This window comes from Myxine glutinosa, chromosome 2 (assembly GCF_964187855.1).
Source record: "Myxine glutinosa chromosome 2, kmMyxGlut1.1, whole genome shotgun sequence".
Classification (NCBI taxonomy): Eukaryota; Metazoa; Chordata; class Myxini; order Myxiniformes; family Myxinidae; genus Myxine; species Myxine glutinosa.
Window position 1 is genome coordinate 143,479,911 of NC_136262.1, and position 288,358 is coordinate 143,768,268.

Sequence of the window (288,358 nt, forward strand, 5' to 3'; positions counted from 1 at the left end):
CTGTGGAATTGGAATCAATCAACGCTAGATGAACACGATGTATTATAAGCAATAGCAATAGTTTGACTTCATTACATAACCTGAGTTGTTTTTTTCCGAGGCATCTAGCAATCAAACCAACGTTCTGCGCCTTTGCACTGTCTGCATTAAAAAATATATTTCGGAAGCAAAAGAGGCCTTGCTTGTACATTGGCCAAATTATTATTTTTAAACTATTTCGGAAGTGAACGAGGCTGTACTTAAAAATCACCCAGGTTATTTTTTATCATGATTTCCAAAGCAATCGAGGCTGTGCGTATAGACCATAGGTTTGTGCATTTGACATTTATGTCTGAAGCACACCAAAGCAATCCCGCCAAACATTTTGACCCGTTCATGTTTAGAATCCCATTTCAACCATTTCCCATTTCCCATTCCCATATTGCAAAGAATTAATCGGACACAATCCATAAATTTGTGTGTAATCCTCTGTTGTGTTGAGCTTTGTGCACCCGTCATTATACGTCGTGAAGATACCCAAGATACCCGTCGTTAATGGCAGCTGACAGGATGACCCCGAGGTACCCACTCTCTCCTCTAAGCTGTCTATCATGGGTTCGAATCCCGACCCAGTTATAAACTATTATCCCGGTTTTTCATAGACTGGGTAACTCATCAATGTGTGCTGTCCCATCAATGAACAATAAACTGCCATCCCGTCTTCCGACATTAGTTGGTGGACGCTAAAGATCTCCATGAAGATCTAAATGATCTAATGATCTAAATGATCTAATAATAATCTAAAGATGTAATGATCTCCATAAAGTCCTTCATGAAGAGTGGACGAGCTATCGTTGGCACCCTGAAGAAATGACAAATTCCTGCCCGAACTACTGCTGAGAAGGCAATGGCAAACCACCCAGTATAACCCTTGCTCAGGAAGCTGCTTTGGAGGCACAGACTCTGTAACGAGTTTGGTACATCAGATAAAAGTGACAACTGAATAGCGAAAATAAAAAAAATAACTGAAAAGGAATTAAAGCCGTTTAAAAAGGATAGATCCACACACATAGAGAGGGGGAGAGAGCGAGGGGAGTGGAGGAGGGAGGGAGGAGAGTGGGGGAGAGAGAGGGGAGTGGAGAGACAGTGGAGTGGTTTGATGGAGAGTGGGGGAATGAGGGGAATTGAAGAGGGAGAGGGCAGTGATGGAGGGAGATGAGAGTGGGGGGGTGGAGTGGGGGAGGGAGAGGAGAAATAGGAGAGGGGAGGGGTTGAGAGGGGAGTAGGAGAATGGAAAGGAGAAAGAGAGGGGATAGGGAGGATTTGGGGGGAAGGGGAAGAAGTTTCCTTCTGTATCCATCCTGTCTACCCCATTCCTCCCTACCCCATTGTTTGTGCAATTCTACCCTCTATTTTGTCTTTCACCTCCACTGTTGGTGTCCCACTCCCCCCTCTCACTGTTGTTTCTTTTGACGTGTTGCATCCTGATCCATTAAATGTCCTAGCTCTTCCACGGGCCTTGACTTTGTAAACAAAAAAACTTTCATGGTTTGCCAACCATTGTACATGTACAAGCTTGATGGGCCGAATGGCCTCTTTGCGTTGACGTTCCTGGGAAGGGAGGTCATCTTTTATGTATTGTGAACCATGGTGTCGGTCCGTGCGTTCGTCTGTCTCCCGTTTATGGCGGCCACTTACCGCGCTGTATTTGAAAAGCTAAACATTTACTTTTGAAATGACGTTGATGCCAAATTTTGTTTCGTAACCAGGATGTTTTGCTCTCTTTTTAGACAAATCCAACCTCCGGATCCCCATGTTGCACCACCATTTTCAGGTGGGCGGAATAAGCATCTGAGTTTTGGTTCTGAGTGAAACCAAGAGTGCAACACAATTGACCTTTTAAAAGTCCATTAAATATTATTTTATTTGATAGATTAACTTAAACTTATCCCGTCACTGGGAATGGATATTTTGCAAGGTTTTCCCTTCACTTGGGACGGGCATTCTTCCTAGTATCTTATATCTTTAATGGCGATCTCATAATCAATCCACATGCGTCATGACGACGTCATCACGCAAGCAAATAAGTGTGTGGTGCGAACCTGTAGAAGTACTTAAGTATAATAGTAATGTACGAGTAAAAGCACCAGGATTATACATTACTAGTAGAAAATCTGTCAAAATGACAGGTTGAACAGTTTATTTGACGGTGCAGTCTCGTGAGCATGCCAAAGGCTGAAGCCTCGGCCTAGTGTCAGGTGTGCTTCTATCTTCTTTATTTATTAGACATCCTACTTTATTAGTTCATTTAGTAAATGAACACTTATTTTAATCTGCGTGAATTTCACTTCCCTGTGTCTTGTATTTATTGTGATAAAAAAAAAACGCTTCTGTACACCGACCTTGAGGTTTGGTTTGCAAGCCAATGTCTGCAATTCCAATGGAAGATACATAATTACTGGTCTTTTGGGTCCTCGTGGTCTTTTGGGTTCTCAGGGTATTTTTGTGTCCTCTGTGTCTTTTGGTTTCTCGGCGTATTTTGGGTCCTTGGGGTATCTTGGGTCTTTAAGGGTCTTCTGAGTCTTTGGGTCCTTAGGGACTTTTGAATCCTTGGGGTCTTTTGGGTTCTTTGGATCCTTGGGATCCTCTGGGTGTTTTGGGTCTTTTGGGTGTTTTAGGTATTTTGGATCCTATGGGTCTTTTGGGTCCTCTGTTTCCTCAGGGTCTTTTTAGCCCTCTGCTTACTCTGCGTCTTTTGGTCTTTGGGGTCTTTTGGGTCCTCGGGTTTTTTTGGGGTCCTATGGGTATCTTTGGTCCTCGGTTTATTTTGGGTCCCCTGGGTCTTTTATGTATTCAGGGTCCTTGGGGTATTTTGGGTTGTTTTGGTCCTCTCAGTTTTTCAGGTCCCTGGAGTCTTTTGGGTCCTCTTGGTCTTTTACATCCTCTGGGTATTTGTGTCTTTGGGGTATTTTATATCTTCAGGGTATTTAAGGGTTTTCTGGGTATTCTTGGGTTCTTTTGGGTCCTTGGATACTTTTTGGTCTTTTGGGTCCTCAGGCTTTTTGGGTCGTTTGTGTCCTCACATATTTTGGGTCCCCTGGGTCTTCGGGGTATTTCGGGTCCTCATGGTCTTTTGGGTCATCTTGGCCTTTTGCGTCTTCGGGGTATTTTACGTCCACTGTGTCTTTTGCGTCCTCTTGTCTTTTGGGTCCTCACCGTCTTTTGACTCCTCAAGGTGTTTTGGGTTCTTGTGGTCTTTTGGGTCTTGGAGGTATCTTGAGTCTTTTCAGTGTTTTGGGTCTTTCTGGTCTTCAGGGTATTATGGGTCTTTATGGTCTTTTTGGGGTATTTTTTGGTATTTTGGGTCTTTTGTTGGGTCTTCGGGGTCATTTGAGTCCTCTGGTTCTTTTGGGTTCTCTGGGTCTTTTGGGTTGTCAGCGTCTTTTGGGTATTTTGGGTCCTCATGGTCTTTTGGGTCATCTTTGCCTTTTGCGTCTTCAGGGTCTTTTACGTCCGCTGTGTCTTTTGCGTCCTCTAGTCTTTTGGGTCCTCAGCATCTTTTGGCTCCTCAAGGTGTTTTGGGTTCTCGGGATATTTTGGTTCTTGGAGGTATTTTCAGTCTTTTCAGTGTTTTCGGGCTTTCTGGTTTTTAAGGGTCTTCGGGGTATTTTTTGTTTTCAGAGTCTTTTGGGTATGCAGGGTCTTTAAGGGTATTTGGGATCTTCGGCGTCTTTAAGGGTTCTTTGGGTATTTTGACTCTTTGGCATATTTTGGGTCCTTGGGGTCTTTTGGTCCTTGGGTTCTTTTTGTCCTTGGGATCTTTTGGATCCTCAGAGTCTTTTATGTCTCTTGACCGTGGTGGACACAGTCGTGTTCAAAATTTCCCATTACAACCCCACTCAAATCCCTCCTAAAACGCTACTCAAATCCTTTAAAACCTACCCTTATGAAGGGGTCAGACATCAGACATCTGTACAAACACACAAATCACTCATCGTGTTTTATATTGTAGATAATCAGGTTGGGAATCTAACCCAGAGAAAGACAAGTATGCAACATCTGAGCTATCTTGTCAGCATCAGCCCACCGTCTGCTATATTCAGGAAAAATAATATGAATGCCTCTTATATAATCCTTATTCTGAAACATGTAGGAGTGAGGAATAATACGATGCAGTGTGAGTCTGTTTTTGAGGCCGGTGTGGTTGTTTATGATCACAGGTACTCCTTCATAAGTCGTACCCTCACCCTCAACCCCACCTCCCACCTCGCCCTCCTCTCCCAGGTCTCTCTTACTGTGAGAAAACATGAAAAGCAAGCATCCAAGTTATTTTTGACAATCCAACAGAGACGTGGCAGTTATCCTGGAAATAGCTCCCTTTCAAGTCCTTCATAGTTCAGTTGATACTGGAAATAGCCCGGTGCAAACTGTGGCCTTGTCGGATTTGAATTCAAACCCTCTGGAATACCGGTCACGTATTTTGACTGTTTTGACAGCTTACCCAAGTCAGGCAAATATCAAGTGATAACAGCAACAATAATGATTATTACGATAATGAGATGCAGATTTCAAGTGTAGTTTTAGTAATAGCAATCTATTGTAGCTGTAAAATATGTTGGTGTAAATGCAATTGAGTTGATTTTTTCTTTCTTTGTATAGGCCTACGTTGTCGAGGCTCATGTTAGAAATAAAACACAGAGAACATATAAGAAAGGGAGTGGGAGAAAAGAGGGAGAGAGAGAGAGAGACGGAAGCACATCAACAGTAGGGAACAGGAACAGCGCAAGGAGATATGTGCAAAGGAGAGGGCTGGGGTGAATAAATGGGGGGGAGTATTAATGGGGGCGGGGGGCGGGGTGGACGGAGGAGGGGTTGAAAAGATCAAGGTTTTTGATGGCGGAACATAAGAGATGGTGGTGAACAGCTGCTTTAAAGACATGGAGAGTGCAGTGGGATTGATGAGAGTGAGGGAGTTTGATTCAGAGACGAAAAAAAGAGGAATGAAAGAGTGAAGGTGAGCAGAGAGTCTTGATTTGGGACGTTTAACCAGAAGAGGGTTGCTGATAGATCTTGAGTGCCCTGAAGGAATATTTGGGGGACAGAGCACAGACAGGGCTGGGGGTGCAAGACCAGAGAGGAGTCGGTAGAAGATAGAAAGACCACCTACTCTGCCTGCGGTGAGAGAGAGAAAGGCCCTCAGAATCAGCTTAATCGTGGGAGATTCCAATGATTCTGAAAGCTTTGCTTTTTACAGCGTGAAGCCGAGCTTGGTGTGAGGCAGGAGCACCAGCCCAGAGGGGAGAGCAGCACTCCATGAAGCTGCAGATGAAAGCCTTGTATGTGGTGAGGAGCTCAGGTGTGCCAACGAAGGACTTTTTTTTTTTTTTTTTTTGTTGGTATACAACATCGAGGCTCGTGAAAGAGCCAACATTAATCACACAAAAAGTCAAAACCGACACATAAAACACAAAATAAGGGGAGCGGTAGACAAGATGGGGAGAGAGGGGGAAGGACACAAACACAACATTTGAGAGCAGGGACATCGAGAGAACTGTGGGAGGGGGAGGTCTTGGGGGGAGGTGGGAGAGGTATAAAACATATGGTATATGGACACTGCAAGGACTTCCAGGAAAAAAGTTGGAATTTCAAAAAAGTGTATCTGGGGTGAATTAGCGGGGGTAGAAAAGATCAAGGTTTTGGATGGGGGAAGACAAGAGATGGTGGTGAACAGCTGTTTTAAAGACCTGGAGGGAGGAGTGAGATTGAAGAGTGAGGGAGTTTGTTCCAGAGGCGGGAGAAAAGAGGAATGAAAAGGTGAAGGTGAGCAGAGAGCCCAGATTTTGGGAGTTTAACCATAAGAGGGTTGCTAGCAGATCTTGTGCGACCTGTAGGAATATTTGGGGGACAGAGCACAGAGAGAGCTGGGGGAGACAGAGAGACTTCACACAACGGAGGATGCCCAGTCGGCGACTAACTTTGGAAGCCAGCTTGGAAATGTGGCTTTCCAAGGAAAGATCATTGCATATAGTGAGACCCAAAAGCTTGAGTGACAGAACTTTCTTCGAGATGATTGTTGAGAAAATACTTTTCCAGAGGTTTTCCAGACGATCTTTTTGGAGATACAAGGTGAGAGATTGAGATTAGTCTGCGAGCCATGAGTGGAGATTTCCATGTATACCATAGGAGGAGAGTTTGTTGAGCAGAGCTGGGTGCCAGACCGTATCGAAGGCACGTGATATGTCAAGGGAGACAGCTCTAATTTCCTGTTTGGCATTAAGGACCTCCATCCATTGTTGAGACAGCAGAAGCAGCATGTTCAGAGTACAGTGACCTGGTCTGAATCCAAATTGTTGATCCGAGATCAAGCCATTGGAGAAGAGGAAGGATTTGATGTCAGAAGTGATGATCGATTCCATGACCTTGCTGATGATTGGGAGCAGGCTGATTGGTCTGTAGTTTCAAGGATCTGTTTTTGCATCTTTTTTGTGTAAAGCAGTAATGTTGCCTGATTTCCAAGCTGATGGCAGATGACCTTGAGCAAAAGAGAGGGTGAAGAGAATAGAGAGAGGGTGAGATGAAGCGGCAGAGCAGGATTTTAGGATCCGTGGGCTGATGCCGTCTGGTCCAGTTGCAGAATCAGAGTCGAGGTTTAACAGAAACTTCTCCACCTTGTCAGGAGAGAAGGACACAGAGTCCAGGAGCAGCTTCGTACGACTGGGTAAGGTCGGAACAGAGAGAGATGGGTTTGGGACACAAGATTTAGAGGCAAACAGAGTTTAGTCATTCAGCTTTTTCACGTGCGGAGTCAGCTGTGCAGCTGTTTGAGTTAAATGAGGGAATGGAGGGGTAACAAACACCAGAAACAGATTTGACCAGATGCCACCAGGATTTGCAGGAAGGAGACAGGTTTGAGAGTTCAGTCTTGAGAGTAGAGAGATAGTGCTTCCTGGCACTCCTGAGGGTAGACACACACTTGTTCCGAGCTTGGTGGAAGGAACTGAGATTGCCTTCAGTTGGATTTGCCTTCCAAGAGGCAAAGGCAAGTTGTTTCAAGGCAACTGCCTCACCACAAGATTCAGTGTACCATGGACGGGAGGAAGGGCAAGACAACTGAAGACGAGATGGGATAAATCTGTGCATGAGAGAGAGCAGTTTACTTTGGAAGAATTCCCAGGAAGAATTGATGTCAGAGGCGGTAGAGATGGGAGACCAGTCCAGATGATTGATGGCTGCTTGCAGACCGTGCTAGTCAGCCTGAGTGAAATGCCAGACTCGTCGGCGCTGAGGAGGCTCTCTGAGAATGGCCAGAGAGATGTCCACTTTAACAAGGAAATGATCAGAAGAACCGATTGGAGTGGAAGAAGAAAAGCAGACATTTGCAGGGAAGTTTGTCATAATCAAGTCTAGAAGAGAAGATACACCATTGGCTGAGATCCGGGTTCGGGAAATTGACAGATTGTGTCAATCCCAGTGAATCGCAGAAGTCCTTTGCTGAGGTGCCATGGCTGGTGAGAGATGAACCCACACAGCCAGCTGGCATGATGATTTGGAGGGGGACAGGGGTACGTGTTAGGTAGAGATAGAATGGAGGTAGGATGGAGTAGTGGGAGGGGACATCGAGTGGGACGCAGGTAAGGATAGGGTTTGTCGGATACAGGAAGTGGAAGTGGAGGCAAACACAGAGAGGGTGAAGGGATTGACGCTGTAGATGGACAAAAGGAAAAATTAATGAAAATGTGTGGGTGCGCTGTAGTCCACAAAACAGTCGGTGGGGGAATTCCCCAAGCCGTTGCCGTCATGCTTTTATGTGTCCATGTTCACTCACCTCAAGCCCTACACCTGTCCTCACCTGTCGACAGGAGATTTTACATGACAACATCCCTACCCAATTTTGTTTATAATGAACGCTCACTGCTTTCCCAGTGTACATATTATGCACAACCCATCTCTGACATATTACAACCTACTTGAGCACACACAGACCGACCATGCTATCCTGACACATTCTGGTGTGTCACTCTAGAACTCGAGTCCCTGTATAGAGAGAGTTCCGACAACCCGGAATTAGAAGCCATTTTGTTTCCATTGTTTGCGCCACGCACTCGTGCACCGCCCACTCGTGTGTATACATTGTGCGTAACCTAGTACAAAATTTGAGTGCCGACATTGTGTAATTTGTGATTTGCACCGTGCCCCTCGCTTTTGATATGATTTTCTCTTAGTCCAATATAAGAATCGGATTTTGTTTATTGCAATAATCTTTGTTCAGAAATGTAGTTTTATGTGGGGAGGAGAGGGAGGAGAGGGGGAAAAGGAATAAAAGGGAAAGAAGGAACAGGAAGTGCCTATCATTTTCTGGACTACCTTGCTCTCTTGCGTCTTACTTTCTTGACTGGCATGCATGCACACAAAGCCGACAATGTGAACATTTTCAAATCTCTGTGAAAGACTCATTTATTTGAAAATGCCTACATCTGATTATATCTTAGGTTTTCTTCTTGTATAATTTGTATTTGTATATTCATCTCGTTGGCTTTCTTCTGTTTTCTAAGCGCTTAGAGGCTCCTGCAATTTACGCTCTATAAATTCCTATTATTATGACAAGATTGCTTTCAAACCATCTTGACAAATGACAGAAATGTTGATTTTAAATATGAAAATGAAAAAGTAATTTAACTTTTCATGTCGGCGCACCGGGAGAAATACACATGCACAATTAAATTGCAATTATATAAAAGGCCCAGAAATTGCAATCCAGACTTGCAATGGAAGAGTATGCATGTAAAACATACCCGTTTTTCACAGCAATGTACAATTAGTTGTATGGTGAACATCTAAACGATTCCAAATTACATACATGTACATAATAATAATAACAATAATAACTATTTATAAAGCGCCTTAGCATGAAATGAACAAAGCGCTTCACAACATATCTTGAAGACTACAACTTACATTACACAATCTTAGAAGAATACGACTTAAAGCTACTTTTCAAAAAATACAATTAAGTTACTTTGGAAATAAATGTGTTTTGAGTTTTGATTTGAAAGTTTTTATGTTGTGTGAGGTCCGAATAGTATAGGTAGTTTGTTCCAGAGGGCAGGTACTGAGTTGCAAAAGGCTTTGTCCCCATATGGCATATGAGTTCTATTACAGACAAGGAGAGTCTTAGTGTGTGATCTTAAGTATTTGGCGTCATTAGAATGAGTGTGAGTATTAAAGACAATACTCACATTATTAAGTACTAGGGCATGCCCGTACTATATATATGCCCGTACTATATATCTATCTAAAATTATATCCCCCCCCTCTATTTACATGAAATGGTTTGGTCCATTCGCAACGCCAAAGCGAACGGCGAACGGCTTGCGAGTACAGTGACAATCCCCCCCCCTCTATTTACATGAAATGGTTTCGTCCATTCGCAACGACCACAGAACCCCCCCCCCTCTATTTACATGGAATGGTTTGGTCCATTCGCAACGCCGGCACACGCGATCGTTCGCTGCTCTCTGATTGGTTGAATCGTTTTTTGGACATAGCTCGGTAAGTAATTGTCCGATTAATATGAAACCTTGAAAAGGCACATCCTCGGGTCCCCAGCAATATACCTGGCAAGTTAAAAGTATATCGGACCCGTGGTTGTCGAGAAACAGCGGTCACAGACAGACAAACGTACAAACGTACAAACGTACAGAGATTACTGGAATTATAGATAGATTATTAAAGACAACAAACAAAGCCAGACAATAAAATAGAGCGTTCCTCGTATGTATTCAATGCAAGGCCAGAAACACGCGAAGATCGGACAGGAAACAACATGGCGTCCACAGACCACGTGACCAATTTTTTTCGGACTCTTCATGTCGCAACCCTCTGTATACAGGGACTCTAACTAGAACATCACACACCCTCCACCCACTCCCCCCGGCCCCCATCACTCCATTTCCATGTTCCAATATCTTTGAACCCAGATATTTAATCTTGATAGCTTAGGGCTTGGAACCTTCTTTCAAACAGGAAATTTTTGAGATACCAGTCCAATGTCCTCACCACACGGACTCTGTATTCAGGTAGATTTTGAATCCAGCATGAAAATTCAGTTTCACTTCCCCTCCTATGTGCATTACATCATCTGGTGTGAACTTAGGTATTTTCAATTTAACACAGTACTCCTTGTGTTTGCTCATTGACAAGGACAGTGAATCGAGTCATCCGTGCAGTAAAATGAGTGTGAGTGAGTGTGAGTGTGAGTGCACTCAACATTTCTCCTGATACATGAACCATCAATGTGTAGTTTGGTTGCTTCAGTGCACCTGCACTACTTTTACATTGACACCAGGTGAAACAAGCTTGAGCAAGGTGTTGATGATGGGGGTACAGCTCAGCGTCACAGTGTTTGTCCACCTCAGTACAGGTGGCACCGCCTCCCATTTCACCTTTTTCTGATCTAGTAAATTAGTTCCGCATGTAGGGAAAGGTTCAACTGACTCTGCCTGCGCACAAATACATTGGCCTAACCTTGCACTTGTCGCAAGTCTCTGTACGTTGAAGTGCAACATGAAACACATACCTCGTTCATATGTTTTTGCAACGACCGACCTGTATTTATTTGAAGGTGTACCAGTCAGATTAGGTCACCTATGTGATTGTCCGCATTACAAGGCCAGACGGTAGAGACGATGCCCATTAGAATTGCAAGTGCATCTGTTTGATTGATTGTTCACTTTCTGCCTCCTCGGCTCAATCCATGTTTAGAATTCTGTCTCGAATACAAGAATGAATAAAACCAGACAAGGTAATTTCATACTTTGATGAGCAGGGAGCGGCCGGAGTGGGGTTCCGGGTTCCGACCTCCTCGACTCCGGCTGTTTTCCTGATTTATGGCTGCAAAATGTCACGGCAAAGATTTCACGACCAGACCTCCTTCCTTGTTGACCATGACTGAAGAGAAAGCAGTTATTTTCAATTACATTTCCCAAAGTGACCTTTCTTATTGAAAAAAAAGAAAAGAATATTTTCATCCTGAGAACAACGATGAGGCAATAAATTATAATGTTTTCAACTCCCAGGAAGTTTTTAGCTAAATGGTAAGTCGATATTGCTGTCCTGCATGGCCAATTCTGGGTGCAGGCCTCAAATATATGACAATCGAATTGGAATTCAATTAGCCGAGTCATTGAGGGACCACAGCAATTCCAGGAAGACAATTCATCTTGCTGCAATAGGGGCAGCATGTGTAGAACTAGTTTAGAACTATAGCTTATTGTGTCTGTGATAATTCAATCATTTTAAGCATTACAATCCCCTCTTTTTCTCAAAGTCCAAATCATCATCATCATTGCCATTCATGGGAATCACTTCACTCACTTCCAGAGCATCATCTCACTCACTACAAGTGGTGAACGTTTCCGTTTTTTTGTTTTTTTTGTATACAAGGTCGAGGCTCGTGTAACAGCTAACATCAATCACAAAAAAACACAATCGGACAAACAAAACATACAATAAAGGGAGCGGGAGACAAGATGGGGAGAGAGAGGGAAACACACAAGTACAACAGTAGAGAACAGGGACATCGGGAGATCTGTGGGAGGGAGAGGGCTTGGGGGGGGAGGCACGGGAAGGGGGAGGTGGGGTTATACCTCTGGGGTATAAAGTTGGTATTTCAAAAAGGTGGATCTGGGGTGAATTAGGGGAAGATAAGAGATGGTGGTCAACAGCTGTTTTAAAGACCTGGAGGGATAGGAGGAGTGGGATTGAAGAGAGTGAGGGAGTTTGTTCTAGAGGCGGAATAAAAGAGTTTTCTATTGTTTGAACAATTACTTAACTTTGATAGCGTGGAGAGCTTTGAGATCTTGGAAAAAACACAACCTCGCCGGCAAAACCAGAAGCGGAAGAGAACGACGCTGGACGGGAGACGAAACCGACCAACACCCCTCACTGGCTTTCCTCGTGGGAAGGGTGATGGTGACACCCTGCCAGGACTAAAAACAACACCTGGCAAAAGGTGGATGAGCTCCCTTCGGGAACCAATGGCCATCCAGTATGGAAATGGTGTCTCCTAAATAATCATCCAATCAAGGTAGGAAAATTTCTTTTTCTTCCTGGCCTAGTTACCCCCCTCCCGGAAAGTGGTCCTGTGAAGAGGTTTTCTTGTTTAAGGATGAGGCGAAGATTTTGACAGTTGTTCCTCTTCTTTTTCCTTCCAGCCCTTTCCACATATCTTTCCACCCTTTCCTTGTTTAGGCCTTTCAAACTTCAAAAAAACAAACAGCTCACCACTTTTTCATAGGGTGTTGTAGAGTAGGGCGCAAAGTTAAAATCTTGCCAGGGTATCACCACACAATGGGTTACTCTTATTGAGAGACCCTGAGAATTAAAACATATACAAGCAAATACAAGCAGACAGGACACCCAACCTTAAACATACGTTACATACCTCCAAAGAATGGCACACTCGCCCGGCCCAGCCTGCAAGGCCCGAGGATGAAAGGTTAGGGTCGGTTTGGAATCGGGCCCGGATGGGACATATCAAAGGTGAGTTTAACATCTCTGAGCTCTCCTGTCAACCCAGAGGTACCAATAATAAAAAATGAAAATATCAACTGAATTTGATCCAAGGCGCACAGTGAGGCCAATTTCTGGGATAATCTTTTGAATTTGATATGGAGAGACAAGACTTTGTCGAAAAAAAAAAGAAAAAAGTTTCAGCTGGAGCAAAGAATTTGCTTTTTATGGCAAAATGGGAGACGAGGCTTTTGGAAATGCTAAAAAAGCAAGTACCGTGAATTTGAACTTGGAGCACAAAGCCTTTGGTAAAGACAAATACACATGGCCCAAGGAAGTTTTTGTCCAGAATAGTCACCTGAAAGACCTTAAATAGATAGTTTATATGAATTATTTTAACGCATTAGTTTGAACTGACAATACAAAGCGTCTTAAGGGTGCTCCCCCTATTGCAGCAAGATGAATCGTCTTCCGACAATTGTTGTGGTCCCTCAATGACTCAGCTAATTGCATACCCAGGGACACCATTCACATAAGAATTAAAGCGTTAAAACAATTCATATTGTTGTTCTGGACAAAAACTTCCTTGGGGCCAAAGGCAGCGTTGGAAGCTAGAAAATTGGAAAATTGCCTTTTTTCAAAAAAAAAAAAAACAGCTCTTGGAAAATTGCCAACTGTGGAATAGAAAAAATATGTTTGACATCTGCTATTCAAACTATAAATGTACATTATGAGGAAGGAGAGCAGGGTCTTGCATTGCTTGGCAGGACACTCCACAACCGTCTTTCCACCGCAGAGGTAAGATATGGAGAAAGTGCAACATCATATTATAATTTAAGGAATATTATTTAAAGTGGATTGTCCTTCTGTGTTGAAGATCATTCTTTTCACACACTGCAGTGTTTTCCATCCCACAAAGTATGGATATGAAGATACTGCCTTATGGACTTGTTCTTTTGTCACTTCTGTTCTTCGAAGGTGGGACAATGTGCCAGGTTATTAAAGTTGTGATTTTGAGGATATATTTGTTTTACATGTGTGACACCTTTTACTTTAACCTGGATGAGGAATAGATCATTGTTCGCAGCTCCCCGGGCCCTTTCATGGCAAGTTCTGCTGGCTGATCAAGAAACCAGAGTGAGAATCACAGATTCTGGAAAATGTGCGGAATGGTATTCCTGCCCGAATTCCACTGAGAAATATTATGTTAGCTTACATCCACTTGTTCGTTTTGAAATCTTGAAAATGTTTTTTTCACTAAATGTTTATATTATTCACAAACCAGTGGTGCAGTGCTCTGCGATGGTGGACATCATGGTGCTCCTGGACGGTTCCTCCAGCATTGGAAAAGCCAATTTTGAGAGGTCAAAGCACTTCCTTTCAAGGCTCTGTGACATGCTGGACATCAATCCTGATCGTGTAAATGTACTTTTAACAATAATTATTTAATCGATATAGCCAAAATCCATGAATGCCTTTCGATTTCGAAAGTTCTATTATTTTGAACATAACATCCAACCTAAACTGTCCCTTTCAGGTTCAGCTTGGCGTTAAACAGTACAGTTCAAAAACAAAGTTGGAGTTTCCTCTGGATGCGTACCCTACCAGGGAAGAGTTGAAGCAAGCGATTGAAAATATAGCTCTATTGTAAGTAATCATCCTGAAATCATTGCTCTGAACTCCTGTACATACCATATTACTTGCTAGTAGGAGTACGTGGCATTGCCCGGTGATGTTATAATCCTGTTGGCATTTTGAAAAAATCAATTTGTTTGTTTTTACTAATTTTTGTGGGTGCCTAAAACACTTCCCTACCTACACCCAATAATGAAATTTATATTTAATATATGATATCTCACACACACACACACACACACACACACACACACACACACACACACACACACACACACACACACACACACACACACACACAATCTGCCATCTGCCACACACACTATCACTATCTACCATGATCTTTCCTGGGAAAACCACATTTCAAATCTGGCCTCCAAAGCCAGTCGCCGACTGGGCATCCTCCATCGTGCGAAGTCCTTCTTTGGCACACCTGAGCTCCTCACCACATACAATGCTTTCATCCGCAGCTCAATGGAATACTGCTCTCCCCTCTGGGCCGGTGCTCCTGCCTCACACCTAGCTCGTCTTCACGCTGTTGAAACCAAAGCGTTCAGAATCATTGGAATCTCCCGCGATGATGCTAACTCCAAGGGCCTCTCACTCACTCACCGCAGGCAGGTTGGTGGTCTTTCTGTCTTCTACCGACTCCACTCTGGCCTTGCCCCCCCCAGCTCTCTCTGGGCTCTGTCCCGCAAATATTCCTACAGGTCGCACAAGATCTCCCTGCAACCCTCTTATGGTTAAACTGCCAAAATCAAGACTCTCTGCTCACCTTCACTCCTTCATTCCTCTTTTCTCCCGCCTCTGGAACAAACTCCCTCACTCTCTTCAATCCCACTCCACCCTCCAGGTCTTTAAAACAGCTGTTCACCACCATCTCTTATCTTCCCCCATCCAAAACCGTGATCTTTTTTCTACCCCCGCTAATTTCACCCCAATTCCACTCTTTTGAAATACCAACTTCTGTCCTGGAAGTCCTTGGTGTCCTTGTGCTTCATACTTCTCCCGCCCCCCCCCCCCTTCCCACGCCTCCTCCCCCCAAGCCCTCTCCCTTCCACACATCTCCCTGCTCTTAAATGTTGTGTTTGTGTGCTTCCCCTTCTCTCCCCATCTTGTCTTCTGCTCCCTCTTTATATTTTTTGTTTGTCTGGTTGATTTGTTTGTGAAGTAAATGTTAGCTCTTTCACGAGCCTCGATTTAGTATACAAAAAAACAAAGAAACAAAAAAACACACACACACTAATCAGTGATAATTTCATATTACTTTTCATAGAGCAACAAAGGCTCAAGGACTACAAAGTGATTTAAAAAAAATCCAAGCCAAAATTTTTTTTTTTTGAGATGATGGATGAATTGTACATGTACACTACTTCTGAAATGGAATAGAAAACGAATATTATGTGTGGCATTTGAATTTTTTACAGAAAAATGGAGGACCACAAAGTGGTTCCCTTGAAACCAAGAGACTGTAACTGGATTGAAAATTGCTTCATGTAGCTGTATGAAACAAATTGGCACCCCTTTATGTGAACTTTTCTGGAGCATTACTTGGTTCCTCCTAAGAACACAAGGGTAGTCCAGCATGCACAAGAGATTTTTTGAATGTCCCTTATTTTCTGTTGTTTGGCATTTTCCACAAGCCATGGAATATCCCTTCTTTTCTCTGGTTTGCCACATGGCACATGCCCTACAAAGGGGCCTGGCATTTCCCCCAAAAATGTCTTGGCCATAGAAAGTGCTTAATTTAAATTAAATTAAAATTAAGTTAAATTAAATTAAATGAATTCAATTAATTAAGTTAATTAAATTAATTAAAAATTAAATTAAATTGAGAATTAAAATTAAAAATAAAAACTTTTCAATTAAAAAGATTTCTCCGACTCTGGAAAATCCTCTCTATCTCTTTGCTGATGACTCCACTCTCTGCCGCTCCATTCCTCATCCCTCAGATCGGCAGTCTGCAGCCTCCTCACTCTCTGCAGACCTGGACAAAATCACAGACTGGTCAAACAAGTGGAACATGTCTTTCAATCCTGACAAATCTCACACTCTCACTATGTCTCTCCGAAAAGACTGACTGGACAACCCTCCCATCTACTTTCTCAACAACTGTCTCAGCAGACCTACCACTGTAAGTGGCCATAGAAACTGGCCATCACAACAACGGATGAAAAAATACTTGGAGTGGATACATCACATACCTCAACCAGAACGGCACTCAGTAGAGAGCATACCTCCGCCTGGTTGGCCATATCACTCAATGGTGAAGAATCACTTTAAAAATTCTACTAGCTGGATCCGGATCCGAATCTTCACCAAAATTGAATCACTTCGTCCTTTGTCACACACCCAACCTGTCCAACAAGTTTCGTCCAAATCCGTCCATATCTTTTTGAGATATACACTATGTATCGTTTTTGGCCCTATCTCCCAATGGTGAAGAATCACCTTAAAAATTTTAGTAGCCGGATCCAAATCCGGATTTTCACCAAAATCTAATCATTTCGTCCTGGTCACATCCACTATATCTTTGCAAAATTTAGTCCTAATCCGTTCACAACTTTTTGAAATATTTTGGACATAAACAGACAGACAGACAGACAGACAGGGGTGGAAACATAACCTCCATATTTTTTAAGCATTTTAATTACACCCATTAAAAACCAACCTATTTCTCTATGGGGATCTCACCCAATACTGTAAACCATTTCCGCCATTGCTCGTCATGAAATACGGTATCAATCCAATCTTCAACAAAGAAAACATTCTATATTGATTATGACCGGAGTCGAAATTTTTCCATGTCCAACTTTTAGGAGTTCACCCCTATGAGCCAAGCAAAAACTATGGCACTTCGGTGGAATTTGTTTCGAAAGCCATTAACTAGACATATTGGCCGATGTGTATTCCAAGTTTTTTGTTTTTTTTGTATGCACGATCGAGGCTCGTGTGAGAGCTAACATTAATCACAAAAAGTCAAACTGACGCATAAACCATCAGATAAAGGGAGCAGGAGACAAGATGGGGAGAGAAAGGGAAGCACACAAGTACAACATTTGAGAGCAGGGACATCGGGAGATCTGTGGGAGGGAGAGGGCTTGGGGGGAGGAGGCATGGGAAGGGGGGTGGGGGGTGGGAAAGGTATAAAACACATGGACACTGCTACTTCCAGGAAAGATGTCGGTATTTCAAAAAAGTGGATCTGGGGTGAATTAACAGGGGTAGAAAAGATCAAGGTTTTGGATGGGGGAAGATAAGAGATGGTGGTGAACAGCTGTTTTAAAGACCTGGAGGGAGGAGTGGGATTGAAGAGAGTGAGGGAGTTTGTTCCAGAGGTGGGAGAAAAGAGGAATGAAAGAGTGAAAGTGGTTGTTGAGTGTTGATTTTGGGAGTTTAACCATAAGAGGGTTGCTGGCAGATCTTGTGCAACCTGTAGGAATATTTGGGGGACAGAGCACAGACAGGGCTGGGGGTGCCAGGCCAGAGAGGAGTCGGTAGAAGACAGAAAGTCCACCAACCTGCCTGCGGTGAGTTATTGAAAGGCCCTCGGAGTTAGCTTCATCGTGGGAGATTCCAATGATGCTGAAAGCTTTGGTTTCAACAGCGTGAAGCCAAGCTAGGTGTGAGGCAGGAGCACCAGCCCAGAGGGGAGAGCAGTATTCCATTGAGCTGCAGATGAAAGCCTTGTATGTAGTGAGGAGCTCAGGTCTGCCAAGGAAGGACTTCGCACGGTGGAGAATGCGCAGTCGGCGACTGGCTTTGGACACCAGCTTGGAAATGTGGTTTTCCCAGGAAAGATCATGGCAGATAGTGAGACCCAAAAGCTTGAGTGACAGAACTTTTTGGAGAAGATTGTTGAGAAAGTAGATGGGATGGTTGTCCAGTCAGTCTTTTCGGAGAGACACAGTGAGAGTGTGAGATTTGTCAGGATTGAAAGACATGTTCCACTTGTTTGACCAGTCTGTGATTTTGTCCAGGTCTGCAGAGAGTAAGGAGGCTGCAGACTGCTGATCTGAGGGATGAGGAATGGAGCGGCAGAGAGTGGAGTCATCATCAAAGAGATAGAGAGGATTTTCCAGAGTCAGAGAGATCTTTTTAATTCAAAAGTTTTTTTGTTTTTTTTAATTCTTAATTTTAATTTAATTTAATTTTAATCAATTCAATTAATTTAATCAATTTAATTAATTTAATTAATTTAATAGATTTAATTAATTTAATTTAACTTAATTATAATTTAATTTAATTCAATTTAATTTTAATTCAAAAGAAAGTTATTCAAAAGCAAAGTTTTAGCTAGTTTCAATGTATATCCCTTGAGATATGAGCGTCAACACATTTCGGGCGGATGGGCGGACAGACACCAACATGAATTTGAGAGTTTTCGTTAATAAAACTCAAGAATGCGGAAATGGACGTTGCTGAAATTTGGAACATATTACCTCGACGTACAAAGCATTTACTTCTGAAATTTACAGCCGATTTCATCCAGTAGAAGCCGAGAAACTAATTTTCAGTCCCTGGGTTAAAGTTGCATACAGAGAAACCGTTCCATATAAAGGAAGCGGTGCTTTGCACTTCCCTTGATATATATATATATATATATATATATATATATATATATATATATATATATATATATCTATATATATATATATATTGTTACTGATCGCGGTCTAGATGGTATGATGGGCCGAGCGGATGGTCCAACTGCGACCGAACAGTTACTCCCCGATTAGAATCCGATTCCACCCGACGTTGACCAGATCGCACCGCGGCTGCTCAATGAGGGAAAAGACTAAAACGACGAATGCAAAGAGGAAAACGAAGGCAAAGAAAGGTTTGGAAATACTACTGAATTTATTGACTATTTACACACATAAGCAAAAAGAAAGCAGTCACGTTTATTTACAAGCACATAAGACGCAGGTGACACAGTGAAAATACTAGCTTATACAGACTTAATTAACCCAGGACAGAACAAACAGAACAAACTCACGTACACAAGAAGGATGGAATGGCAGGAGGTGGATGGCTGGAGGGGGAGGAAGGTCCAAGGGGGTCCTGCAGCACAACCGGCGCGTTTAGCAGCCGCCGTTCCTTCACGGCCCTGCTCCAAACCGCCGTTCAGGCCCCCAAGCTGCTGTTGTGGCTGCTGTGGACGTCGCGTGCTTTGCCAGGCCTTGTCCGACTCGTCTGGTCCAACCCTCAACTCTTTCTTGGCCCACTCACTCTTTACCACCGACTCCTCACCGCAACCAACTGACCACCACCACCGACTCCTCACCGCAACCAACGCAACCAACTGACCACCGACTCCACTGACTGACTCTCTCTCTTGACGACCAACTCACGACCAACTCTTGCGCGCGCCTTTTATAACGCCTCCGGCGATTAAGCCGCCGGCCTTCAGGACACGCCCATCGGGGGTGCTCACCTCGGCCCTGGTTGGTCGCGCGACCCTCTGGCTCCGCCCTTGATGACGACGGGCGGGCACGCCTTTCTTCCCCGACTCGAGCACATGTTCAATGGCGGGTTTTGGAGGGGATGGTAATATGGTAATCGAGGGTTGGCAATGACGAAAGGGGATGTGAAGGAAATGGGGATTTTGGGGATGGGAATGAAAGGGGATCTATGCTCTTTCACTGGTGCAATGGAGTACTTCAATTAATGGGAGACACAGCCTTACTCTAAAACACAGAATAAGAGAGTAACTATCAAACAGGGGTGTTCTATTACTTGGCTGACGTGTATGCTTGTGGACTAATTATGGGATGCCCTTTCACCTTTACACAGCTCCGGAGGCAGGGGGCGCAGAATAAACAATAATAACAATAATACAGCACACAATAAAACAAATACAGTTCTCATCTCCGCAACAAATATATATATATATATATATATATTATATATATATATATATATATATATATATATATATATATATATACAGTAATCCCTCGCTATATCGCGCTTCACTTTTCGCGGCTTCGGTACATCGCGGGTTTTTCTCGCTAGTATATGTAAAATTATATATCGGATTTTTCATTACTAGGGCATGCCCGTACGTGGGTGCAATGCCCGTACGTGGGTACGTGGGTACGTGGGTGCGAGTACGGTGACAATCCCCCCCCCCCCTCTATTTACATGAAATGGTTTGGTCCATGAAATGTTTTGGTCCATTCGCAACGCCAAAGCGAACGGCGAACGGCTTGCGAGTACAGTGACAATCCCCCCCCTCTATTTACATGAAATGGTTTGGTCCATTCGCAATGACCACAGAACCCCCCCCCCCCTCTATTTACATGAAATGGTTTGGTCCATTCGCAACGCCAAAGCGAACGGCGAACGGCTAAATCGCCATAGCTCGGTAACTACTTGTCCGATTAATTTCAAACCTTGAAAAGGCACATCCTCGGGTCCCCAGCAATATACCTGGCAAGTTTCAAGTATATCGGACCCGTGGTTGTCGAGAAACAGCGGTCACAGACATACAAACATACAAACATACAAACATACAAACATACACACAGAGATTACTGGAATTATAGATAGATATCGCGGGATTCTGCGGCCTATAGGTATTTTTTATTTTTTTAGATTTTAATTATTTTTGCGGTAAAATAAGCATTTTCTAGCCTAAAAAATTAATAATAATATAAATAAAAATATAACACATTAATTAAAACCTATATTAAAAGAATATTACAGTAAATCGAAATAAAATACGCATTATAAATGAATAGACAAAGAATCGCGCATTTTGAAAGTCCCGTATTCTGGGGGTAATTAACTTGTCCATGATTCTGGGGGTAATTAACCCATCCGTAAGGAGGGTTCTTGGACGGTTCTTCGCTACTTTAAGTAATTTGCAAGGTTGATGCCAAACTGTGTCCTGCAGTTTAATGATCAATATGGTTTTAAGAGTCATCATACTTTGGGTAACCTCTAATTTACAATAACTTATGTTTACAACTTAGAGACACATGATCATGATGACGATTTCGATGATGTTGTCTAAAGCTGCAATTAAATTAAGTCGCTGAGTAACATGAATGACCGAGGTTGTGGAGGATGGGATTTTTCGGTCATTACCTTTTGATACAGATGAGATATCTGCTTCATCACTGCATCAGATCAGGAATAACCACCCTCACCTCCTCTCCACCCCCCTCTGCTTCCTACAAATTAACCATCAGGAAGCTGCTGCATATGTAAGAGGAAGCTAATGCATTTCTTATTAATTTTCAAAATTAATCATCATCTCTATTTTGAATAGCTCATGAAGACTTCTTTATGCTTAGGCCTCAGGTTTGATTAAAGGCACTTTTGTCAATTATTGCCTTTTGCTTTCAAAAACACAATTTGCATCAATGTAAATACTTTGTTGTACTGTACTTGTGTAGTTCCATGATCATATGTGTATGTTTGTTTGTTAATTAATTGCAATTATAAAAGAACTTGCATCAATGTACTGTACAGCTATATATACACGTACAAATATTTTTCTAATACGTAAGGACTAAGGATGGGTCTCAAAAGTGTGTTTAAGAGTGTAGAAAGGGTTTATAAGAGCGTGGGAAAGGTTTATAAGAGTATGGGGAGGGTTTTTAAAGGCTTAAAATATATAAAAATAATAAAATAAATATATGGTTTCTACTTCGCGGATTTTCACCTATCGCGGGGGGTTCTGGAACGTAACCCCCGCGATAAACGAGGGATGACTGTATATATATATATAGAGGGTGGGCTTCAAAAAGGCAAAATGCAGATTTTCTCCGGGACATGGTCTATTTTTGTTCCCTTTGGTGTCAAAGGAAACCACACCAAATTTGAATGGAATCCAATAATATTTAGGGGTGCCACATCAGTGATGAATTTTCCCCCATGCAAAAATAGGAATTCCCATTTTTTGGGCTGTATATAAAAAAAAAAAAATTTTTTTTGTACAACTTTTGTACAACTTTTGTACAACTTTTGTACAACTTGTACAAAAACTTTTTTGGGCTGTATATACACAAAATAAATACATAATTATATATATACATTAAATATAATATTAAAAATAAATATATAGTAAATATACATTAAATAATAAATATACATAAATACACATTATACATTATATATATACAATATATTATACATACAGTTTTGAGACTTCCTATGATCACTATCTGGGCAATTTTCATGCATGTTTTGTACAGGTTCCCGGGGTCAGGGGTACGCTTTTTTAGTGTGTAATATGTAGGCCTAACTTATTGACTGTGGCTCTTTTGTAGAGAGTGACCCTGTGGAGTAAGAATTAACAGGATTTTACCCACATTCTTGCGTATTTTGCAGATATGGCATGTGCTAGTACCAGTGTTTCATTGAAAACTCGGGCTCAGGATAATGTGTATCTCATTGGGTCCACTTCTGGAGATGCCATCAAAGGTGCCAAGCTCCCGACTGTGCATCAATCTCTTGTCCTGTTTTTCTATCACCTGAAGAAGGAGAATCGCACTGCCCGGGAGAGTGCAACCCTCACCATTGAAGAGGTTGTGAAGTTCTGGGAAAAAGCTCACCTACCTACAACGACGAAGCAGCACTGCATCCATCGTTTGGAGAGGCTATATGAAGAATGGAGGAGCCTACCAAAAAGGTGCAAAGCGGGGTGGTGCGACCCAAGAGAAAAAGGAAGCATCCTTCAAGGCCTCCTTGGAGAAGACGTTTGATCTTAGGCATGCAGATTCGGAGGCCATAATCACCAACCCCGAGGACAGGAAGTTTCTTCACGATCAATTCTCAGAGAGGAAGGCTTCAATGGGATCTGTAGACACTGTGTTGGAAGCAAAAACGTTCTTGTGTGTTTGAAAGATCAGCAGCCACGAGATGATTATCGTGAACTCCTAGAACTGACTGTCATCTACATGGGAGGAATCCCACCTCGTGGAATCCGGATCATGGCTCCAGGAGCAATGCACAGAGCCAGATGGATGGCAAAAGCACTATATTCACTACAGGTGTTCATGTTTCGGTCAGAGTTCCACTTGACACTTCGAAAGGCGAGAGAACTCCGAGCCTTCAACATTTTTGTCTGCCTTGTGTATGTACAGGCTTGGTTTCGGGCTCCACAAGCTATTGAGGCTCCCCTGAATGACATTAACCTCTTCAAGAAGTTGGAAAAGTTTGAACAAATCAATCAGAAGATGGCTCAGGCAGCCTTGAAGGCACTTGGCCGCCACACGTGGTACATGAGCCCAGTACTAGTGGCATTTGCATTCTTTGACACCAGAATTGACAAAGAAAGCAAGATCAATATGATTGAAGCATTGAAAAATGACGGTGAAAACCCCTCTCCAAAGAGACCAGCTATCAAACGAGGAACCGCCCTGTCAATCGCTGGCCTCATAACAAAACACACCAAGCATTTCTTCAGCATCCTAGGGACCCCAACTGATTGGATGGATAAGGATCCTGGTTCATGGGAGCAAGAAACCAGCTTTCAGGAAGCAAAGAAAGCCGCCAGTGGCTTAGTCGTGGTGAACGACAGGGCAGAAAGGGGTGTCGCATTGATACAAGACTACAATAAGCTCCTTACAAAGGATGAAGAGCAAAAGCAAGCTCTGCTCCAAGTTGTTGCTGCTCACAGGAAGATGTACCCCGATGCCAAGAAGGCAACAGTGGTGAAACAGGCCCAGAAATAGGAGTTACATTTCTCATTATATTTGGGTTTTTTAATATTATGTGATATGGTGTCTCTTCATTTTATGAACTGAACATTTGGATTGTTATCATTGAATTTGAGTTTTCATAGCAATATAGTGCTATTTGTGCAGCTATTGTAACTTGTGTTTGCTAGAATACAAAGAAAGTGAGTGGAGGGTGGATTTTCATAAAACAAACTTCTGGTTTTGCTTTCGATCCATATATAGAAAAGTTTTGTAGACACCTTTAGTTTGAAGGCTGATGTGGCACCCCTAAATAAAATCAGATTGCTTTCATATTTGGTGTCTTTTCATTTTGGAGCAAAAGGAACAACATAAAGCCATGTCCCAGTAAATATTTAAAAAATATTATTTTGAGCACCACCCTATTATACATATATATATCTATATATATATATATATATATATATATATATATATATAATTATTTTTTTAAACCAAAAGGCACCTTCACCTGAAGCTTTAAACCTAAAGCACTTTTTAAAAACACCTTTTCTAAAACACCTTTAAACCTAAAGGCACCACTGCTGTTATGTCTGGGTGTATGGCGTATTGGCGTATAGAGTTCCTCATGGCTTTTTAAACTCCATAAAACGTCAAAAAGATGAAGAAGATCCCTCCTTTTCCATATTCAGCAAAACGATGGGTACTATTTTGAGAGAGACCTGCGGTGCCGGCCCCATGGTGTTCACACATGTTGGATTAACAATGCATATGTGGAAAGTTGAGGGTGACAGAAAACGGGTTGGTGGAAAATGAAAGTGGGTTTTTTATATGTCTCTCTCCCACTCCTCTCTCTCCCCCACCCCTCTTTGTCTCCCCACTCTCCTCCCCATACTCCTCCCTTCTTTCTTATTGACCTCTCTCCCCCTCCTCCTCCCTTTCCCTACCTATCGCCTCCCCCACCCTCTCTTCTCCCGCCTCACCCTTAAATCTCTCCCTCCCCCTCCCCCACTGCCTCCTTTCCCCCTCCCTCCCCTCCTCCCTCCCCATCTACCCCTCCATCACATCACTTCCCCCCTTTCCTCCCCCCTCTTCTCACTTCCCCCTCTCCATTCCCTTCCCCTTCACCTCCCCCTTTCCTTCCCCACCTCTCTTTCCCCCCTTTCTTAATATTCCCAACATGAAGCAACTCTGCGTTGCCCAGCAACGCTGGGTACTTTTGCTCGTACATAATAAATACACACACATACACACATATACACACATATACACATATACACACATACACACATACATACATACATACATACATACATACATACATACATACAGTCATACATGCATACATAGTTACATAAAAACATACATATTTACATACATACATACTGTTGCGGTTGTGCCATAAAGGCAAACCCCCTATAGTCAATTGCACGACAACATGTAGCCTGCTTTAGTCAGTTATGTCTTATTGAATGTAAAGATTAGCCCTTTTCCATTGATTAGTAAAAAAAGACCAAATATGCGTTGAGTTAGGCAGAATGTCAAACCCTTGTGTGGTTAAGGGAAGCCATAACACCAGATGTGCAGAAAGGCGTGGCCAAAAGCACGGCCCACGTGACCAATGGTGAGCCGGGAACCCGTCGCCATGATGCGACAAGCCTCAACCAATGGGAGGCTGTGGAACATTTTGAGGGGCGTGGGCGGATCTGGTAAAAGCCCATGCGGATCGCAATTTCATTCTCTTTTGCCTGAGATTTCGCCACGTCGACGACCTCCTGCTCTGTTCTCTCTTTGCCTAGTGGATGACACGATTCTCTTGCTTTCGGGACTTCACAGAGGACACACCTGGGTTCTCTTGCTTTTTGGACTCCACGAGGACACACCTGAGCTCTTGCCCTTTTCGCCACGCCCACGACGAGAACTCGCTTGCCTTTTCGTTTCTTCCACGACACGTGTTTTGCCTTTATTCGACGCCCGACACCCATCGCGTCTGCGCCGATCTTTTGTGCCATCCGGCTGACCCGCAAGCATTGGCAATTTCTACACGACTCACCTGCGCTGAAGTTCATCTACCTGTGCTGAGTTCGTCCGTGCCAACTTTGAGGCGGCGGTTCGTCATGCGGACCTGACGTCATCGAACTGTGAGCCGCGCACACCAGACCCCGTGGCCAATTGCGAGGAATCCCAGCACGTACATCGGTACTCCCTTTAACCTGTGTTATTCCCTGAGTGTGTCAGAGAGTGAAGGCGCCAGTTGGGTTTGTTATGATTGGTAAGCATTGTTAAGGTGTATCTTCGTCTCTGTTTCTCTGTGCCTTCTGAATAAAAGGCTGTACATTTGATTCCTTTCCAACCTGTTCGATACGTCCTTTCACCAAATGGTCTAGCATCATCCGAGACCGAATTTGGCTAGACTCAGGTCCATAAATCTCGTGGGGGTAACGCCGCTTTCCACACCGTGCAAAACCGCTCGGCATCCAGAAGGTGTGGGAAAGTGAGGGTTCGATCGCCGTCTTCGGTGACGTGTGCACCTTAAATTTGGAACCCTCCTGGTCCCTCGTACCTTCCTCGGTACTTCGTACTTCGGCCTCCCAGTCGGTCGCACCGCAACAATACTTACATGCATACATAGTTACATAAAAACACACATATTTACATACACACATACATACATAGTTACATAAAAACACACGTATTTACCTACAAACATACAAACAGAGTTACATAAAAACACACATATTTACATACATACATACAAACATAGTTACATAAAAACACACATATTTACATACAAACATAGTTACATAAAAACACACATATTTACATACACACACACATACATCGTTACATAAAAACACATATTTACATACAAACATACAAACATAGTTGCATAAAAACACACATATTTACATACAAACATAGTTACATAAAAACACACATAATTACATACATACATAGTTACATAAAAACACATATTTACATACAAACATACAAACATAGTTACATAAAAACACACATATTTACATACATACATACAAACATAGTTACATAAAAACACATATTTACATACATACATACAAACATAGTTACATAAAAACACACATATTTACATACAAACATAGTTACATAAAAACACATATTTACATACAAACATAGTTACATAAAAACACATATTTACATACAAACATAGTTACATAAAAACACATATTTACATACAAACATAGTTACATAAAAACACATATTTACATACAAACATAGTTACATAAAAACACACATATTTACATACAAACATAGTTACATAAAAACACATATTTACATACAAACATAGTTACATAAAAACACATATTTACATACATACATACAAACATAGTTACATAAAAACACACATATTTACATACAAACATAGTTACATAAAAACACACATATTTACATACAAACATAGTTACATAAAAACACACATATTTACATACAAACATAGTTACATAAAAACACACATATTTACACACATACATAGTTACATAAAAACACACATATTTACATACAAACATAGTTACATAAAAACACATATTTACATACATACATACAAACATAGTTACATAAAAACACACATATTTACATACAAACATAGTTACATAAAAACACACATATTTACATACAAACATAGTTACATAAAAACACACATATTTACACACATACATAGTTACATAAAAACACATATTTACATACAAACATACAAACATAGTTACATAAAAACATATTTACATACATACATAGTTACATACATATCTAAAATGGTCATCATGAATTATGTTTACCTTCTCCATGTTCCCTATTGTATCCTGCTGTTCCACGCATTGCGTGAACTCAAAACGTTCCCAGGCCACATTTCAAAGGCTTTGCTGAATTGGATTTTGAAGAAGTGTAGGTATTCAATTTTCCAACATAATTAAATTTTCCAACATAAATGAGTTAAGAATGTTGTTAACATTGATCTGCCTTGTCTGGTATTATTCCCAACAGCCCACTTGATTTGATACCTACTTAATTGTGTTTTACTTCCTTATTCCATGTCTTGTGTTACCGAGTTTATTTGCTTATGATGTGTACCTGAACAATGACATCATGCTGTTTTCACATAGGTAACAAGTTTACAAATTCACCGAAGCTCTTTTCTGATCACATCGATTATAAATCCAATATATATGATTCATCTTACCTTCTGATGCAAAATAACAACATTTTCACTATGTTTACAAACCCTCCTAATTTACTAGTGTCTTCAATAGCCCCAAAATAATACCTTTCGTGTGGGTTTAGCTGACGGTGGTTTTACCAGTCTTTTACGAAACGGCTGACCAGTCCTCATGTTGTAACCAATCAACTTCAAAATCACAAGTTAATTGGCCTCCACCTGTGTTACATTTTAGTGATTCTGATTATTTCAGAATAAACTCAGCTGTTCATGGAGGTGTCCTCTGCTGGGTAGTGCATTTCACAGCAAAGACTCAACCATGAGCACCAAGGAGATTTCAAAAGATCTCTGGGATAAGGTTGCAGAAAGGCACAGATCAGGGGATGAGGATAAAAATATTTTAAAGGCCTTGAATATCCCTCGGGGCACAGTCAAGACATTCATTAAGAAGTGGATGGTGTATGGTACCACCAAGATCCTGCCTAGATCAGGCCATCCCTCCAAATGGGGTGACCAAGCAAGGAGGAGACTGATCAGAAAGGCCACCAAGAGGCCAATGGCAACTTTGAAAGAGCTGCAGGCCTTTATGGCAAAGACTGGTCACTGTGTGCATGTGACAACAATATCGCAAGCACGCCACAAGTCTGGCCTGTACGGTAGGGTAGCAATAAGGAAGCCATTACTCAAAAAATCCCACCTTGAGTCCCGCTTGAGGGATGCAAAAACCCACTCTGGAGATTCTGAAGCCATGTGGCAAAATGTTTTGTGGTCTGACGATACCAAGATGGAACTTTTTGGCCTAAATGCAAAATGTTACGTTTGGCACAAACCCAATACAGCACATCACCCAAAGAACACCATCCTTACTGTGAAGCATGGTGGTGGCAGCATCATGTTATGGGGATGTTTCTCATCAGCAGGGACTGGGATACTTGTCAGGATAGAAGGGAATATGGATGGAGCAAAATAAGAAAAATCCTAGTGGAAAACCTGCTGCCATCTGCAAGAAAGCTGAAATTGTGACGGAAGTTCACCTTTCAGCATGACAAAGACCAGAACCACACAGCCAAAGCTACACTGGAGTGTCTAAGGAACAAAAAGATAAATGTCGAGTGGCCCAGTCAGAACCCCGACCTAAATCCAATCGAAAATCTGTGGCATGACTTAAAGATTGCTGTCCATCAACACTCACCACACAACTTGACTGAGCTTGAACAGTTTGTACAGAAGAATGGGCAAATATTTCCCAATCAAGGTGTGCAAAGTTGGTAGAGACCTATCCCAACAGACTCACAGCTATCATTTCTGCCAAAGGTGCTTTCACCAGGTATTAACTCAGGCGGATGGACATTTATTCAACCAAATAATCTAGTTTTGTATTTTTCATTAATTAAATTGTGAAATTTGTAGAATTTTTTTCACTTGGAAGTTGTGGGTTACGATGTGTAATTAAAGGTGGGAAAAGTCTTATTTAATTCAATATAATTCCAAGCTATAAGGTAATAAAAGGTGACATCTCTGCAACATCCTCTCAGGCAAACGATTACTTTATCAAAAGAGTAAATTCAAGACGACCACAAGTCCACTTGTTTTGCTCTTCCATGAGCCTTGACCCGTGTTAATCAATAAACTAATTTTAAATGTCTACTTATTGTCCAAACAGAGGTGGAAGCACAAACACAGGAGCGGCTATTGAGTCCATCTTGCGGAATGGCTTCCAGGGATCCAGAGAACACTCACCCAAGATGTTACTGCTGCTCACGGATGGTCGTTCTCAGGACAACAGCATGAAGATGGCATATTTTGCAAAGAACAGTGGAATTATATTGTTCAGTGTTGGCATCGGAAATCCTGTGTGAGTGCTATTTCGAATTTTTCTTTTCGCATTTGTTCATCACATAAACACATTTGTTTCCCCCAATTAGAACACTATATGGTTATGTGACCCTCCCAGTGTCTCTCTTGGTTTATAAGGCCTCGATTGAGCTGGCCGGATTGCCTAAAAGTAGGCACACTCACCCACTTTCTCCACACACTTTTGCCACACACTGTTCTCCAGCCTGGGTTCGAATCTCGAACCAGCTATAAACTGTCATCCTTTTGTTTTCCACACTCCGGAAATAGAGACACTCACTGAGTGCATTAATTAGTCCCCGTTGGACTTGTTCTGAAACGGAGGCTTATGGGTTTGGTCTCGCCCGCCTGTCCGTCTGTCCGTCCGTCCGCCCGCAACCGTATCTTGGAGATGTATGGACCGATTTTGTTCAAACTTGGCACAAAGACAATACATGGGAGCATACATATGCAGAAGATTTTGTTTTGTAATACGAACAAAGATGGCCGACTGATGGACTTTAACTCCGTACAGCAAAATTACTAAAACCACAGGGGGCCATGACATTTTATGTGTTTTTCTTCTTGTTTTTCTATGCGTGTGCTGTCCCTCGGATGGACGTTAAGCTGGACGTCCCATATGCCAGCATTAGTTGGTGAATATTTAAAATCCCACGGTGTCCTTCATGGAGAGGAGAGGCAACCTGGCCAAATTCCAAATTCTTTCGTGGGGAGGAGGGGCACCCTGGCCAAATACTTTCGTGGGGAGGAGGGGCACCCTGGCCAAATTCCAAATACTTTCGTGGGGAGGAGGGGCACCCTGGCCAAATTCCAAATACTTTTGTGGGGAGGAGGGGCACCCTGGCCGAATTCCAAATTATTTCATGGGGAGTTGGGGCACTCTGACCAAATTCCAAATTATTCCACGAGCAGAGGGACACTCTGGCCAAATTCCAAATACTTTTATGGGGAGGAGGGGCACCCTGGCCAAATTCCAAATTATTCCGTGAGCAGAGGGGCACTCTAGCCAAATTCCAAATTATTCCGTGAGCAGAGGGGCACTCTGGTCAAATTCCAAATTATTCCGTGAGCAGAGGGGCACTCTAGCCAAATTCCAAATTATTCCATGGGGAGGGGCACCCTGGCCAAATTTTAAATTCTTGCTCTAACCTACAGGGGGCACTGCATCAATGGCACTGCTTCACCCCTGCAAGAGCTGATGCTAACCTAAAGCAACGTTCTGCATATGAAACACAACGAATACAATTATTACAAGTTTGCTTATTAATTATTATTTTATTATCAATTTCTATCATTTGTTTACCAAACGTGAGACAACCATGACAGATCATGGGGCCTACCCGTGACATTATCAGTGAAAATTCCTTTGTGTACAAGCTTTTTCACATCATCACATGCATAAACTTGTTGTTTTGTATGCAGCCTATGGCTGCTGGTTGCATCATTTTCTAGCAGGGTGGCTGTACCGCTGATACAGTGCCCCTGTTCCCAGTAAGCTGGTAATTATTTTGCCAACCTCGGAAGGATGACAGGCTGAGCCAACCCGCCTGGTGTTAATTCAATGGATAAAACTCAGGACCCGAAGATCTCGAATCTAGCCACCTGAACCGTTAGCATCACATTTTACGAGAGTTGGTTTACAGGGAGGAATTGGGAATATGGAGAGTCATATCATTGTCATAGCACAAAAGATCATTGTCATAGCACAAAAGATCATTGTCATTGTACAAAAGATCATTGTCATTGTACAAAAGATCATTGTCATCATACAAAATATCATTGTCATTGTACAAAAGATCATTGTCATAGCACAAAAGATCATTGTCATAGTACAAAAGATCATTGTCATTGTACAAAAGATCATTGTCATAGCACAAAAGATCATTGTCATAGCACAAAAGATCATTGTCATAGTACAAAAGATCATTGTCATAGTACAAAAGATCATTGTCATTGTACAAAAGATCATTGTCATAGCACAAAAGATCATTGTCATAGCACAAAAGATCATTGTCATAGCACAAAAGATCATTGTCATAGCACAAAAGATCATTGTCATAGTACAAAAGATCATTGTCATAGTACAAAAGATCATTGTCATTGTACAAAAGATCATTGTTATAGTACAAAAGATCATTGTCATAGTACAAAAGATCATTGTCATAGTACAAAAGATCATTGTCATAGCACAAAAGATCATTGTCATAGTACAAAAGATCATTGTCATAGCACAAAAGATCATTGTCATAGTACAAAAGATCATTGTCATAGTACAAAAGATCATTGTCATAGCACAAAAGATTATTGTCATAGTACAAAAGATCATTGTTATAGCACAAAAGATCATTGTCATAGGAAGGATTAGAGTGTGTGCTCTGTGTTTTGGAGGCCGGTGGTTCAAATCCCGGCCCAGGCAATCCAATTTCAACTTTATAAACGTTACATTCTCCTTGTTTCCTTTCTTTATGTTCAGTGTTTAAAAAGAGAGAGCACGGACAAACAACAATAGGTTGGGAATAATAGCGCAGGTGTTGATGGGTACAAAGATCCTTATAAGGGAAGTGATTTATTTCTAGATTTATATTGACAAATCCAGGTGACACATCCATTCCTCCTCACAAACCTCATGAGTAAATTTTCCCCAAATGGTCTTCGGTGCAGATGGGATGAACTGAATGTGATGGCGAGTCGCCCTTTGGACCTGCACGTCTTCTTTGCTGAGCTGTACGATGACGCAATAAATGGACTGTACACCTCGTTAACCCAAGGAAGGATGTGTGTCAATGTTCCTTCGGGTAATATGCTCCAAACATTATCCTTTAATAGTATCAACAGGTTTTCACAATTTGTTCAACATTTCAATTATCTCATCAAAATTGATTAACATGTGGATGTGAATATTATACAATTACATTTTTACATGTATGGCAAAATTCCTACTTCCCTCATCTTCCTATAATTCGCTTGTTGTCGAAAAGTGGCTTCGCTTACTTTCTATTCTCCCTAATTATTTTGTGTGTGCAGCAGAAATGGCTTGATTCGATTGAGTGGAGTTTGCACCAGACCTCGATAATCTCGTGGTTCACCCTTAATGACCCGATCTATGCCAAGGATAATGAGGGTCTGATTCCACGAGAACGTGTGTATATGTGTGTGTTTGTGTGTGTGTTTGTGTGTATGTGTGTGTGTGTTTATATGTGTATGAGTGTGTGTGTGTGTGTTTATATGTTTATGAGTGTGTATGTGTGTGTGTGTTTATATGTTTATGAGTGTGTGTGTGTGTGTGTTTATATGTTTATGAGTGTGTATGTGTGTGTGTGTTTATATGTGTATGAGTGTGTATGTGTGTGTGTGTTTATATGTGTATGAGTGTGTATGTGTGTGTGTGTTTATATGTGTATGAGTGTGTATGTGTGTGTGTGTTTATATGTGTATGAGTGTGTATGTGTGTGTGTGTTTATATGTGTATGAGTGTGTATGTGTGTGTGTGTTTATATGTGTATGAGTGTGTATGTGTGTGTGTGTGTTTATATGTGTATGAGTGTGTGTGTGTGTGTTTATATGTTTATGAGTGTGTATGTGTGTGTGTGTTTATATGTTTATGAGTGTGTGTGTGTGTGTGTTTATATGTTTATGAGTGTGTATGTGTGTGTGTGTTTATATGTGTATGAGTGTGTATGTGTGTGTGTGTTTATATGTGTATGAGTGTGTATGTGTGTGTGTGTTTATATGTGTATGAGTGTGTATGTGTGTGTGTGTTTATATGTGTATGAGTGTGTATGTGTGTGTGTGTTTATATGTGTATGAGTGTGTATGTGTGTGTGTGTTTATATGTGTATGAGTGTGTATGTGTGTGTGTGTTTATATGTGTATGAGTGTGTATGTGTGTGTGTGTTTATATGTGTATGAGTGTGTATGTGTGTGTGTGTGTTTATATGTGTATGAGTGTGTATGTGTGTGTGTGTTTATATGTGTATGAGTGTATGTGTGTGTGTGTTTATATGTGTATGAGTGTGTATGTGTGTGTGTGTTTATATGTGTATTAGTGTGTATGTGTGTGTGTGTTTATATGTGTATGAGTGTGTATGTGTGTGTGTGTTTAAATGTGTATGAGTATATATGTGTGTGTGTGTGTGTGTGTTTATATGTGCATGAGTGTGTGTGTGTGTGTTTATATGTGTATGAGTGTGTGTGTGTGTGTGTGTGTGTGTGTTTATATGTGTATGAGTATGTATGTGTGTGTTTATATGTGTATGAGTATATATATATGTGTGTGTGTGTGTGTGTGTGTTTGTGTGTTTGTGTGTGTGTGTGTTTAGATGTGTATGAGTGTGTGTGTGTGTGTATGTGTGTGTTTATATGTGTGTGTGTGTGTGTGTGTGTGTGTGTGTGTGTGTGTGTGTGTGTGTGTGTGTGTGTGTGTGTGTGTGTGTGTGTGTGTGTGTGTGTGTGTGTGCTCTATTATGAACCTTAGCTCATGTATAACAAGAAAGAGCAATCAGGGATTGCAGACCATCACCAGGACGTGTTTTTAGTGGTTTTTAAGGGTTTTTGTGTTAAAACAAATATGGCGGCCGAACCATATGACAGATGACGTCATCATCTATTTCTCACCACCAATTTATCCCTAGATTAAGCTCAAAAAATTTCATCTTGATCGGATGAAGTTTTGTACTTGTTGAATTATGACATCATCATGGAGGCACCTATGACATCATCATTAACTTATGTTATTCCCCATTGAGAGTTATTTACAATGAGTCATGTCTCAATTTTGTAGCTCTTTCGGAGATATAGAGGTGCAAAGTTTTTCGGTTTTTCCAAGATGGCGCCCGTACCACGTGGCCTATGATGTCATAATTGTCATTAAAAATATACAGGAGGAGATGCACCTATGGTGAAAATGTCCTGTCAATCGGACCAACGGTTGCAGAGAAAATATTTATTCTGTGCGGACAGACAGGCAAACAAAGAAATGAAAAATCACTCATAGAGCAACATTTGACAAAAGAGAACAAAGCAGAATGGCAGTCAGTAGAGCATCCTTTTGACCTCTTAAATAATTGGTGGTTGAAATCAGTTAGCTGTGATGAAAATCCAATTCAAATTTCAAGTCAATCAGATGAAAATTGAGGCTTTTTGAAATTTGAAAAAAGTGGTTGACCTTTGGCCTATTTTGAACTTTTGGCCTATGCTGATCTCAAAAATAGTTGTTGGTTGGATTCAGTAAACTGATATGTAAATCCCATTCAAATTTCAAGTGAATCGGATTAAAATTGAGGATTTTAGAAATTTGAAATTGTTGTTGACCTTTGGCCTATGTTGACCTTTTTGGCTTATGCTGATCTCTAAAATAGTTGGTGGTTGAATTCAGTTTGTCGATATGTAAATCCCATTCAAATTTCAAGTCAATTGGATGAAAATTGAGGATTTAAAAAATTCGAAAGAGTGGTTGACCTTTGGCCTATGTTGACCTTTTGACCTCAAAAATATATCGTATTTTGTCGGACCGCAAACTCTACCATTTGGTGAAGTTTCGTGAATATCGGTTTAAAATTGTGACCTGTAGGCAAGTATAAGTGAGCGGACAGACAAACACACAAACAAACAAACACACAAACCGGAGTGATCAACATACTTGGATTTTTTTTTTTTTTTTTTTTGCCAAGTAACACACACACAAACCGGAGTGATCAACATACTTGCAAAAAAAATATTTTTTTTTTGCCAAGTAATAAACAATGACACACAAGACCAACCAATATACTTGAAAAATCTTCGATTTTCGCAATTAAACAGACAAACTCAAATGCAATCTCCTTTCCTCTGGCGATGGTAAAAAGAAAACTAAAAACACGGTATTGAACACGTCCTCAACCATTTCTCGGACATGCCTTTACCGGTCTGGTTCAAACTTGTCAAACAGATAAAGAATGACGGCTTACATATGCACGTCTTTTCTTTTCGAGATCAGATCCAAGATGGCCGACTGGGGGCCATTTTGTTACTTAAACGTGTCCCCAACCATTTATTGGACATGTATGGACTGATTTAGTTCAAACCTGGCACAAAGACAACACATAAGAGTGTACAGATGCAGAAGATTTTGTTTTGTAATCCGACCAAAGATGGCCGACTGACGGCCATTGCAATTCATCTTTAACCCAACCGCACACAATCTTCTGTGTCACATGACCACTCAAGTCAGTCGTGCATTCACATAAATCTTGTAAATATGTGCTAACCTATTAACTCCAGACAGCCAAATTACCAAAACCATGGGGGCTATGACATTTTATGTCTTTTTCTCCTTATTTTACTGTAGAATACATCTTGATCCATTCTGTGTTCGAGCTCTTCGATGAATCTTGACTCTGTGTACAAAAAAGTATGATATGAATGCTCTTGCTTTTACTGAAATCATACATGTGTGGATAACACCAACATGGTGCCAGCGTGCAGGACAGAGTCACACATGTGTTTGAGGAGCACAGTGGAGGCACTGCGAGAGTACAAGGGAAATCATGTTTGCTGGAAAAGCCGTCGCTCTACAGGCCACAGTTTCCCCTACGCCACTTTTTGCCCCCATTACATGTGCGAAACTCGGTGTTACATGCATTCAACATTCTTTCTTTTATTTATCAATGGTTTTTATTATACCCTTCCACCCATGATGGATTAACCTTCCAGGAATAGCTGTCTTTACTTTCATTGAAGTTCTAGTTTTAGATTTGGTGTTAATGAAGGAATTCAAGTTTTTATATTTAGCCCCCGTTGGACTTCGTCTGAAACTGGAGCTTATTGATTGGGTCTCGTGCGTCCGTCCGCAGCCATATATCGGACAGGTACGGATCGATTTCATTCAAACTCGGCAGGAAGACAATACATGATGGTATACATATGCACATTATTTTCTTTCGAGATGAGATCCAAGATGGCCGACTGACGGCCATTTTGTTACTTAAACGTGTCCCCAACCATTTCTCAGACATACATGGTCTGATTGGGTTCAAACTTGGCACAATCACAGTACATAATGGCATACACTTGCAACTCACTTTATTTTGCGGTTCGATCAAAGATGGCTGACTGGTAGACTGGCGGCCATTTTAGTTGTAAAAAAACCCGATATTTATCACATCCGCAACCATTTCTCGGACATGCATTTACCAATCTTGTTCAAATTTGACATATAGATAATGAAAGATAGCTTATCTATCATATATATATATATATATATATGTATATATATATATATATATATATATATATATATATATGTATATATATATATATATATATATATATATATATATATATATATATATATATATGAGTATATATATATATATATGAGTATATATATATATATATATGAGTATATATATATATATATATATATATATATATATATATATATATATATATATATATATATATATATATATATATATGTATATATATATATATATATATTTGGTGTTATATATATATATATATATATATATCTATAGGTATATAGATTTGGTGTTATATAGATATATATATATATATATATATATATATATATATATATATATATATATATATATACAGTAGATATATATATATATATATATATATATATATACAGTATATATATATATATATATATATATATATATGTATATATATATATATATATATATATATATATATATTGTTGCGAATATGGAATTTGGCCTCCATATCCGCTTGTAAATATTCCCCTATTTTCTCCAATACTCCCCAACTTTCCCCAATCCCCCATTCCCTAGTCCCATTGCATGTAAATAACAATCAGTAGAGCCGACCTTCCCCTTATTCCCCCATTAAATGTCGTGCCCAGGTCCACCGCACCACACGTAGACAACTTTCGGACATCTTCCTAGTTATTCTTATTCTATGTCAGTTAAGGCCTCGTTTCCATTAATTATGACTCTTCGTTGCACCAGAATGTGATTATATGGCATCAGTAGTGAGTTTAGGACCTTTCCCATACCTCCTCCCATCTTCTTCCCCAAACAACAACAATAACAACAACTACAACAACAATTACAACTACAACTACGACAACAACAACAGAGGGGCGGGGAGTGTGCGTCCTCACACCGGCTCGGTTACCCGCCATGACCATGCGCTCCACGGCGTTACCCCGAAGGGGCTGGCTGTCAGCTCCTCGTCAGGGGCGGAGCCAGTAACCCCCCCACGCACCCAATGAGAAGCAACGTGCCGATTCCATCTGGGGCGGAGCTAACGAGCCGAGGGCGTGTCACTCCCCGCCGGATATACGCGGCCCCGCGCCGGATGTGACGTCAGATGCGCACCCAGCTTGGAGAGAGAAGTCGCCACCCCTCGAGCGCTGCAATACCTCCACCGCATCTCTTAAACTGGACCGTACGTGATCCTGCCCTGAGCCCAGGCGCACCTGGAGCGATCGCTACCCGCTTTCCTTGTCATCAAACCCCGTGTGAGTGAGCCTTGTCCCGTTTATCTGTCGTCCGTTGGGGTTAATATAAGTGTGTTTAAGTGCCCACCTTCCTATGTTTCCTTCTTGTCCCTGTAATCTAAACCTTCCGCATTATTGTAATAACAACCTTTGAGAACCGTATCCCTGGTGTCGTGTCGTATTAATTCCAGCCGTGTGTCTTCTTTTTCCTTCATTGGTCCAGCATAGCGCGATTAGTCAACCCCGGGTGCAATCGGGGTAACTTGTACGGATACGGCGGCCATCCCGCTCGGCCCACCATACCATCAAAGTCGTATCTGTAACAATTGGTGTCGAGGAGTGGAATTCGAACCCGGGACTAAATTAGTTAGGCCCAAATTTTGGGAGGGAAAATCGAGCCGGAGCGCGTACGGCGCTCGACCGAATCGATTCGGAGCGCGTTTCCCGCGCGAAATTATAACGGCGAAATTTGAATTTGTTTTACGAAAATAAAAAATAAAAACCGAATTTTGAAAGTCGCGCTATGGCGGATCAAGACAGCTGGGGTCCGGTAAAGGAGAGTGAGGTAGGGTCGATCCAGGACCAAAATGAGGGACAGGAGGAGAGCGAAGCAGTGAGGGCGGCAGGTTCGCAAAATAGCGCCGTCACGCACGAAGAAGCGGGCGCGCAAAATGGCGCCTCGCTGATCACCGCGCCAGCGACCGTGGCAGCGCCCCCGATGGATTGGGGCCTTTTTTTTATACAAATGAAGGCCCTTATGGCCCAGAATAGTGAGCGATTGGAGGGCCGGATGGATGCTCAGGGAGAGCGATTGGAGGACCAAATGGGGGTAATGGGGAACCGGATGGATGCTCAGGGTGAGCGATTGGAGGACCAAATGGGGGTAATGGGGAACCGGATGGATGCTCAGGGTGAGCGATTGGAGGGCCAAATGAGGGGTACCGGTGAGGGATTAGAAAAGAAATTTGAGGGGTTAGACAACGGGATAAAAGAAGTAAAGAATGGGTTAACGGGGGTAGAAAACAGAATGGCCGCTCAAGAGAATCAGATAGATGGAGTGAAACATGGGTTAACGGGGGTAGAAAACAGAATGGCCGCTCAAGAGAATCAAATAGAGGGAGTGAAAAATGGGTTAGAGGGGTTAGAAAACAGTATGGAAGGCAAATTGAGGGACATGAGGGACCAAGCGGAAAGGGAAGTTAAACAAATGGAGCAGCAGATAGAGGGGGTCAGAATGGGGGTAGAAACCAAACTGGATGCTCACAGGGAGGAAATGGAGCAGATGAGGGTGGCATCTGGGCAGGAGATGCAAGTGATGGGAGAGGAGATCAGAAGAGGAGTGAGTGAGGAGGTCGGAGGAGTGCGCGAGGAGGTGAGGCACTGTAAGGAGCGCATGGAGAAAGAGGTGAGAAAGGGGACTGTAAAATTGCAAGGTGGTATAGAGGAGTTGACGCTGGGAGTAGAACAACTGACAGTGGGACAAAAGGAGTTGGGGGACCAGGTAAAGAAGAACACAGCGGTAATAGAGGGTTTAAAATCGACACAGAAGGAGATGAAAAAGGACGTAGGGGTAATTAAAAAAGAGTGCCAGACGGTACATGAGGACCTGACGAGGAAAATGGACAAGGTGGTAGAGGTAATGGAGGTTAAAGAGCGGGAGGTGCGGGAGCACATAGAAAAAAATAAAGTGGAGTTAGAGGAAGAACTTAAAGGGGCGCACGAAGAGATGAGGGAGATGAAGCAAAAATTAGAAGAAGTGGAAGAAGGGGTGAGCGAAATTAAGAAGCGACGGAGAGAGGATAAGAAAGAGATAAAGGAGGAAGTAAAAGAATTGGTCCAAAGTCTGTGTTCGGATCGTGATGATGTGCTCATTAACCGGATGAGGGATTCGCAGGTGATGGAGGAGAAGCGAAGAGAAAGAGGACCCGGTGTAAGTGGTGACCAATATGGTCGTGCGTATGATGCGCCAGGTGATTTAATAAGCTTGGGGGTCGAGATAGACCCGGATGTTCGTGAGAGGCCAAGAGTGAGGTGTATGGCTGGTCCGGAGGGTATGGAACGAGAGGTGCGAGGTGTGGGTGAGCAAGGTTGTGGTGGTATGGAATGGGTAGCGGGTTGCGGAGGTGTGACCCATGCATCGACACCAACAGGGGTAGTTGTTGGAGGGACCGGGGAGGCACGAGAGCCCCTTGGGGGTAATGTACTGTGGGGGCCCGGCCGGTTCGGCCCCGCGCTGACCCCGCAAGGGGCGACGCACGGGGTCCGGCCGGCGGGCAACGACTCGCATACGAGGTGGTCCCACAAGGTCCCACTCGCGCCGTATGACGGCAAGAGTGATCTACGCGCGTACCTGGCGCAGTTCGACTGTGTGTGTAAGGGTAACGGTTGGGGTGAGGACGAAGGTGGAGTACACCTGGTGGCCGCATTGCGCGGCGCGGCGGCGGAGGTGCTGACGGCATTACCAGCGGGTGCTCTCACCCTGCCAGCCCTCCGCGACGCCCTAATTAATCGATTTGGAATAGAACAGCAGAGCGAGCTTGTTAAAGCTCAGCTCGCGCTGCGAAAGCGCAAGCCCCAGGAAGCCATCGGGGAACTTGCCCACGACATTCGCCGCGCAGTGGGGATCGCACATGCTAGCATGGCAGCGGATTCCCGGGAAAGCCTGGCGCTGGACCATTTTATCCAGGCCCTCCCGGATATTGAGCTCCGGCAACAGCTCGCCATGTGGCGCCCGCAGACTCTGAGCCAGGCGGCTGACGCTGCGGCCCGTTGGGAAGCAGCGAGGCCCCTGGCCCGGGGGGGCGAGCGTCTCGCAATGGCGGTCCGCCAGATGGGACCCCCGATGGAGGGCGGACCCCTTAGGGGGCCCGCCCCCGACGTGGGTCCTGACCTGGCGGGCATGGTCCGGAGGCTGGTGGACCAGCGCCTGGCAGGACCTGGACCATGGCAGGCGGCCCCGGAGGTGGCCCGCGGTGGACCACGAGCGGGTAATCCAATTCGGACCTACAGGGGGGGGAATTTGGAATTCCGGAGGCAAGCACCTTACCAGGTGAGGTGCTATACCTGCAACCGCCTGGGTCACCTGGCGCGGCACTGTCGAAACGCGCGCCGGGATGATCCCCGGCAGTTGAGGTCCTCAACTCCGCCCAGGGGGGAGCGGGTTAGCCGACCCCAGACACCCCCCCGCCAGACCCCGGGAAACTAGAAGGTGTCGGGCACGTAGGGCGGTGTTCGGCAGCAGAGGATGGAGGAGAGCCCTCATTGACGCGACAGGTCATTTATTGTGGCCAAATTGGAACCGGTAGCCTGACAATTAGATGCAAAATTGCCGGCGTGGGGGTAGACGCCGTAGTGGACACAGGAGCTAGCGCCACGATCATCAGCCCTGTGGTCCTTGATTCGAGTGCAGGTGGCTGGGATAAGATCCAGCGCCTGCAAAATTATAGTTTGCAGCTTGCTACCGGGGTAACGGCCCCGATCATAGGGCGTGGTTCTGTGACCCTCAAGTTAGGGTCGGTAAGGAGGGAGATAGATGTTTGGGTGGCGGAGGTGTGCGACCCATGTTTAATAGGGTTGGACCTGTTGACTGCCAGCGGTTGTAAAATCGACTTGTGCCGGGGGATCCTGCAGGTGGGAGTAGAAGAGCTGCCGTTAGGGGGAGTGAGCACGGCCGAGAGAGCGGAGCTGGAGGCTTCCGAGGCCGTGACCATCCCCCCAAGGGCCGAGGCGATAGTGCCGGCCCGATGGGCAGCTCGCCCAACATGGCAGGAGTCCTGCGGCCTGGTCGAACCGGTGGCAGCGCAGTCCATACCGGGTTTAATCGTGGGCCGCACCCTTGTAAAAACGAACGGACCGGTAGTGGCCGTCCGAGTAATAAATATGAGTACGGAACCACGCACTATAGTAAGGGGCACGAGGGTAGCTGGCTGCACCCCCGTTGAGGAAGTCGCGACAGTGAGGGGCGAGAACGTCCAGCCGAGCCGACCCCGGGGGGAGCCTTCAATGACAAGTAGGAATTGGCCCGATCCCATTTGCGAGATGGTAAATCGTAGCAGCGTAGAGTTGGGAGGTACCCAGAGGGAGGCCTTACACAAACTGGTTGGGTCCCATTTGGACCTCTTCTCCTTGTCCACCGAGGATATTGGACGTACGGGCCTGGTGAAACATCAGATCCACACCGGTGAGGCCCGGCCTATTCGTCAGGCCGCCCGACGGCTCCCTTGGAGCAAGAGGGCGGAAGCTGACGAGCAGGTTGCAAAAATGCTCGACGCAGGTGTGATCGAGCCCTCGGGAAGTCCTTGGATGTCACCTGTTGTGCTGGTCAAAAAGAAGGATGGGACCACGCGGTTCTGCGTGGACTATCGCCAGCTAAACAACGTGACACTCAAGGACTCATATCCCCTGCCAAGGATTGATGACACCCTCGATGCCGTTGCGGGCTCAAATTGGTTCACAACTTTGGACCTCAAGAGTGGGTATTGGCAGGTGGAGATGGATAGGGCAGGGAAGGAGAAAACGGCATTTTCCACAGGTAAGGGACTGTATCAGTTTACTGTGATGCCGTTTGGTTTGTGTAACGCCCCCGCCACCTTTGAGAGATTGATGGAGCATGTACTAGGCGGCATGCCATGGCAATCATGCCTGGTGTACCTGGATGACGTCCTGGTACATGCCCAAACGTTCCCCCAGGCACTAGCTAATTTGGACCAGGTGTTCGGGTGCCTCAGACAGGCAGGGTTGAAGCTGAACCCGAGTAAGTGCACTTTGTTTGCAAGAGAGGTGGCCTATCTAGGTCACGTGATTGGCCGCGAGGGGGTAAAAACAGACCCAGACAAAATTAAAGCGGTAGAGGAGTGGCCCGCACCACGTACCATCAAAGAGGTGCGGGGATTTTTGGGACTCTGCTCCTACTACCGGCGCTTTGTGGCGAAATTTGCGGAGTTGGCCCGTCCCCTCCACCGGCTTACGGAGAAGGGGACGCGATTTAATTGGACACGGGAGTGCCACGAGGCCTTCCAAAAATTGAAGGGGTGTCTAACATCCGCACCCCTTCTAGCTTACCCCACTAGTGACGGGACATTTACCCTGGACACGGATGCGAGCCAGGAAGGATTGGGCGCAGTTTTGTCTCAGACACAGGAGGGCGTGGAGAGAGTGATTGGTTATTATAGTCGGGCCTTAAGTAGGCCCGAGAGAAATTATTGCGTCACTCGCAAAGAGTTATTGGCTATGCTGGCTGCCATGAACCATTTCCACCCGTACTTGTACGGGCGGAAATTTTTGGTTAGAACTGACCATTCCTCCTTGCAATGGCTCCTTCGGTTCAAGGAACCGGAGGGCCAAATTGCAAGGTGGTTGGAAAAGTTGCAGCAGTACGATTTTGATGTGGCCCATAGGGCCGGGAAGGCCCATGGTAATGCGGACGCACTCTCTCGGCGTCCTTGTCTGGGGGAAAACTGTAAATTTTGTGCGAGACACGAGGAGAGGGAGCAATTGGGCGATTCCGCCCCGATTCTCGTCGTCCGGGCAACCCGGGTGAGAGGGCCAATTTTGCCACTAACCGCGGACGAGGAATTTGGAGAGTTGGCTTGGAGCACGGCCCAGCAGGAGGATCCTGTTCTGGGGCCGGTGTTCCAATGGGTCAAATTGGGGCAAAGACCAAAGGGGGAAGAGGTCACCCCCCTCGGGGCACAAACAAAGGCATATTGGGCTCAGTGGCAGACCCTGGAATTGAAAGGCAACATCTTGTATCGCAAGTGGGTGGAGGTTCCCTCTGATCGAACTTCCTGGCTGGTGATAGTCCCTGACAAATTCAAGAACGTCATATTGCAACAGGTGCATGGTACCCGCTCCGGCGGCCATTTGGGCAGGACAAAGACAATATCTCGGGTCCGCCGGAGGTTCTATTGGGTGAATATGGGGCGCGACATACAGGACTGGTGTCGGAGATGCGACGCCTGTTCTGCCAAAAAGGGACCAGCACGGAGGATGAGGGCCCCCCTTCAATTACATCAGGTGTGGGCCCCCCTTGAGCGGGTGGCTATGGATATTCTAGGACCGCTGCCCCGCACCCGCCAAGGTAATAAGTATATCCTCGTTGTAATGGACTATTTCACCAAGTGGCCGGAGGCCTACGCCCTCCCCAACCAAGAAGCAGGGGTGGTAGCGCAGGCCTTCGTGGAAGGATTTGTGTGCCGGCATGGGATTCCACAGGAGTTGCACACCGACCAGGGACGAAATTTTGAGAGCAAATTGCTAAAAGATGTGTGCAGTCTCCTGTCAATTCGGAAAACCAGAACAACGCCTTTAAGACCTCAATCTGACGGGATGGTGGAAAGATTCAATCGAACTCTAATCCAACAACTGGCACTGTTCACCACCACCCGTCAGGATGACTGGGACGAACATCTCCCTTATTTGCTCATGGCCTACCGAACCAGCCAGCACGGGGCCACCGCATGCAGTCCAGCGTTGCTTATGTATGGGCGGGAGTTACGGGCTCCCGCCGACTTGCTATGCGGTCCCGTGCCAGACACAGTGGTTAACCCGCCGAGGGAGGGGTACGCACGTCACCTAGAGGAAGGCATGGAGCTAGTCCATGCCTTCGCCCGCCGCCAACTCCATCTGGCGGGGGAAAAGATGAAGCGCAGGTACGACGACCGGAGCCAGGGGAGTCAATACGCTCCGGGGATGAAGATTTGGTTCTTTAATCCCCGGAGGCGGAAGGGAAGGTGCCCAAAACTCACCTCCCCCTGGCAAGGCCCAGGAGTCGTCCTGTCGCAAATCTGTGACGTGGTCTTTAAGATCAAAATGGGGCCACGAGCCCTCCCTCGGATCGTCCACGCCGACCGGATAAGACCTTACACCGGCGAGCAGGCGCCCCCGTGGATTGCCTCGGCTTTAGATGCCGAGGCGGGACCCAGTACCTCTGAATAAGGGGGGGCTTATTAGTGCCAGAGGACTGGGGGATTGAGGAGCGATAGGCCCGGTGGGAGAGGGTGGCATCCCTGCCACCCTTCCCATGGTGGGGGCAAAGGAGCTATAGTTTATGGGGTATATGGCAGTGAAAACTAGCCCGGGTGGGTTAGGTTATATTGATAGGGCCCTAGAAGATGACATTAGGTGACGTTAAGTTTAGTTAGTGACTGATACCTGTAGTGGGGACGCAGGTAGATTAGTGTGGATTATAATGACGAGGGAGCGCAATAGTTTAAAGGGACGACTGGGAAGCGCAAGTTTCAGAAGGGAGTAGTTAGCTGAGATGATGCCGTGTGTGTGAGAATTGAACAGGTGTGATTGCACAGGTGTGCAACTGGACAGGTGTGTGGAGCAGTGTATGAGTAGTGAGTGTGTGGATCAGCGCGAATGCGCTTGGGGAGAGAAGGGTGCAGGTGGCACCAGGTGTGAGAGCACAGGTGTGCAGGTACAGGTGTGTGGAGAGAGTTGGAGTAAGTGGTACGGAGTGGTGTGCATGGTGCGAAGGTGTGGATGGGGGAAGAGTGGACCCCTTTCACGAGCACCCGGGGCGGGTAGTGTAAGTGTTAGGTAGAGGGTGCAGGTAAATTGTGGTTGGATATTGGCATTTGTGGTGCGGTTGCAGAATGGTGTTGTGAATGGGTGCATTAGTGTTGTGGAAATGGCTGGGCGTGTAGCCTGTTAGTGTGTGTAGTTGGTTGGGCACTCCACCACTGTGAGGATGTCGGCCAGGTGAGGCCGCAGGTGGGCTCTGGGAGCCGGTAGTTGTGAGTGGGTGCCTGAGGATCCCGGGTGTGGATCGGGCAGCCCAGTGCCAGAGAGGGCACGGAGTGGGGAGAGAGCCAGAGGGCCTTCCCCTGGTAGTTAGGTTAGGGTAAGGAGCAGGTAAGCTCGGAGGCAACTGCAGTGGTGGAGGTGTGCAGGTGGGTAGACCCACTGGGAGAGGTACACGTCGCAGCCCAGAAATTGTACGAGGGCACCGGGAGATGAATCGGGGGAGTGAGACCCCAAATTGAAGAGCACCACAGTTGGCCAATGGGAATTGGTTTTTAGAACCCATAGTGTAAGAGGGCCAATGGTTTGGCCGGAGAAAGACCCCGGGTAGTGTAAAGTTGTTAAAGTCATTTAGGAAATAGTTAGGATTGAAGAACCTGTCGCACCATACGCAGCCACTTACCTGTGGTGATGATGATGACTCCACACCTGTGTTTTCTTTGTTTTGTGCAGGAAATGAGATTGCTGTGAGGATTTGTGAGACGCATCACGACGTGGATGAGACATTGGGGTGATTCCATCTCTCCCTCCTTAGGAGGGACTGATGATGAATTGGTGATGGCAAATTTTGATGTGCAGTTGGAGATGGCAAATTTTGATGAGAGTTGAAAATGGCAAATTTGATTGGTTAGGAGGGAGAGAAGACGAATTTGGTTTATGGGAGGAACGGGGAAGACAGTAGGGATGTTTGTCGATTTGTAAAGTAGATGTTTATGGGTAGTGTTGTGTTTTGTGGATGCAGTAAGGGGTAAGGGAGGGGCCATGTAGGTTACCTGGTGGGGGGGGGCGTACGATAGGAACGTACCTGTCTCACCTGGTTCCCATGTGCCCCCAGTGTGCATCACCTTACATTGCGTGCACTTTTGCGCCCTTACCACCTTACTCACTTGTTTCTTCTTTTGTCTCCCACCTCCGAGGATCTGGCTTTGGGGTAGAGAGAGAGAGGAGAGAGAGGTGCTGGCTGCGCAGTTGTGGGCCTGCACTTTCGCTGTTTGCTGCCGGGATCGATACACCATATGGACCGCAATGTTTGTGGCCACCCACAATGGACCGCAGTTCGTTTGCGGCCAAGCACCACCCGGGGATGGACCTATGGGTCAACGTGGCACCTATGCCATACAGGTGAACCACTTTTAGTTACCACCAAGTGCACCACAAGAAGAGCAAGAGACACCTGCAGGGTTAGGGGTTGTCGAATTTATTTTTATACCAATGAACAATGGTGACTGCACCGGATGGTGCTGACTGTGTGGTGGGGTGGTGCTTTTGATGCTGGGAAAGGGTGCTCTGCACGTTATTAAAGGCCGTCGGCCACAGAGCACTCGTGGGTTGGTGTATCGATGTTGGCAAGCGCGCTCTCTCTATGCATAACATCTGCATGTGTTCCTCCAAAAACAGGTCCTGGATCGTAGTGTAAATAGCAGCGTAGTCTTGTAAATAATGCTCCCTACCGGCTGTATGTTTAGTTTGAGGATTCTTTCCGGATTCGGTTATCCTGTGGGTGTGTTTCTGTGAGGAGAAGGGTGCAACGTCGCAGGGGGACATATTTACTCATTTGTGAATATCTGTAAAACTGTCGCACTCAGGGTAGAGTTAATAGTAGAGGGAACTACATTGCGTGCCACACTAAAGTAGGTAAAAATTTATCGGGTCGGGACGCCCCGAGGGTAGAGAAGGGTGCAATGTTGCGAATATGGAATTTGGCCTCCATATCCGCTTGTAAATATTCCCCTATTTTCTCCAATACTCCCCAACTTTCCCCAATCCCCCATTCCCTAGTCCCATTGCATGTAAATAACAATCAGTAGAGCCGACCTTCCCCTTATTCCCCCATTAAATGTCGTGCCCAGGTCCACCGCACCACACGTAGACAACTTTCGGACATCTTCCTAGTTATTCTTATTCTATGTCAGTTAAGGCCTCGTTTCCATTAATTATGACTCTTCGTTGCACCAGAATGTGATTATATGGCATCAGTAGTGAGTTTAGGACCTTTCCCATACCTCCTCCCATCTTCTTCCCCAAACAACAACAATAACAACAACTACAACAACAATTACAACTACAACTACGACAACAACAACAGAGGGGCGGGGAGTGTGCGTCCTCACACCGGCTCGGTTACCCGCCATGACCATGCGCTCCACGGCGTTACCCCGAAGGGGCTGGCTGTCAGCTCCTCGTCAGGGGCGGAGCCAGTAACCCCCCCACGCACCCAATGAGAAGCAACGTGCCGATTCCATCTGGGGCGGAGCTAACGAGCCGAGGGCGTGTCACTCCCCGCCGGATATACGCGGCCCCGCGCCGGATGTGACGTCAGATGCGCACCCAGCTTGGAGAGAGAAGTCGCCACCCCTCGAGCGCTGCAATACCTCCACCGCATCTCTTAAACTGGACCGTACGTGATCCTGCCCTGAGCCCAGGCGCACCTGGAGCGATCGCTACCCGCTTTCCTTGTCATCAAACCCCGTGTGAGTGAGCCTTGTCCCGTTTATCTGTCATCCGTTGGGGTTAATATAAGTGTGTTTAAGTGCCCACCTTCCTATGTTTCCTTCTTGTCCCTGTAATCTAAACCTTCCGCATTATTGTAATAACAACCTTTGAGAACCGTATCCCTGGTGTCGTGTCGTATTAATTCCAGCCGTGTGTCTTCTTTTTCCTTCATTGGTCCAGCATAGCGCGATTAGTCAACCCCGGGTGCAATCGGGGTAACTTGTACGGATACGGCGGCCATCCCGCTCGGCCCACCATACCATCAAAGTCGTATCTGTAACAATATATATATATATATATATATATATATATATATATATATATTGTTGCGGATATGAGGACTGTATATTTTTTGATTGTGTATTATTATTATTATTGTTTATTTTGCGCCCCCCTGCCTCCAGAGCTGTGTAAAGGTGAAAGGGCATCCCATAATTAGTCCACAAGCATACACGTCAGCCAAGTAATAGAATACCCCTGTTGATAGTTATCTCTTATTCTGTGTTTTAGGGTAAGGCTGTGTCTCCCATTAATTGAAGTACTCCATTGCACCAGTGAAAGAGATAGATTCCCTTCATTCCCACTCCCCAACACTTCCATTCCCCCCTTTCCGTCAATTGCAATTCGCATTGCCAACTGCATGTTGGGCGGTTTTCCCTTCATCCGCCATTGACCACGAGGCAGGGTTGGGGGAAGGAAGGCGGGTCCCCACCTCGTCAGAGAGGGGAGGAGTGATCCAGCCCCACTCGACCAACCATGAACAAGGGGTTTGGCTTGAGAGGGCGGGGAGAGAACGTTTGGGGGAGGTTCGCAAAGGTTGAGGGGCGGGGCCTATATAACCCACGGCGGGGGTGTTCCCAGAAGAGATGCACTTCGAGTTGGTCTGAGTCGGTTGCCAGAGGAGGGTCAGTGGTTGCGGTGGTAAGAAGTCGGTGGTGAGAAGTGGTGGCGTCGAGGGGTCAGTGGTTGCGTTGGTTGCGTTGAGTTGTCAATGGTGAGGAGACACCAGGGCCAAGAGAGAGAAGGTGCCAAGGGCCATTACCAGCAGTTGCGCCAGAGACGGCAGACGCGCCCTGAGCTGAGCCAGAGAGGCAGCGTTGACTCCACCAGGCAGCTTCAACCCGTTACCCCGCGGGGACCAAATAGCGGTGGCATCGGTGGCCGTCGAGGTCCAGCCGACGTCCCGTGCGGGATCAAGCCCGAACCATCTGCCCCAGCTGAACCTTCCCATTCCTCCTTCCAACATTCATTCCATTCCATCCTTCTTGTATACGTGAGTTTGTTTTGTTTGTTCTGTCCCTGGGTATTTAATTAAGTCTGTAGGTAAGCTAAAATTTGCACTGTGTCACCTGCGTCTTATGTGTTGTAAATAAAACTTGATTGCTCCTTTTTGCTTGTGTGTGTAAATAATAAACCCCATTACTCGTCTGTACGTCTTCTCGTTTTATTCCTTTTCCTCTTGCATTGCGTCGTTTTTGTCTTTTCCCTCATTGAGCAGCTGTGGTGCGATACGGCCAAAGTTCTGGGTGAATCGGGTGAGTCAGGGATCCTGTAACGGTCGCGGCAATACCAAACCGCTCGGTAACTAACATCTTAATCCGCGATCTGTAACAATTGGTGTCTGGGAGTGGGATTTGAGGCCCGAACCAAATTTTTTTAAAAACGAATAGAGGAAAAAAAAAAAATTGGTCAAAATTACGAGCTGCCGAAATTTGTTTTTTTTTAAAGAAAAACCCGAATTTTGAAATCGCGCCATGGCTGGTCAAGGCGACGGGATGCCGGTGGGAGAGATAGAGGGTTTAGGAGTAACCCAGGATCAGATGGAGGGGAGCAATGAGGAGGCGGTTGAGGGAGTATCAGGCACGCAAAATGGCGTCCTCGCGCACGTGGGTGTAGCGGCACCAAATTTTGCCACGCCCGTGACCGTGGCAGCACCGCCGATGGATTGGGGCCTTTTTATGATTGAAATGATGGTAAAAATGAGGGCTCAGAGTGAGCAAATTAAGGCTCAGGGTGACCAAATGGGGGTAATGGGAAACCAAATGGGGGCAATGAGGGACGAAGCGAGGGGTACTGGTGAGGGGTTAGACAAGAAATTTGGGAAGTTAGACAAAAATTTTGAGGGGTTAGACAATGGGATAAAAGAGGTGAAAAATGGGTTAATGGGGTTAGAAAATAGGATGGAAGACAAATTGCGGGAGATAGGGGAGCAATCCGCCCGAGAAATTAAACAAATGGGAGAGCAGATAGAGGAGGTAAAAATCGGGGTAGAAACCAAACTGGATGCTCAGAGGGATGAATTGGGACAGATGAGGGCGGCATCTACAAAAGAAAGGGAGGAGATGAAGGAGGAGATACGACGAGGTGTGGGTGAGGAGGTTTCGGGGCTACGCGAGGAGGTAAAGCGAGGTGAGAAGCATATGGAGAAAGAGGTGAGGAATAATACGGCTAGGTTACAGGGGGGAATAGAAGATCTGACGGAGGAGGTGGAACAGCTGACAGAGGGACAAACGAAGTTAGTGGAGCAGGTTCAAAGGAACACTGCAGTACTCGGAGGGTTAAAGGCGACACAAAAAGAAATAAAAAACTAATTATTAGCGACGCAGAGGCAATGTCAGATGGTACGTGAGGAACTGACAATGAGGGTGGACGAGGTGACAGAGATAATGGAGACGAAGGACCGGCAGGTGAGGATGCACATAGAGACGGTCACGGTAGCCTTAGAGGACGAACTTGAGGAGACGCACCGAGAAATAAAAGAGGTTAAACAAAAATTAGAGGAAGTGGAAGAAGAGGTGAGTGAAATTAAGAAGAGACGGACAGAAACGAAGAGAGAAATCCAGGAGGAGGTGATGGAATATGTGCAAGGTCGGTGCTCAACTCATGATGTGATGCTCACTAACCAAATAAAGAGTTTGCAGGTGGCAAAGGAGGTGCGGAGATGAGGTACGAAGGTGAGTGGCAATGTATATGATGTGAGGAAAGCTTCAGTCGGCTTGGGGATTGGTTTGGATCCGGGTGTTCGTGAAAGGCCGTTGGTGAAGTGTGCGACAGGTCTGGTGTGCGAAAAAAGAGGTGTGCGAGAATGTCCGACCATGGGGTGTGTGAGGAAAAAGTGCACGCCGATGAGTGAGTGTGCCGTCAAGAGTGAGTTGGTCGAAGCGCGTGTGCGAGGGGGTACATGGAAGCGAGGTGTGGTAAGTGTTACGGAGGAAGTAACGAAAGAGTGTGCGCAAGAGGATGCGCGAGAAAGGTGTGTAACGGCCGGGTGCATGGGGAAAGCGCATGCTGTCAAGAGTAAGGGAGAATGCATGCCTGTGGTGAGTGTTACAGAGGGTGTAACGGGACAATGTGCGGAAGAGTGTGCACGAGAAAGGTGTGTAACGGACGGGTGCATGGGGAAAGAGTGCGTTGTCAAGAGTGGTGGTGAGAGTAGTGAGAGTAGTGAGAGTGACACGGAGCGTGAGTTGGTTGTGGCAGGGGAGCGAGGATGTACACCTGGAATGGAAGGATGCACACCTGGAATGGTAGAGCGTGAGTGGGAATGCACGCTGGAATTGGTAGTGAGGCACGTGGTTGGGTGTGCGGGTGAGAGCACACCTGTGATTGTCACAAAGGAGGTGACCGAGAAAGGGGCGCGAAGAGGTGTGTTGGTGAGGTGTGCGAGCGACTAATGTGTGCCAAGGTGTTCCGTGGTCAGGTGTGTGACCAAGTCGGTGAGCGGAATGAGTGTACCGAGGTGTGTAAGAAGAGGTACGACGAGGAGCATGGAAACGGCTGCATGTATGAGCAAGAAAGGGGTAGCGTATGCATGTAAGCGTCCAGGTGAAGCATCGACGGTAACCGGTTTAGCGGTTAGAGCGACTTATAGCCGAATCGGGCCCTCGGTGCGTGCCGGGCTTCGCGTGCCGCGAGAACCAGCGGGGATCCGAGCCACGGCGGGTTCGAAAGGACCGCCGTGCGCGATCCACGCTGGGCCTCGCGTGGAACGGCCGCGTCCGGGCTCCACTAGGCGGAGCGGGCAGCCCGATAGGAAGGGTCGTCATGGCGACCACTTTCTATTGAGACGTGCCGGCAGGTCGAGATCGGGACATTGGATGGCTCCACGCCGAGGTGGTGCGTGGGATCTCGGCCCGGGTAAGCCCCCGTCCCTGCCACGAATGCGGGACGTATCCAGCCGCTGGCACAAAAGAACCCGCGTTCATGGCTCGGCTGTACGAAGCCGGGCTGTAGACGTGAATTGGCGCACCGAGAGGATGTAATAAGTAGACGGGTGATGATGATAGTGATAGTGATTTGATACGAAATTTATAATAGTGGGTAGAATTGGCAGTAAATGGAAAATTTTTGAATTGGTTGGAATTTGGACAAACAAAATTTATAGTGAGAGACCCCCGATGTGGTGGGATGGCAAATCCACCATCCCTCACAGACGTGGGGCAAATGCGCAATAGATTATGGGGTGTATGGCAGTGGAAACTAGCCCGGGTGGGTTAGGTTATATTGTTAGGGATCTAGCGAAGAGGACATTAGGTAACGTTAAGGTTAGTTAGTGACTGATACCTGTAGTGGGGACGCAGGTAGATTAGTATGGATGATAATGACGTGGGAGCGCAATAGTTTAAAGGGACGACTGGGAAGCGCAAGTTTCAGAAGGGAGTAGTTAGCTGAGATGATGCCGTGTGTGTGAGGATTGAACAGGTGTGATTGAACAGGTGAGATTGCACAGGTGTGCAACTGAACAGGTGTGTGGAGCAGTGTATGAGGAGTAGTGGTGATGTGTGTTGTGTTGACCAACTGGTCCAGGAAGAGGAGGAGGGTGCAGGTGGCACCAGGTGATTGCACAGGTGTGCAACAACAGGTGTATGTGGCTGTGTGGAATAAATGGTATGGAGTATTGGAATGGATGGTCGTGGAGTGAGTATGGTGGAAATTGTGGAGTGGAGTGGATGGTGCGAAGGTGTGAATGGGGGAAGAGTGGACCCCCATCACGGATACCCGGGGCGGGTAGTGCAAGTGTTAGGTAGAGGGTACAGGTAAATTGTGGTTGGATATTGGCATCTGTGGTGCGGGTGAAAGAATGGTCTGTGGATGGGTGCATTAGTGTTGTGGAAATGGCTGGGCGTGTAGCCTGTTAGTGTGTGTAGTTGGTTGGGCACTCCACCACTGTGAGGATGTCGGCCAGGTGAGGCCGCAGGTGGGCTCTGGGAGCCGGTAGTAGTTGTTGTGGATGGGGCCCGAGGATCCGGAGGACGGACCCGGGTAGCCCAGTGCCAGAGGGCACCCGTGGGGTGACAGAGCCAGGAGAGGGCCTTCCCCAGTTAGTTAGGTTAGGGTGAGGAGCTAGGTAAGCTCGGGTGGCAACTGCAGTGGTGGAGGTGTGCAGGTGGGTAGACCTGCTGGGAGAGCTACACGCCGCAGCCCAGAAATTGTGCGAAGGCACCGGGAGATGAATCGGGGGAGTGAGACCCCAAATTGAGAAGCACCACAGTTTGGTCAATGGGAATTGGTTTTTAGAACCCATAGTGTAAGTTGGCCAATGGATTGGCAGGGAGAGACCCCGGGTAGTGTAAAGTGTGTTAATGTCATTTAGAAAGTAGTTAGGATGAAGTCTCCTCGCACCATCTGCATCCACTCACCTGAGGTGACAGGTACTCCGCACCATGCCATGTTTAATTATTGTTACTGTGCAAATGTTTGGATTGTGAGACGCATCATGACGTGGGTGTGACATTGTGCTTTGATGTTCCATCTCTGCCTCCTTATGAGGATTGATGATGAATTTGGTGATGGCAAATTTTGAAGTAGAGGGATTGTGGAGACGAATTTGGTATAGGGGAAATATGGGGAAGACGTGACAGTTGTGACGAATTTCTAAATGTGTAGATTTTTGTACATATGGGGTAAGGGCAAGGGTAGGGTAGGTGACAGGGGGGTGACGTACGGTAGGGACGAGCTTTCTCACTTCGCCCTCCGTACGCATTTCGCCTTGCATTGCCTTATTGATGTGTACCCTTGTGACCTTACCCCTCGCTCAATTGTCTTTCCCCTTTTGTCTCCCACATGACCTGTGCGCCACTGGGTGCCGAGGGGAGCGTGCGTGGGTCGGCCATTGTGCGCCCGAAATTCCCAGAACCAGCTGTCTGCATCGATGCACCACATTATGGACCACATGTCTGTGGCCGAGCACCACCTATGGACCCCATGGGTTGGGGCATGGCCCCTCTGCTGGAACCGGCCATGAGGGCCCGAAATCTTGCTGGCGGACCTTGGCCACAGGGCACCGATGCCCCACAGGTGAACCACACGTAGTCGGCCCTGTGGGCCATAAATAAAATAAATAAAAATGGACACATTGGGTGCAAGTTTTAATACAAATAGGCCGCCAGTAAGCAAAGCAAAGGAATGACAACATCTGGAAGAACAAATAATGATAACCAGCAGAGGGAGCCGAAGAGCAAGAGATCACCTGCAGGGTTAGGGGTTGTTTGGTTATTTTTTATTGTTGAACACTTGAACAGTGATGACTGCACCGATTGGTGCTTGGGGCGTGTATTGGTGCGTTTTGGGTGCTTTAATGGTGCATTGATGCAGAGCAGACTGTCTCCCCCCCCAGAAAGAACAATCACAGGTCCTGGGTTAGTTTTGTAAATAAAAGTAGCGTCAAGTGTAAATAATGCTTCCCACCGTCAGTGTGTAGTTTGAAGACCATTCCGCAATTCGGTTAACTGTGGGCGTAAGTCTGTTAGGCACGGTGCAATGGAGCAGCGGGACACATTTATTTATGTTTTAAAACTGTCGCACTCAGGGTCAGGTTTAAAAGTAGAGGGAACTACACCTACGTGTCACACTAAAAATAAAAGTTGTAGGCCCGGGACGTGCCTAAGAGGAGGAGGGTGCAGTGTTGCGGATATGAGGACTGTATATTTTTTGATTGTGTATTATTATTATTATTGTTTATTCTGCGCCCCCCTGCCTCCAGAGCTGTGTAAAGGTGAAAAGGCATCCCATAATTAGTCCACAAGCATACACGTCAGCCAAGTAATAGAATACCCCTGTTGATAGTTATCTCTTATTCTGTGTTTTAGGGTAAGGCTGTGTCTCCCATTAATTGAAGTACTCCATTGCACCAGTGAAAGAGATAGATTCCCTTCATTCCCACTCCCCAACACTTCCATTCCCCCCTTTCCGTCAATTGCAATTCGCATTGCCAACTGCATGTTGGGCGGTTTTCCCTTCATCCGCCATTGACCACGAGGCAGGGTTGGGGGAAGGAAGGCGGGTCCCCACCTCGTCAGAGAGGGGAGGAGTGATCCAGCCCCACTCGACCAACCATGAACAAGGGGTTTGGCTTGAGAGGGCGGGGAGAGAACGTTTGGGGGAGGTTCGCAAAGGTTGAGGGGCGGGGCCTATATAACCCACGGCGGGGGTGTTCCCAGAAGAGATGCACTTCGAGTTGGTCTGAGTCGGTTGCCAGAGGAGGGTCAGTGGTTGCGGTGGTAAGAAGTCGGTGGTGAGAAGTGGTGGTGTCGAGGGGTCAGTGGTTGCGTTGGTTGCGTTGAGTTGTCAATGGTGAGGAGACACCAGGGCCAAGAGAGAGAAGGTGCCAAGGGCCATTACCAGCAGTTGCGCCAGAGACGGCAGACGCGCCCTGAGCTGAGCCAGAGAGGCAGCGTTGACTCCACCAGGCAGCTTCAACCCGTTACCCCGCGGGGACCAAATAGCGGTGGCATCGGTGGCCGTCGAGGTCCAGCCGACGTCCCGTGCGGGATCAAGCCCGAACCATCTGCCCCAGCTGAACCTTCCCATTCCTCCTTCCAACATTCATTCCATTCCATCCTTCTTGTATACGTGAGTTTGTTTTGTTTGTTCTGTCCCTGGGTATTTAATTAAGTCTGTAGGTAAGCTAAAATTTGCACTGTGTCACCTGCGTCTTATGTGTTGTAAATAAAACTTGATTGCTCCTTTTTGCTTGTGTGTGTAAATAATAAACCCCATTACTCGTCTGTACGTCTTCTCGTTTTATTCCCTTTCCTCTTGCATTGCGTCGTTTTTGTCTTTTCCCTCATTGAGCAGCTGTGGTGCGATACGGCCAAAGTTCTGGGTGAATCGGGTGAGTCAGGGATCCTGTAACGGTCGCGGCAATACCAAACCGCTCGGTAACTAACATCTTAATCCGCGATCAGTAACAATATATATATATATATATATATATACTGTATATATATATATATATATATATATATATATATATATATATATATATATATATATATATATCTTTGACGAACAGCAAATGCTGCAGAGGAGACAAATTTATGAAGTTCATTAATTTGGTGAAAATTAGAATTTCTCGATGATATCCTTATAGCTGATTGTATGACAATGCAAAGTTTGTTAAAGTTAGTGACATGTGGGAAGTCTTCATCATTGAAATGGATGAAAAGAGTGACTGACAAAATCTTGTATTATTCTTTGCTGTCAGATGGAAAAGACATCAGAAAACACAACCAGGCAGATGTTACCGCTCTCTTTGTCCAGGTGCCAATAAATTCTGCATCCCCTTTATTTTCTCAGTTCTTAATGAGAATTTTATTTTATTTTTTATTTTCATACTTTTTCGTGCTGTTCATGCTTTCAGTTTCCATATTCTGTATGAATAAATAAAACAAAGGCTGCTCAAGTTAAACCGAATCTGAGGAACGAAGGGAGATTGCCTTTGGTGGTGAAAATAAAATTAACTCTTAGATGCAGGCGTCAAAAATCCTACATAAACGCAGCCATTGGGCCTCGGAGGCCCAACTGATGTATTCGTGTAATGTTGGTTTTATTTTTTATTTTTTATAGATTTTTTTCTTTCATATCCTTTTTCGAAGTCGATGCTTATGGATGTCTATTTGCTCAGAAAATGTAAATCATTGATTGATTGGAAGAATCCCATACAAGGAATGAATCTTTTCTTTTTTTTTGCAAAAAAAAATTTTTTGTTCTTGGTTTTTCAACTTTTTTTCTCTAAAATGTTGAGGCTCATGGAGGAGTATTTGCTCAAAAAAATGATTCACTAATCCTTTTATTTAGAATGTATATGTCCACAACTGTCAAAAATCCTACACCTATGCAGCCATTGGGCCTCGGAGGCCTCACAATGTATTCGTGTAAAGTTTTTTAATTTTCATTTTTTTGTCACTGAATTATTTGTAACCAAGTCATTGGGGCATATAATGAGGCTCATATCAAGAAAATAATGATATAACATAGTAGTACAACAACATTTATGCGGGCCCTCCGGGGCCCCAGGCCTGCATTCGTGTCGGATTTTCGGGTTATAAGTGAAGAATGAAGATTTTCCCACGAGCCTGAATGAATTTTTTTTTAATGTCATTGAATTTTATTTAACAACATGAAAGTCGGTGAAAATGAGGCTCATTCCAAAAAAAAATTGTACAGCATAGTTTTTGCAACAACAAAAAAACGTTGTGGGCCTCCGAGGCCCAATCACTGCATCCAAGGGATAATACTGCTTCAGCACCGCTAAACTTTCTCATTTTTAAATATGATCTTCAAAATAATTTTTTGTAGCATAGCCCATAGAGCAATGCTGTCCAGAACAGCGTTTGTCTGTCTGTATGTCCCCACAAATATACACCAATCAGAGCTGAGGATCTGTTCACATGACAGGGGGATGTGTTTAGTAACCATTACCGTTTCATATTTTACTAAATGGAAATATAATAACCTTTTATGGAATGTTTTGGGGTCCCAGCGGGTGTCGTAAGGTAGGTAGGAGTTTTCAGAAATTCCTCAATACAATTATGATTTTGAAATGTGGTCGGCATGGATCTGGCTCCCGAATTCGGAAGTGAACAGATGACGACAGTTCGCTGGTTTGATAATATATCAATACAATCGTGATTTAATATTATATTTTGATATATAAATATTATAGTATTAATTTGTGATTGGAACAATGAATAATGCTGTTTGGAATGAAAATATAGAGAACGTGCTGTCAATGCCTGATGTTCGACTAAAGGTGGCACAGGAATGTGGAATTTAATGGTTCATCGTTTGCCATTCGCCGTTTTTACCCAAGTCATTCACGAACCGGCTGTCCATGCCTGTAGTCAAAAAATTTTAATACTTACATTGTTTGCTAACTGGTATCCCCACCCAGATCATACTGTCTTCTTGTACCCAGATCATACTGATCATACTGAAACTGAAGTATCAAACAAGCCCGGCTGGGCCGCTGTTAGACTTTCAATCTTGTTTTATTAAAATTGAAGTACAGACTTGAAGGCTGTGTGGGGTATCTTGTTCTATGAACTCTGTAGTTGTTTATGCAACAAATACACACACAAATACACACACACACACAAATACACACACAAATACACACACAAATACACACACAAATACACACACACAAATACACACACATAAAGATTATTGTGAGGACCAATGAATGGTGTGTGTGTGCGTTTCTGATATATTCCTTTAGATCCGTGCAAGCCAAACCCATGTCAGAATGGAGGCACCTGTGTAGCAGATGGTGTGGAACATTTTACTTGTTTGTGTCCTCTGGGCTATGAGAGTCACAAGATATGTGGTAAGTCACCTGCTTCATGGTAAATCAACAGTTTTAAGGGAAAAGGTGTTTGCATGTTTGGACAGTGATCTCAGGTTCATGGTGGAGATGACACACACATCAAAATCAGAACAAAGCCACTTGGAGACATTTGTGCACCTCTATTTTACATGACAGAGGGAGACACTTTTACAGGAATTATCAAATGTATTATAGGATAATGGACATATTATAATATGGTTTATGGAACTTGAACCTGGAATTTTTTTTTTAGGAAACTGAAAAATTCTCTGATCTGGATCCGGATTCGAATCTTCACCAAAATATAATCAATTCTTCCTTGTTACACAACCAATCTGTCCACCAGGTTTTGGGCAAGTTATTGTCACACAACCAATCTGTCCACCAGGTTTTGGGCAAGTTATTGTCACACAACCAATCTGTCCACCAGGTTTTGGCCAAATTATTGTCACACAACCAATCTGTCCACCAGGTTTTGGCCATATTATTGTCACACAACCAACCTGTCCACCAAGTTTTGGCCAAATTATTGTCACATAACCAATCTGTCCACCAGGTTTTGGGCAAATTATTGTCACGCAACCAATCTGTCCACCAGGTTTTGGCCAAATTGTCACACAACCAATCTGTCCACCAGGTTTTGGCCAAATTATTGTCACACAACCAAGCTGTCCATCAAGTTTTGGCCAAATTATTGTCACACAACCAACCTGTCCACCAGGTTTTGGCCAAATTATTGTCACACAACCAATCTGTCCACCAGGTTTTGGCCAAATTATTGTCACACAACCAATCTGTCCACCAGGTTTTGGCCAAATTATTGTCACACAACCAATCTGTCCACCAGGTTTTGGCCAAATTATTGTCATACAACCAATCTGTCCACCAGGTTTTGGAAAAATTATTGTCACACAACCAACCTGTCCATCAAGTTTTGGCCAAATTATTATCACACAACCAATCTGTCCACCAGGTTTTGGCCAAATTATTGTCACACAACCAATCTGTCCACCATGTTTTGGCCAAATTATTGTCACACAACCAACCTGTCCACCAGGTTTTGGCCAAATTATTGTCACACAACCAACCTGTCCACCAAGTTTTGGCCAAATTATTGTCGCATAACCAATCTGTCCACCAGGTTTTGGGCAAATTATTGTCACGCAACCAATCTGTCCACCAGGTTTTGGCCAAATTGTCACACAACCAATCTGTCCACCAGGTTTTGGCCAAATTATTGTCACACAACCAACCTGTCCATCAAGTTTTGGCCAAATTATTGTCACACAACCAACCTGTCCATCAAGTTTTGGCCAAATTATTGTCACACAACCAACCTGTCCACCAGGTTTTGGCCAAATTATTGTCACACAACCAATCTGTCCACCAGGTTTTGGCCAAATTATTGTCACACAACCAATCTGTCCACCAGGTTTTGGCCAAATTATTGTCACACAACCAATCTGTCCACCAGGTTTTGGCCAAATTATTGTCACACAACCAATCTGTCCACCAGGTTTTGGAAAAATTATTGTCACACAACCAACCTGTCCACCAAGTTTTGGCCAAATTATTTTCACACACCAACCTGTCCCCAAGTTTTGGCCAAATTATTGTCACACAACCAATCTGTCCACCAGGTTTTGGCCAAATTATTGTCACACAACCAATCTGTCCACCAGGTTTTGGCCAAATTATTGTCACACAACCAACCTGTCCCCAAGTTTTGGCCAAAGTATTGTCACACAACCAATCTGTCTACCAGGTTTTGGCCAAATTATTGTCACACAACCAACCTGTCCACAAAGTTTCGGTCGAATTTGCCCACAACTTTTTGAGATATCTTGTCCTCAAACAAACAGACAGACAAACGGGTGAAAACAAGCTGCATCCACCTTGTGCGGTGGAGGTAACAAGGAAATTTGATGCGGGAGGAGGCCATTCGGTCCATCATGCCTGTGCTACACTAACGCCAGATTAAATAAATCAAGCCAACAACATAATTTAATTGTGAGCAAGGTTTCTGGAGAGAGGATGAGAATGTTGTTGCAGGCTCAGGGACAATTCTTCATCAAGTTGACCAGATATTTGTGCTCTTCATTTGCTGCCTTGAACTCTATTAGGAGTCTGTTCTACCTGTGGTGGTTTTATATCTATGCGACTCCAAAAATTCAACGGGAATAGTTCAGGATTTTGGTGTTTCCAGGACGGACTTTCCTTCTCACTTCCATCCATGTCTAGCACACCAAAGTGATGGATGCACACTGCACACCTTCAAATTGTGGGTAGACCAACAGTCATCGGACCATCTTACACTTTCCTTACACACTTCAACCACTTCCTGGTATTTACCGGAAATGGTAGGAATGTTACACCTCTCATCCACGGATATTTCTTATGTATGTGTCCTCCCATATTTTCATGGGTCAGGTTTGCATCCAACGACACAACAATTGCCGTTAACCATTTTGGAATTGCCCTCAGTTTGACTCTTTTGTTTAAATGCTGCAAATTGTGTTAAAAAGACAATTTAGCTCCGCCCTAGCAATGGCAGGCCCAAAGTTCCCTGATTACCAAAAGTGATCGTGTAATCATCGTGTAACCTACGTATGACTTGCTTCAACAAAGTAGTGTCTCTTTGTGTCTTTGTGGCTTTTACAATATGGCTTCCATCATGTGACCAACCCATGTAGAGCTTCCCATCCAGTTGGTATGAACATCAGTACACCTAACACCACATTGTGTGACATTTCTTTTGTCTTCCACAGGCGGGAGAAAGTTCTTGGGTAAGATTGTTTTTTCATTAATTCTTCAGACATTGTTTGAAACAATGACATGACAAAAAGTTATACAAGTTTATTTATTTATTATTTCAGAAGTTATTCATTGATCTCTGCAATCTTACTATAATTCACCAAATGTCCGTCTGTCTGTCCATCCGTCTGTCCGTCCGTTCCCAGGTTCCGCAAAAACGGCTGAACCGATCACAACGATATTTTGGGTGGGTAATCCTGGGATCTCCTGGAGTAAAATAGGGCATATTGTTTTTCCAATTTCAGCTTTGGCCTCCAGCATTTCCAGGTTTGGACTCTCGCATAATGCTATTTTCCTGGGTGCCGCACAAACGGCTGCACATATCGCTGCACAGCTGCACCAATCAGAGTCGGTGACCTCGGACAAAGACCTTTTGTAAGGACATGGGTTGAATCCCTGCTTGAGAGAATGAGATTCGATGAGATGAGAGTTGAGTTGAGAGAATGCCAACCCCCTTCCCGCCATCTCGGTCGTCTCTCCAACTCACAATCCCACGAGATATGTGGAAAGGACGACCCAAAACCAATTATCTTATTTTTGATTCATATATAAACATCATTAAAAGTAAATAATGACCTTGGCCAATGTTCAAACGATGAGTTTAATCTCTACATGAGAGAATTCCACATAGCTATTTGGGCGGTGTACACGCTAACAGATCGCCGTCTCCATCGATCTTGCCAAGGCTGTAACACCTATCGGCTCAAAATCCTTTTAACTGCTGACTTGGTAGTTTTTTACAATGAAGGAAACACATATCGGGAGTACATACGACATCGCGATTGTGAATGTGACAGCTTTGAGGCGTCTTTCGCTTTGCATCGAATTATTCAATACTAATTCATTCATTCATTCATTCATTACTAATCATTACGCTCATTCTTATGCTCATTAAACGTTCATTAAACATCAAACGTTCATTAAACGATTACGAAAATAAAAACGAAAAACATTGCGAAATTCCGTTCACACCATCACAACAAACACTACCGTGAACACAAACATCGTCACAATGAAAACATCGTCACAAACGTTACGTTACGTAATTCAAACCGTGAACACATCGAATATTGGAGAGCCCATTTCCCAAATTTGAAACACGATGGAATAATATTTACCGATATGAACAGTGATGTGGCTGTTATTGAAATTCTACAAATACTGTTGAGATTTTGATGATTTGTGTGTGATATGATTTAACGGACGTTTATATAAATTGTTTAAAACTAGGGCATGCCCGTACTATATATATATATCTAAAATTATATCCCCCCCCTCTATTTACATGAAATGGTTTGGTCCATTCGCAAAGCCAAAGCGAACGGCTTGCGAGTACGGTGACAATCCCCCCCCCCCCCCCCCCTCTATTTACATGAAATGGTTTGGTCCATTCGCAAAGCCAAAGCGAACGGCTTGCGAGTACGGTGACAATCCCCCCCCTCTATTTACATGAAATGGTTTGGTCCAAAGCGAACGGCTTGCGGAGTTTGGTAAAGAAATCGCCATAGCTCGGTAACTACTTCTCCGATTAATATGAAACCTTGAAAAGGCACATCCTCGGGTCCCCAGCAATATACCTGGCAAGTTTAAAGTATATCGGACCCGTGGTTGTCGAGAAACAGCGGTCACAGACAAACACACAGACAAACACACAGACAAACACACACACACACACAGAGATTACTGGAATTATAGATAGATAAAAAAGCCTTCAATTTCTGATATTTTGCCTTTTCATTTGGGCCTCCCAATTGAAGCCCTGCCTGTAGGGAGGGTACCGTTGCTAGTTAAATTAATTAAATCTCACACTCTTACTATGTCTCTCCGAGAAGACCGACTGGACAACCCTCCCATATACTTTCTCAACAATCTTCTCCAAGAAGTTCTGTCACTCAAGCTTTTGGGTCTCACAATCTGCCATGATCTTTCCTGGGAAAACCACATTTCCAATCTGGCCTCCAAAGCCAGTCGCCGACTGGGCATCCTCCGTCGTTCAAAGTCCCTCCTTGGCACACCTGAGCTCCTCACCACATACAAGGCTTTCATCTGCAGCTCAATGGAATACTGCTCTCCCCTCTGGGCTGGTGCTCCTGCCTCACACCAAGCTCGGCTTCACGCTGTTGAAACCAAAGCATTCAGAATAATTGGAATCTCCCGTGATGAAGCCACCTCCGAGGGCGTTTCACTCACTCACCGCAGGCAGGTTGGTGGTCTTTCTGTCTTCTAACGACACCTCTCCGGCCTAGCTCCCCCAGCTCTCTCTGTGCTCTGTCCCCCAAATATTCCTACAGGTCGCTCAAGATCTGCCAGCAACCCTCTTATGGTGAAACTGCCAAAATCAAGACTTTCTGCTCACCTTCACTCTTACATCCTCTTTTTCCCCACCTCTGGAACAAATTCCCTCACTCTCTTCAATCCCAATCCTCCCTCCAGGTCTTTAAAACAGCTGTTCACCACCATCTCTTATCTTCCCCCATCCAAAACCTTGATCTTTTCTACTCCCCGTTAATTCACCCCAGATCCACTTTCTTGGAATACTGAGTTCTTTCCTGGAAGTCCTAGCAGTGTCCATGTGTTTTATACCTCTCCCGCCCCCCCCCCCCACCCCCATCCCATGCCTCCTCCCCCAAGCCCTCTCCCTCCCACAGATCTCCCGATGTCCCTGTTCTCTACTGTTGTACTTGTGTGCTTCCCCCTCTCTCCTCATCTTGTCTCCCGCTTCCTTTATTGTATGTTTTGTGTGTCAGTTTGTCTTTTTATGATTGTCTCCTTTGTGATTAATGTTAGCTCTTACACGAGCCTCGATGTAGTACACACAAAAAAATTTTTTTGTCGCGTCCAGGCCAATTAACACCAACGCTAGACGGATGGACCGAGCTGGCTTTAACTGCCTCACGTGAATTATTGGCGGCGCTTTTGATAATTGGCTGAGGGTGGCAAGTACGGTGTGGGTATGGGGAGGCCGCTTTAGAAAATTGGCCGGGTGTGGTAGGTAGTGTGTGGGTATGGGGAGGGTGCTTTTGATGATAGGCCGAGGGTGGTAGGTAGTGTGTGGGTATGGGGAGGCCGCTTTTGAAGATTGGCCGAGGGTGGTAGGTAGTGTGTGGGTATGGGTAGGGTGCTTTTGAAGATTGGCCGAGGGTGGTAGGCAGTGTGTGGGTATGGGGAGGTCGCTTTTGAAGATTGGCCGAGGGTGGTAGGTAGTGTGTGGGTATGGGTAGGGTGCTTTTGAAGATTGGCCGAGGGTGGTAGGTAGTGTGTTGGTATGGGTAGGGTGTTTTGAAGATTGGCCGAAGGTGGTAGGTCGTGTGTGGGTATGGGTAGGGTGCTTTTGAAAATCGGCCGAGGGTGGTAGGTAGTGTGTGGGTATGGGGACGTCGCTTTTGAAGATTGGCCAAGGGTGGTAGGTAGTGTGTGGGTATGGGTAGGGTGCTTTTGAAGATTGGCCGAGGGTGGCAGGTAATGTGTTGGTATGGGTAGGGTGCTTTTGAAGATTGGCCAAGGGTGGTAGGTAGTGTGTGGGTATGGGTAGGGTGCTTTTGAAGATTGGCCGAGGGTGTCAGGTAATGTGTTGGTATGGGTAGGGTGCTTTTGAAGATTGGCCGAGGGTGGCAGGTAAGGTGTGGGTAAGGGGAGGTCGCTTTCGAAAATTGGCCGAGGGTGGCAGATAGGGTGTGGGTAAGGGGAGGCCGCTTTTGAAGATTGGCCAAGGGTGGTAGGTAGTGTGTGGGTATGGGTAGGGTGCTTTTGAAGATTGGCCGAGGGTGGTAGGTAGTGTGTGGGTATGGGGACGTCGCTTTTGAAGATTGGCCGAGGGTGGTAGGTAGTGTGTGGGTATGGGTAGGGTGCTTTTGAAGATTGGCCGAGGGTGGTAGGTAGTGTGTGGGTATGGGGACGTCGCTTTTGAAGATTGGCCGAGGGTGGTAGGTAGTGTGTGGGTATGGGTAGGGTGCTTTTGAAGATTGGCCGAGGGTGGCAGGTAAGGTGTGGGTATGGGGAGGTCGCTTTCGAAAATTGGCCGAGGGTGGCAGATAGGGTGTGGGTATGGGGAGGCCGCTTTTGAAGATTGGTCGAGGGTGGTCGGTAGTGTGTGGGTATGGGTAGGGTGCTTTTGAAGATAGGCCGAGGGTGGCAGGTGGTGTGTCGGTATGGGTAGGGTGCTTTTGAAGATTGGCCGAGGGTGGCAGGTGGTGTGTGGGTATGGGTAGGGTGCTTTTGCAGATTGGCCGAGGGTGGCAGGTAGTGTGTGGGTATGGGTAGGGTGATTTTGAAGATTGGCCGAGGGTGGCAGGTAGGATGTGGGTATGGGCAGGGTGCTTTTGCAAATTGGCCGAGGGTGGCAGGTGGGGTGTGGGTATGGGCAGGGTGCTTTTGAAAATCGGCCGAGGGTGGCACACAAGGTAAATCCAGCACTGATGTAGCAAGGTAATTACTTAAGAAGTAGGTGACGTTTCATTAACCCCCGGCCCCTTACTTTTTTAATTTCTTGAAATTAAAAAAATCCGTGTGAATCTTCAACGAGCCTTATATATTGTTTCAATAATCTGCATAATTATACATTATGTATTGAGACGGTTCCAGTTTTCTTAACCATTTTGTCAGTCTTTCGTGATAACAGATGAACAATAAAATCGGATTTCATTAAGTATATACTCCCGCCAGGGAGTAATGCATTCGATCGTGTCCGTGTGTGTGTGTGTGTGTGTGTGTGTGTGTGTGTGTGTGTGTGTGTGTGTGTGTGTGTGTGTGTGTGTGTGTGTGTGTGTGTGTGTGTACAAGATATCTGGAAAAGTTCTGAACGGATTTGGATGAAAGTTGGTGGGATGATTGCCCTTGAGATAAGGAAGAATTGATTAGTTTTTGGTGAAGCTCAGGATATTATTCCGGATCCAGGAATTTTATTTGGGAATTGTTTTGGGAATTTTTTTTGTTTTCCTTTAAAAACCATTTTCTCTGCAATAATTGGACTGATTGAGAGCAAATTTTCACCATAGGAGGGACTCGGTCTGTAGAATATTTTAATGGTAATTATGACGTCACAGGTCACGTGGTTCGGCCGCCATATTGTTTTGAGTGAAAAACACTAAAATCCAATTTTCTCCAAAACGCCTGGACAGATCGAGGCCAAACTTTGCAGGCAAAATCGCATACCCATAAGAGGAAAAAGAAGAACCACCTTTAGAGGCCATTTCCCCCCGCAGAGCAGGGGTTGGCCTTTTTGGGGCACATTGGCCCCCTTTTTGAAGCAATGTTTTATGGCCGGATGCCCTTCCTGCCGCCAACCCTGTTAGTCGCCTCTTGCGACACAGGGAATTACCAGTTTTTTTTTTTTTTTTTTTTTTTTTTTTTTTTGTATACAAGATCGAGGCTCGTGAAAGAGCTAACATTAATCACACAAAAAGACAAACCGACACACAAAACACAAAAAACAAGGGGAGCGGTAGACAAGATGGGGAGAGAGGGGGAAGGACACAAAAGAGAGGGGGAAGAACACAAACACAACATTTGAGAGCAGGGACATCGGGAGGACTTGGGGGGAGGTGGGAGAGGATTAAAACATATGAACACTGCAAGGACTCTGGGGTGAATTACCGGGGGTAGAAAAGATCAAGGTTTTCGATGGGGGAAGATAAGAGATGGTGGTGAACAGCTGTTTTAAAGACCTGGAGGGAGGAGTGGGATTGAAGGGAGTGGGGGAGTTTGTTCCAGAGGCGGGAGAAAAGGGGAATGAAAGAGTGAAGGTGAGCAGAGAGCCTAGACTTTGGCAGTTTAACCAGAAGAGGGTTGCAGGCAGATCTTGTGCGACCTGAAGGAATATTGGGGGGACAGAGCACAGAGAGAGCTGGGGGAGCAAGGCCGGAGAGGAGTCGGTAGAAGACAGAAAGACCACCAACCTGCCTGCGGTGAGTGAGTGAAAGGCCCTCGGCGTTGACTACATCGCAGGAGATTCCAATGATTCTGAAAGCTTTGGCCTCAACAGCGTGAAGCCGAGCAAGGTGTGAGGCAGGAGCACCAGCCCAGAGGGGGGAACAGTATTCCATTGAGCTGCGGATGAAAGCCTTGTATGTGGTGAGGAGCTCAGGTGTGCCAAGGAAGGACTTCGCACGACGGAGGATGCCCAGTCGGCGACTGGCTTTGGAGGCCAGCTTGGAAATGTGGTTTTCCCAAGAAAGATCATGGCAGATAGTGAGACCCAAAAGCTTGAGCGACAGAACTTCTTGGAGAGGATTGTTGAGAAAGTAGATGGGAGGGTTGTCCAGTCGGTCCTTTCGGAGAGACATTGTAAGAGTGTGAGATTTGTCAGGATTGAAAGACATGTTCCACTTGTTTGACCAGTCTGTGATTTTGTCCAGGTCTGCAGAGAGTGAGGAGGCTGCAGACTGCCGATCTGAGGGATGAGGAATGGAGCGACAGAGAGTAGAGTCGTCAGCAAAGAGATAGAGAGGATTTTCAAGAGAGTCAGAGAGATCATTGATGAAGACCAGAAAAAGCACAGGGCCCAGAACACTACCTTGGGGAACTCCAGCCTGAACAGGAAGAGGAGATGAGAGAAACCCATTCAGGGCCACACGTTGACTACGACCAGAGAGGAAGTCCGCCAGCCATGCGTGGAGATTTCCATGGATACCAAAGGAGGAGAGTTTGGAGAGCAGAGCAGGGTGCCAGACCGTATCGAAGGCACGTGAAATGTCAAGGGAGACAGCTCTAATTTCCTGTTTGGCGTTGAGGACCTCCATCCATTGTTGAGAAAGCAGAAGCAGCATGTCCAGAGTAGAGTGACCAGGTCTGAAACCAAATTGATGATCAGAGATCAAGCCATTGGAGAAGAGGAAAGATTTAATATCTGAAGCAATGATGGATTCCATGACTTTGCTGATAATTGGGAGAAGGCTGATTGGTCTGTTGTTGCTGGGATCTGTTTTTGCACCTTTTTTGTGCAAAGCGGTGATGTTGGCTGATTTCCAAGCAGATGGCAGATGACCTTGAGCAAAAGAGAGGGTGAAGAGAACAGAAAGAGGGAGTGAAAGTGCAGAAGAACATGATTTTAGGACCCGTGGGCTGATGCCGTCAGGACCAGTTGCAGAATCAGAGTCGAGGGTTGCCAGAAACTTTTCCACCTTGTCAGGAGGAAAGGACACAGAGTCCAGGAGCAGCTGGGTACGACTGGGTACGGTGGGTACAGAGAGGGATGGGTTTGGGACACAAGATTTAGAGGCAAACACAGAGTTGAGGCATTCAGCTTTTTCACGTGCGGAGTCAGCCGTTAAGCCGTTTGAGGTGAGGGAGCGGATGGAGGGGGAACAAACACCAGAAACAGATTTGACCAGACGCCACCAGGATTTGGAAGAGGGAGACAGATAAGAGAGTTCGGTCTTGAGAATGGTGAGATATTGTTTCCTGGCTCTCCTGAGGGTGGACACACACTTGTTTCGGGCTTTGTGAAAGGAAATGAGATTTCCTTCCGTTGGATTTGCTTTCCAGGAGACGAAAGCAAGTTGTTTCAGGGCAACAGCCTCACCACAAGATTCCGTGTACCATGGACGGGAGGAAGGGTATGACAACTGAAGACGAGATGGTATAAATCTGTGCATGAGAGAGAGCAATTTACTTTGAAAGAATTCCCAGGATGAGTTGATGTCAGAGGCGGTAGAGATGGGAGACCAGTCCAGATGATTGATGGCTGCTTGAAGACCGTGCCAGTTGGCCTGAGTGAAATGCCAGACTCGTCGACGCTGAGGAGGCTCTCTGGGAATGGCCAGAGAGATGTCCACTTTGACAAGCACATGATCAGATGAGCCGATTGGAGCAGAAGAAGAGCAGCAGACATTTTCAGGGAAGTTTGTCATAACCAAATCCAGAAGAGAAGATGCTCCGTTGACTGAGATCCGGGTCGGGAAATTGACAGATTGTGTCAGTCCCAGTTAGTCGCAGAAGTCCTTTGCTGAAGAGCCATGGCTGGTGAGAGAGGTACCCACACCCAGCCAACTGGCATGGTGACAATTGAAATCACCACATATGAGGAAGAGAGAGTTGGGATGGGTAGATAGAAGTTGGTCCATATTATCAGACAGTGAGATGTAGATGGAGTCATCGCTGATTGGTGGACGGTACAACACACATATGAACAAAAGGTGGGAGCGAAGGGGAAGCCGTAGCCAAAGGTATTCCTGGGGGTGAGGTGGAGAGAGGGCAGTGGAGGGCGAGTGAGGAAGAGAGTTTTTTATAAAGATAGCAACCCCACCTCCAGGACGAGGCTCAGGTCTATCATACCGGAGGAGGGAGTAACCTGGGAGAGATACCAAGGCATCAGAGACATCATGAAGGAGGAAAGTTTCTGTTAAGCAGATCACATCTGGTTTGTCAGAAGCAACCTGTATGGAGAGGTCAGTCAAGTTTGAGCGAAGGCCCCGGATGTTTGAGGTCCATACCGTTAATGAAGAGGAAGGGGGAGCATCGGGTCCAGAACAGGGGGGGGGGGGAGGGGTAGGGTAAGATGTGGAAGAGGAGGAAGAGGTAGGGAGAGCTGTTGAAGGTGTGTCAGAGATTTCAGAATAGCTTGGAGAAAGGGAAGAATGGGGCGGACAAAAGGTTTGATGGAGATTGGGTGAGGCACAGTGAGGTGTTATTTGAGGAGGGGGAAGAGCAAGGCAGAAGGTTTGGGGAGATGAAGGTGAAAGTTGGAAGGAGGAAGAAGCAGGGAGGATGCTTTGAGGAGGAGGGGTGAGAGGGGAGTCTAGGAGGGGAGGAGCGAGGGAGAGTCTCGGAGGGGAGGGGTGTGGGGGGAGTTTAGGAGGGAGGGGAGGGAAGGGGCAAGGGGGGAGATTTGAAAGGGATGGGTGATGGGGAGGATTTGGAGGGGAGGGGTGAGATTGGATTTTGAAAAGTGTACGATTCATGGGAAACGAACATTTTTTGCAAAATGAGTTTGAGACCTTCGAGTCAAAAATACGTTTGAGGACACTGGAGGAGGGATGGAGTTCTGGATAGTTTAGGGAATGTAGAAAGGAGGAACTGTAAGAGATGGTATTATATATATTTTTTGGAATGAATAGATTTGGTGAGCAAGACGAAAGCATCCTTTTGTAGGAAAAGAAGAAAAGGGTGTTATAATATATGAGAGAAAATAGTTGTTCAGGGGAGAGATTATACATTTCTAACCGCGTGATCGCGAACGAAGAACGAACGACCAAAAAGAACAAATAAACGAATAAGACCTGGGAAGGAAATAGTTTTTTTGGGGGGTTTTTTTTTTTTTTTTTTTTTTTGTGAGTACAGATATTAAACAAGGAGGTACGGGGTGAACGACTGGGACGAAACAGAGAACGAAAATAATTTCAGCGCATTCGACGAATCGCTGAGAGAAAAACAAACCACAAGGTCGGAGACGGTACGGTAGTCCAAGCCTACGAGTACTAGGCCGCAGAATACTCGATACCATTAACAGACGATTGTGTATACATGTACGAAAAATTAGCACCGAAAATTTTCCAAAAGATACGCTATAGGTACATACACCGAAAGATAGATACAGTCTCGACAAAAACACGATTGAGAAATATCACTTAGCTTCGAAAGCGTGAGCGCATGGAGCAGCTTCGAAAAGACGTGCCCTCGCCGTGATCTCGCCTCGCAGTGACCTGGTATTCAATTTGCCGATCTCAGAAGGATGACAGGCTGAGTCAACCCCCCTGGTAGTTAATTCAGCGATCGACCGGGATTCAAACCCAGGATCCTAGGATCCCAAGCCGGCACCCTGACCGCTAAGCCAACACCAGGCTCTAAGCCAACACCAGAATCGCATACCCATGACGAACAAAAGAGCCAGCGAGCATGACGTCATGCATCACATGGTTTCAGAGTTGTGACGTTTTTAAGCACAAACCTTTAAAACCTAGCTCCTCCCTCATTTGTGATCCAATTGAGGGGAAACTTCACAGATCTGTTCAGCATATCAGTCTACTAGTACCCGACTGCAAAGCCGCAATGAGCCGGCAAAGCCAAAGCCTCTTGCCACTATTTTACCCATCACTATGGCATCAGTAGGTTAGGTAGTTGGTAGTAGGTAGGTGTAGTAGGTGCCGTTGGTGTAGTAGGTGTAGTAGGTACCCTTTGCATTCTTGATGAGATTAAAATTGATAAAATTTACTTCTTGATTAATTCGGTGAATTCCGTCTCAACTTCGGATATTTCCGGCCGTGAAAAACTATCCCCGACGGCCGCGAGATTACTAAAAAATAATTCTTCGTCAATTTTAGAATATTTGACGCCATTTTCACCCTCAGAAACGCGTAATAAGCTTTAAAAAAATATTTTTCAAATGCTCGAATCTCATTGGTTCCGGTGTTTGGTGACGATTTTCGTTGAAGATAACGAGGTTGGTCTTAACGTATTTTAATTACAAATTAGAGGTGCATTAGATTGTGAATCAAACAAAGACGGGTCAAACAAACTCCTATTGAACTTTTTCGCAATTGTTTTATGCAAACTTCAGCATCCGGAAGATGGCGGCCTCCATTGCGTGATTTGGTTTTAGAAATATTTTTTCAAATGCTCGAATCTCATTGGTTCCGGTGTTTGGTGACGCTTTTCGTTGAAGATAACCAGGCCCGTGCGGGCCGAGGTTGGTCTTAAAGTATTTTAATAATAAATTAGAGGTGCATAAGATTGTGAATCAAACAAAGACGGGTGAAAGAAACTCCTATTGAACGTTTTTCAATTTGTTATGCATACTTCCGCATCCGCAAGATGGCGGCCTCCATTGCGCTTCGGAATTCTCAAGCCAAGGGATACAGCATAATCTGGTTTTCGACATAATACGTACGCGTTTATTGACAACACCGGCTTCGCCGGCTACTGAAATGTCCTTTTGGAATTTGCAATAGGTCACGTGGTTTGGCAGATATCGTTAATTAAACGCAAATAATAAAAACATTTTTATCTCTTGAACCACTTCATGGATCGACGTGAAACTTCATACTGTAGTGTAAGTCATGAAGAGTAACAAGTGTGCAAAATTTGAAGATGACTCGATGTACGGTCTGGAAGCTAGAAGTTTTTATTGCGTGAAGAAGAAGAGTTCGACTGTGGACGATTAATTTATTTACGGTATCACATGTACAGACTTGCAGGCATCGTTTGACACAATCTCCAAGGTTAATTTGAACCTCAAATAAAATTATAATTCCAGATTTGTCAATGGCTGAGGTATCTATCTATAATTCCAGTAATCTCTGTGTGTTTGTTTGTACGTTTGTACGTTTGTACGTTTGTTTGTTTGTCTGTGACCGCTGTTTCTCGACAACCACGGGTCCGATATACTTTAAACTTGCCAGGTATATTGCTGGGGACCCGAGGATGTGCCTTTTCAAGGTTTGAAATTAATCGGACAAGTACTTACCGAGCTATGGCGATTTAGCCGTTCGCCGTTCGCTTTGGCGTTGCGAATGGACCAAACCATTGCATGTAAATAGAGGGGGGGGGGGGTTCTGTGGTCGTTGCGAATGGACCAAACCATTCATGTAAATAGAGGGGGGGGGGGGGTTCTGTGGTCGTTACTGCCACGTGGTTTCAAAGTTTTTTTTTGTTGTTGTTGTTTGCACGCATGTTTTTTTGCACCCACGTACGGGCACGCCCTAGGATGTTTACACACACACACCCCTTCACAAATTTTTTTTTTTTTTTGGCAAGGAACGGGCACCCACGTACGGGCACGTCCTAGCTTATATATAGTACGGGCATGCCCTAGTATTAACAAACGAATGAAACAGATTTGGCAAAATTCCAACTTTTTTTTTTTTTTTAAGATCGCATATTCACCCAGGTTGTGAGAGGCTGAAGAAGAAGAAACCTCGCATTGGCTTCCCAGACCAAATAAATAATTCTGGTTCTGGCTCTGCGATTTTCAGGTTTATTACTCCCGCCAGGGAGTAATGCAGTCGATCGTGTCCATGTGTGTGTTCGTGTGTTTGTGAACAAGATATCTGGAAAACTTCTGAACGGATTTGGATGAAAGTTGGTGGGATGATTGCCCTTAGGATAAGGAAGAATTGATTCGTTTTTGGTGAAGCTCAGGATATTATTCCGGATCCAGGAATTTTTGGGGAATTTTTGGGGAGAGGGATGTTAAACAAAACGTATTATTCCAACTTGACCCACGGCGGGAGCATGCGCTCTACTGAGTGGCGTTCTAGTTCTTCTTCTGATACAAGGAAAATTCCTGACAGCAAAGACTTTGTAGTTATGCGTGAGGATGGTTAAGAAGGATTGTAATAACATAGAATCCCTTTGAATGAAAATGTCTGTTTTGACGAATCAGCATGTAAAGATTAATTATTGAGTAAACTGGACGAGTGTGAGGGAGTTTGTAAGAGGTTGTTTTGTTTTTGCAGCACCAGCAGCAGTCCAAGAATGTGCGGTCGACCTTCTCATATTGCTCGATGGCTCCTGGGAAATGGGAATTAAGACCTTTGACCTCGCCAAGGCCTTTGTTTCACGCCTTGTGCATGCACTGGGGTTACGGTCAGGCCGTGTACATGTGGGATTGATCCAGTACGCCGATGACGTCCATGTTGAGATCGGCCTTGGCCCTCACGTCGAGCCCGATTCACTCATCGAGACCCTGGAGGCCATTTTGTTCCGCGGAGGTCTTGCCGACGTGGTCGGTGCGATGGAGTACGCGACACGGAATGGTTTCTCGGTGCAAGCTGGTGGGCGACTTTCTGCTCCCCACGTGCTTCTGCTCTTGACAGGATCTCCAAGCAATGAGAGCGACGCCATAATGGTGGCCTCACGTGAAGCCCGAGAAAATGAAGTGTTTTTGCTGCCGGTTGGTAGCGAGAGAGCGCAGGCTGTGCTTTGGGCAGCTGGAAGCCCAGGTCGAGGATACTTAACATTCCACAACAAGGTTGATCTGTTCACCAGGGTTCGGGAGATCCGAAACAGAATATGCAACTTCATTGTGACAGGTAAAACAATCATCATTATTTAATCCAAAGAGTGGCTGCTACCTGAACCTTTAACAATAACTATAATAAACCTTGTTTAAAATCCTATGCTGTTACTAAAAAATTGAATATTTTGAAAAGATATAAATAATTTGTTTTGATTTATTGTTTTGTTTTGAAATTAATTAATTGTCTAAAAATAATAATTAGAAAATATTTATTTAGAATTACTGTTGTGAAATCAGAGCCAGAAACCTCTCAAGAAAATAGCCTTTATTGCAATCGACCTGGTGCATCTAAACATAACACAATATCATAACATTAGTCTAAGTGATACAAGCAAAGCATCCCAATACATTTAAAATGAAGCGAGCTACTAAGCAGCAAATTAATACTCTTACTAGACATTTTAATTAATACATTTTAATACATTTTAATAATAATACATTTTAATAATAATACATTTTAATAATAATACATTTTAATAATAATACATTTTAATAATAATACATTTTAATAATAATACATTTTAATTTTATTTAATAATATTTAATTTAATTTAATTTTTTATTTAATAATTATTTAATAATATTTAATTTAATAATAATTATTAATATTTTAATTTTTTTTTTTTATTTAATAATAATACATTTTAAAAAATTTTTAATTTTAATAACACATTTTAATTAATTAATTTAATTAATACTAGTATTAATACAAATTAATACTAGCTCTCAAAGAATCATAGCCACGAGTATGGCAGTCTCCCACTCTCACAGCTGGTTACATATGCAATAACGCCCATCTCCGCAGGGACCGCCCCAGCCAGACAGTTATGTGTATCACGCCAGCAACTGGCTTTATGTCGTCTGCTTCATCACATTTAGAGTGCTACATTTTAATGACGTTATTTGGGATTAGTTATTTCATAATATGAATCTTGTCATCATGATGGATTTTGAGAGTGCTCATTTCAATCCTCAATATGAGGCATTTGGATCTTGTGCTTGTTAACACTGTCTGATAATAGGTCCCAATAAGAGTCAAACTGTTGATGTTCCTTCTTCAGTCCTCAGCTGAGAGGTAGCCCAGGGTCAAATCCCATATACTGCTTTAATTTGTCCACTCCTTCCAAATGTCCTTGTAATTCATGTTAAAAAGTACATTGATGTCTCTTAATGTCCTTGTCCTGCATGTCATTCCATGAACCTTTTATCACTGTAAAAAAGAAAAGAAAATGCTGCCCTTTCAAAGCATTTATAACTATACCTGAGTGTCTGTGGTTTCAAACCAAATTATTTACCGACTTACAACATTTATTTGATGAAAACTTTACTGACTGCCTCATCTCATCCGTTGGACATACGTCTTTCACAATGACGTCACCATCAGCCATCGTGACTATTATTTTCTGAACAAACCATAACTTTCATTATTATTAAAGCCTGCAAATAAACCTGGAAATATTTTACATGATTATATGTTTGAAAGATTGAAAAATACAGGACTGTGAAAAGTTTGGGTCATTTTGACTTTTGTGGTTCTGTTCCCCATTAAACATTTGTGGAAAGTTGCAAGTGTACAATATTGGTAGATAATTCAAATTTCTGTATCGGTCAATTATTTAATATCACAGTTACCTTAAGTATATGAAGCAAATTAGAAAATTTAAAAAGTTTTATTTTTGCCACAAATATATAAGATGTGCAAGTAATATCCCCTTACCACAAATCAAATATGCAGGAAGCAGTTTGTGGATTTTTGTAGAGTAAATAATAATTAATAGTTGAAGTAATCAACACCAGTTACATTAATGCGAATTACAAGAAATCACAAAAAAGTTGCAAACCACTGAATATGTGAAGTTCGTTATCCCTCAGATCCTCACTCTCTGCAGACCTGGACAAAATCACAGACTGGTCAAACAAGTGGAACATGTCTTTCAATCCTGACAAATCTCACACTCTTACGATGTCTCTCCGAAAAGACCGACTGGACAACCCTCCCATCCACTTTCCGAATAATCCTCTCCAAGAAGTTCTGTCGCTCAAGCTTTTGGGTCTCACTATCTGCCATGATCTTTCCTGGGAAAACCACATTTCCAGGCTGGCCTCCAAAGCCAGTCGCCGACTGGGCATCCTCCGTTGTGCGAAGTCCTTCCTTGGCACACCTGAGCTCCTCACCACATACAAGGCTTTCATCCGCAGCTCAATGGAATACTGCTCTCCCCTCTGGGCTGGTGCTCCTGCCTCACACCTAGCTCCTCTTCACGCTGTTGAAACCAAAGCGTTCAGAATCATTGGAATCTCCCGCGATGAAGCTAATTCCGAGGGCCTTTCACTCACTCACCGCAGGTAGGTTGGTGGTCTTTCTGTCTTCTACCGACTCCTATCTGGCCTAACTCCCCGAGCTCTGTCTGTGCTCTGTCCCCCAAATATTCCTACAGGTTGCACAAGATCTGCCAGTAACCCCCTTCTGGTGAAATTGCCAAAATCAAGACTCTCTGCTCACCTTCACTCCTTCATTCCTCTTTACTCCCGCCTCTGGAACAAACTCCCTCACTCTCTTCAATCCCACTCCTCCCTCCAGGTCTTTAAAACAGCTGTTCACCACCATCTCTTGTCTTTCCCCATCCAAAAGCTTCATCTCTTCTACCCCCGTTAATTCACCCCAGATCCACTTGTTTTTGAAATCCCGACTTCTTTCTTTCCTGGAAGTTCTAGCAGTGTCTATATGCTTTATACCTCCCCACCCCCCCCCCCCCCCCACCCCTGCCCCTGCCTTCCCATGCCTTCTCCCACCAAGCCCTCTCCTTCCCACTGATCCTCCGTTGTGCCTGTTCTTTGCTGTCAAACTTGTGTGTTTCCCTCTCTCTCCCCATCTTGTCTCCCGCTCCCTTTATTGTATGTTTTGTGTGTCCGTTTTTTTTTTTGTGATTGATGTTAGCTCTTACACGAGCCTCGATCTTGTATACAAAAAAAAAAATCTGGTTCCTTTGCTTTAAAGTCTTTGAATGAGTGTGTTAAAAATGGCGTCAATGAAGCAACTCTCAACAGAGCAGTGTGTGAAGATCGAAACTCTGCAAGAAGAAGGGCACAAAACAAACAGAACACAAACTATGAACAAAAGAGCAGAAAATCTGAAGATCTCCAACAATGGTGTGAGGCACACTTTGCAACGCCTGAAACAAACAAGATCGGTATAAGACAAGAAATGGCCATGGCGACCCAGAACAACCTCCCCAAGGCAAGACAAACACAGGAAGTTGCTTCGCTTGCGTCATAGAAGAAAATCAAGTTAGCAGCTAACAAGTTAAATGAGAGAAGGCGAGAAAGTTAACATCTTGTCCAACACCCTGCATAGAAGGCTGATTGCAGCAGGTCTCCATGGCAGAGTTGCAGCAAAGAAACCACTGATGAGATCACAGAATAAGGTGAAAAGACTGAAATTTGCAGGGCAACACCACGATCGGGTGACTGAACAATTGCATCCGGGTACCCTGGTCTGATGAATGGAAGTTTAAACTTTTTGGATCAAAGAGATGCCAGTTCATACACCGAATATCTGGAGAACGTTACGACATGCAATGTTTGCAGCGAACTGCTAAACACGGGGGAGGCTCTGTGAGTGTCTGGGATTGTATCTCAGGTTTTGGTGTCGGAAAAACCTGTTAAAAATCAATGGGACACCAACAAAAGAGAAGTACAAGCAGATACTGCAGCATCATGCAGTTCCTTGTGAAAATCGCGGGTACGCTGGTCTGATGAATCACAAAATTAAAAGAAATTGGATCTCAGAGATGCCAGTTCGTACACCGAAGATCTGGAGAACGTTACGACATGCAATGCTTGCAGCCTACAGTTAAACACGGGGGAGGCTCAGTGACTGTCTGGGATTGTATCTCAGTTTTTGGTGAAGTAAAACCTGTGAAAAATCAATGGGATGCCAACAAAAGAGAAGTACAAGCAGATACTGCAGCACCATGCAGATCCTTGTGCAAATTTCCTCGAGGAGAATTTATTTTTTCAACAATATAATGATCCAAAACACACTTCCAATATAGTAAAACAGGATTTCAAGAATAAGGTTACACAATTGATGTGCTCCAAGTGTTAGAATGGCCACCTAGTGGGGCGGCTTAGCCCAAATATTCAAAAGAATTGTGCATTTTGTGATACAAGCACCAAATTTGGCAAGAATGTACATTAATATGTTGCGAACATTTTCAGATATTGGGCCACTTGAAATTCTCTCTATGTCCGCCATATTGGATTTCAAAATGGCCGCCACTTGAAATCTACATTTGCTATTATCTCTGGACGTAATGCAGCTATTGACTTGATTCTGGTATCTAAATGTATGTTTTTGGGGGCAAGGAATCCAATGGTACCAATTTCAACTTAATATTATCTATCACAGTCTGTTATATAATTTTATTTGGAAATTATCTAGGCAAATATTGGATTCAACACAATACTTTGAAAAGAATGTCTTAGTTCTGTAAATATAAATAAATAAAAAAACTATACTAAATCACTAGTAACAACTCAGACAAGCTCATATATACTGACAGTCTAAAATATAAATTCATATCCCATTAGGAAACAAAGTGACCCATTCATTTGTGTTTTTCATATGCATATTTTATGTAACATTACATTCATATTGTCAATAAATACCAAACATGCATAATCCCCTTTTCCTAGACCCTTTAAGCCATCTTTTGTGTTTCTAGAGTACAGAAATTTCTTGTATAGGCTTCCATCTGTCTTGTTTCCTTAACAATGCACTGTAGCATGTCTTTAACAATGTTTACAAACATGACTCCACTACATGTCTTTAATCACAGCCCTGACCCAAATAAAAGAGTAGAGAGGCTGCATGTGTGTTGACCCACATCAACTGTGTTCTTTGTGTGTGGCTGTGTTTAAATCACCTTGTGACTCCACATAAATGAGTTAATTACATACAATCTGGGCTCAGCTAGACAACATTGTGTGGTCAGCAATGAAGACGAGAGTCTGAATTACATGTATGCAAAAGACCTTGTGAACCAGTGAAGCAAATACACGGGTAAGCATGAATTAAATCTAGGGCATGATATAATTTCCATGATGTTTACCTCTACACTCAATGGTGGAAGGAGGTAATGTTTTGATCCCAGCTTGTCTGTATGTCTGTTTGTCTGTTAGTCCACAAAATTCCAGACAAAGCTTGTAGTAGTGGTAGTTGTAGTGGTAGTGGTGATAACAGAAATTGTTATATAGAACTGAACTTATATTATTATTATATGCAGAAAATAACTTCATTTCTATATGCCCTGCAGTGGACAGGTTAATTGGTTTATGCACTGAAGGGGTCACCCTGGTGTGCACTGCTGTGTTCTGCCTCACTGAGTTGTTCAGGTATGATGTACTCAGCACAAGCTTACCTGATACACATGTGTGCTGGCTAAAACCACTTGTCTGGTGGGCACGACAGAGGCAGGTTGTCTAATAGCCAACCTGGTCTTACTTTTTTGGGGTTTATCTGAAATTCTTACTATAAGGCTTTAAATTAGAAATGTTTTATATAAAGTAGTATTTTGAGTGAAGTGTGTATTCCACACTGACAGTTTTGACATGTTCTGAATTTAACACGAAGGCTGTAATTAACAGAACGGGGTATGTCTGGAAAATGTACTGTCCAACCTAATAAGAGTTTAGACTGATTTATATTTAAATCTTGGCTGTGTAAATATTGTAAGAATTTATGAATTCAAATGTTTTGTAAATATTCAATAAATTTGGGAATATTTTTTAACTAAAGAATCTCATGTGATTTTATTTCTCTTCTTGCCTCCGGTATAGGTGAAAATTTAATTCCGGCATAATCTCACAAAACTAATTCCCTAAGTGTGCCAAGCTAAATGCTCTACGATATAGAGGAATTATCCTCCTCTCCATTAGTATGGTGGAGGAAACCCCTCTATTATATATATAACAAAATGTTAACATTATATCATTGTATCGTTGCAGATTCAGAAGACAGTTCCACCATGTCCAAGAGCTTCAGACTAGCTGATGTTGAGCGAACTTCACCATCAACATCACAGCACCTCACCACAACTGACTGGAAGTTATGCCTTATATGTCAAGAGGACAAGACGGAGACACTGACCAAACCTGACCAATCAAAGAGAAAAGACATTGGGAGTGGGTACAGTTCACTCGCAGAGAACTTGGTCAAATTCAGTGAACTTGGAGAGCTTCCAGGATCATTTCACCTGGAAAGACTCGATGATGGTCATGGCATTGAAGCTGCGATGGTTGCACACGGTGCAAAATATCATCAGACATGCAGGCTCCAGTACAACAACACCAAACTGCAGAGAGCACAAAAGAGAGCACTCAAGAAAGAATGTGAGAGCGATGAGGAACAAGCTGCATGCAAACGCACCAGGTTACATTCACGCTCATCGAGTACAGAGAAGAAGGTCCCAGAAAATTGTTTCTTCTGTGAACAACCTGCTGGGGCTGACAGTCTTCGGAAAGCTGCAACATTCCAAATGGACAAACGGGTGCGTGCCTGTGCAACCCTTCTTGGTGATACAGAACTGCTGGGCCGTCTCAGTGGTGGGGACATGATAGCGTTAGACGCCCAGTATCACCCACGGTGCTTGATAGGACTTTACAATCGCACAAGAAAGGCCCAGTCAACAGGATCACAGGACACAAAACAAGAGCGAGCAATGTCGGCAGTTGTCTTCGCTGAACTCGTCCTCTACATTGAAGAAACCAGACAAGATGAGGAGACGGCACCAGTATTCAGATTGGCTGACCTTGTCCAGCTCTATCAGTCCAGAATGGAACAGCTCTATCAGTCCAGAACAGAACATCAAAGGAGTCCAGCTCGACACGAGAGTCCACTCCACACGACTGAAACAGAGACTGTTGGCTCAGTTTCCTGACATGCGGGCACACACCAAGGGGAGAGACATCCTGATGGCATTTGAAGAAGATGTCGGTGCTGCTCTTGCCAAAGCCTGCGAGCTGGACAGTGATAGTGATGCAGTCCATCTTGCCCATGCTGCACAGATTGTTCGCCGTCACATGTTTGGAGAAGCCAAGCCCTTCACAGGATTCCCTGAAGTATGTCAAGAAGAATCTGTGCCACCGTTGCTGCTTGCCCTAGTCAGTATGATCCTAGAGGGACCCAGCATCAAGGAACAGATGGCAGACACTAACCCTGCAGCAATTGCCACAGCTCAGATACTGAAGTTCAACAGCATCAAACACAAGCGAACACGTGGCACCACATCATCCACCAGTGTCAGGCACAGTGTTGCACAGGAGACCCCACTTCCAATATACATAGGGATGATGCTGCATGCTCATACACGCAAGAAGGAATTGGTCGACAGACTGTCACACCTTGGCCTGAGCATCTCCTATGATAGAGTGCTCCAGCTCTCAGCACAGATGGGCAACAGTGTCTGCCAACAGTTTCACAGAGAACGAGTGGTCTGCCCTCCGAAGATGCGTGGCAAAGTGTTTACAACTGCCGCTGTAGACAACATAGATCACAACCCCAGTGCAACAACATCAAAGGACTCCTTCCATGGTACCGCTATCTCCCTCATACAACATCCTTCTTACACTGGTGAAGGAGTGGATCGGAGTATCGTCATTGTTGGAGGATCTGGGGATGCACGGTCCAAGACAGTCGCCCCCTTGCCGCACTACTACACTGATGTACCCCCTGTCACTAGCAGCATCAAGAAGTCGCCTGTCCCAGCTGCTAAAGTGGCGTCATTGACCAGAGGAGACTTCAAACAGCAGACTGATGAAGAATACCAATGGCTAGGCAATGCAAAGCGAGTCCTGGAAGACAACACTGGTACAGTGGACAATGACAACACATCTTGGGCTGCATTTCATGCCAGCCGACAGCCACCAGATGCTCGAGTCATCTGCCCCACGTCGCTGCTTCCACTCTTCCTGGAGAGTGCCCACACAGTGGCCATGATCCGGCACTCAATGGACGTCGTGAAGAATGCTGTGGAACACCTGAATCCTGGACAGACACCAGTGGTCACCGTTGATCAGCCACTGTTTGCTTTGGCCAAGCAGATACAGTGGAAGTGGCCAGAGAGCTATGGTGAAGACCAGATAGTGGTGATGTTTGGTGGCCTCCACATAGAGATGGCGGCACTGAGGACACTGGGGGACTGGCTGAAAGGGAGTGGTTGGGTGCAAGCACTTGTGCAAGCCGAGATTGCGACAGCAGGGACAGCAGACTCATTCCTGCGAGCATCCCATGTCTTGCGCACAAGAAGAGCACATCAAGTGACTGCAGCAGCACTGTACATCCTGCAACACCGTGCCTACAACCACTACTGTCTGGGAGAAACCAGGGATGCAGAGGACCTTCCGGAGTTTGAAGACTGGTGTTGCCAGAGAGGAGAAGACATCCCCCAGTTTCACTACTGGGCAACCGTGCTGGAACTAGAACTGTTGGTTCTAGTGTATGTGCGTTCTCTCAGGCAGGGATCGTTAATGATGTACCTCGATGCTCTGACAGAGCTGGTCCCCTGGTTCCATGCACTGGATCACACCCACTATGCTAGGTGGATACCAGTGCACCTGAAGGACATGGCCGAACTCACCATCAAACACCCAGATGTAGCCAGGAAATTCAGGGAAAGCCACTTCACCGTTCAGAAAACACAGAGGGTGTTCTCTTCAATCCCGATTGACCAGGCACATGAGCAGAATAATGCCTGCATCAAAGGAGACGGTGGAGCAGTTGGGCTCACTGACAACCCTAGTGCCCTACGTCGCTGGATGGTTGCGGGACCAGAAGTTGCCAGGGTGATCGAAGAATTCCAGGATGGGAACCAACACTGGAGACGGCAAACAGCAGACACACGTCATCATGATCAGACGCCAAGTGTACAGGCCTCATTTGTGAAAGATGTTCGCTCTCTCGTCGGTGTCATAGAGGAGATGGGCAACCCATTCGAGGAGGAGAGTCAGGATGTAGTCAAACTGGACACAAAGGAGATCGCAGATCCTGCTGCTGTGGAGACCGTGATGAATGCCAAGAGGATTGGCCAAGAGCAGTTCGAGGCTTTCACCAGAGAGTGTCTGTTGGACAGAACAAAGGCAGTGGACGCACCCATTCCTCGTAACAAGCTGAAGGTGTTCAGCACTTCCACTCCAAGAAGCCAGAGCAAAGGTCAGCAACAGCTCGCCTCCATCAAGAATGACCGTGAACTCTTCGCACGCCTGTACATTGGCTGCCAGACGAGGGATGGAAACCTTGAGGAGTTCTTTTGTCACGAGAATCAGGCATGTCCTCCTGCATTGTCTGATGGTGGAAGCCTCTGCACTGGTACCAAGAGTGATCTCCTCACATGCTTGGAAGAAGTCTCCGACGCAAAGACAGAGACTCCTGTCACGACCTGTATTGTGCTTGATGGAGCAGCCATCGTCCAGATGCTGAAGCCGGCTGCATCAAAGACCTTTGAAGAGTATGCACAACAGATCTTCATCCCATATATACACAAAGAATTAAGTTAAGCACCCCCCCCGTTTTTTTACAACCTCGCACATTACAAGTTTGTTGTCGTCAAAACAGTGTAATATACCCATGATATTGCTATATTTTCTGGAGAAGTGATATTATGGTCACATAAAAACATAACAATCATGCCGTTTTCAATATTTTATTCTGAATAATTTAAGGTGAAAATTTTTGGGAATTTTAGGCATATTTTCACCTCGATTTAAGTATGGAGCTATAGGTCCATCACGGACAGTGTGGATGACGTTTATGTTTTCTAACGTACAGTCATTGTTCTGAGAAGACCTCTAGCGATCTTTGCGTCAATCACGACCACGTGGATGATAACACGTGCTGCACGAGCGATGGGCGTCACAGATGAGTGCACTCATCTGCATTTCATCAATGGATAATTGCTAATGTCATACCAATCATTATTTGATCTCACATACCTTAGAATATATGCCAATGTATACATATACACAAAGAATATATATTAGGGGGTGCTTAACTTAATTCTTTGTGTAGGGGGTGCTTAACTTAATTCTTTGTGTATATGTCCACGAAGCTGCAAACAGTGTCACGCCTGGATCTGGTCTGGGATACTTACCTTGCTGATTCACTGAAAGGTAGTACACGTGCAAAGCGGGGACAAGGTGTGCGGAGACGTGTGGTGGCTGCCGCAGCCATACCAGGAAACTGGCAGAACTTCCTACGAGTGGACAGCAACAAGACCGAGCTGTTCAGGTTCCTCTCAGCAGCTCTCATGGAATGGTTTGACCAGGAGGACAAGCAACTCGTCATTACTGATGGAGAGGCAGTGCTCAGCAAGCCACTACTGCCAGATCTGACCTCACTCGCCCCATGTAACCATGAAGAGGCTGACAGTCGGATGTTGCTGCATGCATCTCACGCAGTCCAGCATGGACACCATGCAATACTCATCCGGACTGTAGACACCGATGTTGTGGTGCTGGCAGTGTCCCTGGCACAGGAGTTGCAACCAGAAGACAAACTGTGGCTGGCATTCGGAACAGGCCAGAGTTTCCGATACCTAGCAGCACACGAAATAGCAGCTGGATTGGGACGAGAGAAGGCTCGTGCACTGCTAATGTTCCACGCTCTAACTGGATGCGACACTGTGTCTAGTTTTCATAGACATGGCAATAACACTGCGTGGGCAGTCTGGACGGTACTGCCAGAACTCACTGAGGCGCTGCTGCTGCTGTCCTCTGCACCTCGTGACATACCAGACGATGCAATGCGCATCATCGAGAGGTTCGTGATCCTGTTGTATGATCGAACCAGCAAATGCACAGACATTGACAAGGCCAGGAGGAAACTCTTCGCAAGGAAGAACAATGTGCAGCTCATCCCTCCAACGAAGGCAGCTCTGGAGGAACATGTCAAGAGGGCAGTGTATCAAGGTGGACATGTGTGGGGTCAGATACTGCTGCCAGCACCAGAGCTCCCTCCACCAACCAACTGGGGTTGGTCAAGGACTGGAGAAGGACAGTACACACCTTACTGGACCAGGCTAACTGAGGCAGCTCACAGCTGCATTGAGCTGGTTTCTTGCAAGTGCATGAAAGGGTGTGTGAGGCGCTGCAAGTGCAAAAAGGCTGCCCTTCAGTGCACAGCCCTCTGTGTGTGTGAAGGGGACTGCACATGACGATGAGTCAACAACATACATGTACTTGTGGCAATGCTGAACTTGTTAACATGACACTGTTTATGTACACGTATCTTCAGTACCGGTATATACCTAGCCTCAGATACCAGTACACCTAGCCTCAAATACTAGACCATGTAGCATGTCAGTATTATACCTAAGACATTTACAGAACTAAGACATTCTTTTCAAAGTATTGTGTTGAATCCAATATTTGCCTAGATAATTTCCAAATGAAATTATATAACAGACTGTGATAGATAATATTAAGTTGAAATTGGTACCATTGGATTCCTTGCCCCCAAAAACATACATTTAGATACCAGAATCAAGTCAATAGCTGCATTACGTCCAGAGATAATAGCAAATGTAGATTTCAAGTGGCGGCCATTTTGAAATCCAATATGGCGGACATAAAGAGAGAATTTCAAGTGGCCCAATATCTGAAAATGTTCGCAACATATTAATGTACATTTGTGCCAAATTTGGTGCTTGTATCACAAAATGCACAACAGGTTTGCTATGCTGCTACACTAACCCCAGAGTTGGGAAGTGAGTCCCATTGAGTCGATGTGGGATTACTTGGAAACAGAGAACAACAAGAGGAACCCAACTAACCTTACAAAATTGGGGAATGTCCTACATGATATTTGGCACAATATTCCTGTAAGAATGCTTCTGTCGTAAACAGGTAGCATGGGTTAAAGAGTGATGGCACTCAAGCAGATAAAGGGCCAACACACAGAGTATCGGCTGATACTATAAAATGACTGTTCTTGTTATTTTTAAAAGCAGTTTATTTCACGCGCATTTATAAAAAGTGTTTGTAATTTACAATAATAAACACATATCACTGTTATCACTGATGATTTGAGAAATTTACCTGAAAGTTTGAATATCATTGCAATAACCCAAACTTTTGCACAGTACTAAACAATTACATTTATTAATTCCTTCTGTCATGTGACAATGACAAGCTGGAAATCTGTGATAGCTCCGAAGCCATGCTCTTAGGATGAAAAGTTATCTGGGATTGCTCATACATCACATTTGTCTTTATTCAAAGTGACGTCACATTTCCTTTGATGGCATCACAATTTGCTAATTGATCAGATTATAAGCGTTCATTCCTGGATGCATTATAATTAGAATTTCCTAATTATGTCATTTCACAGAGAAAAAATCCCACTGAAGATAAAGGTGTCATATAGACATTTGATAAATATGGATAATAATATGGGCCCAATAGCCTGGTGTTGGCTTAGCGGTTAGGGTGCCGGCTTGGGATCCTGGGTTCGAATCCCGGTCGATCGCTGAATTAACGCCAGGGGGGTTGACTCAGCCTGTCATCCTTCCGAGGTCGGCTAATTGAGTACCAGCTTGCTGGGATGAATGATCCCGGTGTGTACCCCGATTTAGAATAGGCACACCGTATCCCTGCGCATCGTAAGAGCATGACCAAGGGTTGGCGTCAGGAAGGGCATCCGGCCATAAAAACATTGCCTCAAACAGGGAACCATGATTGTCATGGGGCCCGCAAGGCTAACCCCGCTCTAGCGGGGAAAATTGCCTTAAAACGATCATTCATATTCATTCATAATATGGGCCCAATGAATTCGTGGTTGCCTTGGATATTTTCAGGTGCTTTAATTATTTCCCATTTTGGGTCTCATGATCAATTATTATGGATTAAGAATATAATAATAGCATGTTGCCTCACAACACCCATTCAGTGCAATTCAATTCATCTTGGAAATAGGAAAGTCCCAGGAAGAGATACATATTACTCCATTCTCTACCAGATAAAGGTGACATTTGCTTCTTGGGTTGGACACCTCCAAAACATTTGCTTCGCCATCAAACTGGTACAGGGAATGTCATTCAACACACCACGGAATGTTGTGTGTCATGAAGTTTTGGGATGATACACTATTTAACTATCAGCAGCCATCAGAGGAAGAGTAGTATTGTTTGATTTTTTATTGTGCTGTATTGTTTTGGTTTTTTATTACCCTTTCTAATAGGCCATATGGCATGCAGTATATATGCGCTTAATTTTCAATTTTCGTGCAACAACGATGGGGGCAACTTAAAACTTTAATGGGTTTGTAGGAAATGTGTCACTGATTGCGAATATCCATGTCCCCACGCACAAGGGGTGCTCAGAAATTTATAACGAGCAGTTGATGAAAATGCATATTAACAAATGGTACATGAAGTGTATGATGGCTTCCTGGCTTTTTAATCAGCTTGTTCAGTGAACATGTTATTATCTGTTGGGCTTCATAAATTAATAACGTGCATTTATAATAATAATAATAATACTAAGAGTATTAATGACAAAAAAACTTCATGTCTGTTCCTGTATTTGCATTGATGAAATGATAGAAGATGCAAAGACAACCAAAGGGAATGCAATTAGATTGCTTATTTATTTAAAATGTAACATTACAATATTAGATAATAGATATTGTGTTGTAAATTTTTTTATCTCCAAACACCTCTTTTGTAGCCAGAATATAGTATAAATGCCTTTTATTGGACAGGCATTTAGAAAAGTCAACATTTTCCATAACTTTCTGGAAAACTGGATGAAATTAGATGAACTGGACTTTGTGTTGTGTAATATCTCCCAACAAATCTTTTCATTCTCTCCTTTGCTTGCAATACAAGCCAGCATGCTATAGGAGGGGCGGACATCAGTAATTTTTGCGCATTTGTGAGAGAGGGACCAGCGATGCCGGTTAAAACAACAGTATTTCCATGTTTGTTTACGTAGGATTTCTTTGTAAACAAGCGAATATTTCCTCACTTTTTTTTTCGTGAAAGTTATACTTACAATATCATACAAAGTATATATAGCCTCACTATAGAGGCTACAAAGAGATATGAGGTGAATTTGAAGGAAACACACATGGAAGGCTGTTGTAAGCACCTGCTTCACTGATCCCCAGTTAACAGATTTGCAAAAGTTCCTGGAGTCTATGTCCGCCCCCTCCAATAATGGCTTTAAGTTTAATATCAAATCATTGACATTTATAATTCCCTGAATAACCATGATTCCAAAATTACAGTAAAATTGTACTACTACAACAAGTTGAACATGATACAAAGTCGCTAACTTAGCATTCCACCAAATCATCAACATCATTCACGTGTCCAATCTAACGTTACATAAGTTAATTTTAAAGTCATTCTCAATGCATGGTGCAGGAGTTTACACATACCTTGTCCTTGAGAAGTAGATTTCTTTGCAAATGACTTCTCTTTTCTTCTGATTTTACTGACGTCACAGACGCGCTTGTAGCAATTGTCGTGGTAGCCAATGTTACTCGAGGGCGAGGGCTGAGCCGCAATGCACGTAGCAGTATCGTGAAAATCAATACCAAGCTTTGTCGCAATCTCGGTAACTATATCACTCTCTTTGCAGTCGTAATTCACCCATTTGCTGGCGAAATCGACAAATCGTTTTCCACGATTCATTATTGAACACGATGAAGTTACTTTTTGTTGTAGAATCTACGTGCATAACGCAAAATTTTGAAGAAAATGTACGATCCGCCGTAGAACTGCATTCCGTGGGCGCCGCCATCTTTGGTTCGCAGTGCAATGGCACGGCGACCGTGATTGGATTATTCTGGGAAACTACGTCATCAATTTCACTGAGCGTCAAATACGGTAACGCTGATTGGCCTATTTCATCACGTGCATCGACTGGTCAGCAAAATTTAATGTGACATTATTTACCGAAATTATTCGATTTTTACGCTTTTATGAGCAATTTTGAAGATTGGGGACACACATTTTCTGAATGCTTATAATATTTTTGGAATTAGTGATCAAGAATAAAGTTGCCCCCAGTAATGTTGCACGAAACAGAGAGTTAGATACGGACGTATTGTGGTCTATAAACATTATGTTCATTTTTATTCCCACCACCACGCAGCCATCAACATGATGAAAGTAGGGCTGCCACCGAATCTTACTATAATTCACCAAATGTCTGTCCATCTGGCTGTCTGTTCCCAGGTACTGCAAAAACGGCTGAACTGATCGCAACGAAATTTTGGGTGGGTAATCTTGGGAACCCCGGGAGTAAAATAGGCTTTATTGTTTTTCCAATTTTTTCCCAATTTCCAATTTTTCCAGTTTTTCCAAACACGATGGAATAATATTTACCGATATGAACAGTGATGTGGCTTTTATTGAAATTCTACAAATACTGTTTAGATTTTGATGATTTGTGTGTGATATGATTTAACGGATGTTTATATAAATCATTTAAAATATAAAAAGCCTTCAATTTCTGATATTTTGCCTTTTCATTTGGGCCTCCCAATTGAAGCCCCGCCCATGGGGAGGGTACCATTGCTTGTAACTGAAATTACCCAATTTGAAGTAGATAGACTCAGGGATGACCCAGAGAATTTGGGGAAGTGGGTGAATAGATATTCTCTAACAGATATCCTCTAACAACAGAGGAGGGGATCAATAGTTAGAGGGGAAAGTGGGTAAAAGAGGGAGTGACTGAAAAGACACAGGGGAGTATATGAATAGGTAAAGGGAGAAGTGTAGTGGGGGAAGTTACATATCTTATGTATAGATGTATCAAATCGGAAAAGGGCATGTGGGGAGGAATGGGAGGGAGAAAATGTTCCAAAATTGAAAGTGAACTCTGAAAGTGAATTCTGAAACTCTGAAAGTGAATGAATGTGAATGAAAGTGAACTCTGAAAGTGAATTCTTCCAAAGTAAATTGCTCTCTCTCATGCACAGATTTATCCCATCTCGTCTTCAGTTGGCATACCCTTCCTCCCGTCCATGGTACATGGAATCTTGTGGTGAGGCTATTGCCCAGAAACAACTTGCTTTCGTCTCCTGGAAAGCAAATCCAACGGAAGGAAATCTCATTTCCTTTCACAAAGCCCGAAACAAGTGTGTGTCCACCCTCAGGAGAGCCAGGAAACAATATCTCTCCGTTCTCAGGACCGAACTCTCTTATCTGTCTCCCTCTTCCAAATCCTGGTGGCGTCTGGTCAAATCTGTTTCTGGTGTTTGCTCCCCCTCCATCCCCTCCCTCACCTCAAATGGCCACACGGCTGACTCCGCACGTGAAAAAGCTGAATGCCTCAACTCTGTGTTTGCCTCTAAATCTTGTGTCCCAAACCCATCCCTCTCTGTACCCACCGTACCCAGTCGTACCCAGCTGCTCCTGGACTCTGTGTCCTTTCCTCCTGACAAGGTGGAAAAGTTTCTGTCAACCCTCGACTCTGATTCTGCAACTGGACCTGACGGCATCAGCCCACGGGTCCTAAAATCATGTTCTTCTGCTCTTTCACTCCTCTCTCTGTTCTCTTCACCCTCTCTTTTGCTCAAGGTCATCTTCCATCTGCTTGGAAATCTGCCAACATCACCGCTTTGCACAAAAAAGGTGCAACAACAGATCCCAGCAACTACAAAACAATCAGCCTTCTCCCAATTATCAGCAAAGTCATGGAATCCATCATTGCTTCAGATATGAAATCTTTCCTCTTCTCCAATGGCTTGATCTCTGATCATCAATTTGGTTTCAGACCTGGACACTCCACTCTGGACATGCTGCTTCTGCTTTCTCAACAATGGATGGAGGTCCTCAATGCCAAACAGGAAATTAGAGCAGTCTCCCTTGACATATCACGTGCCTTCGATACGGTCTGGCACCCTGCTCTGCTCACCAAACTCTCCTCTTTTGGTATCCATGGAAATCTCCACGCATGGCTGGCGGACTTCCTCTCTAGTCGTAGTCAACGTGTGGCCCTGAATGGGGTTCTCTCATCTCCTCTTCCTGTTCAGGCTGGAGTTCCCCAAGGCAGTGTTCTGGGCCCTGTGCTTTTTCTGGTCTTCATCAATGATCTCTCTGACTCTCTTGAAAATCCTCTCTATCTCTTTGCTGACTACTCTACTCTCTGTCGCTCCATTCTTCATCCCTCAGATCGGCAGTCTGCAGCCTCCTCACTCTCTGCAGACCTTGACAAAATCACAGACTGGGCAAACAAGTGGAACATGTCTTTCAATCCTGACAAATCTCACACTCTAACGATGTCTCTCCGAAAAGACCGACTGGACAACCCTCTCATCCACTTTCTGAATAATCCTCTCCAAGAAGTTCTGTCACTCAAGCTTTTGGGTCTCACTATCTGCCATGATCTTTCCTGGGAAAACCACATTTCAAATCTGGCCTCCAAAGCCAGTCGCCGACTGGGCATCCTCCGTCGTGTGAAGTCCTTCCTTGGCTCACCTGAGCTCCTCACCACATACAAGGCTTTCATCCGCAGCTCAATGGAATACTGCTCTCCCCTCTCGGCTGGTGCTCCTGCCTCACACCTAGCTCGCCTTCACGCTGTTGAAACCAAAGCATTCAGAATCATTGGAATCTCCCGCGATGAAGCTAACTCCAAGGGCCTCTCACTCACTCACCGCAGGCAGGTTGGTGGTCTTTCCGTCTTCTACCGACTCTTCTCTGGCCTTGCCCCCCCCCCCCCCCCAGCTCTCTCTGGGCTCTGTCCTGCACATATTCCTACAGGTCGCACAAGATCTGCCTGCAACTCTCTTATGGTTAAACTGCCAAAATCAAGACTCTCTGCTCACCTTCACTCCTTCATTCCTCTTTTCTCCCGCCTCTGGAACAAACTCCCTCACTCTCTTCAATCCCACTCCACCCTCCAAGTCTTTAAAACAGCTGTTCACCACCATCTCTTATCTTCCCCCATCCAAAACCTTGATCTTTTCTACCCCCTCTAATTTCACCCCAATTCCACTTTTTTGAAATACCAACTTCTGTCCAGGAAGTCCTTCGTGTCTTTGTGTTTTATACTTCTCCCTCCCCCCCCCCCCCCCCCATTCCCATGCCTCCTCCCCCCGGGCCCTCTCCCTTCCACACATCTCCCTGCGCTCAGATGTTGTGTTTGTGTGCTTCCCCTTCTCTCCCCATCTTGTCTTCCGCTCCCTCTTTTTGGGTATTTTGTTTGTCTGGTTGATTTGTTTGTGAAGTAAATGTTAGCTCTTTCACGAGCCTCGATTCAGTATACAAAAAAAAAAAAAGTGAGAAATTACGTAGTTTAGGCATGAGAAGACGTATGAGAAATGTTGAGAAGTACAATAAATGGTGGAGAAAAGGAGAAAAGTACAGTGAATGGTTAAGGAAAGGTGAGAGAAAGGGAGGGTATGGGAGGAGTGCGGAGAAAAAAAAAAGGATAGGAAGAAGTAAGAGTTAAAGGAGAAAATGAAAGAGGAATGCAAGACAGGGAGAGGGATAAAAACAATTGCTTTATGTTTGCCTAATTAGTTGTAATCTGTTTGAAGATTGTTTGTGGTGGTAAGTACTCTGTAATAACACATTGAAATTGCTTGTGAAAGCTTCCCATAACACCGAATGTACCCCCTTGTTACCTTGACGAACATGGATGGCAGTATCTTTAACATTGATTTCGCTTACAGAACAAAATAAACAAAATTGAAATGCTTTTTACTTTTTTATCTCACGAACAGGTTGCTTTGGCCGAGAGCTCGACCTGATCCTCGTCATGGATTCCTCACTAAATGTAGCTCGACAGGATTTCCAGTTGGTAAAATCTTTTGCAAGGGGCGTCGTCAAGCTGTTTGATGTGGAGAAGCAGCGGACTCGTGTGGCCGCATTCATCTTCTCTGAAAAGCCCCAAATGCTTTTCTCTCTGGGGACACACAAAAGTGAACATGGAGTTCGCAGGGCTCTGGCAATTGCTCCACATCTACTAGGGAAGCCACGGCTTGGAAAAACCTTGAAAAAACTTTTACAATACTCCCTGACACCACCTGCTGGTTCACGTCCCGGTGTAACAAAGGTGGTGGTTGTGGTAATGGGTGGGCCGAGTTTTGATGATGCCACCGAGACTGCTGAACAGCTGAGAGACAGTGGAGTGACTGTCCTGGCAGTAGGGACGGGGAATACCACGTCGGAACAATTGCTGGAACTATCTGGAGATCCACTGCTTGTCATCCTTGTTCCGTCTTACCATGATTTAGAGCATTATGAGGCCAATCTGGTTCACAAGATCTGTGAAGGTGGGTGCATTTGTTATCTTTTTTTGGTCCGATGGAATGCTGTTTTGTCATCTTGAAATTCAACATGTAGCATTTAATGGGAATCAGTGGGCTGAATTAAAAGCTAAAAGGATTTCTCTAGCACTTTATCTGTGATTGTTACATAGCTCCTGAGAAAGCTTTGTCTGGGACAAAATCCTGCTGTCGATGCAGGACACAATTGTAGCTACTGTGACATCACTTCTGAAAAGCGTCCTGGAGAGTTTGAATTACAACATACATTTGAAGAAAAATGTACAAATTCTACTTGTATTATTTTCAAAATTATTTTCATTAACATCCAGTACATTTTACTATAATTCACCAAATGTCCCTCCGTCCGTTCGAAGGCACCGCAAAAACAGCTCAACCGATCGCAACGATATTTTGGGTGGGTATTCCTGGGACCCCTGGGAGTAAAATAGGCTATATTGTTTTTCCAAGTTTTCCAAGTTTTCCAATTTTAAAAATTTCCAGTTTTTCCAAACACTATGGAATAATATTTACCGATATGAACAGTGATGTGGCTTTTGTTGAAATTCTACAAATACTGTTTATTCTACGTACCAGGAGAGAGTAGATCGACTCCTGACGAACTCTTCCTATATAAACATGCGGCTCCGAAGTAACATGGCAGCGTGTGCAAAGCGACTGAGAAACAGGTGTAGCGGCCGCCTCCGTGTTACAGATTTGGCACGCACTCTTCACACATAAGCGTGTGACTGAGAAAGACGTGTAGCGGCCGCTTTCGTTTTGCAGAATTCAATCATTTTTTCAAAATGGGCGCCATGTACTGATTAGATTTTGATGATTTGCGTGTGGTATGATTAAACGGATGTTTAGATGAATCGTATAAAATTTAAAAAGCCTTATATTTCTGATATTTTGCCTTTTAATTTGGACATCCCAATTGAAGCCCTGCCCATAGGGCGGGTACCGTTGCTAGTTGTTTAAAATGTAGTTTTTATCTTCAAAATAATTTTCAGTTTAACAATGTTTTTTTTCAATTTCCATGTGCAATACTTCACCTAGTAGTAAATTTTATGCTCATTAGTCCGAATGTGTTAATGCCTGAATATGCAACTTTCTAAATTATACAATCCGCCCCAGAATGCTCGGTGTGCATGTGCAGGAACCCCAAGCAGAGGGGGTCATCAGGGCAGCTAATTGTAGTGTCTTCAGAAAGTATTCACACCCCTTGAAATTTAAATGGTTTAAATTGAGATTTTTTTGTCACTGATCAACACATAACACCCCATAATGCCAAATTATCCGCAGCTCAATATCCGCAGCTCATCTACAGCTCAATGGAATACTGTTCTCCCCTCTGGGCCGGTGCTCCTCCTCACACCTAGCTCGGCTTCACGCTGTTGAAACCAAAGCTTTCAGAATCGTTGGAATCTCTCGCGATGAAGCTAACTCCGAGGGCCTTTCACTCACTCACCGCAGGCAGGTTGGTGGTCTTTCTGTTTTCTACCGACTCCTCTCCGGTCTTGCCCCCCCCCAGCTCTCTCTGTGCTCTGTCCCCCAAATATTCCTACAGGTTGCACAAGATCTGCCAGTAACCCTCTTAAGGTTAAACTGCCAAAATCAAGACTCTCTATTCACCTTCACTTTTTCATTCCTCTTTTCTCCCACCTCTGGAACAAGCTCCCTCACTCTCTTCAATCCCACTCCTCCCTCAAGATCTTCAAAACAGTTGTTCACCACCATCTCTTATCTTCCCCATCCAAAACCTTGATGTTTTCTACCCCCATTAATTCACCCCAATTCCACTTGTTTTTTTAATACCGACTTCTTTCCTGGAAGTCCTAGCAGTGTCCACGTGTTTTTTTTTTTAACTCTCCCACCCCCACCCACCCACCCCCTTCCCATGCCTCCTCCCCCACAAGCCCTCTCCCTCCCACAAACTCCCGATGTCCATGTTCTCCATCTTGTTCTCCACTGCCTTTGTCATATGTTTTATGTGTCAGTTTGTCTTTTTGTGATCAATGTTAGCTCTTACACGAGCCTCGACCTTGTATACTAAATTTGTTTTAAAAAATTGGAATTTTTCTTTAATTTTTTTTTTTTACAACACAATTAAAAATGAAAAGCCAAAATGTATTGAGCAAAAAAGTATTTCACCCCTTTGCTGTGACACTCAATATTGAGCTCAGGTGCATCCAATTTTCTTTGATCATCCTTGAGATGTCTCCACAACTTGATTGGAGTCCACCTGTGGTCAATTCAATTGATTGGACATGATTTAGAAAGAAACACATCTTTCTCTATAATATCCCACAGTTGACAGTGCATGTCAGAGCAGAAACTCTACCATGAAGTCCAAGGAACTGAAGAACTCCGAGATAGAATTGTGAGGAGGCATGAATCTGGGGAAGGGTAAAAAACAATTTCTCGAGTGTTGAAAGTTCCCAAGAGCACAATGAGCTCCATCATTAGGAAATGGAAAGAATATAGAACTACCATCAGACTCTTCCGAGAGCTGGCTGTCCAACAAAACTGAGCAACCGGACAAGAAGGACATTGGTCAGGGAGGTGACCAAGAACCCAATGACCACTCTGACAGAACTATAGAGTTCCTTGGCTGAGATGGGAAAACCTGATAGTAGGCCAATAATCTCTGCAGCGCTCCATAAATCTCGGCTTTATGGGAGAGTGGCCAGATAGAAGCCACTCTTGAGAAAAAGGCACATGAAAAAGGCAACTTAGCACAGCTCATCACCCCTCTAACACCATCCCTACCATGAAGCATGGTGGTGGCAGCATCATTCTATGGGGATGCTTTTCAGTGGCAGGGACTGGGAGACTTGTAAGGATAGCAGGAACAGTAAATGGAGCCAAATACAGGCAAATTCTTGAGGAGAACCTGCTTCAGAGGGCAAAAAACCTTAGACTGCGGCAAAGATTTACATTCCAATAAGACAATGGCCCCAAGCGTACAGCCAAAGCAACCCTGGAATGTCTTCAGAACAAGGATGTGAAAGTTGTTGAGTGGCCCAGACAAAGGCCGGACTTGAATCCGATTGAGAGTTTGTCAAAAATTTGAAGATTGCTGTTCACCGACACTCACCATCCAACTTGACAGAGCTTGCTTGAGCACATCTACAAGGAAGAATTTGAGAAAATCTCCAAATCCAGATGTGCAAAGCTGATACAGACATACCCAAGAATATTTGAAGCTGTAATTGCTGCTAAAGGTGCTTCTATGAAATATTGACTCGGAGTGGAGTGGAGGAGGGGGGGGGGGCGAGGGGGGGGGGAGGGATACTTATGTAAATTAGATATTTCTGCATTTCACTTTTAATTATTTTGTGAAATATTCTAAAAATTCCCCTCTCTCCCCTACTTGTCTGCCGCTCCCCTTATTTTTTGTGTTTTGTGTGTCGGTTTGACTTTTTGTGTGATTAATGTTAGCTCTTTCACGAGCCTCGATCTTGTATACAAAAAAAAAAAAAAAATCCACTTTGACATTATGCCTAGATCAGTGGCAAAAAATACTCAGTTTAATTCATTTTAAATTCAGCCTGTATCACAACAAGATGTGAAAAAGTCAAGGGGTGTGAATACTTTTTGAAGGCACTGTATATTGTATGTGCAAGACAAGGAATGTTAACTAAAATGGATCACAAAGCTTATAAAAGAGGCTGAAAATATTTGGAAATGTACCACTGGGAAAGGGGTGTGTACACAACAAAACAGTTGAGAAACTTTTGAACTCGCTCAAAAAAGGTGAAAGCTTGCAGCTCCCCATACTGCAATGTCCCAAGGAATTGGGCCGGTGCATGGGGCCGAAGGTTCATATATGTGCATGTTCCACCCAAACCTTCGACCATCGCTGCCAGTGAGTGGACTCTGAACTATCAGAGATTATATCGTGTGACATGGCAGGCTTGGTGATTTATTTAATGGAGTCTGCAATCGAAAGATGATGCTGTCATTCCCAATATTCAGGCAGACTTCTTAGAGAGACACCATATCTTGTTTGGTTGATTCTTAACACTGATGGGGAGGTCATATATGGGGCTTGTGCATGTACAGGGCAAGTTTAAAATGATGACATTTTCTGATGATGATATATATATATAAATGATGATGATGATATATATATAAATGATGATGATGATATCTATCTATAATTCCAGTAATCTCTGTGTGTATGTATGTATGTATGTATGTATGTATGTATGTATGTATGTATGTATGTTTGTCTGTGACCGCTGTTTCTCGACAACCACGGGTCCGATATACTTTAAACTTGCCAGGTATATTGCTGGGGACCCGAGGATGTGCCTTTTCAAGGTTTCATATTAATCGGACAAGTAGTTACCGAGCTATGTCCAAAAAACGATTCAACCAATCAGAGAGCAGCGAGCTATCACGTGTGCCGAACGTGCCGAACAGACTCTGCCTCGGACGGCACATTTGAGAGCGTATTCATTTATTTCACGTTGGCAAACTATGTTGGCGTTAAACTATGTTTTAAAACTAATTAAAACTAATTTGCGATTCTTTCGCTTTCCTGCGCGTTTGTGCACGCTATGGCGATTTCTTTACCAAACTCCGCAAGCCGTTCGCTTTGGACCAAACCATTTCATGTAAATAGAGGGGGGGGATTGTCACCGTACTCGCAAGCCGTTCGCTTTGGACCAAACCATTTCATGTAAATAGAGGGGGGGGATTGTCACCGTACTCGCAAGCCGTTCGCTTTGGACCAAACCATTTCATGTAAATAGAGGGGGGGGATATAATTTTAGATATATATATAGTACGGGCATGCCCTAGTATATATAAATGATGATGATGATGATGATGATGATGATGATATATATATATATATATATATATATATATATATATATATATATATATATATATATATATATATATATGTATGTATGTATGTATGTATATATATATATATATACATATATATATATATATATATATATATATGTATGTATGTATGTATGTATGTATGTATGTATGTATGTATGTATGTATATATATATATATATATATATATATATATATATATATATATATGTATATATATATATATATATATATATATATATATATATATATATATATGTATGTATATATATGTATGTATATATATATATATATATATATATATATATATATATATATATATATATATATATATATATATATATATGTTTGTACTTACTTTTTCCACATGCGAAATTTGCATTTGTGTTTATTTAAATTATACAATGGACTACAAAATGTAAATGTTTCATGATATTTGTTATATTATATCACCTTTATCTATCAATATTGTTGAAATGAAGATCAAATAGCTGTACGTTGAAATATGTTGAAAAAGTCAAAACTTTACATGGGGTGTCCTTACTTTTTCACGTGACTGTATATATTTGTTTCTGGAACACAAGAGAATTTATACTCGATTTTTTTCACGATTTAAATTACAGATATAGTGCTGGCAATGACAGGTTAATATTGTAACGGCAGGGACCGAGTCACTGAAAACACACACAGCGCCTGTGGAAAAGGCCTCGTTTAGCATTCATATATCATTTTTAAAGTTGCGTATTAGGAGCACACATGCAGGTTTCAACGACATATACAATACAACAACAACATGCATTTTAAGGCCATTTCCCCTGCTAGAGCGGGGGTTAGCCTTGTGGGCCCCATGTCAATCTCCTCCATTTTGCCCTATTTTCTGCATCTCCCCTTGTTAACCCCCTTGCCCGCATTTCTTCTTCCACCACCTTTCGTCAAGTCTGTCTCGGTCTTCCCCGTCCTCTACTTCCTTCTACATTCATTTCCATCACTATTCTCAACCAGTCACTTTCATCCTTCCTCAACACATGACCAAACCATCTCAACCTGTTCCTCTTCACAGCATCAATCACAGGCTCTATTCCCATCATCTTTCGCAATTCATCATTTGTCTTCCTCTCTCTTAACGATACTCCGCACATCCACCGAACCATTCACATTTCCAACCTTTCCAGCCTTCGTTGCTGCTCCACGTTCATTACCCATGTCTCGCTCCCATAAATCATAACACTTCTCACACATGCAGCATACACCTTTCCCTTCAGCTTCAACGACACTCCCCTCCTCGTCAGCACGCCACTCAGTTCCCGAAACTTCTTCCATGCACATCTCACTCCAGCAACCGTTGCCGAGTCTGATCCACCTTCTCCATTCAGCATGTCTCCTAGGTAACAACATGTTGTCACACCTTCCAGCTTCACGCCTGGTGTTGGCTTAGCGGTTAGGGTGCCAGCTTGGGATCCTAGGATCCTGGGTTCGAAGCCCGGTCCAATTACTAAATTAATGCCAGGGGGGTTGACTCAGCTTGTCATCCTTCCGAGGTCAGCAAATTGAGTACCAGTTCACTGGTAATTCCCTGTGTGTCGCAAGAGGTGACCAACAGGGTTGGTGGCAGGAAGGGCATCCGGCCATAAAACATTGCTTCAAAAATGGGACCACGGTGCCCAAAAAAGGCCAACCCCTGCTCTGCGGGGAAAAATGGCCTCTAAATGGTTCTTTCAGCTTCACGCCGTCTCCAAGATCCAACTCAACATTTCCTCCATCTGCAGATCCCTCTGTGCATACCTTACACTTGAATGGAGCTGCCACACTGGTTAATGACCCACACTGGTTTCAACGACATGTGATCTTAGCAAATTGGAGGATGTTGGAAGGGATAGATAGGGTCAGGGTAGTTCAGAGAATGTTTTTAGAAAAATAAGGGGAGCTTAGAAGAATAAAGGAGTAAGAAGTTTGGGAAAAGATAGAAGTGAAGGGTAGGGTAAGTGGTTATGCAATTATAACATAGATTTAGGAATATGGAAAAACTTTCATCATTTTATTTACAAAGTATGGAGTTTAACAGCTGTTAATGCTATGCTTGAGAAAGAATGAAACCTTGTTATGACAATCCCTGCAACCTGCAACCATGATTCAAAAAACACATTGCATTCATAATATATCCTGTTTCAAAACATAAGGAAAACCGCATTAAATTATTAATAGTGTATACTTGATGTGATTGAGGCTAACCCCCGCTCTAGCAGGGAAAATGGCCTTAAAATGCCTGTTGTATACTTGATGTGATTGAGTCTGTTTTTGATTTTGCAGAATCCCAACCACCCAGCAGCATTTGCTTGCCAAACCCATGTCTCAATGGAGGCACTTGTGTTCCCAAAGCTCAAGCCTATTATTGTCAGTGCTGGGAAGCCAAAGGTCCTCACTGTGAACATAGTAGGTTTTAAGATACATTTGATGCTACCTATATATTGGTCACTCTCACTTTTCCACAATTTCCTTAATTTTTTTATTTTTCTATTGAACATGTATGCTATCAACCATAAAGCATCTGAATTGAAAAAGAAGGAAAATTTCAAATTCAAATGATAGCAAACTAACAGATGCACAAAAGTCTGAAACATTTTTCTTTTCTACAGTTCAACCAAAGACTCCAGAAGAGCAGAATCCTGATTCCCTTTGAATGGTGGATTAAAAGCGGCATTCAAAAATTTCTAGTCTGACCTATTTAATCATATTTTACACCCGCAACAGTTTCGCAGATCAAGTTACTCAATATTTAAAACGTTTTTTTTTCTTTACAAGAGTGAGGCTCATGGAAGAGCAAGGTAGAACTAACAATGGGACAAACATCAAGGGAATGAATGGACAGGAAAAGAGGAGATGTAGTAACCACTGAAACAAGCAAGTAAGATGGTTGTGTTAGGAATATTGGCCACTCCACACCCAACGTTGTCATAACACCCAAAGATCATGGATATGTTTATTCGAATTGTCTTTTGTTAAAGAAAAGATAATAGGTATGTTTACTAGAATGGCCTTTTGTGAAAGAATAAAGACATGTTTACTAGAATGGCCTTTTGTGGAAGAATAAAGACATGTTTACCAGAATAGCCTTTTGTTAAAGAATAAACATATGTTTATTTGAATAGTCTTTTGTTAAAGAATTAAGATATGTTTATTCAAATAGCATTTTGTTGAAGAATAAAGATATGTTTATTCAAATAGTCTTTTGTGAAAGAATAAAGATATGTTTATTTGAATAGCCTTTTGTTGAAGAATAAAGATTTGTTTGTTCAAATAGTCTTTTGTTAAAGAATAAATATTGTTATGAATTTTGGGTAGGGGGATATTTAGATCCAGGTAGATCTGCATAGGTAGGTGCGCCGATGTCGTGAAGAAGGAGAACCATTTTGATGTACAGTAAGTCAGGGATCTGTTTCGGCGGTTTGTCGGATTAAGTGTATATCTGTGATCATACAAGGATGATCGGGTGATAGGTAGAGTAGGGATTATGCCAATTCCCCGGTATGTCAAACCTGTGATCATACCTGTGTGCCGTATGGCAAAGCACCCATAGATATTAGCTAGGCCCATTAGCGCACCACACCCTATTAAATTCCCCCTCCACCACAATAACAATACGACTCACAAGAAGCCAGTTTGGGGCACCGCCGATGCAGCTACAGCCAGCCACATCACCAGCTGGCATGGCAACACACGTCGAGCAGGCAGGCAATAGCCACGCCTAAAAGGACTCGTGATTGACAGGGGGAGGGGTGGGTAAGAAGCAGGCCGCCGATTGGCAGGGTAGGAAGCGACAGACTGATTGGCCCCCAACCGATGGCATGACACCAAGGGCGCGAAGCGTTCGTCCAATGAGAAGGGACGTACGTGATCAGAACATTTGGGAAGTCAAGAAGCGACGGACTGATTGCGGAGAGAGAGAGCTGACGTCACGAGACAGCCAGTAAAACCACTCGCTGGCCGACATTTCCTCTTCTCGTTTTTGGATTCCTTCCTGCCCGGACCTCTCTTCCCTTCTTGCCTTCTCTTTCCGTTTGACCCTTGCTCGTGGGCGACGACGAATGGTGGAGAGATGGTGGAGCACCGACGATCATCCTCCCTGGTTGTTCACGTACGGGACCTCGCGTGCGAGCGACGACTGTGCAGGCGAGGCCTGCCGTGGCGGCATACGTGGACCTGGTGGAGCGCTAACGAGGGTGCATCGAGGCCTAGTTCCCGCCAACAGGAGCCGCATCCGGACTGCACGCTTGGGGCCTGGACAACGTGCTCAGACCTGACGAACCCTGACACACCTCAGCTAGACAGAGATAAGCCCGCACCCACAAACACAATGGTTCTTTTCGTAAATTCTCCCATTTGTCTCTGTGTTCAAGTCTGGTGTGGGGATGTCCCGATTTAGGACATTTATTTACCGGCGCGTCCATTGTTCTCGGGTTCTGGTGTCATAATCATATGATTTCATAATCATATTCATAATCATAATCATAACAACTCTGGTGTCATAAGGAACAGAGGAATAAATTACAGAGGTAATTACACACAGGGGATTAATTCACCCATAATCACTTGCTAATTAACAAGCCCCACCCTTTGTGATGGGGACGAAAATACAAGCTTACCCACGACACACGCACGGTCTACCGGATCCCTACTTATGGTACATCGAGGAGGTTCTTCTTCTTCACTACAGTCAGAGCACACTAATCTATACACTCTACCTGAACTAAGGTATCCCTACCCCCCACAAACGTAACAATATATACACAGTTAACATTAAAGAATGACCTCGGACAAAGACATTTTATGATATGGGTTTAAGCCCTGCTTGAGAGAATGCCAATCCCCTCCCAATTCTAGCCTTCAAACCCCCTCCCCACTCATCAAGATCGCCTATCCAACTCATAATCCCACGAGATATGAGGAAGGGATATGTGATAATAAACGACCCAAAACCAATTATCTTCTTCCTGATTAATATACACGCATCGTTAAAAGTAAATAATGACCTCGGCCAAATTTCAAATGACATGGGTTTCATCTTTGTTTGAGAGAATACCACATAGTTATTTGGGCGGTGCATAAGCTAACAGACCACTGTCTCAATCGCTGGGGCCGATCCTTACAAGGCCATAACCACGATCAGTTCAAAATCCTTTTAACTGTCGCTTTTTTAGTTTTAAAATGAATTCTGTGACATTGGTGAAGAACTCCCTGAGTGAACAATTTATTGTGAACAAATTATTGTAAACAATAAAGTTAACTCCGAGGCCCTTCACTCACTCACCGCAGGCAGGTTGGTGGTCTTTCTGTCTTCTACCGACGCCTCTCCGGCCTTGCTCCCCCAGCTCTCTCTGTGCTCTGTACCCCAAATATTCCTGCAGGTCACACAAGATCTGCCTGCAACCCTCTTATGGTTAAATTGCCAAAATCAAGACTCTCTGCTCACCTTCACTCTTTCATTCCTCTTTTCTCCCGCCTCTGGAACAAACTCCCCCACTCCCTTCAATCCCACTCCTTCCTCCAGGTCTTTGAAACAGCTGTTCACCACCATCTCTTATCTTCCCCGCTAAGTCACCCCAGATCCACTTTTTTGAAATAGCAACTTCTTTCCAGGAAGTCCTTGCAGTGTTCTTGTGTTTTATACCTCTCTCACCCCAGAGGTATAACCCCACCTCCCCCTTCCCGTGCCTCCCCCCCCCCCCCAAGCCCTCTCCCTCCCACAGATCTCCCGATGTCCCTGTTCTCTACTGTTGTACTTGTGTGCTTCCCTCTCTCTCCCCATCTTGTCTCCCGCTCCCTTTATCTTATGTTTTATGTCAGTTTGTCTTTTTGTGATTAATGTTAGCTCTTACACGAGCCTCGATCTTGTATACAAAAATAATAAAAAAATTCAATTGTTTTTTTAAAAATAACTGCCACACGAATACCTCACTCGCTTTTTAAGGGGTACTATATGCTATGCATTCTACCGCTTAGTCTTACGTCTTGTCCCTTTGAGTACTGCTTATTCGTGGGGTCTACTAGACTTGTATTTACATTTGTAAAGGTCCCTCGAGGTGCTCCACGCTAAATTAAAACAAATGTGGTGAAAAACATGTTTTAAAATGAAATCACATCATTATGTGTCTCACCCACCCGCCCCCTGATCCTCACTCACTCCTCCTGCTCCCCTCCCCCCCCCCCCCTCTCCCCTGATCCCCATTTACCCATTCATCCTGATCCCAGCTCACCCTCCTCCTGCTCCCTCCTTACTGTGCTCCTGCTCGCTTACCCACACCCCCCCTCCCCCCCCCCCCACCCGAGGACGGCAATTTAAAGAGTATTGCAGGGATTTTAAAAATCAGAGTCAAGGAAATGTCCCTCGTCAATCGCACCGTGAGGCACTGATGGGCACTGCAATTTGTTCTCCCACAAGATAATTGGATTGCCATCTCCCCAGCGTCTAATATGGATTTCCACCTGGGACTACTATTCAAAAAAAACTACTACCTTCTGTCTGCAACTATCCTGTCCACCCTCTTGTCCCTGGCACATCAAATTCTGTGGGAATGAGATTGCACTCTTACTTTAGCTGCTTTCGGTCACTCTATAAGAGTACCAACAAAGAACAAGATGACTCACACATAACCTAGAGATCCATGTGCAGAGATGTTGTTTCGTATGCAGCCTACGGCTGCTGGTTGCATCATTTTTCTGGAAGCGCGTTTGTGCCGCTGATGCAGTGCCCCAATTACCAGTGAGCTGGTACTCAATTTGCCTCGGAAGGATGACAAGCTGAGTCAACCCCCTAGACGTTAATTCAACGATCGACCGGGATTCCAACTCGGGATCCCAAGCCAGCACCCCCAACGGCTAAGCAACACCAGGCATTGTGCAGAGATAACAAATGTATAATCAGACGGACATGCAAAATTAAAGGAGCCATGTGATGAAGTTCCTTCTCTTATCTTAAAATAAACAGTAAAACAGTTCCTTCTCTTATCGAATCCATCATTGCTTCGGATATGAAATCTTTCCTCTTCTCCAATGGCTTGATCTCTGATCATCAATTTGGTTTCAGACCAGGTCACTCTACTCTGGACATGCTGCTTCTGCTGTCTCAACAATGGATGGAGGTCCTCAATGCCAAACAGGAAATCAGAGCTGTCTCCCTTGACATATCAAGAGCCTTTGATACGGTCTGGCACCCAGCTCTGCTCACCAAACTCTCCTCCTATGGTATCCATGGAAATCTCCATGCATGGCTTGCGGACTTCCTCTCTGGTCGTAGTCAACGTGTGGCCCTGAATGGATTTCTCTCATCTCCCCTTCCTGTTCAGGCTGGAGTTCCCCAAGGAAGTGTGCTGGGCCCTGTGCTTTTTCTGGTCTTTATCAATGATCTCTCTGACTCTCTGGAAAATCCTCTCTATCTCTTTGCTGATGACTCCACTCTCTGCCGCTCCATTCCTCTTCCCTCAGATCGGCAGTCTGCAGCCTCCTCACTCTCTGAAGACCTGGACAAAATCACAGACTGGTCAAACAAGTGGAACATGTCTTTCAATCCTGCCAAATCTCACTCTCTTACTATGTCTCTCCGAAAAGATCGACTGGACAACCCTCCCATCTACTTTCTCAACAATCCTCTCCAAGAAGTTCTGTCACTCAAGCTTTTGGGTCTCACTATCTGCCATGATCTTTCTTGGGAAAACCACATTTCCAAGCTGGCCTCCAAAGCCAGTCGCCGACTGGGCATCCTCCGTCGTGCGAAGTCCTTCCTCGGCACACCTGAGCTCCTCACCACATACAAGGCTTTCATCCGCAGCTCTATGGAATACTGTTCTCCCCTATGGGCTGGTGCTCCTGCCTCACACCTGGCTCGGCTTCACGCTGTTGAATCCAAAGCTTTCAAAATCATTGGAATCTCCCGCGATGAAGCTATCTCTGAGGGCCTTTCACTCACTCACCGCAGGCAGGTAGGTGGTCTTTCTGTCTTCTACCGACTCCTCTCCGGCCTTGCTCCCCCAGCTCTCTCTGTGCTCTGTCCCCCAAATATTCCTACAGGTCGCACAAGATCTGCCAGCAACCCTCTGATGGTTAAACTGCCGAAATCTCGGCTCTCTGCTCACCTTCACTCTTTCATTCCTCTTTTCTCCCGCCTGTGGAACAAACTCCCACACTCCCTTCAATCCCTCTCCTCCCTCCAGGTCTTTAAAACAGCTGTTCACCACCATCTCTTATCTTCCCCCATCCATAACCTTGATCTTTTCTACCCCCACTAATTCACCCCAGATCCACCTTGTTTGAAATTCCAACTTATTTCCTGGAAATCCTGGCAGTGTCCATATGTTTATACCTCTCCCACCCCCCCCCCCCCCCTTCACATGCCTCCCCCCCTTCACATGCCTCCCTCCCAAAGCCCTCTCCCTCCCACAGATCTCTCGATGTCTCCATGTCTCTCGGTCCCTGCTCTCAAATGTTGTGTTTGTGTCCTTCCCCCTCTCTCCCCATCTTGTCTACCGCTCCCGATGTTATTTGTTTTATGTGGCTGTTTGTCTTTCTGTGTGATTAATGTTCGCTCTTTCACGAGCCTCGATCTTGTATACAAAAAAAAAAAAAAAAAAAAAAAAAAATATCAGACACCATTAGTGAACCTTTAAAACTCATCCTCAACAGGCTCAGATCTCAAATTCAACATTCAAGCACTAACAAACATATTCAAATAATCATGGCTTAACACTATTCTCCTGGACAAACAGAAACAGGGCATAATCATTATAAGGGACGAGTATGAATCCGAAGTTTGGGGGGAGAACCTCACTGGGAGCCCCCATGACCCGAAATCGAAAACTAAGACCGAGCGATCCTGCAGTCCAGCGGGTAGAAGGGCTGTATCGGGTTTCAGAGCAGTTGGTTGGTAAACAGGAGATGGGTAGGGATCTGAGGTTTGGGGGACTAATACCCCACCCACTGCGAGTCCCCATGATATCAAATCTCAAAATCGATGCCCGAGCGATTGTTCGGGATCCTGTCTTGTATTCGTGTGTCAAGTTTCAGAACCATCAGCTGGGTGATGATGGAGGAGAAGCAAAAAGTTAACGGATAGACATCATGTCCCACTTTATAAGTTCATCTCTTCAAGAATAAAGATCAGATTACCTATAAACATCCCAAACAGTGTCCATCCTTTCCCCAGCACTTTTAACCTCTTTCTACATGATATTCTAGAACCTCCTCATTTGAAAATCCTTACTTGTGCAGATGACCTTTCCATAACAGTAGATGACCTTTCCATCACAGTAGATGACCTTTCCAAAGCAGTAGATGACCTTTCCATCACAGTACATGACCTTTCCAAAGCAGTAGATGACCTTTCCATCACAGTAGATGACCTTTTCATCACAGTAGATGACCTTTCCATAGCAGCAGATGACCTTTCCATCACAGTAGATGACCTTTCCATAACAGTAGATGACCTTTCCATGGCAGTAGATGACCTTTCCATCACAGTAGATGACCTTTCCATAACAGTAGATGACCTTTCCATCACAGTACATGACCTTTCCAAAGCAGTAGATGACCTTTCCATCACAGTAGATGACCTTTTCATCACAGTAGATGACCTTTCCATAGCAGCAGATGACCTTTCCATCACAGTAGATGACCTTTCCATAACAGTAGATGACCTTTCCATCACAGTAGATGACCTTTCCAAAGCAGTCGATGACCTTTACATCACAGTAGATGACCTTTCCAAAGCAGTAGATGACCTTTCCATAGTAGTAGATGACCTTTCCATCACAGTAGATGACCTTTCCAAAGCAGTAGATGACCTTTCCATAGCAGCAGATGACCTTTCCATAACAGTAGATGACCTTTCCATCACAGTAGATGACCTTTCCAAAGCAGTAGATGACCTTTCCATCACAGTTTATGACCTTTCCAAAGCAGTAGATGACCTTTCCAAAGCAGTAGATGACCTTTCCATAGCAGCAGATGACCTTTCCATAGCAGCAGATGACCTTTCCAAAGCAGTAGATGACCTTTCCATAGCAGTAGATGATCTTTCCATAGCAGCAGATGACCTTTCCATAGCAGTAGATGACCTTTCTATAGCAGTAGATCACCTTTCCGTAGCAGTAGATGACCTTTCCATAGCAGTAGATGATCTTTCCATAGCAGTGGACGACCTTTCCATAGCAGTAGATGATCTTTCCATCGCAGTAGATGACCTTTCTATAGCAGTAGATCACCTTTCCGTAGCAGTAGATGACCTTTCCATCACAGTTTATGACCTTTCCAAAGCAGTAGATGACCTTTCCATCACAGTAGATGACCTTTCCAAAGCAGTAGATGACCTTTCCATAAGAGCAGATGACCTTTCCATAGCAGCAGATGACCTTTCCAAAGCAGTAGATGACCTTTCCATAGCAGTAGATGATCTTTCCATAGCAGCAGATGACCTTTCCATAGCAGTAGATGACCTTTCCATAGCAGTAGATGACCTTTCTATAGCAGTAGATCACCTTTCCGTAGCAGTAGATGACCTTTCCATAGCAGTAGATGATCTTTCCATAGCAGTCGATGACCTTTCCATAGCAGTAGATTACCTTTCTATAGCAGCAGATGACCTTTGCATTGCAGTTAATGACCTTTCCATCGCAGTAGATAACCTTTCCATCGCAGGACATGACCTTTCCATCGCAGTAGATGATCTTTCTATCGCAGTAGATGACCTTTCCATAGCAGCAGATGACCTTTCCATCGCAGTAGATGACCTTTCCATCGCAGGACATGACCTTTCCATCGCAGTAGATGACCTTTCCATAGCAACAAATGACCTTTCCATAGCAGTAGATGACCTTTCCATCGCAGCACAAGACCACAGCATAAATACAACCACTTGCTTACTCCAACAATACGTGAACCAATTTCAACACTAGCTCACACTTGACAATCGAATCAACATCTACTCTTCTGTCCTTGGACAAATGTGAATCCAACTACCACCCAACAAACACAATGTACAACCAACAATTTGCCATAACTAAAAACCCCAAAATACTTGGAATCACTCTTGACGCTCACATGACCTCCATCGAATACATCCAACAGACTGTAGCTCAAGTCTATCATAAACTCCGCACTAAAAGCATTAACCAATACCAAGTTTGGTGAACAACGGGAGACCCAAACCACAATTTACAAAGAGTTTATCTGAACCACTATGACTACGCCAGCCCAAGTTGGTCACCCAACAAATGTATCTGAAACAAAAGCATTAAAACGTCAAAAAAAACACAAAACAAGGTACTCAGACCTATTGCAGTCTTCAGCAATAGTCCAGCATAATAGTTCAGCAATTGCAGTCCTCCTCGACAGAGATCATCTCCAAACTGAAACAAAACTACTTCCTCTCCAACACCACCTTGATATGAGAGGCACAAATTTGTATTTATTACCCTGCGCACGCGAAGCTAAAAGTGGGGTTAAGCAATTGCCTCACTTTGTCAATCTGTCTGTCTGCAAACGTCGGTTTCGGATCGAGCAACAATTTATTTCAATTGAATGTTATATTTTCAACAAGAAACAGAACACAAACCTGTAATTTAGCAGTACTTTGGCTCTGAATTTGTCCCGATCACGCATGCGGATAGAGGAGTTATTACCCTGTCAGTCTGGCAGTGAAACAAAATTGAAAATCATTCCAAATAGGAAACGTGCTGTTTTTAAGACGTCATAAAGGACACAGGCACGAATAACTAATGTACAAGCATTCTGAGTATTGCGCTGCAATACATGTCCCCTACCAAAGTTCAAAGTGCCATAACTTTGTCAAAAATGATCGAATATGCAAATTTATGCACGGTTGATGCTGGTTTTCAAACTTGATCTGAGGTATGCTGAGACACGTGTGTCACGCCTCACCTCGTTGATAAGCCCGCAAGGTCGCTCCGTGGAGCGGCCTGCACGTATTGCACTGTGTGAATTATATAAATTATTAACAACTCACGGTCTGAGGTACTAGCGATTCAAGAGATATCCATTTTTAAAAATATTTTCGTTTAATTAACGATATCTGCCAAACCACGTGCCCTATCACAATTTCCAAAAGGACATTTTAGTAGACTGGCATGCTGAACAGATTTGTGAAGTTTCCCCTCGATTGGATCAAAAATGAGGGAGGGGCTCGGTTTTAAAGGTTCATGCTTAAAAACGTCATTACTCTGAAACCATCAGTAATTTATCATATTTTCCGGTTCACGATCAATGATCGATGTGTATATATATGTTGCTCGGCTTGGCTCAGCCCGTCCGGAAAGCGCGCGCTGTGTCACGCTGTTGACGTTCGCGAGACGAGGCTGAGGACGCGCAGTGCGGCTTGAGGAGAACTCGAGAATAAACAAGAGATATCCATTTTTAAAAATATTTTCGTTTAATTAACGATATCTGCCAAACCACGTGCCCTATCGCAAATTCCAAAAGGACATTTTAGTGCTCAACAGATCTGTGAAGTTTCCCCTCGATTGGATCAAAAATGAGGGAGGAGCTCGGTTTTGAAGGTTCATGCTTAAAAACGTCATAACTCTGAAACCATGTGATGCAGGACGTCATGCTCGCTGACTTTTTTGTTCGTCATGGGTATGCGATTCTGCCTGCAAAGTTTGGCCTCGATCTGTTCAGCCGTTGCAGAGAAAAAGGGGTTTTCGTGTTTTCACGAAAAACAATATGGCGACCGAACCACGTGACATGTGACGTCATAATTACCATTAAAATATTCTACAGACCGAGTCCATCATATGGTGAAAATGTTATCTCAATCGGTCCTATTATTGCAGAGAAATTGGTTTTTAAAGGAAATTAAAACTTAAAATGGCACTGAGTTAAGGATCATCAGAATTATCAGAATTACCAAAGTTCAAAGTGCCATAACTTTGTCAAAAATGATCGAAACGTCGTGAAGATCGAACTTGACCTGTAACTTATCATGAGGAAACCATGTGCCAAGTTTGAAATCATTAGCATTAAGCGTTTAGAAAAAAAGTCCGGAAAACTGTCCTTTGCGTGACGGACTGACTGACTGACTGACTGACTGACGGACTGACGGACTGACAGACGGAGGGACGGCGTGCAAACCTATAGTCCCCTCCGGTGTACACTGGTAGGGGACTAACAAGCATTCTGAGTATTGCGCTGCAATACATATCCCCTACCGGCAGTCTGCCATCCGGAAAACTGTTGGGGAAATGACCAAAGTTCAAAGTGCATAACTTTGTCAAAAATGATCGAAACGTCGTGAAGTTCGAACTTGATCTGTAACTTATCATGAGGAAACCATGTGCCAAGTTTGAAATCGTTAGCATTAAGCGTTTAGAAAAAAAAGTCTGGAAAACTGTTCTTTGCGTGACTGACTGACAGACGGACAGACTGACAGACGGAGGGACGGAGTGCAAACCTATAGTCCCCTCCGGTGTACACCGGTAGGGGACTAATAAGGCACCTGTTAAATATGGTGGTGTAAAAGACACTGCATCAACTGCAGTAAACGGCTGAATTTATTTTCCTTCAACCTTCAAAATCTTTATTTTGTGTCAATTTAATTATAAAATTACTGTTTAGTGAGTATTATTGAACAAATAATAGAAAAAAACAAATAATAGAACAATTAATATAATAGAACACTTTGATTATTGAACAAAGTGTTCAATTATACACTTGAACACTTTGGAACACAAATTGCCTTTTTGGCACCTTCAAAAACATTCATTCTTTTTCTTTTTTTTTGTATTTTTTTTGTAAAAACTTTTGTATTTTTTGCGACCTGAAAGTGAGGCATGAAGGCATGAAGCCTAAGGCCTATAAGTACTGTGTCGGTGGAAGATCCGTAACGTCTCTGCTTTTGATATTTCATGATCATTTTAACAATCGGTTTGTTTGTGTTTCACACTGACTGAAAAACGTAAAGGTAGAGCATGGCGATTGTGATATATGACAGATTCGACGATATGTTCGGCCTGAACGGCACAGAAATCAAAATGGCGGTGTGGAGTCAGCCGTAATACCGCCGTAATGACATCACAGACGTAATCACATCGCCCCCGTCACACGACCATATCCTCAGCTCTGATAGATTGGTGTTCGTTTGAGGGGACATACATACATACATATATACGGACAGACAAACACTGTTCTAGACGGCTTTGCCCTATAGGCTACACCGTAAAAAGATAATGAATAAACAGTAACTTAGTTTTTATGCCTCCGCCCCCGAAGGTGGCCGTATGCATTACGTTTTCGGGTTGTCCGTTCGTTCATCCGTCCGTCCGTCTGTACGGGCTAAACCTCGTTTTTCTCAGCAACCACATGTCCAATTAAGACAAAACTTTCAGGGTAGGCGTGACACCCATGTTTTGTTTTGACACCCACAAAACGCTAAATGTTTTTCTGATAATTGTGACGTCATAGGTCACGTGGTATGGCAGCCATGTTGAATAAATGCAAATAATAATAAATATATTTCTCGGAAAACGCAGAATGGAAAAATTTGAAACTTGGTACATTGTCAAGTACTTCCAATGGGGAATAAAAGCACGATAATGATGACATCATAGGTGAAGTGGTTTATCAGCCAAAAATGTTATAATCGAATTCCTTATCCTAAAAATCTGAAATTGCATGCACATGATCTATGACGAATTTGTCTTGAAATATTAGATATATGACATCATAGGTCACATGGTTTGGCAGCCATATTGGATTGAAGGGAAATATTAAATAATTATATCTCTGAAACCACTTACCCTATCAATGCGAAATTTTACAAATATCATCTAACACCATTATTGCATATAGTTTGAAAATGATGATGTCGTAGGTCACGTGGTTTGGCAGCCATCTTGGATAGAAAACTAACCTTATCCGATAAACACGAAACTTCACAAATGTGATACCCTACCCATACATATGCAGAGTGTCTAGTTTTTATGGTAATATGTCACGTAGTGTGGCAGCCATATTAGCTTTAAAGCCTTTAATTATAAAAATGTTATCGTTATGCTAGGCCATAACCTGCCAACTGCATGCCAACTGCATGCCTGGTTCATCAGTCCAGTATGTAGATATCTTGCATGCCATACTGAAGTTAGGAGATTTTTTTAAACATAAACAATCTTGTAAAACTGACATCTCACATGAAGTAGAATGGTCATTTAATTTCCCCAACAGACTGTCTCCATCAGATGATCATAATCAAAATGTCCTGCATTCTTGTGCCGCATCGCATCCCTTTTCCCTCAATATTGGGCTTCAATGTGAGCTGAATGTGGCTAACCTCCGCTCTTGCAGGGAAAATGGCCTTAAAATGCCTGTTGTTGTTGTTGTAATGTGAGCTGAATAGCGTTGAACTTCTCAAAGGTCACTCATTGATAGTGTGCTCTGGAAGCTTTGATTGTAGAAAAGCTGAATATGAGGAAGTGCTTGAAATAGATGTGAAAGTCTGAATAATGACCTGGAGGTACAAGTACAACAACAACAACAACAACATGCATTTTAAGGCCATTTTCCCTGCGAGAGCGGGGGTTAGCCTTGCGGTCCCCATGACAATCTTCTCCATTTTGCCCTATTTTCTGCATCTCTCCTTGTTAACCCCCTTGCCCGCATTTCTTCTTCCACCATATTTAGCCAAGTCTTTCTCGGTCTTCCCGTCCTCTACTTCCTTCTACATTCATTTCCATCACTCTTCTCAACCAGTCACTTTCATCCTTCCTCAACACATGACCAAACCATCTCAACCTGTTCCTCTTCACAGCATCCATCACAGGCTCTATTCCCATCATCTTTCGCAATTCATGTCTTCCTCTCTCTCAACGATACTCCGCACATCCACTGAACCATTCGCATTTCCACCCTTTCCAGCCTTCGTCGCTGCTCTACGTTCATTACCCATGTCTCGCCCCCATAAATCATAACACTTCTCACACATGCAGCATACACCTTTCCCTTCAGCTTCAACGACACTCCCCTCCTCATCAGCACGCCACTCAGTTCCCAAAACTTCTTCCATGCACATCTCACTATAGCAACCGTTGCCGAGTCTGATCCACCTTCTCCATTCAGAATGTCTCCTAGGTAGCAAAATGTTTTCACACCTTCCAGCTTCACGCCGTCTCCAAGATCCAACTCAACATTTCCTCCGTCTGCAGCTCCCTCTGTGCACACCTTACATTTGAATGTAGCTGCCACACTGGTTAATGACCCGCTCAGACCACTACATTTTTGATGAATTCACTCAGCGCACATTGTACATTGAATGGAGTTCACTCTGACACCCTTCCTGCACACAGCACAGGGCCACTTCCCAGTTCTTTCGACCTCACCACATGCTTTACCACTTGCCATCACCTTCGTCTTTCCGATATTCACCTTCAGACCTTTTGTCTCCATACATTCCTTCCACTTGTTCATCTTTTCCTTCAGTCCATCCATACTTTCCGCAATTAACACCAGATCATCTGCATACAACAACTCCCACGGTAAACCCTCCTTTACATTCTGAGCCAGCACCTCCATCACAGCTACAAATAGTAGTGGACTTAGTACCGACCCCTGATGCACTCCCACCTTCACCTCAAACTCACCACTGTTCCCGTCCTTCGTCCTTACAGCTGTGCGCGCTCTTTTGTACATTGCCATCACTACTCTGATCAACCATTCCTCCACTCCTAACTTCCTCAATGCCCATGTCACTACTTCACGTGGAACCCTATCGAAAGCTTTCTCCAGATCAACAAACCCAAGAAACAACCTCTTCCTCTTCTCCATGTACTTCTCCTGCAACTGCTTCACAATAAAAAGCGCGTCTGTCGTTCCTCTTCCTGGCATAAATCCAAACTGCATTTCGTCGATCTTCACCTTCTTCCTTATCCTCCTCTCCAACACCCTTTCCAATACCTTCATTCCATGCTCCAATAACTTTATCGCTCGGAGGTATAAGTACACGAAAGCAAATAAAGAGAGACAGTGGGAGTGGATTTAATGGTAGTTTATTTTCACTTTTCTCTGGCAGTACACTGTTGACATTTACATGCAAAATTCCAAAAGCAAATATCAGGAAACCTCAATCTTCAACATAACATCCCCAATCCTTTTGCTCTGACAAGGTTTATAACATTGGAAACGTCAGCTGATTTTACTTCCCATGGTGGTTAGCCAACTTTTGTCAATTCCCAGTTGATCAAACCTGTTGTTTGAATTTTCCAACGACACACATCAGCCCTAGTCTTGGCAAACATGAATATTCCTCTGTCCGTAAATCCTCACATCTTACATTCATGTCTTCTAAATCTGTCCCTACTTTGGAATAGGATCTAAGGCTTATGGAGGATGCGGCACATTTTCATTAAAAGGCTTCAAGTTACTTTACACCGTTACACTAATTGTAAAAAACTCATTGGTGAATGATCAACATAGTACGTTGGATTTGAACCTGGGATCATAATCTTTTCTTTTTTTTTTTACCTGGAAACACCTGCATTGGCAAGTTGTCTCCCCACCCACCACCCTCCTATATTTATTTATTTATTGCACCCGTGACCTGACCCTGGGTATACTACCAACACGTATGCCAAATTTGGTGGAGATTGCGCCAACCTTGTTTTTCCAAGGATTTTCCAGATGATACATGGACTGATGGAATGACGGATAGGTAACAGGTAACAAACAGGACGACCTTGTTGTACATACGTGGAAAACAAAGGGTTAAGAGAAATCTGGGCCCTGGACACAGCTCAAGCAACATGAGTCAAATGGCCTCCTCCTGTGTCTCCGTTTCATTTTCTGCCTTGTCGATGAAATTATTTGAAAAAAACTGCAAAGGCTTTTATGAAATTACATGATTTTGTAATTACTTCTAAAATGATCTTGGGTTCAGGTTGAGGTTATGTTAAGATTTGTCTCTGAGCTTGACAGGCAATTTGAATGATGTCCATTAATTGGAAGTTATATCATTGCCAACAAAGGTTCCTACACGGACTCAATGGAGAATCCTGGACACAATTAGATGATGGGGAGGTTGAGGGACATGGAACAAAATAAACTAAAATAACAATGGTTCTAGCTTTGTGTCAAACAATAGAATCACGAAGCTATCACAAGCTTCATGAAATAGCTTCATTTAGCAAAAGGTCATTTAATTCTTCAAACCGAGCAGAGTGATTTTACATTTCATCTCCTGAAAATGGATTCTCAAGAATGACGTGTTTCTCACGCCTCACAAATTGCTTCGTATCGCAACTCATTTCCTCGACTTCATGCTCAAGGTGTCTGACCTTGTACAAATTCGTTGCCACACAATACCTGTCGTTTGTAATGCATTGACGACCTCCATTTGCAGTTTTGATTCAACATAACTCTGGCTGTCTTTAAAGCTGGGATTTGTAAAGTCTGCATTTCATTTGCATTGATACGAATCCCAGTCAAACAGCAAACAATAAAATGGGGAATGTTTCCCATACAGAGCCCCCCTCTTCAACCCTTCATAATGTGATCCCTGCACCATGTTTCCATACAGAGCCCCCCCTCTTCAATCCTTCATAATGTGATCCCTGCACCATGTTTCCCATACAGAGCCCCCCTCTTCAATCCTTCCATAATGTGATCCCCGCACCATGTTTCCCATACAGAGCCCCCCTCTTCAATCCTTCCATAATGTGATCCCTGCACCATGTTTCCCATACAGAGCCCCCCTCTTCAACCCTTCATAATGTGATCCCCGCACCATGTTTCCCATACAGAGCCCCCCTCTTCAATCCTTCCATAATGTTATCCGTACACCATGTTTCCCATACAGAGCCCCCCTCTTCAACCCTTCATAATGTTATCCGTACACCATGTTTCCCATACAGAGCCCCCCTCTTCAACCCTTCATAATGTGATCCCCGCACCATGTTTCCCATACAGAGCTCCCCTCTTCAATCCTTCATAATGTGATCCCCGCACCATGTTTCCCATACAGAGCTCCCCTCTTCAACCCTTCCTAATGTTATCCCTACACCATGTTTCCCATACAGAGCCCCCCCTCTTCAACCCTTCATAATGTGATCCCTGCACCATGTTTCCCATACAGAGCTCCCCTCTTCAACCCTTCATAATGTTATCCCTACACCATGTTTCCCATGCAGAGCCCCCCTCTTCAATCCTTCCATAATGTGATCCCTGCACCATGTTTCCCATACAGAGCTCCCCGATTCAACCCTTCATAATGTTATCCGTACACCATGTTTCCCATACAGAGCCCCCCTCTTCAACCCTTCATAATGTGATCCCCGCACCATGTTTCCCATACAGAGCCCCCCTCTTCAATCCTTCCATAATGTGCTCCCCACACCATGTTTCCCACACAGAGCTCCCCTCTTCAACCCTTCCATGATGTGATCCCAACACCATGTTTCCCATACAGAGCCCCCCTCTTCAATCCTTCATAATGTTAATACTGCACCATGTATCCCATACAGAGCTCCCATCTGCAACCCTTACATAATGTGCTCCCCGCACCATGTTTCCCATACAGAGCCCCCCTCTTCAATCCTTGCATGATGTGATCCCCGCACCATGTTTCCCATACAGAGCCCCCCTCTGCAATCCTCCCATGATGTGCTCCCTGCACCATGTTTCCCATACAGAGCCCCCCTCTTCAATCCTTCCATAATGTGATCCCTGCACCATATTTCCCATACAGAGCTCCCCTCTTCAACCCTTCCATGATGTGATCCCTACACCATGTTTCCCATACAGAGCACCCCTCTTCAATCCTTGCACGATGTGAACCCCACACCATGTTTCCCATACAGAGCCCCCCTCTGCAATCCTTCCATGATGTGATCCCTGCACCATGTTTCCCATACAGAGCCCCCCTCTGCAATCCTTCCATGATGTGATCCCTGCACCATGTTTCCCATACAGAGCCCCCCTCTGCAATCCTTCCATGATGTGCTCCCTGCACCATATTTCCCATTCAGAGCCCCCCTCTGCAATCCTTCCATGATGTGATCCCTGCATCATGTTTCCCATACAGAGCCCCCCTCTGCAATCCTTCCATGATGTGATCCCTGCACCATGTTTCCCATACAGAGCCCCCCTCTGCAATCCTTCCATGATGTGATCCCTGCACCATATTTCCCATTCAGAGCCCCCCTCTGCAATCCTTCCATGATGTGATCCCTACACCATGTTTCCCATACAGAGCCCCCCTCTTCAATCCTTGCACGATGTGAACCCCACACCATGTTTCCCATACAGAGCCCCCCTCTGCAATCCTTCCATGATGTGATCCCTGCACCATATTTCCCATTCAGAGCCCCCCTCTGCAATCCTTCCATGATGTGATCCCTGCACCATGTTTCCCATACAGAGCCCCCCTCTGCAATCCTTCCATGATGTGCTCCCTGCACCATATTTCCCATTCAGAGCCCCCCTCTGCAATCCTTCCATGATGTGATCCCTGCATCATGTTTCCCATACAGAGCCCCCCTCTGCAATCCTTCCATGATGTGATCCCTGCCCCTGCTCCAAGTTAAGAGACCTGATCAGCCCTTGGCCCGGCTCCACACCGGTGTAACTGCCTGGTGCCAAGCTGCACCCGGTGTACATTGAGCTGCACGGCAAGGGCACGGGCTTTTTCGTAGAAGTAGAGGGAACGCACACGATCATGCAAATGGCTGTGAAACAATGTGGCAAGTAACGTGTACAGATGCAACTGCTTCTTTTTGTTTTCCAGCTCAATGGCTCCAAGTAGTGCCATACTGTAGTAATCAATGGCCTTGTAGGCCTCCTGCAAGATGAGAAATTAGCAGATCACTTCCATGCACAATGTCAGGATGCACCAAACTTATTTGGCAGTACCAAATTGACATAAATGGATATATACATATATATCTGTCATTTGGGTCTCCAAATTACAGATTTGGTATTTGGTAATTTGGTGGTTGGTAATTTGGATCTCCAACCTAATGAGCGAACGTCATGACGTCATCGCCATGCATGTCCGCATTGCCTGCAAAGCTCCAGAGGAACCATCTCGCAGTGCGTCATTATGGATCTTAAATTCAGATACTGTCACAAGTGCATGCAAAACTCACAGTTACCGACCTGGTTTCGCCCTTGTTGGGGCTTCATCAGGGCAACGCAGTGAGGCTTCCATACACTTGTAACTCTGAAAACCTTTCGGTTTTTATATCAGTCATTATGGGACTTCATACCATCAGTGGGGAACCGCCAGTAAGGTGTCCCATACAGCTATTGCTGCACCTTACTGGGAGATAATGTTGCTGTGTGGCAGGCGGTGCTTTTCGCTCCCAGTAAGGTGCAGCAGCAGCTGTATGGGACACCTTATTGGCGGTTCCCCACTGATGGTATGAAGTCGCATAATGACTGATATACGTATATATATATATATATATATAATCATTAATATTGTTTGTGTGTTTCAGGACTGATGTGTCGACTTTGGTTCACGATTAATACACAGTATGGGTATTTTGCAATCAAAATACCTGTTCTATGTGACCACGTGTACCTCTTCTCTTTCAATGGTAACATAATAAAGGAAGCTTCAATACATTATAAACTTTGACAGCATGTGCAATGGTTGCCAACCTATGGCTGTTTGTCCATACTCTATTCTTTTTAATTTTCAAGCACCAAGCAAGGAAGCAGCAAGTACCATTTTTTAATTCTTTGGTTTGACTCGGCCGGGGTTCTAACCACCGACCCTCCCAGATTCGGAGCGGACGCACCGCCGATTCTGGTTCAAACATGAAAAACTTTTTTTTGTTTTTGATTGACTTGTTTTTTGGGGGAGGTTTTTGATATTTTTTTTTATTTTTTATTTTACTTGTTTTTCAATGATATGGAAGCCGTGCCTATCTGTGCCAAACTTGTGTAATGGCAGACAATGAAAAGCAGCAAAGATCTCTTGATATTTCAGAGGCGATACTGGAGTTAATTTGTTTTGTTTTTGATTGACTTGTTTTTTTTGGTTGTTTTGATATTTTTTTATTTCGGTTTTTTTTTTTTTTAAACTTGTTTTTCAATGATATGGAGGCCATGCCTATCTGTGCCAAACTTGTGTAATGGTGGACAATGAAAAGCATCAACGATCTCTTGATATTTCAGAGGCGATACTGGAGTTAATTTGTTTTGTTTTTGATTGACTGGTTGTTTTTTGGTTGTTTTGATTTTATTTTTTTTCGTTTTTTTTTTTTTTTTGAAAACTTGTTTTTCAATGATATGGAGGCCATGCCTACCTGTGCCAAACTTGTGTAATGGCGGACAATGAAAAGCAACAAAGATCTCTTGATATTTCAGAGACGATACTGGGGTTTTTATTATTATTTTTTGTCTTGTCTTTCCTTATCGAGGGAGTGCTGTGTTCCGATTGGTGTGCTCCGGGTGAACACCAAAGTGTGTGCTGATTTATATCCCGAATTTGAACCAGTTTTGTTGGCATGTTTGTATTTCTGCAAAGGGTTGATCTTGCTCTGATTTGAATTACAAATGATATTCACGGACATAGTAATGTGTTTCACACACATTGACAAACCATTCCTGTGTTTGACTAGTTTGCTGAATTAATTTGCCGATGTATTTGTTGGTGTATTTCTAATTTTGAGCATGCTTTCATGTCGTGTTTTATCAGAGTGAATCGGGACCGACTCCAAAAATTGTAAACTCATTTGTATAATCTCCTTTGATAAACTTTGAGCATTAAGGGAATGAATCAATGGTGGAAGTAAACAGAGAATGTTTTCCCAGCTCATTGCTTCTATATATGCTCTTTGATGCTGATAAACCAACGAAATTTTAAATTTTGAAATTTACACATCGCTTGTTTGATCTAGATTGCTCCTGTGGAAATACAAATAAATAAAAAATACCAATTGCTTTACAATTTAAAAAGTAAGAGTACACTAAATCAATCTGACGCATATCCAGAGAACTGGGACTACCAAGCACGACTGTACACAGGATTTTGCATAAAAGACTGAAGCTTTATGCCTACAGGGTGCAGATTACCAGCAGCAATTCAGAGCAAATGAAATGTTTGCATTAAATATTGACTTGGCAAAATGACCAGAACACACATTCAAAGGAGGCTCAGTTTTGACATTTTCCCAATGACATTACATTGAGCATCTTGTGCTGGAAACATCCACAATTCAGGTCATTCTGTATAGGATTCTGAATAAATACCGCTTGAGAGTGAAGATTTTTGCACGTCACCATAGAATGTTCAAACCGTACACGTGTGCTCACCCCGGGTCTATCAGAGGCGATGTGGCCCAGCAATGTACACACGTGAATACAGTAGGTGAGCTCTGGCCTGGAGAGCACAGGTGTAGAGCCGAGCATCAAGGTTCGCAGCAAATATATTTCTGCCTCATTTTCATGGTGCATCTTAATGTGCACCATAGCCAGGCGATGGCAGGAAACTTTTTCACACAGTCGATCCCCTGAGGAAAGAACACAGAAATATCCGAATCCATATTCAGATCTTCACCAAAATAGAATCGGATAGTCCTTGTGACACATCCAACCTGTCCACCAAGTTTCGTCCTAATCCGTCCACAACTTTTTGAGATATCCTTCTATGTATCGTTTTGGCCCTGTCTTCCAATGTTGAAGAATCACTTTTTAAAAATTCTAGTAGCCGGATCCGAATCCAGATCTTCACCAAAATCGAATCATTTCGTCCTTGTCACATACACTACCTTTCTACCAAATTTCGTCCGAATCCGTCCACAACTTTTTGAGATATTTTGTTCACAGACAGACAAACAAATGAAAAATCACTCATAGAGCGACACTTGGCAAAACAGAACAAAGTAGAATTGGCACTCAGTAGAGCATCCTTTTGACCTCAAAAATAATTAGTGGTTGAATTCAGTGACCTGTTATGCAAATCTTCAAAGTTTAAGTTAATCGGATGAAAATTGACAATTTTAGAAATTTCGGCTGTGATGATCTTTTGGGCTATGATTTGGGCTATATTAAGTTTAAGTTAATTTGGGCTATGATGACCTTTTGTCCTATGTTGATCTCAAAATAGTTGGTGGTTGAAATCAGTTAAGTGATATGAAAATCCTATTGGTTCACGAGTTATCAAGTGACCACTATATTCGTCATGTGTGTGCGTCTGTCTGTGTGTGTGTCTGTCTGTCCGCAGCATAACTACCCGATGATATCATCCGATCTTGATGAAACTTGGATGGGAGGTTGATATCATGATCTAGTTGTGTCCTGCCTCGAGTGGGCGTATTGCGCCCATTGTGGGCGTAGCCACGCCCGAAAAAGATGTATTTTTAGGGGGGTAATCGATTTCAAGCTACATCTTCTCCGAGGGGTTTGGTGGAATCTGACAGGGGTGTTTCAATATTTGGTTAGGCCAATGTCATGTGTCTCGCCCCACGGAGCTCGATTTTTCATTTTTTTTATCTTTATTTTTTTCATTTCATTTTTCACCGAATTTTCGGTATTGTGTCACTAACTAACCTCATAACTGATTATACATTATTTTCTATCTCATTTCAAGGTCAGTAACCTTCGTTTTGACATTTCCGGGCCTGGCCTGTCCGGGCCTGTTTTGGTTAGAGTCCGTCCTTTGTCATTGAATACCGCTCGCTCATGAATCATCGTCGTCTCCTGACTTATTCAAATTTCAAGTCAATCCGATGAAAATTGAGGATTTTAGAAATTTTAAAAAAAGTGGTTGACTTTTGGCCTATGTTGACCTTTTGGCCCATGTTGATCTCAAAAATTGTTGATGGTTCAATTCAGTTAACTGATATGAAAATCCCATTCAAATTCCAAGTCAATCGGATGAAAATTGAGGATTTTAGAAATTTGAAATAATTGTTGACCTTTGGTCTATGTTGACCTTTTTGCCTATGCTGATCTCAAAAATAGTTTGTGGTTGAATTCAGTTAGCCGATATGTAAATCCTATTCAAATTTCAAGTAAATCGGATTAAAATTGAGGATTTTAGAAATTTGAAAAAAGTGGTTGACCTTTGACCTATGTTGACCCTTTGACCTCAAAAATATAAACGATTTTTTCGGACAAAGATCTCTACCATTTGTTGAAGTTTCGTGAAGATCGGTTTAAAATTGTGACCTGTAGGCAAGTATAAATGAGCGGACAGACAAACACATAAACACACGCAAATAAAAAATCACTCATAGAGCGACACTTGGCAAAATATAACAAAGCAGAATGGCAGTCAGTAAAGCATCCTTTTGACCTCACAAATAATTGGTGGTTGAATTCAGTTCGCTGATATGAAAATCCGATTAAGATTTCAAGTCCTTCCATCTGCTTGGAAATCAGCCAACATCACCGCTTTGCACAAAAAAGGTGCAAAAACAGATCCTAGCAACTACAGACCAATTAGCCTTCTCCCAATTATCAGCAAAGTCATGGAATCCATCATTGCTTCAGATATGAAATCTTTCCTCTTCTCCAATGGCTTGATCTCTGATCATCAATTTGGTTTCAGACCTGCTCAATCTACTCTGGACATGCTGCTTCTGCTTTCTCAACAATGGATGGAGGTCCTCAATGCCAAACAGGAAATTAGAGGTGTCTCCCTTGACATATCATGTGCCTTCGATACGGTCTGGCACCCTGCTCTGCTCACCAAACTCTCCTCTTTTTGTATGAATGGAAATCTCCACGCATGGCTGGCGGACTTCCTCTCTAGTCGTAGTCAACGTGTGGCCCTGAATGGGTTTCTCTCATCTCCTCTTCCTGTTCAGGCTGGAGTTCCCCAAGGTAGTGTTCTGGGCCCTGTGCTTTTTCTGGTCTTCATCAATGATCTCTCTGACTCTCTTGAAAATCCTCTCTATCTCTTTGCTGATGACTCTACTCTCTGTCACTCCATTCCTCATCCCTCAGATCGGCAGTCTGCAGCCTCCTCACTCTCTGCAGACCTGGACAAAATCACAGACTGGGCAAACAAGTGGAACATGTCTTTCAATCCTGACAAATCTCACACTCTTACGATGTCTCTCTGAAAAGACCGACTGGACAACCCTCCCATCCACTTTCTGAATAATCCTCTCCAAGAAGTTCTGTCACTCAAGCTTTTGGGTCTCACTATCTGCCATGATCTTTCCTGGGAAAACCACATTTCAAATCTGGCCTCCAAAGCCAGTCGTCGACTGGGCATCCTCCGTCGTGCGAAGTCCTTCCTTGGCACACCTGAGCTCCTCACCACATACAAGGCTTTCATCCGCAGCTCAATGGAATACTGCTCTCCCCTCTGGGCTGGTGCTCCTGCCTCACACCTCGCTCGTCTTCACGCTGTTGAAACCAAAGCGTTCAGAATCATTGGAATCTTCCGCGATGAAGCTAATTCCAAGGGCCTTTCACTCACTCACCGCAGGCAGGTGGGTGGTCTTTCCGTCTTCTACCGACTCCTCTCTGGCCTTCCCCCCCCCCCCCCCCCAGCTCTCTCTGGGCTCTGCCCCCAAATATGCCTGCAGGTCGCACAAGATCTGCCTGCAACCCTCTTATGGTTAAACTTCCAAAATCAAGACTCTCTGCTCACCTTCACTCCTTCATTCCTCTTTTCTCCCGCCTCTGGAACAAACTCCCTCACTCTCTTCAATCCCACTCCACCCTCCAGGTCTTTAAAACAGCTGTTCACCACCATCTCTTCTCTTCCCCCATCCAAAACCTTGATCTTTTCTACCCCCGCTAATTTCACCCCAAATCCACTTTTTTGAAATACCAACTTCTGTCCTGGAAGTCCTTGGTGTCCTTGTGTTTTATACTTCTACCCCCCCCCCACCCCCCCACCCCCCACCCCCCACCTTCCCACGCCTCCTCCCCCCAAGTCCCCTCCCTCCCACACATCTCCTTGCTCTCAAATGTTATGTTTGTGTGCTTCCCCTTCTCTCCCCATCTTGTCTTCCACTCCTTCTTTTTATATATTTTGTTTGTCTGGTTGATTTGTTTGTGAAATAAATGTTAGCTCTTTCACGAGCCTCGATTCAGTATACAAAAGTCAATTGGATGAAAATTGAGGATTTTAGAAATTTCAAAAAAGTGGTTGACCTTTGGCCTATGTTGACCTTTTGGCCTATACTGATCTCAAAAATAGTTGGTGGTTGAATTCAGTAAGCTGATATGTAAATCCTATTCAAATTTCAAGTCAATCGGATGAAAATTTAGGATTTTTGAAATTCTAAAAAAGTGGTTGACCTTTGGCTTATGTTGATATTTTGACCTACGCTGATCTCAAAATAGTTGGTGGTTGAATTCAGTAAGCCGATATGTAAATCCCTTTCAAATTTCAAGTCAATCGGATGAAAATTGAGGATTTTATAAAATAAAAAAAAGTGGTTGACCTTTGTCCTATGTTGACCTTTTGACCTTTTGACCTCCAAAATATATAGGATTTTGTCGGACCACGAACTCGACCATTTGGTGAAGTTTCGTGAAGATCGGTTTAAAATTGTGACCTGTAGGAAAGTATAAGTGAGCGGACAGACAAACATACACACAAACACACACACACACACACAAACCGGAGTGATCAACATACTTGCAAAAAAATAAAATAAAATAAATTGCCAACTAACAAACATACAGACAGGTGTGAAAACATAACCTCAATCCACCTTTGTTAGTGAAGGTAACCATCTTATATGCAAAGTGAAGTGCCTATCGCAATGACGTCTTAGGTCCCATAGCCTGCTGGTAGTCCCATAGCCTGAATGAGAACCAAACCAAGACAAACTTCCCTACCAACTATCTCTATTTAGGACCGGTCTCCCATAATTACTGCCCACTGATGTTAACTCAGCCTCGGAATTCTTCCACAGAAACCTGCTCTCATGCACAGATTCATCCCATCTCGTCTTCAATGATCCTACCCTTCTTCGCACGGTACACTGAATCCTGTGGTGACACAGTTACCCTGAAACAACCTTCTCTTCCTCGATATCTATTAATTACGTACTGTTTGAACTCAGTGGCATCCTGTCTCTTAATTACATATGTCTATTAATTACGTACTCTCGAAATGTACCTTTCAAACCTTTGGACTCCTGAGACCCTTTAAGACCCCCAAAGACATTTAAGACCCCAAATACTCTGAAGACCCTTAAAAACACAAAATGACCCAAAAGACCCCGAGGACTCCTTATATATTTTTGGAAATATTAAAAAACCAATTCTAAATTCAGTTTTATAAAGAGGATGTCATAGGTTACATGTCCGATGAAAGCGGGGTTGTACCAAAGTGAGGTTGTACCAAAGTGGGGTTGTATGAAAGTGGGGTTGTACCAAGGTGGGGTTGTACCAAAGTGGGGTTGTACCAAAGCGGGGTTGTACCAAAGTGGGGTTGCACAATGGTAGGGTTGTATCAAAGTGGGGTTGTACCATAGTGGGGTTGCACAATGGTAGGGTTGTATCAAAGTTGGGTTGTATCAAAGTGGGGTTGTATCAAAGTGGGGTTGTATCAAAGTGGGGTTGCACCATGGTAGGGTTGTATCAAAGTTGGGTTGTATCAAAGTGGGGTTGTATCAAAGTGGGGTTGCACAATGGTAGGGTTGTATCAAAGTGGGGTTGTACCATAGTGGGGTTGCACAATGGTAGGGTTGTATCAAAGTGGGCTTGCACAATGGTAGGGTTGTATCAAAGTGGGTTGTACTATAGTGGGGCTGTACCATAGTGGGGTTGCACAATGGTAGGGTTGTATCAAAGTGGGCTTGCACAATGGTAGGGTTGTATCAAAGTGGGGTTGTACTATAGTGGGGTTGTACCATAGTGGGGTTGTACCAAAGTGGGGTTGCACCACGTTAGGGTTGTCTCAAAGTGTAGCAGATTGGATCCCGGTCATAACGCAACGCAGTTATAATGTGGCTTGGCGTCGGTGGCCCATCTAGTTACCCTGAGCTCGTGAAGCAAAAAGCGGGGTTAAGCATTCGTGTGCCGTACGTGTGTGTGCCGTATGTGTCTGCATTTTAAAAATTCACTTTCTCGGCAACCGTTGGTCCGATTGACACGAAATTTTACCATAGAAGTGCCTCCGCCTGTATAATTTTTTTTATTCATAATAATGACATCCTAGGTCACGTGGTATGGACGCCAACTTGGAAAAACGTTACACCTCCATATCTCCCAAACGGCTCAATGGAAAAAATTGAAACATGGCTCATTGTCAAGTACTCACCATGGGGAATAAGATATGTTGATGGTGATGTCATCGGTGCCTTAATTATGATGTCGTAATTCGACAAGTACAACGCTTGATCTGATCAGTATGAATAAAACAAATATTCCTCTGCAACTGTTAGACCGATGAACACGAAATTTTCAGAATATGTGCGGCTCTTCCTGCAGAATGTTTTAATGATAATTATAACGTCATAGGTCACGTGGTACAGACGCAATCTTGGGAAAAATCGAAAAACGTTGCACCTCTATATCTCCGAAACCGCTCCATGGACAAAATTGAAACATGGCTCATTGTCAAATACTCCCCTTGGGGAATAAAATATGTTAATGATGTCATTGGTGCCTTCGCTATGACGTCATAATTCGACAAGTACAACACTTATCCGATCATTGTGAATTTTTTTTCTCAGCAACTGTAGGTCTGATGGGCATGAAATTTTCACCATAGGAGTGCCTCCTCCTGTAGAATATTTTACTGATAATCATGATGTCATAGGTCATGTGGTACAGGCGCCATCTTGCAAAAACCGAAAAATGTTGCACCTCTATATCTCCAAAACTGCTGAATGGAAAAATTGAAACATAGCTCATTGTAAAGAACTCCATATGGGGAATAGGTGTTGTTAACGATGACATCATTGGTGCCATAATTATGACGTCATAATTCGACAGGACAACACTTAGTCTGATCAGTTTGAAATGTATTGAGCCTGATCTATACAACAATTATATTAGAGAATAAAAATTTATGATGTCATCGCTCACGTGGTCTGGCAGCCATATTGGATCAAAGAAAAAAAATGTTCAAAAACAGAAGAGTTGGCTCACAACAAGTTGACTGCGCAGGGTAAGTATTCTATGAATACCATTTAGTTACCCTTGCCAGAGGAGAGGGGATTGCATTTGAGTCCGTTTGTTTGTCTGTTTGTCTGTCTGTCTGTCTGTTTGTCCGCACAGAATAAATATGATTTTCTCTGCAACCTTTGGTCGGATTGACAGGAAATTTTCACCATAGGTGCAACTCCACCTGTAGATTTTTATAATGATAATTATGACGTCATAGGTCACGTGGTTCGGCTGCCATCTTGGAAAAACCGAAAAACTTTGCACCTCTATATCTCCAAAAGCGCTGAATAGAAAAAATTGAGACGGCTCATTTTAAAGAACTCTCCATGGGGAATAAAATATATTAATGATGATGTCATAGGTGCCACCATTATGACGTCATAATTCGACAAGTACAAAACTTCATCCAATCAAGATGAAATTTCTTGAGCGCCACGTCGGCATAAACTTGTGGAGGAAAAAAATGACGTCATTGGTCACGTGGTTCGGCCGCCATCTTGGAAAAACCGAAAAGTGTTGCACCTCTATATCTCCGAAAGGGCTGAATAGAAAAATTGAGACATGGCTCATTGTAAAGAACTCTCCATGGGGAATAAAATATGTTAATGATGATGTCATAGGTGCCTCCATTATGACGTCATAATTCGACAAGTATAAAACTTCATCCGATCAAGATTACATTTCTTGAGCATAATCTCAGAATAAATTGGTTTAGAAAAAAAAAATGATTACGTCATCGGTCACGTGGGTTGGCCGCCAAATTTGTTTTAACACAAAATCCTTAAAAACCACTAAAAATACATCCTGGCGAGGGTTTGCAATCTCTGATTGCTCTTTTCCTTGTTACTGTTTCAATTTGGAACGGTAAATTGAGGACACCACATGTGCTTTCAGTAAATCCACATTTGCTTTCTACCAGATGTTGCTTTCAGCGAGGGGCTCCTTTTGGTGGTGGTTCGTATGCTTCCTGTGGCTGCTTGGCTGCATCATTTTCCTGGGGGCACGGCTGTGCCGCTTATGGAGTGCCTCCCATTACCTGTCAGCTGGTATTCATTTTGCAGACCTCGGAAGGATGACAGGCTGAGTCAACCACCTGGTGTTAATTAAATGGCCCGACAGGGACTCAAACTCAGGACCCTAAGATCTCAATCCAGCCACATTAACCGTTAAGCCAAGCCAGGCTGAGGCTCCTTTTGATGGACGAGAAGCATTCGACACATTATCCACAAAATAAACGAGATGGAATTTATCTGATGTGGAATCCACAAGGGATCCAAACTCAGCACTGACAGCTCAAACACCACATCATCAAACAAACAGCACACACAGTCAATGTCCTCTGTTGCAGCATCAATGTGCCATCTACAAACAATTTAAAAGTTGAACGTATTTGCTTATGACCCACCAAAATGTACGCTCAGCCGCAGTGCCCTCTGTCCGACTTCCAAAGCCTTAGAGAAGGCTCTCATGTGAATATACATGTGTGTCAGCTTGCATGTGATGCGCAGCTCTGCCTCCTTTTCTCGTGGTCCTCGTGCCTCACGTAAAGAGAATCTCTGCCAAAAATACGTCGTGAAGATCTCACATGAAAACATGGAAAGTAAGGATTTTTCACACGGTGGGAAATTGTCAAATGTGGTCAGTTATTGTATGACGGTTTTAATAATTACTCTGTCTGGTGATTTTATTTATACATATTCGAGGCTCATTCGTGTAAGAGCCTAGTATTAGTAGAGTGAATAGATGAGGATACAACAGGACAAAAGGAACAGTAGAGAGGAGAGGGGGGACACCAACAGCAGAGTAGAAGGACAAGATAGAGGGAGACTTGGACAAACAATGGGTGTGGGAGGAATGGGAGGCAGGAGAGGGTGGCGGGGGGATCAAGATGGATACAGAAGGCAACTCTCAGGAGGGAAACCTGGAAATTTGGAAGGAGGGATTTGGGGAGGAGGTTTAACGAGGGTATAAAAGATCTTGAATTTGGTTCAGGGACAATCTGAGATGGTGGTGAACAGTTGTCTTGAAGACCTGGAGGAAACAATGAGAATATTCGGATTATGATCGATTTAACAAAAATTAAATTTGATCATAACTTGAATAATTTTCCTCCTATTTTAATGATGTTGAGTTTTATGGATACATTGTAGATGGGAAAAGTTTCTTTATTTAAACTCTATCCCTAAATGTTGAAGGTCAAGGTCATATGGTGGTCTGAAAAAATTGTGGCCACCATTGCATTGCGGGCCAACAGTAGGTCATGGGTGATCACCGAGGGTAAGTTGGAGGAGGCTCACCCTGAATGATCGCTTTGTCATCGCAGATATCTAGTTACCTCCACAACCCAAGGTGGATGAAGTTATGTATTCAACCATGTCTATCTGTCTGTCTGTTTATTACTTGCAAAAATCGAAGATATTTCAAGTATATTGGTTGGTCTTGTGCGTTATTCTGTCTGTCTGTCTGTTTGTTTGTCTGTCTGTTTGTTTGTCTGTCTGTATGTCAGTCGCCTACAGGTCGAAATTTTCAACAGATCTTCATGAAACTTCACCAAATGAGGAGTTGGTCATAAGCAAGAAGCCTATTGTTTTTGGGGTCAAAAGGTCAATAAGTCAACATAGGCCAATTGTCACCAACTTTGTCAAATTTCGAAAATCTGCAATTTTCATCCAATTGACATAAAATTTGAAGAATATTTGCATATCTGGTCAATAAATTCAACCAAGTATTTTTCAGGTCAACATAGGCCAAAAGGTCAACGTAGGCCTAAAGGTCAACATAGGCCAAATTTCTAAAATCCTCAATTTTCATCCGATTGGCTTGAAATTTGAAGAAGATTTGCATATCTGGACACTGAATTCAACCACCTCGTATATTTGAGGTCAACATAGGCCAAAAGGTCAACATAGACCAAGTTTCTAAAATCCTCAATTTTCATCCAATTAACTTGAAATTTTAATATTATTTGCATATCTGGTCACGGAATTCAACCCCCAACTATTTGTGAGGTCAACATAGGCCAAAAGGTTAATATAGGCCAAATGTCTAAAATCCTCAATTTTAATCTGATTGACTTGAAATTTTAAGAGGATTTTAAAGATAATTTAAAGAGGATTTTAAGGGGAAATTTTAAGACCAGATCACTGAATTCAACCACGAATTATTTTTGAGGTCATCATAGGCCAACAACTTATTTTAAAGATTTCACAAGTATTGTGCTATGCACGTCACATTTCTTGTTTTTTGTTTGTTTGGGAGCACGATACCTCAAACAGTTATAGACGGATATGGGAAAAACTTGGTGGACTGTTTTGGGTACGTCACAAGGATTAATTGATTCGATTGATTATCGTGAAGAACTGGGTCCGGATACTAGAATTTATTAAGTGATTCTTCACCATTGAGAGAGGGCCAAAAACTATATATATATATATATATAATCTCAAAAAATTATGGACGGATTCGGACAAAGCACGGTAATCTTAAGAAATTATGGACGGATTCGGACAAAGCACGGTAATCTTAAGAAATTATGGACGGATTCGGACAAAGCACGGTAATCTTAAGAAATTATGGACGGATTTGGACAAAGCACGGTAATCTTAAGAAATTATGGATGGATTCGGACAAAGCACGGTAATCTTAAGAAATTATGGACGGATTCGGACAAAGCACGGTAATCTTAAGAAATTATGGACGGATTCGGACAAAGCACGGTAATCTTAAGAAATTATGGACGGATTCGGACAAAGCACGGTAATCTTAAGAAATTATGGACGGATTCGGACAAAGCACGGTAATCTTAAGAAATTATGGACGGATTCGGACAAAGCACGGTAATCTTAAGAAATTATGGACGGATTCGGACAAAACTTATTGGACAGTTTGGGTGTGTGACACGGACAAACTAGTTCGATTTTGGTGAAGATCTAGATCCAGATACGAGAATTTTTAAATTTTAAAGTGATTCTTCACATTTGAGGGATTAGGACAAAAACGATATATAACATATTTCAAAAAGTTATAAACGGATTATGACAAAACTTGGTGGATGAGTTGGGTAGGTGAGAATAAAAGCCAATTCGATTTTGGAGGTGTGGATCTAGATCAGGCCTATCAGAGATGGATACAAAACAAACTGTTCAGCCTGGTGGAGGTATACGCTCCTTCCAGGATGGATACATATTGTTTTTGTTCAGATTATTTGTTATTAGGGTCCAGTCCCTCCAGGATGGGTACCTATTGTTTTTTTCTTCCGATTATTTGGTAGAAGGGATCCAATCCTTCCAGAATGGATACCTATTATTTTTGTTCAAAATATTTGTTATTAGGGATTCAATCCTTCCAGGATGGATAGCTATTATTTTTGTTCTGTTTATTTTTATTTTTCTTCCGCTGCACTTTTGCGCGTTTATTCCCTTTTAAGTTCATTTTCTCGGGAACTGTTGGTCTGATTGACACGAAATGTTCAATATAGTATACGTCTACTCATGAAGAATATTTACTGATAAATATGACGTCATTGGTCACATGGTAGGGCGCCATCTTTAAAAAGGCGAAAAACTTAGGACCTCTATGTCCAAAACCGCTCGATGGAAAAAATTAAAACATGGCTCATTGTAAACAACTCTGCATGAGGAATAAGTGTTTTTAACCATGACGTCATCAGTGCCATCATTATGACGTCATAATTTGACAAGTACAACGCTTTATCTGATCAGTTTGAAATATCTTGAGTATTTTCCACACAAATATATTAGAGGAGAATGTAAATCTATGACATCATAGGTCATGTGGTTCGGCAGCCATATTGCATTGAACATAAATTTTAAAAAACTCCTCTAGAAAGGCTGAGCAGATCGATGCGAAACTTCATGGACATGACCGACTGCACTTGGGGAATGTAGCGTGATCATGAATAATTCTTAGGCCATATGGTCTGGCAGGTATGATTTTTTTGAAGATTAAACCTCTAAAAAGAAACTCCACCAGAACAGCTGCACAGGTTGAGTGAAAACTAAACGCACATGTTCCCCAAACATTGGGGATACCAGGGTATTGTCAAATAAATCATAGGTCACATGGTCTGGCAGCCATGTTGGAGCAAAGGCAAATAAATAAAGAAATAAGTATTTCTCTGAAACTGCCAAAGCTATTCAAGTCAAACTTTACAAGTATGATCTTGTAGTCAAGGGGAATACATGTTAAAAATTTCAACGTGATCAGTCGGTTGATTCAACAAAGCTCTCATTTTTCTTTTGCATAACTCCCCCAGCCCAATTTGAGAAAGTGTAACAATCAATTGCAAACTCGACTCTCTCTCCCCCTCTTGTGTCCCGCTCCCTTTATTGTACGTTTTATGTGTCCGCACATGTTTTCATGTTTAACGTGTTAGCTCCTACACGAGCCTCGACTCTGTATACAAAAAAAGAATAGACTGGTATTAAATTACGAATTCAGTTTGCTGGCTGCATCACAACTAAAGCATTTTTCACCAAACCTCCACTCAGGTTTGTCTGATCAGGATGAAATTTCCTGCCTGGATAGCTATGCCACCAATGGATAGGAATTCCCCTACTCATTAGGACAGGATTGGGTGTAGGCTATAACTCGCCCATTCTTCATCAATCGACACAGTGGGATGTTTACCGTCCACCACCTAATGTAGCAGATGGTATCCAAAGAACAGCACACTCATTGATGCACGACTCCGCCTGTGCAGCACTGGTTTGGTATGTTGTGGTGCATTTCATAAACACAAAAAGATAACATATTTAGTATAATGTATTTTTAAGTATGAAATTGTGACAGTGATATTTTTTTTTAAACAACAATATCTTCAACATATGCAAGTTAGAGTGTCAGTGCTGTGTTAATGACAATGATGAATTTACCAGGGGGTACAAGGAAGTTAATGGAGAAGGTCCTCATTGGGCTATAACTGTCATGAAGGAGGGTCTCAGACAAAATAAAAGCAGTTGTAGATTGAGAAAAGGACTCTTGCTGCAATTTATACATACATGATGGTGCAGTTAAGAATAATAATCTTGATGTGCCGCACATTGTAGATATCAAACAGTATCAATCCAATTTGCCATCCCGCTGGTTAAAGCATTGCACACTCAAAACTAAGAGGAAAGGAAGAGTCTTTAACCCTTTTGTGCCCGTTGTCCTACATATAGAAAATGGTCTCCCGGTCATCGTCATTACCCGAAAACGGATGGCTAATGCGTTTGGCCATAAATGTCCAAGGTAAATTTTCCAAGAAGATAACTTTCCTACACTGTATATATGTATCTTTTTGAATGATGATGCCATACTACTGTTACAATACTACTAGCGGGCACTAAAGGGTTAAAAATACAAACCTCATAGAATGAAAGGGCCTTTTCCCTGTCCTCGTTGCCATTGAAGTAGATGTCGCCAGCTGCTTCATAAAGTTCCAGGATATGGTGCTCTTCATCAAGGTTCTCAGCAATAGCTAGAGCCATCTGCTGGAGATGAGGACAGAATGAGGGACATTGCCAACTTTCCTGTGCAATGAAAATAAAAAGTAAAAGCTCTTCGTGTCGTCGCCTTCTTTGTGGCCACATAAAACAGATGGCTGCACAATGGAGGCTTATACAACAAGATATATTACTTTGTGTGTGGGATTTGGGCCATAAAACATTGCATGTACTGTATGTAGTCTGGTTATAAATCATGAGTTGTCTGCCCAAAGACAAAACCACGTGTGTATCCTACTCTCCAGGAAGGAATTTGAGGAAGGAATTTGCTTCCAAAGCAGTTTCATGAGAGGTAAGGAATACATCTGTTTTCTTTACCATTTGCTTTGCCATTGGTTGAAAAATATATGAAGCATTTTTTTTTTGTGAATTTGGAGCAATGACATATTGTACACACAGACATATATGGCAGAATATTAGAAACAACCTGACTTCATCTGCACCCAAATACGAGCAACCTGTCCTCCTTTTCATGCAAAAAGTTCCTTCGTTCACTTTGCAGAAAACATCAATTAACTCCACTTACCCTTCTTCCCATTTATTTACTCCCTTTCTCTTCCTTCTCTCCTCCTTACCATCATCTTACAAATGTTATACAATATTTTCAACAGAATCTCTCCCCTACCCCCGACCCCTCTACTCTCGTAATATTAGGAGACGCTTTTGTATATGGTCCCAAAGACAAGGTGTGTGATCCACATTACATGTGTGTTTACATGAACCTTGCTTCAGCATGTGAGTACAGCATTCATGTTCAAATTAATGTGTAAATGCTGAGGACATGGGCCCGGTTACATAAACCATCCTTAATCCTTGGATGCAGTGATTGGGCCTCGGAGGCCCACAAGGTTTTTTTTGTTGCAAAAACTATGCTGTACAATTTTTTTTTGGAATGAGCCTCATTTTCACCGACTTTCATGTTGTTACACAAAATTCAGTGACATAAATAAAAGAAAAAATTTATTCAGGCTCGTGGGAAATTCTTCATTCTTCACTTATAACCCAAAAATCCAACACGAACACAGGCCTTCGAGGCCCCGCATAAATGTTGTTGTACTACTATGTCATATCATTATTTTCTTGATATGAGCGTCATTGTATGCTCCTATAACTTGGTTACAAATAATTCAGTGACAAAAATATGAAAATTAAAAAACTTTACACGAATACATTCGTAGGGTCTCCGAGGCCCAATGGCTGCATAGGTGTAGGATTTTTGACAGTTGTGGACATATACATTCGAAATAAAAGGATTAGTGAATCATATTTTTTGAGCAAATACTCCTCCATGAGCCTCAACTTTTTAGAGAGAAAAAAGTTGAAAAACCAAGAACAAAATTCTTTTTGCAAAAAAAAAGAAAAAAGATTCATTACTTGTATGGGATTCTTCCCACTAATAGGATCAATGATTCACATTTTCTGAGCAAATACACATCCATGAGTATCGACCTGGATTGAAAAAGGATGTGAAAGAAAAAACAAAACAAAAAAAGAACAACATTACACGAATACATCCGTTGGGCCTCCGAGGGCCAATGGCTGCGTTTATGTCGGATTTTTTGATGCCTGCATCTAAGGGTTAATAGGACATGTTTTGAGGATTTACTTAAGTATTTCCTTAACTTTTCCCTTAAAGACACCCTTAAGTTGAGGATAGTTGCATATACGAATATCTTATCGTTTTTCCTTAAATCCTTCCTTAAAGTTAAGGGAGCCCCTCATCCCCACCCGCCTCACCCCACCCCTACATCATCGGCTTTTCTCCACCAATTAGAAGAAAGCTTTCCTAAGTTACCTGGGTATTATACATTGGAAGAAAGGTCATGATTCATTTTTTGGGTTGACATCAATTTAAACCCATTTGCATACACATCTCGGCCATGATCGTGGCTCCACGGTGCTTTATGGATTAAGGAAAGATTTACTTTAAGGTAGGTTTTTCCACTTAGCTAAGGATCTCCTTAAGTGCTGCTGCATGAACAACCCTAACAAAATCCTTAAGGATTTCCTTATTCAGCTAAGGTGAAGGAAAGCCTTAGGAGTTGCCGTTCCTATGCCAGGCAACCAATCAGAGTAGAGATATTGTGTAAAATCCATTTGATTCTCATTCACCATTTTATTGTAAAAGCCTTAATTTGTGCAGTAAATGTTTGGAAACTTTCCAAGAATGGTGAAAGTGTGAAATTATAAATGTGAAATATGAGTGCGAAACTACAAGGACGATATTCCAGATGTCATGAAAGAGTGAAAATTGCAGAAGTTTTGTTCTATCAGCCTCTGACATCACGCGGCGAAAAGTCCCCTCTTCATGACCAATTTCCATGAAGAGCGCCTTTTGGAAACTCAAAGGTTCGTGGTTAAGGTCGGGGTGGTGTTCCCTTGAGTTTAAGGAAGTTTTTAAGGAAAAGCTTAAGGATTATTCATGTTTTCAACCATCCTCAACTTAATGATGTCCTTAAGGGAAAAGTTAAGAATGAATGAATGAATGATCGTTTTAAGGTCATTTTTCCCCGCGAGGGCGGGGGTTAGCCTTGCGGGCCCCATGACAATCATGGTTCCCTTTTTGAGGCAATGTTTTTTATGGCCGGATGCCTTTCCTGACGCCAAGTTAAGGATGCCCTTCCTAAGGGAAAAGTTAAGGATCTCCTCAAATCTTTCCTGAAGGATGCTTCAGGAAAATCGGGCCATAAAGTCCCACCACCTTCGGTAGCGGAAGTAATAAAGTGGTGAATGAGAATCGAATGAATTTTACACAAGAATCATTTTATTCCTCCTTCATCCACAACCACGTGTTCCCCGTGCAGCATATAACAAGTGTCATTGAAAATCACGTGGTCTTTAGCCAAAGGTGGGCGGTCCGCTTCGAAAGTCCGCTTATCCGCTTATCCGCTGCAGCGGACTAACGTTTTCGAAGCGGATAAGCGAATCGGAACAACCCCCGGAAACCGAAGCGGATAAGCGTAAGCGGACTACCGAAAAATTAAAGCGCATCGCGATTCGCCAAATCAGCTGTTAGCCTGAGCCGTTACTCTAGAATTGTGAATATTTATTTAAGTGAATAATAAGTGAAACCCTAACAACTCGGCTCTTGCGACATAACGCATTATATCATAACGTTATGTTCACGTCATGGTTTACGACATGGTTGTAACATAACGCATTACATCATGACGTTATGTTCACGTCATGGTTTACGGCATGTTCACGACACCATGACGAATAAACGGCAGTCCGTTGGCCCGCCATCTTGTTGACTTGTTTGTGTCTGAATAACCAAACGTTACAGCTCTCGCCCAATCTCTTCCCGCTCGAGTTCCGTGATGCTTGGGTAACTCTGTTTCTCAGGCATAACACGCCGCTCCCGAGCTCTGCCTCGGTCGAGCGCGTGTTCAGCTACGGGTCGGACATCCTCAGGCCTAAGAGGTCGGCCCTGGCTGCACCGAACTTCGAGGCCCTCGTCTTCATGAAGGGCAACCTCCAAATCCTCAAGAAGGCCCACGAGGTGGAGGAGGAAGACGAGGATTGACTAGTAGACTCTCTTGTCAAAGAAAGGACGGGCAAATTGATTTTTCTTTAATGTAACTTGCATATATTAAAATTATATTTAAATTAACTGTAGAGTAGAGTCGAGTGGAAAACTTTATTTCAATACATTTTGAATAAATTTTATTTAAATAAAAATGTATATTTTTGATCTTAAAAGCTTTGTTTGTCTTTGTAGTAGTTAGAAATGGCTATTTAGGCTTAAAAAGCATTAAATTCCCTTTAGAAACGTCAAAAATCGCTTTAAAAACGTCGAAGCGCTTTTAAAAAATCGAATCGAAGCGGATAAGCGGTAAGCGGACTAAGATTTTCGGCCGCTGAAGCGGATAAGCGAATCGGACTACACGGGCTGGCGGAGCGGATAAGCGGTAAGCGGACTTAAAATTTTCCGAATCGCGCCCACCTTTAGTCTTTACGTGTTCTTGGCTTCGGACGTCTCTTCCTATCTCTAATCTGATTGGTTGCCTGGCATAGGATTTAAATCCAAAGGATTTCCTTAACTGCAAGGAAGTCCTAGCTCAGGTTTTCCTAAGGAATGTTTATGCAACTGCACTTAAGGAAATCCTTAGCGAAGGAATTACATCGTAACTTAAGGAAAATCTTTCCGGGACATGACCCTTGATAATATTATGCCATTTACATATAATACGAAACTGCTTTCACCAAATAACATGATTTATACCTTGTTTCTCTCAAATTATCATAAGGACATATGTATGTAGACATAGAATAATGATTGATGTAAATGTTTGGGTATGAGAACTGTCTGCAAAGAGGACCAATCTTGCCTGTAAGTGAAGATCGACAACTTCATTTTGGCCCAGGTCATGATGGATTCTTGCTGCCCAAAGCCAGGCCCAAGCAACCTTCTCTTGCTCATGCAGGTCAATGAAAATTGCCAAACTGTTTTTCATGTGATCCAAAGCTTTTTGGTAAGACCTCATAAAACAACAGAGCAGTAAAATTGTATGTAATAAGAATGTCGAACACCAGGTAAAAGCACAATGGTAAAACATATATACATAGAAATAGCAAGAAATAAAAGATGTCCTTCTGTACTCTTGCTTCAAATTAAACTTTTGATCTCAAATCCAAATTTCCTGAGTAAATAGCAATAATAACAAATTTGCTTTCACTGTTCCAATACAGGGCCTTCAGAAAGTATTCACACCCCTTGACTTTTTCACATTTTGTTGTTACAGGTCGAATTTAAAATGGATTTAATGGAGATTTTTTTTGTCACTGATCTACACATAATACTCCATAATATCGAAGTGGAATTTTTTTTTTTGAAAGTTTTACAAAATATTTAAAAATGAAACACAGAAATATCTAATTTACATGAGTATGCAACCACCATGAGGTGGTAGTTTACATGAGTAGTCAATACTTTGTAGAAGCACCTTTGTCAGCGATTACAGATTTGAGTGTTATTGGGTATGTCTTTGCTTTGCACATCTGGATTTGGGGAGTTTCTTCCATTTTCCTTGCAGATTTGCTCAAGCTCTGTCACATTGGATGTGGAGTGTCGGGCGAAAAACAATCTTCAAGTCTTTCCACAGATTCTCAATGGGATTGAAGTCTGAGCTTTGGCTGCGCCACTCAAGGACTTTCACGTTCTTGTTTTGAAGTCATTCCAGTGTTGCTTTGGCTGTATGCTTGGGTATCATTGTCCTGTTGGATTGTAAATCTTCACCACAGTCTCAGGTCTTTTGCACTCTGAAGCAGATGCTCCTCAAGGATTTGCCTGTATTTTGTTCCATTCATTGTTCCCTCTATCATTCCACTTCTCCCAGTCCATGCCACTGAAAAGCATCCTCCTAGCATGATGCTGCCACCACCATGCTTCATGGTAGGGATGGTGTGGTGGCTTGTGGGAGTGGCTTCCATCTGGCCACTCTCCCATAAAGCCTAGATTTGTGAAGTGTTGCAGAGACTGTTATCCTTCCAGGTTTTTCCATCTCAGCCAAGGAACTATGTAGTTTTGTCAGTGGACATTGGGTTCTTGGTCACTTCCCTGACCAATGTCCTTCTTGTCCGGTTGCTCAGTTTGGTTGGACGTCCAGCTCTGGGAAGAGTCTGATGGTAGTTCCATATTCTTTCCATTTCCTAATGATGGAGCTCACTGTGCTCTTGGGAACTTTCAACACTCGAGAAATTGTTGTATCCCCTTCCCTAGATCTAGGCCGTCTAACAATTCTATCTCCGAGTTCTACAGCCAGTTCCTTGGACTTCATGGTAGAGTTTCTGCTATGGCATTCACTATCAACTGTGGGACCTTATATAGAAAGGTGTGGTGCTGTGCACACACGACTCGATTGCCAGAGAGGTAGGCCACAAAGCGTTGGTAACAGAGTCTTTATTCAAAGCTCGTACTTCAGCACTGGGCGGGCTTGAGCTTAGAGCCCGCATATATGTGCCGAGGCCACGCCCAGTCCCCGGGTGTGGCTGATCGGTCGAAAGGCGGGGCATGTGCTTTCGCTCCCCGCCTGGACGCTCGCGCCACCCACTGGTGCACGGAATTATTGCCCCTTGTGCCCGCCACATGCGCCCCCCCAGAATTCCCGCGCACCTGAAGGGTGAGTTTGCGGGGAAGCCGGATGACCCGGCCGAAACGCCCCCTGGCGATGGGTGCAGGGCTGGGGGGTAGTGGGACAGCGGGGCTGGGGGGTGCCGGGGGTCCGACCGCCAGGGGGCGGCCTTGACGCGGAGGCAGAGCTGCTTGCGGGGGTTGGTCCGGATCGAGGTGGGCCGGCTTGAGGCGGTCTACGGAGATGCGATCCGGGGCGCCGCCGATGTCGATGGTGAAAAATTTGTCCCCGGTCTCCAGCACGCGGAAGGGCCCGTCGTACGGGGGCCGTAGTAGTGCCCGGTAGGCGTCGTGCCGGATGAAGACGTACTTTGCCGTGCGAAGCTCCGGGGCGATGTGGGAAGGCGGGCAACCGTGGTGTGCCGTCGGCACTGGGGCGAACCTCCGGGCGGTCTCCTGAAGGGCGGAGCGCTGTTGTGCCGCGGACAAAGGAGCCGTGGAGTCGGGGATAAATTCACCCGGTACCCGCAGTGGTTGCCCGAAGACCAGCTCCACCGAGGACGCACGCAGGTCGTTCTTGGGCACCGTCCTGAGGCCCAGCAGGACCCAGGGGAGTCTGTCGACCCAGCCGCCGTCGCGGAGGCTGGCCCAGAGCGCGGCCTTCATTGAGCGATGAAAGCGCTCACACAGGCCATTGGCCTGGGGGTGGTAGGCCGTGGTGCGGTGTAGTTTCATCCCGAGCCCTTGCGCCACCGCAGCCCAGAGCTCCGAGGTGAACTGGGGGCCGCGGTCGGACGAGATGTCCGAGGGGGCACCGAACCGGGCAACCCAAGTGGCGATGAAGGCTTGCGCCACATCAGCCGCAGACGTCGCCGCCAATGGGACGGCCTCCGGCCACCGTGTGGTGCGGTCCACCATGGTGAGGAGGTGGGTGAACCCCGCGAGGGGGGCAGAGGTCCCACCAAGTCGACGTGCACGTGGTCGAACTGACGCTCAGGCACCGCAAACGGGGCCAACGGGGCCTGGGTGTGGCGGTGGACCTTTGCGCGCTGGCACGCGAGGCACGTCCGGCCCAGTCGCGGATGTACTTCCAGAGGCCATGCCAGACGAACTTTGCCGCGACGAGCTTCTGGGATACCTTCGTGCCTGGGTGGAACAGGCCGTGGATGGCATCGAAAACTGGGTGCCGCCAGCCAGCGGGCACGATGGGGCGAGGCCGGCCGAGGGAGACGTCGCATAGGAGGGCTGCGCCCGCGGCGTCGAACGGCACCTCGGTGACGCGGAGGCCGGTGACGGCGGTCCGCAAGGCCTGGACGCCCGGGTCGGCGGTCTGGTCCTCCGCCATCCGGGCATAGTCGACCCCGAGGTGGACCGCGAGCACGACGGACCGGGAAAGGCAATCCGCCACCGGGTTGTCTTTACCCGCCAAGTGATGGATGTCCGTCGTGTACTCGGACACGGCAGAGAGGTGACCCTGCTGCCGTGCCGACCATGGCTCGGCGACCTTGACCATCACGAACACAAGGGGCTTGTGGTCGACGAAAGCCGTTAATGGGCGGCCCTCCAGCAGATGGCGGAAGTGTCGGACCGCCAGGTGGAGCCCGAGCAGCTCGCGGTCGAAGGTGCTTTAGCGGCGTTCGTGCGGGCGAAGCTGCTGGCTAAAAAACGCCAGCGGTTGCCAAGCACCACGCACCCACTGCTCGTGCACCACGCCCTCCGCGTAGTCCGACGCGTCGGTGGTGAGGGCGATCGGTGCATAGGGCGCCGAGTGCGCCAGCATGGTGGCGTCGGCCAGGGCCAGCTTTGCGCCCGCAAACGCCGTGGTCATCGGCGCCGACCAGGCGATGTCACCTTTGCCCGGCTTGCCTCGGAGGGCCTCATGCAAGGGGCGGAGGAGCTGGGCGAAGTGGGGCACGAAGCGGTGGTAAAAACTTACCATTCCCAGGAACTCCTGGAGCCCCTTGATCGTGCGGGGCCGCGGAAAATCCCTGACTGCCTCCACCTTGGCCGGTAAAGGGACGGCCCCGTGCCTGGTGATGCGGTGCCCCAAGAAGTCGTTGGTGGCGACGCCGAAACGGCACTTGGCGGGGTTGATGATTAGGCCATGCTGGCCCAGGCGTTCGAAGAGCGTGCGGAGGTGGAGCAGGTGCTCCTCCCAGGACACGCTCGCGACCAGGATGTCGTCCAGGTAGACAAACAGGAAAGGTAAGTCGCGCAAGATGCTGTCCATAAGCCGTTGGAACGCCTGGGTCGCATTCTTCAACCCGAAAGGCATTCTCAGGAACTCGAAGAGGCCGAAAGGGGTAATGACGGCCGTCTTAGGGACGTCGTCTGGTTGGACGTGGACCTGGTGGTAGCCCCGGATGAGGTCCACCTTGGAAAACACGGTCGTGTTTGCCAACCGGGCGGAAAAGTCCTGGATATGCGGGACCGGGTAGCGGTCGGGGTGGTGGCATCATTGAGCCGGCGGTAGTCCCCGCACGGCCGCCATCCTCCGCCGGGCTTCGGCACAATGTGCAGAGGAGAAGCCCAAGCGCTGTTGGAGCGCCGCACGATCCCCAGCCGCTCCAGCGTGGCGAACTCCGCTTTCGCCACCGCGAGCTTCGTGGGCTCGAGTTGGCGTGCCCGGGCATAGACCGGCGGCCCGACCATGGGTATATGGTGCTCCACCCCGTGTTTAATGGCCACCACTGAGAAGGTGGGCCGCGTGAGGGCCGGGAAACTGGCGAGGAGGCGGGTAAAGTCGTCCGCTGCCGGAAGCGTGCAAACTAAACTCGCCGGGACGGAACCTTCCAGCAAGCCGCTTGGCAAGCCGCTCGGTGAGCCGCTCAGTGAGCCGCTCAATGAGCCGCTCAGCGAACAAGCGAGCGAGCTAAAGTTTTCGGCCTGGACGAGCCGTCTGCACTTCACGGCGACCAACAGCCCATTCGCACATAGGAAGTCCGCACCGAGCAGTGCCATTGGCACGCTGGCGGTCAAGAATGACCATTGAAAGCGCTGCCCTCCGAACCGCAGTGAGAGGCAACGCTTCCCGAATGTGCGGATGGGTGTACTGTTGGCGGCAAGCAAAGCGGGGCCCCGGCCCGCGGTTTGCTTGTCGGACGAGGAGGCGGGGAGGACGCTTACCTGCGCTCCTGTGTCGCAAAGAAAACGGCGCCCGGACAAGGTGTCCATGATGAAAAGGAGGCTGCCGGAATGGCCGACGCTCATGACCGCAAGTGAGCGCCGGTCGTTTCCCGACCCGTCAAAAGAGCACGGCGGGCGACACGTTTTGGCCTGGCGGCCGAACCTGGCATGGTAGTAGCACCAGGTTTGCGGCGGTAACGGCCGCGGCGGCCGTGCCGGCGGCGGTGGTGGTGGCAGCGGCGGTAGTGGACGGGGCGTAGCAGCAGCCACGAGGGAAGTCAGGAGCGCTGGAGCCTCCGCGCCGGGATCCACTACGGCAGCACCGTACACCGACTGCGTGTCGCAGGCTGCGAAATACTTGTCGGCCTCTCCAGCCAGGGCGCGGGGTTCCTTTATTTTGGAACCAGCCAGCGCGAGGCGTACCTGTGCAGGTAGCTGGCGTAGGAAAAGCGCCCGGAATAAGAAATCCGGGGGCTGGTCTCCGAGCAGGGACAGCATGGAATCCATCCGGACGGATGGTCGTGTGTCGCCGAGGGCGGGAAGGTCCAGGAGGCGGTTGGCCTGTTCGATCTCCGTGAGGCCGAACGTGGCGATGAGGAGACGTTTGAGCGCCTCGTACTTGTTGTCGCCCGGCGGGCGCCGAAAGATGGACATGACTCGGGCGGCAGTGCCGGACCCGAGGGCGGCGACCACGTGGTAGTACCGGGTCTCGTCCGCCGTTATGCCTCGGAGTTGGAATTGAGCTTCGGCTTGCAAAAACCAAACGTCGGCGTGCGCTTCCCAAAACTCCGGGAGTTTGACTGCGACGGCATTGGTGGCCATGGCGCGTTCGGTGGTCAGCAACGGCTGAACCAATCGGGGCCACCAGTGTGGTGCTGTGCACACACGACTCGATTGCCAGAGAGGTAGGCCACAACGCGTTGGTATAACAAAGAGTCTTTATTCAAAGCTCGTAATTCAGCACTGGGCGGGCTCGAGCTTAGAGCCCGCATATATGTGCCGAGGCCACGCCTAGTCCCCGGGCGTGGCCGATCGGTCGAAAGGCGGGGCATGTGCTTTCGCTCCCCATCTGGACGCTCGCGCCACCCACTGGTGCGCGGAATTATTGCCCCTTGTGCCCGCCACAAAGGTGTTTCTTTCTAAATCATGTCCAATCAATTGGATTGGCCACAGGTGGACTCCAATTAGGTTGTACAGACATCTCAAGGATGATCAAAGGGATTTTGGATGCATCTGAGCTCAATTTGGATTGTCATATCAAAGGGGTTCAATACTTATTGACTCAAGACATTTCAGCATTTCATTTTTAATTTTTTTTTTCAATTCTACAAAAACAATTCCACTTTGATACTATGGGGTATTATGTGTAAATCAGTGGCAAAAAATCTCATTTTAATCCATTTTAATATTCAGGCTGTAACAACAAAGTGTGAAAACGTCAAGGGGTGTGAATACTTTCTGAAGGCACTGTAGTTATTGAAAATCATCGAAAAAATCAGGTCTGGCCCGATCTCCAGCAAATTTGCATATGTGTTGGTAGTACCCAGAGTCGGGACATGGGCACAAAAAATCACCCACCCCTATCCCTATATGAGGTTGGGGGGGGGGTGGGGGAGGGGGGTGGGAGAGGACATGCCAATGCTTCCGTAGGGAGCGGGTGTTTTAGTGTATCAAAAGTTTCTACAATACAAAGCCAACAAATAATAAAAAATAATTAAGCAACTGCATCTCCCAATTCAACACATTTTGTTTATCAGAACCTATTGCAGCTACAGCATGACAAAAACCTTAATAATTGGACAAACGTCGGCCATGAAGCAGAAAAAGCAACTCGGGGAAGTTTCTTCTAATTTATCGTTCCCATGTGTCGTCTTGTCCACTACTGAACGGAACACATGAGTTTAGATTTGTAATAATGATGTCGCGTTTCATAGATCACACTTCATTCAAGGTGTTATAAATGGTTTATGACTCTATCGAAAGAGCTCAAACATTCAAAAATGACGATATTATCAACGCAGCAAATTCAATTTGGCAAATCGATTTAACTTGCGTGAACACATTGCATCCTGAAGTGAGTTGTTAGAGGTTTTCGAGATATTAATTGCATTCCTTTCTCCCTATCAGTATTGTTGCGGTTCTCTCGCCGGCCTCCTCCCCTTATCAAGGGGGGCATGAATCCCCTTGTCTTTACTGGGCCTGGCGGAACCGGGGCTTGCAACGTCCCTTCCGGACAGTGCCAAATAGGGTTTCGGGACCAAATTCTCACTCGTACCTAAGTACTCGTGCTGCCCTGGAAGCGAGGAAACAAGTCTCGCACGAACCACGCGAGGTTGGAGTATGCCGAGCGGTTTGCGTACACGTGATCCGTGCAGTTATAATTAATGGACCCCGATTTAAGCGATCTTATTCGTGCCACGCTTAATCAATGATGAAACCACAAAGACGATCGAATCAAGAAGAAAGAACAGATTGGTTTAATTATTATTGCACGTATATACAGCTCCAGGACGAAGAGACACAGAGCAAGCTTAGACAGTCTTAATTATCCCAGCGACAACGGGCCCATCTCACACTCACACGGGGTATTGTAGAAGGGCAGGTGTTCCCCAGCGCGTCCAAGGATGGTCCTCGTCCAGCTCTCCACGGTCCCCGGCACGTCCGCGAAGGTGGAGGTAGGCGAAGGCAGGGACTCGCAGCGTGTCCCTCTAACCTTGGAGATAATATTGGGGCGAACGGTAGAGAGGACCTTTACGGCAAAGGGCGGGGCGGCTTTTACGGTGTAGGGCGGTTACTCAGCCTCGTTCACTCGCTTGGCTGAAATGCGTAAGTTCGTTATAAACGCGCCTGGCTGCGCCCGCATATATCTCGCGACCAACTCTTCTTCCTCAATGCCTTGGTGTTGGTGAGCGCGCGCGTTCTCATGCGATGGTCAAGTTCATCAAGCGGTACAATGCGAGTTCTCTCATCAAGTCCCCTCTCTGCAAGTCCTGTGACGCAAGTCCTCCGCTTCCTCTGCAAGTCCTCTCTTCCCTCTGCAAGTCCTGTTGAGGGCTTTGCGCAGCGGGTTATATAGGCCCGCCCCGCGAACCTTCTGGAACTCACCAGACTCTTCTCACCACACCCTCTGTCACCACCACCTCTGAGCTCTGATTGGTGGCTCATGCTTGCCGTCATCGCCTCTGCTGCTCCGACCTCAACGCAGCCCCCACCTTCTTAGGCCTACCTCATGTTAACTCGACTAATGAATAACCAATGGGTAGCAAAATGGATTGCGCCTACAGAGGTAGAATGGTTTGCAGAAGTAGGGCCTATTCTCCTGTCTTTACACAACGCAGAATTAACACTGGAAAGGGCCTATTCTTACACATACTAAGACATAACTATACTACAAATGAGGCTACATGTTGCTTGTGTGACTATCTATGGGGGACAACCTTTAACCTTTATTGAGCTCACTGTACAAACCTCAAAACCGTAGCAATATTTTACACTGTTTGGTAAAGTTATCTGGACACATCCTGGTTATTTCATTGAACAACTCTATCAATTGTGTGATTTATTTGAGTTACCATCGGTCACGACCTGGATTGGGCATTTCATGGCATACAATTTGGGAGGAATCGCTCTGTGATAGCATTAGCATTCTCAACATGGATAACAGACCTGCTGACTGCACCAAATTGAAACTTCATTTCTTTAAAACAGATTCACCAAATCAAGAGCTGCTTTGGCAAACATCTGGTAATCATAAGTACACTATTTCAGAGTGACAAGCCTGACCCTGGCCCAACAAGAGTGCCTGAATGGTAGCCAGTAATCCTTATTATTGAGCATTTCTGATTGATATCAAGTCATCAGGGATTGGATAGGTCACTTCAGAAGTCACATTGCTGCCCCGACATAAATGAATGTAATATTTTTAGTGAGCTGGTTTGGTTGTATAGTTCAGGAGTGAGTGAATAGGTTTCAGGGGATAAACATTTGGAGGAAGACAGTTGCACAAGAACAGAGTTACGGATACTATATGGCAAACAACCACAGAACAAGATAGTCCGGAGAGCGCTAGGGTCAAAATAGAGCTGCTAGGAGCAGGAGCCCCTAGGGTTAAAATTGAACTGATAGGAGCAGGAGCCCCTAGGGTCAAAATAGAGGTGATAGGAGCAGGAGCCCCTAGGGTCAAAATAGAGCTGATAGGAGCAGGAGCCCCTAGGGTCAAAATAGAGGTGATAGGAGCAGGAGCTCCTAGGGTCAAAATAGAGCTGATAGGAGCAGGAGCCGTTTGGGGCAAAATAGAGCTGATAGGAGCAGGAGCCCCTCGAGTCAAAATAGAGGTGATAGGAGCAGGAGCCCCTAGGGTCAAAATAGAGCTGATAGGAGCAGGAGCGGTTTGGGGCAAAATAGAGCTGATAGGAGCAGGAGCCCCTAGAGTCAAAATAGAGGTGATAGGAGCAGGAGCCCCTAGGGTCAAAATAGAGGTGATAGGAGCAGGAGCCCCTAGGGGCAAAATAAAGCTGATAGGAGCAGGAGCCCCTAGGGTCAAAATAGAGATGATAGGAGCAGGAGCCCTTAGGGTCAAAATAGAGCTGATAGGAGCAGGAGCCCCTAGGGTCAAAATAGAGCTGATAGGAGCAGGAGCCCCTAGGGGCAAAATAGAGCTGCTAGGAGCAGGAGCCCCTCGGGTCAAATAACCACACTCACTCATAAGTGGCCACCCACAAATCGAATACAAATCTTGACATCCCTCGGATGGACGTTGAAGGGGCATCCCATGTGCCAGCATTCGTTGGGGGATGTTCAAAGATCCCAAAGTGTCCTTCGCAAAGAGTGGCGAGCTATCGCCGGCACCATCAGCAATTTCGAAATTCCTGTCCTAACCAGCAGAGGGCACTGCATTAGCGGCACAGTCCCTAGGGTCAGTCAATGATGCTGCCTCGCAGCCTTGTGCTACATAAGAACGAATAATAATATTACTTGCACTTGATGTACATTTTAGTGTTTTAGTTCGGAACAAGAAATACATCATCTTATTTCAGTGTGATGATGATAAGCAGTTTGTTTTTATAACATACTTACAAATGATAACATATGCAAAGGAGACAAATTATATTATATTATATTATATTATATTATATTATATTATTTATTTATTTATTTCTTTCTTTCTATATGACTAACACTGAATTCTTACAAATAGACGAGGCCATGTCAGTCAATGATCATGAAGCTGAGGGCTGTTCCATACCATGCAGAATGCTGCTCGAGGTGCAAATGACTTAGGGCCTGCAGGATGCAACCTTCAAGTCTGCGGCAGTGAGCCGAGCGAACAAGGGCGAGTTGGAAGTTGCGGTAACAATGAAGGAGGTCAACATGCGATGTACTGTCTTTGTACAATCTGCACAGCATGTTCGTCACCAGCAACTGGCCTGGCAAGAGATCCAGTACAACAAATAAAAGATGAAGGAGTTTTTCAAACATTCTTTCATTGTACAGTTATTTATTACAATACCTCTGGGATTCTGTTATGCGATTTGACTTTGCACTAAGGTGCTGACCCACCTTTCAGGTTGTCTTTGGATAACGCCAACAACAAAGCCAGCTCGTGATAGAGAATGACCGTTGTTCGAGGTTCTTTACGCAGCGTCATCTGTCCCAAGCTGAGTGGAACCAGCACAAAGCTCCGTGGAAGCTCAGTTAGCTCTTTCCATTTCACAAGTTCCAAGGCTGATTGGAGAAATAGGTTGGCCCCAACATTTGCACCGATCCTCATTGCCAGGAACCCCACATTGGCACGGCAGACTGCCTGGTTCAAAATATTGCCAGTTATCTTAGCCATAGCAAAGGCATTGCGGAAGTGCATCAAAGCCTGTGCGATGTTTTGTTGTCTTGACAGAATGAGCCCGAGAATATTGCAGACCGCACCCTCTTCCTGTGGAAGTCTCATTCCAGTCAACATTTTCAGCAAAGGAGCGAGGATATATTTAGCTCTTTGAAGTTCGTTTTCTTGTATGTTTATCCAGGCAAGCCTCACAGAAACATCTATCGCCTTCACGGTTGAGAAAGATGTCGCCGACTCCGTGATCTTGTGAAGATGATCAGTAGATCTTCGAAAGTAACCGTGTTGCCTGTAGAGCTCAGAAATGCTGAGATGAATGTTCCACCGCAATTCTAAGGAAGCGTCAAGCTCACAGAATTCTAATGCTTTCAGGAAGTATGGATTGCATAGCGCTGGGATTTGGGCATTGCATGGGTGAGTGCCGTCTTTTGTTGCACCACTGACGACCCATCTGGCACCTTGCAAACACTGCAGAGCCTTTACATGCGGCTTGGTCAATAAAAACCTGCTACATGCCAAGCACATTCTGGGAAGGCACTTCCTGTTGTACAGGAAACTGAGCAGGTTGTAGAAAGTTGGACAGTTTTTTTGACCCGAATCGCCACGCTGATCCGCTAGGTATTGAAGTCTTTCAACAAAAGGCAATGCCTCAGAAATTTGTCCAAGTTTGAGATGGCAGGATGAAATCAGAATGCAAGCTCTGCTCTCAAGTTTCTCATTTCTCGTGAGTACAGCTCTCCTGAGAATATAATTGAGCACCTCAAGTGCAGCCGAATGGCAGTACGACATTTCTGGTGCCCCTAGTAAAAGTGCTTCTGTCTTTTTCAAGAAATTATCAGCCTTAGCCTGATGCCGTAGACGCAAGTACACCCTGGTAAGACTGGTGTAGAGAACATTCATGAAAGTCAAGTCAGGAATGTCTCCATCAATAACTGCCAGGGCCTCCTCGAAGTAGACTCTTGCCTGAAACAGCTTCACTCGTTGCGCACAGTGGCGACCGAGGAGGAAGCAAACGCGGCTGAGTGCCCAAAGCATGCACCCATGTTTGGCTCGGGCATGCAGATCTTCGAGTAAGTGCTCAACCATAGATTCATCCAAACAACCTTGGAAAATCTTGGAAGCTGGAGAAGCATCCTCCCGATAAAAAGCTTCAAACGATTTCCTGTGCTTTGGTGTATTGAGGTAGAGCAAGAAATTCATTGAGCTCGCTTCATCGATTATTGCAGTATTTTCCACATCATCAGATGTTTGACATTCTTCATCTTCCTTGTATTTTCTTAAAAAATGTATCTCGACTTCATCATGCAAATTTTCTTCATCATCATCATCTTCATCATCATTTTCTTTCGTCCTTCTTTCAAATCTTGCTTCTTGGGTGTTATCGCTGCAGCTACCTGGTTCCTGTAGTTGATTGGCAAAGGTATTGCTTTTGACTTCCGTCGCAGGTTGCTCCATAATGGTTTGTTCGACCCAATGGACCGTTTCAACAAATCCAGGTACATCAGCAGCATTATCTACCACAAATTCTGGAGTAATGTGCAAAAGTTCTGCAAGAAAAAGAGAAGTACAATTTGGGGATGCCCTTCAACCGCGCAGTTGGTAGCATTTCATCTTGCAAGTTTTCAAGTCATTGAGCATTTAACGAGGCAGCACAAACCTATTTCTGCCAACGTTTCAAGATCAGCATCCAAAAGCTCCTCTTTGTCTGCACACAATAAAATAGGATGAAATCCATCAAAGTGATCGTCTCTGAAGATGTTTGTGTTGCGCAAACGTGTCATTTATTCAGGAAGAGCAATATCCTAAAGAAATGTTACCCATTTTGTAGATTGCACAAGCATCCATTCCAGTGAGACTTGAGAGGAACTCAATTGCATCCTCCATCCCAAAGTCTTCCGAATAATTGCAATGAAAAAGCTTCTCCTTGCAGTCAAAGGAAAGGTCATTCATCGCACTGAAAGTAATATCGGATACAATTGTTACAAACAAGAGGAACCTTGATCATAACATGATTGAAACATTGAGTTTGAGATTTTCAAAAGTTGTGTTTCAACAAACTTTAAATTTCAATACATTTTGAGGAATCCTCTCATCTAAGTTATTATTATTATTATTTTTTGTATACAAGATCGAGCCTCGTTTAAGAGGGAGCATATCAAACACAAAAAACATAAACGGACACATAAAACAATAAAGGGAAGGAGAGACAAGATGGAGAGAGGGAAGCACACAAACACAACAGTAGAGAGCAGGGACATCAGGAGATCTGTGGGAGGGAGAGGGCTTGGGGGAGGGGAGGAAGGGGTTGACACTACAAGGAATTTATTGAATGAAGTCGGGGATTGAAAGATGTGGATTTGGGGTGAATCAACGGGGGTAGAAAAGATCAAGGTTTTGGATGGGGGAAGATAAGAGATGGTGGTGAACAGGTGTTTTAAAGACCTGGAGGGAGGAGTGGGATTGAAGAGAGTGTGGGAGTTTGTTCCAGAGGCGGGAAAAAAGAGGAATGAAAGAGTGAATATCCATATAAAGTTGGATACCCATATAAAGGAAAAAACAAGGAATTGGAGACCCTTATTCAGTGGCTGCTTTTGTGACGTGGCTGCTTTTGTGACGTCATATTCATTTGCATTGCATTGCCCATAATTTGCTGCAGTCAAAAAGAAATATCAAAAATCAACCAAACTCAAAACATTGTTTTTCTCGCCTACTGATTTGATGGGGTCTGTGCTCCCCAAAAGTTAACAACACCGATAACCAGGTCTCCTCTTCTCAATAAAACTACAATCGCTGCATTTATGCACACACAAACCCACAGGGCGCCAGGCTCTGGACGAATGAGGCTGCTGGGCACAAACCCGGTACGTCCTCCATTTTCAGATCTGGCCAATAGCCAACAAACCCCACTTTGGAGCGAGATCATGGCCTCCAACCGCTCGCCTTCGACAAAGGTTAACTCATCCGCTGCTTGAGCCACGTACGCGTGCTGTGCCCTGCACCAACTGCCAGCTGTAATCAGAAAAGGTGGAACACCATATTGTGACACAATAACATCAGAGCCGGGAAATTGAATTCCCTAACTTCCTTCAATCTGAAATTGAAATTTAGGTTAGGTAAAATAAATGAGGATATATTAATCAAAGGTTGATATTTAATGTTGTAATTTTTTGTTTTTTCTTTCCTTTTTATCCTTTTCATTAGAAGGCCAAGGCATTAGAGGACAATGTACACATAATACATCTAGTACAAGGTCATTAGGACACAATTAATAAATCATAGTATAATTAAAGAAGTAGTGAAGTCACGGAATAACTCCATGTAAACTTTTTACACACATGTAAACTTGTACCATACTGTAGATTGAGTTCCTGGTTCAAACTCACTTTGCCCAAGAATGTGACTTTAAGCAATTCTTCCACTTCATGTCTTCAATTGTAATTATAGGATTTAAATCTCAAGTCGTAGTTTCTCAATGAACAAAGTAGTCAATTTCCCTACCCTCATTTCTATCCTCCATCCTTCACCTCTTTTTTTCCTACTCTCATCATTGATAATTTAATACGAAATGCAAATTGTTGTACACCGCACCTTTCCTATGCCATCTCCAGGCGCTGCATAACGTCATTGCTGGGCACCGAAGGGGGCTCGGTAATGACGCATGCTGAAAGGGAGTACTCAGTTTTCACTCTGGTTGTTGTACACCGCTCCCTTCCTATGCCATCTCCAGGCGCTGCATATCGTCATTGCCGGGCACCGAAGGGGGCTCGGTAATGACGCACGCTGAAAGGGAGTACTCAGTTTTCACTCTGGTTGTTGTACACCACTCCTTTCCTATGCCATCTCCAGGCGCTGCATATCGTCATTGCCGGGCACCGAAGGGGGCTCGGTAATGACGCACGCTGAAAGGGAGTACTCAGTTTTCACTCTGGTTGTTGTACACCACTCCTTTCCTATGCCATCTCCAGGCGCTGCATATCGTCATTGCCGGAGACCGAAGGGGGCTCGGTAATGACGCACGCTCAAAGGGAGTACTCAGTTTTCACTCTGGTTGTTTGTTTTCTTGTTTATTTTCTTTCTTGTTTGTCCGGGTGATATCTCAGCCTTCCTTTGAGCGAGGAAGCTGAAATTTGAGCACAATATTGAGCAAGTACTTTGTCAAAAAAGGTATTTTTTGTTTTTTGATTAATCAGTTAATTGAGTTATTTCATTATTAGCGAATAATTAAGTACTTACACATTTCCTTTCTCTTCTGGCCATTATCTCAGGCACCTTTTGAGTTAGGAAGCTGATATTTGCAAATGCCAATGACCAAGTGATTTAGCTGCAAAGGCTATTTTTGATTTATTGATTGATCAATATATCAATTAATCGATTAATGATTTAAAAAAATTTTTTTTCGTTAAGTTACAGATTCTGATGAAATGGTGGTGCTTTATGTGTTCTATTAGCGAATTGATTAATTATTTGATTTTTTATGATTATTATTTATTTATTTTATTTCTCATCTGGGCAATTTCTCAGGCACCTTTTGAGCTAGGAAGCTGATATTTGGACATGACAGTGACAAAGTGATGTGGCTATAAATAATATTTTTGATTTTTATTGATTAATCATTTAATCGATTAATTATTTCTTGATTAATCAATTAACTTATTTAATTAAATTTCTAAAAGATACATCTTCGGATGAAGCACTAGTGGTTTAGTTATGCTATTAGCCAATTGATTAAGAAAACATTTTATGATAATCTTTTATTTATTTTAATTATGCAATTAATCAATCAATTATTGTACACCTCTCCCTCCCAATGCAATATGCAATATCCCTGGTGTTGGCTTAGCGGTTAGGGTGCCGGCTTGGGATCCTAGGATCCTGGGTTAGAATCCTGGTCGATCGCTGAATTAACGCCAGGGGGGGTTGACTCAGCCTGTCATCCTTCCGAGGTCGGCAATTTGAGTACCAGCTTGCTGGGATGAATGATCCCGGTGTGTACCCCGGTTTAGAATAGGTACACCGTATCCCTGCGCATCGTAAGAGGCGACCAATGGTTGGCGTCAGGAAGGGCATCCAGCCATAAAAACATTGCCTCAAACAGGGAACCATGATTGTCATGGGGCCCGCAAGGCTAACCCCTGCTCTAGCGGGGAAAATGGCCTTAAAACGATCATTCATTCAATCATTCATTCTCCCTCCCAATGCAGTCTCTATGAGCTGTACCGCGGTATTGCCGGGTGCCGGAGGCGCCCCGGCAATGCCGCGCTGTAGGATATTTAATTATTTGGCATGGTGGCGGTGTACTTTGAATGCATCTGTACTTGTTTCTTCTTTAGTCAAAGAAAACCTCCTTGATGTGACTTTCATTAATTATTTAGTGGTGTGATATATCTGCTACATCATTGCAGTGTTATTCCAGGAAAGTTAAATTCATATTTGAGATTATTTGTGGCCATTTATATACTATATAACCAGCAGAAAAGGGTATTTGTGTGTGTGGGATTGGGGGTCAGGGATGGGGATCAGGAGGAGGTTAACATGATTTTTTTGCATTACATTTATTTCAAGCGACATGCAATATACATTTTTCTACAGCCATTTTTACCTGAACTCAATACAATACATTGGTGTATTCAGTGTTGTATTAATTTATAAATATTATGTCAACCAACCTTAGGCACATTATTTAGTACATAACAGCGATATTTCCATATTCTCATTCAATGACCATCCTTTTGGCAATGGTTTTCATACATCCAGTGTGCCTGACTCTGTAACTGAAACGTGCTATTTATATGCCAATAGTGTAATCATATATCACACTCACAGTATAATATGGAATGGAAGCCACTGATGGATCTCATAGTTAGATATGACATTGAATTCGAATGACTTCTCTATCTACAGACAGTCCTTGGTTTGAGTGTGATATGAAAACATGTACATCGGTGTAAAATGTTATGTTCACGTTATGTACACATTATGCACAAATTATGTAAAGTGTTATGTCCATATTATGTACATTGTACACGTTATGTAAACATTATATGAAGTGTTATGTACACATTATGTACACATTATGCAAACATTATGTAAACATTATGTAAAGTGTTATGTGCATATTATGTACATATTATGTACACGTTATGTAAACATTATGGCAAGTGTTATGTACACATTATGTGCACATTATATAAATATTATGTAAAGTGTTATGTACACATTATGTGAAGTCGTTTGTGCACATTATGTACACATTATGTAAGCATTATGTAAAGTATTATGTACACATTATGTAAGCATTATGTAAAGTGTTATGTACACATTATATAAATATTATGTAAAGTGTTATGTACACATTATGTGAAGTCGTTTGTGCACATTATGTACACATTATGTAAGCATTATGTAAAGTATTATGTACACATTATGTAAGCATTATGTAAAGTGTTATGTACATTGTACACATTATGTACACGTTGTATAAACATTATATAAAGTGTTATGTACACATTATGTACACGTTATATAAACATCATATAAAGTGTTATGTACACATTATGTACGCGTTATGTAAACATTATGTAAAGTGTTATGCACATATTATGTACACGTTATTTACATGTTATGTACACGTTATGTACACATTATGTACACGTTATTTACATGTTATGTACACGTTTTGTACACATTACGTAAAGTGTTATGTACACTTTTATTTACTGTATGGACTGTATTATTTGCAAACAAACATTGAAGGAATTATAAAGTTACGTTCGCTCAAGTGTGGTCCACTCTATTGCAGAACATCATTTTGAAGGAGGAAAATATAAAAGTACAGGCTACAATTTTAAATTGATTGTACATTTTTGGTAATACAAATATCTAACCAACTATTAGATTTTGATGCTGTTTGTTATTTTGGGTAGAGTGAACATGTACGGTAGTTTAAAATAAATATCGTTCATTGTGCTTATACTTTTATAAAATATATCTTGGGGTCAAATTAATCACCCACTTTCATTTTTCCATCAGTATTTTTGGTGTAAAATGTGCAATGCAGCCCGTATTTCATATCGAGTATTTTTTAAATCCAGTAATATTTTTTGCAGACAAGCGGATATTGAAAGGACATATAATAGGGTGTCTAAGAATACTGGTCTCCGGTATCTGGCCCATGGTCGAATGAGTTCACACTCAGCACCGGTATGGGCCCCTGTCCATGCTATGGACAGAAAAAGAGGAATGGCAAGTGAGGCGGATGAGATGAAGAGGCTCCAACAGTGATATCGGTGAGTACCTCCTCCCCATCACCATAATTTCAAAACACCCACTGTGTTGTAGGATAGTCCTTTGAGATGAAGGATTGAAGACAAACCACACTGGCAGTCCAGCACAGGCAGGGCTGCTGAATGGCTATAACCTCCCAGACTCTTTATGATGGTACTAACTCTGTGAGGTCAAAACAATGTTACCCCATGCAGGCAAGGAGCCAGCAAAGTTCAGGAGGATCATCAGTCTGGCAGCGATCCAGATGTGAAATCCCACTAAGTAGTTTAAACATGGGACGATGGATGGGGCAGATGTTATAAGGTGCTGGAGATAATGCAAAGAGGAATCCTGGATGTGATGTACACCCAGGAGACCAAGTGGAAAGAAGACAGTGAGTAGGATTGTATGAGGGTACAAGCTGTTACACGCATGAGGAGATTAACAAGTAAGGATCCTTTTATCGGAATAGATCAGCATGCAAAAGAGGTGTTCAGCATGATATGTGGGAGGGACGGTTAGTTGTGGATTGGTTAATGAAATGGAAAAAACGGGTGTGTTTCATGTTGGTGTACGGATACCGGCCACAGATGGGAAGGATGGAGGCAAATAATTAGGAATTTTGGGATGCATTGGAGAGGATGATGGTCATGATTGAGCTGGAGATGATGCTGTGCATCACGGTGGACTTCTATGAACACGTGATAGTAGCAGAGCTGGGTGAAAAACTGCCGGCATATACAGTTGGGGAGTGAGGTATGGAAAGGGTCGAGATCTGGTGGTGAGAAACAGTTAAGCCATGGCTTGGTTGGTCTTTCCGAAGTGAGAGAGTCATAAGATTATACACAGAAGTGGACACTGCAACACGGAATTGGATCTGTTGATAGTCAGAAAGTAAAAGCTGTGGAGAATATGCAACTTTCAAAATGACGTAATCTGCCCCAGAATGCTCGGCACACATGCGCAGAAACTCCTAGCAACAGCGGTCATCAGAACAGGGAACATACATTGTGTGTGTATGCCATGGTGACCCCTCCTTGCTGATCGTATCAAGGTTGAAGGGCCGAAACAGGATGATGCTGAGGACTTTGACTGATGACCCAGTCAGTGAGGCACACTTGTGATCAGGTGTGTTTGGAAATTGTGTCACCTTACTGACCCCATCAATTAATAAAGAAAGTGTAAAAAAATAATTTCCAAGATTTTTAGAAATTATAAAATATTCAGTTAACTGAGGAACGTGTGTTATGTAAGTATGATCAAATACAAATTGCCATTGGAGGATCAATAAAGATAGCCTCATGGCACTGTGAAGGTGAAAACCCAGGAAAGGGAAATCTTGAGGCTTTATTTCCTCTGCTCACCGAAGATGGATGGAGGTTATGGTTTTACCTCTGTCTGTTTGTTACTTGCAAAATCGAAGATTTTTCAAGTACATTGGTCGGTTGACTTTGGTATTCTGTCTGTCTGTCTGTCTGTCTGTTTGTCAATTGCCCTACAGGTCACAATTCTAAACCGATCCTCATGAAACTTTAACAAGTTGCAAAGGTAGTCACAACTGAGAAGGCTATTGATTTTGAGGTCAAAGGTCATGTTAGGGTCAAATTTCTAAAATCGTCATTTTTCATCCGATTGATTTGGAAGTTGAACAGGATTTGCATATGGGTCACTGATTTGGGAAACCAACTATTTTTGAGGTCAAAAGGTCAAAGGACAACTCAAGATCAAACTTCTGAAATCATCAATCTTCATCTGAAAATTCTAATTTTTCATCCAATTGACATGACAATTAAATAGCAATTGCATAGTGCCTAATTTAATTGGGAATCCAACTATATTTGGAGGTTAAAAGGTCAACTCAAGGTCAAACTTCTAAAATCATCAATTTTCATCTGAAAAATAATTAATTTTCATCTGAGAAATAATCAATTTTCATCTGAAAAATAATCAATTTTCATCTGAAAAATAATCAATTTTAATCTGAAAAAGAATCCATTTTCATCTGGAAAATAATCAATTTTCATCTTAAAAATAATCATTTTTCATCTGAAAAATAATTTTCATCTGAAAAATAATCAATTTTCATCTGAAAAATAATCAATTTTCATCTGAAAAATAATTTTCATCTGAAAAAAATCAATTTTCCTCTGAAAAATAATCAATTTTCATCTGAAAAAAATCAATTTTCCTCTGAAAAATAATCAATTTTCATCTGAAAAAAAAAAAATTTCCTCTGAAAAAATCAATTTTCATCTGAAAAATAATCAATTTTCATCTGAAAAATAATCCATTTTCATCTGAAAAATAATCCATTTTCATCTGAAAAATAATCCATTTTCATCTGAAAAATAATCCATTTTCATCTGAAAAATAATCCATTTTCATCTGAAAAATAATCCATTTTCATCTGAAAAATAATCCATTTTCATCTGAAAAATAATCCATTTTCATCTGAAAAATAATCCATTTTCATCTGGAAAATAATCAATTTTCATCTGAAAAATAATCAATTTTCATCTGAAAAATAATTTTCATCTGAAAAATAATCAATTTTCATCTGAAAAATAATCAATTTTCATCTGAAAAATAATCAATTTTCATCTAGAAAATAATCAATTTTCATCTGAAAAATAATAAATTTTCATCTGAAAAATAATCAATTTTCATCTGAAAAATAATCAATTTTCATCTGAAAAATAATCAATTTTCATCTGAAAAATAATCAATTTTCATCTGAAAAATAATCAATTTTCATCTGAAAAATAATCAATTTTCATCTGAAAAATAATCAATTTTCATCTGAAAAATAATCAATGTTCATCTGAAAAATAATTTTCATCTGAAAAATAATCAATGTTCATCTGAAAAATAATCAATTTTCATCTGAAAAAAAATCAATTTTCCTCTGAAAAATAATCAATTTCATCTGAAAAATAATCAATTTTCATCTGAAAAATAATCAATTTTCATCTGAAAAATAATCAATTTTCATCTGAATAATCAATTTTCATCTAATTGGCCTGAGCTATGGTTAAGGTCATCAATTATAATTTTCATGAAATGGACAATTTGATGTCTGCACGGCAACTTTCTTTAAGGGGGTGGATTCTGCAAGTAGAGTCTGCTTCTGCTCTGCTCGACGTCTTTCTTGTTTGTCTATTTGTGAACAAGATATCTCAAACAGTTGTCCACGGATTCCGTCGAAATTTGGTGAAGAGGTTGGGTGTGTGACAAGGCCGAATTGATTAGACTTTTGGTGAAGATACAAATCTGGACCCGGATCTGAAAATTATTCAAATGATTCTTCACCATTGAGTGATGGGGCTAGAACCTATACATAGCACAATATCTCAAAACGTCAGGGACGGATTTGAACGAAACTTGGTGGAGAGGTTGTGTGTGTGACAAGGACTAATTGATTCGATTTTGGTGAAGATCTGAATATGGATTCGGATACGAGAATTATTTAATTTCTAAAGAGAAATCGACACCATTAAGAGATGGGTGAAAAACGACAAATAACATTATATTTAAAAAAAGTTATGGACTAGTTATGACTAAACTTGGTGGACGAGTTGGTTCGGTGACAAGAACAATCCGATTCGATTTTGGTTCAGTTCCGGATCCAGATCCGGCCTATCAGTGGATACAAAACAAATAGGTCAGCGTGGTGGAGGTATGCTCTCTACCGAGTGCCGTTCTAGTTTTTACATATTTTACAAGAAAAAGTTCACGTCAACCTTTACCCACTCTCATCAAACAGCGACACTTTAACCATTTAATCATCAATGTATTCTTATGTGATAAATCGATATGAAAATGGTTACTTCACCTGCCATACTAACAAATGATGTTGACAAATCATCTCTGCTGTTTGGGAGTCTTGACGTAAAGCTTTTCAAAAACCATCTGCAAAAACCATCACAAAGGTTCTGGTATGACATTTGTTTCACCCAAAAAAGGGAGCTCACATGATCAAGTTGCATAAAAGGGATAACATATGGACTTCTATCATGTTTTTAAAAATGGACTAAATAGCTCCGAAATTGAATTCAACAACTAGAATATAGGGCAATGTCAACTACTCTCAACAATAACAGTACCACCAATTTGGATATGACCGGGGGTATTTTAAGGCTCCCCATTTGCAATCACATTTGTGTGTGTGTGTGTGTGTGTGTGTGTGTGTGCGTGTGTGTGTGTCTCTGTGTGTGTGTGTGTGTGTGTGTGTGTGCGTGTGTGTGTGTGTGTGTGTGTGTGTGTGTGTGTGTATCTGTGCGTGTGTGTCTGTGTGTGTCTGTCCGGTCGAGAACCTTTTCTTTTTTTTTACCATTTGACCTTTTGTCAGTATATTTTTTAGCAAGGTTTTATTTTTGCATTTTTGGCTTCGCATTTTCAGATGTTTTGTAGTTTCTTTTATTACCTCCGCCACCAAAGGTGGACGGATTTTGTTTTCACTAAAACCACCTTTAGGTTTAGGTTTAGGTTTAGGTTTAGGCTTTAGGTTTAGGACGGATTTTGTTTTCACTCCTGTCTGTTATTACGAAAATTGAAAATTTTCTTCATTTGTCGGTCTGTCTCGTTTGTTTCAAGTTCTTGAACTCGAAGTTCAAGTTTGTTTGCATTTTTGTTTGTTTATCTGTAAGTGTAATAACTCGCGAACACTTTAAGCTATCTTCCTCAAACCTTACCACAGGATTCCGAAGTACAAAAGTGAGGCTGTCGATGTTTGGTAACTATATAGGTCAAGGGACAAGGCTCTCTCGTTTTTCCGGGCGATATCTTAGCCATCCTTTGAGCAAGGAAGCTGAAATTTGGGCATGTGCTTTGGCAAAAACGGCATATCTTATTTTTTGATTAATCAATTAATTAATTAATTACTTCTTATCACTTTATTAAGGACTTATTTATTTTCTTTCTCATCTGGGCAATATCTCAGGCACCTTTTGAGCTATGGAGCTGATATTTGGACACGGAAATGACCAAGTGATTTGAATGTAAAGGCCATTTTTTGACTTATTGTTTAATCTATTAATTATTTAATTATTTAATTATTCGATTAATTCATTAATTTTCAAAAAGTTACAGATTCCGATGAAACAGTGGTGGTTTAGGTATGCTATTATCCGATTGATTAAGAAATGAATTATTTTTATGATAATTCATTTCGGCTACAGAGTACGAGGAAGAGTGAAAGAAAGATGTAGAAATGTGGAGGCAGGATGAATCCCCCTGCCAAGCTTATTTATCGACATACCAATGTGCTTTTTGGGGAGAGGGAGGAAGGGGGTTTGCATGTCTGTAGATCTTGAAGAATTAGGATGAAAAGTGCAAGTAACAATGTATGAAATGCACATTTCAATAATATTTGAGTAGCAATAACATGGGTATGCCTCTGAACATTTCATGTCGTTTGGAATCCGACTTATGTCGTTCGGTTGTGGTGTCGTTTCGGATCCGACTACGGCGGTCATCTTTGCTAAGACTACGGCTTTGCTAACCCTAACCCTAACCCTAAGCACCTCTCTTAATCGCTGGCTCCACTTGCTGAATGGCCAAGCACATTGCTTGCAAAGCGGTTGAGATGGAACGACTGGCTTGGGAAGCGATAGCAAGCTGTTTGCTAACAGAACAAACTCCAGGTGTAGCACTGTGGGAGGTTGCTTCATCATGTGGCACATAACGTCAGAAAAAGTTCTCTGCCAGTTTGTGACCGGAGCTGCACTTAGTCCAGGATTCGGGGAGGCCCTTCGAAAGCCACGAGTTTGCATCATTTGGAATGTGCGCAATCTTTGCCAATTTGAAACATCTGGTGCAAATGTGCGCCAATTTGCACCACCTGGTGGCATCTAGAATCAATCAATGGCGGCATCAATGTGCGCCAATTGCACCATCTGGTGGCATCTAGAATCAATCAATGGCGGCATCAATGTGCGCCAATTTGCACCATCTGGTGGCATCTGGAATCAATCAATGGCGGCATCAATGTGCGCCAATTTGCACCATCTGGTGGCATCTAGAATCAATCAATGGCGGCAACAATGTGCGCCAATTTGCACCATCTGGTGGCATCTAGAATCAATCAATGGCGGCATCAATGTGCGCCAATTTGCACCATCTGGTGGCATCTAGAATCAATCAATGGCGGCATCAATGTGTGCCAATTTGCACCATCTGGTGGCATCTAGAATCAATCAATGGCGGCATCAATGTGCGCCAATTTGCACCATCTGGTGGCATCTAGAATCAATCAATGGCGGCATCAATGTGCGCCAATTGCACCATCTGGTGGCATCTATAATCAATCAATGGCGGCATCAATGTGCGCCAATTTTCACCATCTGGTGGCATCTGGAATCAATCAATGGCGGCATCAATGTGCGCCAATTTGCACCATCTGGTGGCATCTAGAATCAATCAATGGCGGCATCAATGTGCGCCAATTTGCACCACTGGTGGCATCTAGAATCAATCAATGGCGGCATCAATGTGCGCCAATTTGCACTATCCGGTGGCATCTAGAATCAATCAATGGCGGCATCAATGTGTGCCAATTTGCACCATCTGGTGGCATCTAGAATCAAACAATGGCGGCATCAATGTGCGCCAATTTGCACTATCCGGTGGCATCTAGAATCAATCAATGGCGGCATCAATGTGTGCCAATTTGCACCATCTGGTGGCATCTGGAATCAATCAATGGCGGCATCAATGTGCGCCAATTTGCACCATCTGGTGGCATCTAGAATCCATCAATGGCGGCATCAATGTGCGCCAATTTGCACCACTGGTGGCATCTAGAATCAATCAATGGCGGCATCAATGTGCGCCAATTTGCACTATCCGGTGGCATCTAGAATCAATCAATGGCGGCATCAATGTGTGCCAATTTGCACCATCTGGTGGCATCTGGAATCAATCAATGGCGGCATCAATGTGCGCCAATTTCCACCATCTGGTGGCATCTAGAATCAATCAATGGCGGCATCAATGTGCGCCAATTTGCACCACTGGTGGCATCTATAATCAATCAATGGCGGCATCAATGTGCGCCAATTTGCACTATCTGGTGGCATCTAGAATCAATCAATGGCGGCATCAATGTGCGCCAATTTGCACCATCTGGTGGCATCTAGAATCAATCAATGGCGGCATCAATGTGCGCCAATTTGCACTATCTGGTGGCATCTAGAATCAATCAATGGCGGCATCAATGTGCGCCAATTTGCACCATCTGGTGGCATCTAGAATCAATCAATGGCGGCATCAATGTGCGCCAATTTGCACCATCTGGTGGCATCTAGAATCAATCAATGGCGGCATCAATGTGCGCCAATTGCACCATCTGGTGGCATCTATAATCAATCAATGGCGGCATCAATGTGCGCCAATTTGCACCATCTGGTGGCATCTGGAATCAATCAATGGCGGCATCAATGTGCGCCAATTTGCACCATCTGGTGGCATCTAGAATCAATCAATGGCGGCATCAATGTGCGCCAATTTGCACCACTGGTGGCATCTAGAATCAATCAATGGCGGCATCAATGTGCGCCAATTTGCACTATCCGGTGGCATCTAGAATCAATCAATGGCGGCATCAATGTGTGCCAATTTGCACCATCTGGTGGCATCTAGAATCAATCAATGGCGGCATCAATGTGCGCCAATTTGCACTATCCGGTGGCATCTAGAATCAATCAATGGCGGCATCAATGTGTGCCAATTTGCACCATCTGGTGGCATCTGGAATCAATCAATGGCGGCATCAATGTGCGCCAATTTGCACCATCTGGTGGCATCTAGAATCCATCAATGGCGGCATCAATGTGCGCCAATTTGCACCACTGGTGGCATCTAGAATCAATCAATGGCGGCATCAATGTGCGCCAATTTGCACTATCCGGTGGCATCTAGAATCAATCAATGGCGGCATCAATGTGTGCCAATTTGCACCATCTGGTGGCATCTGGAATCAATCAATGGCGGCATCAATGTGCGCCAATTTGCACCATCTGGTGGCATCTAGAATCAATCAATGGCGGCATCAATGTGCGCCAATTTGCACCACTGGTGGCATCTAGAATCAATCAATGGCGGCATCAATGTGCGCCAATTTGCACTATCTGGTGGCATCTAGAATCAATCAATGGCGGCATCAATGTGCGCCAATTTGCACCATCTGGTGGCATCTAGAATCAATCAATGGCGGCATCAATGTGCGCCAATTTGCACCATCTGGTGGCATCTAGAATCAATCAATGGCGGCATCAATGTGCGCCAATTTGCACCATCTGGTGGCATCTGGAATGCTGCGTCTTTGTCTGCAAAGTTCCCTGAAGCCCTTCATCCCCTCTTTTATTTTGCTTTTGGTCAATCATCTGTGGCACCCCTATCCACCATTCCGATTTCCTTTCTTTGGTTTTCCACCCAGGGGCCCCTCTTAGTTTTTAAGCTTAACCCTTCCCCTGTGTTGTTGATTTTTAAAAAACGTAAATCGATAAAAAACATTAATGAATTCAATGATCGCTAAATTTAACAGAATAAATTGAAAATAACTATTGATGTTTATCTGCAAAGAATGATGCCAACTTTGTTGATGGAATTGGAGCGATGGAGATCAAGCCGCTACAGATGATTCAAGGAGATGGATGGACATCTCATGGAGTATGGCTAAAGTTTTGGCCTGGACGACACCAACTTCCTGTCCATTGAAGCAGATACACCGATTGGTTCAACTCAGTTTCACTACATCCCATTATTGTGGCCACACAGAATCTGCTCAAACAAACATGTAAATATGAAGTCAGTGTTGTTTTTGTTGTCAGTGTTGTTGGGAGTGGAAGTCAGTGTTGTTTTTGTTGTCAGTGTTGTTGGGAGTGGAAGTCAGTGTTGTTTTTGTTGTCAGTGTTGTTGGGAGTGGAAGCCAGTGTTGTTTCGTTGTCAGTGTTGTTGGGAGTGGAAGTCAGTGTTGTTTTTGTTGTCAGTGTTGTTGTTTTTGTTGTCAGTGTTGTTGGGAGTGGAAGTCAGTGTTGTTTTTGTTGTCAGTGTTGTTGGGAGTGGAAGTCAGTGTTGTTTTTGTTGTCAGTGTTGTTGGGAGTGGAAGTCAGTGTTGTTTTTGTTGTCAGTGTTGTTGGGAGTGGACGCCAGTGTTGTTTTGTTGTCAGTGTTGTTGGGAGTGGAAGTCAGTGTTGTTTTTGTTGTCAGTGTTATTGGGAGTGGAAGTCAGTGTTGTTTTTGTTGTCAGTGTTGTTGGGAGTGGAAGTCAGTGTTGTTTTTGTTGTCAGTGTTGTTGGGAGTGGAAGTCAGTGTTGTTTTTGTTGTCAGTGTTGTTGGGAGTGGAAGTCAGTGTTGTTTTTGTTGTCAGTGTTGTTGGGAGTGGAAGCCAGTGTTGTTTTGTTGTCAGTGTTGTTGGGAGTGGAAGCCAGTGTTGTTTTTGTTGTCAGTATTATTGGGAGTGGAAGTCAGTGTTGTTTTTGTTGTCAGTGTTGTTGGGAGTGGAAGCCAGTGTTGTTTTTGTTGTGTGTTGTTGGGAGTGGAAGTCAGTGTTGTTTTTGTTGTCAGTGTTGTTGGGAGTGGAAGTCAGTGTTGTTTTGTTGTCAGTGTTGTTGGGAGTGGAAGTCAGTGTTGTTTTTGTTGTCAGTGTTATTGGGAGTGGAAGTCAGTGTTGTTTTGTTGTCAGTGTTGTTGGAAGTGGAAGCCAGTGTTGTTTTTGTTGTCAGTGTTGTTGTTTTTGTTGTCAGTGTTGTTGTTTTCCAATTTTCCAGTTTTTCCAAACACGGAATAATATTTACCGATATGAACAGTGATGTGGCTTTTTTTGAAATTCTACAAATACTGTTTATTCTTGGTGGCCACCCCCTCCACCCCCCATCCCCCCAATGAAGACGCATAAGGAGAGTCTAACGCCTGAAACCAAGTTGGAGGTGCTTCGACGACTTGCAAGTGGAGATGGCCCGACAATGGTTGGCCATGTATTTAATATGAGCTCGTCAAGCATATGATCCATTCGCAGGAATGCGGCCAAGATTAAATAAATATGTTGAGGAAACCAATCAACAATATTTTTATGACTTGCTAAGGCGCCTAAGCTGTATTGTGATTGCTACCGAGAGCCAGTGCAGTTTTTACTGCTATATTAGGCCGAGAAAAATGTATTTCCGGTCTCTGGTCAGCGCGCGCATCGATTTTGACCCTGCGCGTCAACAATTTGTTTTTTCAAATTTGGTATCGACGTTCGCGCACGGTTCTCCCCTAAAACACTGCGTTTAGTTTGTCCAAATCCAACCAGCCGTTCCAAAGATATGAGTAGTTTTGTGTGCCGTGACGTCATGAATCCAATGGGGAAGTTGCATGTGACGTCATCGTCTTAGTCACGTGACCGCTTGGGTGGCAAAACATTGCTTCTGCCACCATACATCATGGCGGCAATTTGAAACTCGTCTCACATAGAAATTGGCCCTTACACGATGGTAAAGAGTTGTTGTGCTGATTTCATCCGGACGACACCGCTAAAACGGTTTCATCGCTGCCTTGACTGCACCTCTCAGGTGAGAATATGGCTCATGAGGTTGTTACCTTCGCTCGCGAAGCGAAAAGCAGGATTAGACATTTGGTTACGTACATGTGGAGAGTGTATGGCGTACGTGTGGAGTGTGTGTGGCGTACGTGTGGCGTACTTGTGGAGTGTGTGTGGCGTACATGTGGCGTACTTGTGGAGTGTGTGTGGCGTCCGTGTGGAGTGTGTGTGGCGTACGTGTGGAGTGTGTGTGGCGTACTTGTGGAGTGTGTGTGGCATACATGTGGCGTACTTGTGGAGTGTGTGTGGCGTACGTGTGGCGTACTTGTGGAATGTGTGTGGCGTACGTGTGGCGTACTTGTGGAATGTGTGTGGCATCCGTGTGGAGTGTGTGTGGCGTACGTGTGGCGTACTTGTGGCGTACGTGTGGAGTGTGTGTGGCGTACGTGTGGCATACTTGTGGCGTACATGTGGAGAGTGTATGGCGTACTTGTGGAGTGTGTGTGGCGTACGTGTGGCGTACTTGTGGAGTGTGTGTGGCGTCCGTGTGGAGTGTGTGTGGTGTACTTGTGGCGTACGTGTGGAGTGTGTGTGGCGTATTTGTGGCGTATGTGTGGAGTGTGTGTGACGTACGTGTGGCGTGTGTGTGGCGTACGTGTGGCGTACGTGTGGCGTACTTGTGGAGTGTGTGTGGTGTACTTGTGGCATACGTGTGGAGTGTGTGTGACGTACTTGTGGCGTACGTGTGGAGTGTGTGTGGACCGTGGAGTGCGTGTGGCGTACTTGTGGGTCCACACGGGTCCACAGGCAGATGACACAGCCTCGGTTTCTCGCAATACCGCGAAAACGCCTCAACGGGCAAGCTACGGGCGTAAACCGACAGGTCCGTCTGACGAAAATCAACTTTCTGAACAATCCTCTCCAAGAAGTTCTGTCACTCAAGCTTTTGGGTCTCACTATCTGCCATGGTCTTTCCTGGGAAAACCACATTTCCAAGCTGGCCTACAAAGCCAGGTGCCGACTGGGCATCCTCCGTCGTGCGAAGTCTTTCCTTGGCACACCTGAGCTCCTCACCACATACAAGGCTTTCATCTGCAGCTCTATGGAATACTGCTCTCCCCTCTGGGCTGGTGCTCCTGCCTCACACCTAGCTCGTCTTCACGCTGTTGAAACCAAAGCGTTCAGAATCATTGGAATCTCCCGCGATGACGCTATCTCCGAGGGCCTTTCACTTACTCACCGCAGGCAGGTTGGTGGTCTTTCCGTCTTCTACCGACTCTTCTCCGGCCTTGCTCCCCCAGCTCTCTCTGGGCTCTGTCCCCCAAATATTCCTACAGGTCGCACAAGATCTGCCTGCAACCCTCTTATGGGTAAACTGCCAAAATCAAGACTCTCTGCTCACCTTCACTCCTTCATTCCTCTTTTCTCCCGCCTCTGGAACAAACTCCCTCACTCTCTTCAATCCCACTCCTCCCTCCAGGTCTTTAAAACGGCTGTTCACCACCATCTCTTATCTTCCCCCATCCAAAACCTTGATCTTTTCTACCCCCGCTAATTTCACCCCAAATCCACTTTTTTGAGGTGACTTTTGTCTTCTTTCCTGGAAGTCCTTGGTGTCCTTGCGTTTTATACCTATCCTGCCTCCCTCCAGGCCCTCTTCCTCCCACACATCTCCCGATGTCCCTGCTCTCAAATGTTGTGTTTGTGTGCTTCCTCCCCTTCTCTCCCCATCTTGTCGACTGCTCCCCTTTTTATATACTTTGTTTGCTTGCTTGTTTGTTTGATTTGTTTGTTTGATAAATGTTAGCTCTTTCACGAGCCTCGACTCTGTATACAAAAAAAAACAAAAAAAAAAAACAACAACGACAGCTTTCCCACCATGTTGTTTATCGACCCAAGATGGCGGCCGGAACCGGTTGCCATGGACGACGCCCACGCGATGCAAGGCCTCTATCGGCTGAATATTGTCATTTATTGAAACGAAGACGTTCTTTGTCGGGTTCGTGTGAAGCAACCAGAAGGCCTAGAGAGCTGCGGGTGGTCTCGTTAGTTAGGCCTGGATCCTATCGCGTTTGTCATGAAGTAGTAAGTGTCTGTGATAATCTGGTGGACAGGGAGAAGAGATCGTGGGAGACCATCGGCCTGTTAGACCATTTGCGCATGCGCAGTGTTGACACGATCGACGCATTGGAATGTTTAACGGTACGGCGAGGCGATCTCGAGATCGAAATGGCAGTCTATAATATGCTTGAAGAACTTAATAATTTTCAGAATAAATACATTTTAAAATAACTTAAGCTTGTGTTCATTATTTACAAAAAAAAAGGCCTACAAGTCCCATTGGCTGTCTTTAATTTCTCTCTGGACGGCGCCACAGCAGATGACGAGGACCGCAAGGCATGAGGACACAAAAAACACCTTTATATGTGCAACCCATGCTTTTCAAAAAAACCAAAAAAAAAATTTTTTTAAACCGCATCGCCGCATCAATTCTGGAACTTTGGTCTGACCAGAGACCAGCAATATATTTTTTTCGGCCTTAAGCCAATTACAGCACCAGTTCCCCCCTGAACTTGGAGCAGTCCATTTTCCCCTTCTCCCCCCCCCCCCCCCCCCCCCCACCGACGCAAAGTGGAATTGGGAGAGTCCACCAGAAGAACTGGTTAAACTGGCTGGTTTTGCGCCGATTCCGATTCTCTTCAGAGAACATGGCGAGCTTTTTCAGAGCAGAATGTGCACAGCTTGTAACTCCAGTTTCGGGGTAAGGAGGTTATAAATGTAGAAATTTCTCCTCATTCGACATCATTGCATTAAGTATGTTATTGGCTGGAGTGACGTTTATATCCTTTGGTATCGACATGTGGCGGCGCTTTGCAAAGTACTTGACCACGCCCAGTTCCTGAAGTTTGACGAGTCTTGCTCATGAGACTCGACGACGGCGGGGTGAGAGTTATTACACCGTCACGTGGGAGTTATTACACCGTCACGTGGGAGTTATTACACCGTCACGTGGGAGTTATTACACCGTCACGTGGGAGTTATTACACTGTCACGTGGGAGGTATTACACCACCACGTGGGAGTTATCACACCGTCACGTGGGAGTTATTACACCGCCACGTGGGAGTTATTACACCGTCACGTGGGAGTTGTGCTGTGATTGTGTGGTTTTGATATTTCGCCGGAATGGTCTTGATATTCTACTCTGTTTTAGTATGGAATACTAGTAAACGATATGTCGGCACTTAGTTTACACTTTATTAATATGGAATCAATTTGATGACATGCTTGCCGAATGTACAGCATATGATTGTTGTTGTAAACATATTGTAATGTTAACGTTGGTATTTTTGGACCACACAGGTTTGTTTGTGTGTTTCAAGCTGGAATAAAGGACGACCAGACCACACTCATGTTGTGCTGAGGTCTGAATTTTGCATTACAGTATAAATGGCGACATCAGGAACAGGGGGTTTCATCTCCTGCCGAGCCATTCTTAGCAAGCAAAGGATGGTTTGATAAATTTACAAAGCCGCAGAATCTTCATGACGTAAAACTCACAGTTGAGGCTCCTCGTACTAACAGTGAAATATAAACTGCCCTGTATTGGTGATGATTGTACATTGAACAATGTGCGCTGAGTTAAAAGTGCACAATGTGTACAAAGTTCAATGTGTGCTGAGTGGGTTCATCAAAAATGTAGTGGTCTGAGAGGGTCATTAACCAGTGTGGCAGCTACATTCAAGTGTAAGGTGTGCACAGAGGGAGCTGCAGATGGAGGAAATGCTGTGTTGGATCTTGGAGACGGCGTGCAGCTGGAAGGTGTGAAAACATTTTGCTACCTCGGAGACATGCTGAATGGAGAAGGTGGATCAGACTCGGCAACGGTTGCTCGAGTGAGATGTGCATCGAAGAAGTTTCGGGAACTGAGTGGCGTGCTGATGAGGAGGAGAGTGTCGTTGAAGCTGAAGGGAAAGGTGTATGTTGCATGTGTGAGAAGTGTTATGATTTATGGGAGCGAGACATGGGTAATGAACGTAGAGCAGCAACGAAGGTTGGAAAGGGTGGAAATGCGAATGGTTCGGTGGATGTGTGGAGTATCGTTGAGAGAGAGGAAAACAAATGATGAATTGCGAAAGATGATGGGAATAGAGCCTGCGATGGATGTTGAGAAGAGGAACAGGTTGAGATGGTTTGGTCATGTGTTGAGGAAGGATGAAAGTGACTGGTTGAGAAGAGTGATGGAAATGAATGTCGATGAAGTAGAAGATGGGGAAGACTGAGAAAGACTTGGCTAAAGATGGTGGAAGAAGAAATGCGGGCAAGGGGGTTAACGATGGGAGATGCAGAAAATAGGGCAAAATGGAGAATATTGTCATGGGGACCGCAAGGCTAACCCCCGCTCTGGCAGGGAAAATGGCCTTAAAATGGCTGTTGTTTGTTGTTGTATTGGTGAGTGTTCATTAATACTGTGCTTGTGTTGAATTATATTCCTGAATATTGATGTATTATTTGTTTTTGCTATGTCAGTTAGAGAGGAAACAATGCACTATTTGTCTTGGGAAAGGGTCTGGAGCATATCTCCCCTGCACCATGTTAAAATTGGTTCGCTCTGAACGAACGCCCTTTTTTAGGAACGCGTCCATCATTTAAAGCAGAGGGAGTATGGTAAATGGATTAGCAAATAATTATAGCTCTTGGTAATTTCAATGTATTTTTGGAATTTATTTTTACAATTGGCTCTGGAATTTATTTACTTGAATTTTGTCAAATCGACTGTATTCCTCATTTTTTGACACAAAAAATATTTGAAATATTTGATATGGGAAAACAACTGAGAGTTATTGGTGATGATCATTAGGTTTGTGCTCCGCCTTGAAAAATTCATTTTAAAAATCATTTTTTTCTACAACGATTTTAACAAACCTTTCCTACATGATCGAGTTCAATTTAAAGCGTTCGACCAACCAATCATTTTCTTTCTTTCTTTTTAGCTCACCTGGAACGAAGTTCAGGGAAGCTTGTGTGATGGCGCGTCGTCGGTCCGTAAGCACTTGAAACTTCTTCGAAACCGCTGATGGGATTTCGACCAAATTTGGCACAAATGATATTTGTTGTGTTGTGACTAAAGTTTGTTCACAGCATTACAAAAAAATCGAGGTCTAAGGGGGTATACAGGGGGTCAAAGTGGGTCCAGGTTTGACCCCCCAAAATAGATATTTGCTTTATTTTCTGAAACTACACACACAATTTTGATGAAACCTGACCACAACCTTCACTACCCGTGATTTACCAAAGTATGTTCAAGGCATTAGAAAAATTGGGGTCTGAGGAGGTATACAGGATGGGAGTGGGGGGGGGGAGGGGAAAGGTGAGGAGGGATAGGGTTTGCCCCCGAAAATAGGCATTTTGTTTGTTTGTTTAAAATTTTATGATTATGTCAGTATGATTGTACATGATGCCCTGTCTTCTAGCAACCATTGAAATTGGTTTAAAATTCCTTTAGTCAGTGTAGTATGCTGTTTATTCTACCAGGTGAGCGTCAGGGGTATTGCCCCTATGTTTTTCCACTTGAGCCACAGATTTGCTGATCAGCACTTGCAAGGTGAATTAAAAGTTATGACGTATAATCTATCTATAATTCCAGTAATCTCTGTGTGTCTGTGTGTTTGTTTGTCTGTGACCGCTGTTTCTCGACAACCACGGGTCCGATATACTTGAAACTTGCCAGATATATTGCTGGGGACCCGAGGATGTGCCTTTTCAAGGTTTCATATTAATCGGAGAAGTAGTTACCGAGCTATGTCCAAAAAACGATTCAACCAATCAGAGAGCAGCGAGTTATCACGTGTGCCGAACAGACTCTGCCTCGGACGGCACATTTGAGAGCGTATTCATTTATTTCACGTTGGCAAACTATGTTGCCGCTATGTTGGCGTTAAACTATGTTTTAAAACTAATTAAAACTAATTTGCGATTCTTTCGCTTTCCTGCGCGTTTGTGCACGCTATGGCGATTTCTTTACCAAACTCCGCAAGCCGTTCGCTTTGGACCAAACCATTTCATGTAAATAGAGGGGGGGGGGGGTTGTCACCGTACTCGCAAGCCGTTCGCTTTGGACCAAACCATTTCATGTAAATAGAGGGGGGGGGGATTGTCACCGTACTCGCAAGCCGTTCGCTTTGGACCAAACCATTTCATGTAAATAGAGGGGGGGGGGGTTGTCACCGTACTCGCAAGCCGTTCGCTTTGGCTTTGCGAATGGACCAAACCATTTCATGTAAATAGAGGGGGGGGGATATAATTTTAGATATATATATAGTACGGGCATGCCCTAGTACATTAAATTTAAGCATGAAATGTGAAACTCAGCATTTAATTCATTTTATATTTCATGATCATATTCATTACACCCTCATTGGTATTCGATATCCTGAGGATGGCCATGACTGTCTGAAACAGGTTCGCAAAGTACAAATCGTAAACAGTGTTGTCTAATCTAGTTTATGACTATGTGCCTTTTAGGTTCTTACTGATGGAAAGGTCCAAGTGTTTCCATGCTGGCCTTCAGAGATGAAGCCTTGTCTGTACCACTCAAAGATGATATTTTCCAGCAATTGGTTTTGCTGTCTTCTTCAAGAACCAACACCTGCCCAAAAGCCACCTCCATTCCCTCGATGGATGAAGGATCTCTTACTCGGGCAAAGAAAGGCCCTAGAAAATATTTGGTGCACATCTCCCATTGAAGGCCAGTGAAATCTTGGTCAAAAAGTTTTAGCACAAACACATCGATTATTCATTTATGTTCCCATGCTAACACTAAATATTATTTTGTCATGTTTTATGAGTTATGACTGACCTTCTTGAATCAACAAACCCAGCAATATCATTTGCAGAGTATCTTTGTCGATTTTCACACGAAGTTGCACCATTTCGCGAGCATCAGGAACCAGCCAGGCTTCGTCATGAAAAAGAAAGTTCTCAAGACATCTTCTGACTAATCCTGAGCAAAAACAGAAAATATCATTATATCGCCATTAATATAATTACTATTCATAGTGATCTAAGGCTCTTAAAGGAGCCTCGACATTGATGACATACAAGCAGACATGTTAAAATATATTAATTTTGCACAATTTACAGGAGTGCGAGAAGACAATAGGCACATCAATATAGCAAATGAGTGTGGTTATTGTGATCAGATGGGAACCGCAAACAAGACAACTCGGTCTTATGTATAAACCAGACTAATAATATCCCCATTTCAATATATTTCTCCTCTTCAACTAATAATATCACGAACAAGTACAGATACATTCAAAGTACACCACCCCCCATACCAAATAAATAAATAACATATCCTCCAGCGCCCAGCGATGCTGCCAAGCAGCACATATAGACGGTATTGGGAGGGGTAGGTGTACAATCATTGATTGATTGCGTAATGAAAGCAAATAAATAATAATCGTAAAATAAATAATTTCTTAATCGATTGGCCAATAGCATACCTAAACCACCAGTGTTTCATCCGAAGCTGTAACTTTTCAAAAATCTATATATTTTTTTGTGTACAAGATCGAGGCTCGTGTAAGGGCTAACATTAATCACAAATAAAACAGACACATAAAACATAATAAAGGGAGCAGAAGGCAAGATGGGGAGAGAGAGAGAGGGAAGCACACAAGTACAACAGTAGAGAACAGGGACATCGGGAGATCTGTGGGAGGGAGAGGGCTTGGGGGGAGGAGGCATGGGATGGGTGTGGGAGAGGTAAAAAAAAAAAACACGTGGACACTGCTAGGACTTCCAGGAAAGAAGTCGGTATTTCAAAAAAGTGGATCTGGGGTGAATTAAGGGGTGTAGAAAAGATCAAGGTTTTGGATGGGGGAACATAAGAGATGATGGTGAACAGCTGTTTTCAAGACCTGGAGGGAGGAGTGGGATTGAAGAGAATGAGGGAGTTTGTTCCAGAGAACAGAGGAATGTAAGAGTGAAGGTGAGCAGAGAGTCTTGATTTTGGCAGTTTTACCAGAAGAGGGTTACTGGCAGATCTTGTGTGACCTGTAGGAATATTTGGGGGACAGAGCACAGACAGAGCTGGGGCAGCAAGGCCAGAGAGGAGTCGGTAGAAGACAGAAAGATCACCAACCTGCCTGCGGTGATTGAGTGAAAGGCCCTTGGAGTTAGCTTCATCGCGGGAGATTCCAATGATTCTGAAAGTTTTGGTTTCAACAGCGTGAAACCGAGCTAGGTGTGACGCAGGAGCACCAGCCCAGAGGGGAGAAGTGTGTTCCATTGAGCTGTGGATGAAAGCCTTGTATGTGGTGAGGAGCTCAGGTGTGCCAAGAAAGGACTTCGCACGACGGAGGATGCCCAGTCGGCGACTGGCTTTGGAGGCCAGCTTGGAAATGTGGTTTTCCCAGGAAATATCATGGCAGATAGTGAGACCCAAAACCTTAAGTGACAGAACTTATCGGATAGGATTGTGGAGAAAGTAGATGGGGGAGGGGGGGGGGGGTTGTCCAGTCGGTCTTTTCGGAGAGACATGGTGAGAGTGTGAGATTTGTCAGGATTGAAAGACATGTTCCACTTGTTTGACCAGTTTGTTATTTTGGCCAGGTCTGCAGAGAGTGAAGAGGCTGCAGACTGCCGATCTGTGGGATGAGGAATGGAGCGGCAGGGAGTGGAGTCATCAGCAAAGTGATGGAGAGGATTTTCCAGGGAGTTGGAGAGATCATTGATGAAAACCAAAAAAAGCACAGGGCCCAGAACACTGTATTGGGGAACTCCAGCCTGAACAGCAATGGGAGATGAGGGAAATCCATGCAGGGCCACACGTTGACTACGGCCAGAGAGGAAGTTCTCAAGCCATGCATGGAGATTTCCATGGATACTGTCGTGCAACCCCTTCGGTTAATACCAGGGCTCACGGATGACCGAACAGCTTTACTTGAGGTGACGACCAAATACGGATTTTGCTATCGAAGCACGGGAGGAAGATTGAAGAGGAAGAAGCGGCAAGAGCGCGTACTTGTAGAGGGAAAGAACTCAAACGGGAATCCGGGTTTAGAAGGAAATGGAAAATAATACAAGGGTTTATTTGAAATAAAGATCGGGACAGGGAAACGTGATGATAAATAAATCCTAGGTTGGGATGTCCCCACAACTCACTTCAGAATACGAGACAAAGGAAAATGAATTAATAAAATAACTGTCCGTCGTGTACTTGGGAAATGTGGTGCGTCTTATCTTTGTCTGTAGTCGTGTCCGCCGTCCAACACGGCTCCAAGCTCCGGCGCGAAGAAACCCTCCGTCCGCTTCGCCCACGCGCTCCACCAGGCCCCGAGCGACCTGCCTCACTCCAGGCTCCTCGTCGACCACCCACGAGGTCCCGCCTGCTCACAGCACCGAACCTTGCTCCCGCACCAAAAGCACCGCGAATGACCGAGCACCGCTCCAAACACCACGAAGATGGTGAACTAACAACCATCAGTCAAGAACGCAGGGAGGAACGTGAATAAACCCAGGCCAAAAGAGAGCGAAGCACGACGGTCCAACGCAGAGGCAAAAAGCACGAAGGGCGATCTCCAACACGAAAAGGTCCAGCGCAAAGAGAAGAGCGAATGCCCGCGAACGAGACGTTTTGTCACTCGCCCTGTGACGTCAGTTCTGGCGCATTACCAACCAGAGCCTCTATTCTCGACCTCTCGAATGTTCTGACTGCGCTGGTGCCCTCCCATTGGCCAAGTGCTTCCCGCCCTGTGGTGTTGCTCGCCCCTCCCCCTGGCCAATCAACAGTCCTCCTGGGCATGGCTCGCAGCCTTGCTCGATGCTTGGTCGCCCAGGTGTTGTACGCGGCTGCTGCCTGCTTGTCTTTCCGGTCAGTCATTGTAAGGAGAGGGAATTATTTAATGTGTGCACTCAGGGATCTATCTAAGTGTCTATGTGAATGCTTTGCCATAAGGGACACAGGTTTGGCGACAGGGGGAAACGACGAAGACGAACGAGGGAACTTTATCCATAATCCCTGAACTAATTAGCAAGCCCAGCCCCCCCACCCCCCTCCCTTCTGTGGCGGGGACACCATTACAGCTTATACCGACAAACCGGCTAAACATAGAACTTATTACAGGTAGATTCCCTATTACGATAGTCGGATACCTACCTATACAGATCTACCTAGCTCTAGATATTCCTTTACCCCGCGACATAACAATACCATAGGAGGAGAGTTTGGTGAGCAGAGCAGGGTGCCAGACCGTATTGAAGGCATGTGATATGTCAAGGGAGACAGCTCTGGTTTCCTGTTTGGTATTGAGGACCTCCATCCATTGTTGAGACAGCAGATGCAGCATGTCCAGAGTAGAATGACTTGGTCTGAATCCAAATTGATGAGCCGAGATCAAGCCTTTGGGGAAGAGGAAAGATTATATGTCAGAAGCGATGATTGATTCCATGACCTTGCTGATTATTGTGAGCAGGCTGATTGGTCTGTAGTTGCAAGGATCTGTTTTTGCACCTTTTTGTGTAAAGCGGTAATGTTGGCTGATTTCCAAGCAGACGGCAGATGACCTTGAGCAAAAGAGAGGGTGAACAGAACAGAGAGAGGGTGAGATAGAGCGGCAGAGCAGGATTTTAGGACCTGTGGGCTGATTCCGTCTGCTCCAGTTGCAGAATCAGAGTCGAGGTTTGACAAAAACTTATCCAGCTTGTCAGGAGAGACGGACACAGAGTCCAGGAGCAGCTGGGTTCGACTAGGTAAGGTGGGTACAGAGAGAGATGGGTTTGGAACACAAGATGTTGAGGCAAACACAGAGTTGAGGCATTCGGCTTTTTCACGTGTGGTGTCAGCTGTGCAGACGTTTGAGGTAATGGGAGGGGATAGAGGGGGAACAAAGACCAGAAACAGATTTGACCAGACACCACCGGGATTTGGAGGAGTGAGACAGGTTTGAGAGTTCAGTCTTGTGAGTAGAGAGATATTGTTTCCTGGCTCTCCTGAGGGTAGACACACTTGTTCCGAGCATTGTGAAAGGAACTGAGATTTCCTTCAGTTGGATTAGCCTTCCATGAGGTGAAGGCAAGTTGTTTCATGGCAACTGCCTCACCACAAGCTTCAGTGTACCATGGACTGGAGGAAGGGTATAACAACCGAAGACGAGATGGGATAAATCTGTGCATGAGAGAGAGCAGTTTATTTTGGAAGAATTCCCAGGAAGAGTTTGTCAGAGGCAGTAGAGATGGAAGACGAGTCCAGATGATTGATGGCTGCTTGAAGACAGTGCCAGTCAGTTTGAGTGAAATGCCAGACTCGTCGGCGCTGAGGAGGCTCTCTGATAACGGCCATAGAGAGAGATGTCCACTTGAACAAGCAAATGATCAGAAGAACCGATTGGACCAGAAGAAGAGCAGCAGACATTTGCAGGGATGTTTGTCATAACCAAGTTGAGAAGAGAAGATGCCACGTTGACTGAGATTCGGGTTGGGAAATTGACAGATTGTGTCAGTCCCAGTGAGTCGCAGAAATCCTTTGCTGAGGTGCCATGGCTGGTGTGAGAGGTACCCACACCCAGCCAGCTGGCATGATGACAGTTGAAGTCACCACATATGAGGAAGAGAGAGTTGGGATGAGTGGATAGAAGTTGGTCCATGTTGTTAGACAGGGAAATGTAAATGGAGTCATCACTGTTTGGAGGATGGTACAAAACACATATGAACAAAAGGTGGGAGTGGAGAGGAAGCTGTCGCCAGAGGTACTCCTGGGGGTGAGGTTGAGAGAGGGCAGTGCAGGGGGAGTAAGGAAGAGAGTTTTTGATAAAGATAGCAACCCCACCACCAGGACGAGGCTTAGGTCTATCATACTGGAGGAGGGAGTAACCAGGAAGAGATATTAAGGAATCGGAGACATCTTGAATGAAGAAAGTTTCTGTTAAGCAGATTACGTCTGGTTTGTCAGCAGCAACCTGTATGGAAAGAGCAATCTGGTTTGAGCGAAGGCCCCGGATGTTTGAGGTCCATACCGTTAAGGAAGAGGGAGGGGGAGCATCGGGTACAGGACAGGGGAGGGGTAGGGTAAGATGAGGGGTGAAAGGGGGAGGTAGGGAGAGCGGTTGATAGTGTGTCAGAGATTGCAGAAGAGTTAGGAGAAAGGGAAGGATGAGGACAAAATAATTAATTAATCGATTTTTTAAAAATTAATTGCTTAATCAATAAATAATTATTCCATTAATTGATTAATCAATAAATCAAAAATATCCTTTATAGCCACATCACTTGGTCACTGTAGTGTCCGAATATCAGCTTCCCAGCTCAAAAGGTGCCTGAGATATTGTCCAGATGAGGAAAAAAAAAAAAAAATTATAAGAATTCTATTAATAAACAGCATTATAAATAATTAAATTGATATTTGTAGGAAAAATACACATCCAAACCAGGAATCGATTCCTGGTCTGGGTATGTAATCTTCCCATGTATATCAATTTAAATTGATAGTAATTAAAGAATTAATCAATTAGTTGATTAATCAAAAAATAAAAAATACTGGTTTTGCCAAATCACGTGCTCACTATTGTGCCCAATTTTCAGCTTCCTAGCCCAAAGGATGGCTGAGATATCGTCGTTCAAACAAGCAAGAAAGAAATCAAGAAAGAAACCGGAGTGAAAACTGAGTACTCCCTTTCAGCGTGTGTCATCACCGGGCCCCCTTTGGTGCCCGGAGATGACCTCATGCAGCACCTGGAGATGGTATAGGAAAGAAGCGTTGTACTGTACAATATAATCGTAGCACTGTAATCCCTTTGTCGTGATTGAAAAGTTACTGCATTGAAGCAGTGTATGGTTGGTTCATTGTTGCCTCGAAACATAGAATAAACCAGTTTCTCAATGCATCTTCTCTTCCCATGGTGACAGCAGCTTAGAGACTTAAAGTACTTCAAAAATAATTCAATACTGACATTATTTGCTAATTGGTATCTCCACCCAGGTCATACTATCCTCTTCAACGAAAGTATCAAACACGCCCGGCTATGCCGCTGGTAGACTCTCGGTCTTGTTTTTATAATAAAATTTCTGAAAAGCTGGACATGCAAACCAATCATAACAAACCAACACAAACATTAAAAGTGACTTTGAATTGTTATACGGATTCACAAATATCCAAGTTCAAATTTGAAGTGGAAATGTATATATTTACACAGAACCTGGACCTTGAAAAGAACGACAGTTAAAAAAAATGGTTTAAAAGAAAATCTATGTTTTAAAATTCTTACTTGATAGAAAACAAGACTTTGTACAGCAAGTAAAATCCTGAATTAATTCATGGAATGATTTAAAATAATAAACTTCCACTTATGGAGCGTAGCCTGGTGTTGGCTTAGTGGTTAGGGTGCCGGCTTGGGATCCTAGGATCCTGGGTTTGAAACCATGTGATCGCTGAATTAACGCCATGGGGGTTGACTCAGCCTGTCATACCTTCTGAGGTTGGCAAATTGAGTACCAGCTTGCTGGTAATTCCCTGTGTGTCGCAAGAGGTGACTAACAGGGTTGGCGGCAGGAAGGGCATCCGGCCGTAAAACATTGCTTCAAAAAGGGGACAATAGTGTCCGAAAAAGGCCAACCCCTGCTCTGTGGCGTAAAATGGCCTCTAAAGGTGGTTCTTATGGACTCTCTCCATTCCTGTACCTTCCTGGGGCCAATGCAGCAGTTAAAGATAAAAATGTTTTTTTCTCTCCAAGATCGAGGCTCGTGAAAGAGCAAAGTGGCATATGATACGATATGATGTGATATGCACCAACAATAGGGCAGCTCTTGGATACAATTAGCAAAATAATTAACAAACCAGAAAAGAGGAAAGAGAGGAAGGAAACACTAAACCCGCAAGTAAGACAGTTTATTTAGAAAGGGTTCATGGGGGTAATAAAGATTGTAGTTCAGTAAGGGGGATGGCATGAGAAGGTGGTGCATTGACTGATTGAAGCCCTGGGTGTAAGAATGGGATAGAACAGCCCGAACGGTGGTTACATAGACTGGAAAAGTGAGGCCCAACCCACATTCTGGGTTAACACCACACCACCAGGGGGGCTCTTTCGGCTACATACATACATACATACCCACATACGTGATAGCTGCATTATTGTAAGATTTAACTTTTGTTCATGAGTAAATTCAAGGCCTAACATAAGTGAAGTACCGACATAAACAAAACTCCTAATTTTATACTTAATCCACTAACAACAATTGTGACTGAAGTTTTCTACTTGTTCTTTTAAAAACTATTTTCCATTGCAAATGATTGCACATCCATGATTGCGCAAACAACATTAGCAAACTTTAATGCATGTCACAATCCTCATATTATACCACCCCAGTCAAAGTTGTCTGCAAAATGCTGTACCGAGAGAAAAGTATGTTGAGAATCTCCCGATCTCCTCAAAAGTTTTAAAAGTGATGACGATGCGATTCCAGTCACTGTGGATGGAGAGCAAACGTGCTGATAATTCCTGATAAACAGACAATCGTTATTTACATAAGAGTTCATCAAATAATCAAAAGCACAGAGAAAATCCACTCATTCCAGTTTTGTTCATTCCAATAGCAGAGTAAACCCCATACAGGATTACAATAACAAATGTTATAAATGGCAGCAGAAGGGTAGGGGTAAGCATGCAGAATTCATTGAGGGCACATCAAATGCAAATTACAAATTATATTGTTCATCAAGGTAGTGTAAACTCTCAGAGAAGGAAGATCAGTAGGACAGGTAGACATTCATCTAAATAACTAGAACAGCACTCGGTAGAGAGCATACCTCCGTCAGGCTGAACAGTTTATGTTTTGTGTCCCACTAATCGGCTGGATCTGGACCTGAACCAAAATCTAATCGGCTTGTTCTAGTCACCAAACCAACTCATCGACCTAGTTTGATCACAGTCTGTCCACAATTTTTAGGCCTCCGCCCCTGAAGGTGGCCGGAAGCATTATATTTTGGAGTTGTCTGTCCGTCCGTACGGGCTAAACCTCGTTTTTCTCAGCAACCACATGTCCGATTGAGACAAAACTTTCAGGGTAGGAGTGACACCCATGCAGAATGTTATCATAATTGTGACGTCGTAGGTCACGTGGTATGGCAGCCATCTTGGAATAAACGCAAATAATTTTTTAAAATCTCAAAAACGCTGAATGGAAAAATTTCAAACTCGGCACATTGTCAAGTACTCCCAATGGGGAACAAAGGCATGATAACGATGGCATCATATGTGAAGCGGATTACCAGCCATAAATGTTTTAATCAAATTCCTTATCCTAAAAATCTGAAATTGCATACACATGATCTATGACCCATTTGTATTGAAATATTAAATGTATGAAATCATAGGTCACATGGTTTGGCAGCCATATTGGATTTAACCTAAAACCTTAAAAAAACATCTTCTCCCAAAGCACCAAATCGATTGACTCGAAACTTTACATGTGTCATTGACTAGGCATGGCGATTAAAAGATTATCAAGAAAATATCATTGGTCACATGGTGTGGCAGCCATATTGGATTGAAGGAAAATATTAAATAATTATATCTCTGAAACCACTTACCCTATCGATGCTAAATGTTACAAATGTCTTATAACACCATTGTTGTGTAAAGTTTGAAAATGATGCCAATAGCTTGAAAGCCAATATTTAAAAAAAATCCCTTTTCTGAAACCGCTTTACCGATCGATGTGAAACCTGTCATGGCTGGTGAAAATGTGATACTTGAAAACAGCTTAAGCTGTCAAGAAAGTTGTTTCCCATTTCAATGAAGCCTGTTGACCCTTCTTTGCCCTCTTTGCCCACGAATACTTAAAAACTCTTGTTTGTCCATGGTTTCCTTGATCAGGGAACAGTCTCTTTTGAAATGTCCTGGCTGCCCACACTTGAAGCACAAATAATTTCCTTTTCCACCCACGTGCCTCTTCGTAGGTTGCCATTGTAACTTTGCTTGTGAGTCTGGAGGCCTCTGGTTCTGTTTCAACAGTGTTAAAATGTAATTTTGTTGACCTATCGGGCATCGGCTTCTTCAGCAGATCTGAATTGTCCGCAACCTCTGGGGATCCCATAATTGGCACATCCGTCGGAGCCTTATTGCGGAAGGATGCAGCACTAGATTCTTATTCTTCCTCCGACCACAGGATGGTCAACTGCATTAGCTCTGGAAAGGAAATGTCTGTGGATTCTCATAGTTTCATTTTAATTTCGTGCCGAAGTGCCGGGTCACAGAGACTGCTCACTGCTCCTCAAGTGCAAGTCCTGACTCTAGTAACCTACGGCCATCCTTTCGCACAACCTTTTGAACGGTTTCTTGCAAATCATAGGCATAAGCACGAATAGTCTCGTGTGTTTCCATAAGCGCTGCAAAGTGCCTGGAAAACCATCTCGATATTTGACCTTTCGTGTTCTGGCAGAAGTTTGACAGTTTGTCGAACTTGCCCACTTAGGTAGTCAATGACTGCATCTGTTTGGTCTGCTTTGGGTATATGCCAGGTACAAAAAGCACTCTGAATAATGTCCAACCATTCTTCAACTTTAGTGCCACATTTGTCGGTTCCAGTAAAGACTGGCACTTTCCTGTCTCTCGGAATGAATCTGGTAGAACTTGTGCTGGCCCGAGCTTCCTGCTGGCGGATCTGTTCTGCTTGACATGCCACCATCAGACTGAGGTCTTCAAACCGAGCTTCCAATCCTCCCATCTCCGCACCTTCCACATACTCAGCCATTGTTGTCGACTCCCTGTTACTGCCCCTTGAATGATGTGTTCCAACAAATATCCTGTCCATGACACCAAATGCAGCCGATATAAGTTACACACCAACCCGAGGTCTTCTCTTCCAACCGTTTAATGTATGTTTTGGTTTGAAGGGAACACAACATAAGAAAAGGAGCAACAACATGTGCTCACACGAGTCCTAGGGACATTCGAGTCCAAACTCCAAATAACAACCGAACCCAAAGACAACAGTCTTAAGTGATGAAGAGGCGAATTTACACAACACCGGCGACCGCACTCCACGTTAGACTCAGCTTGAGAACGCGGCAAAACCCCCCTCTCCACGGCACTCAGGGCGGAAGCGTGATTCCCATTTCCGGAGGCCAACAACTAAACTTAATTTTACATTTAATCACCCTCGTGGCACACATCACCATAAACCACACAACAATCTATCGCTAGACATTAAATTACAGTGGCAAAGAAAATGGAATAAAATAAAAACTAGCCATTGAGAACAACTCCGTGTGGCCACAGCTTTCGCCTACACAAACAAACAGACAAAATAACAAAGTCGACCGACCAATATACTTGAAACATCTTTGGTTTTTCAACTAACAAGAAAGACGTCTTGCAGGGCATGATACTTGAGGAATCCTTAAGACAAATTGACCTCAAAAATAATTGGTGGTTGAATTCAGTGTCCTGATATACAAATCCTCTTCAAATTGCAAGTCAATCGGATGAAAATTGACAATTTTAGAAAATCGGCCTATTTTGACCTTTCGGCCTATTTTGACCTTTCGGCCTATTTTGCCGAAAATCGGCCTATTTTGACCTTTCGGCCTATTTTGCCGAAAATCGGCCTATTTTGACCTATGTTGACCTCAAGAATAATTGGTGGTTGAATTTATTGACCTGATATGCAAATCCTGTTCAGATTTCAAGTCAATCAGATGAAAATTGGGGATTTTAAAAATTCCACCAAAGTTATTGACCTTTGGCCTATGTTGACATTTTGGCCTTTAACTTCAAAATCAATAGGCTTCTTTCTTATGACAATCTCTGCCGTTTTGTGAAGATCAGAGTAAAAATGTAACCTGTCAGCTCCGGACATACAAACAGACAAACAATCAAACAGACAGATAATGCACACAACTAATATAGGTGTACTTGAAAAATCTACATTGATGAGAAACATCCCCCTAACATGATGCTGCCACGACCATGCTTCACAGTAGGGTTGGTGTTCTTTGGGTGATGTGATGTGCTGTGTTGGGTTTGCACCTAACGTAACGTTTTGCATTTAGGCCAAAAAGTTCCATCTTGGTTTCATCAGACCACAACACTTTTTGCCACATGGCTTCAGAATCTCCGGAGTGGTTTTATGCACCCCTCAAACGGGACTCAAGGTGGGATTTTTTTAGTAATGGCCTCTTTCTTGCCACCGTAACATATAGGCCAGACTCGTGGAATGCTTGGGAAATTGTTGTCACATGCACACAGTGACCTGTCTTTGCCATAAAGGCCTGTAGCTCTTTTAAAGTTGCCAGTGGCTTCTCTATCAGTCTTCTCCTTGCTTGGTCCGCCAGTTTGTAGGGACGGCCTGATCTAGGCAGGAACTTGGTGGTACCATACGCCTTCCACTTCTTGATTGTCTTCACTGTGCTCCAAGTGATATTCAAGGCCTTTGAAATATTTTTTATACCCATCCCTGATTTGTGTCTTTCCACAACTTTATCCCAGAGGTCTTTTGAAAGCCCCTTGGTGCTCCTCGGTGTGAAATGCACTACCCAGCAGAGGAAACCTACAGGAACAGCTGATTTTATTCTGAAATAATCAGAATCACTACAATTTAACACAGGTGGAGGTCAAATTTTTTAATTTTTTTTTGTATACAAGATTGAGGCTCGTGTAAGAGCTAAAATTAATTTAATTTGTTAATAATTAATTTGGTGTGTGATTTTGAAGGTGATTGGTTACACCTGAGCTAATTTACAATTGCTATTATAAGGGGGGTGGACACTTATAGAACCAAAATATTCTTGTTTTGCATTTTTAATTAATTTCCTGAAATTTGTAGAATTTGTTTTTCACTTGGAAGTTGTGGGTTACGATGTGTAAATAACGGTGGAAAAAAAAAAATCTGATTGAATGCATTTTAATTCCAGGCAAAAACGCAACAAAAGGTGAAAATTTTGAAAGGGGTGTAGACTTTCTTTAGGTAGGCACTGCATAGGTAGAGCATGGGTGAATGCCATGGTTTGGCATCACTTGGAGAGGATAGGTTAATTTCGCCACAAGATGGCGTCAACATAACCCAGAATGCTCCAGGAAGTTACTTCTCCCAAGATCAATGTCTATGATTGATTCATGTTGAAAAGTCGTGCATTGTCCATATCTCTGTCTGCTTGTGCGTGCGTAAGTTTCATGTGACAGCTCCTTATTGAGCCTTTGACAGAACAGAGAAAAATAATGCAATTGATCAGTACAAGATGGTTTCAAAAACATGAATGAAGGTCACTGGTGCTGAAGGCTTTCTGAATGAAACTGTTGGGCCATACTCACATTTAAAACATGAACAAGTGTTTGAGGTTGCGTCTCCAGAAATCGCAACTTATCTCGAACATGTTCTTGCTGCTTCTTATCAAATTCCTCTGTTTCAGCCTTGAAAATGTTCAGTTGCATCCTGAGATCTGTAGCATTGATTAATGATGCTCACTTAGAATATGATGTAAACATTCTCATTTGATTTTATTCATAAGGAGACATAACCAAAAGGGGAAATCAGGATAAAGTGGACCACTAGGGCAAAGTGAGCTACTACTTCTGTGCCCTATGCAATTGTTGCCATGGATTCAACTTAAATTTTTTAGCTCACCTGGAATGTAGTTCATGGGAGCTTATGGGATGGGGCGTCATCCGTCAGTCCGTAAATACTTTGTAACCTCTTCTCTGAAACTGCTGATGGCATTTTGTTCAAACTTGGCGAAAATTATATTTGGTATGTTGCAACTCAAGTTTGTTCACAGCATTATAAAATCTGGGACTAGAGGGGTCTTACCGGGGTCAAAGTGGGTCCAGGTTTGAACCCCAAAATAGAACCACACGCAGCTTTGATAAAACTTGACCACAACTTTCATCACCCATGACGTATCAAAGTTTGTTCAGGCATTTAAAAAATCGGGCCCTACAGGGGTTTACAGGGTGGGGGGTGGGGAGGTCCCAACCCCCCCCCCCCCCACACCCCCCAAACATAGGTATTTTATTTTGTCACAGAAACTACAAATACAATATAATAATACCGGATAATAATCAACAATAATACCAGAAACTATAACGACACTCTTTGACGTCACGACGTCCCCCGATATGCCTCTGCCCACATTATTACATCATTATAATACTTGTACCAAGTTCGCTTTAAATCCATTCAGCTGTTCTCAAGTTATCACATTTTTACCTGACATGACCCCTGATCTTTGACCTCTTGACCCCAAAATTTAATCAGTTCATGTTTACATCATGATACGTACTTGTACCAAGTTTTAATTTAAATCCCTTCAGCTGTTCACAAGTTATCACATTTATACCTTACATGACCTCTGATCTTTGACCTCATGACCCCAAAATCTAATCAGTTTATCTTTACATCATTATACATATCTGTACCAAGTTTAAATTGGATCCCTTTAGCCATTCTCAAGTTATAGACCTATTACAGACTTTGACCTTTGACCTCTTGACCCCAAAATCTAATCTGTTCATCTCTACATCATTCTGCATAAGTGTACCACATTTGGTTAGAATCCCATCACTGGTTCACAAGTTGTCGTGGTAACAGGATTCTTACCTAACATGACCTCTGACCTTTGTCCTTTGACATCGTGACCCCAAAATCTAATCAGTTATTCTTTACATCATTATACATACCTTTACCAAGTTTGACTAAGATCCCTTCAGCTGTTCTTAAGTTATCGCAGTAACGAAAACCTATCACGGACGGACGGACAACCTGAAAACATAATGCCTCCGGCGACTTTGTCAACTGAGACATAAAAACATCAATACCCAGATCACCATAAACACAACATCCTGGGTATTAAGCCCCCAGGTATTGTCGAGACAGAAATTACTCCCAAGGTCTGATCGTATTCACCTTTAACGCATCCGCTGGAGACAGCTTTTACAGTCCAAACACAGATGGGACGACACCAATAACGACACCTCCAAACTCTGTCAAGCCGCCAAACACAGACTGGAGGACTCCAATGACGACACCGGCAAACTATGCCAGGCTGCCAAACACAGACTGGAGGACTCCAATGACTACACCGGCAAACTATGCCAGGCCTCCAAACACAGACTGGAGGACTCCAATGACTACACAGGCAAACTATGCCAGGCCGCCAAACACGGACTGGAGGACACCAATGACTACACCGGCAAACTATGCCAGGCCGCCAAACACGGACTGGAGGACACCAATGACTACACCGGCAAACTATGCCAGGCAGCCAAACACTGACTGGAGGACTCCAATGATGACACTGGCAAACTATGCCAGGCTGCCAAACACAGACTGGAGGACTCCAATGACGACACCGGCAAACTATGCCAGGCCTCCAAACACGGACTGGAGGACACCAATGACGACACCGGCAAACTATGCCAGGCTGCCAAACACAGACTGGAGGACTCCAATGACGACACCGGCAAACTATGCCAGGCCTCCAAACACGGACTGGAGGACACCAATGACGACACCGGCAAACTATGCCAGGCCGCCAAACACAGACTGGAGGACTCCAATGACGACACCGGCAAACTATGCCAGGCCGCCAAACACAGACTGGAGGACTCCAATGACGACAACGGCAAACTATGCCAGGCCGCCAAACACAGACTGGAGGACTCCAATGACTACACCGGCAAACTATGCCAGGCCGCCAAACACAAACTGGAGGACTCCAATGACTACACCGGCAAACTATGCCAGGCCGCCAAACACAGACTGGAGGACTCCAAGGACGACACCGGCAAACTATGCCGGGCCGCCAAACACAGACTGCAGGACTCCAATGACGACACCGGCAAACTATGCCGGGCCGCCAAACACAGACTGGATGACACCAATGACGACACCTGCAAACTCTGCCAGGCCGCCAAACACAGACTGGAGGACTCCAATGGCAATACCTGCAAACTCTGCAAGGCCGCCAAACACAGACTGGACGACACCAATGACGATACCTGCAAACTCTGCCAGGCCGCCAAACACAGACTGGACGACACCAATGACGATACCTGCAAACTCTGCCAGGCCACCAAACACAGACTGGACGACACCAATGACGACACCTGCAAACAATGTCAGGTTGCCAAACACAGACTGGACGACACCAATGACGACACCTGCAAATTCTGCCAGGCCGCGAAATATAGACTGGAGGACTTCAATGATGACACCTGGACACCTGCAAACTATGCCAGGCCGCCAAACACAGACTGGAGGACTCCAATGACGACACCGGCAAACTACGCCAGGCCGCCAAACACAGACTGGAGGACTCCAATGACTACACCGGCAAACTACGCCAGGCCGCCAAACACAGACTGGAGGACTCCAATTACGACACCGGCAAACTATGCCGGGCCGCCAAACACAGACTGGAGGACTCCAATGACGACACCGGCAAACTATGCTGGGCCGCCAAACACAGACTGGAGGACTCCAATGACTACACCGGCAAACTACGCCAGGCCGCCAAACACAGACTGGAGGACTCCAATGACGACATCGGCAAACTATGCCGGGCCGCCAAACACAGACTGGAGGACTCCAATGACGACACCGGCAAACTCTGCCAGGCCGCCAAACACAGACTGGATGACACCAATGACGACACCTGCAAACTCTGCCAGGCCGCTAAACACAGACTGGAGGACTCCAATGGCGATACCTGCAAACTCTGCAAGACCGCCAAACACAGACTGGACGACACCAATGACGACACCTGCAAACTCTGCCAGGCCGCTAAACACAGACTGGAGGACTCCAATGGCGATACCTGCAAACTCTGCAAGGCCGCCAAACACAGACTGGATGACACCAATGACGACACCTGCAAACTCTGCCAGGCCGCTAAACACAGACTGGAGGACTCCAATGGCGATACCTGCAAACTCTGCAAGGCCGCCAAACACAGACTGGAGGACTCCAATGACGACACCGGCAAACTATGCCAGGCCGCCAAACACAGACTGGATGACACCAATGACGACACCTGAAAACTGCCAGGTTGCCAAACACAGACTGGACGACACCAATGACGACACCTGCAAACTGCCAGGCTGCCAAACACAGACTGGATGACACCAATGACGACACCTGCAAACTGCCAGGCCGCCAAACAGACTGGACGACACCAATAACGACACCTGCAAACTGCCAGGCCGCCATACACAGACTGGACGACACCAATAAAGACACCTGCAAACTCTGCCAGGCCGTGAAATATAGACTGGAGGACTTCAATGATGACACCTGGACACCTGCAAACTCTGCCAGGCTGCTAAACACAGACTGCAGGACTCCAATAACGACACCTGAAAACTCTGCCAGGTCGCCAAACACAGACTGGACGACACCAATAACGACACTTGCAAACTCACACAGAATTAAACATTATTATGGAAGAGTGTGTGTTCCTGTCTCTACAAAGACAAGAACACAACATCATAGATGTGAGGGATCTCTGGCTTGAATATAACTGACTGGGGCTAATAAACAACAACAACAACAACAACAACAATTACTTCATTCATGTCATTGTAGTGTTCCAGACACTCGTTCAACATGTTGTCGTGTTTTAGTAGATGGCTGACCTGTTAAAGAGTGAATGTTTTATGTAAATAAGATTGCTATTCATCAACAAAGCTAGTTGTGGAGTTGTGGTTGTGGAGCTATTCACATGAAAGGTAGCAGTAAATGTAAACACATCAGGGAGACAAACGTTGCTGTGATGCCCTCCTTACCTGTGGGATATTTGTCATGTTTTTCCAGCAGTATTCCCTGGTCTGCTGGAGCATTCCACCCTTCTGGTGAAGTGCACCTCGAACTTGAGGCCTGACGTTGGTCAAGCCCCTCCATGGGTTGCTTCACCTGCGTGACGTCATCGTTATCACCTCCATCGTGCATCGTGTTCCTGTTTTCCGTCATCTGCTGGGCGTCGATAAAAGCACCTGTGAGAATTATCCACCTCACAAATTGCATGTCCAGGTGAAGTTTGAAATACATTGTTGTTATGCTACAAAAGGTGTTGACACCTGAGCTGATAATTTTTTGATGTTTGGACACAAAAGGCTCGTCGTTGTAGGTGTTCCTGAACACAATGATGAATCCTTTTGTTCAATTCCTGTGATTCACTGAACTGCAATATCCGCATGGAAAATGTGACCTTTTCCCTCCATATAGCAGGTAAGGTTTTTTGTTTGACCCCATAGATAACTGAAAGCTTGTGACGAGTATGTTGTGACGTATAATCTCTGAGTGTGAAGGAGAGATAAACAAGACTCGACTCTTTTGATCTACACAAGCTGCATTTTACGACATAGCGCGAAGGGCAAAGTCGTCTAGAACAGTGTTTGTCTGTCGGTATTATGTATGTCCCTCACAAACGTACACCAATCAGAACTGAGAATCTGGTCACATGACAGGGATGATGTGACATGATTACGTCTGTGATGTCAGAAAAGCGTACGACGGCTGACTCTCCAAACACCGCCATTTTGATTCCTGTGCCGTTCAGGCCGAACATATTGTCTAACCTGTCATATATCACAATCACCATGCTCTACCTTTACGTTTTTCATTCAGTGTGAAACACAAACAAACCGATTGATAAAATGACCATCAAATATTGAAAGCATAGACGTTACGGGTCTTCAAACGACACAGGACGTATAGGCCTTAGGCTTCATGCCTTCATGCCGCTTCAGATAAATTAGCCCAGTTTTCTTAATACAGCAGTATTGTTTTCGTATTCATAATAATAATAATAATAATAATAATAAAGTTAATAACAATAATAATATAGTAAATAGAATTGTAACACTGTAATCCCTTTGTCGTGACTGCAAGATTACCAGATTGAAGCGATGTATGGTCGATTCATTGTTGACTCGAAACATGTAGAATAAACCAGTGTCTCAATGTGATCTCTTCACTTCCCATGGTGACAGCAGTTTAGAGACTTAAGAGTACTTCAAATATAATTTAATATTTACATTATTTATTTATTGTTTATTCTTAAAATGTTTATTCCTGTGAAAACTTGGTGCATATTGTGTCTCCCAAATTTTATTTTACCACAATTCGACGTAAACGTGATGTGATTGTGCTAACATGGTTTGGGACATCCTGTATACTTAACGTGCAGCAGAACTTTCACATGGATTGCAAATACTGTACATTTAATTATTATGGTGCCCTGGGCCGGTGCTCCTGCCTCACACCTCGCTCGCCTTCACGCTGTTGAAACCAAAGCTTTCAGAATCATTGGAATCTCCCGCGATGACGCTAACTCCGAGGGCCTTTCACTCACTCACCGCAGGCAGGTTGGTGGTCTTTCCGTCTTCTACCGACTCCTCTCTGGCCTTGCTCCCCCAGCTCTCTCTGGGCTCTGTGCCCCAAATATTCCTACAGGACACACAACATCTGCCTGCAACCCTCTTCTGGTGAAACTGCCAAAATCAACTCTCTGCTCACCTTCACTCTTTCATTCCTCTTTTCTCCCACCTCTAGAACAAACTCCCTCACTCTATTCCATCCCACTCCTCCCTCCAGGTCTTTAAAACAGCTGTTCACCACCATCTCTTATCTTCCCCCATCCAAAACCATGATCTTTTCTACCCCCGTTAATTCACCCCAGATCCACTTTTTTGGAAATACCGACTTCTTTCCTGGAAATCCTAGCAGTGTCAATGTGTTTTATCCCTCTCCCACCCCCATCACCTTCCCGTGCGCCCTCCCCCCAAACCCTCTCCCTCCCACAGATCTCCCGATGTCCCTGTTCTCTACTGTTGTACTTGTGTGCTTCCCTTTCTCTCCCCATCTTGTCTCCCGCTCACTTTATCATATGTTGTATGTGTCTGTTTATGTTTTTTGTGATTAATGTTAGCTCTTACAGAAGCCTCGATCTTGTATACAAAAAAAAAAATGGGCTCTTGTCAAAACGACACAGTATGGAGGATTTCTGGAATCAAAGCAACATCAGCAATTGCTCTGATGGGAACACTAAGCAGAGAGACAGGATGGTCTGTGGTGGTCACATCTTGTCATATAGTCAGGAACCATGCTGAAATAGTCCTTGTGGCACATGGTTCCTGGCACCACTGAAACACTGAAAGGGATTTGTGTTTGATGTGAAATGGACCATCCACTTACTTGTGCTTTTAAGATTGGGCTTGGTTTTTACCTTTACCACAGCTACACAGCATGCTCTACGACTAGAGTATACGCTGAGACGGTCAATGAGCTTACAGGGTACATTATTGGGGCAGATGTGTGAGAAAATTGAGAGTAATTGTGGATTTTGTGGTAAAAATCCCAAAATTGGCATAGATTGTGTTTAATACGTACCAAATGATTTCAGATATATTGACAAGCTGAATATTAACCGTGACGCCCATAAATGGGAAAAATCCTGGAGGGCCACCACGGGAATTGCGAAAATCTCTGAAGTCGCATATCTTCGGCAATTCCTGACATAAAAACATGAATGTAGTGTCCTTTTCTATGTTTTCAGACATAAGGAATCCAATGACGTCATCGTATAAATCTTCATGAAGCAATCACATGCTAAAATTGGCTATGCTCAATATGAAAAACAGCCTTTTTGATTCAATGCTGTCCAATTCCACATCCAATCCAACCTTTCCAGGGTTCAGAAATTTGACAGCATGCTGGACAACATCCATGGAATGACGAATCATCCCCACAGACATGGATTTATCAGGGAGCAATGGCAGAAGTCATGTGATGGTGACCTCAGAGTTGCCTGGTTGCTGTGAATTTGCATGGAATGCAGCCCAGGAGATTGGTATGGATCTCCTTGCTGATGAGCTTGCGTGTTGCTTTTTGCCACTTGTTCTCACCTGCGAGGACAGTTTTTACATGACACCTGTGAGAGTACCATATCAATGGAACGGATGAGAGGGTACTCGTTCCTCCCCGCCACAGGAGTCAAATTTGTGTACGGCTTTGGTAGTAATAGTATCTGCTTGCTCGAGGGTCCAGCTTTCAGTGTTGCTCTTTTATGTTCAACACCATCGGACGTTGTGATACGATTCTGAAACAGGAATATACCTGTCCCATCAAATACGTCATTCCACCAAAGCTATGCCATGAGAAAATCCATTCGGTGTTCGTTTTCTTCGCCGACTTATTCTTCCGGCTGCTGTCATTGTCCAATATTACTCGGCACTGGGAATGGTATTTCTCATCCTGTGCCACTAGCTCACCAAAGCTAATTTGTGCTATCAGATTTTGAACTTGTAGTTTCACTGCACATTGTTTAACGTCGTCATAACTTATTGAAGAGGTCTACATTCTGTTCCAGATTCATTGCAAAAGAAACATTTGTGACTTTGGGTATGTCTTTCTTTACGTGTCGCCTGTCGATGGATATTTGGGCAATCCCTGCCTCACTTGAAGATGCAGCAGTTATCTTGAACTCTTGCCAGTCGACTGATAGAACACTTCAGGCAGCATGAGGTATGACATCGAGCACGATTTATGGACATTGTGGTCGCAATGCCATCTCCATCAGGCCGGCGTATGTGTACAGGTAGTGGCTCGCTTGCCAAGTTCACGGTAATTTGTGAAATTGTCACCCAAATTGTCATAGCCAGTTCCAACATCGGTCCATTTAGAATTTGCCGGACACTGGAGAGCAGCGGAAGAATGTTCGTGACACAAGACATTCTAGACATTCACAAGACATAGAAGGCTTTCATCCGCAGCTCAATGGAATACTGCTCTCCCCTCTGGGCTGGTGCTCCTGCCTCACACCTAGCTCGTCTTCACGCTGTTGAAACCAAAGCATTCAGAATCATTGGAATCTCCCGCGATGAAGCTAACTCCAAGGGCCTCTCACTCACTCACCGCAGGCAGGTTGGTGGTCTTTCCGTCTTCTACCGACTCCTCTCTGGCCTTGCCCCCCCCCCCAGCTCTCTCTGGGCTCTGTCCCGCAAATATTCCTACAGGTCACACAAGATCTGCCTGCAACCCTCTTATGGTTAAACTGCCAAAATCAAGACTCTCTGCTCACCTTCACTCCTTCATTCCTCTTTTCTCCCACCTCTGGAACAAACTCCCTCACTCTCTTCAATCCCACTCCACCCTCCAGGTCTTTAAAACAGCTGTTCACCACCATCTCTTATCTTCCCCCATCCAAAACCTTGATCTTTTCTACCCCCGCTAATGTCACCCCAATTCCACTTTTTTGAAATACCAACTTCTGTCCTGGAAGTCCTTGGTGTCCTTGTGTTTTATACTTCTCCCACCCCCCCCCCCTTCCCACGCCTCCTCCCCCCAAGCCCTCTCCCTCCCACACAACTCCCTGCTCTCAAATGTTGTGTTTGTGTGCTTCCCCTTCTCTCCCCATCTTGTCTTCCGCTCCCTCTTTTTATATATTTTGTTTGTCTGGTTGATTTTTTTGTGAAGTAAATGTTAGCTCTTTCACGAGCCTCGATTCAGTATACAAAAAAAAAAAAAAAAAGACGCAGGATCCGGTTAATAGAATCATAGGTGTGGTGATGGCGGGGCGGAGGGGGCAACCGCCCCGAGCACGAATGTTGACGAGGAGCCAAATATCACTCCCAAACACGTTGCTCCATTTGTTCGTACTGTATATAAATTATAATACAACGGAATCGTGAGAGCACGAGACATAACTTTAAGAACTACTTCACCAAGCCCAGGTGTGATTGGACCAGGGTGGGGATTATACATTTGTTATTAGGTTTCCTCTACATACAATGTAGTTATATTGTTATTATTATTGCCAAATGGTACTAATATTATTATTATTGTTAATATTATTCGTATTAATTCATAAATGCTTTGTGACAAAGTTGTCATTTTTTTCATTATTTATTTTGTAATTGGAATGCCATGCCATGGAAGGACCTATTAAACAGCCCGATACACCTTGACATGGCGCACGTTTAAAACATGGGAATTCTTCCGGATTATTTGTAGTTAATTAGCCTAATCAACTCAGGAGATCATATCTAAATATATTCTCATTTTGAACTGAAAAATATATATAGGATATTTTTGAGATTGGATATTGTAGATTTCATTTTGAACAGCTTTCAGGGCTCTGCTGTTGAGCCCACTGAGGAAGCTTAGAGCCCCCTTCCCACTGCCCCCCCCCACTGCCCCCCCCCCCAATAGAAATTCCTGACCATGACAGTGCCTGTGGGTCGCTTTTTTATTGACTTTGGCCCCAGGCGCCACAAAACCCTAACTCCGCCACCGAATATAACCAGGTGGACATATATGACCATAGACTCTCACTGTGAACAAGCTTACACCTCTTCTTTGCTGACATGATGCAGGCTACATCTGCTCAGCCATCTGCAAATAAACAAAAACATTATATAATTTCTCAAATTAATAGCTATGCAATTTTTTTAAATAAATGAGGGGGCATTAGATTCCTTATTTGTGAAAACTTATAAAAGGACACTTCATTCATGTTTTATGTCAAATTTATTGACGGATAAGGTCTGAAGGGCCTGGAAAAGGCCAAATGGTGGAATATCAATCCTGACATCTAACAATCCCGAAATATTTTTATGTTGCTGAAAGAGTCTGAGCTGTTCTTCTTGCCAAAGGCTGGCAAGGTTGTAATGGAACTCGAAGGAATTGTTGGAAATTAATAAGCTGCATATTTCATAACTGTCTCTATACTCTAACAATACACTAGTGTACACTTGCATTTACATTGCAGCAAGTTGCATTTACATGATAAGAAGTCTCGTTTACAATTACTGTACTCATTTGGGAACACCTTAAAGTTTCTATCAAGATACTTTTTTATTGTCATCCATGACTTCAAAACTTTTAATATGTCAAAGCTTTTTAAAAGGCACTGACCTTCTCCATATGGTTAGAATTGAATGTTCATGGATTTATCCACAACCTGTATTTCCAAGATCTACTGCTGGAATTATTATTGTTTGTACAACGGCTTATGTTTGACAGTAAAACTCTATTTTTATTATACCCTAGAATCGCTGATCTTAATGGTTTTGCATGTGACTTTTTGTGGGATCGTCAGCTGTTTGTTTGTACATGCTGATGGAAGGAATTAGATGACGTGGCATTTTAACACTTCGTCACTCAACTGTGAAAGTTGCAAACAAGCACAACAGCGCCGATTTGAGGCAATTCATTTTCTTCCTGTTATTTTTCCTCATCTTTCAGCCACATTGGGCTGACAAAACTTTGATCTATAATCCATTTCGGGCCTTGGAGATTTTTTTTGCAGACTTTTCAGCAACATGCTCCATGTGGGGGGGAAGACGAAGGGGGCTCTTTCCACTTGTGAGCTAACAACGACTCTTCTGTGAGATCTTACAAACGATTCCCTGCTACGTTTGCTGTCTGTTTTCTGATTTAATTTCTCTTTCTTTCCACATCGATCCTGCCGAGTGGAAATTCATTGCTGCACTGGCACTGGCACTGGCACTGGCACTGGCACTGGCAGTCCATTTCTTATTGGTAAAAAATTCTCAATGGTAAAAAATTATTTTCTTTGTTCAATTCTTAGTCCTTTAATATGGTCCTTAACCAAATTGGAGAGTTTAAGAAACTCATGCACATTCACTACAAGACTCATCCGAGTCTTGAATCTTCTGCTTTAACATTTCCACAATAGAACCAAATGTCTGCGATCACAAAGCGATCGCCAAGGGTAAGCCTGCCATCGTCCCCCGGCACCTGCGATCAAATGATGGGCAATTTTTTTTTGACATTCAACATTTAGGGAAAGAATGTAACTTTTAGATGTAACTAGATACTGTCATGTAACTCTTAGATGCAGGCATCAAAAATCCTACATAAACGCAGCCATTGCGCCTCGGAGGCCCAACGGATGTATTCATGTAATGTTATATATTTATTTATTTATTAGTCCCCTACCGGTATACACCGGAGGGGCCTATAGGTTTGCACGCCGTCCCTCCGTCTGTCAGTCCGTCACGCAAAGAACAGCTTTCCGGACTTTTTTCCTAAACCCTTAATGCTAATGATTTCAAACTTGGTACATGGTTTCCTCATGATAAGTTACAGATCAAGTTCGAACTTTTTTTTCTTTCTTTTTTTTGTATACAGAATTGAGGCTCGTGAAAGAGCTAACATTTATCACAAAAAAAAAATCAAACAGACAGACAAACAAAAACAGACAAAAACAAACAGTTTGTCTGTTTGTCAAACAGACAAACTAAATATATAAAAAGAGGGAGCGGTAGACAAGATGGGGAGAGAAGGGGAAGCACACAAACACAACATTTGAGAGTAGGGACATCGGGAGATGTGTGGGAGGGAGAGGGCTTGGGGGGAGGAGGCGTGGGAAGGGGGAGGGGGGTGGGAGAAGTATAAAACACAAGGACACCAAGGACTTCCAGGAAAAAAGTTGGTATTTCAAAAAAGTGGATTTGGGGTGAAATTAGCAGGGGTAGAAAAGATCAAGGTTTTGGATGGGGGAAGATAAGAAATGGTGGTGAACAGCTGTTTTAAAGACCTGGAGAGAGGAGTGGGATTGACGAGAGTGAGGGAGTTTGTTCCAGAGGCAGGAGAAAAGAGGAATGAAGGAGTAAAGGTGAGCAGAGAGTCTTGATTTTGGCAGTTTAACCATGAGGGTTGCAGGCAGATCTTGTGCGACCTGTAGGAATATTTTGGGGATGGAGCCCAGGGAGAGCTGGGGGAGCAAGGCCGGAGAGGAGTCGGTAGAAGACGGAAAGACCACCAACCTGCCTGCGGTGAGTAAGTGAAAGGCCCTCAGAGATAGCTTCATCGCGGAAGATTCCAATGATTCTGAACGCTTTGGTTTCAACAGCGTGAAGACGAGCAAGGTGTGAGGCAGGAGCACCAGCCCAGAGGGGAGAGCAGTACTCCATTGAGCTGCGGATGAAAGCCTTGTATGTGATGAGGAGCTCAGGTGTGCCAAGGAAGGACTTCACACGGCGGAGGATGCCCAGTCGGCCAGCTTGGAAATGTGGTTTTCCCAGGAAAGATCATGGCAGATAGTGAGACCCAAAAGCTTGAGTGACAGAACTTCTTGGGGAGGATTATTCAGAAAGTGGATGGGAGGGTTGTCCAGTCGGTCTTTTCGGAGAGACATCATAATGGTGTGAGATTTGTCAGGATTGAAAGACATGTTCCACTTGTTTGACCAGTCTGTGATTTTGTCCAGGTCTTCAGAGAGTGAGGAGGCAGCAGACTGCCGATCTGAGGGAAGAGGATTGGAGCGGCAGAGAGTGGAGTCATCAGCAAAGAGATAGAGAGGATTTTCGAGAGAGTCAGAGAGATCATTGATGAAGACCAGAAAAAACACAGGGCCCAGAACACTGCCTTGTGGAACTCCAGCCTGAACAGGAAGAGGAGATGAGAGAAACCCATTCAGGGCCACACGTTGACTGCGACTAGAGAGGAAGTCCTCCAGCCATGCATGGAGATTTCCATGGATACCAAAGGAGGAGAGTTTGGTGAGCAGAGCGGGGTGCCAGACCGTATCGAAGGCACGTGATATGTAATGAAGAACTTCACGACGTTTCGATCATTTTTGCCAAAGTTATGGCACTTTGAACTTTGGTAATTTCCCCAACATTTTTCGGGGCTATAATTTGTAGTGCGGTAAGTCAAAGCTGTTAATATTCCTTGTTTTAACTCCAATTTACATTCTGTTTCCACTTTTAGTGAGAAGTAGGGGTATGTGCAACCATTCATGAACTTTATTTGGTGCAAATCGGATAATTTTTAGCCGAGTTACCTCAGACCGTGAGTTGGTAATTATATAATTCACACAGTGCAATACGTGTAATTTCCCCAACAGTTCTCCTGACGACAGACTGCCGGTAGGCGACATGTATTGCAGCGCAATACTCAGAATGCTTGTTTTTTAATATCGATTTTTTTTCTTTCATATCCTTTTTCAATCCAAGTCGATGCTCATGGATGTGTATTTGCTCAGAAAATGTGAATCATTGATCCTATTAGTTGGAAGAATCCCATACAAGGAATGAAATTTTATTTATTTTTTTGCAAAATATTTTTTTTGTTCTTGGTTTTTCCAACTTTTTTTCTCTAAAAAGTTGAGGCTCATGGAGTATTTGCTCAAAAAATATGATTCACTAATCCTTTTATTTAGAATGTATATGTCCACAACTGTCAAAAACCTGCACCTATGCAGCCATTGGGCCTCGGAGGCCCCACGAATGTATTCGTGTAAAGTTTTTTAATTTTCATATTTTGATGCAATACTGTATGTAGATGTACTGTATGTAGATTATGATTGATGCAATAACATCTCGGAAGACCGAATGGACATCTCGGAAGACCGACTCGTATGAAACGGTGAATACGCTCCAATCTGTACAATGGAAACATGCCCACAGCTCCTCGGTGGTATCCTTGCTCCCAACACGCCATTCCTGGGTTACCGCTTTTATTTGGACCTTTTGTGTTTCTGCTTATAAAATGGAAGCAAAATAATGTTATTATGGTCGTGTTTCCTAGCTGAGGATAACCTTTGATGAAATCACATGAGGAATGTTGGAGGAGCATAAATCCCGAGTTACATCATTCCATGTATGTTGCTACACATGTTAATCAAATGTTGGTAATACGGTGTCCAATCTGCACTGATTCAGATCTCCCGGTGATAGAGTTTTGGTTCAAGCAGGTGATAGAGTGGATCGGGTCGGGTTCCAGGTCGGGTTCAACTGCCTCAAGATCATGTATTCTCGAAGCGATGAATTCATTAATTTGCTATTGTTACCTTGGCTTGTTGCGGAATGTAGGTGACAAGTATAAAAATCTGATTGCATTCCCCAGGTAAATAAAAAGCTTGAAGCCCAACAACAAGCAATTCATCATCTGGCATGCATACATTGACCTTCACTGACCAATTATTACACCATCTAGAGTTGATGTACACACATGCATCCTGCACAATGTAGGCCACTTGGTCCAGGTTGCGTATCTGAGTCAGTTCTGACCAGAGAAAATGCACAAGCCCTAATACCTGGTGCACCTGATGCTCAAAATGTGATGGGTTTTTCTGGTATGTCACCCCTACCAAATCAGGAAGAATGTGTTTCTGTGTCTCCTAGTCGCCATGTTTGACCTGTATGCCTCGAATCATTGACCTCTAAGCCAGAAGTGTGTTGTATGTAGATACTTGAGCGCCTCCTACTGGGTGGTGCATGTTCAGAACCACTAGAAATAAAGCATGTTGCCTCGGGCCTTGTCTCGTCTATCTTTACTCGTATTGTCGATGAACACCACAATCTGTATTTGACGAGAGGCCACAACTAAATTCCACACACCTTCCGTTTTGCTCTTGTGGCTCACACACATGCACAGCAAAACAAGTTTGCAATAATCTGCAGGATTAACGGAGACAGACTAAACAGCAGAAGAAGAAGAAAGGATAGAAGATGGTGCCCATCTCTCTGGGCAAAGTTAGGACAGAAATTTATCATTCAGCCAAGGTTCTGAAGACGACAGGCCTATTCTTGGTTGTAAGGCATTGATGGGTCTTTAATGCTCACCATTAATTCATGCTACCAGCGGTATCCCAAACAGGTAAATATACTCAAATGAAACAAAGTGCAGTCCACGCATTAGATATTCCCACTATTGGGTGTGAAATTTTATGATTCTGACACTAGATGTCTCAGTGATGCATTGGTCAAGATGTCAGAGGACAACACGATGACGTTGTCAGTGCTGGGAAGCGTGAAGGACTGGAGATGAGAGTTGGGATGACCGACTCCAAATGAGAAAACTGGAGATTACTGGAGCTGCCTGGAGATGAGAGTTGGGTGCACCATTACAATCCTGAGATTGAGAGACCATCAATGGAGTACCACCACAAAGGATCACCAGCCCCAACAAGTCCAAAAAGAGCATAACTGAAAATTTGATGAAACATCCTGAAACTCGAACTTGTTCTATAACTTATCATAAAGCCATGTACCAAGATTCCGTTGGATGTGGTAAAGGGTATGGTTAAAAATTTGGAAAACTACAGGTGGGACTGACAGACGGAGAGCAAAACCTAGCAAAGAGAAAATGCCACAGAAAGCCAATTGTAGTAGGTTTATGAAGAGGATATTTCTGTGCTTGTGTTTTGTGTATCACACAGGTATATAACTGATTGTGTGTAACCTGTAAAATTTTCAGAGTATATAATATTCAGGCCTTTCTAGCTTCTGTGATCACTGCAAAAAGTAAGTTTTTTTTTTTAAAATAGTAAGCGGAGATAAGCCATCAAATTGGGTGGGTGGGAAGTTGGGCTTAGCAATTCCTGGTCCAGTTTATGTTCTCTGGTCCAGTATACTGTATAATCTAACCAGTTTCCATTGATTTTAAAAAGGGTTACAGGCTACCATGTACATATATATCCAAAGGGTTACAGGCTACCATGTACATATGTATCCAAAGGGTTGCAGGCTACCATGTACATATTTCCAAAGTGTTAAAGGCTACCATGTACACAGTATTGCATGCGGCACAAGCTTCACATGCTGCACGATTTGCTTTGCCAACATTAGTGTGGGAGAGCGGAGAATTGCTGCGCCAGTACTTGGGTAAAAGTGTGTTATCGACAGGTGTACACACAGATACAGTAGTTAATAATAATAACTTCAACATAAGAGGAAACCATTAGGCCCATCAAAGCCCACGCTGTGGTTGCCCACCTTTGGTTGTTTGTCCGTGCTCTATCCTTTGTAAATGCTGAGTGTCAAGCAAGGAAGTAGGACACACCATTTTAAAAGTCTTTGGTATGGCTCAGCATGGGTCATGTTCAAACCTCTGACCTCCCAGACTCAGCATGGTTCATGTTCAAACCTCTGACCTCCCAGACTCAGCAGGGGTCGGGTTCAAACCTCTGACCTCCCAGACTCAGCATGAGTCGGGTTCAAACCTCTGACCTCCCAGACTCAGCAGGGGTCGGGTTCAAACCTCTGACCTCCCAGACTCAGCATGGGTCGGGTTCAAACCTCTGACCTCCCAGACTCAGCATGAGTCGTGTTCAAACCTCTGAGCTCCCAGAGTCAGCAGGGGTCGTGTTCAAACCTCTGACCTCCCAGAGTCAGCAGGGATCATGTTCAAACCTCTGACCTCCCAGACAGCATGAGTCGTGTTCAAACCTCTGACCTCCCAGACTCAGCATGAGTCGTGTTCAAACCTCTGACCACCCAGACTCAGCATGAGTCGGGTTCAAACCTCTGACCTCCCAGACTCAGCAGGGGTCGGGTTCAAACCTCTGACCTCCCAGACTCAGCAGGGGTCGGGTTCAAACCTCTGACCTCCCAGACTCAGCAGGGGTCGGGTTCAAACCTCTGACCTCCCAGACTCAGCAGGGGTCGGGTTCAAACCTCTGACCTCCCAGACTCAGCAGGGGTCAGGTTCAAACCTCTGACCTTCCAGAGTCAGCAGGGGTCGGGTTCAAACCTCTGACCTCCCAGACTCAGCAGGGGTCGGGTTCAAACCTCTGACCTTCCAGAGTCAGCATGAGTCGGGTTCAAACCTCTGACCTTCCAGAGTCAGCATGAGTCGGGTTCAAACCTCTGACCGCCCAGACTCAGCGGACACTCTCTAACCAATAAGTCACCGTGTCTGATGTAATTTTTTGTGCCAAGCAACACATAAACAAAACTAATGGATTTTTTTTGGTGATTAAACAACAAACATTTCCATCTGTTCATAGTAAGAGTAGAGAACATCAACATACCTTTTACCTCAAGAACTATTGCGGGTGTGGATGGCAAGGCCTCTCGCAGACTTCCTATGTACACACTACGGTAGCTTGAAATCCTCGCACTTCACGGCTGTTCTCTACACGAGGGAAGCTTAATCATTTACCAACCACTGCAAATATTGTGGTTATGAGCTAACCTCTCAAGGACAATCGTTATACATCAACTTAACGTCTTAACCTCATCGTCATATTAAATAAATATTGTAAACAAGCGTTCTATTTTGTGTCGTTATTTTAAGTGTTTTTTATTTAAACAAAACATCCAAATTGAAGTTAAATACAGCTTTAAATGCACATAAACGATGTGAAAATTTATTTCTTTATTACAACTCGCACATTGTAGGCTTCATGAAAAATAATATTCTTCTTCATCATCATGCTAAAATTCGCAATTTGGTGTCTGTCGACTGTCTGTCTGTCTTTTTGACCGCGATATATTCTGTCGTTACTTATCCAATATCAAGGAAACTTGACAGGAGGACTAAGGGTCACATGATAGAGGTTACAGCGACTTGATTTGCCACACCCCCTCCCCAAGGGGGTTTCCGCCTTGGGTGAAATCCATGTTGAGGTGTATATCCGTGTCAAGGTAGCTAATTGTGGTGTTTTTCCAATGTCGCTTCCAATAACAAAATTAACTGGAATGGCACTCAGTAGAGAGCATACCTCTGTGGCGGACACGATGACTCGCTGGCGCAGTGACATAATTCCGAGCACCAGTGGGTGTCGGCCACGCCCCAAGTGAGGCGTGGCCTCCAGATATACACGCGGGCTCGCAGCCCCGAGCACGGCAGTGCTGACGAGTGAGCAAGCAAGAAAGAGCTCTACCTAACCCAAAGCGTTGTGGCCTACCTTTATTTAATGTGTGTGCCCAGCACCACACTACACTGGTGACCTCCGACTGGTTCAGCCGTTGCTGTTCTCCGAACGCGCTATGGCCACCAACACTGTCGCGATCAAGCCACCGGAGTTCTGGGAAGCGCAGGCCGACACCTGGTTTCTACAGCCCGAGGCCCAATTCCAGCTCCGGGGCGTCACGGCGGACGACACGAGGTACTTTTACGTGGTCGCTGCCCTTGGATCCGGCACGGCCGCCCGAGTCGTGTCCTTCCTACGGCACCCGCCGGACGAGAGCAAGTACGCGGCGCTCAAGCGGCTTCTCCTCGACACGTTTGGCCTCACAGAGGCCGACCGCGCTGAACGTCTTTTGGACCTTCCCGTACTCGGCGACACACGACCGTCCACCCGCATGGATTACATGCTGTCCCTGCTCGGCGACGGCCACGCGGATTTCCTCTTCCGTGCTCTCTTCCTCCACCAGCTACCTGTACAGGTGCAGCTCGCGCTGGCCGGTTCGACCATTACGGAACCGCGCGCCCTGGCCAGAGAGGCGGACAAGTTTTTCGCAGCCCACGATGCACGGCCGGCATATAGCACGGCCGTCGTGGATCCCGGCGCCGCACATGGCGCGAGTGGTTTGGATCGCCACGTAACATGGCGTTCGGATCCTCCCGAACACGGCGTAGGTTTGGCGGATCCGCGCGTGGCCACCGCCACGCCCCACCCACCTCCGTCGTCACGACCGGCGCGACAACCACCACCGGGCCAGACCTGGTGCCAGTTCCATACCAGGTTCGGCCACAAGGCCAGGTCCTGCCGCCCGCCTTGTACTTTTGGCAGGTCGGGAAACGGCCAGGCCGGCGCTCGCTTCCTGCCATGAGCGTCGGCCATATTGGCAGCCTTCTGTTCATAACAGACACCTCCTCGGGTCGTCGCTTCCTGTGCGACACGGGAGCGCAGTTGAGCGTCCTCCCTGCCTCCGCGTCCGACAAGCAAGCTGAGGGCCAGGGCCCCGCTTTGCTTGCCGCCAACGGCACGCCCATCCGCATGTTCGGAAAGCGTTGTCTCTCGCTGCGGTTCGGGGGGCAGCGCTTTCAGTGGTCATTCGTTACCGCTAGTGTCCCCATGGGCCTACTCGGAGCGGACTTCCTCTGTGCGCATTGGCTGCTGGTGGACGTGAGGCACAGACACCTTGTCCAAGCTGAAACATTCAGCTCGCTTGCTTGCACGCTGAGCAGGCGTTGAGCAGCTCCCTGGGCGGCTCACCGAGCGGCTCGCCAAGCGGCTTGCTGAGCGGTTCGGTCCCGGCGAGGTTGGTCTGCACGCTTCCGGCAGCGGACGAGTTCACCCGCCTCCTCGCCAGTTTCCTGGCCCTCACGCGGCCCACTTTCTCAGCGGTAGCCGTCAAGCACGGGGTGGAGCATCACATTCCCACCGTCGGGCCACCGGTCTATGCCCGGGCGCGCCGCCTCGACCCGGCGAAGCTCGCCGTGGCGCAGGAGGAGTTCACCACGCTGGAGCGACTGGGCATCGTCCGGCGCTCCAACAGCGCATGGGCATCGCCGCTGCACATTGTGCCCAAGCCCGGCGGTGGGTGGCGGCCGTGCAGAGACTACCGCCGCCTCAATGATGCTACCACCCCCGACCGCTACCCGGTTCCTCACATCCAGGACTTTTCTGCCCGGTTGGTGAAAATATCCCTCTTCTCCAAGGTGGACCTCATCCGCGGATACCACCAGGTCCCCGTCAGGCCGGAGGACATACCGAAGACGGCCGTCATCACACCATTCGGCCTCTTCGAGTTTCTGCGGATGCCCTTCGGGTTGAAGAATGCGGCCCAGGCGTTCCAGCGGCTTATAGACAGCGTCTTGCGCGACTTGGATTTCGTGTACATCTACCTGGACGACATCCTCGTCGCAAGCGCGTCCCGTGAGGAGCACCTCCGCCATCTCCGCACGCTCTTCAAACGCCTGGGCCGACATGGCCTGACCATCAACCCCACCAAGTGCCGGTTCGGCATCACCGAAATCGACTTTTTGGGGACCGCGTCACCAGGCACGGGGCCATCCCCTTACCGGCCAAGGTGGAGGCGGTCAGGGGTTTTCTGCGCCCCCGCACGATCAAGGGGCTCCAGGAGTTCCTGGGCATGGTGAACTTTTATCACCGTTTCCTGCCCCGCATCGCCCAGCTCCTGCGCCCCCTGCACGAGGCCCTCCGGGGGAAGCCGGGCAAAGGCGACGTTGCCTGGACCGAGCCGATGGACGCGGCGTTCGCGGGCGCGAAGCTCGCCTTGGCTAACGCCACCATGCTCGCGCACCCGGCGCCCGATGCACCGATCGCCCTCACCACCGACGCATCGGACTACGCGGTGGGCGCGGTGCACGAGCAGTGGGTGAAGGGAGCTTGGCAGCCGCTGGCGTTTTTTAGCCGGCAGCTCTGCCCGCACGAACGGCGGTACAGTACCTTCGACAGCGAGCTGCTCGGGCTCCATCTGGCGGTCCGGCACTTCCGCCATCTGCTCGAGGGCCGCCCGTTCGCGGCCTTCGTCGACCACAAGCCCCTGGTTTTCGTGATGGCCAAGGTCGCCGAGCCGTGGTCAGCCCGACAGCAGCGTCACCTCTCGGCCGTGTCCGAGTACACGATGGACATCCGGCATGTCGCGGGGAAGGACAACCCAGTGGCGGATTGCCTTTCCCGGTCCGTCGCCCACGCGGTCCACCTCGGGATCGACTATGCCCGGATGGCGGCGGACCAGTCCGCCGACCCCGCCGTCCAGGCTTTTCGGACCGCCGTCACGGGCCTCCGCATCACCGAGGTACCGTTCGACGGCGCGGGCGCGGCCCTCTTGTGCGACGTCTCCCTCGGCCGGCCTCGCCCCATCGTGCCCGCTGGCTGGCAGCGCCGGGTTTTTGACGCCATCCACGGTCTGTCCCAACTGGGCACGAAGGCCTCCCAAAAGCTGGTCGCCGACAAGTTCGTCTGGCGTGGCCTCCGGAAGGCCGTCCGCGATTGGGCCAGGACGTGCCTCGCGTGCCAGCACGCGAAGGTTCACCGCCACACCCAGGCCCCGCTGGCCCCGTTTACGGTGCCCGAACGTCGGTTCGACCACGTTCACGTGGACTTGGTGGGACCTCTGCCCCCCTCGCGGGCTTTCACCCACATCCTCACCATGGTGGACCGCACCACCCGGTGGCCGGAGGCCGTGCCTTTGGCAGCAATGACGACGGCGGACGTCGCGCAGGCGTTCATCGCCACTTGGGTTGCCCTGTTCGGCGCCCCCTCGGAAATCTCGTCCGACCGCGGCCCCCAGTTCACCTCGGAGCTCTGGGGGGCGGTAGCGTGGGGGCTTGGCATCCAGCTGCACCGCACCACGGTCTACCACCCCCAGGCCAACGGCCTGTGCGAGCGCTTCCATCGCGCCATGAAGGCCGCGCTCCGGGCCAGCCTCCGCGACGGCGGCTGGGTCGACAGGCTCCCCTGGGTCCTGCTGGGCCTCAGGACGGCGCCCAAGGACGACCTGCGCGCATCCGCGGCGGAGTTGGTCTTCGGACAACCGCTGCTGGTGCCGGGCGAGTTCCTCCCCGACTCCACGGCACCATGGTCCGCGGCGCAGCAGCGCTCCGCCCTGCAGGAGACCGCCCGGAGGTTCGCCCCGTTGCCGACGGCGCACCACGGTTGCCCGCCAACGCACGTCGCCCCGGAGCTTCGCACGGCGGAGTACGTGTTCGTCCGCCACGACGCCGACTGGACACCGCTGCGGCCCCCGTACGACGGGCCCTTCCGCGTGCTGGAGACCGGGGCGAAGCATTTCACCCTGGACATCGGCGGTACTCCTGACCGCGTCTCCGTGGACCGCCTCAAGCCGGCCCACCTCGACTTGGACCACCCCCCGCCAGTGGCTCTGCCCCCGCGTTGGGGCCACCCCCCGGCGGGCGGACCCCCGGCACCGCCCAACCCCGCCGTCACGCCACCCCCTGCCCTGCACCCATCCCAGATGCCGCCAGAGGCATCCCAGATGGCATCCCGGCATCCCAGCCGCCGCCAGCCGCCAGAGGGCGCTTCGGCCGGGTCATCCGTTTGCCCCGCAAACTGACCCTTCAGGTGCGCGGGAATTCTGGGGGGGGGGGGGGCGCGTGTGGTGGACACGATGACTCGCTGGCGCAGTGACATAATTCCGAGCACCAGTGGGTGTCGGCCCCGACCCAAGTGAGGCGTGGCCTCCAGATATACACGCGGGCTTGCAGCCCCGAGCACGGCAGTGCTGACGAGTGAGCACGCAATAAAGAGCTCTACCAACCCAAAGCGTTGTGGCCTACCTTTATTTAACGTGTGTGCCCAGCACCACACTACACCTCCACCAGGTTAAGAGTTTACATGTTTTATCCCACTGACAGGCCAGATCTGGATTCCGACCTAAAACCAAAATCGAATTGACTTGTTCTTGTCACTAACCGACCTCATCTACCGAGTTTTGGTGTAAGTCGGCCACAATGTTTTGAATCTCAATGGTGAAGAATCACTTGATAATTAAAAAAAAATTCTCATATCTGGATCTGTACTCGGATCTTCACCAAAATCGGATCGATTTGTCCTCGTACACTCCAAACCAGCCCACAAGGATTCGTCCGAATCCATCGATAACGTTTTGTGATATTGTGATATATGTATATCGGTTTAGCCCATCACTCGAATGGTGAAGAATCCCTTAAACTGAAACGCCACTCTTCGACGTCGCGACATCAACTGATATGCCTCCGCCCACATTATTACATCATTGTAATACTTGTACCAAGTTTCATTTATATCCCTTCAGCTGTTTTCAAGTATCACCTTTTTACCTGACATGACCTCTGATCTTTGACCTATTGACCCCCAAATCAAATGAGTTCATCCTTGCGTCATAATACATACTGAACTTGTACCAACTTCAGCAAAATCCCATCACTGGTTCACAAGTTATTGCTGTACCAGAATTTTCAACTAATGTGACCTCTGACCTTTGACCTCTTGACCCCATAATTGAATCAGTTCATCTTTGCATCATTATGCTTACTTGTACCAAGTTTGACTTAGTTCCTGTCAGCCGTTCTTATTGTGGTAACGAAAACCTATTACAGACTCTGACCTTTGACCTATTGACCCCCAAATCAAATTTGAGTTCATCCTTGCATCATAATACATACTGAACTTGTACCAACTTTGGCAATATCCCATCACTGGTTCACAAGTTATCGCGGTAACAGAAAACCTGAAATTGCATGCTCATGATCTAGACACATTTGTATTGAAATATTAAATTTATGACATCATAGGTCACATGGTATGGCAGCCATATTGGATTTAAACTAAAACCCCAAAAAAACATCTTCTCCCAAACTACCAAATCAATTGACTCGAAACGTTACATGTGTCATTGACTAGGTATGGCGATTAAAAGATGACCACGAAAACGTAATTGATCATATGGTTTGGCAGCCATATTGGATTGAAGGGAAATATTAAATAATTATATCTCTGAAACTGCTTACCCTATCGATGCGAAATTTTACAAATATCATCGAACACCATTGTTGCATACAGTTTGAAAAGGATGTAGGTCACGTGGTTTGGCAGCCATCTTGGATAGAAAAATGAACCTTATCCGATCAACACGAAACTTCACAAACGTGATCCCCTACCCATACATATGCAGAGTATACATTTTTTAAGGTCACATGTCACGTTGTGTGGCAGCGATATTAGCTTTAAAGCCTTTAATTTAAAAAAATCCCTTCTCTCAAACCGCTTCACCGATTGATGTGAAACCTGTCATTGCGGGGGAAAATGTAATACTTGAAAACAGCTGAAGGGACTTCAATCAAACTTGTTGTTTAAGGACAGTAAACGAGGGCATGTACCCGTTGTGGGACTATGTGGAGGCATAATGGCGACACAGTCGCATTAATCTCGTGTCTTGCCTGTCGAACCAACTTGCTTAGTCTCTTCAATCTCATTCTTCCCTCCAGGGCTTCAAACCAGCTATTCTCCGTCATCTCAGGTCATCCACTCATCACCCATGCACAGCCATGATCTTTCGACCCCCATTAACCCTCTCAAATCTCACCTCTTTTGAGTTTCCAGTTTTTCCTTGGACTTTTGTGATTGAGTGTTTGCAGCTATATCCATGTTATTCACTCCCTGTATCCTTCTCCCTTTGCCCTCATTCTTCACCACATTCCTTATTTTTCCAAGTCTCCCTCGATTTTGTCCCTCAATCTGGCTGTTGGTGTGTTCCCCCCTCCTCCCTCTCTTCCTACTGTTCATTTTCTTCTGATACTTCCTGATCTATTTCCCCACAAGCCTCAACACATTAATATATATATATATATATATATATATATATATATATATATATATATATATATATATATATATATATATATATATATATATATTCTATATATATTATTTTTTATTTTTTTATTATATATATATATATATATTTAAAATCAGTTGGTTTGTGTAAGAAGTAAGGCTGTTGTCCAATCTTCTCTTGGTACAACTCCATTCAACCCTTCTTATTCCATCCTGTATCCCACTCCGCACCCCACTCCCCACTCTGCACCTCACTCCGCACCCTACACCCCACTCTGCACCCTACTCTGCGCCCCAATCCACACCATACTTTGCACCCCACTCCGTACCCGACCGCACCATACTCTGTACCCCACTCCGTACCCCGCTCCGCACCTTGGACCCCACTCCACACCCTGCTCTGCACCCACACTCCGCACCCCCACTCCGCACCCTGCTCTGCACCCTGCTCTGCACCCCCACTCCACACCCTGCTCCACAACCCACTTCGCACCCTGCTCTGCACCCTGCACCCCACTCCGCACCTTGAATCCCACTCCACACCTTGCTCGGCACCCCCACTCCACACCCTGCTCCACAACCCACTCCCCACCCTGCTCCGCACCCCACTCCGCACCTTCAATCCCACTCCGCACCTTTAATCCCACTCCGCACCCTGCACCCTACTCCGCACATTGAATCCCACTCTGCACCCTGCTCCCCACTCCGCACCTTGTACCCCACTCCACACCTTGCTCGGCACCCCTACTCCGCAACCTGCTCTGCACCCCCACTCCACAACCTGCTCTGCACCCCCACTCCGCAACCTGCTCTGCACCCCACTCCGCACCCTACATCGCACTCCGCACCTTGAATCCCACTCTGCACCCCCACTCCACAACCTGCTCCGCACCCCACTCCGCACCCTACATCGCACTCCGCACCTTGAATCCCACTCTGCACCCCCACTCCACACCCTGATCCGCACCCCACCCTCCACTCCACACCCTGCTCCACAATCCACTCCAAACCCTGCTCCGCACCCCACTCGGCACCCTACACCCCACTCCGCACCTTGAATCCCACTCTGCACCCCCACTCCGCACCCCGCATGCTACTCCCCTTCCAATTCCTATACCCACTGCCATCCTGCTATAAATTATCATTTTAGGTTCTTGTACATTTATGCATTCTCAAATTTCGCGAGCATTTGTCTTTAATATTACTATTATATTTGCAACTATCATCGTATTTTGTGGCTTTGACGTAACTTACAGCACTTCACTCCGCACCCTACTCTCACTGCGCAGGTGACGTGTGCTCAGTCCGTGCCACAGAATATCAACATGCTCGGAAGATGACATCCAGCGTCGGATTCTGGTAAAGCAGCAGTTCGACGGATCTCTTAGCAAACGTGCAACCTAATTCGTCAATAAAATATCCAACACGATGGTGTACAGGTAGCACGCATTACCTGCGAATTCTGTCTATTCTAATTCCAGCATCTGAGTATTCCTCCCTTCGAGTGGCGATCCATCCAGGATTTCGTCTAGTCTCGAAACTTTTCTCAACTTGTGCCAATGCACCCAGAACCCTGTAAAAAAGTATAGTCTAATTATTATATGATGTGCTCCAGGTGATGACGATGTAAAAGTTAACCTGCAATATTGAATTGACCAATCACTGCTCAAAAAAGGACACACGCTTCATGTCAAAATCACAATTTCTACCTGGGCTACATTGTGTGTCAGGTTTTACCTTGAAATAAATTAGCAGTAGGGTACTGAAAAAATATGTTTACCTGGATATTATGGTGAACTGATAGAGGTGGTAGGTCAGGTAGGATCCCTGCATGGATATACCCCTTGAGACACCGACCAGGCGAATGTCCGCCGCTGGGTGTGTCGTGGGTTAGCCATTGTCATTCCTGGCAGGAAGTCAAACAAACAGGTCAGCGTTTCCTCCTTGGGTTCCATAAAGTCAGAAAGTTCACCAAACCAGCACAAACCAAACGAACCATTTGTTATTCTTCTGGGATGTGTGGCCGAGCAGTCATCCGTGTGCCTTGCTGTTCACTCCCCAGAACATTTATCAGCACATTCGAGGAAATGAAGCTCATTGGCTAAAAATAAAAACCCTGAATAAAAACTGATTTTGATTTCACTCGATAAATAACAATCCAGGTAAGAGGTCATCTACATATTGCATAAGTCAATGGCAGAGTTAAACAAGCAGATAAATTTGAGAAAATGAATTGAAAGGTAATAACAGCTGGAGGTTGGGGAAAGGGGGAGTAGAATTGGGAAGGCAATCAAAAGTAGTAAAGTTTGGGAGGAGAGAGAAAGAAAGGGAAAGGTTTGGAGGGGAGATGACACGAGAGAGGAAACACGAGAGAGGAAACCAGGATGTGTGGGATATACAAGAGGTAGGATAAAAATGTGGAGTGTAGGAAGGTCAAATGTCTGCAATTTTGGTCAAAAGTCTGCATAAATAGTATAATGTTGGCCAACGTCTGCATATGTATTATATTATAGCCCCAAAGTCTGCATATGTATTATATTATAGCCCCAAAGTCTGCATATGTGTTATATTATAGCTCCAAAGTCTGCGTACGTGTTATATTATAGCCCCAAAGTCTGCATACGTGTTATATTATAGCTCCAAAGTCTGCGTACGTGTTATATTATAGCTCCAAAGTCTGCATACGTGTTATATTATAGCCCCAAAGTGTGCGTACGTGTTATATTATAGCCCCAAAGTCTGCATATGTGTTATATTATAGCCCCAAAGTCTGCATATGTGTTATATTATAGCCCCAAAATCTGCGTACGTGTTATATTATAGCCCCAAAGTCTGCGTACGTGTTATATTATAGCCCCAAAGTCTGCATACGTGTTATATTATAGCCCCAAAGTCTACATACGTGTTATCTCAAAATAGATGGAACCCATTAACATGATAATAATTTATTACTCAGACAAGAAACTCCAAAAAAGATTACATTTCCTGGAAGCTGATATGATAACAATTTAAAAAACTGAAGATTTGAGGTCTCTAGCTCAAAGGATACATTTATTAGAGCACATGTTCCAAATGACCGCCTTTGCGCCTTGGACACACTTGAAGCCGACGAGCGAAGTTGTCAATCACCCTGACACACTCTTCCTTCCTGATGGCACGAATCTTCTGGGTGATGGCCACTTTCAGTTCAGAAATGGATTGAGGACGATTCTCATGCACGTGGTCCTTCAAGAACCCCCAGAGATAAATAAAAAAAAATCTGGGGGCTTCAGATCGGGTGAATGCGGAGACCACTCGGGTTCGCGGCGCCTGCTGATCAGCCGATCAGGGAGTCGGTGGTCCAGCCACTCCATCGTGATGTTGGCTGTATGTGGAGTTGCCCCATCTTGTTGGAACCATTGCACATCTGGATTCACGCCACGACGTCTCTCAAGTCCCCTCCAGAACTTGTTGAGCACCACAATGTAACGCTCCTTTGTGACAGTGACTGCCTCCTCGTCTGCGTCTTCAAACCAAAACGGTCCGATTATGCCATGTTTTGAGATGGCCACCCAGACCGTGCATTTCACAGAGTGCAAGGGCCTCTGAAGCACCTCGTATGGGGCTTGTGTGCCCCAGAACACATTGTTCTTGCTATTGACATGCCCACAGAGCAAGAAGTGTGCTTCGTCGCTGAACCAAACATCATCAAGAAAGTCAGGATCCTCTTCGATCTTGTTCTCGAACCACCGGCACATCACAACACGTTTTGCCATGTCAGCTGGTGTGAGTTTATGCTTGATCTGGATCTTGTATGGGTACAGCTGAAGATCCTTGATCAAGATTCTTTGCACTGATGCACGTGAAAGACCCAGCTCTTGGCTACGTCTTCGGATGGACTTTTTCGGGCTCCTTCCGACAGAATGTCTCACCGTATTCACATTGTCAGGAGATCTTGCAGTCAGCTTCCTGCCAGAACTGGGTGTTTCTGCCTTCTTGAGGCAGAAAACTTCTTGTTTCTGCCTTTCTGCCTTCTTGTTGAGGTTGTTTACTGATCCAGTGGCTTGAAATTTGTGTGCCCAACGATAAATTTGGTTTTTCTGGGGATAGTTGTTGAAGTTGAACTTCCTGCGAAATTTTGCTTGCACCATTTTGAATGATTTCGTCTCCAAATAAGTAGTGACGCAAAATATTTTTTCCTCCTTTATCCAAGGCATTTTGATTGATAATTATTAGCTGTTATGGTCTCCTCTCTTCAAATCTGAAAAAAAAAGAACAAGAACATTAATATTGGCAGAATTATTAGCAGTGACATGGGTTCCATGTATTTTGAGACACCCTGTATTATAGCTCCAAATCTACATACATATTATTGCGGATCTCGAGCCCGTCGACATACCGAGGGGGGGTTAAGCCCTGCTCCCCCTCGAGCTTTGAGTCTACGAGGCCGCCCCCACGCTATACTCGTGGAGGATGGATTGCTGGGCAATTCCAGCCGCCGAGCCCGCAGCTAACGCGGGGAAGGGTTTCACAACCCGAGTACCTTCGACACACGCCGCCGCGAGAATGGGGGCTGAACCTCACACGAGTCACGCTGGTATGGTACACCCGAGTGGTTTGTGCGTTGCGTAACTCGTGCCGTTAGCACTGTGAGCCCGATCGAGCGGTTTTAACGCGTGCAATGCGAGGCCAATGGTGAAGGGATGAAAACGGCCAAGTTGGAAACAAACCACAGGATTTATTCACAAATGTACACTGGTGATAGAAAAAGGGATACAGAGGAGAACCTTAACAGCCTAACTTACGTTGCCCAGACAAGGGCCCTCAGACTCGTTCGGGGAAGGGGAGGAAGAGGGGAATGCGCACAAAGCACAGCCGCTTGGTGCAGTTCACCTGGATGGCTCGTTGGATGGGTCCCCCCGAGGATGTTCGCGGCAGGGACGTCGATCTCAGTCGTGCACGTAACGGGAATCCACGGAGCGTGTCCCAAAGTCAGCGAGGCAAAGCGCACGTGCAGGGAGTCCAGGCAGAGGTCGTCAGGGCAGAGAGCGCGTTCAGAATCCCGGGACAGAGAGAGACCAGAGGGCGAATCCAGAGCCAGAGATCGTCAGAGTCCAGGGCCAGAGAGATCGTCCTGCCAGAGAGAGAGTTCGGGGGTCCGGGCTGGGTTTTATATCCCCCGGAGCCCCACCAGAATGTTCCACGGGCCTCCACTGGCCGCCGGGGGTCACATGTCATGATAGCCCCTCATCAGTCACTCCCCATAGCTCTCATTGGCCGCCGTTATTGGCCACTCCCTTTTAGCTCCCATTGGCCGTTTCTGACTGGCCACTCCCTTTAGCTCCCATTGGCTGTTTGCTGCTTACCAGCCACGCCCTCCAGCCCCTCCCTCGAGCCCGTTAGACCTGCGCTAGGCCCATGACATGGCATTCCAGGCTTCAATGAGGCCTACCCTTACTCTACCTGCCTCAACGCATACTAACATTGGGAAGGAGACTATACTTCACATTTAATAAGAAATAACTGACTAAGCGAGGCTACATGTTGTGGTGCATCTAACTATAGGGGGGTTGCCTTTATTCCCAAAACCACAACAATATTATATTATAGCCCCAAGGTCTACATACATATTATATTATAGCTCCAAATCTACATACATATTATATTGTTACGGTTTTTAGAACCTTCACTTTGTAAATTTAGTATTAAAATTTCCTATGTACATTTCCCCTTTAATTGGCTGTTAATTGAAATGAGTGCACCGTAGCTAGTCCATGTACAAGCACGTAGGCCACCATATACCCTTCTAAATAGTTATTTATTATTCTATGTTAGTATAAGGCTCTGTTTCCCATTAGTTGACTGCATTGAACCAGATGAAATGAGATAGATCCCCTTACAATTGCCCAAAACCTCCATTTCCAACTGCGTCATTGCCATTCGCATTGCCAACTACCTTTGCCGCCATTATGGCGAGGTCATCTCGGAGAAGAAGGTGGGAGGAGTAAACCAAGTGCCAGGAACAAGGCGTGGCTTTGCCAACGCCTCATCAAGCGGGCGGGATCGGTGAGCCCTCGCGACCAATCCAGGCCGAGGCGAGCTCACCGATGGGCGTTTCTAAAAGGCCGGCAGCTTGATCGCCACACGCCTTATAAAAGGAAGTTGGGAGGGACTGCTGAAGGAGATGACCGAAGCAGATGACCGAGGAAGCCCCACCAGCAGATGACCGAAGCAGATGACCGAGGAAGCCCCACCAGCGGATGACCAAGGAAGCCCCACGAGCAGATGAGTAAGGAGTCCACCGCAGCGGATTCCACCGCATCTTTGAGACCACCGCAGTTTTGACCACCGCAGCTTTGAGCTTTGATGGCAGTTGCGGCCGCGAAGCAACGCCACCGTGCGAACACGCTTGAGGAGGGTCAGCGGCTGCTCACCTCGAGCCGCGCGATCACACCAACCGGACCCGCATCCTTCCCGCCTGTGATCCCACCTCCTCGTCCGTCCAGCCATCCACCTCCTGCCATTCATTCCTGCTTCATCCCCCGTGTAAGTCTGGTTGTCGTCTGTCCTTCGTGTTGTCCCTGGGAATAAGTAAGACTGTATAGGTAAGTTAATAATTGCACTGTGTCTTCTGCTCCTTCTGTCTTTATTTTCGTTTCTTTCCTCCTCCTTGGTTCCTTTGATTGTGTAAATAGTAATTGGTTAATAAATCCCTGTTCTTCTTACCTTTGCCTTCTTTCCTTCACATCCGTTCGTTTTAGAGTTTTCCATCATTGAACACCTGTGGCACGATTTGGCCAACGTTCAGAATCGGGTCTAGTTTCTGTTAATGGTTCGAGCCGCGGCTGCTAATCCGCTCGGCAAATAACATCTTGTCCGCGGTCTCGAACGAGGTTGCTCACCTGCCTCTCTGGAGGGAGCTGGGCAGCTTCAGGACTCACGTCGGTCAGTCGCAGACAAGGGGACTAATCCCCCCTTGGTAAGGGGAAAAAGGGCCGACGGTGAGATCCGCAACAATTGGTGTCAGGAGCGAGATTCGGACCTGAAGTGCGCTTAGTGCACTCAAATTACGAGTGGCAATTTTTCTTTATTTAACACCACTAAATTTTTAAATCGTGCCATGGATAGTCAAGGCGACCGGATGCCGGTGGGTGAGTTAGAAGGGGGGGTAGAATCGACCCAGGACCCCGGGGAGGACTTGGGAGTAATGGAGGAGCGCAATACGCATTGGGTAGCGGAGGGTTCAGACACACAAAATGGCGGCCTCGCGCACGAGGTTGGGGGTGCACAAAATGGCGGCCTCCCGTACGTGACGGCGATAGCCGGGCCCCCTGTGCAAGACTGGGTGAGCATTAAACTATTGCTAATCCAGATGAATGCAAAAATTGACACCATGATAGATGAAACAAGGTGTGATACGGGAAAATTGGAGGGCATAAATGACCGAGCCCAAGAAATTAATGAGGGGTTCGCGAGGGGGCAAGCCGCATATGAGGTAAGGGAAGCGGAGAGGGACAGAGACCGCAGGTTGGGCGAGCAGGTCCCAGGGGTGCACGACGAGGTAACGCGACTCGAGAAGCGCTGGTTGAGCGAGTTGGAGCAAAGCACAGGTAACTGGACCGGGGTAGACATCACGACCCGGGGTATGGAAAAGCCGGCGACCGCTGAGGTAGAGGGAATTTTAATACAGCCAGCGGTCGTCGAGGTGAGTAAAGAAAAAGTAATGGGAATTGAAATTGGAGAGACCGGGGACTTAGAAAAGCACTCGCGGCAGGGAAAGATGGAAAATGTGCAAAGTCCCTGCTCACATCACGATGCTGTGCTTAATAACACCAATGAAAGTTTGCAGGTGGTGTTGGAGCAGCGAAGAAGAAGAAGCACCCAGGTGAGTCGTGCTGTGTATTGTGCGGGGAGATTTTGCAGGAGGATGTTTGGCGCAGAAAGAATTTCCGCGCGCTTGGGATCGAGAAAGCATCCGGGCGTTGGTGAAGGGTCCCCTGGGAGTGGTGTGAGTGGAAATGGCACGCTTGTGAGGGAAAAGTGTGCGTCGGTGAGTGGGTGTGTTATAAAGTGGAGGAGTAAAACCAAGTGCGAGCGGGAATGCACGTCGGAGTGTACGGAGTGTGACACAGAGGGTGGGAGCGATACGGAGTGTACGTGCGAGGGTGAGAGTGACCCGGAGAGTGAGTTGGTGGAGGAGCGGGTGCGAGGATGCAAGTTTGGGATGGACGGCGAGAGTGTGCGAGAAAGCACACCTGAGTTGGTTGTGGCGCGGGTGTGGGAGAGCCCATTGAAGCACGTGAGTGGGTGGCTGTGAGAGTGCACGCCCATGGTGAGTGTTATGGAGGACGTAACGGAGGAGAAGTGTGTGAACGACGAGGGTGCGCGAGAGGTGTGGTGTGTAACAGGGAGTGCGGTGGTGGAATGGACGGAGTGTGTGGAATGTACGGGCAGCGTTGGAACGCCGGGCTTGGTGAGTGTAAAACAGGTCGCATATGCGAGTAAGGCATCGATGTTAAACGGAGCAGCGTTTCGGGCAACGGATAGCCGACGCGAGCACTCGGGGCGCGGTGCGCTTTGTTGGATGCTAGGCCTGGCGCGGATCGGTGCTGCATCGCTTCTCTTCGAAGCGTCATTGCCGATTCGGGCCTGGCCACGCCCAACACGGTCGAGTCTGGGCTTTACCGGGCAAGGCGACCGGTCCGGTTCAGGGACAGGTAGAAGGGATCGGAACGGTGCCCCCTTGTGGCGGGGACGGGGTTCCGACCGGCCGAGATTGAGCCATCGGGCCGGAGGCCGCAAGGATCCGTGCCGAGATGGTGCGTGGAATCTCGGCCCGACCAAACCGCCTCCCCTGAACCGAATGCCGGATGGATTCAACCTGCAGGCCCCCAAACCACCCGAATTCATTGCTCGGCTTTGCGAAGCCGAGTTTTAATGATGTAACGACGCACCGAGGCTCAGATATAGCGGACTGTGATGATGATAGTGTTTTGGATTCGAAATTTTGGAATAGTGAATAGGATTGGCAGAAATGATTGGCAAATTGATGATTGGTAGAATGATTGGCAGTGATTGGCAAATTTTGATTGGCAGGAATTGGATGGGCCAAATTGATAGTGGTATATGCCCGATGTGGTGGGATGGCAACTCTGCCATCCCTCACAACATATGGGGCATATGAGCTATAGTTTTATGGGGTTATGCAGTGAAAACTAGCCCGGGAGGGTTAGGATAACATGATAGGGATCTAGAGAAGATTGACCATAGGTAACTGGAGATTTAAGTAGCGACATTATACCTGTAGTGGGGACGTAGAGGTAGATTAGTTTGGATTATAACGACGAGGGAGCGCAATAGTATAAGGGGTGACTGGGAAGCGCGAGTTTCAGAGGGGAGTAGTTAGATCAGATGATGCCGTGTGTGTGTGAGAGTCTTAGTATTGAGTAAATGAGGCAATGCTCGTGAATGGTGCCGTGTGTGTGTGTTGAAAGTGTACTCAGCAGCGTATTGTGAAAAGTGTGGGTGAGTGTATTGTATTGAATGAAGAAGCTGGTAGGAAGGAGGGTTCCAGGAAGCACCAGGAGTGATGGCACAGGTGTGCAAATACAGGTGAGCATGGTTGTATTGAATAAATTGTGTGGAATACATGGAGTATGGAATATATGGAGTATGGAATGGATGGTGTGGAGTGAGTATGGTGGAAACTGTGGAGTGGAGTGGATGGTGCGAAGGTGTGAATGGGGGAAAAGTGGACCCCTATCACGAATACCCGGGGAGGGTAGTTTAAGAGTTAGGTAGAGGGAGTAGGTAAATTGTGGTTGGATATTGGCATCTGTGGTGCATGTGGAAGAATGGTGTTTGGATGGGTGCATTAGTGTCGTGGAAATGGCTGGGCGTGTGGCCTGTTAGTGTGTGTAGTTAAATGGGCACTCCGCCCCTGTTAGGATGTCGGCCAGGTGAGGCCGCAGGTGGGCTCTGGGAGCCGTTAGAGTTGTGGATGGGGGCCCGAGGATCCGGAGGACGGACCCGGGTAGCCCAGTGCCAGAGAGGGCACCGAGTGGGGAGAGCGCCAGAGGGCCTTCCCCAGGTAGATAGGTTAGGGTAAGGAGCAGGTAAGCTCGGAGGCAACTGCAGTGGTGGAGGTATGCAGGTGGGTAGACCTGCTGGAAGAGCCACATGACTCAGCCCGGAAATTGTGCAAAGGCACAGGGAGTTGAACCGGGGGAGTGAGACCCCAAATTGATGAAGCACCACAGTTTGGTCAATGGGAATTTGGTTCTTAAAACCGCATAGAGTAAGATGGCCAATGGATTGGCAGGGAAAGACCCCGGGTAGTGTAAAGTGTGTTAATGTCATTTAGAAGGTAGATAGGATGGAAATCTCCTCGCACCATCTACATCCACTCACCTGGGGCGACGTAACTCCACACCAAGCCATGCCATGTTTTGGTTATTTTTCGGTGCAAATGTTTGGAATGTGAGACGCATCATGACGTGGGTGTGACATTGTGCTGATGTTCCATCTCTCCCTCCTTATGAGGATTGATGATGAATTGGTGATGGCAAATTTTGGATCAATGGGATTGTGACGAATTTGGTATAGGGGAAATATGGGGAAGACGTGACATTAGTGACGGATTTGTAAATGTGTAGGTTTTTGTAAATATGGGGTAAGGGCAAGGGTAGGGTAGGTAACAGGGGGGGTGACGTATGGTAGGGACGAGCTTTTCTCTGCTCAGTCTCCAGACGCACCTCACTCTGCATTGCCTTCGTTGATGTGTACCCTTGTGACCTTACCCCTCACTCACGTGTCTTCTCTGTCTTCCTTCCCTGACCCATGGATCGTGCTCTCTGGGCACTGAGGGGAGTGTGCGAAGGGCCGCGTCGGTGTGCCCGAACCCCCGCAACCAGCTGTCTGCATCGATGCACCACTTATGGACCCCACGGGTTGGGGCATGGCCCCTCTGCTGGAACCGGCCACAATGGCCCAAGATCTTGCTTGCGGACCCGGTGAGGTGGCACCAAGCCCACAGGTGAACCACCCATAGTTGGCCCCTGTGGGCCATAAATATAAAACGGACACGTTTTGTGCATTTTTCATTTTTTATATCCACCAAATAGGCCGCAACCAAGAAGATGAAGTTGACAACATCAGGAAAAACAACGGCCAGCAGAGGGAGCCGAAGAACAAGACCACCAACAGGGTTTAAAAAATTTTTTTTTAATGGAACTATGGTGACTGTGCACTCTGGTGCTTTATGGTGCTTTGGTGTTTTGGTGCTCTTTATTGGTGCTGGTGCATCGATGCAGTGCATGCTGTCTCCTCCCCTCCCACAGGATTTTCTTTTTGTTTCCCCCAAAGGAAATCGCAGGTCCTGGGTTGCAGTGTAAATACAATTAGCGTCACTTGTAAATAATGCTCCCCACCGTTCATGTTTAGTTTGAGAATTAATTCCGCAATTCGGTTACCTGTGGGCGTGAATCTGTTAGGTAGGCTGCAATGCAGCAGAGGGACATACTTATTTGTGTTTTAAAACTGTCACACTCAGGGTCAGGTTAATTGTAGAGGGAACTACACCTACGTGCCACACTAAGTTAAAGTTTTGTCGGCCCGAGCCGTGCCGTGAGGAATGAGGGTGCTGTGTTACAGTTTTTAGAACCTTCACTTTGGAAATTTAGTATTAAAATTTCCTATGTACATTTCCCCTTTAATTGGCTGTTAATTGAAATGAGTGCACCGTAGCTAGTCCATGTACAAGCACGTAGGCCACCATATACCCTTCTAAATAGTTATTTCTTATTCTATGATAGTATAAGGCTCTGTTTCCCATTAGTTGACTGCATTGCACCAGATGAAATGAGATAGATCCCCTTACAATTGCCCAAAACCTCCATTTCCAACTGCGTCATTGCCATCGCATTGCCAACTACATTTGCCGCCATTATGGCGAGGTCATCTCGGAGAAGAAGGTGGGAGGAGTAAACCAAGCGCCAGGAACAAGGCGTGGCTTTGCCAACGCCTCATCAAGGGGGCGGGATCGGTGAGCCCTCGCGACCAATCCAGGCCGAGGCGAGCTCACCGATGGGCGTTTCTAAAAGGCCGGCGGCTTGATCGCCACGCGCCTTATAAAAGGAAGTTGGGAGGGACTGCTGAAGGAGATGACTGAAGCAGATGACTGAGGAAGCCCCACCAGCAGATGACCGAAGCAGATGACCGAGGAAGCCCCACGAGCAGATGAGTAAGGAGTCCACCGCAGCGGAATCCACCGCAACTTTGAGACCACTGCAGTTTTGACCACCGCAGCTTTGAGCTTTGACGGCAGTTGCGGCCACAAAGCAACGCCGCCGTGCGAACACGCTTGAGGAGGGTCGGCAGCTGCTCACCTCGAGCCGCGCGATCACACCATCCGGACCCGCATCCTTCCCGCCTGTGATACCACCTCCTCGTCCGTCCAGCCATCCACCTCCTGCCATTCATTCCTGCTTCATCCCCCGTGTAAGTCTGATTGTCGTCTGTCCTTCGTGTTGTCCCTGGGAATAAGTAAGACTGTATAGGTAAGTTAATAATTGCAATGTGTCTTCTTCTCCTTCTGTCTTTATTTTCGTTTCTTTCCTCCTCCTTGGTTCCTTTGATTGTGTAAATAGTAATTGGTTAATAAATCCCTGTTCTTCTTACCTTTGCCTTTTTTCCTTCACATCCGTTCGTTTTAGAGTTTTCCATCATTGAACACCTGTGGCACGATTTGGCCAACGTTCAGAATCGGGTCTAGTTTCTGTTAATGGTTCGAGCCGCGGCTGCTAATCCGCTCGGCAAATAACATCTTGTCCGTGGTCTTGAACGAGGTTGCTCACCTGCCTCTCTGGAGGGAGCTGGGCAGCTTCAGGACTCACGTCGGTCAGTCGCAGACAAGGGGGCTAATCCCCCCTTGGTAAGGGGAAAAAGGGCCGACGGTGAGATCCACAACAATATTACAGCCCCAAAGTCTGCATACATATTGTTACGGTTTTTAGAACCTTCACTTTGTAAATTTAGTAGTAGATTTCCTGTGTACATTTCCCCTCAATTGGCTGTTAATTGATCGCACCTTAGTTAGTCCATCGCATCATGCAGCAAATCATAGGCTTCCCTCAATAGTTATTTCATTATTATGTGTATGCTCCCCCAGCTCTCTCTGTGCTCTGTCCCCCAAATATTCCTACAGGTCGCACAAGATCTGCCAGCAACCCTCTGATGGTTAAACTGCCGAAATCTCGGCTCTCTGCTCACCTTCACTCTTTCATTCCTCTTTTCTCCCGCCTCTGGAACAACTCCCACACTCCCTTCAATCCCACTCCTCCCTCCAAGTCTTTAAAACAGCTGTTCACCACCATCTCTTATCTTCCCCCATCCAAAACCTTGATCTTTTCTTCCCCCACTAATTCACCCCAGATCCACCTTGTTTGAAATTCCAACTTCTTTCCTGGAAGTCCTGGCAGTGTCCATATGTTTTATACCTCTCCCACCCACCCCCCTCCCCCCTTCCCATGCCTCCCCACCAAAGCCCTCTCCCTCCCACAGATCTCTCGATGTCTCCATGTCTCTCGGTCCCTGCTCTCAAATGTTGTGTTTGTGTCCTTCCCCCTCTCTCCCCATCTTGTCTACCGCTCCCGATGTTATTTGTTTTATGTGTCGGTTTGTCTGTTTGTCTTTCTGTGTGATTAATGTTCGCTCTTTCACGAGCCTTGATCTTGTATACAAAAAAAAAAAAAAAAAAAAAAAATCAGTATAAGGCTGTGTTTCCACTAGTTGATCTTACGTTGCACCAAAATAAGATAGATTCCCTTTCGATGGCCCCAGAACCTCCATTGCCAACTGCATTGCCAACTGCATTACCAACTGCATTTGCCGCCATTGCCATGTGCTCTAACTCGGGAAAGAAGGGCGTGGCCCGCCCATCGTCATCAAGAGGAGGAGTCAGCCAGCCCCGATCAACCAACCGAGAATGAGTGGGTTTGGCTTGAGAGGGCGGAGAGAGAACGATCAAGAGGTTCGCGAAGATTCGAGGGTGTGGCCTATATAACCCGTCACGAGGAGCCCCCACCTGGGTTCTGAGGGAGGTGCGCTGGACGAGACGAGTGAGGAGAGTCCCGAGGGCCAGAAGCCGCACAAGTTTTCCGTGTGTTTGAAGGTCTTCGTTGTTCTTCAACTTTAAATAGACACAGACTAATTCACACGGGAGAGAAACCGTACAAGAGTTCCGTGGGTGTTGAAGGAGCTTCGAAGACGCAAGAGGTGGAGACGCACAGAGGATCCGGAGCGCGCTCGCCGTACCAACCAACACCGACGGCAACTGCCGGAACCAACCTCCAACGAACAAGGGCGTGCACGCAAACCTTGACGTGTGCCGCGATCCTCGGACCTCCCTGCTGCCGTTCTGCACGAACCTGAACCTTCTCCCTGTCATTCCTGCTACAATTCCCTATTCGTGTGAGTCTGCCCGTCGTCTGTCCTTTGTGTTGTCTGGGGTATAAGTAAGCTTGTTATAAGGATTGCACTGTGTCTTCTTCTTCTTCTGTAAATTACTTTCATTTCTTTCCTTCTCCTTTGGTTTCTTTGGCTGTGTAAATAATAATAATAATAAATACCTGTTCCTCCTTCACTTTGGTTTTCATTCACATCCGATCGCTTTAGTGATTTCCCAAATTGAGTTCCTGTGGTGCGATTTCGGCCAAAGCTCCGCATTCGGGTTAGTCATTGTTTAACGGCCCGCGCCGCAGTTCGTTCGCTCGGCGCAACCAATCAAATTACACTGCGGCACGGGCGGGGGTGTTTCCTTGCATCCCGGAAGGCGCTGGTACTTAGGTCATAGGACGGATTGGCCTAAAACCCTACCCAGCGCTGACCGGGCATGACATCATACCCTCAGGATCGGTGACGGCCAGTATAAAGGACGAGGGGTTAACCCCCCTTGGCAAGGGGAGCGCCGTCGTCCCAGATCTGTAACAATATTATATTATAGCCCCAAAGTCTGCATACATATTATATTATAGCCTCAAAGTCTGCATACCTATTGCTGTGGTTTTGAGATTGGCACATTGAAGTCAATAAATGTTAAAGGTTTGCCCCCCATAGTTAGTCACACGAGCAACATATAGGCCCATTTGTATTTTAGTTATGTCTTAGTATGTGTAAGAATAGGCCATTTCCCCTCTTAGTACCTGCGTTGTGTAAAGACAGGAGAATAGGCCCTCCATTCATTTTGTGTACACCTCCATTCTACCTCTATGGGTGCAATCCATCCCGCGTCCCATTTGGCTGTCCACCAGTCAAGTTAACACGAAGCAGGGCCTCGAAAGGTGAAGGAGGGTTGAGCTCGGCGCGGCAGCAGTGGGGACGGTAAGAATGAACCAGCCAATCAGAGTTCGAGCGGAATGGTGTGAGAGGGCGTGGTGAAGAGCGTCTGGTGAGTTCCAGAGGGTTCGAAGGGCGTAGCATATATAACCCGATGCGAAAAGCCCTCGGAAGGACTCGCGGAGGGAAGGACTTGCAGATAGGGAGCTTGATAAAAGGACTTGCAGAGAGGGAGCTTGATAACAGGATTTGCAGATGATAAGCGCATTGTAAAGGACTCGCAGAGAGAAGGACTCACGGAGGGAAGGACTTGAGAGTTATGAGAAGGGAGAGGCACTGGTGAGTCGTGGAGTCCAGTTACGGAAGAGGTGCGCTGAAGTGACGTCTGAGTACGGAGAAAGGAGACGCGCTTGACGGGAATCACCCGCGCTGAATGAACTTTGTTACGTGTAATACGTGGGCGCAGACAGGGCGTTGATAACTCACGCGGTTCGGCAAAAGCGAGTGAATGCGGCTGAGTAACCGCCAGCCGTGCACAGTCCGCCCTCTACCGTTCACCCCGAGATTACCCGCTTTGTTCGAGCAACACGATACGCGGTCCTGCCTTCGCCTCCCTTCATCTTCGTGGGACGTGCCGGGGACCGTGGAGAGTGAGACGGAGCCGATCCTGTACGACCACTGCGGCACTGGTGAACATCATCCTGCTCATCTGCAATCCCCGTGTGAGTGTGTGTGAGACGGGCCCGTTTGTCCTGCGGTATTAAGAGTAAGACTGTTTAAGGATTTCCCTGTGTCTCTTCATCCTGAGCTGTAAATACGTGCAATCATAATTAAACATATTTGTTCTTCCTTTCTCCATTGACCAAACATGGTACGAATAAGATCGCTCCAATCGGGTCTAGTAACTAATGATAGCGCGGATCACATGTACGCAAACCACTCGGCGTATCAACATCACACGTGGTTCGTGCGAGGCTTATTTCCTCGCTTCCAGGGCAGCGCTAGTACTTAGGAAACAGCGAATTTGGTCCTGAAACCATATTTAGCGCTGTCCGGAAGGGATGTAATAGGTCTCGGGTCGCGCCAGGTCAGTAAAGACAAGGGGATTAATCCCCCCTTGATAAGGGGAGAAGGCCGGCGGCAGATCCACAACAATATTATATTATAGCCCCAAGGTCTACATACATATTATTATTATTATTTTTATTTTTATTTTTTTTGTATACTGAATCGAGGCTTGTGAAAGAGCTAACATTTACTTCACAAACAAATCAACCAGACAAACAAAATATATAAAAAGAGGGAGCGGAAAACAAGATGGGGAGAGAAGGGGAAGCACACAAACACAACATTTGAGAGCAGGGAGATGTGTGGAAGGGAGAGGGCTTGGGGGGAGGAGGCGTGGGAAGGGGAGGGGTGGGGGAGGGAGAAGTATAAAACACAAGGACACCAAGGACTTCCAGGACAGAAGTTGGTATTTCAAAAAAGTGGAATTGGGGTGAAATTAGCGGGGGTAGAAAAGATCAAGGTTTTGGATGGGGGAAGATAAGAGATGGTGGTGAACAGCTGTTTTAAAGACCTGGAGGGTGGAGTGGGATTGAAGAGAGTGAGGGAGTTTGTTCCAGAGGCGGGAGAAAAGAGGAATGAAGGAGTGAAGGTGAGCAGAGAGTCTTGATTTTGGCAGTTTGACCATAAGAGGGTTGCAGGCAGAACTTGTGCGACCTGTGGGATTATATTATAGCTCCAAATCTACATACATATTATATTATAGCCCCAAAGTCTGCATACATATTATATTATAGCCCCAAAGTCTGCATACCTGTTATATTATAGCCCCAAGGTCGACATACATATTATATTATATTTCCAAATCTACATACATATTATATTATAGCTCCAAATCTACATACATATTATATTATAGCCCCAAGGTCTACATACATATTATATTACAGCTCCAAATCTAGATACATATTATATTATAGCCCAAAGTCTGCATACATATTATATTATGGCCCCAAGGTCTACATACATATTATATTATAGCTCCAAATCTACATACATATTATATTATAGCCCCAAAGTCTGCATACATATTATATTATAGCCCCAAGGTCTACATACTTTTTTCTACATAGCTTTTTCTTTTTACCAAATTTGCAAAACTTTCTAAAATCCTGTTTTCTCTTTGTCATTATGGGGTTATTGAGTGTAGATTGATGAGGGAAAAAATGAATTTAAACGATTTCAGCATAAGGCTGCAACATAACAAAATGTGAAAAAAGTGAAGGGGTCTGAATACTTTCTGAATGCACTGTATACTAGTACATCCATTCCCTACGGGAGTGGCAGGAAGGATCATTCCTCTCTGGGATATATAGATTATGGTAGATCTAGGGTCGGGCCTCAATAACATTGGGGGTGTGTTCATAGCATTTGAGCAAGCACTCATTCGAAACCGTTGATAAGGAACAGCAGGCTTTGCAAGCATTAGCTAGCTGCTTGGTAACTGAACACACCCTTGGTTTCCTCCATTCTAAGTTTAGTGTTAAACAACATTAGTGACTGTTTAAAAAGGTAATCACACTTGTTTGTGGTTTATAATATTTTTTACTTTCGGTAGGGGTGCTCCCACCAACACGACACGATAAGCTGGTTTATACACGTTAACACTTTGGCATTTGTTTAAGGAGGAAAACCCCTTAGGGACGGAATATTATTAGTACTAGTATTGTAATCACAATAATATATGTTATTATATTTAGTGCTGTTGTTGTTACTTTTGTTATTAGAATTGGCCTTGGAAAAACGCCACGACAAAGCTATCTTAACACGGATATACACCTCAACACGCATCCCCATTGGTGGGGAAAACCCCCTTGGTGGAGAAAACCCCCTTAGAGAGGGGGGGGACAAATGAATTCGTTACATCCTTCATTGTGTGACCCTTAGTCTTCCTGCAAAGTTTGGTGGAGATTTGATAAGTAACGACTGAATGGATCGCAGTCAAAAATCGACAGACAGACAGACAGACACCGAATTGCGTATTTTAGTATCATGGATGTGTATATACATATATATATATATAATTATATATATATATATATATATATATATATATTGTCGTGCGATTGCCCCTCGGTTAAGACCAGGGAAATCGCGGATGGAAACGAGCTTAATGAGGCGACGATCAATGGTGGATTTCCTGTACATGCACAGGAGGAAGAAGGAAAGAGGAAGAAGCGGCGAGATTTACCTCACGGTCCGCGCACGTCTTCAACCTGAGGGAAATAATTCAAACCGAACACGGATTTTGAATAGAAAGGGAAAATAATAAAAAGGTTTATTTACAATAACTATTGGGACAAGGAAGCGCGACGATAAAGCTAAATGTTCTAAGTTGGGATCCCACACAGCAGACACATCAACAAACAAAGGAACATATATCAAAAAGAACTGTTGTGTTTGCTTTTGTGCTGGTTTATATTTGTGCATCAGGAATCGTCCGGTCCCAGCACGTCGTCCGAACACAGCTCCAGTTGGCACAAACCGCTCGGTCGTTGGCGCGAACCAGGCCCCGACGCACCCTTGCTTGCTCGACCCCGATGAAGGCCTCCCACGCGAGGTGAACGAGTTTGCAGCCCGCTCCCCAACCGTGCCCTTCCTCACGAATGCAGCATGGAAACCGCGGCTCTTCGTTCTTGGGGCTCTGCCGTTTTACAAACACCTCGCACGGTCTCTTCTCGGTTCGCAGCCACAGGTCACGTGTCACACACAGTCGTTCGCCAACGTCCGACACGAAGCAGGGAGAGTCGATGGCAGAGGAATACGTGAGGGCGGAAGCGAGAGAGAGTATCCAACAACGAGACAGGAAGGAGAGGGCCGTCGATGCTGACAGAGGCAAAATGCGACAGCTCGCTATGGGATCCAGCACGAGAAGGTGAAGATGTCGGCTCACGGTTCGTGGTGTGGCTTCTTCTCTGACGTCTCCGGCCCCTCCCCTCGACCAATCCTTCCCAAGGTGGGCATGGCCTCAGCCTGCCTGAGCAATGAGTGTCGATTTAACTGGTGGTATCCCATCGGCAGTGCTCTGAACTGGCTTCCGGTGGGTTTTATAGTTATTGTGGTGGAGGGGGATTAATTAATGTGTGTGCTAATGGGAATGGATTCCTAATCTATGTGTGTTGCCATAAGAGACACAGGGATGACCACAGAGGGAACGACATACCGGGGAATTAGCATATCCCTAGAACTATTTAACATGCCCCGCCCCCTCATGGCCGGGACACATATCCAACTTATCCGACATCCGGGCTACAGAACTTATTACATCAAGATTCCCTATCATGACAGCCGAAGCATGATACCTATTCAAAATGAAATGAATGAATGATCGTTTTATGGCCATTTTCCCCGCTAGAGCGGGGGCTAGCCTTGCGGGCCCCATGACAATCATGGTTCCCTATTTGAGGCAATGTTTTTATGGCCGGATGCCCTTCCTGGCGCCAACCCTTGGTCATGCTCTTACGATGCGCAGGGATACGGTGTACCTATTCTAAATCGGGGTACACACCGTGACCATTCATCCCAGCAAGCTGGTACTCAATTTGCCGACCTCGGAAGGATGACAGGCAGAGTCTACCCCTCTGGCGTTAATTCAGCGATCAACCGGGATTCGAACCCAGGATCCTGGGATCCCAAACCAGCACCCTGACCGCTAAGCCAACACCAGGCTATGATACCTATTCAGATCTACTTAAATCTATGTATGCCCCAACCCCAAAATTCATAACAATATATATATATATATATATATATATATATATATATATATATATACATATATTGTTGCGGATATGAGGATTGTGTTTTTTTATTGTGTTGTATTATATAGTAAATTGTTGTGAAATATGCTTTATTCTGGACCCTCCTGCCTCCAGTGTTGTATAAAGGTCAAAGGGCGTTCCCATAGTTAATTCCATAAAGCATACACGGCAGCCAATCATAGATTGCCCCCTGGTTGATAGTTATATCTTTATTATGTGTATTAGGGTAAGGCCTTGTCTTCCATTAAGATGACACTCCATTGCACCAAGTGAAATAGAGTAGATTCCTTTCATTCCCCATTCCCACTCCCAAAACTTTCATTGCCAAGCCTCAATTGCCAATTACATCCCCTCCAAAACCACCATTGAACATGTGCTCGGATCGGGGAAGAAAGGCGGGTCCCCACCTCGTCATAGAGGGGAGGAGTGAGTCAGCCCCACTCAACCAACCACGAACAAGGGGTTGGACTTGGAGAGGGTGTGGAGAGAAACATCAAGGAGGTTCGCGAAGGTTGAGGGGTGGGGCCTATATAACCCGCCGCGGGACGCTCCCCAAGCAGATGAGCTTTGACAAGAGTACATTGAGATCACCCAAGGAAGCTTTGTACACAGCAACGGCTGATCAAGTGGGCCGATGTTTGTTCCTGAGCTGGTGCTTTTCCGAGCAGAGTCCGAGGCTGGCATGTGAGCAAAAGAATATAGAGAACATTAAGGAGATCATCATCCAGGGAAGCACAAAGCCTGCTATTCGTCACCTTGCTCGCCAGCAGCAGCAGACAACAGCAGCAGCAGCGGCGGCCACAGCAGCAACAACCGCCGCTTGGGGCCTGGACGGCGGTTTTGAGCAGGGCCGCGAAGGAATGGCGGCTGCCAAACGCGCCGATCGTGCTGCAGTACCAGTGGACCTTCCTTTCCCTCCAGCCATCCACCTCCTGCCTTGCCATCCTTTTTGTGTACGTGAGTTTGTTCTGTTTGTTTTGACCCTGGGTATTCAATTTAGCTCATATAAGCTAGCGTTGCACTGTGTCTCTAAAATCTTCTGTATATTATTTTCTTATCTTTCCTTCTCCTTGGTTATTTTTGGGTGTAAATAGAAATAAATTATATTCGTATTTCCAACCTTTTTGTCTTCTTCTTCTTCACATCCGTGTTGCCTTAGTCTTTTCCCTATTGAATATCTGTGGCGTGATCCGGCCAACGTTCAGGGATCGGGTTAATCGGGGTAACTGTTAGGCCGCGGTGCCATCCGCTCGGCAAACCAACATCCTTATCCGCGGGCCGTAACAATTGGTGTCAGGAGTGTCGGATTCGGACCTGGGACTAAATTTATTTAGCCCAAATTTTGGAACACCAATTGTACTATTGGCCGTAACAATTGGTGTCTGGGAGTGAGATACGAGGCCCGAACCAAATTTTTTTTTCAAAAACATCTAGAAAAAATTTGGTCAAAATTTGGAGCGGCCGAAATTTGTTTTGTTTTACAAAACCCGAATTTTGAAATCGCGCCATGGCTGGTCAAGGCGACGGGATGTCGGTGGGAGAGATAGACGGGGTAGAATCGACCCAGGACCTGGGGGAAATGTATGTGAAGGAGGGCAATGAGGAGGTGGTTGAGGAGGTTTCAGGCGCGCAAAATGGCGCCTTTGCGCACGCGGTTACAGCGGCACCAAATTTAGCGGCGCCCGTGACTGTAGCAGCACCGGTGGATTTGAACCTTTTTATGGAACAAATAAAGGCCTTTATGGTTAAGTCGGGTGAAGACATGGAAGACAGAAGGAGGGCTGATAGTGAAGAAATGGAAGACAGAAGGAGGGCTGATAGTGAGAAAATGGAAAGCAGAATGATGGGAGCAATGAGGGACGAAGCGAGGGGTACCGTTGAGGGGTTAGACAAAACATTTGAGGGGTTAGACAAGAAATTTGAGGGGTTAGACAATGGGATAGAAGGGGTGAAACATGGGTTAACGGGGGTGGAAAATAGAATGGCTGCCCAGGAGAATCAGATAGAGGGGGTGAAAAATGGGTTAAGGGGGCTAGAAGATAGAATGGAAGGCAAATTGCGGGAAATAGGGGAGCAATCCGCCCGAGAAATTAAACAAATGAGAGAGCAGATAGAGGAGGTGAAAATAGGGGTAGAAACCAAATTGGATGCTCAGAGGGATGAATTGGGACAGATAAGGGTGGCATCTACAAAAGAGAGGGAGGAGATGAAGGAGGAGATACGACGAGGTGTAAGCGAGGAGGTCTCGGGGGTACGCGAGGAGGTAAAGCGAGGTGAAAAGCGTATGGAGAAAGAAGTGAGGAATAATACGGCTAGGTTACAGGGGGGCATAGAGGACCTGACGGAGGAGGTGAAACAGCTGACGGTGGGACAGATGGAGTTAGTGGAGCAGGTTCAAAGGAACACTGCGGTACTAGGAGGGTTAAAAGCGACACAAAACGACATTAAAAATGACTTAATAGCGACACAGAGGCAATGTCAGATGGTACGTGAGGGACTGACAACGAGGTTGGACGAGGTGACAGAAGTAATGGAGACGAAGGACCGGGAGGTGAGGACGCACATAGAGACGGTCAAGGTAGCCTTAGAGGACGAGATTGAGGAGACGCACCGGGAGATAAAAGAGGTGAAGCAAAAGTTAAAGGATGAAGAGGGGGTGAGTGAAATTAAGAAGAGACGAAGGGAAACTAAAAAGGAGATAAAGGAGGAGGTAATGGAATTGGTACAAGGTCTGTGCTCGAATCGTGATTATGTGCTTGCTAACCAAATAAAGAGTTTGCAGGTGGCGAAGGAGGTGCGGAGACGAAGTGCCAAGGTGAGTGGCGATATATTCGGAAATGCATATGATGTGAGGGGAGCTTCAGTCGGCTTGGGGGTTGATTTGGATCCGGGTGTTCGTGAGAGGCCGTTGGTGAAGTGTGTGACAGGTCCGGTGTGCGAAAGAGGAGGTGTGCGAGAATGTCCGACTCTGGGGTGTGTGAGGAAAAAGTGCGCGCCGAGGAGTGAGTGTGCTGTCGAGAGTGAGTCGGTCGTAGCGCGTGTGCGAGGGAGCACATGGAAGCGCGTAGTGAGGAGTGTTACAGAGGATGTAACGAAAGAGTGCACACCTGTGGTGAGTGTTACGGAGGAAGTAACGAGAGAGTGTGCGCAAGAGGATGCACGAGAAAGGTGTGTAACGGACAGGTGCATGAGGAAAGAGTGCGCTGTCAAGAGTAAGAAAGAGTGCACACCTGTGGTGAGTGTTACGGAGGAAGTAACGAGAGAGTGGGCGCAAGAGGATGCGCGAGAAAGGTGTGTAACGGACGGGTGCATGGGGAAAGAGTGCGCGGTCAAGAGTAAGGGAGAATGCACGCCTGTGGTGAGTGTTACAGAGGGTGTAACAGGAGAGTGTGCGCAAGAGTGTGCGCGAGAAAGGTGTGTAATGGACGTGTGCATGAGGAAAGAGTGCGCTGTCGAGAGTAAGGGTGAATGCGCAACTGAGTGTGGAGGTGAGAGTAGTAAGAGTGACACGGAGCGTGAGTTGGTTGTGGCAGGTGAGAGAGGATGTACACCTGGAATGGAAGGATGCGCACCTGGAATGGTAGAGCGTGTGTGGGAATGCACACTTGAGTTGGTAGTGAGGCACGTGGTTGGGTGTGCGAGTGAGAGCACACCTGTGATTGTCACAGAGGAGGTGACCGAGAAGGGGGCGCGAAGAGGTGTGTTGGTGAGGTGTGCGAACGACGAGTGTGTGCAAAGGTGTGCGGTGGTCAGGTGTGTGACCAAGTCTGTGAGCGAAAGACCGAGTGCAATAACGAAGTACGCGGGGTGTACGGGCGGCGTTGGGGCACCGAGCTCGGTGAGGGTGAAAGGGGTAGCGTATGCGTGTGAGCATGCAGGTGAAGCATCGACAGTAACCGGGTTAGCGGTTAGAACGACATTTAGCCGAATCGGGCCCTCGGTGCGCGCCGAGCAGCTTCGCGTGCCGCGAGGACCAGCGGGGATCCGAACCACGGCGGTTTCGAAAGAACCGCCGTACGCGATCCACGCTGGGCCTCGCTCGGAACGGCCGCGTCCATGCTCCACTAGGCGGAGCGGGCAGCCCGATAGGAAGGGTCATCATGGCGACCCCTTTTTGTTGAGGCGTTCCGGCAGGTCGAGATCGGGCCATTGGATGGCTCCATGCCGAGGTGGTGCGTGGGATCTCGGCCCGGGTAAACCTCCTTCCCTGTACCGAGTGCCGGATGCATCCAGCCGCTGGCACCAAACAACCCGCATTCATTGCTCGGCTTTACGAAGCCGGGCTGTAGAAGTGAATTGGCGCACCGAGAGGCACTAGAGTATATACTGTGGTGACGAGGATAGTGTTTTGGCCCCGAAATTAGAAAAACAAAATTTGATGATTGGCAGAGTGAGGATTGGCAGACGATTGGCAGTAATGATTGGCAGCTGATGGGTAGTGATTGGCAAATTTTTGATTGGTTGAATTTGGACGAGCAAAATTTATAGTGGGAGATACCCGATGTGGTGGGATGGCAACTCTGTCATCCCTCACAGAGGGGGCAAAGGAGCACTAGCTTATGGGGGTTATGGCAGTGAAAACTAGCCCGGGAGGGTTAGGATATAATGTGTAGGGATCTAGAGAAGATGACAATAGGTAACGTTAAGATAAGTTAGTGACAATGATACCTGTAGTGGGGACGCAGGTAGATTAGAGTGGATGATAATGACGTGGTATGTGCATAGTTTAAAGGGAAGACGGGGAGCACTAAGTTAGCAGGGCAACAGGTAGATTAGATGATGCCGTGTGTGAGGAACAGGTGTGATTGCACAGGTGTGCAACGACAGGTGTATGGAGAATGGTTGTATGGAATAAATGGTATGGAATATATGGAGTATTGGAATGGATGGTCATGGAGTGAGTATGGTGGAAACTATGGAGTGGAGTGGATGGTGCGAAGGTGTGAATGGGGGAAGGATGGACCCCCATCACGAATACCCGGGGAGGGTAGTGTAAGTGTTAGGTAGAGGGTATAGGTAAATTGTGGTTGGATATTGGCATCTGTGGTGCGGGTGAAAGAATGGTATTTGGATGGGTGCATTAGTGTTGTGGAAATGGCTGGGCGTGTAGCCTGTTAGTGTGTGTCGTTGGTTTGGGCACTCCACCACTGTGAGGATGTCGGCCAGGTGAGGCCGCAGGTTGGCTCTGGGAGCCGGTAGAGTTGTTGTGGATGGGGCCCGAGGATCCGGAGGACGGACCCGGGTAGCCCAGTGCCAGAGGGCACCAAGGGGTGACAGAGCCAGGAGGGGCCTTCCCCAATTAGATAGGTTAGGGTGAGGAGCTAGGTAAGCTCGGGTGGCAACTGCAGTGGTGGAGGTTTGCAGGTGGGTAGGCCTGCTGGGAGAGCTACACTACCCAGCCCGGAAATTGTGCAAGGGCACAGGGAGATGAATCGGGGGAGTGAGACCCCAAATTGAGAAGCACCACAGTTTGGTCAATGGGAATTCGTTTTTAGAACCCATAGTGTAAGCTGGCCAATGGATTGGCAGGGAAAGACCCCGGGTAGTGTAAAGTGTATTAAAGTCATTTAGAGGATAGTTAGGATTGAAGTCTCCTCGCACCATCTGCATCCACTCACCTGGGATGACGTACCTCCATACCATGCCATGTTTTAATTATTTTTGATGCAAATGTTTGGATTGTGAGACGCATCATGACGTGGGTGTGACATTGTGCTGATGTTCCATCTCTGCCTCCTTATGAGGATTGATGATGAATTGGGTGATGGCAAATTTTGGCTAGAGGGAGTGAAGACGAATTTGGTATAGGGGAAATATGGGGAAGACGTGACAGTAGTGACGAATTTGTAAATGTGTAGATTTTGTACATATGGGGTAAGGGCAAGGGTAGTGTAGGTGACAGGGGGGGTGACGTACGGTAGGGACGAGCTATCTCACTTCGCTCTCCGTACGCACTTCACCTTGCATTGCCTTATTGATGTGTACCCTTGTGACCTTACCCCTCGCTCATCTGTCTTCCCCCCCCCACCCCTTTGTCTCCCACATGAGGACCTGTGCGCCACTGGGCGCCGAGGGGAGCGTGCGTGAGTCCGCCATTGTGCGCCCGGAACTCCCAGAACCAGCTGTCTGCATCGATGCACCACATTATGGACCACATGTCTGTGGCCGAGCACCACTTATGGACCCCATGGGTTGGGGCATGGCCCCTCTGCTGGAACCGGCCATGAAGGCCCGAAATCTTGCTGGCGGACCTTGGCCACAGGGCACCGATGCCCCACAGGTGAACCACACTAGTCGGCCCTGTGGGCCATAAATAAATAAAAACGGACACGTTAGGTGCATTTTATTGCAAATAGGCCGCCAGCAAAGGAAGATGACAACACCAGGAAAATAATAATAGCCAGCAGAAGGAGCCGAAGAGCAAGAGACCACCTGCAGGGTTAGGGGTTGTTGTTTTTATTTTTATTCATGGACAGTGATGACTGTGCACCGATTGGTGCTTGAGGGTGTGTTGGTGCGTTGTGGGTGCTTCATGGTGCGTCGATGCAGAGCAGACTGTCTCCCCCCCCCAGAAAGAACAATCACAGGTCCTGGGTTGCATTTTGTAAATAAAGTAAAGCCATTGTAAATAATGCTCCCCACCGTCAGTGTATAGTTTGAAGACCATTCCGCAATTCGGTTAGCTGTGGGCGTGAGTCTGTTAGGTAGGGTGCAATGGAGCAGCGGGACATATTTATTTATGTTTTAAAACTGTCGCACTCAGGGTCAGGTTAAAAGTAGAGGGAACTACACCTACGTGTCACACTAAGTTAAAGTTATAGGCCCGGGACGTGCCTAAGAGGAGGAGGGTGCAGTGTTGCGGATATGAGGATTGTGTTTTTTTTGTGTTGTATTATATAGTAAATTGTTGTGAAATATGCTTTATTCTGGACCCTCCTGCCTCCAGTGTTGTATAAAGGTCAAAGGGCGTTCCCGTAGTTAATTCCATAAAGCATACACGGCAGCCAATCATAGATTTCCCCCTGGTTGATAGTTATATCTTTATTATGTGTATTAGGGTAAGGCCTTGTCTTCCATTAAGATGACACTCCATTGCACCAAGTGAAATAGAGTAGATTCCTTTCATTCCCCATTCCCACTCCCAAAACTTTCATTGCCAAGCCTCAATTGCCAATTACATCCCCTCCAAAACCACCATTGAACATGTGCTCGGATCGGGGAAGAAAGGCGGGTCCCCACCTCGTCATAGAGGGGAGGAGTGAGTCAGCCCCACTCAACCAACCACGAACAAGGGGTTGGACTTGTAGAGGGTGTGGAGAGAAACATCAAGGAGGTTCGCAAAGGTTGAGGGGCGGGGCCTATATAACCTGCCGCGGGACGCTCCCCAAGCAGATGAGCTTTGACAAGAGTACATTGAGATCACCCAAGGAAGCTTTGTACACAGCAATGGCTGATCAAGTGGGCCGATGTTTGTTCCTGAGCTGGTGCTTTTCCGAGCAGAGTCCGAGGCTGGCATGTGAGCAAAAGAACATAGAGAACATTAAGGAGATCATCATCCAGGGAAGCACAAAGCCTGCTATTCGTCGCCTTGCTCGCCAGCAGCAGCAGACAACAGCAGCAGCAGCGGCAGCCACAGCAGCAACAACCGCCGTTTGGGGCCTGGACGGCGGTTTTGAGCAGGGCCGCGAAGGAATGGCGGCTGCCAAACGCGCCGATCGTGCTGCAGTACCAGTGGACCTTCCTTTCCCTCCAGCCATCCACCTCCTGCCTTTCCATCCTTTTTGTGTACGTGAGTTTGTTCTGTTTCTTTTGTCCCTGGGTATTTAATTAAGCTCGTATAAGCTAGCGTTGCACTGTGTCTCTAAAATCTTCTGTATATTATTTTCTTATCTTTCCTTCTCCTTGGTTATTTTTGGGTGTAAATAGAAATAAATTATATTCGTATTTCCAACCTTTTTGTCTTCTTCTTCTTCACATCCGTGTCGCCTTAGTCTTTTCCCTATTGAATATCTGTGGCGCGATCCGGCCAACGTTCGGGGATCGGGTTAATCGGGGTAACTGTTAGGCCGCGGTGCCATCCGCTCGGCAAACCAACATCCTTATCCGCGGGCCATAACAATATATATATATATATATTATATATATATATATACATATATATATATACTACTGTGTTCAAAAAGTATCCGACCTTTATTTTTCGTGCTTAAAAAAAAAGAAGCTAGGGAGGCGTTGATTGGTGCACATATGTAGGCGATCCTAATGCACACGCGTGAATTTTTTCCCACCTGCAGAAGCTGTCATTCGACTGCAGACCGCCGATGAGTGAGGACATGTAAGTGAGCGCCGTCGGATTTTCGTTTTTGACAAAATGACGGAAAAACTTGAACAACGCTACTGCATCAAATTTTGTGTAAAGCTTGGCGATTCCCAAGTGGAAACGATCCGCAAGATTCAACACCGTTCATTCCATTATGAAGGAGGATTTGGGCTTCAGGAGAATCTCAGCGAAGTTCGTACCAAAGCTGCTAACGATTGAGCAGAAGCAACTCCGTTTGGAGATCGCACAGGACATGCTGGAGACTGTGAACAGCGATCCCAGCTTCCTCAACACAGTGATCACTGGCGATGAGTCCTGGGTTTATGGGTACGACCCAGAAACCAAGTTGCAGTCATCACAATGGAAGCATCCAACATCCCCGAGGCTAAAAAACACAAAATTTGATGCAGTAGCGTTGTTCAAGTTTTTCCGTCATTTTGTCAAAAACGAAAATCCGACGGCGCTCACTTACATGTCCGCACTCATCGGCGGTCTGCTGTCGAATGACAGCTTCTGCAGGTGGGAATAAATTCACGCGTGTGCATTAGGATCGCCTACATACGTGCACCAATCAACGCCTCCCTAGCTTCTTTTTTTTTACGCACGAAAAATAAAGGTCGGATACTTTTTGAACACACTAGGTATATATAAATATATATATATATATATATATATATATATATATATATATATAGATATATATATATATATATATATATATATATATATATATATATATATATATATATATATATATATATACATAGTGTGTTCAAAAAGTATCCGACCTTTATTTTTATAGGCGGTTCTCCACTGATGATATGAAGGTAGCATAGTGACTGATATAAAAACCGAAAGGGTCACAGAGTTACAAGTGTATGGAAAGCCTCACTGCGTTGCCCTGATGAAGCCCCAACAAGGGCGAAACCAGGTCGGTAACTGTGAGTTTTGCATGCACTTGTGACAGTATCTGTATTTATAATCCGTAATGACGCACTGCTAGATGGTTCCTCTGGAACTTTGCAGGCAAGGCGGACGTGCATGGCGATGACGTCATGTTGTCCGCTCATTAGGTTGGAGAACCAGATTACAGACACCATTATTAGTAACTCCCAACCGCAACCAGGTCGACTCCATATGATGAGTGGATACCAGAGATAACGTCACCGCGTGGCAGGCGGTGCGGGTCGCTCCCAGCAAGGTGCAGCAGCAGCTGTATGGGACACCTTGCTGGCGGTTCTCCACTGATGATATGAAGGTCGCATAGTGACTGATATATATATATGTATATATATATATATATATATATATATATATATATATATATATATATATATATATTGTTATAGATCGCGGTTAGGATGTTATAGACCGAGCGGTGGTTTAAAACCGGGACCTAACAAAACTCACCCGATTCCACCCGAACGTTGGTTGTATCGCACCCTAGCTGCTCAATGAGGGAAAAGGCAAAAGCGACGCAATGCAAGAGGAAAACGGAGACAAAAAAAAGGTTTGAAATACTACTACATTTATTCCTACTATTTACACACAAGCAAAAAGACAGATGTCACGTTTATTTACAAGCACAAGACGCAGGTGACACAGTGCAAATTTAGCTTACCTACAGACTTAACTTATATCCCAGGACAGAACAAACAGAACGCTGACTCACGCGGGGAATGCCAGGGATGGCAGAAGGTGGATGGCTGGAGGGAGAGGAAAGGTCCAAGGGGGGTCCCGCAGCACAACCGGCGCGTTCAGCAGCCGCCGTTCCGTTTCGGCCCTGCTCCGAACCGCCGTTCAGGCCCCCTTTGGCGGTTGGGTGGCGCTGCTGCGGCTGCCTGCACTTGCCTTGCCAGGCCTTGTCTCACTCGTCACCACCGACTCCTCACCACCGCAACCAACTGACCACCGACTCCTTTCTCTGGCAACCGACTGTCACCAACTCCTTGCAACCAACTCCTCCTCTCTTTCTCTCAACCGACCCAGACCAACCCAGAGTGCATCTCTCTTTCTTCTTCTTTTTCTCCACTTCCGGTTGCGCCCTTTTATAGCGCCCCCAGCGATCACGCCCCCGGCGCTTTGGACACGCCCATCGGGGCGCTCACCTCGGCCCTGGCTGGTCGCACGACCCTCGGGCTCCGCCCCGGACGACGACGGGCGGGCGCGCCCCTCCCCTCCTCTGACGAGGTGGAGACACGCCTTTCTTCCCTGACTCGAGCCTCGTGGTCAATGGCGGTTATTGGAGGGGAGGTGATTGGGAATCGAGGCTCAGCAATGACGAGAGGGGATGTAATATGGCAATCGAGGGTCGGCAATCACGAAAGGGGGATGTGGAGGAAATGGGGATTTTTGGGGATGGGAATGAAAGGGGATCTATTCTCTTTCACTGGTGCAATGGAGTACTTCAATTAATGGGAGACACAGCCTTATCCTAAAACACAGAATAAGATATAACTGTCAAAAGAAAAGATATATCGTGTCCTACATGTATGTTTTTATGGACTAACTACGGGAACGCCCTTTGACCTTTATACAACCACAACGGAGGGAGGAGGGGTGATATTTTACAACATTTTACCACCACAACAAAATTAAAAAAAACATTCTCATATTCACAACACTGCACCCTCCTCCCCTTAGGCACGTCCCGGGCCTATTACTTTTACCTTAGTGTGGCATGTAGGTGTAGTTCCCTCTACTTTTAACCTGACCCTGAGTGCGACTGGTTTTAAAACATAAATAAATGTGTCCCGCTGCTCCATTGCACCCTGCCTAACAGACTTACGCCCACAGTTAACCGAATTGCGGAATGGTCTTCAAACTATACACTGACGGTGGGGAGCATTATTTACACTGACGCTAATTTTATTTACAAAACTAACCCAGGACCTGTAATTGTTCTTTCTGGGGGGAGGACAGTCTGCTCTGCATCAATGCACCATTAAAGCACCCAAAAACGCACCAATACACACCCAAGCACCAATCGGTGCAGTCCCCATTGTTCAATGAATAAAATAAAACCAACAAACCCAACCCTGCAGGTGTCTCTTGCTCTTCGGCTCCCTCTGCTGGTTATCATTATTTCTTCCAGTTGTTGTCATTTTCATTTGCTTTGCTTACTGGCGGCTATTTGCAATAAAGCTTGCCCAAACGTGTCCATTTTATTTATCTTTATTTATGGCCCACAGGGCCGACTATGTGTGGTTCACCTGTGGGGCATCGGTGCCCTGTGGCCAAGGTCCGCCAGCAAGATTTCGGGCCCTCATGGCCGGTTCCAGCAGAGGGGCCTTGCCCCAACCCATGGGGTCCATAAGTGGTGCTCGGCCACTGACATGTGGTCCATAATGTGGTGCATCGATGCAGACAGCTGGTTCTGGGAATTTCGGGCGCACAATGGCCGACCCACGCACGCTCCCCTCGGCGCCCAACGGCGCTCAGGTCCTCATGTGGGAGACAAAAAGGGGGGACAAGACAGATGAGCGAGGGGTAAAGTCTCAAGGGTACACATCAAAAAGGCAATGCAAGGCGAAATGCGTACGGAGGGCGAAGTGAGAAAGCTCGTCCCTACCGTACGTCACCCCCCTGTTACCTAGCCCACCCTTGCCCTTACCCCATATGTACAAAACCTACACATTACCAATTCGTCACTACTGTCACGTCTTCCCCATATTTCCCCTATATCAAATTCGTCACCACAATCCCTCTACTTCAAAAATTTGCCATCATCAATTCATCATCAATCCTCATAAGGAGGCAGAGATGGAACATCAAAGCACAATGTCACACCCACGTCATGATGCGTCTCACATTCCAAACATTTGCACAATAAAAAATAATAAAACATGGCATGGTGTGGAGTTACCTGTCACCTCCGGTGAGTGGGTGCAGATGGTGCGAGGAGATCCTTCATCCTAACTATCCTCTAAATGACTTTAACACACTTTACACTACCCGGGGTCTTTCTCCGGCCAAACCATTGGCCCTCTTACACTATGGGTTCTAAAAACCAATTCCCATTGGCCAAACTGTGGTGCTTTTCAATTTGGGGTCTCACTCCCCCGATTCATCTCCCGGTGCCCTCGCACAATTTCTGGGCCGCGACGTGTAGCTCTCCCAACAGGTCTACCCACCTGCACACCTCCACCACTGTAGTTGCCACCCGAGCTTACCTAGCTCCTCACCCTAACCTATCTAACTGGGGGCAGCCCCTCTCCTGGCTCTGTCACCCCATGGTGCCCTCTGGCACTGGGCTACCCGGGTCCGTCCTCCGGATCCTCGGGCCCCATCCACAACAACTACTACCGGCTCCCAGAGCCCACCTGCGGCCTCACCTGGCCGACATCCTTACAGTGGTGGAGTGCCCAAACCAACTACACACACTAACAGGCTACACGCCCAGCCATTTCCACAACACTAATGCACCCATTCACACATCATTCTTCCAACCGCACCACAGATGCCAATATCCAACCACAATTTACCTGTACCCTCTACCTAACTCTTACACTACCCGCCCCGGGTATCCGTGATGGGGGGTCCACTCTTCCCCCATTCACACCTTCGCACCATCCACTCCACTCCACAATTTCCACCATACCCACTCCACGACCATCCATTGGCCAATACTCCATACCATTTATTCCATACACCTGTCCTCCATTCACCTGTCGTTGCACACCTGTGCAATCTCACCTGGTGCCACCTGCACCCTCCTCCTCTTTCTGGACCAGTTGGTCAACGCAACACACATCACCATCACTCACTCATACACTGCTCCACACACCTGTTCAGTTGCACACCTGTGCAATCACACCTGTTCCATTCTCACCTGTTCAATCCTCACACGCACGGCATCATCTCAGCTAACTACTCCCCTCTGAAACTTGCGCTTCCCAGTCGTCCCTTTAAACTATTGCGCTCCCACGTCATTATCATCCACACTAAACTACCTGCGTCCCCACTACAGGTATCAATCACTAACTAAACCTAACGTTACCTAAGGTCATCTTCGCTAGATCCCTACACAACATATCCTAACCCACCCGGGCTAGTTTTCACTGCCATACACCCCATAATCTATAGCGCATTTGCCCCCACTTGTGAGAGATGATGGATTTGCCATCCCACCACATCGGGGGTCTCTCACTATAAATTTTGTTCGTCCAAATCCAGCAAATCAAAAGCTTTCCATTTACGGCCAATTCTACCCACTTTTATAAATTTCGTACCAAATCACTACTATCATCATCACAGTCCGTCTACTTATTAGGTCCTCTCGGTGCGCCAATTCACATCCACAGCTCGGCTTCGTAAAGCCAAGCCATGAATGCGGGTTGTTTGGTGCCAGCGGCTGGATACGTCCCGCATTCGGGGCAGGGACGGAGGCTTACCCGGGCCGAGATCCCATGCACCACCTCGGCGTGGAGCCATCCAATGTCCCGATCTCGACCTGCCGGCACGTCTCAATAGAAAGTGGTCGCCATGACGACCCTTCCTATCGGGCTGCCCGCTCCGCCTAGTGGAGCCCGGACGCGGCCGCTCCACGCGAGGCCCAGCGTGGATCGCGCACGGCGGTCCTTTCGAACCCGCCGTGGCTCGGATCTCCGCTGGTTCTCGCGGCACGCGAAGCCCGGCACGCACCGAGGGCCCGATCCGGCTAAAAGTCGACCTAACCTTTAACCCGGTTACCGTCGACGCTTCACCTGCAGGCTTACATGCATACGCTACCTCTTTCTTGCTCATACATGCAGCCGTTCCCATTCTCCTCGTACCTTTTCTTTCACACCTCGGTACACTCACTCCGCTCACCGACTTGGTCACACACCTGACCACCGAACACTTTGGCACACATTCGTCGCTCGCACACCTCACTAACACACCTCTTCGCGCCCCCTCCTCGGTCACTTCCTCTGTGACAATCACAGGTGTGCTCTCATTCGCACACCCATCCACGTGCCTCACTACCAACTCAAATGTGCCTTCCCACACACGCTCTACCATCCCAGGTGTGCTTCCTTCCATTCCAGGTGTACATCCTCGCTCACCTGTCACAACCAGCTCACTCTCCTTGTCACTCTCACTACTCTCACCACCACTCTTGACAGCGCACTCACCCTTACTTTCGACGGCACACTCTTTCCTCATGCACCCGTCCGTTACACACCTTTCTCGCGCACACTCTCCCGTTACACCCTCTGTAACACTCACCACAGACGTACACTTTCTCGTTACATCCTCTGTAACACTCACCACAGGTGTACACTCTCTCATTACTTCCTCCGTAACACTCACCACAGGTGTACACTCTCTCGTTACTTCCTCCGTAACACTCACCACAGACGTACACTTTCTCGTTACATCCTCCGTAACACTCACCACACCGCGCTTCCATGTACCCCCTCGCACACGCGCTTCGACCGGCTCACTCCTGACGGCACACTCACTCCTCGGCGTGCACTTTTTCCTCACACACCCCATGGTCGGACATTCTCGCACACCTCTTTTTTCGCACACCTGACCTGTCACACACTTCACCAACGGCCTTTCACGAACACCCGGATCCAAACCAATCCCCAAGCCGACTGAAGCTTTCCTCACATCATATACATTGCCACTCACCTCCGTACCTTGTCTCACCTCCTCTGCCACCTGCAAACTTTTTATTTGGTTAGTGAGCATCACATCATGATTTGAACACAGACCTTGTACATATTCCATGACTTCCTCCTTTATCTCCCTCTTAGTTTCTGTCCGTCCCTTCTTAATTTCACTCACCTCTTCTCCCACTTCCTCTAATTTTTGTTTAACCTCTTTTATTTCTCGGTGCGTCCCCTCAAGTTCGTCCTCTAAGGCTACCGTGACCGTCTCTATGTGCATCCTCACCTGCCGTTCCTTTGTCTCCATTATCTCTGTCACCTCGTCCACCCTCATTGTCAGTTCCTCCCTTACCATCTGACATTGCCTCTGCGTCGCTATTAATTCGTTTTTAATTTCTTTTTGTGTCGCCTTCAACCCTCCTAGTACCGCAGTGTTCTTTTGAACCTGCTCCACTAACTTCGTTTGTCCCTCCGTCAGCTGTTCCACCTCCTTCGTCAGATCTTCTATTCCCCCTTGTAACTTAGCCGTATTATTCCTCACTTCTTTCTCTATACGCTTTTCGCCTTGCTTTACCTCCTCGCGTAGCCCCGAGACCTCCTCACTCACCCCTCGTCGTATTTCCTCCATCTGGTTCCCCATCTGTTCGATTTCCCGGGCGGATTGTTCCCCTATTTCCCGCAATTTGTCCTCCATCCTATTTTCTAACCCCATTAACCCATTTCTCACCTCTTTTATCCCGTTGTCTAACCCCTCAAAATTATTGTCTAACCTCCCAAATTTCTTATCTAACTCCTCAAAATTATTGTCTAACTTCCCAAATTTCTTGTCTAATCCCTTAAAATTATTGTCTAACCCCTCACTGGTACCCCTCGCTTCGTCCCTCATTACCCCCATTTCGTTTCCCATTACCCCCATTTGGTTCCCCATTACCCCCAATTGCTCACTCTGAGCATCCATCCGGTTCCCCATTACCCCCATTTGGCCCTCCAATCGCTCACTATTCTGGGCCATAAGGGCCTTCATTTGTAAAAAAAAAAGGTTCAAATCCATTGGCATCTCCGGTTCGACAACCGCGACCATGGGCGTGGCTAAATGTGGCGCCGCTGTAATCACGTGCGCTAGAGCGCCATTTTGTGCACCTGAAATTCCCGCAACCACATTGCCATTTTCCTCCTCCCTTTCTTCCCCGAAGTCCTGGGTTACTTCTAACCCCTCTATCTCTCCCACCGGCATCCCGTCGCCTTGGACAGCCATGGCGCGATTTCAAAATTCGGGCTTTTCCTTTAAAACAAAACAAATTTCGGTATTTTATAATTTTGAGCTCGTGAAGCGCGCTCCGGGTCGATCTCACTCCCCGACACCAATTGTTATTGCTATAACACAATTGGTGTCCCAAAATTTGGGCCTAACAAATTTAGTCCCAGGTCCGAATCCCAACTCCTGACAACCAATTGTTATAGATCGCGGTTAGGATGTTATAGACCGAGCGGTGGTTTAAAACCGGGACCTAACAAAACTCACCCGATTCCACCCGAACGTTGGTTGTATCGCACCCTAGCTGCTCAATGAGGGAAAAGGCAAAAGCGACGCAATGCAAGAGGAAAACGGAGACAAAAAAAAGGTTTGAAATACTACTACATTTATTCCTACTATTTACACACAAGCAAAAAGACAGATGTCACGTTTATTTACAAGCACAAGACGCAGGTGACACAGTGCAAATTTAGCTTACCTACAGACTTAACTTATATCCCAGGACAGAACAAACAGAACGCTGACTCACGCGGGGAATGCCAGGGATGGCAGAAGGTGGATGGCTGGAGGGAGAGGAAAGGTCCAAGGGGGGTCCCGCAGCACAACCGGCGCGTTCAGCAGCCGCCGTTCCGTTTCGGCCCTGCTCCGAACCGCCGTTCAGGCCCCCTTTGGCGGTTGGGTGGCGCTGCTGCGGCTGCCTGCACTTGCCTTGCCAGGCCTTGTCTCACTCGTCACCACCGACTCCTCACCACCGCAACCAACTGACCACCGACTCCTTTCTCTGGCAACCGACTGTCACCAACTCCTTGCAACCAACTCCTCCTCTCTTTCTCTCAACCGACCCAGACCAACCCAGAGTGCATCTCTCTTTCTTCTTCTTTTTCTCCACTTCCGGTTGCGCCCTTTTATAGCGCCCCCAGCGATCACGCCCCCGGCGCTTTGGACACGCCCATCGGGGCGCTCACCTCGGCCCTGGCTGGTCGCACGACCCTCGGGCTCCGCCCCGGACGACGACGGGCGGGCGCGCCCCTCCCCTCCTCTGACGAGGTGGAGACACGCCTTTCTTCCCTGACTCGAGCCTCGTGGTCAATGGCGGTTATTGGAGGGGAGGTGATTGGGAATCGAGGCTCAGCAATGACGAGAGGGGATGTAATATGGCAATCGAGGGTCGGCAATCACGAAAGGGGGATGTGGAGGAAATGGGGATTTTTGGGGATGGGAATGAAAGGGGATCTATTCTCTTTCACTGGTGCAATGGAGTACTTCAATTAATGGGAGACACAGCCTTATCCTAAAACACAGAATAAGATATAACTGTCAAAAGAAAAGATATATCGTGTCCTACATGTATGTTTTTATGGACTAACTACGGGAACGCCCTTTGACCTTTATACAACCACAACGGAGGGAGGAGGGGTGATATTTTACAACATTTTACCACCACAACAAAATTAAAAAAAACATTCTCATATTCACAACAATATATATATATATATACAGACTTGGCATTTAATATGGAATATTTTTTTTGTGGGGGTGAACTTACTTTTCAAGATGTCTTAGAACCAAAAGTTCATTTGAATTATGTTGAAATTATTCTAGATTTTGTTAATGTGACCTTTAAAAGAAACAAAAACCACATTTGACATTTCAAAACAAATAAATTGATCCTTGAAAGTGATGTAAACTGATATCGAACTCAATTCACGGACAGTACTGTGTTAAACTTCTGTACGTTTTCCAGAAGTATCTCTTTATTTTGCACAATAGCCAAAAAATTTTTTAACAAAAACAAAAGTTAAATTACGACTGGGATTACGGACAGTAAAATTACAGTTCAGTACTTTGTGTAACACCCACGAGCATTCAGGAGAGCACGTGCAAGTTGAGGCATGCTGTTCACGAGATTTGCCAATGTTTGGACAGGAATCGCTTGCCATGCAGTGACAATAGCCTGCTGCAATTCACGCACAGAGGTCGGCTGCTGGTCCAAGTGGTCGATTTGATGCGTTAATTCTGCCCACAAGTTCTCTATCGGATTCATATCCGGGGATATGGCAGGCCACTCCATATGCTCTACACCACGGTCAGCAAGAAAGCGTTGGATCATGCGAGCACGATGAGGCCGTGCATTGTCATCTTGGAAGACAAAGTTTCCTCGAAAGGCTGCACGAGCAAATGGAAGCAATGTTTCTTCCAGAATGGCCCTGTACTTGAACTGGTTCAGGTTTCCATTCAGAACAACCAGGTCAGTTTTGCCCCCTGCATGAAAAGCAGCCCAAATGGTCACCCCACCACCTCCAGCTTGGACTCTTGGCACTATACAATCTTTGTTGTAGGCTTCATGCACTTGTCTGCGCAGTCGGACGCGGCCATCTTGACGATAGACCAGAAATCTAGAATCCTCACTGAAGATCACATGATTCCAGTGTCCTGGCTGCCATTGACGGTGCTCTCTGGCCCACTGCAATCGGCGTTATCTGGCCAGGCATGGCTTTCTCAGGGGATGCCTGGCACGATAGCCTGCTTGAACCAGTCGTTGGTTGACTAGCCTTCTGGATACAGGCACATTTGTCAGTTGCTGCCACTCAGCCCTAAGCCGATTAGCTGACTTGGTACGGCCATTGCAGACTAACCGGTGCAGCTGGCGATCATCCCTCCTTGTGGTTCTGTGGGGACATCCTGGCCTCGTTATTGGAGGAGGGACACCCCTCTGAGCATTTCGTTTCAGGATCTTTGACACCTGACCTTGAGTGATGCCATACTGCCGAGCAATAGCACGCTGTTTCATGCCGTAATTTCGTAAAGCCACCACTCCATGACAAACAGCATTGTCGAGTTGACGGACCATCTCCAAAGGAAGCGGCAATAACTTTTGGAGACGTGCAGCAGTTGTTTTCCACTAATACAGAACGCAACAACCCTTGTATACCCGACTGTGAAGCCAATCATCAAATGCACCTGTCTGTACATTTTGCCACGCCACCTGTGATATAATCATGTTGTTGACTTCTTGCTGCGACAGACAATCAGTGACATGGTTCTTTTAACAAATAAATCACCAAAGTGTAAAAGAAACTCACCAGATTGATATACTGAGTTAAGAAAGTAAACCCAAGTCAAGAAAAAATATATATTCCAGATTAAATGCCAAGTCTGTATATATATATAATATATATATATATATATTTATATATATATATATATATATATATATATTGTTGCGGTTTTGAGAACCCTCACTTGTGTAAATAAATTCAACATCATGAAAGGTTAAAGGTAGCACCCCTAGTTAGTCCACAAGCAACACGTAGGCCACCATAGGATTCTAGTTATTTCATTAATATGTGTTTTAGATAAGGCCGTGTTTCCAATAGTTGAATCTGTGTTGTGTCAATCAAATAAGAAGTAGGCCCCATTCCGTTCAGTTTGAAGCCTCCCTCTCCAAGCGACGCCATTACGCGCCCTCCAGTCTGCCCTATGGCTCTCCCAATTTGTTACGTGCCTTTGTTAGCAGCGTTCGTTGCCTTGAGCTGGAGCTCGCTCAAACGCTGCCATAAGCGACGCGGTGTGGCCCGGAAAAAGGGGGCGGAATGCCAAGAAGAAGGTGTAGCCACGTCATCCAGCCATCAAAGGCAGAGCCGGTAAGCCCTCACCAGCCAACCAGGGCTGAAGGGACATCACTGGCAGGCGTGGCTTTTGGGTTCGCGGAGCGATCGTTGTTTGCGTTATAAAAGCACGAACGTAAAGCCCTTTCAGGAGACTCATGCGCCGGCGTTTGTTAAAGAGGACATGTTGGAAGGGTGGCTTGGAGAAGGACTGAGAAGAAGAAGGGCACGCTTGTTAAAGAGGACATTGGGGAGAGAGAGGGCATTTGGCACAAGTGTGCACATATTACACATGCAGGACACCAGCTTCCCCCCGCTATATAATTGTCCAGTCGCGTTCAACTACACGTGGAGCAGCCTGCCGGGTTTCGCCCGCTGGACCGGAGCCTGGACTGGAGCCGACCAGAGCCTGGACCCCATCGCCGGACCTTCTGCCCTACCATCTACAATCCCTGTGTGAGTGTCTGAGACGGGCCCGTTGTCCTGGGTATTAAGGATAAGACTGTTTTAAGACTGCCCTGTGTGCTGCTTCTTCCTCTTCCTATCTTGTATATTCCTTTCGTTTCCTCTTCTTCTTTCTTTGTACATTGTTAATAAATCAATCTTTGTTCTTCCTATTTTCTGGTTTCCTCTTGTCCGATCGCATTCGTCTTTTCTCTAATTGGGTAAACGTGGCACGATTAGGAACTGCTCAGAATCGGGTTTAGTCACTTTGCTAATGGCTCGGATCACGGATTGCTATCCGCTCGGCATTTTCCATCATATCCGTGGTTCGAGCGGGAGTTATCTCCTTGCTTTACGGCCGGTGGTAGTACTTAGGTAATTGGACTAAGACTCGACCAACAACCCTACTTACCACCGACCGTAAGGAACATTGTAACTTCTAAGGACTTGGGTCGGCCAGATAAAAAGACAGGGGGATTAACCCCCCCTTGATAAGGGGAGAGCCGACGTCCAGGATCCGTAACAATATATAATTATATATATATATATATATATATATATATATATATATATATATATATATATATATATATATATATATATATATATATATATATATATAATATTTTAGGAGGTCCAGGTGGCCATCTCATATTTGCTGAAGCTTACAATTGGGACCACAATGAGTGAACCATTGATGGAAAGAGAACCACTTTTGGCCGAAGCAGCATTCTTGTGCAGTGCCGCAGAGATCAAGAGAAGCAACGTCCACGGATTCCGAAGATGCCCAGGCAAACCATGAATCCGGATTTTGTACAGGGTAATCATATTGTGGTACTGTAAAAACTTTAATGTACTATTACAAGTCAACAATACAGGACTTTTTGCCATTACTTTTGAGGTTTTTTTTGTTTTGTTTTTTTAACAAACATTTTAGATGGTAAATATTTCATTTGTATTCTGCTTCTATATCTTTTTGGAGATGATGATCTGTCAGAACTTGTACCATACAAGAAATCCCAATCTATGCCTGAACCATAATTTCAACCACCCATCTCATCCAATGAGATAATGGATTTAAAAGACAGCATTGATATTAAAAAAAATGCTGACTGTTGAAACTGTTTACAGAGGGGAGAGCAGGGTCCCCCCTTGGAATCCTCTCCACTCTGCTCTAAATGTCTGTGCCCCTATAAAAAAAACAAACCATGTCGTTCAACCCTATAGTCATGGCAAGGCCAACAAGCCACCGGACCGTCCACACAATATTGAAACGACTCAAGGAATCCAATTCCAACAACAACAACAAAGGAATCCAACACTGTTGGACAGACGTGCACCTATCCTCTTCGACATGGGACTCTTGATGAATGCACTGGAGATAACCTGGGCTCATCCTAGGGAGTTACCTGGCCTAATTTCAAGTGAAGGTGGAATTCATCGACTGATCGATGAGTTTCATCACCGTCATAAGAAAGCTCAACAGTGACGCTGGCCTAAAACAAGCGTCTGGTGTTTTTTCTGCTGACAGTGTCCCAAAAATTATAGCGGAAAAGGAATGTGACAGAGCACTTTATGCCTTGAGGATAGTTGCTGAAGCTGAAACCAGGGTTGTTCAGAATTTTGTCATAGGTGCCATAAAACACAAATGGAAACGTGCGGCGATGCAAAACTAGCTAAACGCCTTATTGAAGAAGCTTCACTGTGCTCATCCTGAAGATGAAAGATTGGCACTTTCACATGAGAAACTTTGCTTTTGTAGCATTTCCTGGGCCCAGAAATCCATGGGTTCGACGTCAAAATAAACTATCTACGTGTAATATTAAGTGATTAACGGGATAAGAAGTGGAAATGTCGGCCATCTTGGAAAATGGCGGCACATGCAAATTGCCCTCACCTTGTCATCACATTGGTGTTTTTTTTATCTCAATAAATCAAAGATTAATTCTCGATCTGTGAAGAAATGTTCTTACTCCGGCCTTGGTTGGTGGAAAACTAAGACCGTTTCACCTAATCCCTCACCTGGTCACATTCATTCAGGACTGATATTGTCCCATTAGAGGACGGACAGGAGATGTTTCATACAATCGTATAACTTGTTCCATATTCCGCCTTCAGACACGGAACCCACTCCGAATGATAGTGCCAGCATACATTTTAAAAACGTTAAATCAACATGGGGGCAGAATCACGTGCCACCTGGAAGGTATCAGAAATCATGACAAATTGAAGGAATATGGAGCAGGTGTACTTATACAATGGCCATTGGGCCTTTTGCCCTCCTCGTTGTGCCTCTGATCAAATGACGGGTTGCAACAGTTTATTTGATGGTGCAGCCGCGTGAGCGTGCCAAAATCTGAAGCCTGGGCCTAGTGTCATTTCGTATTTATAAGACATTCTACAGATGTAAATGAACACTCGTTTTACTCTGCAGGTGTTGCACGTCACGAACAACGAATATCACCTCCCTGTACCTTGTATTCATTTTTTTTAGGCCTCTGTACACCGCCCTTGAGGCCCGGTTTGTAAGCCACCGTCTACATTTCCAATAGAAGAGGCATAATTACTCTTTTATGGAAAATGTTTTTCCGAGTTTGTTTTATCCTCAAAAATAGACAGTAGTGAGCACACATTTGTGTTAAAAGATTGGCCTTTAAAACCTACCTGTCGATACACAGTAAAACATACCTGTCTGTGTCTGTACATAGGTATTGAATCTGTACACAGCCTTATAAAGGGGGACAGACATCTGTACAAACACAAAAACTAACATTGTGTTTTATATGGCAGAAGGTTAAAGTGTGTGTGTGTGTGTGTGTGTGTGTGTGTGTGTGTGTGTATGTATGTCTGTGTGTATACGTGTGTGTATGTCTGTGTGTATATGTGTGTGTATGTCTGTGTGTATGTGTGTGTGTGTGTCTGTGTGTGTGTGTGTATGTGTATGTGTGTGTGTATGGGTGTATGTATGTGTGTGTGTGTGGTGTGTGTGTGTGGATATGTGTGTGTGTATGTCTGTGTGTATACGTGTGTATGTCTGTGTGTATATGTGTGTGTATGTATGTGTGTGTGTGTGGTGTGTGTGTGTGTGTGTGTGTGTGTGTATATATGTGTGTGTGTGTGTGTATGTCTGTGTGAATACGTGTGTGTATGTTTGTGTGTATATCTGTGTGTATGTGTGTATATGTGTGTCTGTGTGTATACCTGTGTGTATGTCTGTGTGTATATGTGTGTGTGTGTGTGTCTGTGTGTGTATGTCTGCGTGTGTGTGTGTGTGTGTGTGTGTGTGTGTGTGTGTGTATGTGTGTGTATGTTTGTGTGTATATCTGTGTGTATATATGTGTGTGTGTGTGTGTGTTTGTCTGTGTGTATACGTGTGTGTATGTCTGTGTGTGTATGTGTGTGTGTGTGTGTGTATATGTGTGTGTGTGTGTGTGTGTGTGTGTGTGTATGTCTGTGTATATATGTGTGTGTGTGTGTGTGTGTGTGTGTGTGTGTGTGTGTGTGTGTGTGTGTGTGTGTGTGTGTAAAACTACGATTTGATGTTCTTGTTCCTGCCATGCAGTCGGGGGCGCAATTACACCACTTGCTTCTTGCCACCACTCTCCGCCGACACACCCTGGTCCCCACATCCGCTGCGAACACTTAGTGATTCTCATGTCCTTCCCATGGACTTGGCACCGCCATGTGGGTCCCACAGAATCGCACTCATTCATCCATCAGGCCTTTTCATGATGATCAAGTGTTCATGCTTTTTAATTAGTGTTCTGGTGTGCTTTTTATGGAGATCTCAAACCTCATATTCATTGCGTGGTGTGTAAATCGTACTTCCACCACGTCATTATCGACCGTTTTTCTTATCTTACGTCATGTCTATCTGTCGATCACACCGACTTTAAAATCGTGACTTGTGTACGCTAAGGTGTTGAATCTGTACACACCGAACGTTTGCCAAATATCTATAAATACAACAATACCGTGTGAAAAATGATGACACATCATATTACTGCATGGCGAATGTACCTGTACCCCATGAGATGCACCTGTACCCCAATCAGATGCACCCGTACCCCCATCCGATGCACCTGTACACCCATCACATGTACCTGAACCCCATCACATGTGCCTGAACCCCATCACTTGGTGAACCACACCAGGGGATATTTAACATCCACCAACTAAAGCAAACCGAATATCCACACACACACATAAACAATGTGGTGTAATTAAACACTATATGTCTGCATGAGTGTGAATTAACAATGCATGTACATACAATGTGGTGTAAATAAACACTATATATCTGCATGAGTAGAATTAACAATACATGTACATAAACAATGTGGTGTAAATAAACACTATATATCTGCATGAGTAGAATTAACAATGCATGTACATAAACAATGTGGTGTAGATAAACACTATATATCTACATGAGTGTGAATTAACAATGCATGTACATAAACAATGTGGTGTAATTAAACACTATATATTTACATGAGTGTGAATTAACAATGCATGTACATAAACAATGTGGTGTAATTAAACACTATATGTCTGCATGAGTGTGAATTAACAATGCATGTACATAAACAATGTGGTGTAATTAAACACTATATATCTACATGAGTGTGAATTAACAATGCATGTGCATACAATGTGGTGTAAATAAACACTATATATCTACATGAGTGTGAATTAACAATGCATGTGCATACAATGTGGTGTAAATAAACACTATTGAAGGAGCTATGCTCCAACGCGAGTCGGAAGGATTGACGCGACCAAAGACGGAAATTCGTCCGAGTTGCTTTATTGCACGTATCAAACTCGGGTACTCTGAAAAGCCCATTTATCGGGCAGCAATATATATACACATTATGCCGGAGCGTTTGCCCAGGAAAAGCGAGACCGGGCATGCCCGGGCGTCAACGGCGAGTCCTGGAAAGGCGAGTCTGGACCTGCCCGGGCATCCTGGGCGAGCCCTGGAAAGGCAAGAGCGGGCATGCCCGGGCGTCCTGGGCGAGCCCTGGAAAGGCGAGAGCGGGCATGCCCGGGTGTCCTGGGCGAGCCCTGGAAAGACGAGTCTGGGCATGCCCGGGAAAGACGAGACCGGGCATGCCTGGGAGGCTCGGGCGAGCCCGGGGACAGCGAGTCCGGGCATGCCCGGGAGAGGCGCGTCTGGGCCTGTCCGGGCGGCCTGGACGAGCGCGGCATAGTGATTGCTCCCTGGCCGCGTCCTTGGTAGGTGCAAGGCGATTGTGTACACCCAGCGGTAACCGCTACACACGCCCCTCCAGAATCGACTTGCACCGGCAGGGTCAATTTAAGGGGGGGTCCTGATGACCCAGCCGAAGCGACCCCTGGAGGGTCGTGGGGGGGGGTCCGATGTGGTGGTGGGTGGTCGAGCGGGGGGAACTGTGAACGGGGGGCGGCCTCGCCGCGGAGGAAGGGCCAACCGTGGTGGTTGGTCGACGTCCACGTGCGCCGGCTTGAGGCGGTCCACTGAAATCCGGTCCGACCGGCCGCCGAAGTCGATGACGAATGACTTGTCGTCCCGTCGCAGGACCCGGAAGGGCCCGTCATACGGCGGCCGGAGTGGCCCCCGGTGTGCGTCGTGACGCACAAAGACGTACTCCACTGTGCGAAGCGCTGGGGGGACGTAGGACTGGGGGCCACTGTGGCGGGACGTTGGCACGGGGGCAAATCGTTGGGCGGCCTCCTGGAGGTCCGAGCGCTGGCGAGCTGCGGACCAGGGACTGGTAGCGTCGGGCACGAACTCGCCCGGGACGCGGAGCGGCTGGCCGTAGACGAGCTCGGTGGTGGACGCCTGGAGGTCCTCCTTGGGGGCCGTGTGGAGGCCCAAAAGGACCCACGGCAGCCGGTCGGCCCAACCGTCGTCCTGAAGGCCGGCCATGAGCGCGGCCTTCATGGAGCGGTGAAAATGCTCGCACAACCCATTGGCTTGGGGGTGGTAGGCCGTGGTACGGTGGAGCTGGACTCCCAGGTTGCGGGCGACCGCGCCCCACAGCTCGGAGGTGAACTGCGGACCGCGGTCCGAAGAGATGTCTGCCGGTGCGCCGAAACGGGCGACCCAGGTGGCGATGAAAGCCTGTGCCACGTCGGCGGGGGTGGTGGAAATGAGGGGAACGGCCTCCGGCCACCTGGTGGTCCTGTCCAGCATGGTGAGCAGGTGTGTTTAATACCCCGCGAAGGGGGAAGGGGGCCAACCAGGTCCACGTTGACGTGGTCGAAACGCCATTCAGGCACGGTGAAAGGTGCCAGCGGGGCCTGGGTGTGGATCTTGGCCTGCTGGCAGGCCGTGCAGGTGTTGGCCCAGTCGCGGACGTCCCGTCGAAGGCTGTGCCAGACGAAACGCGCCGACACCAGCTTCTGAGAAGCTTTCCGGCCCGGGTGAGAAAGGCCATGGATGGAGGCGAAGATGCGGCGCTGCCAGGTAACGGGCACGATGGGGCGAGGCTGGCCTTGGGAGACGCCGCAGAGCAGGACAGTGTCCGCGAAGGGGATGTCGGCCAGGCGGAGGCCCGTGTCCACTGCCCGGAGGGCCTGCACCACGGTGTCGGTGGTTTGGTCGGCCGCCATGAGCGCGAAGTCCACGCCGAGGTGGACCGCGTTCGCGCTGGCCCGAGAAAGACAGTCGGCCACGGCGTTGTCTTTGCCGGCGACGTGCCGGATGTCCGTGGTAAATTCCGACACGGCGGAGAGGTGGCGCTGCTGGCGGGCCGACCACGGCTCCGTGACTTTGGCCATTGCGTAAACCAATGGCTTGTGGTTGACGAAAGCCGTGAACGGGCGGCCCTCCAGGAGGTGGCGGAAATGGCGAACGGCCAGGAATAGACCGAGGAGCTCGCGGTCAAACGTGCTGTATTTTAACTCGTTCGGCCGGAGTTGCCGGCTGAAAAAAGCGAGTGGCTGCCAAACCCCGTTCACCCATTGTTCATGGACGGCGCCCACCGCGTAGTTGGAGGCGTCCGTAGTGAGGGCGATGGGAGCGTTGAGCACCGGGTGAGCCAGCAGGGTTGCGTCGGCGAGGGCCCGCTTCACGCTCGTGAATGCCGCGTCCATGGTCGCGGACCAAACGATGTCATGCTTGGCCGGCTTGCCCCGGAGGACTTCGTAAAGGGGCCGAATGAGCTGAGCAGCGCGAGGCACGAATCGGTGATAAAAATTCACCATGCCGAGGAACTCTTGCAGGGCCTTGATGGAGCGGGGACGCGGGAACTTGGTGATGGCCTCGACCTTGGTCGGCAGCGGCACGGCCCCGGGTCTTGGTGATGCGGTGGCCCAAAAAGTCAACTGTCGTTTTGCCGAAGTGGCATTTGGCCGGGTTGACAATTAAGCCATGCTCGCTGAGGCGTCCGAACAGCGTTCGGAGGTGGAGGAGGTGCTCGGCCCGGGACGTGCTGGCGACGAGGATGTCGTCCAGATACAACAACAACAACAACATGCATTTTAAAGGCCATTTTCCCTGCTAGAGCGGGGGTTAGCCTACCGTCCAGATAGACGAAAAGAAATGGCAAGTCGCGCAGCACGCCGTCCATCAAGCGTTGGAACGCCTGGGCCGCGTTCTTGAGGCCAAACGGCATCCTCAAAAATTCGAACAGGCCGAACGGCATGATGACGGCCGTTTTTGGGACGTCGGCCGGCCTGACAGGTATCTGGTGGTATCCCCGTATCAGGTCAATTTTTGAAAAAATAACCCGTCCCGCAAAACGGGTGGAAAAGTCTTGGATGTGCGGGATCGGATACCTGTCGGGGGTGGTAATGTCGTTGAGGCGGCGGGAGTCCCCACACGTGCGCCATCCGCCCCCCGGCTTTGGCACGATGTGCAGTGGTGAGGCCCACGCGCTATTGGAGCGCCGCATGATGCCGAGGTGCTCCAATGCGTCGAACTCGGCTTTGGCCACGGCGAGCTTGGCTGGGTCGAGGCGGCGGGCTCTGGCGTAGACCGGCGGGCCCGTAGTGGGTATGTGGTGCTCGATCCCATGTCGCACTGCGACGGCCGAAAACGTCGGCCGCATGAGGGCCGGGAATTCCGCGAGCAGGCGAGCGAACTCATTCACCACCGGGAGGGCGCATGCCAGTTCGGTCGGTGCGGAGCTGCTCGTCGCACATGCCAGGAAGCTGAAGGTCTCGGCGTTGACAAGGCGACGCCGTTTGACGTCGACCAGCAGCCCGTGCGCGCAGAGGAAGTCGGCGCCCAGCAAAGCCATGGGGACGCTTGCGGTCACAAAGGTCCACTGAAAACGCTGGCTGCCGAAGCAGAGGGTGACATTGCGTGGGCCGAAGGTGCATATGGCCGATCCGTTAGCAGCGACCAAGGAGGGGCCGCAAACGGCGTTCTGCCTGTCCTGCTCGGAGGCGGGTATGACGCTCAGTTGGGCGCCGGTGTCACAAAGGAAACGCCGCCCGGACGCTTTGTCCTTAATAAAAGCAAGTTGCCCAAGTGGCCGGCGCTCATGGCTGGTAATGAACGCCGGCCCGGCTGTTTCCCGACTTGCCGAAAGTGCACGGGGGTCGGCATGTCCGAGCCTTGTTACCGAACCTGGCGTGGTAATGACACCACGCCTGGTCAGGTGGAGGCCCCGGCCGTCGTGTTGGGAGCGGTCGGCGCGGCGTGGCGGCCGCCAGTTGCACCGGCAGTTCGGCCTCCAACCGCGCAGGGCGCTCGGGCGTCATGGGCGTCGCCTCAGACGGCGGCGGGCTCCAGGTAGCCGCTCCGATGTGCTGGCCTGCCGAGGAGATCTTGTCGGCTTCCCTGGCAAGGGCGCGGGGATCCGTGATCGACGTGCCTGCCAGGGCGAGGCGTACCTGGTAAAGCAGCTGGCGGAGGAACAGCTCTCGGAACAGAAAATCCGGAGAGTGCTCACTGAGCAACGAGAGCATGTAGTCCATTCGCTCGGACGGGCGCGTGTCGCCGAGCTCGGGCAGGTCGAGCAGGCGTCGTGCGCGTTCCGCCGGTGAGAGGGCGAAAGCGTCGAGGAGGAGCGTCTTGATCGCGCCATACTTGTCAGCGGCTGTCGGGCACTCGAGGAGGCTCAGGACGCGGGCCACGGTGGCGGAGCCGAGCGCTGCTACCACATGGTGGAAGCGGGTGTCGGCGGTGATGCCTCGCAGGGCGAACTGGGAGTCCGCCTGGGCCAACCAAACAGCCGCGTGAGCCTCCCAGAAGGTAGGCAGTTTAAGGGCAACTGCCGTGTCCATGTTTGGGGTCACCAATGAAGGAGCTATGCTCCAACGCGAGTCGGAAGGATTGACGCGACCAAAGACGGAAATTCGTCCGAGTTGCTTTATTGCACGTATCAAACTCGGGTACTCTGAAAAGCCCGTTTATCGGTCAGCAATATATATACACATTATCCCGGAGCGTTTGCCCGGGAAAAGCGAGACCGGGCAAGCCCGGGCGTCAAGGGCGAGTCCTGGAAAGGCGAGTCTGGACCTGCCCGGGCATCCTGGGCGAGCCCTGGAAAGGCGAGGCTGGGCGTGCCCGGGCGTCCTGAGCGAGTCCTGGAAAGGCGAGAGCGGGCATGCCCGGGCGTCCTGGGCGAGCCCTGGAAAGGCGAGAGCGGGCATGCCCGGGTGTCCTGGGCGAGCCCTGGAAAGACGAGTCTGGGCATGCCCGGAAAAGACGGGACCGGGCGTGCCCGGGAGGCTCGGGCGAGCCCGGGGACAGCGAGTCCGGGCATGCCCGGGAGAGGCGCGTCCGGGCATGCCCGGGAGAGGCGCGTCTGGGCCTGTCCGGGCGGCCTGGACGAGGCCGGCATGGTGATTGCTCCCTGGCCGCCTCCTTGGTAGGTGCAAGGCGATTGTGTACACCCAGCGGTAACCGCTACACTATATATTTACATGAGTGTGAATTAACAATGAATGTACATAAACAATGTGGTGTAATTAGACACTATATATCGACATGAGTGTGAATTAACAATGCATGTACATAAACAATGTGGAGTAATTAAACACTATATATCTACATGAGTGTGAATTAACAATGCATGTACATACAATGTGGTGTAAATAAACACTATATATCTACATGAGTGTGAATTAACAATGAATGTACAAACAATGTGGTGTAAATAAATACTATATATCTACATGAGTGTGAATTAACAATGCATGTACATAAACAATGTGGTGTAAATAAACACTATATATTTACATGAGTGTGAATTAACAATGCATGTACATACAATGTGGTGTAAATAAACACTATATATTTACATGAGTGTGAATTAACAATGAATGTACATAAACAATGTGGTGTAATTAAACACTATATGTCTGCATGAGTGTGAATGAACAATGCATGTACATAAACAATGTGGTGTAATTAAACACTATATCTACATCAGTGTGAATTAACAATCCATGAACATACAATGTGGTGTAATTAAACACTATATATCTACATGAGTGTGAATTAACAATGCATGTACATAAACAATGTGGTGTAGATAAACACTATATATCTACATGAGTGTGAATTAACAATGCATGTACATAAACAATGTGGTGTAAATAAACACTATATATTTACATGAGTGTGAATTAACAATGCATGTACATAAACAATGTGGTGTAATTAAACACTATATATCTACATGAGTGTGAATTAACAATGCATGTGCATACAATGTGGTGTAAATAAACACTATATATCTACATGAGTGTGAATTAACAATGCATGTGCATACAATGTGGTGTAAATAAACACTATATATTTACATGAGTGTGAATTAACAATGCATGTACAAAAACAATGTGGAGTAATTAAACACTATATATCTAGATGAGTGTGAATTAACAATGAATGTACAAACAATGTGGTGTAAATAAACACTATATATCTACATGAGTGTGAATTAACAATGCATGTACATAAACAATGTGGTGTAAATAAACACTATATATTTACATGAATGTGAATTAACAATGCATGTACATACAATGTGGTGTAAATAAACACTATATATTTACATGAGTGTGAATTAACAATGAATGTACATAAACAATGTGGTGTAATTAAACACTTTATGTCTGCATGAGTGTGAATGAACAATGCATGTACATAAACAATGTGGTGTAATTAAACACGATATATCCACATGAGTGTGAATTAACAATGCATGTACATACAATGTGGTGTAATTAAACACTATATATCTACATGAGTGTGAATTAACAATGCATGTACATAAACAATGTGGTGTAATTAAACACGATATATCCACATGAGTGTGAATTAACAATGCATGTATATAAAAAATGTGGTGTAATTAAACACTATATATCTGCATGAGTGTGAATTAACATTGCATGTACATAAACAATGTGGTGTAATTAAACACGATATACCCACATGAGTGTGAATTAACAATGCATGTACATAAACAATGTGGTGTAATTAAACACGATATATCCACATGAGTGTGAATTAACAATGCATGTACATAAAAAATGTGGTGTAATTAAACACTATATATCTGCATGAGTGTGAATTAACAATGCATGGACATAAACAATGTGGTGGAATTAAACACTATATATCTACATGAGTGTGAATTAACAATGCATGTCCATAAACAATGTGGTGTAAATAAACACTATATATTTACATGAGTGTGAATTAACAATGAATGTACAAAAACAATGTGGTGTAATTAAACACTATATATCTACATGAGTGTGAATTAACAATGCATGTCCATAAACAATGTGGTGTAAATAAACACTATATATTTACATGAGTGTGAATTAACAATGAATGTACAAAAACAATGTGGTGTAATTAAACACTATATATCTACATGAGTGTGAATTAACAATGCATGTACATAAAAAATGTGGTGTAATTAAACACTATATATCTGCATGAGTGTGAATTAACAATGCATGGACATAAACAATGTGGTGGAATTAAACACTATATATCTACATGAGTGTGAATTAACAATGCATGTCCATAAACAATGTGGTGTAAATAAACACTATATATTTACATGAGTGTGAATTAACAATGAATGTACAAAAACAATGTGGTGTAATTAAACACTATATATCTACATGAGTGTGAATTAACAATGCATGTACATAAACAATGTGGTGTAAATAAACACGAAATATCTACATGAGTGTGAATTAACAATGCATGTACATAAACAATGTGGTGTAATTAAACACTATATATCTGCATGAGTGTGAATTAACAATGCATGTACATAAACAATGTGGTGTAATTAAACACTATATATCTACATGAGTGTGAATTAACAATGAATGTACATAAACGATGTGGTGTAATTAAACACTATATATCTACATGAGTGTGAATTAACAATGCATGTACATAAACAATGTGGTGTAATTAAACATGATATATCTGCATGAGTGTGAATTAACAATTCATGTACATAAACAATGTGGTGCAATTAAACACTATATATCTACATGAGTGTGAATTAACAATTCATGAACATAAACAATGTGGTGTAATTAAACACTATATATCTGCATGAGTGTGAATTAACAATTCATGTACATAAACAATGTGGTGTAATTAAACACTATATATCTGCATGAGTGTGAATTAACAATTCATGTACATAAACAATGTGGTGTAATTAAACACTATATATCTACATGAGTGTGAATTAACAATGCATGTACATACAATGTGGTGTAGTTAAACACTATATATCTACATGAGTGTGAATTAACAATGCATGTACATACAATGTGGTGTAGTTAAACACTATATATCTACATGAGTGTGAATTAACAATGCATGTACATACAATGTGGTGTAATTAAACACTATATATCTACATGAGTGTGAATTAACAATGCATGTACATACAATGTGGTGTAATTAAACACTATACATCTACATGAGTGTGAATTAACAATGCATGTACATACAATGTTGTGTAATTAAACACTATATATCTACATGAGTGTGAATTAGCAATGCATGTACATACAATGTGGTGTAATTAAACACTATATATCTACATGAGTGTGAATTTACAATGCATGTACATACAATGTGGTGTAATTAAACACTATATATCTACATGAGTGTGAATTAACAATTCATGTACATACAATGTGGTGTAATTAAACACTATATATCTACATGAGTGTGAATTAACAATGCATGTACATACAATGTGGTGTAATTAAACACTATATATCTACATGAGTGTGAATTAACAATGCATGAACATACAATGTGGTGTAAATAAACACTATATATCCACATGAGTGTGAATTAACAATGCATGTACATACAATGTGGTGTAATTAAACACTATATATCTACATGAGTGTGAATTAACAATGCATGTACATACAATGTGGTGTAAATAAACACTATATCTACATGAGTGTGAATTAACAATGCATGTACAAACAATGTGGTGTAAATAAACACTATATATTTACATGAGTGTGAATTAACAATGCATGAGCATACAATGTGGTGTAATTAAACACTATATATCTACATGAGTGTGAATTAACAATGCATGTACAAACAATGTGGTGTAATTAAACACTATATATCTACATGAGTGTGAATTAACAATGCATGTACATACATTGAGGTGTAATTAAACACTATATATTTACCTGAGTGTGAATTAACAATGCATGAGCATACAATGTGGTGTAATTAAACACTATATATTTACATGAGTGTGATGCCGATGGAAAGACTGTTGCGCCGATGGAAAGACTTGCACTGAGGGAAAGACCGTTGCACTGAGGGAAAGACCGTTGCGCCGAGGGAAAGACCGTTGTGCCGAGGGAAAGACTGTTGTGCGAGCGAAAGACCGTTGCACCAGGGGAAATACCGTTGCACCGAGGGAAAGACCGTGCGCCGAGGGAAAGACCGTTGCACTGAGGGAAATACCGTTGCACTGAGGGAAAGACCGTTGCGCCAGGGGAATGACTTGCGCCGAGGGAAAGACTGTTGCACTGAGGGAAAGACCGTTGTACTGATGGAAAGACTGTTGCACTGAGGGAAAGACCGTTGCGCCAGGGGAATGACTTGCGCCGAGGGAAAGACTGTTGCACTGAGGGAAAGACTGTTGCGCCGAGGGAAAGACCATTGCAGTGAGGGAAAGACCGTTGCACTGAGGGAAAGACTGTTGCACTGAGGGAAAGACTGTTGCGCCGAGGGAAAGACCGTTGCACTGAGGGAAAGACCGTTGCACTGAGGGAAAGACTGTTGCACTGAGGGAAAGACTGTTGCGCCGAGGGAAAGACCGTTGCACTGAGGGAAAGACTGTTGCACTGAGGGAAAGACTGTTGCACTGAGGGAAAGACCGTTGCACTGAGGGAAAGACCGTTGCACTGAGGGAAAGACCGTTGCACTGAGGGAAAGACCGTGTGTGCTGAAGAAGCGACGTGTGTTGTGTTGAGCGTGAGGCCCCATGTAAGTGGTGAAAGGCAGTCCAAGCAGAGATCTCTGGTGGCGGATGAGGCTTCACTCCACGACACTACACTACACGACATTACACTCCACAACACTGCACTACACTAAATGACACTACACTCCATGACACTACACTACACTACACTTCACGACATTACAAGACCCTCCACGACACTACACTCCAAGACACTGAACTACACAACTGTCATGTATGAAGGTGCAGATATTCCCCGTTTTATCCGGACGCCATGACCGTGGGTTTATTTCCGTTTCCGGAAGTTACGGCTCAGCTCGGATGGCGCTGGGGTGAATCAGGCCTGTATCTGCAGAATCAATAAACGTGTGCAACAATCGATCATAGTCTGTCGAGATACCTTACATGGCAACGAGGATAAACATCTAGACCATGGCTTCTTTCGGCCATATCGATGAATTCGACCCTCATGAGGGGGATTTTGACACGTATTCTGAGCGGTTGTCTTTCTAATTTGAGGCGAACAACATCACGACGGAAGCCCTGATGAAGGCCGTCTTCCTGTCCGTTTGCGGGGAAGAGACATTCACACTCGTTGAAAACCTGATTCGTCCTCGGACAATCCAGGAGCTCACGTATGCAGAGCTCAAGGCTGCTTTGAAGGAACATTGTAATCCATCTCCTTCAGTCATCCTGTGTCGGTTTAATTTTTACATGTGCAGACAGCAGCAAGGTCAGTCGATCGCAGACGTCATTGCACACCTCAAAAAACTGTCACATCTGTGTGAGTTTGGGGACACGATTGACGACATGCTCCGTGATTTGCTGGTGGTTGGCATGTCCGATGACCGTATTCGTAGATGCCTGCTTGCTGAGAGAAGACTGACTTCCCAAAATGCCAGAGACACCGCCATTTCTATGGAAAGTGCTGAACGCAACGCTACAGGCATCGGTGCCACTCGCTCGTCTGGTACCAGCCCTGCTGTGAATCGGTTGGATCATGATCAGCCAAAACGTTGGAACAAGTCTCCTCATCAGAAGCCAGTGCAGTCTCAAACACACAACAAATGTTTTGGGTGCAACGGAAAGCACCCTCCGGAGACGTGTCGGTTCAAAGATGCAACCTGCCATTTCTGTTCGAAAACTGGCCATTTGCTCCAGCTTGCATCACTCGCAAATCGGGAAAAGGAAAGCTGCTGACAAGAAGATTCATCAGTTTATCGGTTCGGAGGAACCTGAGCTTGACCAGGTGAGCTCTGTTTCCGACAACTCAGAATCGTATGACCTGTTTCATATTGATTCTCGCCATAAGCGGGACAATTTTCTTGCCACTGTTGTCGTCAACAATCGATCATTGCAAATGTAGCTCGACACTTGTGCGGCCGTCTCGCTCATCAGCCATGCTGTTTTCACAAACCTGTGGAGTGGTGCTGACCGACCCGACCTGAAACCTACATCCTATGGACTCTCCACCTATACAGGTGAGAAGATTGTTCCCTGCGGTACATGTGACGTCACGGTGGGCTACGATAACCGCGAGTTTCACCTACCCCTGATCGCCATTCCTGGAAAGGGCCCTTCCTTACTCGGCAGGAACTGGTTGAGCATAATTCAACTGAAGTGGAAAAGCATTTGTTACGGATTTATGTGAATGTATGTGAATTACTATTCAGGTCTTTGCTTATCAATGTGTAGTCGATTAAAGGTTGTTGTGATTAAAGGGTCAGGAGCCCTTCTGGGAAAAAGGAGACCGGAAACGGAAGAAGAAAAGACACGAGGTCCGGGAGAAGCGACGATCTTCTTCCTCTTCCTCGCCGAGCTCCGAGGCGAGGGTATCGATATTGAGCAGCGTCTGACGCTGCGTTGGAAAGCCCGTCTGGCGAGGGGAGTTACCTGCGCGGGGTAATTACCCCTTGACACCTCAGGTTGCCGTGGGTTCGTGCACGGAACCAAGCGTCCTACACAGTTCGCCTCACCATCTACAAGGACGCGTACGGGTCGCACCTTGGGCCTTATGGGCCTTACGCTGGACAAGCCACGCGTTGCTTTGCCCGCTTTGTTTAGCAAGGAGGTGTGCGCTGCAACCGTTGTTCCCGGTACGTGACGTGCACGTTTGGGAGCACGTCAGCCAGGGGTTCGTTCAACCGCCTGTGTGCGGAGAAGCCGACCTTCATCTTGGTCAGGAGGGGCCCAGAGACATTGTGAGGGACAGAGACCAAAGGGGTCGTGAGTACCCAAGGGATCGGGAGTGGGGAAAGGGGACACACATATATAAGATGGCCATCTTAATCATATTGGTGATTGATTGTTGATTGTTGATGGTTGTTGATGGTTGTTGATTGTTGATTGCTCGGGGAAAATATTATTGGTTATTCCGGATCCTTGGGGTGGGGTTTCTTATTGACTGGAATTCATGTTGATTGCGTTACGAAAGCGTATAAATCATTGATCTTTCTGGCGGAGTTCCTCTCACGGTCCGGGGGTCACCGAGACCAGGTAGTCACCGGGAGGACCACGTAACAGAATTGGGGGCTCGTCCAAATTACGATTTGCGGATTCGCAATTGGGTCTACGTCCGGGATCTAAAATTGTATAAAATAATAAAATAATATTTTTATTAATTAAAATTTATTAATTAAGTATTAATTGGTAAATTTTTGGGGAAATTGGGGGTAAAGTCTTGGGTGAAGGTTAACAGGTGTTAACGATAGGCACCATGGCGTTTGTGGCACAGAACTTTGCGGTAGCCCCGAGTGAGGCACAGTTCCGAGCGTTACTAAAAGCAGACCTCTTGAAATTGGCCAAACATTTTAACTTGGAGGTCCGAACTAATTTGAGGAAGGCAGAGTTGCAGACCACGGTGATACAGTCTATGGTGGGATTAGGAACATGGGACGAGTTAGCCTGGGAGTGGCTACCCGAAGAACCAGAAGACGTTGAGCTCCGGAAACTGGAGTTGCAATTACGGAGCCAGGAACGGATCAAAGAAGAAGAAAGGAAAGCAGAAAAGGAAAGAGCAGAAGAAGAAAGGAAAGCAGAAAAGGAAAGAGCAGAAGAAGAAAGGAAAGCAGAAGAGAGGAGAGAAGAGAAACAAGCAGAGGAAAGGAGAGTGGGACGAGAACTCCAGGAAAGGTTAGCAGAAGAAGAAAGGAAAGCAGAAAAGGAAAGAGCAGAAGAAGAAAGGAAAGCAAAAGAGAGGAGAGAAGAGAACCAAGCAGAGGAAAGGAGAGTGGAACGAGAACTCCAGGAAAGGTTAGAAGGGAGAAAAGCAGAGGAGAGGAGAGCTGCCAGGGAACTCGAAGCAGAGGAGAGAAAAGCCGAAAGGGAGTTGAAGGAACGTGATCTGGCGCTTCAGCAGGAGATTAAATTCAAGGAGCTGGATTTAATGAGAGAACGGGGAGAGGTACCACCCTTGCTGACGGGGTCGACACCTAGCCAGAACACCTGGGATGTGGGCAGACATGTGAGGCTGGTTCCACCCTTCAGTGAAAAGGAAGTCGCTAAATTTTTTCCACACTTTGAGAAAGTGGCTCGACAGTTAAACTGGCCGGAGGAGGCCTGGACCATACTAGTGCAAAGTGTGCTGGTGGGAAAAGCTCAAGAGATTTATTCGGCGCTACCAATGGACCAATGTGCAGATTATGAGGTATTGAAGAAGCACATCCTCAAAGCCTATGAGTTGGTTCCGGAAGCTTACCGGCAAAAATTCAGGAATGCCAGGAAGAGGGAGAGTGAGACCCATGTGGAGTTTGCCAGAGTGAAAGAAAACATGTTTGATCGGTGGTGTGAGTCGAAAGGAGTCGGGAACGACTTCGAAGCATTGCGTGACCTGATGCTGGTGGAGGAATTTCAACAGTGTGTCCACGAGGACATCAAAGTGTACCTGCAGGAAAAGAAAGTACCGAAGTTGTGGGACGCAGCCACCATGGCAGATGATTATGCCTTAACACACCGGATAGGGGTCCATGAACCTAACTCCTCGCCTAGATCTCCGCAGGGGAGGTGTGGAACAGCAGGTGCGGAGAATGACAATACATGGCGGCGGCCTCGAGATGATTATGGGGACAACGCTGGTACCCGAACTGTTCGAAATCAGGGGGCTATGGGCCCAAGACAAACTTATTTTTCTGGGGGCCCGAGGTAGACCTCGAGTTTCTCCTCCGGGCCTACTTGCGCGTTTTGCAAGAAACCTGGACACTTGATGTCCAGTTGTTACCTCATGAAAAGGGAAAACCCAGAGCGGAGTCCGACTATTACCACTCCGAATGCGATGGCAAGCGTAAGAAATCGCCCACAGAAGAGTTACCAACCATTTATTTATGAGTGGTTGGTCTCACTCAAGGGAGACTTGACTAACCCAAGACCGGTTAGGGTTTTGAGGGACACAGGAGCCCATCAATCCTTAATACTTGAAGGCATTTTGCCATTGTCAAAGAGTACCGCAACTGGTGATAGTGTTCGGTTACAAGGGATCAGTGGCTGTGTTCGTGCCCCACTTCATGTCATCCATTTGGAATCCGATTTGGTGTCAGGACCGGTCACCGTCGGTTTACAAGCCAAGCTTCCTGTAGAGGGAGTATCTGTGATTATCGGGAATGATTTGGCCGGGGGGCAAATTTATGGTAACCCGAGGGGGGATAAAGAGCCCCGCAGGGGAAATAACACCACCCCAGCTCGGAATAGCGACAAAAGTTCCAAGTTATTTGTAGGGGGACTGAACTTCAACACAGAGGAAGAAGTTCTGACCTCTGTCTTCAACAGATATGGGCCGCTGGTGGAAGTGCGGGTGGTAAAAGACAGGGAAACGCAACGGTCAAGAGGGTTCGGCTTTGTCACGTTTGCAAGCACAAGAGACGCCAGGGAGGCAGAGAAGAATTGGAATGGTAAGGATTTGGAAGGTCGGACCATAACAGTAGGGAAGGCATTTCGTAGGCGTCGAGAGGTCTACAGAAGAGGACCACTTGGCGGTAGTTTTGGTGTTGGCAGCAGCCGATATTACTATGGAGGCTCCCAGAGTTAAGGCACCTCCCGAAAGAATGAATGTCAGAGCACTGGCCGGGAAGGAGACCGCCAGTCAGGTAACGGCTGGGACAAGGGGTCCCACCGTAACTGTTAGGAGTCTGGAGAAGTTGAAGCACTATATACGGTGGAGCCGCCGAGCCGGGGCTCCTACACGGACTAACCGTGAACGCCACGTTCTTAAAGGCGTCCAGGTAGTGAACTTTCCTGCACGGACTAACCGTGAACTCCACGTTCTTAAAGGCGTCCATGTAATGAACTTTCCTCCCCGGACTAACCGTGAACTCCACATTCCTTAAGGCGTCCATGTCGGGAATACTCCGCTGGGCCTCCCGAAAAAGTGCTATAGAGAGGTTTAAATTTGGGGGCTTTGGTCACCACCTCTTAACCGTCATTCAAGAGAAACTAGAAGTGGTTGACGCTTGGTCCAGAGGGAATTAATCTAGGGGATTGTGTGAAATTTTGTTGCTTTATTTTTAAGTGATGACTGTGCCCGGGGGGAACTGATGATTTGGGGGGGGTGAGTTATCTGGTTTGTTTATCCAAGTTGGCCGGCAAAGAAAGTTTTCGCTGTGTTCAAACTTTCTTTCTTGAAGGGGGGCAGTGTTACGGATTTATGTGAATGTATGTGAATTCCTATTCAGGTCTTTGCTTATCAATGTGTAGTCGATTAAAGGTTGTTGTGATTAAAGGGTCAGGAGCCCTTCTGGGAAAAAGGAGACCGGAAACGGAAGAAGAAAAGACACGAGGTCCGGGAGAAGCGACGATCTTCTTAGAGGCGAGGGTATCGATATTGAGCAGCGTCTGACGCTGCGTTGGAAAGCCCGTCTGGCGAGGGGAGTTACCTGCGCGGGGTAATTACCCCTTGACACCTCAAGTTGCCATGGGTTCGTGCACGGAACCAAGCGTCCTACACAGTTCGCCTCACCGTCTACAAGGACGCGTACGGGTCACACCTTGGGCCTCGCGCGCTGGACAAGCCGCGCGTTGCTTTGCCCGCTTTGTTTAGCAAGGAGGTGTGCGCTGCAACCGTTGTTCCCGGTACGTGACGTGCACGTTTGGGAGCACGTCAGCCAGGGGTTCGTTCAACCACCCGTGTGCGGAGAAGCCGACCTTCATCTTGGTCAGGAGGGGCCCAGAGACATTGTGAGGGACAGAGACCAAAGGGGTCGTGAGTACCCAAGGGGTCGGGAGTGGGGAAAGGGGACACACATATATAAGATGGCCATCTTAATCATATTGGTGATTGATTGTTGATTGTTGATGGTTGTTGATGGTTGTTGATTGTTAATTGCTCGGGGAAAATATTATTGGTTATTCCGGATCCTTGGTGTGGGGTTTCTTATTGACTGGAATTCATGTTGATTGCGTTACGAAAGCGTATAAATCATTGATCTTTCTGGCGGAGTTCCTCTCACGGTCCGGGGGTCACCGAGACCAGGTAGTCACCGGGAGGACCACGTAACACATTCATCAACTCCGGGCAGCCAATGTTTCTCCTACCGCAGCATACACACTCAAAAATGTGCTGGATACGTACCCGGATGTCTTCAAGGATGAGCTTGGAACCTTGAAAGGACATACGGCTAAACTCAGTGTTGACCGGGATGCCAATCCTATATTTTGCAGGGCTCGCCCAGTCCTTTTCGCGCTGCGGGAGTGGATTGACAAGGAACTGGATCATCTTGAAAATCTCGGGATCATCGAGCAAATCCAGTATGCCGAATGGGCGGCGCCCATCGTTCCGGTCATAAAATCGGACCAGTCCATCCGCATATGTGGAGATTATAAAATGACCGTGAACAAGTGTTCTTCATTGGATAAATATCCAATCCCGAGGATCAAAGACCTCTATGCTTGTCTCACGGGAGGCAAGACCTTTACTAAACTCGATCTCAAGTCCGCCTATCTACAGCTCCGCTTGGACGAGAATTTGAAACAGTATCTTACCATCAACATGCATCGTGGGTTGTACAGGTACCACCGACTCAGTTTTGGAGTGAAATATGCACCTGGCATTTATCAACGTGTCATGGACAGTTTGTTTGCCGCCGAACACAATGTCGTTTGTTACCAGGATGATATTCTGGTTACTGGTCGTACGGATGCTGAACATCTACAAAACATGGATAGAGTTCTGAGGGAGATTTTGGACTCTGGCCTATGTTTGCGTCGAGACAAGTGCAAGTTTATGGTGCCATCGGTCACGTACCTGGGTCATACGATTGATGCCGAGGGTCTACACCCGACAGATGAGAAAGTCCGAGCTATCAAGGATGCTCCTGCTCCACGAGACGTGACCGAATTGAAGTCATACCTCGGTTTGCTTCAGTTCTATGGTCGTTACATCCCGAATGTGACCGACGTTTTGGGCCCCCTTTATCGGCTTTGGAGGAAAGGAGTCTCCTGGAGCTGGGGGTCCACTGAACAATCAGCATTCCAGACCTCCAAGGATATGCTCAAATCGTCCAATGTTCTCGTTCATTTTGATCCAGAGAAGGATCTTGTGCTGACATGCGATGCCTGTCGGTATGGAGTGGGGAGTGTATTATCACATGTGATGCCTGATGGTGCAGAAAGACCTGTTGCATTTGCATCCAGAACGTTGTCCCCGGCAGAGAAGAACTATTCCCAACTTGACAAGGAAGGATTGGGAATCGTTTTCGGCGTCAGCAAATTTCGCCAGTACCTTCTTGGACATCATTTCACGATTCGCACTGATCACAAGCCACTGATCAGTCTGTTTGGTCCAACTAAGGCGACATCTGACACACTACTGCCCAGGATCATCCACTGGTCCCTGTTTCTCGCTGCTTATAGCTACACCATATGTTATAAGCCCGGTTCGTCTATCACAAATGCAGATGCCATGAGTCGGTTACCCCTTCCAGAATCCGTTGATGATTCGCCTACACCAGGATCCATTATCGCACTGATGGATCATCTGGAAGATTGTGCTGTCGATTCCGGCCAGATCCGCACTTATACTCGACGAGACCCCGTTCTGTCCAGAACTGTCCAGGCTGTACAGCTTGGATGGCATTTGCTACCTGAGGGTGACCCAGATTATGCGGCTTTTAAAGCACGTAAAAACGAACTCAGCGTGGAAAATGGTTGCCTACTCTGGGGATGTCGTGTCGTGATCCCGAAAAATCTGCGTTCCAGGGTCATGGATGAAATCCATGACTGTCACCCCGGGATTGTGAAGATGAAGTCACTCGCCAGAAACTATGTGTGGTGGCCGAATCTTGATGCTGATATCGAACATCATGTTCGACATTGTTACCCCTGCCAGAGCACCCGGAATACACCTGCGAAAGCGCCACTGCATCCCTGGGAATGGCCCAGCGAACCGTGGCATCGCCGACATCTCGATTATGCCGGGCCTATTAACGGCAGCATGATTCTAATAATTACGGACGCGCACACAAAATGGATTGATGCCTATGTGACGCGTGGTACTACGTCAGCCATTGTCATCGAAAGACTCAGACGCCGTTTCGCCACTCATGGTCTGCCCAGGATGATCGTGAGTGATAACGGTTCATGCTTTTCCAGTACCGAGTTTGCCAAGTTCACACGTCGGAACGGCATCAAACATAAGTTTGTCAGCCCACATCACCAGGCTTCAAATGGCTTGGCCGAACGATCCGTGGGAATCATCAAATCCGGATTGCAGAAACTTCAGGAAGGAACCCTGGAAACAAAGCTGTCTCGTCTCCTGTTCAAATACCGCATCACACCACAATCAACAACCGGTGCAGCTCCGTCTGAGTTATTGATGAAACGACACGTGAGATCGACACTTGACAATCTCAAACCAGACATATCATCAAATGTTTATCAGAGCCAGCTTAATCAAAAGTTGGTGCACGATAAGACGTCCAACAGTCGATGTATCAACATTGGAGATCCAGTGTTTGCCCGAAATTTTGGTGCAGGTGCGACGTGGCTACCGGGGGACATCATCGAGAAGCCAGGTCCACTGTCCTGTGTGATTCGCCTGCAGGACGGCCGCGAAATTCGTCGACATCAGGACCACATAACCTACCGTCACTGTGAGTCGATGGAGCCTGTAGCATCGTCACAGTCAGGACAACAGTTCGACCCGCCACTGCCGGAGATCGTCGTGGCCGCTCCAGCCGGCTCGGATGCCCCGTAAACCTCTGCAAACGCTACACCCTTCGTGGAGACCAAAGGAATCACCTCGGACTCTGTATCCACTGGTACACCGCGACGCTCAATGCGCGAGAGAAAAGCACCCGACCGTTTGAATCTTTGAAGATGTTTTTTTCACGTTGACACATGTTCTATTTTCATGTTGACACATGTTCTATTTTCACGTTGACACATGTTCTATTTTCACGTTGACACATGTTCTATTTTCACGTTGACACATGTTCTATTTTCACGTTGACACATGTTGTATTTTCACGTTGACACATGTTGTATTTTCACGTTGATGCATGTTCTATTTTCACGTTGACGCATGCTCTATTTTCACGTTGATGCATGTTCTATTTTCACGTTGACGCATGTTCTATTTTCACGTTGACACATGTTCTATTTTCACGTTGACACATGTTCTATTTTCACGTTGATGCATGTTCTATTTTCACGTTGACGCATGTTCTATTTTCACGTTGAATTATCACATTGATTCACGTTATTAAACACACTATTAAACATGCCTTCGCTAACATGTAAAAGTGTATTTGTTATTTAAACGCACTCTTACATGCCCTCGCCAATGTGTAAAATGTATTTGTTATTTAAATGCACTCTTACACATGCCCTTGCTAACATGCAAAAGTTTCATTGTTATTTAAACGCACTTTTAAACATGCGCTCGCTAACATGCAAAAGTTTCTTTGTTATTTAAATGCACTCTTAAACATGCCCTTGCCAATGTGCAAACGTTTCTTTGTTATTTAAACACACTCTTAAACATGATCTTGCTAACGTGTAAACGTTGCTTTGTTATTTTAACACACTTTTAAACACGATCTTTCTAACGTGTAAGCGTTGCTTTGTTATTTTAACACACTCTTAAACATGACCTAGTGTTACGTGCTCCTCCCCAAACCCCGGTTACGGTGTACCTCCGAGGCCCGAAAGGCATCACGGCAGAAAGATGTGCTATTATGTGTGCCAATGACAAATGGTGAAACCACACCAATCAGTTGTTGCAAAAAACCAAGTATTGTATTAATATCGCACAATAATAACAACTTGCACAGGTACAATATAACTTCAATTGCACAACAAAATACCATATAATTCCTATGATGGTACCACCAGTTTCTTAACTTGATAACTCGCGGTACTCCGCGTGGGCGAAATGTAACACCCCCAAAGTCACTGTCCCGGCACCAGGCCAAAATCGATCCACGCTCCGGTGATCACAAGAAACCAGGTCGTACTGAGACCTGAACCCAGGACGGCCGACAGTCGACGCTGCCGAAGAGCCGCTGGGTGGGGTCGAGCCGACGTCGGTCAGGCAAAAGTTCACCCAAAAGGCGACTGGGAATTCACACCTTCAGTTCACCAGACAATGACGCTGATATGAACAAGCAGCGGCTCCCTAGCGGAGAACCACGAATTCCCAAACGAAATCCACGACACACATGTGATCCAGGTTAACGGCTGGTGCGCGGTGGAATGGCTGGTGCGAGGCGAAATGGCGGATGGGCCCATAATGGAAGCGTACCAGCTCTCCCACAATGACTCACTTTCGGAACCAACCGAAAAACCCGTCACGCAGGTTTTTCTGCCACAGCGATAACGACTCTGTCACAGGAATCCCTTTCCCGTGGAAACCAATATTCGCTCGTCACCAACGTTCGCCAGCGTCCGCTCGACACCTCCAAGCAGATCGGCCTTTCTTCCCCGATCTCACTTGAGCCGCTTCAGCCTCCTCTTCCGGTTTCTCCCGATCCATTTCGTTTTTCTGTTAAAACACTAATTTTTACTTTTGAAGACAGTTATCTCCATTTCACTCAAACTGTAACAATAATAGTACATGAAACAAAAAATGCTTCCAGTGGATGAAAACCACAAAGACGGAAGTGACGAATCCGTAACAACAGGCAAATCATCCTGGTGTTACACAGGCAGAGTCATCCTGGTATTACACAGGCAGAGTCATCCTGGTATTACACGGGCAGAGTCATCCTGGTATTACACTGGCAGAGTCATCCTGGTATTACACAGGCAGCGTCATCCTGGTATTACACAGGCAAAGTCATCCTGGTATTACACAGGCAAAGTCATCCTGGTATTACACAGGCAAAGTCATCATGGTATTACACAGGCAGAGTCATCCTGGTATTACACATGTAGGGCCATCCTGGTATTACACAGGTAGGGCCATCCTGGTATTACACAGGTCTATCCTGGTATTCTAACACAGATCTATCCTGATATTATTACACAGGTATGGCTATCCTGGTATTACACAGGCAAAGTCATCCTGGTATTACACATGTAGGGCCATCCTGGTATTACACAGGTAGGGCCATCCTGGTATTACACAGGTCTATCCTGGTATTCTAACACAGATCTATCCTGATATTATTACACAGGTATGGCTATCCTGGTATTACACAGGCAAAGTCATCCTGGTATTACACATGTAGGGCCATCCTGGTATTACACAGGTAGGGCCATCCTGGTATTACACAGGTAGGGCCATCCTGGTATTACACAGGCAAAGTCATCCTGGTATTACACAGGCAAAGTCATCATGGTATTACACAGGCAGAGTCATCCTGGTATTACACAGGCAGAGTCATCCTGGTATTACACAGGAAAAGTCATCCTGGTATTACACAGGCAAAGTCATCCTGGTATTACACAGGCAGAGTCATCCTGGTATTACACAGGCAGAGTCATCCTGGTATTACACAGGCAAAGTCATCCTGGTATTACACAGGCAAAGTCATCCTGGTTTTACACAGGCAGAGTCATCCTGGTTTTACACAGGCAAAGTCATCCTGGTATTACACAGGCAAAGTCATCCTGGTATTACACAGGCAAAGTCATCCTGGTATTACACAGGCAAAGTCATCCTGCTATTACACAGGCAAAGTCATCCTGGTATTACACAGGCAAAGTCATCCTGGTATTACACAGGCAAAGTCATCCTGGTATTACACAGGCAAAGTCATCCTGGTATTACACAGGCAGAGTCATCCTGGTATTACACAGGCAGAGTCATCCTGGTATTACACAGGCAAAGTCATCCTGGTATTACACAGGCAAAGTCATCCTCGTATTACACAGGCAAAGTCATCCTCATATTACACAGGCAAAGTCATCCTGGTATTACACAGGCAAAGTCATCCTGGTATTACACAGGCAAAGTCATCCTAGTATTACACAGGCAAAGTCATCCTAGTATTACACAGGCAAAGTCATCCTGGTATTACACAGGCAGAGTCATCCTGGTATTACACAGGCAAAGTCATCCTGGTATTACACAGGCAAAGTCATCCTGGTGTTACACAGGCAAAGTCATCCTGGTATTACACAGGCAAAGTCATCCTGGCATTACACAGGCAAAGTCATCCTGGTATTACACAGGCAAAGTCATCCTGGTATTACACAGGCAAAGTCATCCTGGTATTACACAGGTAGGGCCATCCTGGTATTCTAACACAGGTCTATCCTGGTATTCTAACACAGGTCTATCCTGATATTATTACACAGGTATGGCTATCCTGGTATTACACAGGCAAAGTCATCCTGGTATTACACATGTAGGGCCATCCTGGTATTACACAGGTAGGGCCATCCTGGTATTACACAGGTCTATCCTGGTATTTTAACACAGATCTATCCTGATATTATTACACAGGTATGGCTATCCTGGTATTACACAGGCAAAGTCATCCTGGTATTACACATGTAGGGCCATCCTGGTATTACACAGGTAGGGCCATCCTGGTATTACACAGGTAGGGCCATCCTGGTATTACACAGGTAGGGCCATCCTGGTATTACACAGGTAGGGCCATCCTGGTATTACACAGGTAGGCTATTACAACAGTGAGTGTGTCGTCTCTCAAATTGTCATAAAGCTGGGGACCCTCTGGTAGAGATTCGCTGGAAGAGATCCGCTGGTAGGGACCCTCTGCTGGAGACCCTCTGGTAGAGACCCTCTGGTAGAGACCCTCTGCTAACATCTGATGATGGTAGACAAAACACACATTGTCCTTGGCAAAGAGGAGGCCATTGTGTGCTGGCACCATGGCCAAATTCCAAATTCCTCCACTGATTACAACTGGGAATGCAACGTCAAACCACCCAGTGCGTTCCTTGCCATGACATTGTTTCCACAGTACCAATGGCCAAAGGCTCTGAAAACAACATCCCGAACTCGGGTCCATAAGTAAAGGAAATGAAGTTCTTCATCCACATGGAATTCCCCGTCCCCTCATCATGTCCCTCTCTCACCCCCCAGAGGTGCACAAATGGACTCTTCCTTTGCCCGTGCCGTGGGAGCTGCTATGAGTTTCATTGAGCATCGCACTGCAGCCCTGCGTGTTTCGGAGGGGTGTTCCATTGGTTCGCTCGGGTGTCTCCTGTTTTGTGTGCGGGATGCGTACGGAACTCTGCAGCCTCACTGCTGTGTCTGTAGCACCGAGCGAGAGGCGTTTCCCCCTGGCTGTGCCCATCTCCAGCCCATTCGGAGCTTTCCCCTTCTCCAATGAAAGGTAAAGCAATGGCTGAGGGTGAAATGTCTGGATTGTCTTTCCTTGCGTCTTCATGTTTGGGTCAATTTATTTAACATTTGCTTTGGACAGCATGTTTATGTGATGTGGTTTTAACCTCGCCCAGACGGGCTTGGACTTGCGTCCCATGACATTGACCTCTAGAGAGAGCTCGGTGCAAATGATTAGATATAATCGACATTTTGACCTCTTCGAGTGCTGCTCACATACCCTTGATGTCATGTTTTGCTCGAAAACGATTCCGCGTGTACTATGCTGATCTGGGTGTGACTTCCTCTGCTTTCAAAGACTCCATCCAGTTGAGGATGAAACACACACCCACACACACACACACACACACACACAAACACACACACACACACACACACACACACACACACACACACACACACGAGAAACTATAACAGCCAAACATGTTTTTTTTAATTGTATAACAATTTTTTGCAGAATTGTTTGAAGTTATTGTATGGACTTGATGTTTGGCACTATATAAGATTATATAAATAGAAAGTAGAGTATCATCTGTATGTTGGAGGATTTAAAAATACACGAGAATGTTGCCAAAGTAGAGTATTAGGCAGCACTACATAATCCTTGGAGTTACCATGTAAATATACATTTTCTAGGTAATATACAGGTGTGTGTGGGTGTGTGTGTGTGTGTGTGTGTGTGTGGGTGTGTGTGGGTGTGGGTGTTGGCCATATTTCAGTTTTTCTCACGTTATAATTTACACATTTGCTTCCACATTCTATTGATTTTTCAGCCTTTGTCACCATTTGCTATGCAATTCCATCAGTACGGTGATTCAAAAGTTTGAAGTGAAAAAGTTCAGGTGCACATGCTCACGGCCTGGCAATATCAAGACCTTTTTTTTTTTTTTTGTATACAAGATCGAGGCTCGTGTAAGAGGTAACATTGATCACAAAAAAACAAACTGACACATACAACTTAAAACATATGATAGAGGGAGCGGGAGACAAGATGGAGAGCAGGGACATCGGGACCTTAATTCAGGACCGAGCAAGACCTTAATTACTATTGGGTGTTTCTTTATAGTGACTTTATTGTCTTCAATCTATTCTATAGTTTTGTGAAGGGGTGTGGAAAGTGGAGGGGTGGGGCGGGGGGAGGGACGAGGGAAGCCATGGGAGTTGTTTGTAGGGTGGGTGGGGTTTCCATGGGATGGAGAGCACCTGACCAAAGTAATCTCAAAAATATAATGATAGTACCATTGATGTTTGACAATAATATAATTGAGATGTCTCTGGATATAATCCTTGGAGTTATACATGTGAAAAGGGTGTGCTGAGATGAGGGTCACCAAATATTTTGCTGCCTGATGATAAATATTCAGTGAGCAGATATCACAGTGGATGGATCTGGTATCATCGTCAACCTCATTCCGTTCCACCAGCGAGGATTTCCAATCCGTGCTTGTTGTACATCTGAAGTACTCCTTGGGAGTGAGAGTTATCTTACAAGAATTCACCAAATGTCCGTCCGTCCGTCTGTCCGTTCGAAGGTTCCGCAAAAACGGCTGAACCGATCGCAACGATATTTTGGGTGGGTAATCCTAGGACCCCCTGGAGTAAAATAGGCTATATTGTTTTTCCAGGTTTTTCAATTTTTCCAAACGATGGAATAATATTTACCGATATGAACAGTGATGTGGCTTTTGTTGAAATTCTATGTACCAGGAGAGAGTAGATCGACGCCTGACGAACTCTTCCTATATAAACGTGCGGCCCCAAAGTAACACGGCAGCGTGTGCAAAGCGACTGAGAAACAGGTGTAGCGGCCGCTTCTGTGTTAGACTTGGCACGCACTCTTCACACATGAACGTGCGACTGAGAAAGACGTGTAGTGGCCGCTTCTGTTTTGCAGAATTCAATCTTTTTTCAATATGTGCGCCATGTACTGTTTAGATTTTGATGATTTGCATGTGATGTGATTCAACGGATGTTTATATGAATCGTTTAAAATAAAATAAGCCTTCAATTTCTGATATTTTACCTTTTCATTTGGGCCTCCCAATTAAAGCCCCGCCCACCGTCGCTAGTATTATTAATACTCTGCTGGGAAACGGATTTAGGCACGTTTTGGGCCTACCACCTGATGGAAGATCACCGAAGTTCTTTGCATACCAACCGACCACCTCCAGGCACTTGTCCCTCTCCACATTGGTTCTTCAGCTTCCAACCAACTTGCCCCCTCTCTCTCTATCTACCCCATGGCTTTGCTTTCGGCAATTTCCATTCATTATTTCTCACAGCATTTCATTCTGGTTTCCCATTCGATGATTCATAGATCAGTGGTTTGTTTCAATTTTCAACATCAGTGTCACTTTGGGATATCAGTTTCGATTCTTCATTCCATGTTTTGAATGCGACTTGAATGTTGCATGAAAAAGGTAATCAAAACCGATTTTGGGGGGAATGTTTTTCAATTTTGTAAGGTGTCTAAAGTGTTTAAAGGGTCTTATAATGGTCTAATGTGTCTAATGGTCTTAAAAGGGCCTAATTGTGGTCTAAAATGTACAACGGGTTTTAAATTGTCCAAAAATACATCTGAAAGGGGGATAAGGAGGTGCATATGTCTCAAAAGGATCTAAATGGGTGTGAAGGGTTATAGAGGGTTTTAACAGGATCTAAATGGGTAAGAAGGGGGTCTGAGGGTGTGAAAGAGTGAACCTGTAGTGAAGAAATTACCTTGGGTTCGTAAATAAATTGACTGGAAGTTTGCTGTGATTATCCCATACCCTGCACAGCAGGAGACAGGTTTATGCAATCACTTATTTGTGTCGTTGGTTGTTATCTCCATTTGTGGGTTTCAGGAGGTGGAACAAAGTCCTCCCAGGACCCAAAGTATCCACTTCCTCTTCGGTAAGGGATTACGGTTCATGGACCAAGTCGTTCAACTTTTTCAAAGTTTTGTTCCAAGGGATATTTTCAGAATCATCACCAAACCCCAGATTGCCTCCTGATGTGATTCATTTGTGGTAATATTTCCGGGGATAGTTTTCAAAATCTCAGTGAGGTTCTTCTTCATGATTCCTGTTGCTCTAATTATCACTGGTACAATTTCGATGCTCTTCAGCTTCCAAGATCTCTTGACCTCATTTTTGAGGTCCTGGTATTTGGTCATTTTCTTGATTTCTGCATTGTTTAGGCCAAAATCACTGGGTACTGATATCTCAATCATCAATGCTGTCTTTTCCTTTTTGTTCCTGAGTACAATGTCCGGACTCAATGCTTTGTTTTCTATGTTCACGCTCGATGGAATCATCAGGTCGTACCTGAGCATGACGTCCTCATTTTCAATGATTGCCCTTGGTTCGTGTTTCCATGAGTTTTCTGGTACTGGGATGTTAAAATTTTTACAGATATTCCAATGAATCACTTTGCATACTTTGTTGTGCTGTTGTGTGTAAAGTTGTTCTGATAATAGTTTTTTTCATCCCGAGAGCAGGTGACTAGTACTTTCTGTTTCTGTCTTGCAGAATTTACACTTGTCCGTCTGGCTCGGTCCCACCATCTTTTTAAATCCATTGGTATAATTGTAATTGTAATCCTTGATTTTGGGCATTTATTATGATTCGTTCTCCGTCCAAGTTGAGTGACCTCTTCTTCGCCATTCCAATGAGCCTTCTTTGTCTATTCCCACTCTGTCCAATAATTTTTGTTTTTTCCTGCTCTTTTTTCATTCTCCCAGTTGTTAGTTTATATTTCTTGATATTTCTTTTTATATATTTATTTTGTCTTTTTTGGAAATTTTGCGGCTGTATTTGTTGCCGTTTCATTTTCTTGTGCAGCATCTTCTATTCGCACCTGTTTTTGGAAATTATTTGCAAGGTTAGTTAGGGGTACCTTTTCAGTTTTGTTGTGTTCATGTTTGTTTACAAATTGCATACGATTGTCTGTTGAGCATTTCACATCCTCCGCTAGTCCTTCACTCGTCGCTCTGTGCACCTGGTTGAGTTCCATCAGGCCGCTCCCACCCTCCCTCTCATCTCGGCAGGTACATTCTCGGGATGCACTGGTTTTTGTAAAACATTTTGTGGATGGTAAAGAGTTTTCTTGTTTTGATGTCTAACTTGTTGATTTTTGATTGGACCCAGTTTATTATTCCGCAGCTATATTGGAACACTGGTACTGCGAGCTGGTTTATGGCTTTGATTCTATTTCTTGGACATCTAGGTATGTTTTCAGGATCAGCTTTGTTCTATGTACAGTAGGTGTTCTTTGGTAATTGTTTTACGCATTTGTTTGTGACATACCTGGTGGCGCTCTTCTACTCCGAGGTGTTTGTATGATGCTTTGTTTTCTAACTCTTTGTTGGTCTACCTTGTATGAATGTGCACTTGGCACACTTATCCAGGCCAAATTCCATTTGGCAGAGTATTGTTTCTCTAATTTGTGTTCTGCCAATTTTTTGTCGTTTGATGCAAAGAGTTTTAAGTCATCCATGTAAAGTAGATGCGTCACCTTTTTTGTCTCTTTGGATGTTCTCTTATTTGATGTCAGGGTATATCAATGTCCTTCCTCATTAATAAGGTTGCTCAGTGGATCCAGGGCCAGGCGAAGGGTCAGTGAGTGTGTGTGTGTGTGTGTGTGTGTGTGTGTGTGTGTGTGTGTGTTGCCTCACTTGTATCAACAGGAAATGGTAGGAATTCGACATGTCTCATCCATGGATATTTCTCATATTTCCTATATTTTTTGTTTAGGATTTGCCAACAGGAATACAACAATTACGGTTAATCATCTTGACATTGCCACTCCATTTCAAATGCTGAAATTATGTGTAAACTAGCAGAGTTATCGGCGTTGCCTGGAAAATAAATAGTCAGTCACATGTGTGTAGTGGGCTCTTTATAGTCAGAGGAAGCCACGCCCCTTGGGCACGTATTGCTACCATGCCCCTTGGGCACGTATTGCTGCCACGCCCCTTGGGCACGTCTTTCTGCCACGCCCCTTGGGCACGTCTTGCTGCCACGCCACTTGGGCACGTCTTGCTGCCACGCCCCTTGGGCACGTCTTGCTGCCACGCCCCTTGGGCACGTCTTGCTGCCATGCTCCTTGGGCACGTCTTGCTGCCATGCCCCTTGGGCAAGTCTTGCTGCCACGCCCCTTGGGCAAGTCTTGCTGCCATGCCCCTTGGGCACGTATTGCTGCCACGCCCCTTGAGCACGTCTTGCTGCCACGCCCCTTGGGCACGTATTGCTGCCACGCCCCTTGGGCCCGTATTGCTGCCACGCCCCTTGGGCACGTCTTGCTGCCACGCCCCTTGGGCACGTCTTGCTGCCACGCCCCTTGGGCACGTCTTGCTGCCATATCCCTTGGGCAAGTCTTGCTGCGACGCCCCTTGGGCACGTATTGCTGCCACGCCCCTTGAACCCATCTTGCTGCCACGCCCCTTGGGCACGTATTGCTGCCACGCTCCTTGGGCACGTCTTGCTGCCACGCCCCTTGGGCACGTCTTGCTGCCACGCCCCTTGGGCACGTCTTGCTACCACGCCCCTTGGGCACGTCTTGCAACCTCGCCCCTTGGGCACGTCTTGCTACCATGCCCCTTGGGCACGTCTTGCTGCCACGCCCCTTGGGCACGTCTTGCTACCACGCCCCTTGGGCACGTCTTGCTACCACGCCCCTTGGGCACGTCTTGCTGCCACGCCCCATGGGCACGTCTTGCTGCCACCGCCCTTGGGCACGTCTTGCTACCACTCCCCTTGGGCACGTCTTGCTGCCATGCCCTTGGGCACGTCTTGCTACCACGCCCCTTGGGCACGTCTTGCTGCCACGCCCCTTGGGCACGTCTTGCTACCACGCCCCTTGGGCACGTCTTGCTACCACGCCCCTTGGGCACGTCTTGCTGCCACGCCACTTGGGCACGTCTTGCTGCCACGCCCCTTGGGCACGTCTTGCTGCCACGCCCCTTGGGCACGTCTTGCTGCCACGCCCCTTGGGCACGTCTTGCTGCCACGCTCCTTGGGCACATCTTGCTGCCACGCCCCTTGGGCAAGTCTTGCTGCCACGTCCCTTGGGCAAGTCTTGCTGCCATGCCTCTTGGGCACGTATTGCTGCCACGCTCCTTGAGCACGTCTTGCTGCCACGCCCCTTGGGCACGTATTGCTGCCACGCCCCTTGGGCACGTATTGCTGCCACGCCCCTTGGGCCCGTATTGCTGCCACGCCTCTTGGGCACGTCTTGCTGCCATGCCCCTTGGGCACGTCTTGCTGCCAGGCCCCTTGGGCACGTCTTGCTACCACGCCCCTTGGGCACGTCTTGCTGCCACGCCCCTTGGGCACATCTTGCTGCCACACCCCTTGGGCACGTCTTGCTGCCATGCCCCTTTGGTCAAGTCTTGCTGCGACGCCCCTTGGGCACGTATTGCTGCCACGCCCCTTCGGCACGTCTTGCTGCCACGCCCCTTGGGCACGTCTTGCTGCCACGCCCTTTGGGCACGTCTTGCTGCCACGCCCCTTGAGCAAGTCTTGCAGCGACGCCCCTTGGGCACGTATTGCTGCCACGCCCCTTGAACCCGTCTTGCTGCCACGCCCCTTGGGCACGTATTGCTGCCACGCCCATTGGGCACATATTACTGCCACGCCCCTTGGGCACGTCTTGCTGCCACGCCCCTTGGGCAAGTCTTGCTGCCACGCCCCTTGGGCACGTCTTGCTGCCACGCCCCTTGGGCACGTCTTGCTGCCACGCCCCTTGGGCACGTCTTGCTGCCACGTCCTTTGGGCACGTCTTGCTGCCATGCCCCTTGGGCAAGTCTTGCAGCGACGCCCCTTGGGCACGTATTGCTGCCACGCCCCTTGGGCACGTCTTGCTGCCACGCCCTTTGGGCACATCTTGCTGCCATGCCCCTTGGGCAAGTCTTGCAGTGACGCCCCTTGGGCACGTATTGCTGCCACGCCCCTTGAACCCGTCTTGCTGCCACGCCCCTTGGGCACGTATTGCTGCCACACCCATTGGGCACGTATTACTGCCACGCCCCTTGGGCACGTCTTGCTGCCACGCCCCTTGGGCAAGTCTTGCTGCCACGCCCCTTGGGCACGTCTTGCTGCCACGCCCCTTGGGCACGTCTTGCTGCCACGCCCCTTGGGCACGTCTTGCTGCCACGCCCCTTGGGCACGTCTTGCTGCCACGCCCTTTGGGCACGTCTTGCTGCCATGCCCCTTGGGCAAGTCTTGCAGCGACGCCCCTTGGGCACGTATTGCTGCCACGCCCCTTGAACCCGTCTTGCTGCCACGCCCCTTGGGCACGTATTGCTGCCACGCCCATTGGGCACGTATTACTGCCATGCCCCTTGGGCACGTATTGCTGCCACGCCCCTTGAACACACCCATAGGTTA

At 45.5% G+C, this 288,358-nt stretch overlaps 3 protein-coding genes across 7 annotated transcripts in view; 2 read left to right on the forward strand and 1 right to left on the reverse strand.

Annotated features, from left to right (window-relative positions):
* The first annotated feature begins 13,575 nt into the window (after positions 1-13,575).
* On the forward strand, positions 13,576-102,265 carry LOC137421192 (von Willebrand factor A domain-containing protein 2-like). Its single transcript, XM_068106992.2, has 13 exons — positions 13,576-13,651; positions 13,775-13,908; positions 14,027-14,136; positions 29,633-29,824; positions 32,485-32,618; positions 36,279-36,417; positions 57,018-57,073; positions 59,034-59,141; positions 61,910-61,927; positions 74,345-74,920; positions 93,644-94,195; positions 101,357-101,479; positions 101,683-102,265. The coding sequence occupies exons 2-13, from the start codon at positions 13,792-13,794 to the stop codon at positions 101,724-101,726; spliced, it is 2,169 nt and encodes a 722-aa protein (XP_067963093.2). The 5' UTR covers positions 13,576-13,651; positions 13,775-13,791; the 3' UTR covers positions 101,727-102,265.
* A 13,807-nt stretch (positions 102,266-116,072) lies between these two features.
* Positions 116,073-214,272, reverse strand: SH3TC1 (SH3 domain and tetratricopeptide repeats 1). 5 transcript variants are annotated; one of them, XM_078771764.1, is made up of 17 exons: positions 214,232-214,272; positions 192,233-192,416; positions 187,763-187,890; positions 182,845-182,950; positions 175,312-175,455; positions 174,986-175,166; positions 161,767-161,843; positions 153,488-153,680; positions 152,489-152,625; positions 152,329-152,376; positions 150,395-152,218; positions 150,081-150,261; positions 139,968-140,118; positions 135,499-135,621; positions 130,536-130,686; positions 122,357-122,553; positions 116,073-119,873 (listed from the first exon to the last, which is right to left on the reverse strand). In XM_078771764.1, exons 2-17 carry the CDS (start codon positions 192,414-192,416, stop codon positions 119,616-119,618), a joined length of 4,083 nt encoding a protein of 1,360 aa, XP_078627890.1. In that variant the 5' UTR covers positions 214,232-214,272; the 3' UTR covers positions 116,073-119,615. The 5 variants fall into 5 exon arrangements, 4 of the variants coding, with proteins under 4 accessions (XP_078627890.1, XP_078627891.1, XP_078627889.1 ...); XM_078771765.1 differs by lacking the exon at positions 214,232-214,272 and adding an exon at positions 213,706-213,720; XM_078771763.1 differs by lacking the exon at positions 214,232-214,272 and adding an exon at positions 205,231-205,386.
* A 66,570-nt stretch (positions 214,273-280,842) lies between these two features.
* LOC137421193 (actin-binding LIM protein 1) overlaps positions 280,843-288,358 on the forward strand; it is a 488,353-nt gene continuing 480,837 nt past the window's right edge. Inside the window, exon 1 of the mRNA XM_078771775.1 lies at positions 280,843-280,983. Coding sequence (XP_078627901.1) covers positions 280,977-280,983 — 7 coding nt within the window. The 5' untranslated portion in view covers positions 280,843-280,976. The remainder of the gene's footprint in view (positions 280,984-288,358) is intronic.

Excerpts from the sequence above, each read along its gene's own strand:
- LOC137421192 (XM_068106992.2), top strand. The coding sequence starts at position 13,792 with ATGGTGGACATCATGGTGCTCCTGGACGGTTCCTCCAGCATTGGAAAA. Across the intron at positions 57,074-59,033 it reads TTACCGCTCTCTTTGTCCAG|ATCCGTGCAAGCCAAACCCA; the intron begins GTGCCAATAAAT and ends ATATTCCTTTAG. Across the intron at positions 94,196-101,356 it reads GGTTCACAAGATCTGTGAAG|AATCCCAACCACCCAGCAGC; the intron begins GTGGGTGCATTT and ends TTGATTTTGCAG.
- SH3TC1 (XM_078771764.1), bottom strand. The coding sequence starts at position 192,416 with ATGACGGAAAACAGGAACACGATGCACGATGGAGGTGATAACGATGAC. Across the intron at positions 152,377-152,488 it reads TTGTGCAATCTACAAAATGG|ACAAAGAGGAGCTTTTGGAT; the intron begins GTAACATTTCTT and ends TATTGTGTGCAG. Across the intron at positions 150,262-150,394 it reads ATCCAAAGACAACCTGAAAG|GCCAGTTGCTGGTGACGAAC; the intron begins GTGGGTCAGCAC and ends ATCTCTTGCCAG.